The sequence below is a fragment of the Mustela putorius genome, unplaced genomic scaffold (assembly GCF_011764305.1).
Source record: "Mustela putorius furo isolate JIRA1106 unplaced genomic scaffold, ASM1176430v1.1 tig00003853_pilon_pilon_pilon, whole genome shotgun sequence".
Classification (NCBI taxonomy): domain Eukaryota; kingdom Metazoa; phylum Chordata; class Mammalia; order Carnivora; family Mustelidae; genus Mustela; species Mustela putorius.
In genome coordinates, this window is record NW_025422005.1 from 70207125 (window position 1) to 70487076 (window position 279952).

General features: G+C 36.8%; 2 protein-coding genes, 1 long non-coding RNA gene and 2 pseudogenes across 14 annotated transcripts; 4 read left to right on the forward strand and 1 right to left on the reverse strand.

Annotated features, from left to right (window-relative positions):
- Nucleotides 1-49973: 49973 nt before the first annotated feature.
- Nucleotides 49974-56707, reverse strand: LOC101693446 (annotated as a pseudogene).
- Nucleotides 56708-57146: 439 nt separating this feature from the next.
- Nucleotides 57147-188482, forward strand: PRKACB (protein kinase cAMP-activated catalytic subunit beta). Of its 8 annotated transcripts, none has more exons than XM_013056223.2 (12): nucleotides 139611-139814; nucleotides 148100-148123; nucleotides 149435-149458; nucleotides 153568-153629; nucleotides 155774-155902; nucleotides 162482-162580; nucleotides 163591-163673; nucleotides 167042-167168; nucleotides 168099-168194; nucleotides 171439-171561; nucleotides 179969-180133; nucleotides 185256-188482. In XM_013056223.2, the coding sequence occupies exons 1-12, from the start codon at nucleotides 139805-139807 to the stop codon at nucleotides 185379-185381; spliced, it is 1068 nt and encodes a 355-aa protein (XP_012911677.1). In that variant the 5' UTR covers nucleotides 139611-139804; the 3' UTR covers nucleotides 185382-188482. The 8 variants fall into 8 exon arrangements, with proteins under 8 accessions (XP_004752769.1, XP_004752768.1, XP_012911677.1 ...); XM_004752713.3 differs by lacking the exon at nucleotides 139611-139814 and adding an exon at nucleotides 140050-140409; XM_013056224.2 differs by lacking the exon at nucleotides 149435-149458 and having other exon boundaries at nucleotides 139613-139814.
- A 16341-nt stretch (nucleotides 188483-204823) lies between these two features.
- Nucleotides 204824-210103, forward strand: LOC101676697 (annotated as a pseudogene).
- Nucleotides 210104-226218: 16115 nt separating this feature from the next.
- LOC123387353 lies at nucleotides 226219-234507 on the forward strand. Of its 2 annotated transcripts, none has more exons than XR_006601794.1 (3): nucleotides 226219-226290; nucleotides 227622-227812; nucleotides 230943-234507. It is a non-coding gene; the product is annotated as an uncharacterized LOC123387353 (long non-coding RNA). The 2 variants fall into 2 exon arrangements; XR_006601795.1 differs by having other exon boundaries at nucleotides 230947-234507.
- Nucleotides 234508-235164: 657 nt separating this feature from the next.
- SAMD13 (sterile alpha motif domain containing 13) lies at nucleotides 235165-277481 on the forward strand. Of its 4 annotated transcripts, none has more exons than XM_004752702.2 (4): nucleotides 235165-235240; nucleotides 240022-240106; nucleotides 258732-258843; nucleotides 276345-277481. In XM_004752702.2, the coding sequence occupies exons 1-4, from the start codon at nucleotides 235231-235233 to the stop codon at nucleotides 276486-276488; spliced, it is 351 nt and encodes a 116-aa protein (XP_004752759.1). In that variant the 5' UTR covers nucleotides 235165-235230; the 3' UTR covers nucleotides 276489-277481. The 4 variants fall into 4 exon arrangements, with proteins under 4 accessions (XP_004752759.1, XP_004752762.1, XP_004752764.1 ...); XM_004752705.3 differs by lacking the exon at nucleotides 235165-235240 and adding an exon at nucleotides 238148-238627; XM_004752707.3 differs by lacking the exon at nucleotides 235165-235240 and adding an exon at nucleotides 238676-238846.
- The last annotated feature ends 2471 nt before the right edge of the window (nucleotides 277482-279952 follow it).

Sequence of the window (279952 nt, forward strand, 5' to 3'; positions counted from 1 at the left end):
CGACGGTTGGGAGGAACCAAGAACGAGGGGAATCCTCAGCCTCCCAGCAGCGCCGGGAGGGCTTGGGGGCAGAAGCGACCAACAGAGGAGCAGCCGTTCTCCCTGACTGTTGACTGAACACAACGACCCCTTCTCTTTTCCGGGCACCCCCCTCCGGGCCCGCCTTGGTTCCGCTCAGGACTCCTTTAGACCGCGGCCAACAGAGGACCTAGCAACGGGCGCGCCTGGGCGGTGTCCCCTCCTGGGGAGATGCGAAAGGGCGCTGGCCCAGCCCTGCCTTCGTGCCACCTCCTGCTCCAGAGTGGGGTCCTATGGCGCAGGTTTCTGGGGCATATCTTACTCTAGACGTCTGGCCACAAAACAGAGAGGGACATCTGGGTCCTTGAAGGGGCTCCTTGGATCTTTTACTTAAGCATCTTTGTGGACCAAAGAATTAAAAGGTATCTAAGCCCAGCCTGAGAGGTAGAAAATAAAATTAAATGAGCCCCCCTCCCCCATCCAATAGGTGCTTGTTAGATACGGGAAAGTAAGGGGCAGTCTTGAATCACAGAGTTACTGCTCCACAAATGTTGAACCACTACAGTTGGAAAATGTACATTTAGGAAACCCTTTTAACAGTTCTATAAAAGATTCAACAAATTCAAAAATACTTCAGGTTCACTTTCCACCATTTTAAAGATTAGTGTCTTGGGAGTGAGGAGGAAATCATACCCTTATATGAAATGAACTTTTATAGAACTGGAAAGAGAAGTTCCTGCCACGACATCCCTTACACTTTTATGAAAGCACTCACGTGGTCCCTGCCCCTTTCACACCCAGGCTCAAGCAGGTTCATTTCAGACCATGGTGAAGGTGGAGACAAATGGATAGTTTTCCTTATAGAAAGAAAAAAAAGAAGAAGACTTGACAACTACCTTTAAAATATAATTTAAAGGTGCGGGGGTAAAGACCCTCCAAATACCTGTTAAAAGCCCTTCCACTGTTAAAAACCATTTACTCTGAATTAAGGATTTCTTTTTAATTAAAAACCATTTACTTTGAATTAAGGTTTTGTCCTTTTTTGAGTTAACATAGTTTTTTTAACATAAATTGAGCACTGCTATGGACTACACTGAGTGTTTCCAGTTTTAATCCTTCATTTATTCTAAAAACTCCTGTAAAACTGGTGACATCATTGCTATTTTTAAAATAGACTTGGGTCAGAAAGTTTATTGTGCTGGGTTCACGTCTCATAGTTAATGAGTGGCAGAACAAACATGCAATCTGGAGTTTTTAACTAGTGTCTTTCTGCTAGAATGCTCCGGGAAACATACACTAACCCTTACCATATCCAAGATTGGCCCTTGAATGTGAGTTTATTTATCCTCTCTTTATGAAAACTAGGTTTCATGGTGGAGAAAAGGACATTTAAATATCTAAGGTGCATGTCACCCTGAGGTTAGAAGTAGGGATCTGAGAAAGTGGGCTGTATTGCACCCAGAATTAACCTGGAAACATCAGGTTAATTTTTTTTTTAATTAAAAAAAAAAAAAAAAAACCTCATGGTTAGCATCACATGAGGGTTAGGAGGAATTCACTACCTTTTTATTAATCATTTTTACATCATCATTTATACTATATTGTGCATTATACTACCCTTAAACTATTATTCTACATTAAGCTTTGTGCTATTATTCTTCCCAAAAAGGAGCAAGAGTTTTTAAATGGACTTAATGTCATGGGTCCTCATATACTTTACCAGGATTTAAAGAAATAGGCCATTAATAACCCTCACATCATGTTAAGGAAACTTTTTGAGAAATAAGGAATAAAATTTAATGGTTACCCCATATTGTGCCATTGTTACTATGTTAACTGTTATTGTAATTGTTCACACATCAGTACCAGCAAAACAGAAATCCCCAGAGTGCCATGTTGCTGAGGAGCTAGAGTTCTAGATCCCTAGTGAGGCTAGACATCTGTGACTCAGGGCTGGGATGCCCTCAGCCTCAGAAATATGTGATTTTTCTCCCCATATGCAGTTTCACTTTCAAAGGAGACCAAAAAAAGGAACAGAATTGCAGTAGACAAGATGCATTTTGAATTAGTATTCTCTCTCTGACTGATAGGGATATGTGAAGGAAGGAAAAGGTCTCAGGTGGTTTACCTAAGACCAAACTTTGATTTAGAAGCTGGTTACCCATGACATTTCCCGCCATCTGTCTGTATAAGTTGAACTTCTTGGAGGGTATGTTTCTGAATGAAGAAGGAAGGGGACATTTTGTGTTGGTGGCCTTGAGAAACTGTCAAAAGGAATGAAGGGATGTGTGATGCCTGCATTCCCTCCTCTCCCACAGAGTCTTCAAATGCTTTTGAGCCCATTGGGGAAAGAAGTTAGGGTCAGAAACTAAGGAATTATTTTCACAAATGACTTCGTGCAATTTCAGGTATAAGAAGTACTGTTTTGGACCCTAGTGACACAGAGCTAGGGGAGAGGGCCATTCTCTCACCCAGTCTGCCATGACCCCCATGCAGCCTTGCCACCAATAAGGAAGGGCTCTGCCAGGGAAGGTCTATTCTTATAAAGGGCATTGGCAGCCAATACACAGTCAAGATAACTTGACTAGGAGCCCAGAGCATTAGTAGAATTGTTCCAGAGCACCTGGGAAACCCCTATGAGGGTTTCCTGTCACAAATGAGGGAGTTTAGTGGGGGAAGGTGATTGTTAAACTTAGATGATTATTAAACCTTATTTAGGCTACAGTATTAAGGTGAATTTATTTGTATTCACAAAACCAGCATGGCCTGGGGACACTCAAATATTACTTTTTAAATGAAATGAATAAGAGAACTAGAGACAAAGAAAATAGGTAATCCCTTTGATAAAACTACAGTATGAGCCACACCATGGTGAACTTCAAGAGTATTAAATACCTGGGGTGTCTGGATGGCTCAGTCAGTTAAGCATTCGACTTTGATTTCAGCTCAGGTCATGATCTCAGCATCGTGAGTTCAAGCCCTACGTTCAGTACACATATGTACTGATATCAATAAAATGTACCTCTCACTGTGGATTGCTGTTAAAAAAATAAAGAATATTAATACAATACTATTAATACAATACAATACTATGTATTGGCCACATACTAAGGCCAAGGTATGACATTAACATCCCAAGGTACTCTTGTTGAGAATATTTAGTAGCATTATTTCTGTTTGTTTTTAACTATTACTTTTTTAACCATAGTATTTCTTTTTTTAATTGAATTTAATTTTTTTTCAATGTTCCAAGATTCATTGTTTATGCGCCACACCCAGTGCTCCATGCAATCTGTGCCCTCCTTAATACCCACCGCCCAATCACCCAATCCCCGCCCCTCCAAAACCCTCAGGTTGTTTCTCAGAGTCCACAGTCTCTCATGGTTTGTCTCCCTCTCTGATTTCCCCCAACTCACTTCTCTCCCTTTCCCAGTGTCCTCCGTGTTACTCCTTATGCACCACAAGTAAATGAAAACATGATAATTGACTCTCTGCTTGACTTATTTCACTTGGCATAATCTCCTCCAGTCCTGTTCATGTTGATGCAAAAGTTGGAGGCATAATACTCCTTTGTATATATGGACCATATTTTCTTTATCCACTTGTCTGTTGAAGGGCATCTTGGCTCTTTCCACAGTTTGGCTACTGTGGCCATTGCTGCTATGAACATTGGGGTACAGATGGCCCTTCTTTTCACTATAACTGTATCTTTGGGGTAAATACACAGTAGTGAAATTGCAGGGTCATAGGGTAGCTCTATTTTTAATTTCTTGAGGAATCTCCACAGTGTTCTTCAAAGTGGCTGCACCAACTTGCATTCCCACCATCAGTGTAAGAAAGTTCATAATATTTCTGAGGCAAGTACTATTATTATGTGAAGTACTATTCTTATCCTCATTTTATAGGTGAAGAAACTGAGAATTACAACAATTAATTTCTCAAAGGTAACACAGCTAGAAAGTGGCCAAGCTGGGTTTCAAACCCAAACCAACACATTACATTACTTTCCACATACCTTTACTGCCTCCTGCTAGGCAGAAAGCAGGTTGTACATTGCAATTTTTGTTACAATAGAAAATCTATTTTGTATCTGTTCTTTAAAATCTATTTTCAACTCTCCCTTAAAAGGAAATGAGTCAATTCCAAAGAGGATTTAAATGAGAGTCCTCCCAACGGAAACATTGAGTATTCTTTTCCAGGTTTCTGTGCTCAGAAAAAAAAAAAAAAAAAAAAAACCTGAAACAAGAAGTGATCATTGTAGGGTAGAGTTGGCCCGTGATTTCTAAATTCTTGCTACAGATTCTAATTCCAGGAACTCTTGGGTAAGACGTTGGAATCTATATTCTTATTAATCATCATAAGTGATCCTAATGTACAACTATTTGACCAGTTTGACCACACCATACAGCACAGCAGCATGGGGCTCACAAACCTCCAGTCTCCTAGACTTAATCCTCTAACCCCATCACTTGTTGAAAAGGAAATGGAAGGCTAGTATTCACCTTTATTATACAGAAATGTATTTGTTAAATTTTTACTGCCTTTTTCAGTATTCTTTTGATCATTCTGAAAAGTCTTCAGAAATCTTCAAGTTAAAGATTATACTCATTCACAATTACTATTGTATGTGGACACTTGGGACTCAGGGCTCTTTCCAATTATTACATGGTATTTTACTTTAGAGGGAAAAAAGAGACTAATTAGAACAGCATTTAATTTATGTACTAATTTCTGGAGAATTATCCTGTTGATAACAGTAAGTCATTCCATCCAACATTATAGACTTCTTCAATTTTTTCTATTTTATCTTGCATTTCCCAAGAATATTCTTATAACCTTTTCATGTATGTTCTGCACTTCTCTTACCAAATTATTTTTTGACATTTGTCTTCCAAATGAAATATTCTTCCCACTTACTTTTCTATGAGATTTTGCTTAACTAGAGATGGGTTATTTCTGTAATTTATTTTTTGTTAATCCAACACAGCAAATTCTCTCACTGTTTTTTCATGAAAATCTCTTGTGCTCCTAAGAAAACAGGTGTACCATAGCATCTGGAAATTCATCTCTTTTTCTGTTATTTATACCTGTTATGCTATTTACATTTGCTAGAATCATCAATACAAGTGATTATAGTGTTGCCTTATTCCTGATTTTAAGTGAAATATTTAATTTTTACCATTTAAGAGTTGTTGTTGGGCTTTTATTTATTATATAAATAATTTCCTTCTGTTCCCGTTTTGCTCCAAATTTCTCTTGGCGTTGGTTGCTTGACCTTTATCTAATGGCATTTCACCACCTATTGATAATGGTTGTGTTTTTCCCCTTTAATTTTTAATGTAATCAATATGTAGATAGACTTCCTGGAATTGAACTGCCTTTTCACTCCTATGAGGCTGTTTTGCCACAAGTGGATTAGTCTCTTGTTTCATTCCTCTATTATATTCTTTAATATATTATTTAAACATGTGGCTTTTATAGTCAGAGATGAAATTGGCCCATACTTTGTCATTGTTGTTGTTGTATTCCTTTTTAGTTTAGGTATTGAGATATTCTGGGTTCATAAAATGAACTGGAGAATTTCAATCTTTTTCTAAGTCCAACAATAGTTTAAATAATATTGGAATTATCTATTCCTTAATGGTCGGATTAAAAATTCAGCTGTGAATCCATCTGCCTGCTGCCTTTTTCAATAGGAAACCATTAATCACCTTTTCCATCTCTTCTGTAATAATTGGTCTACTTAAATTTTCAGTGTTTCTGGGCCATTTGTGATAATGTATATTTTCCTAAGAAAATATTCTTTTCTTCTAGGTTTTTATTTTTTTAATGTACTCTTCCAGAGTCACCTTTAGTATTTACTTAAAATTCTTTTCATCTCTTTCCTACTTTCACATTGTTAATCTTGCCTAGCTGTCAGGTTCGAGTTCTGAGAAGAGGAGAGCTCAAGAAAAACTAAAGCCTGTTTTATTGGAAACCCAGTAAGACATCGATGGCACAAAACATTAATATCTGGGACCGCCCTGACAGAGAGGGGTGGGAATCTTTTTGTTTAATTTGGGGGTTATTGCTACTTGTTTGTTTTCCTAATTTCATCTGGGCCCATTTTGAGGACACTAACTTATCACAGGGATCAGCAATACCAGCAAATTAGAGAGGAACACCACCAAAGACAGCAAGAGAGTCTGATGTCTTACAAGCTCAAGCAGAGGGGAAGGAAAATGGCAAATGCTTCATGGTAACTGGATGTCCTAAGTTCTGAGGCAACTATATCCAGACCCATTTCCCTCCCTGACATAACTGAGGAACACACTGAGTAGAATTAAAGGTACTTCAGGAGAAGATGAAGAAAGAAAGAACCTAGAAAAGATGGAAAAAGAAAGCAAACAAGAATACTAATTGTTATAGTTACGGTGCCTCTACTTTACCCATAGCTCCTAAAGTTTAAGGAAACAATTTTGTAATCAAAGTTTGATGGAGAAGAAAACTGAGTCACAGGACCATTTCCAGAGTCAAAGGAGAAGTAGAAGACTGGTCTAAGGAGTGCAGTCTAGCTTCTCTAGCTTGTAACCCATAATGTTACCCCTCTTTTACTTAGGAAGGAATGATTCAAAATAAATCACCAACAAGGCATATAAGAAATAAAAACTCTCAAATATTTGCCCTACTGACATTGACTCTATGATTTTATGATTGGATTTGAAGGACTACAAAGTTACCTTACCTTACCAAGCAAAGAGAGTGATCCTCAGTCTTGTGGAAGGTTTCCATACAAGACTGATATGTCTTGAAGAAGAAAAGTGGTCCTTCCTCCGCAGGGCAACACCACTTCTTCATTCCATCAAGGATGTGGCTTAAGGCTGTTTGATGCTCCAATGACAGACACCTTTTTTCTTATAATTGTAATTTGTATGTCTGGTTATTTTAAGGGTGAGACTATAACATTTCTGGTTGATAATTATAATAAGACAATTTGTTAATAACAGAGTTTTAGATCATCAAGTTCATCTCCAAAAAAAATTGTAAATAATTTAACCTAAATCATCTGGAAAAGATATGAGCCTGGTAGATTATTATGGTAAGAGAACTAATAATAATGGATTTTTTATAATGAGACTTATTTTTATTCACTTTTCAATAAGTAAAATACACTATACTAAGTACTTCATTTACTGCATACAATCCTCCCTTAAAGCCCGTGAAGAAACCGTATCACTCCCATCTTATAGGTTTAAAAACTGAAATTTTAAGTGTATTAAGTTCCTCAGTGTTACACAGCTAGAAATTGCCAAAGTGGGACTTAAGTGCAAGTTTTTCTAAATCTAGCTCTCTCTGATTCCTAAGCTCCCATCCTTATTGTTCTGTTCTATTGCTTTACTAAGAGAAGCTGATATATCCCATCCATTTGTGGGCCAAGTATTCCAGACATTTGACATTTTATCACCAGGCCAATTCCTTATTGCCAGGCAGATAATACAAAATTAAACTTGCAAAACTTTTGGCTCACTCTCACATTCCAAGAAGAGTAATTTCCTTAGAAGTACAAGGAATGAAAATCTGACTCACAAGAAATAATTCTATCAAATATATTTCTGTACTGCCTCTGACCTTGCCTTTTGGCTTAAATCACTGCCAAGACTAATAGATCCCATAATGCTTTCAGGATATAGAGAATAATTAATGAAATTCATCTAATGATGCAAATTTAAAAAGTATTTTTGATACTAGAGGTAACATTTATCTTCCCAAGTCTATTATTCTCTTTTTCTTAAAGTAACCTATAATAATCCACATGATCATTTTGCATTTTCAGTGAGTAAAAATAGGTTCCCTAATATTATTGCCTATTCTTCCCTTATAACTCGCTGCCAAAACAAAGTGGATTTGCATTTCACATGCTCATTATCTAAATATTCATAAATAAGACCAAGAACATGGAAGCAAGCAAAAACAGAATACATAACAAAAATGAATAATTTAATTCATCAAACATTGATTTTGTGGTCATTTGTCCATAATTTTAATAAGAACATTTTCTTGCATATAACAAATACCTAGGATAGTTGGAACTCATTCCTTCCATAAAGATAACTTGACAAGATAATTAAGAAGTCCTTGTTCTACCTCCTTTCAGTAGATTACCCTAGTTCTTATCTAATTTGTGCTTAGTTCTTTACCTTACTTGTGGCTTTTATTGATTCTCCAGTATCAATATGTCAGTATATCAAGATTTTCTGCTTAAATTATCCAGAATTAATTTCTATAACTTAAAAATGAAAAACAGCTTCCACTTAGGATGTATGAAATTGTAAAGATTATCACACTGAAACTAAAAACTGAAAAGAAGAAGAGTAGTTAATCAATAAGAACATAACTTTCCTTGAGGTTCAGAATGTTGAGATCACAAAGCAACTGAGTAATCTGAGTTCCAATGAGGCACAAGCTCCTTCAGGGAGAGCTAGAACACATGAACCTTTTGACCTATAGCAGTGTAGGGGAAAACTGGAGATTGCACTCACCCTCAAGTTTTCCCATAGGCCTCTGTAAGGTATTCACAAAAAGACTGGTGGCAGGGAAGGAGATTTGAGACAGCCACATCACTAAGGCAGGTATAAAGAAATAATAAGTGACTTCAGAAATGAGCGCAAGGCCTTGCTTTCTCCCGTTTTATATGAAGCAAAAAGTTTAAATCACTGGGAGGAGAGGCAGAAAACCCTCTTGCTTATGGGTTATAGGCAAAAAGTCAATGCATCTAAGGAGAGAATAGAAATGAAAATCACCTGCTTCTGGAAGAGAGGCCAAAAACCAATCTTGGATCTTGAATCTTACCAAAGTTCTGCTGCCACTGGACCAACCCCAGACATAAGGCAGAGTTTGGTTGCCACGGGCAGGACGTGTAGACATACTGAGAAAGCTCAGCCTCCAAGGCCTAGCTGTATAAGACTTACCAGAAAATGAGTTTGGAACAGGACAACAGAGAATCTCTCCTGCAACAGCATTCTACCATTGGGGGAGGGGCAAGTGTGGGAGTATAGATCAAACCCTGAAAGTGGAGCAGAAGCAGTGAGAGAAATCCTTTAGCACTCTCTCTCCCATCCAAGCCACAAGGAGTAGTAGCTCAACTGTTAGAAGAACTTGCACCTTGTGGTACACTGAAGGAAACAAAAGCAAAAAGAATACCCAAACCTAGTTCTACCTTTCACTATATTGACCCACACTAAAAGTCTGACAGAAGAAGAGGTATTTCTCTATCCAGGAGTAAATATCATTTACTTTAGTCTCTACTGTCCAGCAGTCAATAAAAAAATTACAAGATTTTTAAAAAGCAAAAGAAAACAACCTACTGAGAAGAGATAGGAAAAAAAAAAAAACCAGAAAGACTCAGAATAACACAGATGTTGAACTATCAATCTTTGAAATAATTATGATTACTATATTAAAGAATCAAATGTAAAAGAGAACACAAAAATCAATGAGGAATTTCAGCAGAGAAATAAAGAGCTTCCTAAATGTCTGAAGAAATTATATTATCAAAGAAGCTATGAATACAGACTAAAACGCCACTTAATTCTGTGAGATTTAAAGCAAACTTAGGTTCCCAAACTTGTACCAGAAAAAAATGAGCTGTGAAATGAGCTGTGAAAGCTGGACAGGGCTGTCCAGAAGGATTTGCTTGTGGAATGGACATATGTTATGAGAGAAAGAGAGGAGTCAAGAAGGCCCTATTCATTCTGACTAGTTGGAAATATGGACATATATTAACTGATCTGTAGAAACATATGGGAGAAGAAGGTTTGTTGGAGGCATAGGGCGGGGGTTGGGGGCAGAAATAAGGGTTTCGTTTTAGACACGTTAAGCTTGAGATATTTACCAAAGATTCAAGTGAAGCAGTCAAATAGAAAGTGGGATGTATGAGTTTGGAATTTGGGAAAGATATCTAGGCTTGAGAAGTAAAATTGGGAACTAAAAACATATAGATGGGATTTAAAATCATGAGTCTTAGACTAAAGTATTAAGAGAATGGATATTCATAAGAACAGAAAGGGCCCCCAAACAGCATTCTGATCTTAAAAGGTCAAGAAGAGAAGGAGGACCCAACAAAGGAGGCTGATCCATTATCCCTAGATACACCTTATTGTATGAGGGACTGTGTAATCCTGACAGACTGACAGTTATCACTGAGCCATATTTGACTGGTCACTTTAAAGATCTGGAAATATGCTTTATTTAAATAAAAAGTCATAATATTGTTTCTCCTGTATTAGATTTTTGAGCTATTTAAATTTTTTTTTGCCAAAGTGAAATAATTTAGTATGAAAAGATGTCACTTGCTGTTCCTACAGTATTTTTTTAAAAGGTACAGTGTAGTTAATTTTGAAACAATTTGCATTTAGCCAAATGTCATACCATTTATACAATCTGTCAATGTAGCAAATGAGATAATAAAAGAAGAAATAAAAAAAAATCACAAAATTTATTTTTTTAAAGATTTTGTTTATTTATTTGAGTGAGAGAGAGAGAGCGTGCACAGGTTGGGAGGGGGCAGAGGGAGAGTGAGAGCAGGGAGCTGAGCAGGGGGACCCACGTGGGATTCTATCCCAGGTCTCCAGGACTGCAACCTGAGCTGAAGGCAGATGCTTTACTGATTGAAACACCCAGGCGCCCCATGTTTTGCAAAATTTACACTTAAACATGAGCTATTCCAAATGGTAGTAAAGAAAGTAAATTTGAAGTTAAAATTGAACTATGGCTTTTATGTATTGACGAGAAAACTTTAAAGTTTTTCAGAGTTTTCTGTTTTCATTATGAATTGTGGCTGAATATTTTTCAGACTCAGTTATGAAGTATGACATATTTCTGTGCAATAATCATGTGGTCTAGCTTCTTATTTTGACACTTTGCCATCTGGGGCTTTGCTGAACCCAGAAGGACTATTCCTCCCAGGGAAAGCTAATTCCTAGAGATTACTAGAAAGATGCTAGCATGTCTTTCGTGTAGAAGCTACCAATTCAGAGCCCACGTACCCAACCACTTCCTCAATGAACTCGAAAACTCTGGGCCACTTTTACTAATAACCCCAGGGCCAGGTACCACACAACTAGCCCCTATCTCCCAAAGACCAATGAAATTATTCAAACGAGCACATCATAAACCTGCTTACCCACCTCCCCTGTTCCTTCCCTCAGAAACCACAGTAAGGTTCTTGCTCACATTTTCCTCTCTCCCTTTGCCTCTGGGCTTGTTGTGATATTCCTGTGTGGTCTTGCAAGATGTTCTTGGCCTTCTCCCTCCAAGGATCTGTGGGTATAAACTTTCTTTTTTATTATTTATTATTTTTTATTAACATACAATGTATTATTAGCCCCAGGGGTACAGGTCTGTGAATCGCCAGGTTTACACACTTCACAGCACTCACCATAGCACATACCCTCCCCAATGTCCATAACCCCACCTCCCTCTCCCTACACACCCCCCCAGCCCCCGGCAACCCTCAGTTTGTTTTGTGAGATTAAGAGTCTCTTATGGTTTGTCTCCCTCCCGATCCCATCTTGTTGCATTTATTCTTTTCCTACCCCCAAACCCCTCATGTTACCTCTCTACTTCCTCAAATCAGGGAGAGCATATGATAATTGTCTTTCTCTGATTGACTTATTTTGCCAAGCATAATACCCTCTAGTTCCATCCACATCATCACAAATGGCAAGATTTCATTTCTTTTGATGGCTGAATAGTATTCCATCATATATATATATATATATATATATATATATATATATATATATATATATCACATCTTCTTTATCCATTCATCTGTTGATGGACATCTAGATTCTTTCCATAGCTTGGCTATTATGGACATTGTTGCTATAAACATTTGGGTGCACGTGCCCCTTCAGATCACTACCTTTGTATCTTTAGGGTAAATACCCAGTAGTGCAATTGCTGGGTTGTAGAGTATCTTCATTTTCAACTTTTTGAGGAACCTCCATGCTTTCAGAGTGGCTGCATCAGCTTGCATTCCCACCAACAGTGTAAAAGGGTTCCCCTTTCTCTGCATCCTCGCCAGCATCTGTCATTTCCTGACTTGTTAATTTTAGCCATTGTGACTGGTATGAGGTGGTATCTCATTGTGGTTTTGATTTGTATTTCCCTGATGCCGAGTGATGTGGAAACTTTTTCATATGTCTGTTGGCCATCTGGATGTCTTCTTTGCAGAAATGTCTGTTCATGTCCTCTGCCCATTTCTTGATGGGATTATTTGTTCTTTGGGTATTGAGTTTGATAAGTTCTTTATAGATTTTGGACACTAGTCCTTTATCTGATATGTCGTTTGCAAATATCTTCTCCCATTCTATCAGTCATCTTTTGGTTTTGTTAACTGTTTCCTTCGCTGTGCAAAAGCTTTTGATCTTGATGAAGTCCCAATAGCTCATTTTTGTCCTTACTTCCTTTGCCTTTGGCGATGTTCCTAGGAAGAAGTTGCTGCGGCTGAGGTCGAAGAGGTTGCTGCCGATGTTCTCCTCAAGGATTTTGATGGATTCCTGTCTCACATTGAGGTCCTTCATCCATTTTGAGTCTATTTTCGTATGTCGTGTAAGGAAATAAACTTTCTTCATAACAACATCTTTGTTTGCATCTTACATCGTGTGATTAAGATAAATCCCAGATAACTGATTAAAACAGTCTACATTTCACCCCACAGTAGGAGCTTTACTGTAACAATACCAAAACACAAAAACTAGCTCAGAAAAGGCAAAAATCCTCCCAATCCTAGCTTTTCTTAATGTCTGGCTGGCTTCTTACTTTGAGAAACAAACAATAGGTTAGCTGTCATTTGCTGCAGGAAGTATTAACTAGGAAAATAAAGCTTTCCATCTTCATCATGTAGCATAATTGAAGATCTCAAGGTGAAAGGTTTTCAGTTTTAGAAGCTTTTCTCATGTTTCTCTTTTTCTTCGTTTTTTTTTTTTTTTAAGATTTTTTATTTATTTATTTGACAGAGAGAAAGAGATTACAAGCAAGCAGAGAGGCAGGCAGAGAGAGAGGAGGAAGCAGGCTCCCTGCCCAGCAGAAAGCCCGATGTGGGGCTTGATCCCATGACTCCGGGATCACCACCCAAGCCAAAGGCAGAGACCCTAACCCACCGAGCCACCGAGGCACCCCCTTTGGGTTATTTTTTAAAAATTCATCTTTGAAATGATAATCTTACTCCAATTCTACTATATTTTCCAGTTTTCTTTTCTGCTAATTCTGTGCAGCCACTTTAATTTTTGCCTTTCCTATGTATATCTCAAATTAATGCAAGTTGAGTCTTAATGAATTGCTCTTTGACATCCTTTTATTGAAGTTATTAATGGGGAAATTAATGATATTTTAATATGGGAAAAAGGATGTGGAAAGTTTTTGCCCTTAAGACATCTAAAGTGAGATTGAATGTTTATCTTTTGTGAGAGGAGATGCCCTAAATCCCCAAAAGATTTGACTGCTGTGTCTAAAAAGCACTCCTGTGCATCCTTCCAGGGCCTCTCTCTGTCCTGCATTCACAAGTCACTGAAGCAATGTGGTGCTTGTAGACGTTCCTCTGAGTGTTCTTGCCATGCCACCCCATGCTCTGACTTAAGTTCAAAGAAGTGCCAGAAATCTGAATCATTAAATTGTGCTGGTCTCCAGGGTGGTTTTGGATGAAAGCTTTATAAATATTTATAAAGTGATAGATGTTAATAATATAAGTGTCAATATCACTTAGCAGTTCACAAAGAAATTAGCTGAAAGTACCAAGTGGAGGATGCAATTATTCATATTGGGTTGAATGCAAAATAAAATTCATCACCGCATTAGTTTTTACTTTATTGTTGATTTTTACAGTAAGTTCAAATTTATTGTTATTATTTTAATTTAAAGAGTTCTCTGTCAAGTGTTTGGGGTCTTCTGTGGGGAGGATGCTACCAAAGGAATCCTTAAAACATTGAGAAAATTTAGATTGCAATTACCTAATTCTTTTTCCAATGAAGGGACTGATGTGTGTAAATAATAACTATTGTCAATTTTTAATCATTTAGATGCTGAGTTAGGTGCTAACTTGTCAACCTCCTTATCATTTTAAATGTCAACACACTAATTTTGGAGTAGATCACAGCTCTTCCCAAACTAAGTGTATTCTTCTGTATGTTATTGTCATATCATATTATATCATATCATCTTATATTGTGTCATATTATGCTGTATGAACTGAGGCTGATAGAAAGATAGAAGTTTCAGGCAACAACCCAGTTTGGAGTAATGAAGAGGAGGCTGTCAAGGAAGCTAGAAGGGTCATGTAGAAGGGATGAAAATATAACTGCAGACGCTTATTGTCTGGCATGAGAGCATTCAGGAGAGTATGCTGCTGGTTGACTTGTATGGAATACAACCTTCTTATCTAGCTAAAATTGAGCTCAAAAATAGAGCTTTCTCTTGTTACATGGGGTTGTTCTTGTCATTTTTTTTTGTTTGTGCTGTTTTGCCAACTCTGTTTTTGATCACTATCTGAAATTAAATAGGTCATGACCTACCACAGGTTTATATCTTGCATGCCAAATTCAAGTCCACATCTCACTGGAACAATGATTGGTTCACTGTACTGGGCTCTGGGACATATACTGCAGATCCCTGAGTGGTCTTGCTCCTTGCTCTTTCCTCATTCCTTTCCTGCTTCCCCTCTCCACCCCCCACCTTGGGACAAGGGTGGGATAAGAGCCCAGGAAAGTTTTACGTAGCCCTGTCTCAGATACACTACAGAGTGCTTGCCAATTTGCAAATTAAGCGACAACATGGATGGAACTAGAGCATATCATGCTTAGCGAAATAAGTCAAGCAGAGAAAGACAACTATCATATGATCTCCCTGATATGAGGAAGTGGTGATGCAACATGGGGGCTTAAGTGGGTAGGAGAAGAATCAATGAAACAAGATGGGATTGGGAGGGAGACAAACCATAAGTGACTCTTAATCTCACAAAACAAACTGAGGGTTGCTGGGGGGAGGGGGTTTGGGAGAAGGGGGTGGGATTATGGACATTGGGGAGGGTATGTGCTTTGGTGAGTGCTGTGAAGTATGTAAACCTGGTGATTCACAGACCTGTACCCCTGGGGATAAAAATATATGTTTATAAAAAATAAAAAATTAATAAAAAAAATTTCTAAAAAAAAAAAAATTTCTGGTGCAACTCAGGACTACATTACCAATTATAGGATTCCTGGAGACAGCTGAAAGACATATCAATGCTAGACTAGTTCCAAAGACACAATACTATTCATAAACAACAATTATAATGATAGCTGCTATAATTATTGTGTTAGACACAGCATTATTTCCTCTAATCATGCTAAAAGTCTTATGAGGGAGGTACAATTATCATCCCCAGCTTACAGTTAAGAAAACTGGTTTAAAGAGGTTACCCAAAATGACACAGTACATAGCAGGTTTGGAATTCAAACCTAGGACTACATAACCTCTATACTCTTCTTCTGCACAAAAGAAATGGTAATTTATTCCCTAAAAATCATCCTCAAAATTTACATCTCTTTCTTTGTGCCAAACTGTCTTCTACACAGACTACCCTAAATCCCCTAATTGTAGGTAACCAAAGCCTACTCTACTTCTCATCATGCATTTTATTACTTTTTTTTTGCTATCTGCCTTCTGAGCTCTGTATGGGTAGAACCGAGTCTGTATTACTCCTCACTCTATCTTCCAGGCCAAGCACTTAGTAGCCACTCAATAAGAGATTCTGAATATTTTTAAAGTCTCATAATTTTGGAGTTTTCACTTTAAAATACATTGAAGCATATGATACACACACCCTTTGCAACAAATTCTTTTCTATATGTATTCCTCATGAGATGAATATGCTAAAACAAAGAATTTGACTCCCTATGAATAAAATCCCTCTTATAGTAGCCATATATATAGAATACAGATTATGGCCATCAGAAAATGATCAATTGTGTTATTTAAAAATTAGGACCCAGAACAATTACATGACTAGACCAAAGTCACTTAGTTATGTATAACAGCTGGAACCAGGAGCCTGACTTCTAGTTTAGTGATCTTTTGAAGTCCACATATCATTTAATTCAGCTGGCAGCTTTTCATTTATGGAAATAAAAACTCAGGGGTTTTGTAATTGTAGGGAAAAGCAATCTGATCAGTGGAGTTTCAGGGGGTTTAGTACCATGTGTACATGTATAGAACCTGGGAGATTAAAAATGTACCAGAATAATACTGACAGAATCCTCAGGTGTATTCAATACATTCATTGTCAAAGATAGTGTAGAGAAGACCAGGAACCGGAATGGAGTTTTGGCAGTAAGGCAGCAAAAGAAACTTGGACTTCTTGGGCACCTGGGTGGCTCAGTGGGTTAAAGCCTCTGCCTTCGGCTCAGGTCATGATCTCAGGGTCCTGGGATCGAGCCCCATATCGGGCTCTCTGCTCTGCGGGGAGCCTGCCTCCTCCTCTCTCTCTGCCTGCCTCTCTGCCTACTTGTGGTCTCTCTCTGTCAAATAAATAAATAAATAATCCTTAAAAAAAAAAAAAAACTTGGACTTCTTTGTGAACGTAAAAATGCTTTTCTCTTTTTAGATTTACATTTTTTTCCTCTGCTTCTTTAGCATTGTGATCATCGTCACATTATGTTACATAGCTTTACGCCTTTCATACACATCCAGCATACATAATATGGGAGAAGACTCCCCGCCTTGTCTGGCAAATAAATGAAGTCCTGTTGGTGCTGATACCAAAACAAATACTCCACGATATGATTTCTGAGGGTCAAGAGAGCCATAATACTCATAAAACCTATGCACCTTTAAAAGCATGCTTGAGAATCCCCCTACTTTCACTCACAATATATTCCTCCAAAAGTCAAATAAATTTGATAATTCAAATAATAGGTAGGCATTACCAAAGTAATGAATGCTTAATTACAACAATATTTTTAAACACCATCTTTATTTGTTTTTCTGGGTTTGTTGTTTTTTTTTTTTTTTTTTTTTTTTGGATAAAGAAATATTTTCCGGTACAGACACCATCTTTAAATGAAACATTTTTATCATTTGCATGTCTTTAAAAGATGTGGGAGGTTTTGTTGTTTTGTTTTGTTTTACAGTTGATTGGCATTGTACCATGTATTTTACTTCATGTATTAAGCTTATTTGCTATAAATAATGAAGAGACAAAAAAATATAATGGCTAAAACAAAATAGAAATTAGTGATCTCCCATGTATTTATCAGTCTGGTAGTAGGTAGGCTATAAGTGGCTTTGCTCAAGGTCATTCAGGTCCTTCTATCTTTTTTGTCCTAGTTCAGAAGACTGAAACACTCAATTCCTGTGAGAAAAGGAACAAAGACGTGAGGGACCAGCAACTTCTTTTTAAGAATGTGAGCTGGAGGTTGCACTTGCCGCTTATACGCATATGTCGTTAGCCAGATGGTCATGTGGTCAAACACAGCTGCAAAGTAGATTGGGATGTACAGTCTTTGGCTGAGTCTAAAAGCTCTATTACTAAAAAAGGGAAGAGGAGAATGAATATTGAAGGACAAATATTAATCAGAGATATCACTCATTTTGTGTTTGTAGAGTAAATGGATACAAACATATTTTTCCAGTTAGACTTTTCCTCTTCGATTTTTTAATGTATCTCAAGAAATCTTAATAGTCTTTGACAATGCTTTGGTTGGCCATCTATCCATCATCATATCATCATCATCATCATCACAACAAAATTAATAGCCACACTTACTGCTTAACAGGGGGATGGGCAATAGGCATTAGGGTGGTATGAAGGGTATTTAAGTATTCTGCAATTCTCCATGAAATTATTGGGTTTTAAAGTCATAGTTAATACAGAATTTTAAAATTTTACTCCTACTTCTTATGTAATTTCCTTTCTTATTAAACCACTTAATTCCCAAATTGTTATCATTCCTCCCTTGTGGGTGTGGAGATTGATACTAATTCTGAGTACTTGATCTACTGAACCTGGAGCTGGGTGAAGGCTCAAACTCTAAGACATCTACAAAGGAACAAAAGAGAGAATAAAAGTCATCCAAGATAAACATATGTAAGCCAAACCAGAACAGACACAGTGATGAGATAAAAGAAAGAGTTTTTTAACTTTCTTATATAAGCATTTTTCCCAGAATATCCATTTTAAAGCAAGACTAGACACATTCATTCTCTATTCTCGATGTTGCCTATCCATTCTGGTAATACAATATTAATAAAATGCAGTCTGGATGACATATTTGTCTATCTTAATGCGTCCACAAATCTCTAAAGTACCTTGGAGTGTCTCTGAAAGCTAGCATTAGTAACAGAGCATAACTTCTCATAATAGTCCTATGATGGGAGTATTACTATCAGCTCAATCCTCAGATGAGGAAATGGAGGCTCAACAAGATAAAACAAAAATAAAATAACTTGTAGGAGGTCACAAATTTAGGAAGTAGCAACTAGGACTTAAGCCTGCATTTGTAAATCATTTAACTATACTGGCCCAGCTGTGCCAAGCCCCAAATTTGGCAACCATCGCAGTCCTCCTTCTCATTCAGCCTTCTCATCCAATCAGTCACCAAGTCCTAGTCTTTTAACTCTGATACTTTTCCACTTCTTTCAACTTTTCTATTACTACTGGCCCTGGCCTAGTTTTAGGGCCTTTCACTTCTAGCCAACATTACTCTAATTCTAATAATTACTTAGTCTGCCTTGAATTGTGTCCCATTTCCAATCCATCCTCCATATTATTGCCTGAGTGGTTCTGATCTTGTCTCTTGCATGCTTATAAAGCCTCTTTATTAGCTTCTCAAAAGCCTCCAAAGGAAGTCCAGACACTTAGTTTGATATAAGAACCTTAGAAATCTTGCCTCTTCTTATCTCTTTTATTTTGATCCAATTTCATCACCAGCTTCTCTACCCAGCCTAGCAGTCCATACATAAAACAGGGTCATATGCCTATCATCCAAGCAATTCACGTGATGGAATTATATAGAATAATTCTTTATCTATATAAGTAATTATCAAAAAATATTTTAAAGATTTATTTATTTATTCATTCATTCATTTTAGAAAGGGAGAGAGAGTGTGTGAGGAGGGGGCAGGCAGAGAGAGAGAGAGAGAGAGAGAGAATCCTTAGGTAGACTTCATGCTAAGCACAGAGCCTGAAATGGTGCTCCATCCCATGACTGGGAGCTCGAGATCAATCAAGAGTTGGCTTCTTAATTGACCGGGGCACCCAGGTGCCCCCCAAATTTTATTTTTAAAGGACAAAGTTTAATCAATTATATTAGTTCAACATAGATATTTATATTTCTATAAGTTTCTTTGTAGAAAATGATGAAATATAAGAAGATGCTTTTTTTCCTGCAACTCTGCAAATATCCCTGCTACAAATGTCTGGGAGTTCCATTTTCTCTTTCTGCATTGAAGTAGGGAGTAGTTTTTAGGTTACTCTATTTTTTGGTGGGAGAAGTTACCTTCAAAATAAATGTTATATAAAAAAATGCATTTCTTAAGTCAAGCAGAGAAAGACAACTATCATATGATCTCCCTGATATGAGGAAGTGGTGATGCAACATGGGGGCTTAAGTGAGTAGGAGAAGAATCAATGAAACAAGATGGGATTGGGAGGGAGACAAACCATAAGTGACTCTTAATCTCACAAAACAAACTGAGGGTTGCTGGGGGGAGGGGGTTTGGGAGAAGGGGGTGGGATTATGGACATTGGGGAGGGTATGTGCTTTGGTGAGTGCTGTGAAGTATGTAAACCTGGTGATTCACAGACCTGTACCCCTGGGGATAAAAATATATGTTTATAAAAAAAATTTTTTAAAATAAATAAAAATAAATAAATAAATAAATAAAATTTTTTTAAAAATGCATTTCTTACTCCCTAGAAGATATTTATTTTACTGTGTGGAATTGTGAAATGTCAAATAATGACTATAGGACTTTATATAGTATGTTTAAGTGTAGTCAAAATATTTTCTCTCTTTCAGGGCCATCTTTCCCGTCCTTTTAATGGCAGGTTTAGTCATATATCTTGCTGTGACCAATGAAATGGAGCAGAAATGGCGACACCAACTTTAAGCAGAAGTTGTAAGGGCCTTCTTGTGGTTCTGTAATTCCAGCAATGTCTAGATACAGGCTTCTTTTTCAGTCTGGACTTTATAGAGAGTAGAAGATGTGGTCCAGAGTTTAGTCAGTCTTCAGCTTACACGTAATGAGAGTAAGAAAGAAACCATTGTGTAGCAAGCCTATTTGTAGATCTACCATATCTAGTAAAAGTGGACTACTGCAGTGGGAGCTTCTATATTTTCCTGTTTCATTGCTCCACCATGTGGATTATGTGGATTATTTACACATCCTCATCCATAATCATTTAAGCATCTTCACTTGGCTTCCATATGTACCATAGAGGGCTCTTAGCATGGATCTTCAAAATTCAAAAGGGAACAGGCATTTACTCTCAAAAGACTTAGGCTTGAAAAGGGACCTTATTGTCATTTGGCCCAATTCCCTACAATTCTCAGTATTCTATTTGATATCTTTGACAGACTTCTACTTAAACAATTCTAGGATGAGAAATTCACTCCTTCCCAAAGAAGCTCACATCATTTGAGAGAGTAACGTGTTAGAAAATTCTTCCTCACATTTAGTGGAACTTAGTTTGACCTTAACTTCATATAGCCAGTAGTTCTAATTCCACTCTCTGTGATCATATGCTTCTCTCTCTTTTCTTTGCCCACTCTCCTCTAGGCAAATTATTTCTGGATCATTCCAATGTTTGTCATAGACCACAATTCAATGTTCTCATTACTATAGTGGTTGCTTTCATCTGAAAGCACTATAGTTTGCACTGTTCCTCTTTTTTTTTTTTTTTTTAGATTTATTTATTTTAGAGAGAGCACAAGTGGAAGAGACAGAGGGAGAATCTCAAACAGACTCTGTGCTGAGCATAGAGCCTGATGCAAGGCTCAATCTCAGGACACTGAGATTAGGATTTGAGCCAAAACCAAGAGTCATATGCTTAACTGACTACACTACTCAGGCACCCTTGCATTGTCCCTTTTAATGTTGTGTACTCAGAACTAACTATAGTAATGAGAATAGATTTTGATACTTTATGCAGTGTAGAGAGAACTGAGCATCTCTCTTTTTCTGGATTCTGCATTGTAATGTTTTTGACAATTGCATCATATAATGGGGGAAGAGAGTATTTTAAGTAAAATTGATGTTTAGAAAAAGAAAACAGAAAAAAAACAAATTGTAAATATGAACAAAATCACAATACTGGATATGGCTGAGAATATTTGCATTATATCTCAAAACCATTTCAATGGCTTGCGCTAAACCTCAGGAATTTTTGCCTTTGGTTTCTCTATCCAAATAATCTTCCTCAACATGTTCTCCTTAGAGAAAAGCATTTCTCCCTCAATTAGAACTAAAAAATCATCTTGTTTTTATAACATTCCCCAATTTCCCTACACATTGCTTTCTCCCTTTGTTTTCCTATAGCACTCTTAGATATCTCTATTAAGCCACTTACCACACTGCATCATAGTTATGTTAATATTTCTGTAAGAATTCTCCTAAGAGATATTGTCAAATTTAAATTTTTCTCCCTTGAACTTCATAACTGTGTGTTTATGGTTGTACACAAACATACTTATTATATACCAGATGTTGTGTTAACCATTGTACATATATTATCTAATTTAATGCTTATCCCAACTCTATGAACTAGGTACTATTATTATCCACATATTATATGTGAGTAAGTAGAGGCTAGAAAGGGTTAAATAACTTGTCCAAAGTGGCACATCTAATAAGGGCGAAGAGTTGGTATTCAAATTCATGTCTGTCTGCCTCCAGAGTTTATAGCAAATTCAATAAAAATGTATGGTTTGGGTTATATGTTAATTTTTCAAAACTCTGATGTTATGAATATAACAAAAGTACTGTTTCAAATAAAACATTACAAAATAGATAGCCAAAGACAACATTCCTTAGCAATCACTGCTCTAAAACAAGTGAAAGTCCTGCCCCAGATCCTTCCCATTCTTCAGCAGGGTCCTGGTGTTTGTTGCTCATTTGGCTTTCCTCGGGGCTTCTGTCCATCTCTGCTCCACTACTTGGTTAGATGTCTCTAACATCATCATTGCCTGTTTCAAATCTTGTTGGCTCTGCTTCTTAAAGCTTAAATATTTTTATAAAATATTATATATATTTTAATATTTTTTAAAAATATTAATTCTACTGGGATGACTGGATATCCACAAGCAAAAAAAAAAAAAAAAATCTAGGCAGAACTTATACCTTTCATGAAAGTTAACTCGAAATGGATCATAGACCTAAATGTCTGTGGCTCTCAGTCAGCCTCTTTCCCCAGTAACCCTTGTGTCACCCAGTGGGCTCAAGAATAAAGTAGCCATGATGATAGAGATGAAGGTTATGCATGGGGTCAACAACACTGACTTCCACTCACTAAGGTTTACCTGGCTATGACCACAGCTGAGTATCCAATCTACTGGCATCAGAAACTAACCTGGGGCCCTCAATAAGACACCATTCCCCAGGGTGATCATTCAGCTATCTAGTAGCAGGTTGATTATATTGGACTGATTCTATCATTTTGTTCTTACTGACATAGACACTTAGTCTGGATACAGATTTACCTTCCCTGCATTCAACACTTCCGTACCATCTGTAGACTTATGGAATGCCTTGTCTACCGTTAAGGTATTCCACACAGTGTTGTTTCTGGTTAAGGAACTTCATAGCAAAATAAGTGTGACTATGGACCCATGCTCAAGGAATTCGCCTGTTTTATCATGATCCCCACCATCTGGAAGCAGCAGCTTTGACAGACACTGAAAGGGCCTTTTGAAAACTTGGTTATGACACTAGCTAGGTGGCAATAACTTGCAGGGCTGGATCAGGACTCTCCAAAAGGTGTATATTCTCTGAATTAGTGTCCAGTATATGGTGCTATTTCTTCAAAAGTGAGGATTTATGGATCCTGGAATCAAGGGATAGAAATGGAGAGGAACCTTCATATGACCCCTCGTGCCCCACTAGCCAAAATTTTTGCTTCTTTTCCCCAGAACCTTATGTTTAGAGGTCTTAATTCCAAAGGGAAGAATTCTTCTACCAGGAAACACACAATAATTTTATTAAACTGAAAATCATGATGGCTTTGCAATCACTTTGGACTCCTTCATGCCTACAAATTAACAAATAAAGAAGGGAGTTACTGTGTTGGCTGAGTTATTGATCCTGACTACCAAGGAGAAATTGGACTACTACTCCACAGTGGAGGTAAGGACAAGTATGCCTGAAATACAAGAGATCCCTTAGGATATCTTTTAGTATTACCATGTTCTGTGATTTATGGTCAATAGAAAACTATAATAATCACATCCAGGTAGGACTACTAATGGCTCAGACTCTTTAAGAATGAAGATTTGGGTCACTCCATCAGGTAGAGGACCAAGATCAGCTGAGGTGCTTTCTTTTTTCTTTTTTTTTTAAATTTTTTTATTTTTTATAAACATATATTTTTATCCCCAGGGGTACAGGTCTGTGAATCGCCAGGTTTACACACTTCACAGCACTCACCAAAGCACATACCCTCCCCAGTGTCCATAAACCCACTCCCCTTCTCCCAACCCTCCTCCCCCCCAGCAACCCTCAATTTGTTTTGTGAGATTAAGAGTCACTTATGGTTTGTCTCCCTCCTTTCTAAAGACAAAGGGACTACAGAATGCTAATAGAAGAAGGTAGTTATAAATACCAGCCATGACCATGTGACCAGCTTTAAAAAAATGCGGATTTGTTAAGAGTATTCCTCCTTATTTTGTTATAAATATGTTTGTGTATTTGTATATACATATAATATCCAATGTCTTGATTTCTTCCCTCTCTCATTCTCTTATTATGTGACATATGAAGTATTGACTTATTATGAAGTATTATTAATCTTGCATCATTGTATTTATGTTATGGGATATCAAGGAAAGGAGTAACCATTACTTAAGGACATTATCTTCTTTACTGGGGAAAGGGTTAGTGCATTTCACTTGTATGCAGAATAGCTGTACCATGTTAGGTAAAATTATGACCTTGTGCTGTCTTCATTTGGAAATTAAATATGATTTAAGGAGATGTGTATGCCTGACATGTTGACAAGGGGTGGACTTGTGATGGATAATTTTATGGGTAAACTTCTGTTAATTTCATGTATCAACTTGACTAGACCAAGGGATTGTCAGTTGGTTGTTAAAACGTTATTTCTGGGTAGGCATGTAGGGGTGTTTCTAGATGATATTAACATTTAAATTGGTAGACTGAGGAAAGCAGATTGCCCTCCCCAATGTGGGCAAGGTTTATATAATGTGTTGGTGGCCTCAGCAGAACAAAGGCAAAGTATGAGAGACATTGCTCTCTGTACCTGACTGTATGAACTGGGACCTTGGTATTCTGCTTTCGAACTGGGGTTTACATTATGGCTTTCCTGGTTTTCAGACTTTTGGAACTACAACACCAATTTCCCTGTGTTTCCAGTTTGCAGATGAAGATTGTGGCAATTTTCCACAATTGTGTGAGCCAATTCCCTATAATAAATATCTTAATTAATTAATTAGTCTGACATGCACATGCATGTACTGTTTCCCTGGAAAAACTTAACTATTGAGGTCAATTTTCTTCAGGATGTAAATGGAGTTATTTTCAAACTCAAACATCCATCTGGCTTTTCATCCTTTTCAAGTATTATCTTCTCACTTTTTTTTCCTTCAGTAGTTCTGGATACAAAGGAAATAAAACCTTGAATCTATCAAATTCTAGCAACCTTAATTTTCTGTATTTCATTGCCTCATCTTTACAGTAGTAACAATCACACCACCAGTCTCATAGGTTATTAGAATTAAATTAAAGAAAGCATGCGAACTCTTAGAACAGGTTCTACAGCCTAATAAGTGCTCAGTAAATGTTAGCTATTATCATTGTAGTGGAAGAGAGGACTTTTGGTTCTCTTTTTTTTAATTTTTTATTTTTTATAAACATATATTTTTAACCCTCCAGGACTTTTGGTTCTCTTGATGCCCTTTTATTCTTACTTGCCTTACCTGTTGATGGTGTAGCTTGTCATCTGATGTCTGGGAGTGAGTAGGACTGGATAAGTATCCCAGGCATCACTGGCTCTCATGTGCTTGATGGTTCCTTGAGAATCTTCATCTGGCCTCCCCATTTTTGGTGGTCTATCTGTAGCTTTTGCTTACAGGGTTTCCTGGCCTCCTGCTATAGTGACTCCCTATACTGACTTGTCTGAAAGTTATTTTCTATGCTTTTGAGGAGCTGATGTCATATTCTACATTTTGCTCTACTCAGAATTTATCCGTTATAGTATCTACACTCTAGTCCTAGAGTCTTTGGTTTTGATGTTCCAGACTAGATCTTTTTAGAAATCAAAACAAACAAATTTCCTCTGAAGTCCTAGCCCTTGAGAATCAAAATCTCCTTGGTTTCAGACCGTGATGCCTGTTGAGTGTTTTAAAAATGCTACTTAATATTTCTACAGACTTCTTTGTTGTAGAACTTTATCTACCTTGTCCTGAAGCAATGACTATTAAAGCCAATAGGTGGAGAATTTAGGGGCAAAGAAAATAATTTCAAGGAAAGAAAGAATTCCCAAATAATAGAAATGTGGCAGATATGATGGATTGATCTGACATGGAAGATATATTATGTACCTGCTTTAAACACATAGAAACATTGCATAAAATACAAAACATTTTTTCAACTTATTGGTGAACTCAAATTTAAGAAAAGGAAAATCCAAAGTGCCAGAAATGAGCAGAAATTCAAGTTGCAATGGTAAATAATAGCTTATCAGGACTGAAGATAGTCCTTAAAAGCAGAGACCTAGAATTTTAGTGTTTGTATAGGTAGGCAAATCCATGGCATAGGCACCATGCAGGGTTGACAATAGAGTTGAAACAGCTACATAAAGCTGGGGAAGGGGTTGCCTGGCTGGCTCAATTGATAGAGAATGAGACTCTTGACTTTGGGGTTGTAAGTTCAGTTCCCACACTGGGTATAGAGATTACTTAAAAATAAAATCTTTTGGGGGCGCCTGGGTGGCTCAGTGGGTTGATCCTATGCCTTCGGCTCAGGTCATGATCTCAGGGTCCTGGGATCGAGCCCCGCATTGGGCTCTCTGCTCAGCAGGGGGCCTGCTTCCTCCTCTCTGCCTGTGTCTCTGCCTACTTGTGATCCCTGTCTGTCAAATAAATAAATAATCTTTAAAAAAAAATAAAAATAAAATCTTTTTTAAAAAAAAGAATAAAGCTGGGGAAAACTTTATGATTCCTTCTCCATGGACTTCCCAATGGTTCCAGGAATAATAAAACATACATACATATGAAACAGACATGTAGAACTTAATGAAATACTCAGAAACAAATGCGTGAATATGTGGAATCTTGGTATGTGGCAAGGGTAGAATGAGAAATTATTGGTGAAGAGATGAACTATTCAATAGATGTTGCTAAAAAATTGCTACTCACATGAAAAAATTATATGCTTACCTACCCCAAGTGCAAAAATGTATTCAAAATGGAGTAAATTCACTAAATAAAGACAAAAACCCTAAAACTCTTAAAAGATAATGAGAAAAATACCACAAGGTGTTTCTTATATGTAAGGCTAGGGATTTTAGATTTGTCGTATAGGCTGAGGAAAATATTGGACCCATGCAGAAGATAGATGAACCCTGAAGAATGGCAGTCAAAGGCTGTCAACAACGCAATCAGAGGTTAATGTCAATTGCAGTTGCCTGTTTCATATGAAGTTCTGTTGCTAGTGCAAATCAACATATCCCTGAACCTTGAATGCAAAGTGTTGATACAGCATATATTTTTATTCTCTAAACCAATTAGTAAAATTACCAGAAACAGTTCATTTTCAGCTATGAGGGCCAGCAATATACCTTCATGTTCCTACCTCATTATAGCAATTCTTTATCCCATGCCAACATCAAGTCTTTAGGGACCTTAATGACTTCTGCTTGGAGTAGGACATTACTATGCTATATTTCATGTATGATATCATGATGGTTGACCTGGTATGCAGAAGGGAGAAACTCTTCTAGACATATTTTGGTAAGATGTATGAAAGGTGGTAGTAAATAAATTCACAAAAATTCAGAGGCCTGACAACTAAATGAATCTCTAGGGTTCCAATTTCTAATTTCTAGGGACATGTTAAATCACCTCAACCAAGGTGAAAGACAAGTTGTTGTATCCATCTCCCTTACTACAAAGAAAAAAAACATAACAACTAGTGGGCTTCTTTGGATTTTGGAGGTAACATATACTCATTTGGGTGTGCTATTCTGACTATTTGTTGTGTAATTAGAAAAGTTGTCAATTTTGAGTGGGATGCAGAAGAAATGGAGGTTCTGGAATAGGCCAGGCTGTTATGCAAGCTGCTCTTCCACTTGGGTCATGTAAGCCAGCTACATGTTGGTGCTGAAAGTATACATAGTAAACAGGATGTTGCATGGGACCTTTGACAGGTATCTATAAATGAATTACAGTGCAGACATTACAGATTTTGGAGCAAAGTTATGCCATTCTCAAAATATAACTACATTTCTTCCAAGAAACAGCACCTGAATTCTATTGGACCCTAGTAGAAAGGGAATTCTGAGTTACCGTGGGCCATAAAGTAACACGCAACCAGAGCTGTCTTCATGAACTGTGTGTTGTCTAACCCACCAAATCATAAATGCTGGGTGTATACAATAGCACTCTGTCAAAACAAAAGTTGTGTATATGAGATTGGTCTTGAGAAGGCCCTGAAAATAAAGTAGGTTGTAGGAGCAAATAGCCCAGATAGCCCTGGCTTCTATTCCTATAATTTCTCCTTCTTATGGGATGTTCTCTATGGTCAGTTGATTTGGGGATGGGGGGAGTGTTTAATTTTACATATGGTTCTGCATGATAAGCTGACACTACACAAAAATGGACTGTGAGCTAAGACAACACTATAGCCCACTCTGGAGAGACCTTGAAGGGAAGTCCTGCCAGTGGGCAGAACTTTAACAAGTATATCTGGTTGTTCATTTTTCTGGAATACCAGAGGTGGAAATCTACTATAAGCCTTTGGCAGTGGCTACTGATTTAACTGGATGGTGAGAAAATTGGTAGGAACACAATTGGAAAACTGGTGACAGGATGTGTGGAAAAGAGATATGTGGATAGATATGTGGATAGATGTCTTTGGAAATGAAGATATTTGTGTCCCAAGTAAATGTTCATCAAAGAACAGGCTCAATAGAAAAGGCTTTCAAAAAGCAGGTGGGCATGATGACCAATTTTGTAGGCATCAGTCAAACTCTTTCCCTAGCCACCTCATCTATGTCTAGTACAATCATGACAAACTATCCAAGGCAGCAGGAATAAAGGTTATATATTTGCTTAGCAACACATACTTCTAATTACCAAGGCTGAGCTGGCTAAGTAACCTACCAACCATATTGGGCTATTCCCCAAGGAAGTCAGAGAGCCTACTGACTGATTATATTGCTTATTTAGGTTATGAAAGAGCACTTTGTTCTCACTATAATAGACACTTACTCAAGATGCTTGATTTGTCTTCCTTGCTTACAATGCTTCTGCTACATTGCTCCTACTAAGTTCATAGATGGTGTTACAGTGCACCATCTATGAACTTAGAGAATGCCTTATTCATCATCCTTATATTCCACACCTCATTTCTCACCAAAAAGTTCAATTTATAGCAAAATGAAGTATGACAACAAAACACACGAATTCACTGGTCCCATCATGTACTCTATCACCCTGAAGTACATGCTGGCTTGATAGGATGGTAGAATAGCCTTTTGAAGACTCAGTTAAAAGTAGTAGCTAGATGACAACACCTTACAAGGCTGGCATTATGTATCCTAGGTTGCAGTGTTTGTTCAAACTCAGTATGATGCTCTCCCATTTCCAAGAGTTTACAGGTCTGGGAATAAATTGACCGAAATGGAAACATTCGTTCTCAATATCACCTCTAATCAGGGCCAGAATTAGGATGAAATGAGTGAAAAACTCATATAGGTTACAAAGTTTAAATGAGTGTCAAAAACCTTAGTAATCAAGATTAATAATATTTAATGCAATATTTTAAAAATCAAAATTTATGCAAAAAATATACAACATTTTAAATAACATCTTTGTTTGCCCTGTGACTCTATGTTATTGTGTAAAGGGAACAGTCATTTTCTATAGGCTCAGAGTTCTCAGGCCCATACAGACATGTGAACATCACACCACCACAGATTACAATGGCATGCAAACAGATAAGGCAAATGTGAGCTACCTATATAGTCATGTTTCTTCGTTGTTGTTGTTGAATATTTTTCCTTTATACATAGGTGCTTCCCTTTGTGATACTCTATGAAAAGTTTTGCTTCCTGTGTCCTATATGACTTTGGGAGGCTGATCTAGAGTTTGGGCTCTGCTGGTCTAGAGTTCTTCGTTCCCAAAGGTAGCATATTTCCATCAGGAGACACAGCAGCAGTTCGATTAAATTAGAAGTTAAGATTGCTACCTGCCTGTTTGGGGTTTGTTATTCCTGTGAGTTAATAAGTAAGAAAGAAAGTTAAATGTATTATTGGGATAATTGATTCTATCAAGAGAACACTGCATTGCTACTATACAATGAGGTAAAGAAGAATATGTCTGGAACATAAAAGATCACTGGAAACATCTCATAATACTTCCATGTTCTTTGATATAACTCAAAAGAAAAAACTACCAATACATACTACAACACAGATGACCCTCAGAAACATTATGCTACTTAAAAGAAGCCAAATTCAAAAGTTCACATATTGTTTGATTTCCTTTATATGAAATGTCCATAAAGGGCAAATCTGCAGTCAGAAAGTAGGTTCATTGTTTCCTGGCTGAGGGTAGGAATGGAGAGTGTTTACAAAGAGACATGAGGAATCTTGTTGGGATGATGACAATGCTCTAAAACTGAATTGTGATGATGGCCCAAAAACTCAGTACATTTACTAAAAATCATTGAGTTGTACACAAAAAATAGTATGTAAATTATACGTCAACAAAGCTGTTTAAAATAAGTCAATGGAAAACCACAACAACCCAACATAGGCAGGACTGTTAATGACCCAGACCCTTCAGAAATGAAAGTTTGAGTCACCCACCAGAGAAGGAACCATGACCTACCAAGTTAGTGCTGAGGGCAAACAGGTAACAGAAGGAGGAAATTCTAGGTACCAGCTACAACTAACTGACCAGTTGAACAGATTATTAAAAATAGTTAGCCTAGCATCTCAGAATTTAAGTTATAGGCATCAAAACTGTATATGTTCCATCATTTAGGAAAAAAATATGATCCAAAATGTAACAGGAAATTTTTATCCTTTTTGGAGAAAGAGTGTGCATGATTTTGGATTTTTTAAGAAATATTTGCAACATGTTAGATGGAAGTTTCATTTTATCATCTTTATTTGGCAACTTAGTATAAACTTAGTAGTTTAAAGAATTATATACAAATGTTAAGTTGACAGGAGGTAAACTGTAGTGGCTTTTCACTGTTTTAGCTGAGCCATGGTAGATCTATGTCTCCTGTAATGCCCTCTCTTTGTGTGGTCTCAGGTTAATATTGGCCACAAGAGAAATTTCCTCAAAATCTATATGGTGGAAAATCTTTAAAGCTTCCATCTTTGTGTTCTAAAATTTGATGCAGGGTGCCATCAGTGTAGCAGCTCACACTTGTTAATCTTGTAGTTAACCTTGATGCTGTGGGATACCATCAGGGTATACAGCTTTTCCCACTCTCCTCAGATGTCTTCTAGTGTCCTAGGCCAGGTATATGTGAAACTCCATGGTAAAGAATATCAGCTTCTCCAGCAGGTCACTCACACCATTGAGGTTCAAGTTGTCCTCATGGAATCCAGTTTTTTCTCATGGGTTCCATTCATCATTGCAAGATCTAGTCTGTCCTTGCTCTCCCCCAGTCCTCTTCTGGCTCTCTTGAACTACCACCTGAGTTAACCAGTTGAGTTAACCAGTGGCATTAGGCCCCTCAACCAGGTGCAAAGGCCATACAGTCTGACACAGACTTCTTGACTAGTTTCTTCTACATCTGTATAAAGTCCATCCCATATAATAAATCCCTTATCCTGCATGGCTCGTGAGTTGTGTTTCCTCTCTGAATGAACTCTGATGATACAGAAGCTGTTAACAATGCTGGCAAAAGGTAACCAACATTTTTACTTAGCATTTACTTTGCATCATATGACATGCTAAGGACTTTACATGATTTAACCCATTTTAATGTTCATAGCAATACTATAAGATAGACACTAGTTTCTTTCATTTTGCTGATGAGGTAAATGAGGGTTAGAAAGTTGATGGAATAGAGATATAGAGCATCTAATACTGCACAAGGAGTGGCCTTGAAAGCAGTGCTTATATCTTTGTCTCCAAAGTTCTAGCTCTATACGTATGTCCTACCTTTTACACATTTTTCTCTTGTGTCCTCCTTTTAGTAAACTGGAATTACTTCTGAAACTTCCAAAACTAGACATAGCCCATGACGGTGTGCTTTTAAAGACTTACTTTTATGGAATACTTAATCTAGACTTCCAGGTAATATTAAGTCTCTTCAGGTCATAGGCCTTGTGCTACCCCATTGTCATTGGTCTATAACCCCAGAAATGCAGTTGTAGTAAAATATCATCTTAAGAGGATATCTGAATTAAAAATACATGAATCAGCCTTCATTCTATTTATTTCATAAACTGTTTGGTACAGTCTCTGATTCTGTATTCAGAAAATTATACATAATGCCTTTTTTAAAGGTCCCCTTTCAAAGACAGAATGCTTTCCTTTAACTGAATTAGAATATTCCAGATACATTGGTATAGTTGCACTTTTCCTTGCTTTGATATTTCAAAAGAAAAATCAAGAATTTTAGATTTATTCAAATCCTCTTACTTAAAGCTTAGAAACTATTTTTCTACTTTTCCCCAATTATGTGTGTCACTTCTATTTTCTAGGGATATAAATTAAATATTTTGATATTTTTAGAAGAACAAGATAAATGACATAAGTTACTTATTGGCTTGGTCAATTTATTTTTTTCTGAAACTAGAAAAAAATTAATTTAGAATTAATAAATTAGACCTAGAATCCCAAGCAGATCACAAAACTTCCCCTCAGGATCATCTTCCTTATAAATATTGCATGTTTTTAATTGAAGCGAATTTTTGATGTTTTTAAGCCCAAGGTACATAAAAATTTATTTCCATTCAGAAACTATTTTTCATCATTATATCAAAGACTTTGAGAGTATGCATTTGTTGTAAGTTAGTCAATGTAATACCACAATGAGAGCTTAAAATGCATCTTGTCTTAGTTACCTTTACCTAGTATCTTGGCTAACTAAAGCCAAAAAATCCCAAACACTTTCTTAACCTCGTAATTGTCCTCAGAATCTCCTAACACACACGTATGTACCCTGAGGGTGAAAAATTGATTTTTATTCTTATTTTTAAGTTTCAAAGAAAATGTTGTTTTAAAAGGACACCAGGGCATGGGTCCAGGAAGTAATTATACTGATTGTCCACTATTGTAATACGTGTGCTCCTTCACTGAGACTATGAGGTTTCTTATTTTCATCATAACTGCAATGTTGATCAAAAGAAATAAATGCAATTAAATCAACTACAAATATTTCCTTCTGATTTACTTTACTAAATTAGAGGCCTTAAAGACAGTACACTGTCCAGACAAAACTAACTTGCAAATTTTAGTATGAATCATATTCCTAAAGGAAAAAGCTTATCATCATACTCCTGTTTTACAGGAGTTTTACAGATGCTATAAAATGGTCTCCAAATACTAGTCCAATCCAATTAAAATTTTGAATAAAAGCCTTATAAGCTCTCTACAATTTAAACCCACCCAACTTATTTTCTTTTGTATTCTAGCCCATGTTCTGCACTCCAGTCCCAGATAGGTCTGCTTATGAATGTTCCTTCATGTTGTTCACCCAAGGAAGGTACCCTCTAAAACCCTCTTATCTAATCATACCTCCAGCCATTTCAGAATATCATTCCTGAATCTTTTCTGTGGAACAACAAAGACTCTTTAACATTCTTGTGCAGCTGAAATGAAGCTATGGAGTTTGGAGTTTGTTTTATCATCAGTGAGAGAAGACTAGAGGTAATTACACAAGGGAGTGGTATAATACACTTAATACACTTATAAATGTCTTGTTTTTACTGCAGTGGCCTGGCTTAAGTAGAAGTAGACATTTTTGGGAAAAAAAAGTTATTTAAATTCTTAACTAAAGTGATAAATAAGAATTTGATCTAGCCAATGATTCAGACCATAAGGAAAGACTGCTTAAACAATCTTATTGGAAATGTGAAGCAAACTTGTAGTTAACTATAGTATCAATTTTCTTATGACACCTTATTTCTTATTAGTAATATCTATAAACATTCTGTTATGTATCAAAAGAAAGTTTTAACTGAATCACAATAAAAGTATTAAAAGAGAAATCAGTGGAATACTACTGGCATAAGAATTTATTTTTAGTAGTTTCACTGGACAAATATTATCAGAAGTTAGGTGTAGGTCTCTGATGGATTTATATGGCTCTAAAAAATTTACTGTTTGCCTTTTCTTGTCCCTATTCTGCTTGTTAATGTCATGCTAACTCTGATCCTGGCCCCTTGAGGAAGTACTGGTCAATGCGAAAGGCAGGACTGCAGCCATTAGGGCCAATGGTTGCCTCTTCCTGAGCAATCAGAAAACAGGACCCAAAACTTCTTTTAATTTTCTAAGCAGTATAGCAGATGGTGAATGAAGAAAGTAAAGGAGAACAGAAAATGAGAGAAAAGAAAAGAGAGAGGAGAGGAGAGGCAGGAAGAGGTGAGGTGAAGAGAGGAGAGGAGAGGACGGGGAGGGGAGGGGATGGGGGGAGAGGAGGGGAAGAGAGGGAAGGGCAAGGGAGGAGGGATAGAAGGGCAGGGATGAGGAGAGAGACAGAGGGAGAAGGAATTGACTTGGGTCTGGTGACAGAGTTTGAGAGTGAGATGCTGATTTTGGAGACAGCATGCCCTGAAATGTCACTTTAAATGTCTCTGGACAAGTGTTTCAGAGAACTTATGCCAGGTTCTTAGAGGTGTAATGCTAAGATACTTGTACACAAGGGGCAATTATATCTCTAACTTCTCACCTAAGCTGGAGGTTCATAGATCTGGTTGTCTCTTTGACACTGATACTTGAATGTCTAATGGTCATCTCTAAATCTGAATGGGTTCAAACCCAAACTCTTGATTTCCACTCTCAACCCTCACCAAACCTGCTTCCTCACTTCTCTTACCTTAATTAATGTCAAATTTTATTCTTTGAATTCTTACTAAATTCTTTGTTCTGGCTAAAAAATTATGTATCTTACTTGATCCCATTCCTCCTCCAACATGACACAATCAATACATCAGCAAATCCTATTATTGACTTCTAGTTTTATACTATTATAACCAGAAAAAGTACTTGGTATGGATCACTCTTCTTAGATGAATCATCTATCTATATATACTGTTCCATATGTGCTTGAGAAGAATGTGTATTCTGCTGCTGTTGGATGGAGAGTTGTTCTATAAATGTCTGTTAGGCCCCTTTGTTCTAATGTATGGTTCAACTCCAATATTTCCTTGTTGATTTTCTGTCTAAATGACCTATCTATTGTTAAAAATGGGGTATTGAAATACCCTAACTTTATAATATTGTTGTTTATTTCTCCCTTCAGGTCTGTTAGTATTTGCTTAATATATTTAGGTGTCCTGATGTTGGGTACAGTATTTTTTCAAGTTTTTAATTAACATATAATGTATTATTAGCCCCAGGGGTACAGGTCTGTGAATAGCCAGATTAACATACTTCACAGCACTCACCTTAGCACATACCTTCCCCAATGTCCATAACCCTGCCACTGTCTCCCTCCCCCCTCCCCCCAACAACCCTCAGTTTGTTTTGTGAGATTAAGAGTCTCTTCTGATTTGTCTCCCTCCCGATCCCATCTTGTTCCATTTATTCTTTGGGTACACATATATTTAGGATTTTTTAAAATAAATTAAAATAAAGGTTATATAATAACCTTTATCTCTAGTTATCATTTTTAGCTTAAAGTCTATGTTTTTCTAATAAAAATATAGTTTTCCTGTGGGTTTTTTTTTTCCATTTGCATGTTCTATCTTTTATAGTCCTTTTGTTTTGAGCTTTTGTTTGCCCTTAAAACTGGAATGAGTCTTGTAGGAAGCATAGAGTTGGATCTTGTTTTGTTTTGCTTTTCCATTCAGTCACTGTACACCTTTTCATTGGAGAATTCAACCCATCTACATATGAAATAATTATTGATAGGTAAGAACTTATTGGCCCTTATGTAGTTCCTTTATTGCTTTCTTCTTCTCTTGCTGCTTTCCTTTGTGATTTGATGGTTTTTCCATAGTAGTATGTTCTGATTCTCTTCTCTTTATCTTTTGTGAATCTACTCTAGGTTTTTGTTTTGCAGTTAGCATGAGGCTTACATAAAACATCTTATAGGTATGTCTATTTTACACTAATAACAACTTAACCTTGATTACATACAAAAACTACTCCCTCTTTTCTGTTTCTGATGTCAGAAATTACCTCTTTATATTATGTAATCATGAAAGAATTATTGTATCCATAATTTTTTAATACTTTTGTCCTTTCATCCTGTACTAGTGAAGTTAACATACCATCATATTATAGTGTTTGAGTACCCTGAATTTGACCATATATATGTTCTTACTTTTATCACTGTTTTGTATATTTTCACATGTACTAACTAGCATCCTTTCTTTTCAGCTTGAAAACCTCCTTCCAGCGTTTCTCATAAGATAGGTTTAGTGTTAGTGAATTCCCACAGGTTTTGTCTGCCTGGGAAAATCTTTATCTTGCCTTTATTTCTGAAGGCTAGCTTTGCCAAGTAAAATATTCTTGGTTGACAGTTTTCTTTTCTTTCTTTTTTTTTTTTTTTTCCTTTCAGCACTTTGAATATATTATCCCACTCTCTCCTGGCCTGTAATTTTTCTGCTGAGACATTCACTGGTAGGCTTGTGGGGACTCCTTTGTAAGTTATAAGCCTTTTTCCCTGCAGCTGCTTTTAAGATTCTCTTTTTGTCCTTGATTTTTGATATTTTTTAATAATGTGTCTTGGAGAGAGTTTCTTTAAGTTGATATTGTTAAATGACCTATAAACTTCATGAGCTTGGCTACCCAAATTTCTCTACAGATTTGGGAAGTTCTTAGCCATCATTTGTTTAAATAAACTTTCTTCCCCCTTTTTCTCTTCTCCTTCTGGAACTCCAATGACTTGCAAACTGGCCTTTTCAATGGTACCCTGTAGTTCAAGTAGGCTTTCTTCATTCCTCCTCATTCTTTTTACTTTGTCTTCCTCTGGATAATTTCAAAGTTCTTGTTATCAATTTCACTGATTCTTCTGTTTGATCAAATCTGCTATTGGTGCTCTCTATTGCATTTTTTCCTTCATTCATTGAATTCTTCAGCTCCAGAATTTGTTTTTTTTTAAATAATTTATATCTATTTATTAAACTTCTAGTTTTGTTCAGGTGTTGTTTTCCTGACTTAATTGAAGTATTTTTCTGTGTTTTCTTGTGGCTCATTGAGTTCCCTTTAAAAAGTTAATTTGAATTCTTTATTGGGTAAATTATGGATCTGCACATCTTTGGGTCTATTTACTGGAAGATATTATGATCCTTAAGTCATTCAATCAAGAAATCAAGTTTTCTTGATTTTTTTTTAATGTTCTTTAGAGTTTTGTGTTGCTATTTTCTCATTTGAAGTAGTGTCAACTCCTCCAGTCTTTAATAGATGCCTTTGGGTGAGAAGTACTGTCCTTTAGCCTTGCTAGAGATTCTGAGGTTCTCTCAAACCTGCTAATACATCTGCTCCATGCATCTTGCTCCGTCTTGGGGTAGAATTCTTAAGCTTGTATGCCTTCTTTCAATTCTGCAACACACCAGGCCCAGTGCCCATCACCTCTTGTTTTCCCAAAGGTGGTGACACATCTCAAATTTGTGGTCTCTCACTGGCCTGCAGATTTGGGCCTGCTTTCTCTGTATGTTTACTAGCCATCCTCTAAAGCTTCCTTTTGTACTGTCTTCAGAACCACGCACAGGGTTTTGGCCAGATTAGAGAGGCTGTGTGTGTGAGTCACATAAGATGCTGGGGGTGCCCTGCCCATGGGCCAATTAGGGGTATCCACAGATGGGGTTTTCTCAGCACTGTATGAGTAGGCTTCTTGATAGAGTGAGTAGGCTTCTTGATAGAGTTCATAATACAGTTAATAGGACCCAGTGTCCCTTTAATGCCCTCTGAGTCATGTGTATCTCTTCCCCAGACTTTTCCCACCCTCCAGCATTTAGTTCTCTAAATGGGGTGAGAGAAAAATGACTTTCTTTGGCAGCGTCCACACAGCTGGGAAAGCTGGGTGCTTACCCACTCATCATGGGCCTAGGAAAAGCTCTCCTAGCCCTAAACTGTGCCGCTTTGAGGGAGGAGTTATTTGGGTAAAATCAAACTATTCCTCTTATTCACTCCAATGCACCCAAACTCAAAACTCACATTCCTCTTCTCTAACAGAGTGCTAGAATTTCTCTTCTGGAAACCTAGACTTCAGCAAAGGGTCTCTCATCCAAAGGTGATTTTCTAAGACTGTGTTCTTCAGGGTCTCCAGGTTTGGGGTCAAGAAGGGATGGAACTGGTGCAGCCACTCTGGAAAACAGAATGGAGGTTCCTCAGAAAGTTGAAAATAGAGCTACCCTATGACCCAACAATCACACTACTGGGTATTTACCCTAAGGATACAAACGTAGTGATCTGAAGGGACATGTGCACCTGAATGTATATAGCAGCAATATCCACAATAGCCAAACTATGAAAGAGCCTAGATGTTCATCAACAGATGAATGGATAAAGATGTGGTGTGTATGTATATACAATGAAATACTATACAGCCATCAAAAACCAAAATCTTGCCATTTCGATAATGTGGATGGAACTAGAGGGAATTATGCTAAGCGAAATAAGTCAATCAGAGAAAGACAACTAGCATATGATCTCTCTGATATGAGGAATTTGAGAGGCAGGGTGGGGGGTCATGGGGAGAAGAGAGGTAAAAATGGAAAAAAGATGGGACCAGAGAGGGAGATAAACCATAAGAGACTCTTAATCTCAGGAAACAAACCCTCCAGGGTTGCTGGAGGGAAGGAGGGTGGGATGGATAGGGTGACTGGGTGATGGATGTTGAGGACGGTATGTGCTATGGTGAGTGCTGTGAATTGTTTAAGGCTGGTGATTCACAGACTTGTACCCCTGAAACAAATAATACTTTGTATTTTCATAATAAAAAAAAGAAGGGCTGGAGCTATTTAATGCACCACTTCACTATCCCTAGCCAGAATCAAGATCCATCTGCCTATATTACCTGATTCATGGGTGGATGAGACTCCTCCTGGTGTCCTTGGCCCAGAGCTGTGGTGCTGGATCACACAGCTCCCACATAGTCACTCTTATTCATAGATGGGTGCTGAATATTTGTTTTTGGGGATGGGGGAATAACACATTAAACCCACAGCCAATAGCACTATAACTCATGCCTGAATGAAGCTTATCTAACACACATGTTTTTCTGTAAGGTATATTACAGTTTCCTCGCACATTCTCCTCCCACCCCCACCCCACACTGACAACTAAAGAGAATCCCTCTCACCACCTTCTTAACAGGGGGAGAGCTACCAGGCTCTCAGATTTTACTGACCCCATTGTACCTCCGGCCCCACAGGGTCAAGCAAGACCCAAGCAGAGCCTCAGAAGCTGTCACCATCTCTGCACTTCAAAATAATAAGGACTTCGAATCTTCTACTAATTCCACTCTCCAGTCCAACACACCTTCCACATACAGGAACAGGAGGATAGATATCTGGAAACCTCACTAAGAGAGATAAAGGAGAAAATGATTTTAAGTGGTATCAACATTTTCTAAAGCTCAAATTATGCCACTGCCATAAAATTGACAAATTAAATAACCCAACAATTGGCCATGATGCAGGTCAAAGGAAATTAATGTTGTTCCCTTCATTGTAAGGGAGAGGACAGAAACAACTGTAGTGGTCTTATGTCACTATAATGCTGATGTCATTTCACTTTGGCTTTAAAATATATTTTAACACCTGATAAATAAAGTTAGCTCTCTCTTTACTTTTTGCTTTTAGAATTTTGCTGGCTATTCTCCCATCTTTTTGTGGTGGTGGATTAGGACTGGAATGGGTCAAGGTAAAAAAATAGAGCATTGGATTAAAGGATGGCTATGGCATTTGAAAAGTACAGGAACAATAGTAGTCATAAGAACTGGGGAGCTGTTCTAAGCTCTTGTTAACTCTTTTAGAAGCCTATAGAAGAAAAAGACAAACTCGGGCCATCCAACTACTACATTTGTGACTTAATAATATTGTTTAAAGTGATCCTTACCTTCTCCAAGCTCTATGAAAATTAGACTCAAGATCCGTTTGTTTATAAGAGTATCAGTGCTATGATAAATATGGAATTCCCAAGCTTTCCAGGTCTCCGATGTCAACAAGGCCCTAATAGGAAAAGGATGGGATCCTAAAACTCATTGGCAAGCTGAAACTAATACCACCAGAATACTCCGAATGGCAGAGCAGATGCCCACTGTGTGTTAGAAGAGAGCAGTCCCTCTTAGCTAAAAATCTTGCAAGAACCTCATCTGACACATGTGCCTCAAAGATAATGTGTGTCAGCATCAAGATCTACCTTCTTGAACAGAAAGATGTTGTCTCTCCTTGAGGAGAAAATACAGTTGATTGTGACTATTCATGAACTCCATATTTGTGAATTTGCCTACTCACTAAAATTTATTTGTAGTCCAAAATCAATACTCACAACACTTTCATGGTCATTTGACACCATATGCATAGATGCAAAAAATCCGAGCTGCTTGCTGCACACACACCCAGCTGATCAGACAAGACCGTGTTCTACCTTCTTGTTTCAGGGCTTATACTGTAAACAAGTATTCTTTTTCCAGCCTATTTAGTACTGTGTTCTCCACATTTTTGTGTTTCTTGTTGGTGATTTTTCTGTTTAAAATGTTTCCCGGGGTAGTTCTGAAATGCTGCCTAGTGTTTCCAAGTGCAAGAAAGCTATGATGTCTTATAGAGTAAATATATATGTTAGATTATCTTCATTTAGTTGTGATTTATAGTGCTACTGGTTGTGAGTTCAATGATAATTAATTGACATTATGTGTTTTTAAAAGATTTTATGTATTTGACAGAGAGAGGGAGAGAGAGAGAGAGAGAGAGAGAAAGCAGAAGTAGGCAGAGAGGCAGGCAGAAAGATAGGGAGAACATTCTCCCCACTGAGCCGGGATCCTGATCCAGGGCTCCATCCCAGGACCCTGGGATCATTTCCTGAGCTTAAGGCAGATGCTTAACCAACTGAGCCACCCAGGTGCCACAACAGATATTACATATTCAATAAGGTTTTAAAAACAGAAACATATATAAAGCAAGGCGTGTGTTGGCCAGTGTAGGGAAGTGTTGTGACTCCAAACTAGTAAAAATCTAACCATGTATTTATCCTACAAGTAATGGCTCAGTGACTTTATAGAAAATAACTACCTCAAATAACAAGAGTTAACTGCACCTTATACATGAAAGGAATTTCAAGTTCTACCTAAGAAGTACTTGGCAGGAACTAAAGGAATACCTGTGGGAGTAGACTGGTGGTAGTGAAGGTAAGGAAATATAAGACTGGATAGGGAAAGTTCTAGTGACATAGGGAACATCCTCCCCTGCCTTGTGATTCAACATTCTGGCAAGGGTGCCTGGAGCCAGCCCTAATACGGTTTTAGACAGCATTGGAAACTTGAACATGATGATGCCTACATAAATGAGGTGGAGATAATAGAAATGCTTTGGAACAGTATTAAAGAGAAACTTAGAAAGATCCAGATATTAAAATTTTGAATAGATATTTAAAGTGAGACTGGAGAACCCACCACCTGCCTTCATTTCATGGATGAACCCAGAGGACACATTCTTCACTAAAGCAATGAGGAATCTAAAAATGAGAGAGCTCAATAGCTCAGGGTTGACAGTAGTACATACTGCCATGGAGCAGACTGTCTTACTTATTACTGGAAGATTTCTTTTCATGCAGGTTTGAAGCATGTACAGAATTTGACCACATATCTGCCCATAAAGTAAGTATACACAAATTCAAAGAGTGAGATAATGCAAAGAATTTACTTTAACAACTATGCAACAGCTATTAGAAATTAATAGCAAAATCTAACTAGAAACTCTCTTAAAGTTTTAGGTTTTACATTTATATATAGAAAGAGTTAATTTTTCTTTATTGTGTGACATATGGATTAAAGTTTTTAAAATATGGATATCTAATTGTTGTGGAACCATTTGTTTAAAGACTATCTTTCTGCACTGAAAGTGTAACTTAACCTTATTACACCTTTGTCAAGAATCAATTGAAAATATATGTATTAGTCTATTTCCAGATTCTCTATTCTGTTCCATTGATCTCTTGTCTGTCTTTATGCCAACAGCACATTCTGTTGATTACTGTACCTATGCTTAATTTCATGTTTCAACTTTACTGAGCTAAGGGATGCCTAGCTAGCTGGAGAGACAATTTCTGAGTATTTGTGAGAGTGTTGCTAGAACAGATTAGCATATAATCGGTACGCCAAGTAAAGAATATCCACCCTCACCAATGTGGGTGGGCATTTTCCAATCTGTTAATGGCCCAGATTGAACAAAAAGACAGAAGAAGGTTGAATTCTCTTTTCTTGAGCTGGGACATCTATTTTATCCTGCCCACAGATGACAAGAGCTCCTGTTCTGGGGCTTTGTATTCTGGGACTTATATCAGCTGTGCAGCCTGCTCCCCCAGGCCTTCAGTCTCAAACTGAAGTTATACCATCAGCTCCCTCACTGCACAGGTTGTCACTCAGACTGAATTATACCACCATCTTTCCTTGTTCTCCAGCTTACAGTTAGTTATTGTGGGACTTCTCAGCCTCCAGCACTGTGTGAATCAATTTCTATATTAAATCTCTTATATTTAACTCTACATGTCCTAATAGTTTTGCTTTTCTGGAGAACCCTACTACTCTATAATTTTATAATAAATCTTTAAGTCAGGTAGTGTAAGTTTCCCAACTTGGTTCTTTTACAAAGTTGTTTTAACTATTCTAAGTATTTTGCAGTCCATATGAATTTCATAATCAGCTTGCCAATTTTGTAAAAAAAGACTGCTCTAATTTTGCTTGGGATTGGACTGAATCGACAGATGAGTGTTGGGGGAACTAACGTCTTAAATAGAGTCTTCTGATTCATGAACAAGGTGTTTCTCTCCATTTATTTAGTTTTTCTTTAACCTCCTGCAGCAAAGCTTTATAGGTTTCAGTTTATAGGTCTTGCACATCTTTTGTCAGACTTATTCCTATTTATTCCATATTTGTTGATGATATTTAAACTTGATTTTTAAAATTTCAAATTTCTAATTGCTTATTACTAAAATATAAAAATACAATTGATTTTAAAATAATGACCTGGTATCAGGCAACCTTGCTAAACTCATTTCTTGGTTCTAAAAGGTTTTTAATAAATTCCACCATATTTTCTACATGGACAGTCTTCTGCAAATAAAATATTATTTCTTTCTTTCCAATCTGGAGGGATTTTATTATTTTTCTTGCCTAATTGCACTGGATAGAAGCCTAGTAAAATGCTAAATAGAAGTGGTGAGAGCAGCCATCCACATCATGTTTCTAACAACCTTAGAAAAAAAACATTTGCTCCTTTACCACTGAGAATATTAGCTGTAGGATTTTTGTAGAGGTCATTTTATCCCTTTGAAGAAATTCCCTGTCCTAGTTTGCTGAGAGGTTTGGTGGTGGTTTCTTTTTTGTTGTTATTGTTGCTATTGTTGTTTTTTCCAAGTTAGGAATGGAAGCTGGATTTTGTCAAATGATTTTCTGCATCTACTGAGATGATTGTGGGTTTTTTTTTTTTCCCCTCTGCTAATGTGTATTACATTGATTTTCAAATGTTAAGACAATTTTACATTTTTAGGGTAAGCCCTACTTGGCCATGATACATTATCCCTTCTATATATTGTTGGATTTGGTTTGTTAAAATCTCACTTAGAATTTTTACATATGTGTTCATGATTGATACTGTTCTGTAGTTTTCTTTTCTTGAAGTATCTTTGTGTGGTTTTGGTATCAGAGTGAGTTGAGAAGTTTGCTCTCCTCTTCAATTTTCTGCAGAACTGGCATTCTTTCTTCCTTAAATGTTTAGAGAATTCAGCAGAGCTTGGAATTTGTGACTCAGGTTTAGGCAAATTTTAGATATGACACAAAAGCATGATCAAAAAAGGATTAATAAACTTATTAATAACTTTTATTTGAAAGACACTTAATAGAATGAAAAGACAAACTACAAGCTGAAGGAATATATTTATAAAAACATATCTGATTAAAGACTTGTATTCAAAATATATAAAGAACTCCCAGAAATGCAAAACAAAACAAAACAAAACAAAATAACAACAACAAAAAAAAACCAAAGAGAAAAAAACCCCAGTAACAAATAGGTATAAAATTTGAACAGATGTTTTGCCAAAAAGATTCATGGATGAAAAATAAGCGCAGGAAGAAGTAGTCAGAATCTGCAGTCATTAGGTAAATGTAAATTACAACCACAGCAAGATGATGTACTTTGTTAGAATGTCTGAAATTTAAAAGATTGCTTTACTAAAGTGCTAATGTGGAGGAACTGAAACCTTTGTACAATGCTGTTGGGAATGTAAAATGGTAGAATATCTTAAGGAAATAATTTGGCAGTTTCTTTAAAAGTTAAACATGTAACATGTATGTCCCATATAATCCAGCCATTGTACTCCTATGTATTCGCCCAAGAGAAATCAAAGTATATGTCTATATGAGGACTTGTAATCAAATATTCATATGAGCCTTATTGAATTAGTAAAAAATTGGAAACCTAGAGATTGATCAATAGTTAAAGCACAGCCATAAATAGAATACTACCCAGCAATAAAAATCAACTGTTGATACATGAAATAACACGAATTAACCTAAAAATTATTACACTAAGTGAAAGAAGTCACAACAAAAAATTGTACACATTGCATGAGGACATGACATAAAATGTTATAACGTGCAAATTAATCTATAATGACAGAAAGCAGATAAGTCATTTCCTGGAAATAGATGGGCAAGGAGAGGTATAAAGGAAAGATTATATAGGGGCATGGTGAAACTTTTAAAGATGACGGATATGGATATGATTGTAGTGATGGCCTCATGGGTATGTGTTTATGTGCATTTTATTTTTAAAAACGTTTGTACATTTAAATGTGTGCAGTTTCTTATGTTAAATTTTCTTCAGTAAAGCTTATAAAAATTTCAATACATTAAAAATATCATAAAGAAAATAAAAACACAAACCATGAATGGAGACAAGATAATTTGCCACAGTATGGATTACAAATGATTGGGATTCAGTAAATCCCCTAAAAATCAGTAAGAAAATAGGGGACAACTCAAAAGAAGAGCAGGTTAAAGTAATGAATAGAAATTTCACAGATGAGGATGCATACATGACTCTCAAGTACATGAAATTATATTTAATTTCTTCAGTATGGAAAGTAAAAGTACTTTCCAGATGGGTTAAAATGGAAAAGTTAAAATTAAATGTATGTGAGGATGTGGAGTAATAGGAATTGGATATAAATTGGTATAACCACTTTTGAAAACAGTTTGCTATTTCCAGGAAAATTGAACACACTTAAATTCTACCTCCCCATAATTCCACTCTTGGCTATATGCCTAAATAAACTGTTGAATGTGTATTTATAAACAACAATACTTATTGCAAGATTGTTTAAAAATTATATAAAAAGTCTCAATATCCATTAACAGTATAAAGAGTATATAATTTATGGTATATTCATGCAACAGTATACTCATAAACATGTAAAATGAGTGAACTATAGTGTATCTAACCACGATTATAACTTAAAAACAATGTTGAGTGAAAGAAGCAAGTTACAGAAGAATTCTTACAAATTCTTATAAATTTCAAAAGCAGGGAAGACTGAAGAGTGTATTTTAAGAGCTATATGCTTAGGTAGCAAAATAAAAACAAAAACAAAAGTCCCACACTAAACATACAGGAAAGCAAGAGAATGATCAATTCAGGGTACTGTTTATCTTTGGATAGGGACAATGAATGAGAAGGTCTCATAGGATGTATCTGAGATATGGTAGTATTCTGTTTCTGGGCTTGATATGGGTACATGGATTTTGGTTTATTACTACCATTGAATTTGTACATTTATATTTTGCACAGTCTTTGTTAGGTATGCTCTATTTCACATTTTTTGAATGTTTAATAGAAAGTATAGGAGAGAGATGACAGGGAGGAGACTGGTTAAAAGGCTAATGCAATTATTTACAAAAAAAAGAAATCTAAAGACTTGGAGCTCTATATTATCTGTAAGTCAGGGTAGTTAGCTTGAATAATTATTTGAAATTAAACGAGTTAACCTAAGTGCTTTGAATACTATATCCCCAAAGCAAGACTCAATAATTATTCGTTTTCCACCTCTCTTTCCTTACTGATTCCTATACTGTACGTGTATATACATAGATAGCAAAGAGTGAATATACTAGATAAGTTTTCAGTGCCAATCCTGGAAGTCTAGTGCTATCCTAAGTATTCTTAAGAGTTGCCTGACCAAACTTGTGTTGAGACTGTTGATTTGGTTTTGAATGAAACACAACAAGGTAGTGGTTCTCAAACTTAGGTGTGCCCAAGGATCACACTTAAACATAAGGATTACACACACTAAGGTTCCTATTTTGTTAAGAGGCGATTAATTAGAACTTACACACACAAAAAATTCTGATATAACAGATTTGAATGGGACCCAGAAACCTGCATTTTAAAAACAAGCACTCCCCAATCATATTCACACAGATGGTCTACTCTAGACTTTTGGAAATGCTGGTTTTACTGATTAAAAGTTCTGCAATGAGACTGATCTGGGTTCAAACGAAGTATATCTAGTTCTTTATTTCCTAGGGGTAAAATCTTGGGCCAGTTATTTAACCTCTTTATGACTCAAAATCATCTTGTGAAATGGGACTGTAACAGTTCCCACTTTATAGGACTGTTATGTGAGTTACATGAAGTGGTATATTTAAAAGGTTAAGTGCAGAGTCTGGTATATACATAGTGAACTTTTATTTACAATTACAACTCTTGGTAGTGGTGGTAGTGGTGATTTTGTAGTACATCCAGCTTCTTAACTCTATACAAAAAGTTGATTCAAATCCCTATTACATGCATTTTATTTTATTTCATAGATTTATTTATTTATTTGAGAGAGAGAGATTATGAGAGAGTGCAGGGGGAGTCAAGAAGACTCCCCACCAAGTGTGGGGCCTGGCTTGGTTCAGTCCCATAACTCTGAGGTCATGGCTTGAGCTGAAATCAAGAGGAGGATGCTCAACAAACTGAGCCACCCAGGTGCCCCTACATGCATTTTAGCATGTAGTCCTCCTTCTGATTCTATACACATTTCTGATGCGCTTATGTTTTCACGGACTCCCCTGGTTCTGATTATCTGTTCCTGAGCAATTTTTGTTCCCTGTTCTATATCATCTATGGTTATTTACTTCTTTGTCATAATTTCAAGGCAAAGACAAAAATGGTCCTTTATACTTCATCATTTCCTTTAGAGCAATCACAAATATAAAGCTGTTGCATGTAGCAAAAATGTAGTTGAAGATCTGGGCGCTACCTCAAGTGCTATGTAGGACACAACTTGGAATCACATGTTAGATCTTTTAGCTGCCATTATCTTTACCACTCCATATAAAAAACCCCAGTCCCCAGACTCCGTGCTAACTGTTCCCTTCCCATCTCTCTTCCTTGGATTACTCTGGAATTTTGAATTCCAGACTGAGCAATTCCGCTCTCTCTAGCCACTCCTAACCCTGAAGTTACCATAAAACAACTCTGTACCTTTTATGCAGCAAGATTCATAGCTTCTTAAAAAATAATTATGATTATAAGTAGTATATAACATAAACCAAGACATTTGGAAATTAATATTGAGAAAAAAGTACTTGCCAGATGGAAAAGAAACAAAGAAGTTGAAAAATCACCTTAAATATTTTCTACCAGATTCTGCCATATTCCACATATATTCAAATAACCCCTTCAACCTCCAGATCACAAAAACTAAAAGTTCATATTTAACTTTTCTATTTAATTGGATACTCAATAGTTATTTAACAGAATAGTTTAGAAGAAAATTAAAGTGCCTTTTCCTTCTTTATCCTACTTCTAGGAAATCAGTGTTTCCAAATAATGACTTTAAATATAGAGAATTTCTTTCTTTTTTTCTTTCTTTATTTGACAGAGAGAGAAACAGCAAGAGCAGGAACATGAGCAGGGGGAGTGGGAGAGAGAAGCAGGCTTCCTGCTGAGCAGGGAGCCTGATATGGGGCTGGATCCTAGGACCCTGGGGTCATGACCTGAGCCGAAGACTGACGCTTGACAACTGAGCCACCCAGGCGCCCTATGTAAAGAATTTCTAACACACCTGTGTGAAGTGTAGAGAACTTCTTGAGAGTCTAGAGTTTGGGATTCAGTCCTGGTTTTGCCTCGGACAATTTAGCAATTCACTTAACCTCTCTTTACTTTTTAAAATAGGGTGAGGTATATTAGTTTTTTTACTGCTGCTGACACAAATTACCATTATCTTGGTGGTTTTTAAAATTATCTTTACACTTCAGTACATCAGAAATCAGACCAGGATCTCATTGGGTTAAAACCAAGGTATCAGCACTGTTGTGTTCCTTTCTGAAGACCCTCAGAGAGAATCTGTTTCTTTGACCTTTCTAACTTCTTGAGGCTGCCTACATTGCTTGGCTCATGGCTCCCTTCTTCCATCTTTAATGTCAGCAATGATGTAGAGATCTCACATCACATCACTCTAAACTCTTTTTTGTTTCCCTCTTCCACTTTTAAGGACCCTTGTGACAACACTGGGCCCACAGGATAGTGCAGGAGAATCTCCCTATTTTAAGGTCAGAGAATTAGCAAACAACTCAATCTGCAATCTTAATTTCCTTTTATCAACCAAGGTAACATATTCACAGAATCTGGTAATTAAGACTTGGATATCTTTGGGAGGGGCTTATTCTGCCTACCACATCAGGTAACAGAGTATTACTCATTTATTTAACTGAAAACTTCTATGATTTTATGTAAAATCCATCACATTTTGGGTGGGGGAGTAGTAGTCCTTTATAGTACCACTGAGGAGAAATACTTACGTTTACTAAACCATTAAATAAAACCTCTGTAATGAACATTGTTGTTTTACTGAGGGGTCAACTTCTAGTCCATCCTTTTTTGGTACTGGGAAATTTCTGCTTCCCCACTGATGAATCCCAGGATTGCTAATCATATGCCTTATCCTGGGTAAGAAGCAAAAACTTAACCTAAGATAGGCCAACTGAATTCTCTCGTTGGAAACTGAATTGTGGGAAAAGAACAAGATTGACGACAATACATATTTTGTTGTTCCATTGGCTATTACGGCAAAAGTGTCAATCAGCAACAAATATTTCAAATCTTTGGAGCTGCCTGGCTCCTGAGGATGCCAAGCCCAGTTCTTCAGCTTTCTTTTCCTTCCTACAAGCAGCTATATATTCTCCCAGTATTTTGCTTATATTAGATAACTTCTAGCATGCAATCAAATTGATACTCTCTCATTCTTTGACCTCTATGACTACATTTCCTGTTTCTCTCAGCTTGTCTGACCACTCCAGGCTCCTACCACGTGAGGTTCCTTTTAGAACTCTCCTCTCTTTTCTGTTCCATAATTGTCCATTCTTAGATGCTTTTTAATCTTTACATTTTCTTTTTTTTTTTTTTTTAAGATTTTATTTATTTATCAGAGAGAGAGGGCGAGAGAGCAAGCACAGGCAGACAGAATGGCAGGCAGAGGCAGAGGGAGAAGCAGGCTCCCTGAGGAGCAAGGAGCCCGATGTGGGACTCGATCCCAGGACACTGGGATCATGACCTGAGCCGAAGGCAGCTGCTTAACCAACTGAGCCACCCAGGCGTCCCTATTCTTTACATTTTCAATGAGATTTCAGTCAAAGCTGTGGCTTTGACTCTTATCTTTACACTGAATTCACAACTCCTGTATTGATCTAACTCTACATTTGCCTGCTATTCATCATCCGCATTTAGGTATCACACTACTAACTCAAACTCAGTAGGACCCAAGTCATATACCTCTCATTAATTTAAAAGCTGGTTTATGTTCTTCATTCCTGATTTCTGTTATCCAGTCCCCCAGGATGGAAAATTGATTAGGAGCAGTCTTTCTAATTTTTACTATATTAGATATCTGTTGCTTTTACCTATCCTATATGACAATTTCTTCGAGAAAACTACACTTCTCTCATTCCATGTCAGTCATGGTACTCCGCCTCCGCCCTTCACAGAAATGGTTATGTGATTATACAGAACCAATATGTATAATCATTTATAATGCAATATTTATTATAATTATACTGTTATACTTTTTATTAATTTTAGAGAGAGACAGAGATAACAAGTGAGCAGAGGGAGGGAGTTGAGAGGAAGAGAAAGATTCTCAAGCTGACTCCACACTAAACGTGGAGTCCAATGTGGGACTTGATCTACAACCCTGAGATCATGCCCTGGGCTGAAATTAAGAGTTGGATGCTTAACAGACTGAGCCACCCAGGTGCCCCATTGTTATATTAGTATAATCATATGTAATACAAAACATAATAATTGTAACATTTATAAATATGAGGTTGGGAAAGAGAAGTCATTGTTACTTTAAGTAGCTAAGCTGGAAGGATATAAATCTGTCATGTACAGCGAGCCTGTCTGGCTCATTATTAGGAGAGTTTTATTTTAAAAGTGTCATCCTGGGGCACCTGGGTGGCTCAGTGGGTTGGGGCTCTGCCTTCAGCTCAGGTCATGGTCTCAGGGTCCTGGGATTGAGCCCCACGTCGGGCTCCCTGCTCAGCGGGGAGCCTGCTTCTCCCTCTCTCTGCCTGGTTGTGATCTCTGTCTGTCAAATAAATAAATAAAATCTTTGAAAAAAAAAAGTGTCATCTTAAACTGCAAGGATACCCATTAAACATCACAATTAAACATGACAAAGGAGAAGCCATGTTGTCAAAATATCCATTTAACCCACCCAAACATCTCAAACCCACACTTTGCTGACCTTTGATAACCTCATTTTTTAAAGTTTCTTTTCCTTTTTTTAAACAAGAGAAAGTAGACAGGTACATGTTGGTAAATGTTAATTGCACAAATCCACATAAAGACACAGTGTAATCTCTGAGCACAATATAGGGAAAAGGCTAGAATTCTATGCACTACTACACAGGGGCCTAGTACCTTCCAGCTTTCAGCATAGCTAAGGGAGCAGAAGGTTTTTCTTTTTTCCCCACAGAGCACAGTGGTGTTGATTCCATAAAGTTTTTGTTGAGACAAGGGGAAATAAAAATGAATTTGGAACAGAAGGGGGTAGAGATTCTTCTCCCATTATATTCCCCCTGAATAAGTTGAGAACCATGGTATAAAAGGAGAGAAAAGAAACTTCAGAAAACAGGGTGAATGAGCACCAGAGGGAGGGGAAAAACACTGCAACTTGATCCCAGGGATTGGAGAAAATTAAAAAAGGAAGGTTGGAATCCAACAGTATTCCATTAAGTCATCTTCTCCTGCATCCTCCTCCTTCTATCGCCTCATCATCATCTTCCTCATCTTCATCCTCATCTCCTTCTTCAATATCTTCCAATCATTTTATTTCCTTCCCCCTTTTCATCAACCATATGAAGAACCAAGTAGTACTATAATGAAATAGCCAAATACCATCTTTGATGACCACTCCTATCTCATCTGCACCTGCCTCAGAATGGTCAGTAAATCAGGTGGAGCTCTCTGGTTCCTCATGCTGTCTCTTCCTGCTGGTTTTATTCTGCGTTTGACTTGAATGTTTTGTCAAATCCTTTCCAGATTTCCATTTGATTTCAGTGGACTTTGATGATGGATCACTACTCTATTCAGATGAAATTCTTTGGGGGAGAACTTTATTTTCAAAGTAAGGGTTTTCATCAAAATTAAGATCTATTCTGTAACCTGATTTAATACTCCAAGCAGTGCAGACACTTGTGGATGGCTGACATATGTTATTACCCAAAGATTCAGGATTTTGGCAATAAATTCCAACCTCTTCTGGAAAATGGCTGGCAAAGTTGTTACATTTCTTTTCTACTTTCAAAATCACCTCAGTGGCTTGTTCATTAAGTCTGTTTATTTCATTTTGCATTTCATTGATATGTTCAGTTGCTTCTTGCTGTTTCTTTTTCTCCCTTGGCAAGTGCTGAGAGGTTGACATCGCCTCTGGCTAGGGGGCAGGAGGCAATCTTGGTTTCTTCCTTTGAGGTAGGACTGAAGACTGCCATTTGGGGGCCATGCTGTGAGGAAACTCCATAAAACCAGGAGAGATGCACATCTGGAAGAGGTTCTGATTACTCCAAAGTTAACTTATCTTATTTTAAATAATTATTTACATGTCCATTTTGCCTTACACAAATACTTGATTTTATTAATCTGTATATTCTTATCATGCTTTCCATATACTGTTTAAACATTTAAACATTACTGTTGAAACATAAGTACAAGAAAACATTGTTATTGCAGGGTGAGCACAGGATTACAGTGACTTTATTTTATGACAAAAATTATCCTAGTACTTTCTAATAGATGACTTAATTTAATCCATGTAACTTCATACTTTGGGAAACAAAGACCAAGGGAAGTAAGGATAGTGTGTGAAGGTGAAAGATGGTGACTATAACAGAACATGAATCCAGATTTTTCTGACTACAAAACTCAAACCCTTTCTACTTCATCATACACCACTCTAGTTTGTTACTGCCAGTACTATGAATACAGTTTTATTTCAGTGGGCCAGATTCACCTTAGTCAAAGATGGGCTTAAATTGTAAAAGCTGAGATTTCCTGAAAGCTCTTGCCCCACCAGTTCGTGATTTCATAAAGAAACAAATGTTTTGCAATTTAGGCATTATTTTTTATCTATAGGTATAGTCCCAAAATGCATAACACAAAACTGAAATAGCAGAAATTGAGCCATAGTTTTGTTGAAACACACTAGTATAACCAGAATATGCAAAATAAACATACCTTTTCTGAAATAGTGTATTACATATTAAGAAAGCAAAAAAAGTTGGTTTTGTTCTCCCCTCCAAGTATTTTCTTCTTAAACCACTTTTAGTTTGTATTCTAGTCCTTACACAAGAGATAAGCTACAATTCTACTGTTACTAGCTCATTTTTGTTGACTTTGAGCAGGTTATCAACTATTTTAGTCTCCTCATCTGTAAAAAAAAAAAAAACAAAAAAACGCAGAGAAAAATATCGAAATTTAGATAATAAATTTGTTCTCAAAGGGATTAGAATTCAGCTCAAGAAGAAAACTTCGTACTGTACTACAACGACGTGAACAATTATCACAACATATTTGTAACTTATTAACTATAAAATTACTTCCTCATTTCGGAAGTATTATTCTGCCCTTTGCCTGATATTTAGTGTGGTATCATTTGGTTTAGGACATACAATACTGTACAATAATGAAATATCAGACTATGTGGGTTACTAATATTATTCAAAAAATTATAATCTTATGATGGTTAAGTAAGTTTTTACTTGCACTTATTTGGTATAAAATACAGTGTAAAAACAAATGATCTGGTTATATTCTTCAACAATTACCAACTTTACCTTATCCGTCCTCGTGATTATAAAGGAAAAACAAATATATCTGATATATATTATTTTTGAGGGTGTTTTGCTTTAAAAAGTCTTGGAAATCAAGTTAATAATATACTTAAAAACTAAAAAATAAACTGAAATAACAATTTTCTAGTTTTTCCCCATTTTCTCATTCCCAGGTAAAGAGATATCTCTAAGAAGAAAAGGGCTAAGGCTCCTAAATCTAGGGCCTTATTTTTCTCATCTGTAAATTGGGGATCTGTAAATTTTCTCATCTGTAAATTGTAAAATCTAGATCTTAATGTGGATTGAGATTACATTTGTCTCTTAGAAAAGGACACAAAACCTAGCATTCTTCCACTTACCATTTGACTGATCTTGCCCGTTACTTTACTACTTTGAACTTTTGTTTTACTCATTTGTAAAATGGGGCTAATATGTCTAGTTTATGTAGGTTTGTTTTGAGGATCAGATAAAGAAAATGTGAAAATGTTTTTACATCACTGATTTGTAAAATGGGGCTAATATGTCTAGCTTATGTAGGTGTGTTTTGAGGATCTGATAAAAAATGTGAAAATGTTTTTACCAAGTATAAGAAAATGTAAGACTAATTATTTCCAAAATGAAATATAATTTTCCCTGCTACAAAGTGCTACAGATTCTCAGACAAAATATCATATGGAAAAGGACTCAAAGTCTTTTCTCTGTAATGACCCACTTCTTACTGTGTCTGCTTTCCTATAGAAATAGTTCTATCTTTGTACTTGTCTAGGTTATAGCAAAGTCATTTGTGGCAAAGGACAGCAATTGCCCCATGTTACTGCTAATCATTTCAAGAATAACTGAACAGTTAATGACATTTCTGTCCCTTCTGGAATGTAAAAAAAAAAGATTCTTGAAACATATGTTTCAAATTCTTGAAACTATGTGTTACATAAACAATGGTTTCCTATAGAGAACTCTTCTCTAATAATGAAAAGGCAACTTGTATATAATGATAACTAAATGGCTGTGAATGTTAACTAACTGAAAATTACGAAACTATATTCCTAAAGTATAATCTTCCTTGAATCAGAGAAGCAGTGTAAGCTAATATAACAAATAGTACAAGGAAAAAAGAATAAGAAGATATTTCTAATTGTTGATAATTTTTTAATTAATAACTAATGTACTTTCTTAACCAATGATAAAGTTAAATTGAGAAAGGGACAAATTTTGTAAAGTTGAATATTTCACTTATTGATTTTCCAGAATGTAGTTATAATGTATGTAACTCTGTAATAGTTGTCAACAGTATCCTTTGCAAATTAATGATTTATTCAGCTGCCCTATTAGAGGCCTAGAACTCAAAATCATGTCAAGAAAAGGGACAAATTATGCCTATAACCACTCTTGTATTATTAAAACTGGTCTATAAAAAGGCATACATTTAAAAACTCACCCCAGGGGCGCCTGGGTGGCTCAGTGGTTAAGCTGCTGCCTTCGGCTCAGGGGCTCAGGTCATGATCTCCGGGTCCTGGGATAGAGCCCAGCATTGGGCTCTCTGCTCAGCAGGGAGCCAGCTTCCTCCTCTCTCTCTGCCTGCCTCTCTGCCTACTTGTGATCTCTATCTGTCAAATAAATAAATAAAATATTAAAAAATAAATAAATAAATAAAAATAAAAACTCACCCCAATGAGGACAGTATGAATTGTCCAGGATTCTACAAATATTCCCTCCAGAATAAAATATACCAAAAAGTTGTCTTTAATTTGGTATATATGTGGCTTAATGCTATTTAGTGAATTTTCCATGTATGTAGGGCAAATGTCACATCTATAGCATAAAACATGACTGGAAAGATGTGACATTGTTGCAACATTGTTACATGCTGACACAAAACCTATCTAGTCCAAACCCTTTTTTTTTCTGTTATTTTTATATTATCTGCATTTAATGGAAACACTCAAAACAATACAGTAGTCCCTCCCCACTTATCTGTGGGGGATATATTCCAAGAACCCCAGTCAATGCCTAAAACCACAGATAGTTCCAAATCTCATATATACAATGTTTTTTCTTATGCATGCACACTACCTATGATATAGTTTAATTTATAAACAGGCACAGCAAGAGATTGATGATAAATAATAGAATGGAATAATTTTAACAATTTATTATATTAAGAATATTAGCAATATATTATAATAAAGTTAGTGTATATGGTCTCTCTCTGATCTTACCTCTGTCTATACTCACCTCTGTCGTGATGATGTAAGATGATAAAATGCCTTCATGATGAGAAGAAATAAAGTGAAGGATGTATAGACTATGACTTAGTGTTAGGCTACCACTGACCTCCTGACAGGTCAGAAGGAGAATGACCTGTTTCCTGACGGTGGAGAACTGAAACTGTGGAGAGCAAAACTGGATAAGGGGGAACTACAGTATAATGAAATTCCCCCAAAAGTAAACTTTTAATCTCTTCTCTCTCAAATCAATGGATTTCAAATGAGAAAGCAATTTACCACAACATCCACGGGTTTCTGACCAACATTACAGAGAAAAGGATGGACTTTGGAGTGCAGCCACCTAGGTTTAAATCCTGCTTCCACCAGATGATAGCTGTGTAACCTAGAGTCAATTGCTTAACTTCTCTGTCCCTCAGTTTGCACATTAAATAACGATAGTAAAGCTACATTATCTCACAGGATTTTGAGGAACAATTTGTTAATATTTCTACAGTACTTGGAATACAGTGTATATAATACAAATATTTGCTCAGTTAATTTAACAGAATTGATCATAAGATATAGAGTTTACGGAGGAATTGCTTCAATTAGCACTGGGTTTTTGTCAGTAATGAAAAACATTTTTTAAAAAAAATTCTGAAAAATATCCTCAGCTTACTTTCAAGTCAGCAGGTGTCCATTAAACCCTGTGCATCTGGTGCCTTGGGGACGCAAAACAGGTTTATGTGGTCTCGCCCTCGGGAAGTTAACAGACTTCCCGCACTAGGTTTGGAACAAACGCTCACAGAACAGAGTTCAAAGGAACATGCAAAAGGAAACTACTACACTGCCACATAAATCACCCGACAAATAAAGGTACTTGAAAATTCAAGTGCTCTAAGTATATGAGTAAGTGCTCTATGTATATCGATAAAAAGCAATTATCAATTGGGAATGCATTTCACATCTACACAGAAAGCTGCTAAATACAAAGCCTCGCATCAACAGACATCGAGCAGCGGCCAAGTTTTCCTTATCTCCGCCTGGGATGTCTGATAAAACCTTGAGTGACCCCACAAAAGCGCGGCGAATGAAACCCGCTCTGGAAACATCCAAGGGCCGGCGACGGATGCCCGAGAAGGGGAAGACAACGTGCTCACGGGCTCGGCGGACACCTGCATCTTGAGGCTCCCTGCCACAGTCGCGATTAGGGACGAGGCTGTTGTCGCGGCACGTGCTGACCAGTCTGCCCCCGCCAGAAGCAGGAACCACGCGGCTCCCCTCGCCCTCGCATACGATCTTCCGCAGGTACGTGCGGTTCTCCCCCCGCCTGTCGGGAGAAGGCAACTTTGAATGAGGAGCCGCCGGGATACGGCGCACAAAGAAAGCCACCGAGCGCGCCCACACGGCTTCCCGCGGCCCCGCTCCAGGACATGGGGGACTCCAAGCTGAGAGACGACAGGTTCCTCGAAGCTAACGGTTCTCACGCCACCGCCCCCATCTCAGGGATGAACATCCGAGCTCAATGCCGGGCGAGAACACGCCAGTTCAGCCGGCCGCCGAGGTGCCAGTCAGAGTCACCCCACTCAGCCGCCCCCGATCACGGCCCCTCACCCCGTCGCCCTCGTCCGGACCATACGTCACTTCCGGCGCGCGCCCGCCCGCGGAGAAAGAACCCGGCCCGGGCGGGGGGGAGGGGGGCGGCGAACCAGGGGGGAAAGGGGAGTGTCTGCCCGCGCCGCCGCAGCCGCCGCGGGTGCTCCAGCTGCTGCTGCCTCCCGGGCTGAGGAGTTGGCTGAAGCCCTGCCCTCCGAACCGGCCCAGTCTTCCCGCCCGCTCTCGGGGCGCCAGCGCCGGCAGCACTCATCGCTTCGACCCGTGCAGAAGCGAGACTTGCTTCAGCCGGTGGAGTGGCGGGGACGGCCCCGGCCCCCTTTCCCCTCCCTGACCCCTTCTTTCCATCGCCCCCGTCATGGGGAACGCGGCGACCGCCAAGAAAGGCAGCGAGGTGGAGAGCGGTGAGTCAAGGGCCGGGTCTGGGTACCGTACGGGAGGGCGGGCGCGGGGCATCGACCGCGCGTCCGGGTCGGAGCCCCGAGGCCGCGGGCATGGTCCAGGCCTCGCAGCGGCCGCCGGGAACTGCTCGTGGGGGCCCTAGGGACCAGCTGCCTTCCTCCTCCACAGCCTCCCCCCAGCCCCCGCCCCGCCTCCGGCGTGAGGGCCGAGCGCGTGGGACCGGATGGAGAGATCGAGGGAGAACAGTGTTCCCCGAGATTCCCTTTCTCTTTAGAGCGAGGGGACGCACTCGCTAGAACAATTCCCCAAATATGGTCCGGATAAAGAAGTCCCTTGTACCACTGCAATCCTCGCTTCCTCTACCCTAGACCATCTCTTTGGGAGCCACAGGTAGTGCTGTGGGCAGAGTTGGCTCTTTTCCCTCCATCACTTGGGTTCTGCCCAACCTAATCACAGCTTAGGTACGGGGCTGCTAGTCTGGCTCTCTGCAGGTAAGGTTAATTCTGAATAAGCAGCAGTGGTTTTGAGATCTTACATCTCTTAGGAATGGAAGATGTAACAACTAAACTGCAACTTTATCCATGAAAAAAACCAAGGCAGGTTTGCCTTTGCTTGAAACATTTCAGGAATCTCCTAGAGTGTCTGTAAAACTTAAAGGTCTCTGGGAGATGAAGTGCTTCCACAATAAGATGAATTTCTTCTGACGCTGAAAAGTGCAGGCACCCTGCACTTTACACCAGATAGTAAAAAATCATGCAAGTTGAATTTCTGTATAGTTCAATCAGTCAGGATGGTTGTGAAAAAATATTAATGTGCCTTTGTCAGGTTCATCTCTGATTTTATAATTCAAAATGATAAGACAACAAATGGTACTTGTTATGTCACCAGGACTGAATGACATTTTAGCACTTGAGGGAATGCCAGTGATTTATTCCAGTTTGTATAATTAGTATCTTTTAATGTTTCTATGTTTGTAATGTGTTTTAGGTTGATTTTGTAATTTAGCATGAAGGAATTAGCTTTTTTTTTTTAACAACAAAGCAGAATCAATTCAGAAAGATTTAGTCATTCATTTTGTTTAATGTGAATAATGAGATCAGATTATATGTTTATATTTCACCAGTGAGGTTTTGGTGTTAGTTTTCAGGAGCTCCAGAAAAGTTTGTTGTAATGTCATACAGATTATCAGTGACCATACTTTAGTATGTGATAGGGAAATTTTAAAAAGCCCATGTAGAGGTAGAACTTTGTTATCTTTTCTTTTTTAACTGCACAAATGTAGTAACTGTACAGAAAGAATAGGAATGTGGAAGATGTAAAGAATTATTTGTGTCTGGTAAGTTATTTTCGTTTTAAAGATAAAAACGTGCTAATTGTGTTGCAAAGGAGTGTGCTTGGTAATTGAATCATATCAGTGATTTTCCTTGGCAAGTACTGACATGTACAGTGTTTCCATTTTTAATAATGATAGTAGACTCTTCTCTGATCTATATATTTACATTATTAAGTTACCAAACTTATTCTCCCCAAGACAGTACTGATTTGAAGCTCAGAACTATTGGATAATCTTGGAATATTTACAGAAAACAGGATGGAGACTTTAAATGTTTATCTAAATATATTTAAATTATTCCTATGAATAAAATCTTTCCTGAGCTCTAACTATTAGTGACAGCCTATTTAGTAAGTATGTTAGCCAGCTTTTTATGTAAGTTTATTTATGGAAACTGAAGATCAGTATGGTAGTTTAAATGAATGTTGTGAAGTAATAAAAGAAAATAGCGAGTGATATCTCATAGGGACAGTTATTAGAAATGCCATGTGTTGATCACTCTGTAATTTTATCTGGAGCAATGTTATCATGTGTGTGTTGTTGCTGTTCTATAGTCAATAAAGTTTATTGATATCTCTTAAAACTTAATGAAAGGGCAGCTTTTACCATTGCAAACCTAATTGTTCTGCGTATTTCTTTAAAAAAATTATTCTTGAAAATAAATGCCTTTGAAAATTTGAATGTAGTTATTTAAACTTCAGTTGATACATAACAACATAAACTTCTGGAAATATAAGTAATCTTAGAAATCAGCCTGTATAATCATTCCATTTAATGATTATAAATAGTGATAAATGATTCTAAAGCCAAAGAGTTTGACCTTTGAAGAAGCTGAAGTTAAGATCAGATTACTAGTGATACTAGAGTATCACTAGAATCTGAATCCATTCTGCCTCATGAAATAATCAATTAATACCCATATTTTCAAAATGTCTGTAAAGTGTATTAGTTTCATGTGGAGACTAAGAAAAAGTTCAAGAAATCTACTACCTAGTATAAGTGAAAAAATGTATTCATAAAAGTTATCTGAAGAGCAAAATGTGGTAAGTGCTGATATTATGGAAAGTGAAGTTAGAACTCTGAAAACTACAAGTAGGGAAATGTTTGATTTGAAATGATGATTAATATATGTTTATAAAAAATAAAAAGTTATATTAAAAAAAATGTATAAGGTTGACTAAGATTTGAGGTTTGGTTTGGACCATGCCTGGTATAGGTGACTCTGGAGCTTCGTTATAAACATATTCCAGAAGAATGAAACTTTTACCATTTGGTGCCTCTGTTGTAATCTATTCAATCTCTCTACTCTTAGAATAAAGCATTTTCCAGGGTAGGACTTGGAGATGCCATTCTCATCTCTATACTTTTTGGAGATCACATTAAGTTGGGTATTTTTCTACCATAGTGAACTAGGAAATTGTATTGATATACCTTAAAACTTATTGAAAGAACATTTCTTACCATTACATACCAACTGTTGTGTATTTATAAAAACTTACTCTCAAAAATATGGGTTTAAGTGTAGTTACTTCAACTTTCACTAATATACAGAAGCATAAATTTTAAATATATGAGTATATGATTCTTGGAGAAGTTATAAACTCTGGTCATTCAAAATTGTTTTACTTATCCAGTCTCCCACTTCTTTACCCACAGTCACCAATATAAAAAACAGATGCCACCATTTTAACATGGGAAGGTCTTTTGTGATTTATTTCATTAAAAAAAAAAAATTAGACCCATTAGGTTGCTTGTGGAGCTTCGTATTACACTTGCATGGCAAAGGTGTTGAAGCCAATGGGTAAAGTGCTGGTAGAGATTTGGAAGCTGGTTCTCCTATGACTGTAAGTGGTAGAACAACAATGTAACCTAGTGTTTGCATAATGATCTTTCAATGTTTTCCAAAGTATCTCTCTGTCTTAAGAGCTTGAGGGTGAATAGAAATTAATCAAAGAAAGTCGCCAGTAGTCTAGGTTCAACCAAATGCAAGTTTCATAACAACTTGCATTTTTGGAGGGCTTACTGTGAACCAGGTTCTCTGTGCACTTTGCATACATGATTTCACTTAATCTTGCCAAACCTATGAAGTAGTTTAATTATTTTTCTATTTTATAAATCAGGAAATGGAGACTCAGAGAGCCTAAATGTCTTGCCTAAATTCATACAGCTAAGAAGTCAAGGAAAAACATCTGAGCCTAGGCAGCTTAACCCTGGACCTGAAATCCTAACCCCTGTGCCAACAGCATATATATATCTAATGGGAAAACTGATTCTGAGACACACAGAATAGCTTAGACTTCACTTTATTTCAGTTTATTATCCATTATAAAAATTTTGGTTGTTTTTAATAGTGACTTCATTTATATATATTAAATATCTTAAATGAGAGTTATTTTTTCTTGTACTGTTCTCCAGATTCTATTTCCTCACCTGTAAAATGAGGATGAAGGATTAAACTGTCTTGAAAATCTTTTCAGACTTGATATGGTAATTTCAAATTAAGCCATGTAAATTAATTTATATACTTACACCCTTCATTGCTGTTTATATTTGTGTTTAATTATTTTTCTCATTTGTAAATGTATACTTTCCCTTCCTGATAAATAGCCAATCAAAACATTCCTATTTAAATCTGTATTGCCATTTTAAAAAGTACTTTGATATCTGCATTATGGTTTAGAGTAGTACTATCCAGGCAGACTTTCTGTGTGGTGGCAATGTTTCTGTATTGTTTAATGTAGTAGGCACTAGGTATATGTGGCTATTGAGCAGTTGAAATATGACCAGGGCAGCTGAGAAACTGAATTTTTAATTTAAATGTGGCTACTAATGTTTGGTATATTAGCACAGGTTTAGAACATAGCTGTCTTTATATGTAATAAAGATGCCAACCCATCTTTTAATCATCTTGGTAATTTGGATCCTCACCAGTATGTGTCGATCAACAGAATGCTGGATTTATCTTTTCTCATACTAGGAATTAACTTATTTCTAAAGCATTTCCTCTGAATAAGCCTCTATGAATTTAGTGATGAGTTTACTATAGTAATTAGTGTATAATCTGTAAAGTTAACTACAAAGTTAATTTCTCTATTGGATTCTACTAGAATTATTATTATTATTTTTAGTTTTTAATATTGACTGTCAGTGAGAATATTTTTATTGAAAGTTTTTATAGATTTAAATGTTGATTAGGAAAAATTTAGTGATCTCATATCTTACTCATGTCTTTAAAGCTTTTAATTATCAGATATTTATTCCAATTTATTAAATTGGCAGAAGTACTTAGGAATAGTTTTTGAGTTAAAAACATTTTTTTTGTTAAAAATTTTTGAAAAAGAAAAAAGGTCATAATGAACAGCAACACTATTGAAATAATAAATACGTATTATCTCATCCAGTTATGTGATCTTGTAATTCATTTTGTGCAGATCATCTAATGCATAAAATCATTTCATGGTTCAGGAACCATGTTTTCCATTCTCCTATTCAGTGTCCTTCACTTAGGATATAGACAGATTGTTGCTTTTCATTGCCGGCAGCAGGATAAAGACAAAGTAAGCCATAGCTTAGTGGCAGAAGCAGCACATGAAAAGGTCCTAGATAAGCCAGGATAGTTATTAAAATCCTTCAGATAGTTAGGAGTTGACCATAAATCATTTTGATATTCCATTAAATTAATAAAATTAAACAATTAGTATAATTTGCAAAATTGTCTGTATATCTAGGTAATATTAATGTTATTATACATATGTGCCCAGATTTTTTCAGGGGAATAAATCTAAAGTTTTTAATGAACAAAGTATGTTAAATAGAAAATGGAATTTATGGTCAGTACCAAATTATTTTGAGTTTTTTAATTTAAAAATATTCCTGGGGGAGGAGTCAAGATGGCGGAGAAGTAGCAAGCTGAGACTGCTTCAGCTAGCCGGAGATCAGCTAGATAGCTTATCTAAAGATTGCAAACACCTGAAAATCCATCGGCAGATCGAAGAGAAGAAGAACAGCAATTCTGGAAACAGAAAAACAACCACTTTCTGAAAGGTAGGACCGGCGGAGAAGTGAATCCAAAGCGACGGGAAGATAGACCCCGGGGGGAGGGGCCGGCTCCCGGCAAGCGGCGGAGCAACCGCGCACAAAATCAGGACTTTTAAAAGTCTGTTCCGCTGAGGGACATCGCTCCAGAGGCTAAACCGGGGCGAAGCCCACGCGGGGTCAGCGTGGCCTCAGGTCCCGCAGGGTCACAGAAGGATCGGGGGTGTCTGAGTGTCGCAGAGCTTGCGGGTATTGGAACGGGAAAGCCGGCTATAGAGACAGAGCCGACAGTAAGCTCGCAGCTCCGTGTTACCTTGAACCGGTCGCAGGCTCGGTGAGCTCGGAGCGCGGCCGGAAGTCAGGCAGACGGGAGTAACTGGGCGCTGTTCTCTGAGGGCGCACTGAGGAGTGGGGCCCTGGGCTCTCGGCTCCTCCGGGCCGGAGACCAGGAGGCCGCCATTTGTATTCCCGTCCTCTGGAACTCTAAGGAAAGCGCTCAGGGAACAAAAGCTCCTGAAAGCAAACCCGAGCGGATTACTCACTCACCCCGGCCCCGGGTAAGGGCGGTGTAATTCCGCCTGGGGCAAAGACACTTGAGAATCACTACAACAGGCCCCTCCCCCAGAAGATCAACAAGAAATCCAGCCGAGACCAAGTTCACCTACCAAGGAGTGCGGTTTTTCAATACCAAGGAGAGCAGCAGAATTCCAGAGGAGGAGAAAGCCAAGCACGGAACTCATGGCTTTTTTCCTGTGATTTTTTTTTTTAGTCTTGCAGTTAATTTAATTTTTTCTTTTTTTTTTTTTTTTTTTTTCTCGCCTTCGGGTAAAATTTTTTTTTTTAACTGTTACCTTTTTCTTTTTTAACGATTTTTTACTAGTTTATCTAATATATATATATATATATATATATTTTACATTTTTCTTAGGTGTTTTCTTTTTTTTAAAAATTCTTTTCTTTTTTTTTTTTTTTTTTTTTTTTTTTTTTTCTTTTCTTTTTTGCTTTTTCTTTCTTTCTTCCTTTTTGAACCTCTTTTATCCCCTTTCTCCCCACTCACGATTTTGGATCTCTTCTAATTTGGTTAAAGCATATTTTCCTGGGGTTGTTGCCACCCTTTTAGTATTTTACTTGCCCCTTCATTTACTCTTATCTGGACAAAATGACAAGACGTAAAAATTCAACACAAAAAAAAGAACAAGAGGCAGTACCGAAGGCTAGGGACCTAATCAATACAGACATCGGTAATATGTCAGATCTAGAGTTCAGAATGACAATTCTCAAGGTTCTAGCCGGGCTCGAAAAAGGCATGGAAGATATTAGAGAAACCCTCTCGAGAGATATAAAAGCCCTTTCTGGAGAAATAAAAGAACTAAAATCTAACCAAGGTGAAATCAAAAAAGCTATTAATGAGGTGCAATCAAAAATGGAGGCTCTAACTGCTAGGATAAATGAGGCAGAAGAAAGAATTAGTGATATAGAAGACCAAATGACAGAGAATAAAGAAGCTGAGCAAAAGAGGGACAAACAGCTACTGGACCACGAGGGGAGAATTCGAGAGATAAGTGACACCATAAGAGACGAAACAACATTAGAATAATTGGGATTCCAGAAGAAGAAGAAAGTGAGAGGGGAGCAGAAGGTATACTGGAGAGAATTATTGGGGAGAATTTCCCCAATATGGCAAAGGGAACGAGCATCAAAATACAGGAGGTTCAGAGAATGCCCCTCAAAATCAATAAGAATAGGCCCACACCCCGTCACCTAATAGTAAAATTTACAAGTCTCAATGACAAAGAAAAAATCCTGAAAGCAGCCCGGGGAAAAGAAGTCTGTAACATACAATGGTAAAAATATTAGATTGGCAGCTGACTTATCCACAGAGACCTGGCAGGCCAGAAAGAGCTGGCATGATATTTTCAGAGCACTAAACGAGAAAAACATGCAGCCAAGAATACTATATCCAGCTAGGCTATCATTGAAAATAGAAGGAGAGATTATGAGCTTCCAGGACAAACAACAACTGAAAGAATTTGCAAATACCAAACCAGCTCTACAGGAAATATTGAAAGGGGTCCTCTAAGCAAAGAGAGAGCCTACAAGTGGTAGATCAGAAAGGAACAGAGACCATATACAGTAACAGTCACCTTACAGGCAATACAATGGCACTAAATTCATATCTCTCAATAGTTACCCTGAATGTGAATGGGCTAAATGCCCCTGTCAAAAGACACAGGGTATCAGAATGGATAAAAAAAAACAAAACCCATCTATATGTTGCCTCCAAGAAACACATTTTAAGCCCGAAGACACCTCCAGATTTAAAGTGAGGGGGGGTGGAAAAGAATTTACCATGCTAATGGACATCAGAAGAAAGCAGGAGTGGCAATCCTTATATCAGATCAATTAGATTTTAAGCCAAAGACTATAATAAGAGATGAGGAAGGACACTATATCATACTCAAAGGGTCTGTCCAACAAGAAGATTTAACAATTTTAAATATCTATGCCCCCAATGTGGGAGCAGCCAACTATATAAACCAATTAATAACAAAATCAAAGAAACACATCAACAATAATACAGTGATAGTAGGGGACTTTAACACTCCCCTCACTGAAATGGACAGGTCATCCAAGCAAAAGATCAGCAAGGAAATAAAGGCCTTAAATGACACACTGGACCAGATGGACATCACAGATATATTCAGAATATTTCATCCCAAAGCAACAGAATACACATTCTTCTCTAGTGCACATGGAACATTCTCCAGAATAGATCACATCCTCGGTCCTAAATCAGGACTCAACCGGAATCAAAAGATTGGGATCATTCCCTGCATATTTTCAGACCACAATGCTCTGAAGCTAGAACTCAACCACAAGAGGAAGTTTGGAAAGAACCCAAATACATGGAGACTAAACAGTATCCTTCTAAAGAATGAATGGGTCAACCGGGAAATTAAAGAAGAATTGAAAAAAATCATGGAAACAAATGATAATGAAAATACAACGGTTCAAAATCTGTGGGACACAACAAAGGCAGTCCTGAGAGGAAAATATATAGCGGTACAAGCCTTTCTCAAGAAACAAGAAAGGTCTCAGGTACACAACCTAACCCTACACCTAAAGGAGCTGGAGAAAAGAACAAGAAAGAAACCCTAAGCCCCAGCAGGAGAAGAGAAATCATAAAGATCAGAGCAGAAATCAATGAAATAGAAACCAAAAAAACAATAGAACAAATCAACGAAACTAGGAGCTGGTTCTTTGAAAGAATTAATAAAATTGATAAACCCCTGGCCCGACTTATCAAAAAGAAAAGAGAAAGGACCCAAATAAATAAAATCATGAATGAAAGAGGAGAGATCACAACTAACACCAAAGAAATACAAACTATTATAAGAACATACTATGAGCAACTCTACGGCAATAAATTTGACAATCTGGAAGAAATGGATGCATTCCTAGAAACATATAAACTACCACAACTGAACCAGGAAGAAATAGAAAGCCTGAACAGACCCATAACCAGTAAGGAGATTGAAACAGTCATTAAAAATCTCCAAACAAACAAAAGCCCAGGGCCAGACGGCTTCCCGGGGGAATTCTACCAAACATTTAAAGAAGAACTAATTCCTATTCTCCTGAAACTGTTCCAAAAAATAGAAATGGAAGGAAAACTTCCAAACTCATTTTATGAGGCCAGCATCACCTTGATCCCAAAACCAGACAAGGATCCCACCAAAAAAAGAGAGCTATAGACCGATATCCTTGATGAACACAGATGCGAAAATACTCAACAAAATACTAGCCAATAGGATTCAACAGTACATTAAAAAGATTATTCACCACGACCAAGTGGGATTTATTCCAGGGCTGCAAGGTTGGTTCAACATCCGCAAATCAGTCAATGTGATACAACACATCAATAAAAGAAAGAACAAGAACCATATGATACTCTCAATAGATGCTGAAAAAGCATTTGACAAAGTACAACATCCCTTCCTGATCAAAACTCTTCAAAGTGTAGGGATAGAGGGCACATACCTCAATATCATCAAAGCCATCTATGAAAAACCCACCGCAAATATCATTCTCAATGGAGAAAAACTGAAAGCTTTTCCGCTAAGGTCAGGAACACGGCAGGGATGTCCATTATCACCACTGCTATTCAACATCGTACTAGAGGTCCTAGCCTCAGCAATCAGACAACAAAAGGAAATTAAAGGCATCCAAATCGGCAAAGAAGAAGTCAAATTATCACTCTTCGCAGATGATATGATACTATATGTGGAAAACCCAAAAGACTCCACTCCAAAACTGCTAGAACTTATACAGGAATTCAGTAAAGTGTCAGGATATAAAATCAATGCACAGAAATCAGTTGCATTTCTCTACACCAACAGCAAGACAGAAGAAAGAGATATTAAGGAGTCAATCCCATTTACAATTGCATCCAAAACCATAAGATACCTAGGAATAAACCTAACCAAAGAGACACAGAATCTATACTCAGAAAACTATAAAGTACTCATGAAAGAAATTGAGGAAGACACAAAGAAATGGAAAAATGTTCCATGCTCCTGGTTGGAAGAATAAATATTGTGAAAATGTCTATGCTACCTAAAGCAATCTACACATTTAATGCAATTCCTATCAAAGTACCATCCATCTTTTTCAAAGAAATGGAACAAATAATTCTAAAATTTATATGGAACCAGAAAAGACCTCGAATAGCCAAAGGGATATTGAAAAAGAAAGCCAACGTTGGTGGCATCACAATTCCGGACTTCAAGCTCTATTACAAAGCTGTCATCATCAAGACAACATGGTACTGGCACAAGAACAGACACATAGATCAATGGAACAGAATAGAGAGCCCAGAAATAGACCCTCAAATCTATGGTCAACTAATCTTCGACAAAGCAGGAAAGAATGTCCAATGGAAAAAAGACAGCCTTTTCAATAAATGGTGCTGGGAAAATTGGACAGCCACATGCAGAAAAATGAAATTGGACCATTTCCTTACACCACACACAAAAATAGACTCAAAATGGATGAAGGACCTCAATGTACGAAAGGAATCCATCAAAATCCTTGAGGAGAACACGGGGCAGCAACCTCTTCGACCTCTGCCGCAGCAATATCTTCCTAGGAACAACGCAAAAGGCAAGGGAAGCAAGGGAAAAAATGAACTACTGGGATTTCATCAAGATCAAAAGCTTTTGCACAGCAAAGGAAACAGTTAACAAAATCAAAAGACAACTGACAGAATGGGAGAAGATATTTGCAAACGACATATCAGATAAAGGACTAGTGTCCAGAATCTATAAAGAACTTAGCAAACTCAACACCCAAAGAACAAATAATCCAATCAAGAAATGGGCAGAGGACATGAACAGACATTTCTGCAAAGAAGACATCCAGATGGCCAACAGACACATGAAAAAGTGCTCCATATCACTCGGCATCAGGGAAATACAAATCAAAACCACAATGAGATATCACCTCACACCAGTCAGAATGGCTAAAATCAACAAGTCAGGAAATGACAGATGCTGGCGAGGATGCGGAGAAAGGGGAACCCTCCTACACTGTTGGTGGGAATGCAAGCTGGTGCAGCCACTCTGGAAAACAGCATGGAGGTTCCTCAAAATGTTGAAAATAGAACTGCCCTATGACCCAGCAATTGCACTACTGGGTATTTACCCTAAAGATACAAATGTAGTGATCCAAAGGGACACATGCACCCGAATGTTTATAGCAGCAATGTCCACAATAGCCAAACTATGGAAAGAACCTAGATGTCCATCAACAGATGAATGGATCAAGAAGATGTGGTATATATACACAATGGAATACTATGCAGCCATCAAAAGAAATGAAATCTTGCCATTTGCAACAACATGGATGGAACTAGAGCGTATCATGCTTAGCGAAATAAGTCAAGCAGAGAAAGACAACTATCATATGATCTCCCTGATATGAGGAAGTGGTGATGCAACATGGAGGCTTAAGTGGGTAGAAGAAGAATCAGTGAAACAAGATGGGATTGGGAGGGAGACAAAACATAAGTGACTCTTAATCTCACAAAACAAACTGAGGGTTGCCGGGGGGAGGGGGTTTGGGAGAAGGGGGTGGGATTATGGACATTGGGGAGGGTATGTGCTTTGGTGAGTGCTGTGAAGTGTGTAAACCTGGTGATTCACAGACCTGTACCCCTGGGGATAAAAATATATGTTTATAAAAAATAAAAAATTAAAGATTTAGAAAGAAAAAAAAAAATATTCCTTCAGGAGGATCCTATATGGTTATTTTCTTTGTTGGCTCATTCCTTCCTTCCACATACTGGAGTTCCTAATATGTGATGGACTTCATGCAAATCTCTGAGAGTAAAGATTGAGTATGACACAGTACCTGCTTCAGAGTGCCTGCATTCCAGAAAGGGGAGACATACTTGTCAACAAATTAATGGGGGAGAAAAACTGTTACAGATGCTTTCATAAAAGCTCAGTGAGGAAACTGTAGAAAGTATGGTCATTTCCATTGGCATGGAGAAGATGAGATTCAAAAAGGACTTCAGAGAGGAGGTGAGCTCTGAGTTGAGTATTGAAAATGGTAAATGTTCAACAGTGGGATTACAGGGGGAAGTGTCTTCTGAGTAGAAGGAACACAGTGAGCAAAAATGCAGAGGAGTGAAACAAAAGAATATACAGGAAAAGAAAAGTAAGTTGTCTATTATGACTAACTTGAAGGGTGGAACTAGTGGTAGGGAAGAAGGGAAATTATAATATGAAAGATAAGACTGTAGAAATGGATAGAGGCCATGTAATGGAAAGGTTTTGAATTTTAACCCATAGATATTTGGGAGCTATTATAGACTTTGAAATAAGGGAGAGACATGATCAAATATGGGTTTTAGAGAGCTCACTTTGGTGGTACTGAGAAGATGAGTCACTGTGGGACAAGTGGAGTAGAGGTAGGATGATCAGTAAAAAGACTCTCATGCAAGTAAGGGAATTAGAGGGTCTGAATCAAGGTGGTAGAGATAGGTATGCAGGAAAAAATATAAAATTTCATACCTTTGGAAAATGAAAATGAGCAAACTATACTTGGAGAATGAGGAAAAAGAGGATTTGGGAATAACACCCAAATTATTGTGCCTTAGTGGATGGGTTATGATGCCAGTAATGGAGTCAGGAAATAAAAACAAGTTGAGGAGCAGAATTGGGGAGCATATGGAATTCAGGATGACTGTGGCATTTCTGAGAAAAATGGTATCTGATTGGTTGTTTTGTATGTCTGTTGTCTTTGATTCTCCCAGCCATGGGGGGAAAATGACCTTGGATGGTTAGGATCTGTTCCACATAACATCCTCATTTTGCTCCCTTTTTTAATGCCAGCTGTTTAGAAACTATAGAACTGCAACATCTGACACAATTCCTATGGCTACTAAAAGCTTAGCTTTTTTATTTTGAAAAGAGTCAAAGCTAAGGCACTGACGAAAATGATGCAACTTTTGCAGAACACAGTAATTTAAAATCAGATAAAATATTGCTTTCATAATTAAAGTATGCGTCCTGTAAGCTATTGAGTTTTGTAGAGCCATGTGTAATAGTAGAAAGAAAATGTAAAATACAGAACCAATATATTTTACTAAGTAAATATTAGTTTTCTCCCCCTAGAGTGCTTTCAAGTAGATACTAAAAAGTTGGGATATAATTTAATAATAAGAACTTGAACTTAGAATAAGAAAAAATCTAGATTCTTTTTTTTTTAAAGATTTTATTTATTTATTTGACAGAGAGAGATCACAGTAGACAGAGAGGCAGGCAGAGAGAGGGAAGCAGGCTCCCTGCTGAGCAGAGAGCCTGATGCCGAACTTGATCCCAGGACCCTGAGATCATGACCTGAGCTGAAGGCAGCGGCTTAACCCACTGAGCCACCCAGGTGCCCCGAAAAAATCTAGATTCTGTTTCCTAGTACTTTCTATTATTTCACCTTGAATAAGTGTTTGTTTTAATGTCTCCAAGCTATAGTGTAAATTTGAGAAGGGTGGTTTTGATAATGAGGCTGTGGTCTTTTCCAGTTTTATAATCCAATGATTCCAATGTATTTATTAAGAGAAAGAATGTATATTTAAAAAGTACCAAGTCTTGGGGAAAAATTATAGAAGGTTTTCATAAAATTATGTGACTAGAGAAGTGGCAAATTAGCCCCAGTGTGAGCACGTATAAGGTATTGTCTTTAGGGAGAGTTTTTGTTTTGGGGTTTTTTTTTGTTTTGTTTTTCACCTGTACTTACAGGATAGTAGCCTCTGAATTTTGACCTAGGAAGCAAATTTATGAATCACCATATTAGTCTTTGAAGATATTCTCATGTTCTGTTACAGGTAAAGGGATCATTTAAATGTTGGTGATCAGAGGAATGTATTGGAAATAAAACGTACAGCATCCTACTATTAATGTAAAAACCCTTAACATATGATGTGTAGTTGAATTTTTTTTTATGATTTTTAAAATTTCTCCAAAAATTTTATTTATTAATTTGGGGGAGAGAGAAAGGAGAGAGAAGGAGCAGACAGAGAGGGAGAAGCAGACTCCCTGCTGAGCACAGAGCCCAACTCAGGGCTCAGTCACAGGACCCCGAGATCATGACCTGAAGTCAGACATTTAGCCAAATAAGCCACCCAAGAGCTCCAGTTATGATTTTTTGGATGTAGCAGAACCAGGGAAAGTTAAGATCAGAAAGGCAGCTAATAGAAGATAATGGAAGGTCCAGTGTATGAGAGTAAACTAAAAAAAAAAAAAAAAAAAAAAAAATCAGAACAGAACTTTTCAAACTACAGTGGTTATGGATACATGACTGAAATGTATAAATCAATAGCATTGACAGAAAATCTGTGATTGTTCACCTAAATTTGAAATACTAGGACTCATGGGATTTTCCTCAAAACTTATAAAAGCTAGTTGTAGAGCAAACAAAATACAACAAAACCTTGATAAACTAGGCTTAGAGAATAAATATATTTAACTACTTTTTAATCATTTATGTTTAAAGGTAAAAAGATCTGTGCTCGTAAATTCAGCTAGTATTCTTAGCAACTTAAGAATTGCTAGAAAATTTTAATGCCTTTTTACTCTTTTTATAGGTCTAATAACCCTCTCAGTTTCTTACCAACTTCTGAAAAAGTCACCTTTTTCTTACTATTGAGGTTTATTACTGTAATGCAGATAATAAATTGTTTCCCCTGATATGAAGGTATAGCTTGAATTGCTTAAACGATACGGAGGTATAGCTTAAATTTTTACTTTAATCTTATAATTCATCCAGTTATTTAATTTTAAAAAATTCTTTGAGGATGGGAGATAAAGAGTTGCCTTTATGTAGCTCATAGTCGTTTGGAAGATTTAAATAAGTAAAAGCATAATTATGAGACATTGGTGGGAAGCATAATATAGGATGTTTCCCATAGTAATAATTTGGCTTTTAACTTTTTGGTTGTCATGTAAATTAGACTCAGTAATGTTCTGAATCTATGCGGATGATTTTCTTAATCAAATCTGGGACTCTTAAAAAAGAGAGAAATGCACTAATTGACAATCCGCAATGAAGAATGATACACTAGTACATTTGACATTAAAGCTGCCTTAGAAAATCCAGTGTAGATGCTGTATCTTATCTGACTTGCTATTTACAGGGTAAAAAGTCCCAGGTTTTATGCCCATGATTTAAGGTTGTATTCCCTGCTGCCGACTATTCATATAACATTAACTGTTCAGTGGCTTTTGAAATTTTTGTTTTCTTGTAAAATAACTATTGAACCTAAACCTTAAATCCTTAGCAAATCTGTATGCTCCATTTGGACTTTGTCCCAAGGTCCTGGGATCGAGCCCCACATCAGGCTCTCTGCTCAGCAGGGAGCCTGCTTTGCCCTCCCTCTCTCTGCGTGCCTCTCTGCCTACTTGTGATCTCTGTCAAATAAATAAATAAAATCTTTAAAAAAAAAAGATACTGTCTTGAGATCTCACTTTAGAGTCCTACTTAATAAAATGAGTATTCAGTTTCTATATTACTTATTCTTAAGTAGATGACATGTAGTATCAGCACACCATTGTCGGTGAGCCACAAACTTAAGAGAACGTGTTTGTACAGGTATTACTTAGCTTCTTTTGTAGGAGCTAGTTCTGTTGATAATTTAGCCCCTCTAATCCAAGGAGAAGCTTCCTAGCAGCCATGAAAGGTTAAACTGGGGAAAGATATGAATTCCTCTTTAGGCTATAATCTTAAAGTTACTAAATAAGCCATAGTTCATGGTAGAATGACAAAGACAGAATAGTCATTTATTTGTCATTCATTCAGTAGTCATTGGTCAGTATTTATTGAGTACCTACTGTGTACCAGCATATAGACTATATGCTAGTCCACAGATGCAAATGTGTGAGTAAAAATAAGACTTGGTTCCTATTTTAAGCTGGGAAACAGATACATACAGATATTTATGATAAAAATGTACAGTGATACCTTTTATCATAAGATTGCTACTGGGGTGAAAATACAACACAGGAATTTATATAAGAATAAGTGTAGAATTTCTGAGATCATCTTGGGAGATTGACTGACTGACTGAAATAGAAACTGGCTTTGAGTCCGTTTTGGAGATGTTTACGTTTGTGATTGTAGCACTTATACTAGTATTGATTTGTCAGCTGTTTCTCTGACTATGCATTGTGATCTTTCTCTATACTCTAAGCCCTGCATTTATCCTAGGTGGCTTCACATCCTTACCATTGTGTTTCAGTTCCTTGATCACATTATTTCCTATCCCCTTCTGTTGACTTGATTTATTAACTGCTCAAGAATCATTAATGTACACATACCATTTTCTGATCGTAACACCCTCTCCTTTTTCTTTGCTCTTTAAATATTCTTACTGTTAATCTTCATCAGAATCTTTCATCCATTCATCCATCATGTCTCTCACTTCGTTTTCCTTCTTAACCAGTTTGGATTACATAGTCCCCAAGATCTGTTGCACTTTTATCTTTTTATCACATATTTCTGACAGAACTCTAACTGATAAACTCTACTTTCTCAGTGCTTTCAGCAAAGAGCTAAAAAACCGCTAGAGAAAACCAAAAGGGCAATATAAATTCAGCCACAAATAGACTGTCAGCATGATTTGGCAATTCTACCATATTTCTCTGATCAACACTGTCCCATTCTTTATAATTTCTATTTTATTCTCTTCACCCTTCTCAATCTTCATTATTACTCTCATTTTAAGAGATGATCTTACCTCAAATCTCACAAGGAAAATAAAATATATCAGACAATCCCTTCACCTTTTTTTTTTTTTAAGATTTTATTTATTTATTTGACAGAGAGAGATCACAAGCAGGCAGAGAGGCAGGCAGAGAGAGAAGAGGAAGCAGGCTCCCTGCTGAGCAGAAAGCCTGATTCGGGGCTCGATCCTAGGACTCTGAGACCATGACCCAAGCCGAAGGCAGCGGCTTAACCCACTGAACCACCCAGGCACCCACCTTTACCTTTACCTTCTTTTTATCAAACATGCACACCTGCTAGATTTTAACTTAATTTATTTTGTTATTTTGTTTTATTAGAAGAATTGTCTGTTCCATTTATCTGTTGTTACATCACATATCACTCCTTCATTTAGTGGCTTAAAGCAATGATAACATTTATTTTGCTTTGGAAAGTACAGTTTGGGCAGAGCTCTACAAGGATACCTCATCTCTGCTTTTTTTTTTTTTTAAGATTTTATTTATTTGAGAGAGAGAGAGAGAGATCACAAGTAGGCAGAGAGGCAGGCAGAGAGAGAAAGGGGAGGAAGCAGGCTCCAAAACAAAGTAGTATCATGTTGGTTTATATATTCTGTATACATATACTTCAGTTTAAATTTGTATCTCTTCTTGGTTTAAAAATATTCATACTCTCATAGTTAAATGGGAACATATTTTTATTCTCTGTGAAGATAGAGCTTTTATTAACTGCAAATATAAATTCTTCTAATTGAGAAAGGAATTGAGTTACACGCCTTCCCCTCACTTTTAAATAAATCAACTGAATATCCTATGAGAATTTAGAAGCTAACTACTTTGGTGTTTAGAAATTACTTATTTGGACATTTAACATTATTAACCTGATGTCTGTATCATACTGAAATCCATAAAGTAGTAGAAGTGTTCTCAAAGAAACAATAATAGATGTTATAGAATACTTACTTCAGCTCACACAGTTACTTTCAAAATCTTTCCTAATATGCAAATTGGACATAGTGCTAATTTGTGAGGTTTAGAAATCATATATTCTGTGGTTCTCCTGGGACCAGGAAGATGGTCATAAATGGTATCTATAGTTTTTGAGAGAAATCCTGAACTGTCTATAGATTGGGCACCTTTTTCAACAAGTTGTCTGAATTACTGGTCAGTGAACAGTTAGAAACTGCAAATTAATTTAGTAGAGTATTTTTATATTAGGTTACAAGTAGTTGACTTATTAACTATTATATTAACAATTATAATTAAAAATTAAATATAAGTATATTCATAATTTCAAGATCATCAAGAATAAAAAGATAAAAATTCAGAGGGAAATTTTAGAGTTATCTATCAGAACTTTAAAAATGACATGAAGCAGCTTAAGTCATTTATTTCTCATAACCCTGTGTGGTAGATACTATTATTCTCTTTTTTTCTAGTAAGAAACCAAGGTTATAGAAGTTAAACACACAGCTAGTTAAATGGCAGAGCTGAGGGTGACACAGACTTACATGGTCTAATTCAAGGCCCTTATAAGCACTGTTTTACACTGCTCCTCTATCATGATGATGATGTTTTCTTTTAAAAATTGTGCATTTGAAACTGTCCTAGAATCTAAGGGCCTCTCAAAGCTCTATCTACATATCACCTTTTTAGAAATTACTTAATTTTTCCTACTGCCAGACACTGATAGCACTGCATATATAATAACTCATTTAATCTTCACAACCTTTTGAGTAAGGAACAATGATTGCTCTTATTTTATATAAGAGGAAATTTAGGCCCAGAAAGGTTAGGTAACTTGTCCAAAGTTATTGTTAGTAAGCAGTGAAACTAGAATTTGAACCCAGGAAATCTAACTCTAGAGTCTGTTCCTAACCACCGCACTATATTGGCCACTTCTCTAAAAATTTATAGTTTTTTTCTTCATTCACAGATTACGTTTGTAATCATCTTTCTAGTGACAGAAAACTCATTACTCTGTAAAACAGGAGTCTTACATATTAGTCAGGGATACACCAGAGAAACAGAATCAGTGGGATATGTATTAAGAGATACATTGCAAGCAATTGACTTAACTTATGGTGGGATCTGGCTAGGCAAGTCCAAAGGGCAAGTCTAAAATTCATAGGCATTTAGGAAGGGCAAGCTGGAATTCTTGGCTGGGCTGAAGCTGCAGTCCACAGGCTGAATTTCTTCAGGGAAGCTTTAGTTCTGCTATAAACTTTTCAGCTGATTGAATCAGACCCAGATGATCTAGGATCATCTTTTTTACTTAAAGTAAACTGATTATAGGCTTTAATCACATCTAATAAATGCCTCTGTAGCAACACCTAGATTAGTGTTTGACTGGATAATTATTTAGATACTGTACCCTAGCCAAGTTGACCCAAAAGTGATCACTGGCTTTTTTTTTTTTTTTTTTTTAAACCCTGGGGTGGGTTTGGGGTGGTCAGCTGCTTTCTTTCTTCTTTTTTTTTTTTTTTAATTTTATTTATTTATTTGTCAGAGAGAGAGAGCGAGAGAGAGCGAGCAAGCACAGGCAGACAGAGTGGCAGGCAGAGGCAGAGGGAGAAGCAGGCTCCCTGTGGAGCAAGGAGCCCGATGCGGGACTTGATCCCAGGATGCTGGGATCATGACCTGAGCCGAAGGCAGCCGCTTAACCAACTGAGCCACCCAAGCGTCCCTGCTTTCATTTTTTTAAGCTAGGAATGAAACTTCTGTTTTCTTTTCTATCTTCCATGTATTTATTGATTACTCCTGCCACCTCTTCAAGTCTACCCCACCCCATTATCACACCAAAAGGATTTCAGGTGTTTTGCCATTGAAGACATCTACATAAAACATACTACCTTTAAGACAAAATTTTAAAAATGAACAAGAGCCTCAAAATAAAAGGTAGAGCAATGATTGAACCAGAAAACCTATGCTAAAGCTAGTTACCTTTTTGAGCATAAAATTAGCACTTTTTACATGGCAAAAGAGTCATATAGTTAGAATCTCTTCCTCAAATTCACAAATATCCTAATAAGAATTTAGCATCAAATTCTAACAGGAAATAAATCTATATAAATACATATATACATATATTAATAAATATAAATACATATATAAATAAATATAAATTGGCCTACAAGATAATTATTACTTAATAAAAGAGAATTCTCTGTAGATTTTGAGGTACAAGAATGAGGTTTCAGAGAGATGCATACAGTTATTTTTATTGTTGCTGTTATTATTTTGGTAATTCTTATTTATATCTTGATCTTTTTTTATCCTCTTTTGATAAAATTTAAAATGCTATAAGCTCCTTTATTAAGACATAGAGATTTAAGATGATGCCTCATATACCTTTAACCTGACTAAAAGGTTTATCTTAAATGTGTATCTTATGGTTGCTCTCAACTTAAGAAAGTTGGGATTTATTGAAATAAGGACATTCATTGTCTTATAGCAGCCTAAAGTGAGGCACAAGGTAGAGAAGCTGTCTCAGAAAAAAACATGAATGCAGCTTTTGTCTATTGAAGTTGATTATAATTTGATAATAAGAAACGTATAATATTTTATTATTATTATCAAAGTGTAGTTGACTTACAATATATTAGATTCAGGTATACAACATAATGATTCGATATTTATGCGTATTACAAAATGATCATCATGATAAATCTAGCTACTATGTATCATCATACAGTATACATTGTTGCAGATTATTAGGTAAATTCTTTCTTCTATACATTGTATCCTTTGTCTTATTTATTTTAAAACTGGAAGTTTATACCTTTTAATCTCCTTCCGCCATTTGTCCATCCCAACACTCACTTTCCCTCTGGCAGCCACAGATTTTTTTTATCTATGAGTCTATTTCTGTTTGGGACTTTTTTATTTTGTTGTTAATTTATTTTATTTTTTATTTTTCACATATAAGTAAAATCTTAGGGTATTTGTTTTTATCTGACTTATTTCACTTAACATAATACCTTCCAGGACCATCCAAGTTGTCACAATGGCAAGATTCATTCTTTTTTATGGCTGAATAATATTCCATTATACTTATTAATTCGTTGAGGTATGTTCTCTCTATAACCACTATGTTGAGTTTTTATCATAATGGATGTTGAATTTTATCAAATGCTATTCTGCATCTATTGAGATGATCATGAGTTTTATTCCTTCACTTTGTTTCTAGTTTATCATATTGATTGATTTGTGGATATTGAACCATCCCTTGCATCCTTGGGGTAAATCCCACTTGATAAGGGTGATGATCCATTTAATGTATTGTTGAATTTGGTTTGTTAATATTTGTTGAGGATTTTTACATCAATGTTCATCAGGGATATTGGCCTGTAATTTTCTTTTTTGTGGTGGCCTTTCAGTTTTTTGCAGTAGTTCGAGAAGGATATATATTAAGTCTTCTTTACGTGTTTGGTTGAATTTACCTGTGAAGGCATCTGGTCCTGGACTTTTGTTGATTGTGAGTTTTTTATTACTGATACAAATTCGGAACTACTAATCAGTCTGTTCGGATTTTCTGTTTCTTCTTTGTTCAGTTTTGGAAGATTGTATGTGTCTAGGACTTTATCCATGTCTTCTAGGTTGTCCCATCTGTTGACATTTAATTATTCATAATTGTTTCCTTGGACCCTTTGTGTCTGTGGTACAAGTTGTAACTTCTCTTTCATTTTTGATTTTGTTTGGCTCCTCTTTTTTTCTCTTGAGAGTCTGGCTAAAGGTTTATCAGTTTTATTGATCTTTTCAAAGAACCAGCCATTAGTTTCATTGATCTTTTCTATTGTTTGTTAGTCTCTATTTCATTTATTTCCCCTCTGATCTTTATTATTTCTTTCCTTCTATTAACTTTGAGCTTTGTTTGTTCTTCTTTATCTACTTCTTTTAGGTGTAAGGTTGGATGGTTTATTTGGAATTTTTCTTGTTTCTTAAAGTGGGCCTGTATCACTGTAACTTCCCTCTTAGAACTGCTTTAGTTGTATCCCATAGATTTTGTATTTCATGTTTCCTTTTTCCTTTGTCTCCAGGTATTTTTAAAAATTTTCTCATTGATTTCTTTGTGTACCCACTGGTTATTAAGTAACATGTTGTTTAGCCTGTGTTTGTGGTTTTTTTCCAGGTGATTTTACTACTTTTGTCTTTTAATCTTCATACTGGTTATGCAAGTAGTTGGTCCACTACCTTTACTGTATGTTTACCTTCCCTAGCAAGAATTTTTCTTTCATTATTTTCTTCTTTCTAGTTATGGCCTTTTCTTTTTCATTTAATGAAGATCTTTAACATTTCTTGTAAGGCCACTTTGGTGTTAGTGAACTCATTTATCTTTTGCTTGTTTGGGAATCTCCTATTTCTCCTTCAATTCTCAGCTATAATCTTGCTGGGTAGAGTAATCTTGTTTTAAGTTTTTTCCTTTCAGCATTTTGAATATATTATGCCAGTCCTTCTGGCTTATAAAGTTTCAGCTGAAATATCAACTGATAGCCCTATGTGGGTTCTGTTGTATGTGATTAGTTTTTCTCTTGCTGCTTTTAAAATTCTCTCTTCAACTATTGACACTTTGGTTATGTGTCTTGGTGTGGATCTCTTTTGGTTAATCTTATCTGGAATTCTCATTGCTTCCTGGATTTGGATGTCTATCTCCTTCACCAGGTTAGAGAACTTTTCAGTCAATTTTCTTTCAAGTAGGTTTTCTGTTTCTTTCTCTCTTATCCTCCTGGGGCTCTTGCAAATGTTAGTGTGTGTGATGTTATGTCAGAATTTCCTTAAACTAACCTTATTTTAAAAATTCTTCTTTCTTATTTTTGTTTAGATTGGTGGATTTCCACTGCCCTATATTCCAGATTGCTGATCTGGTCATCTACATCATCTAATCTGCTGTTGATTCCCTCTAGTGTAGTTTTCATTTTGGTTCTATTCTTCAGTTCCAATTGGTTCTTTTTTATATTTTCTGTCTCTTTGTTGAAGTTCTGTGTACCTTCTTTTTCTTGCTTTGGTGAGTATCTTCATGACCATTACTTGAACGCTTTCCTAGTAGATTTGTTATCTCCATTTCATTTCATTCTTTTATGAGGTTTTGTCTTCTTTCTTTCTTTTTTTTTTTTAATATTTTATTTTTTATAAATATATATTTTTATCCCCAGGGGTACAGGTCTGTGAATCACCAGGTTTACAAACTTCACAGCACTCACCAAAGCACATATCCTCCCCAATGTCCATAACCCCACCCCTCTTTACCCAACCCTCCTCCCCCCAGCAACCCTCAGTTTGTTTTGTGAGATTAAGAGTCACTTATGGTTTGTCTGCCTCCCAATCCCATCTTGTTTCATTGATTCTTCTCCTACCCACTTAAGCCCACATGTTGCATCACCACTTCCTCATATCAGGGAGATCATATGATAGTTGTCTTTCTCTGCTTGACTTATTTCGCTAAGCATGATACACTCTAGTTCCATCCATGTTGTCGCAAATGGCAAGATTTCATTTCTTTTGATGGCTGCATAGTATTCCATTGTGTATATATACCACATCTTCTTGATCCATTCATCTGTTGATGGACATCTAGGTTCTTTCCATAGTTTGGCTATTGTGGACATTGCTGCTATAAACATTCGGGTGCACGTGCCCCTTCAGATCACTACGTTTGTATCTTTAAGGTAAATACCCAGTAGTGCAATTGCTGGGTCATAGGGCAGTTCTATTTTCAACATTTTGAGGAGCCTCCATGCTGTTTTCCAGAGTGGCTGGACCAGCTTGCATTCCCACCAACAGTGTAGGAGGGTTCCCCTTTCTCCACATCCTCGCCAGCATCTGTCATTTCGTGACTTGTTGATTTTAGCCATTCTGACTGGTGTGAGGTGATATCTCATTGTGGTTTTGATTTGTATTTCCCTGATGCCGAGTTATATGGAGCACTTTTTCATGTGTCTGTTGGCCGTCTGGATGTCTTCTTTGCAGAAATGTCTGTTCATGTCCTCTGCCCATTTCTTGATTGGATTATTTGTTCTTTGGGTGTTGAGTTTGATAAGTTCTTTATAGATTCTGGACACTAGTCCTTTATCTGATATGTCGTTTGCAAATATCTTCTCCCATTCTGTCAGTTGTCTTTTGATTTTGTTAACTGTTTTCTTTGCTGTGCAAAAGCTTTTGATCTTGATGAAATCCCAATAGCTCATTTTTGCCCTTGCTTCCCTTGCTTTGGTGATGTTCCTAGGAAGATGTTGCTGCGGCTGAGGTCGAAGAGGTTGCTGCCTGTGTTCTCCTCAAGGATTTTGATGGATTCCTTTTGCACATTGAGGTCCTTAATCCATTTTGAGTCTATTTTCGTGTGTGGTGTAAGGAAATGGTCCAATTTCATTTTTCTGCATGTGGCTGTCCAATTTTCCCAACACCATTTATTGAAGAGGCTGTCTTTTTTCCACTGGACATTCTTTCCTGCTTTGTCGAAGATTAGTTGACCATAGAGTTGAGGGTCAATTTCTGGGCTCTCTATTCTGTTCCATTGATCTATGTGTCTGTTTTTGTGCCAGTACCATGCTGTCTTGATGATGACAGCTTTGTAATAGAGCTTGAAGTCCAGAATTGTGATGCCACCAACTTTGGCTTTCTTTTTCAATATCCCTTTGGCTCCTCGAGGTCTTTTCTGGTTCCATATAAATTTTAAAATTATTTGTTCCATTTCTTTGAAAAAGATGGATGGTACTTTGATAGGAATTGCATTAAATGTGTAGATTGCTTTAGGTAGCACAGACATTTTCACAATATTTATTCTTCCAATCCAGGAGCATGGAACATTTTTCCATTTCTTTGTGTCTTCCTCAGTTTCTTTCATGAGTACTTTATAGTTTTCTGAGTATAGATTCTGTGCCTCTTTGGTTAGGTTTATTCCTAGGTATCTTATGGTTTGGGGTGCAATTGTAAATGGGATTGACTCCTTAATTTCTCTTTCTTCTGTCTTGTTGTTGGTGTAGAGAAATGCAACTGATTTCTGTGGATTGATTTTATATCCTGACACTTTACTGAATTCCTGTACAAGTTCCAGCAGTTTTGGAGTCGAGTCTTTTGGGTTTTCCACATATAGTATCATATCATCTGCGAAGAGTGATAATTTGACTTCTTCTTTGCCGATTTGGATGCCTTTAATTTCCTTCTGTTGTCTGATTGCTGAGGCTAGGACTTCTAGTACTATGTTGAATAGCAGTGGTGATAGTGGACATCCCTGCCGTGTTCCTGACCTTAGCGGAAAAGCTTTCAGTTTTTCTCCATTGAGAATGATATTTGCGGTGGGTTTTTCATAGATGGCTTTGATGATATTGAGGTATGTGCCCTCTATCCCTACACTTTGAAGAGTTTTGATCAGGAAGGGATGCTGTACTTTGTCAAATGCTTTTTCAGCATCTATTGAGAGAATCATATGGTTCTTGTTCTTTCTTTTAGTGATGTGTTGTATCACACTGACTGATTTGCGGATGTTGAACCAACCTTGCAGCCCTGGAATAAATCCCACTTGGTCGTGGTGAATAATCGTTTTAATGTACTGTTGAATCCTATTGGCTAGTATTTTGGTGAGAATTTTCGCATCTGTGTTTATCAAGGATATTGGTCTATAGCTCTCTTTTTTGATGGGATCCTTGTCTGGTTTTGGGATCAAGGTGATGCTGGCCTCATAAAATGAGTTTGGAAGTTTTCCTTCCATTTCTATTTTTTGGAACAGTTTCAGGAGAATAGGAATTAGTTCTTCTTTAAATGTTTGGTAGAATTCCCCCGGGAAGCCGTCTGGCCCTGGGCTTTTGTTTGTTTGGAAATTTTTAATGACCGTTTGAATCTCCTTACTGGTTATGGGTCTGTTCAGGCTTTCTATTTCTTCCTGGTTCAGTTGTGGTAGTTTATATGTTTCTAGGAATGCATCCATTTCTTCCAGATTGTCAAATTTGTTGGCGTAGGGTTGCTCATAGTATGTTCTTATAATAGTTTGTATTTCTTTGGTGTTAGTTGTGATCTCTCCTCTTTCATTCATGATTTTATTTATTTGGGTCCTTTCTCTTTTCTTTTTGATAAGTCTGGCCAGGGGCTTATCAATTTTATTAATTCTTTCAAAGAACCAGCTCCTAGTTTCGTTGATTTGCTCTATTGTTTTATGGGTTTCTATTTCATTGATTTCTGCTCTGATCTTTATGATTTCTCTTCTCCTGCTGGGCTTAGGGTTTCTTTCTTGTTCTTTCTCCAGCTCCTTTAGGTGTAGGGTTAGGTTGTGTACCTGAGACCTTTCTTGTTTCTTGAGAAAGGCTTGTACCGCTATATATTTTCCTCTCAGGACTGCCTTTGTTGTGTCCCACACACTTTGAACCGTTGTATTACCGTTGTATTTTCATTATCATTTGTTTCCATGATTTTTTTCAATTCTTCTTTAATTTCCCGGTTGACCCATTCATTCTTTAGAAGGATGCTGTTTAGTCTCCATGTATTTGGGTTCTTTCCAAACTTCCTCTTGTGGTTGAGTTCTAGCTTCAGAGCATTGTGGTCTGAAAATATGCAGGGAATGATCCCAATCTTTTGATTCCGGTTGAGTCCTGATTTAGGACCGAGGATGTGATCTATTCTGGAGAATGTTCCATGTGCACTAGAGAAGAATGTGTATTCTGTTGCTTTGGGATGAAATGTTCTGAATATATCTGTGATGTCCATCTGGTCCAGTGTGTCGTTTAAGGCCTTTATTTCCTTGCTGATCTTTTGCTTGGATGATCTGTCCATTTCAATGAGGGGAGTGTTAAAGTCCCCTACTATTATTGTATTATTGTCGATGTGTTTCTTTGATTTTGTTATTAGTTGGTTTATATAGTTGGGTGCTCCCACGTTGGGGGCATAGATATTTAAAATTGTTAGATCTTCTTGTTGGACAGACCCTTTGAGTATGATATAGTGTCCTTCCTCATCTTTTATTATAGTCTTTGGCCTAAAATCTAATTGATCTTATATAAGGATTGCCACTCCTGCTTTCTTCTGATGTCCATTAGCATGGTAAATTCTTTTCCACCCCCTCACTTTAAATCTGGAGGTGTCTTCGGGCTTAAAATGAGTTTCTTGGAAGCAGCATATAGATGGGTTTTGTTTTTTTATCCATTCTGATACCCTGTGTCTTTTGACAGGGGAATTTAGCCCATTCACATTCAGGGTAACTATTGAGAGATATGAATTTAGTGCCATTGTATTGCCTATAAGGTGACTGTTAATGTATATGGTCTCTGTTCCTTTCTGATCTACCACTTGTGGGCTCTCTCTTTGCTTAGAGGACCCCTTTCAATATTTCCTGTAGAGCTGGTTTGGTGTTTGCAAATTCTTCCAGTTTTTGTTTGTCCTGGAAGCTTTTAATCTCTCATTCTATTTTCAATGATAGCCTAGCTGGATATAGTATTCTGGGCTGCATGTTTTTCTCATTTAGTGCTCTGAAAATATCATGCCAGCTCTTTCTGGCCTGCCAGGTCTCTGTGGATAAGTCAGCTGCCAATCTAATATTTTTACCATTGTATGTTACAGACTTCTTTTCCCGGGCTGCTTTCAGGATTTTCTCTTTGTCACTGAGACTTGTGAATTTTACTATTAGGTGACGGGGTGTGGGCCTATTCTTATTGATTTTGAGGGGTGTTCTCTAAACCTCCTCAATTTTGATGCTCGTTCCCTTTGCCATATTGGGGAAATTCTCCCCAGTAATTCTCTCCAGTATACTTTCTGCTCCCCTCTCTCTTTCTTCTTCTTCTGGAATCCCAATTATTCTAATGTTGTTTCGTCTTATGGTGTCACTTATCTCTTGAATTCTCCCCTCATGGTCCAGTAGCTGTTTGTCCCTCTTTTGCTCAGCTTCTTTATTTTCTGTCATTTGGTCTTCTATACCACTAATTCTTTCTTCTGCCTCATTTATCCTAGCAGTGAGAGCCTCCATTTTTGATTGCTCCTCATTAATAGCTTTTTAAATTTCAATTTGGTTAGATTTTAGTTCTTTTATTTCTCCAGAAAGGGCTTTTATATCTCCCGAGAGGGTTTCTCTCATATCTTCCATGCCTTTTTCGAGCCCAGCTAGAACCTTGAGAATTGTCATTCTGAACTCTAGATCTGACATATTACCAATGTCTGTATTGATTAGGTCCCTAGCCTTCGGTACTGCCCTTGTTCTTTTTTTTGTGGTGAATTTTTCTGCCTTGTCATTTTGTCCAGATAAGAGTATATGAAGGAGCAAGTAAAATACCAGAAGGGTGGCAACAACCCCAGGAAAATATGCTTTAACCAAATCAGAAGAGATCCCAAATCATGAGGGGTGGGGAAGGGGATAAAAAGAGGTTCAAAAAGAAAGAATGGAAAAAAAAGAAAAAAAAAAGAAAAGTATTTAAAAAAGAAAACGAATAAAGAAAAATATAAAAAACAAAAAATATATATATTAGAAAAACTAGTTAAAAAACAGAGAAGGGTAAAAGTTAAAAAAAAATTTAGCAGAAGAAGAGAAAAAAATGAAAAAGAAAAAAATTAAATTAACTGCAAGACTAAAAAAATCACAGGGAGAAAGCCATGAGTTCCCTGCTTTGCTTTCTCCTCCTCTGGAATTCTGCTGCTCTCCTTGGTATTGAAACCGCACTCCTTGGTAGGTGAACTTGGTCTTGGCTGGATTTCTTGTTGATCTTCTGGGGGAGGGGCCTGGTGTAGTGATTCTCAAATGTCTTTGCCCCAGTCAGAATTGCACCGTCCTTACCAGGGGCTGGGCTGAGTAGTCCGCTCGGGTTTGCTTCCAGGGGCTTTTGTTCCCTGAGCACTTTCCGTAGCGTTCTGAGGACAGGAAACAAATGGCGGCCCCCTGGTCTCCAGCCTGGAGGAGCCAAGAGCCCGGGGCCCCACTCCTCAGTGCGCCCTCAGAGAGCAGCGCCCCCTTACTCCCGTCTGCCTGACCTCTGGCCACGCTCCGAGTTCACTGAGCCTGCGACTGGTTCAAGGTAACCCCGAGCTGTGATCTTACTGTCCGCTCTGTCTCTGTAGCCGGCTTTCCCGTTCCAATACCTGCAAGCTCTGCAACACTCAGACACCCCCATCCTTCTGTGACCCTGCGGGACCTGAGGCCACGCTGACCCCGAGTGGGCTTCGCCCAGGTTTAGCCTCTGGAGCAATGTCCCTCAGCGGAACAGACTTTTAAAAGTCCTGATTTTGTGCTCCGTTGCTCCGCCGCTTGCCGGGAGCCGGCCCCTCCCCCAGGGTCTATCTTCCTGTCGCTTTGGATTCACTTCTCCACCAGTCCTACCTTTCTGAAAGTGGTTGTTTTTCTGTTTCCAGAATTGCTGTTCTTCTTCTCTTCAATCTGCCGATGGATTTGCAGGTGGTTGCAATCTTTAGATAAGCTATCTAGCTGATCTCCTGCTAGCTGAAGTAGTCTCAGCCTGCTACTTCTCCGCCATCTTGACTCCTCCCTAGGTTTTGTCTTATTTCTTAATGTGTAATATACCTCTGTCTTCTTTTTTGCCTAAGTCTATTTGTTTCTATATATTAAGTGGATCTGTTATGTCTCCTAATATTCAAGGAGTAGCTTTATACAGAAGATATCTTATGGGGCACAGTAGTGTAAACCTTCCTTGTCTTGGGCACTCAGGTGCCCCAAGAGTGACCTGTGTGGGCTGCGTACACCCTCCTGTTGTGACTGGGTTGTGATTGGTACACTCATGGTACGTGGAATTTTCCCTCAACACAGCTCTCTGCAAGGTTTAGCCATGACTGTTTCAGGTAGCTAATATGTGAGTCTGGCCCCATGCCCATCTGGCTGAGAGGCCTGGCTGTAAGCTGACTAATGCAGGTTAGTTGGTATGTGTGGTTGGACCCTAGCAAGGCTGGCTGCAAGGCCCAGCTGCCATATCTTTAGCTGGTCAGGTGGTTGGGGCAGTCCTTTGGCATGGTTCACTTCAAGATTGGGCTATGATTATTGTAGGTATTTTAGTGTGCTAGACAGGCCCTTCAGGGCAGGGGTACTTGGAAGAGGCTTTGGTGCTGGCCAGGCCACCCAGCAGGAGGTACTGTGGACCAGGTGGGTGATTGAGTGAGGTGATTCTGCAGGGGCATGTGCTAATAGGGTAAGCAGTGCTAGTGCAATAGATGGAGAGTGTCAGAAATGGCACCCACCAGCACTGGGCCAGCGAGGAAGAAGGGAAGTGCCAAGAGGAAAAAAAATGGTGCTTCTCTGGCACATGCCCTAAAATTAGTCAATAACTAATTGATCTCCTTCATGTGTTACCCAGGGCATTTTTAAACTGCTGCCTCTGCTCTGGTACTTGGAATGACTGAGATTGTGCACTTGCCTTTTAAGAGCAAACTCTCGATTTCCTACTATCCCCCAGCTCCCCTGGACATAAGCCAGGAGTTGTGGGGGTTTGTCTTACTGGTGCAGGTCCCTTGGGCTTTGGAGCCTAATGAGGGACTCATACCCCTCATTCCTCAGGGAGGGCTTGTTTGATTGTGATATCTCTTCTGCTAGTGGGTCCTTGCACTGAGGGTATGGGTCCTAAATGAACCGCATCTCCACCCCTCCTAATCCTCTCAATATGGCTTTATCTTTATATCCTTAGTTGTGTATGATTAGTTCTGCTAGTGTTTAGTTCATTCTTAGAGATATTTGTTCTATATGTAGTATAGATTTTGATGTGTCCCTGGGAGGAGGCAGCTCATCCCATCTTGGTCCCACCCCCTAACCCAGAGTTTGTTTGTTTGTTTTTCACTTTTTATTTTATTTTATTTATTTGACAGAGAGAGAGAAAGAGAGAGACAGATCACAAGTAGGAAGAGAGGCAGGCAGAGGGGGAGGGGGAAGCAGGCCTCCTGCTTAGCAGAAAGTCCGATGTGGGGCTCAATCCCAGGACCCTGAGATAATGACCTGAGCTGAAGGCAGAGGCTTAATCCACTGAGCCACCCAGGTGCCCCCTAACCCAGAGTTTTAACAGAAGTTTTATCTCATTGATTAAAAGGGGCAGAGAGAGTTCATAGTGAAAAGAAGCTTCTGAGCTCTCAAAGTCCTGTGAAAAGGATGCGGGCTCAGTAGCTATTCACCTCTAAACAATGGCCATTTCTTATGGAAAATGAAAGATGACTCAGAGGATGCAGCCAAGAACAGAGAGCTAAGAGACATGAAAAACCGCTGCCAAGGCTAATCAGGGAACTGGTGACATGTGCCCACTGGATTTCAGAATTGTTATTGACCAATGACTGTTATGTTTTCTGGTTTTCTCCCTTTTTGAATGGGAGTGTCCACTGAAATTTTCATATTCTTTCCTGACCGTTGTATAGTAGGTGTGTGTTGGGCAGTTAACTTGTATCATTTGTTCATCTCATATTGGAGGAATTGTACTTGAGAAGCTGCAACAAAGTAACTTGGTCTGTGAAGCTTCATCCATATATAAATAACTGTACCTGATTGTAATGTGATGAGACTTTTGGAGCTGGGGCGGGGGGTTGAATATATTTTGAAAATGAAGGAGTATAAATAATATGTGGTCAGAGGGTAGACTGTGACAGTAAAGATGGGTGCAAAATTTTAACCACCCTTTGCATCCAGAGGCTTAGCTGATTTCTTTAGCCCATTGAAACTCTGATTGTTTAACCAGTAAAATATGGTGTATGTGATGCTGGTCAGTTCCAGGCTTATGCCTTTGAGAGGACTGACAGCCTCTTCTGTCAGAGAAGCCCACTGCTGTGTGAGAAGTCTGGCTATTATGAGACCAGCATACTGTTAGAAGTCCAACTAGCCACTTAGAGAAAGAGAGGAAGAAAGATGAGAATGTGAAAGATTGGCCATATGGAGTAGCTCCTAGGTATAAACAATTGAATGAAGGTTTCTTAGACCTTTCAGGGAGCCCAGCCTTCAGCTGAAATCAGATGAGTTAATGACTCAGGCAATAGTGAGAAGCAAGATGCCAGACATATGACCTCAGTTGTGCTATTCCAGTCATTCTCCAGCTGTTTGAGCAACTAGCTCAGACACCTTACCTTGTAGAACTGTACCTTATCCAAATGCTTAAATCACAGAATTATGAGCAACGTATGGTTATTGTTAAAGCTAAGTTTTGGTGTTTATTACATAGGAATATACAACTGAAATATAAATGAAGGAACTGAAATACAGAAAAATTGTATCACTTGCCTAACTTTAAAGAGATAATAGAACCGTTGCCTTCAATCATGTTTTAAACTGCTTGTATGCCTCTTCTTTACAGAAGACACACTGGGGTGCTCACTTCGGCAGCACATATACTTAAATCAGGAGACACACTGGGGCCCCTTTTTGATCATTAAAGAACCTGTCTACACCTACAGGTTTTCCTTATAATGCATTTATTCCTACCACTTTTCATCTAATAGTTGGACAACTATGGTTAGCATATCCCTTGACTTAATTCTACAGTAATGTTATAATCTGAGGGTACAGTTGGGTACTGTCCCTTAGTTTAAAAAAAAAAAATCTCAGAAGGCATCTTTTCTGAGCATTTTGTAACAGAAATTCTGCACACAAAAGCATTTAGTTAGCAAAGTGCAACTGACTGAAAATTTCTTAAAGGAAAGTCAGGATAGTTTATATAATTTACCAAAAGGTAAGCAACTTAATTCTCGTAAGGCATTAAAGTTTTTCTCAGATGTCCTTCAGATTGCATTAGAGGTTTTCTGTTTTGACTATTCACTAGAACAAAATTCTATCCTGGTCATTTTCTTCCTTCTGGATGATTTCATCTGGAACATTCAATTCCTTCCCACCTCCTTATTCACAGAGAAATGTCTCTCTTTCACAAAAAACTCAATCTAACAGTGAAACAGTGACACCTGCTTTTTGTTTTTCTCAGAGTGAATTTATCAAACTATTTTTCTCAGTAAAGGAGTTTTCATAACTATTAAGGTGAAAACTTCCACTCAGCATTACTTATACATAAGAAAAAAAAGAAGACAAATCTTAGCCAGAATCTTCTAGTCACAGATCAACTCTTGTTACCAATTTTGTTCAATATATTTTTTATAAGTATATGGGTGCCTAAGAATAAATGAGATTAAAATGATAATAATGGCATAGTGCTTATTATATGCCAGACACTGTTATAAGTGCTTTAATCTGGTTTATTTTATTTAATCCACTTCACAATCCAGTGAGTCTATACTTTTATTGACCCCATTTGCAGGTGAAGAAACTGAAGTATTTAAGTAATTTGCCCAAGGTCACATAACCAAGATTCAAGTCCAGGCCATTTTTACCTTATAGCCTGCGCTTTTAACCATTATTCTAACCTGCCATCCATATTAAACATACTGACTTGTAGTTTGGTTTTTTTTCCTTTTTATGTCATGAATTTTTCCATGCAGCCCGATATTATTTAGTAAGGAATTTTTTTACATTCAGTATGTTACATTTATTAAAATAATAATATGTATAGACTAATTTTTTAACTCTCTACTTCAATAGTAACTATTCTCCCTACTTGTAATAGATTGATGAGTTTTGCCTGTTTTATAAATGTAATCATACAGTATGTACTCTTTTCTGCCTGGTTTCTTTTGCATGACAGTTTGTAGGATTCATCCCTATGGTTAAACATAGTTGGAAATTGTCCATTCTATTTGCCATACAATACTCCATATTTTGAATATATTGTAGTTTACCCATTCTGTTGAAATGTGGTAAATTTCCATTTTGGGGCTATCATAAATGGTGCTGCAGTAAACATTCCATGTATATTGGTGAACATATGTATACATTTCTATAGAATATGTTGCAGATTGTAGATATTTAGATTTAATAGATGTGGTCAAATAATTTTCCAAAGTGATTGTTCCAACTTGTATTACTACCAGCACTATATGAGAATTCTTATTGTTCTACATTCTTACCAACTTTTGGTTGTTTCTTTCTTTTTGCTCAACCTTTCTGGTGGGTGTTAAAATAACATTTGTATAATTGTATAGTGTTCCACTGTAAGACTATGTACTTTTTTTTTTTTAAGGCACTTCCTGTGGTTGAACATTTAACTTATTTCTATTCTTTCTTTGAAAAAAAAATGATGTGTTGACACTAATGGTCTTGTCTATTTTTTAAGACTTCGGATACATGTTTCTTATGCACCTAATTGTACAAATAATATATGAGTGTTTCACTGAAGCATTACAAGAATGAGTTATTATAACTCTTCCAACTTCAGTTACTCAGTAAAAGATAGCATCTCATATTTTAATTTAATTTCCAGCAAAAGTTGAACATTGTGTTTATTGGCAGTTTTTATATTTTTAATAAATAGTCTGTTCTCATTCTGTGCTCGTATTTCTCTTGAAATATTTATAAATGTCTATATAATACCATTATTAACTCTTTCTGGTATTATATGTTGTAAACTTTCCTTTTTATCCTTCAACTTTATAAAAACTAAGTGGTTTGTAATCAAATATATATATTTTACAGTTTTTATCTTTGGTATACTTTAAAGGGCCTACTCATATTTTCAACTCTTCCATTCTGCTCTCTTCTTTCCTTTTGTATATGTATATGTATGTATGCATGGATGCACAGCATCCATGCATACATATACATGTGTCTGGTAAGCATCATCAGTAATTCTAGTGTTATTCTATGAATTTTTTTCTTTACTCTGTAATAGAGTTTCCCTACTCTATAGTGTTTACCCAAAAGAATTACTTAAAGTACCACCACTCCCCCCCCCCTTTTTTTTTATCTTTGTGACCAACACATATCTCTATTCTGTTCTCCAGGCATATCTAATTTTTACTGGATGTGTTTCCTAGAAAGTCAAATTGAGGAAATTTTCTTTTCCCTAAATCTCCATCTCCTTTGGGGAACTTACCTCATCATGTAAGCCAGAAATCTAGAAGTCTAGATTCCTTCATTTTTTTTATTCCCGGCTTCTCATTGGTGACAGGATCTTATTAATAATTTGTCCTCTCATTTCCAGTTTCACTATGCCTAGCTTATTTCAGGTCTTTATCATCCCTTTCACTGATATATAAAATAGTTGCTCAACCATTCCCCTATATTTATTTTTCTTAGCCATCTCTCAAATCTGATCTAGTTACTTACTGCCTAAGATTATTTTTATTGTGCTTCATTGCATATAGGATAGAACCTATTCTTAGCATGGTATGTAAGGCCTGTCATGATTGGGCATGATTTCCTTTCTGTTGCACCACATGGTGCTTTTAAGACACAATAAGATTTTACTGTGAGTGCACTGACATTGTTTCTGATTTTAACACCCAAAGTTGTGGTATTCAGAAGTGTGTCTCGGATAAAAACAATTCTTTCTGTACTGCTAGGTAGTATTTATTTATATTTTACAAGTCAGCTTTTTTAAAGCAAAACAATATACTAGAAAATATATTGGCTTAATTCAAAACTAAATCAAAATTATTTTGCCTGCTGTTTCCTATTTGGGATTATCTATATTAGCATCTTTCATTAGTACGAGTTATTAAAGATTTACCATACCTGAACTCTTCTTTCATTATTTGATTTTATGGAAATATCTCAAAGGAATTAACCAAAGATATAAATAGTATGTTATAAATACATGATTACTGATTTCTTGATGGTATCTTAAGTATGCTTTTTTTAAAGCTATAGTTTCTGAAATTCACCCTCCTACTCCCCCCGCCCCCCATAAGGCCTTTAACCATACTATTTCCTGGATGGAGATCTTTCTATCTTATCTCCCAGTTCCTGATGAACCCTTTTTCATATCCTTTACATTTCATTTCAGTCATTATGCTTTTCAGAAGGTGTTCTTTGATCTTCCTACACTAGATTAAGGTCTCCTGTTATCTTTTTATGGAATCAGGGAACTGGCTTTTTGTTTTGTTTTGTTTTGTTTTGTTTTGTTTTTTAAATGATACAGTCTTCCCACTGAACTGTAATGTCTGTTTTTGCTCAGATTGAAATCTACCACATAGTACTGTGTGTGGCACATAGTGGGCACTCATGAAATAGTTGATGAATAAATAGTTTCTTGATAGGCAAAAGAGGATAGATCTGAAATATTTTTCAGAGAGATGCTTGTTTTAAATATGGCCATGACAACTTAGATATATCTAAAAATTACTGTAAAAAATATCTATTGACCCTGTAGAATCCTGTGCTAACAATTTTTATTTTACGTTTATTTCTAATATAAGATTGGGAAGTTACCCATCAAGATACTCAGCAGTATGCTTAGTAGTAGAGAATACTAATAGTTATGTGCCTAGAGAGAATTGTAACTGTTTTTCAACTTCAGGCCAGGGTTAACTCATTAGATTAGACACAGTGTCTCAATAAGAAACTAATGTTGCAAGAGAGTCTTATAAACTTGATTTACCGACATAAGATCAAACATTATTTTGCAGAATTGAGAACATAGTGGGATAGCAGTGACTGTTCATTGGTGGCATTGCTACCAGTCTTGGAGATGACCGTTCAATTTCACATCAGATTGCTTTTCAATTCTGTCTTGCCTTCTTTGGTTCATATCTTTATCTAGTCTTCCAGTCTTCTTCTGTACAACTCTGTAATGTACCCATTGAATAAATTCTTTTTCTGCTTGAATTAATGTTTTTTTATTGTTTTGTTTTTTACTACTAACAACCTACTATATGTCCTAAAGGGGAACCTAATTTACATTAGTGAATTAATTGATGTCCATCCAGGAAAGGCAACTTGGGAACTTCTTTGTATGTATGTTTCATAGGGCTTCCTGTAAACCAGTGAAAAGTATTCTTAGGATGTATAGTTAAGCTCTTTGGCATAGGAATCAAGGAGCATAAGACTGTAAATAATAGTTCAGAGAAATATTTTTCTGTAGGACTCTGAAAGACAGTGTTTCATACTCCTTAAGTAAAGAGATTGGCAGGAAATATTTTCAATGAATAAAACTGGTAGGATTAATATCTAGAATGAAAATATTTTATAAGTCAGCAAAAAGATATCATATGAAAAAGGAAAGAAAAATAAAGTATATGAATAGGTAAATTACCAAAGATGAAATTCGGATGATCAGTTGACATATGAAGATATTTTACCTCACAAATGATCAGTCAAATGTGATTTAAAGTGAGAGGTCTTTTTTTCATTTGCCAGATTTAGCAAAGATGAACAAGTCACATGCGTGGCAAGCATATTGAGTATAAATTGGAATAGCCACTCCTGGGATGATTAGGTTGTATTTATTAAAACTGAAAATGGGTATAAATTAGACTCAGGAACTTCCCTTTTTTGGTACCTCCTGAATAGAAACACACATGTACAAAACGAAGTATGTATTTTTTTTTTTTTTTAGATTTTATTTATTTATTTGACAGAGATCACAAGTAGACAGAGAGGCAGGCAGAGAGAGAGAGAGAGAGAGAGAGAGAAGCAGACTCCCTGCTGAGCAGAGAGCCTGATAAGGGACTCGATCCCAGGACCCTGAGATCATGACCTGAGCCGAAGGCAGTGGCTTAACCCACTGAGCCACCCAGGTGCCCCCGAAGTATGTATTTTTAAGAAAAGGAAAAGAGAAGAATTGGCAAGGATGTGAAGAAATTGGAACCCTCATACATCATTGGTGGAAATGTAAAATAGTGCACCCACTTTGGAAACAGTGTGGCAGTTTCTCAAAATGCTAAGCACCAAATTACCACACCCAGAAGTTTTACTCCTAGAAATCTATTCAGGAGAAATAAAAACATATGTTCACACAGTAACTTGTACATGAATGTTCATAGCAGTATTATTCATAATAACCATAAAGTGGAAACAACTAAATTGGCAAAGAGAAGGTGCTATATCTAGACAATGAAATATTATTAAGAAATAAAAAGTAACAAAGTATTGATACATGTGCCAACATGGGTGAACTTCGAAAACATTACGCTAAATGGAAGAAATGAGACCCCAAAGACCACATATTGTATAATTTCATTTCTATAAAAAGACAAAGTCTGTAGAAGCAGAAAGTAGATTAGTGGTTGCCCAAGGCTAGAGGTGGGAATGGAGAATGACTGCAGATGGGCATGAGGTTTTTTCGGGGGGTGATGAGAAATGTTCTAAAGTGAAGTAATGATAATTGCGTAACTATAAATTTACCTTAAAAGTCCTACTGAATTGTACACTTAAAACTGCTTAATTTCATGGTATCATAATTTCAAAATGATTAATGCCTGGTGATTTCATAAAATTATGGCCTGAGATGGTAGGTTAATTCTTGTATGAAGGGTAGCTGGGAAAAATTATGACCAGAGACATAGCATGACTTTTAGGAGAAATAAAATAGAGCACGCACATGCAGAGATAGAAAGAGGGATGGAGGGTGGAGAGAGGGAGAGATACAGATGCTCATTATCACATTCTTTGTAATAATGGAAACAAATAACCTAAAGGCTCATCAATAGAAAAACAGCTAAGTAGAATATGGTGTATTTGAAAAAAGGAACTTGCAACAAGATATTTAGAACATGACACCATTTGGGTATATTAAAAAATAGTAGTATATATATATATATATATATATATATATATATATTTTTTTTTTTTGTGGAACTATGTGTATGTAAAGTATGAAAAAGAGATTTGAAGGCTAAGCACAAATTTAGAATAGTGGTTCCCTCTTGGGAGCCAAGCAGAGAAGTTGATGAAGATAGAAATCAGGAGGGCCTTTAGTACTGTATGCAATTCAAATTTACTCAAAATTAAAAATTACTTAATTTTTTAAAAGTATAAACAGAAAAATGGACTTGAAGCCAAATATTCCAATTTGTCAATTGTAGTATTTCTGGGTGGTGGGATTAAGAATGAGAAAAGAAACCAAAATCTTAAGAACAAATACGTAAGAGCCATCTTTCTCTTTGGTTACCTAATATAAAGGCGTTTTTTAAAAAATAATGTAGAAGTGGGAAAAAAAACCCCAAAACTTGAAAAATGGCAGTGATAACCCTGTGAGCCCAAAGCAGACCTTGCAGAAACAATACCAGAACAGCAGCTTACCATTAAGGTCACTGACTTTTGGAACAGAGCATCAGTGACTACCAACAGGAAAAGCTAGGATTCTGCCTATAATCAGAGGGAACTTAGGGATCATGGTATTTTATTGGCCGGGGCCATAATATAATTAGTGAACTTTCCAAATTTTAATATTTTGAACACTGTATAACCGCGTTCCACACTTACCATCCTCTATTTCTTATTAAAAAATTAATCTTGCTTTTATAAAATCTGATATTTTTCAGACCACTTATATTATTCATTTCTTCAGTTGCGGAAAAGGGGAACTCACTTCTGTCACTACCTGGCAGCTTTTAAAATTCATTTACTTATAGAAAATATTTGCTTTTTTATAAAAAGTGGAATAATCCAAAAAATTATACTTATTTACAGAATATGTATTAAATGCAAGAAGTAGAAGCCCAATTGAAACTGATTAAAATGCAAAGAGAATCAATTTTCTGAATAATTTGAAAGTTCGAGTGATGAGCCAGGCTTTAAGAATTGACCTTAAATGATGTTATTAGATATATTAGATATATCTGTCTCTCTTTCTGTTTTTCTTTTTCTGTTTTACAATATTGATAGTTTGGGTTGTTGTTGTTATTTTTTTTTAATAGTCAGAACCTGCAGCTGGAAGTCACTGAGATACTGACTCTGAGAAAACTTATTTCCATGATCTGTGCTTGCCAGCAGAAACTATACCCTCCCATGTTTACCTTCCAAGTATCATAGAAGTGCATTTAACAGAGAGGACTTTATTTGCATCCAAACTTTAGGAAGTCCAGGAAATATATTTTATAGCTTTCCAGCCTCTTCTACTACTACAGAATAGAAAGGATGTTGTTGAATGAGCCTATTTCCAACATCCAACTCAATTCACTCCCTTGGCTGCTTATCACCTATACGCACCATTTTACTGATGCTTCCAAACAACAATAGCAACCACAATATGCTACATTTAATTTGACGCTGCTATCCTCCATATAAATGAAAGCACACTCAAACATCTAGCCAAAGGGAGAGACTCAAAATACCATCAGCTCCTGTATCAATCTGTGGATGATATTTATCTCAGCCATTAGTTTCTCACAGTGATTTTGTGCTGCCTTTGTTTTAAATTATAAAGTTAATCACCACTATCATCCCTTATATGAAATTCTTGGGGGAAGGGCAGAAGGAAATCAATGTGTTTATATATTATATACACTTACATTCATATGTACACACATTAGAGCAAAGTAGTATTTATGGGTAGCTGCCGCAGTCCTTGTTTTGTCTAGAAGTTGGTATTATATATATAAGCTCCCCAGTGTTTATCCCATGTTCTATCTGCCAGCATATAAATTAGAAGGGGTTCTATTTTAGAATAGTAGTTTAGATCATCATTCTTGAGTTACTGAAAACTTGTTAGTGTTTCCTATAGTGAATGCTGAGGTAACTCATGTGTTTTTCACCATTTAATATGGAAATTATAAGAAGACACCTCACAAGATCTCCTAGGATCCATTCCTGTTTCTCTCTGCTTACATTTTGTAGCAACAACCTTTGTCAGTGATAACCAGATTAATTACCCAAACAAAAATAGTAACTCCTTTTTTTGCGTTATTGTAGTGCAGTGAGGAGACCAGAATACTCAGGTGGCACTCTTAACTTCCAGTTCTAGAGGTTCATTGTTATATCTTCTTGGTAGACGTATCCTTTTTTTTTTTTTTTTTTTAAGAAGGATCCCTTTCATGAGTACCAAGATTTCTAAATCATCCAAGATCACAGGAACTGGAAGCAAACCTTCCTCAAATGGATAATTAAATATGATACTATATTTCGTTAATTCTAGGATACATACTTTTCTCATACATTATTGTCTCTGAAATTAGGATGCTTCCTACACTTAGTGTTATCCTATAGTTACTGTCAGGCAGTACTTGTGACATACTTGTCATTATCTTTGCATATACAACATCAGAACAGATATATTGGAAGAAAATCTGGAGGTAGTAGTAGAGCACTGCAAGAAATATTGCATGAACAATATTCTTGATGTCATATAGGACAATAATTGTGTAAAAACATAATGACTGTGAGTCAAAAAATGACTCTATAGTTAAAATATAAATGTGAAGGAGTTTTAGGAATTCCTTAACCAATTTTTTTATGTTTTTTTTATTTTATGTATATACAAGTGATGTAAGATAGAAAGTTATGACAAAATAGGTCCAAAGTAGTTCTAAAGAAAAACAGAAATTGTGGCTAATAAAGCATTATCTCATCATAGTTTAATTGTTGTACTTTTTTTCTTTTTTCTTTCTTAGTGGTAAATAAAATAATAATGATTCTTACAACTGATTAGTCTTAGATTCAATGAAATAGTGAAGTCTGCCACTTCTACCTCTAGCCTCTGGTTCTCACATCTATGTTTTTTATGGTTGAAGAAACACCACTATGACAGATTTCTTTCACAAAAAAAGATTTCAGGACATTTCAGGTTTTCTTGACAATAATTAATCTTCAGTAATTTTTGAGTTAATGTTAATCAGTTTTTCTTCAACAGCCTTATACTGGCTGTTACAAGTTTTATGTATTTCTGTCAGTGTTCATATTTTGTGTTAAACAACAAGAAATTTTATTAAAATTAAATTAATTAACATATAATGTATTACGGTTTCAGAGGTAGAAATCAGTGCTCATTATATCACGGGTCCTCCTTGATGCCCATCACCCACTTACCCCATCCCCCCAACTTACCCCCCTCCATCAGCCCTCAGTTTGTTTCCTATGATTAAGAGTCTCTTACAGTTTGCTTCCCTCTCTGATTTCATCTTGTTTTATTTTTTCCTCTCTTTCCCTATGATCCTCTGTTTTGTTTCTTAAATCCCACATATGAGTGAGATCATATGATTATTGTCTTTCTCTGGTTGACTTATTTCAGTTAGTATAATACCCTCTAGTTCCATCCATTTTATTGCAAATGGCAAGATTTCAGTTTTTGACAGCTGAGCAGTATTCCATTGTGAATATATATCTCATCTTCTTTATCCATTCATCTGTTGATGGACATCTGGGCTCTTTCCATAGTTTGGCTGTTGTGGACATTGCTGTTATAAACATTGGGATATAGATGACCCTTCGGATCACTCTCTTTGTATCTTTTGGGTAAATACCCAGTAGTGTAATTGCTGGGTCATAGAGTAGCTCTATTTTCAATTTCTTGAGGAACCTCCAATCTGTTTTCCAGAGTGGCTGCATCAGCTTGCATTCCCACCAACAGTGTAAGAGGGTTCCCCTTTCTCCATAGCCTCACCAACTTTGTTGTTTCCTGACTTGTTAATTTTAGCCATTCTGACTGGTGTGAGGTGGTATCTCGTTGCAGTTTTGACTTGTGTTTCCCTGATTCTGAGTGATGTTGAGTGTTTTTCATCTATCTGTTGGCCATTTGGATGTCTTCGGAAAAATGTCTGTTCATGTCTTCTGCCCATTTTGTGATTGGATTATTTGTTCTTTGGGTGTTAAGTTTCATAAGTTCTTTATAGATTTTGGTTACTAGCCTTTTATCTGATAAGACATTAACAGCAAGAAATTTAAAAATCTTTTTCTAACATATTCATATTTCTCTTCATTAATTTAATTATGAGGCAAAGTAGCCTATTCATTTTTTTAAATAACTTACTATTTTTGTGTGACCTAAAAATTTTTTGTTGTGTCACTTTGCTAAATAAGAATAATATTGATTTTGTGGCTCTTTTTCATCTGTTTTGTATTCCATTATGTTTCTATCTAAATATTATCTTGGTACTTTAATACATAAATTTAAAGATGAAAAAGGAGGTGCTCTTCATGTATGTTCAAGTCATAGGTCTATAATTTTTTCTTTTGAAAAATCCGCAAACTTTTTCCGAGTTGCAGCTAAATTGACATATTCCTATATCGGTTCCCCTTAGTTAATTCTCTGAGTTGCCTCCAGCCACTTCCTTAACACCTGACATAATGGGTTAGTATGAAGAGGGAAAGTTGGAATGAAAGAACAGGAGTTTTAACCAATTGTAATGTAAAATATCTCACTTTTGCAAATCTTACAAAAGCATATATTTGGGAACACAATGCTAGACTCTCTCCCAGGGCATTAGAATTTTCTCCTGCACCTGGAGGTTCCTGAAATTTAGGTTTCTTTAGCTTGGCAGGTAATTTGTTGTGGATCTTGGATTTCAGTTCTCTTTATGAGGGAATGCCTCTCTTTTGACTGGCCACTTACTAGACTCCCTTGTCTACACATCTTTCCCTTGGGTCTCTAAGACAAAAACACATTTTTCTGGGCATTGCAAGGGAAACTCCCTCTCTGTGCTATTTTACTCTGCCAGTGGACCTAAGTATCTTCATCTACCATAATATCTACATTTGGTACATTTGGTAAATCTCCTGAAACAGTCTCTAACTTCTGTGGACTCTAGAGAACAGGAGATAGGTCCCATCTCTGAGTGGTTCTCCAGAAGCCCCTTATTTGATCTGAGGTAAAGGTGAAACACCACCTTTGCTACATGGTGTTGCCTACCTCACAACTCAGTACATAACAGTTGTTTCAGGACTCTTCTACTTCTGCTTCTGTTGTAAATTGGTTAATGTTGGTTGATCTGGTATTATGATCTTAGTGTGTCTCTGTACACATGGCTTAGTCCCTGTTTGAGAGTAATTAGCATCTCTTCCTTTTGTGTTCAGTTTGGGGAGGCTGATCACCTGATGGAAAACTAAAGAGAATCATTTTAATACTAATTGGTGTCTTAGGTATCTACTGAATTGCTTTTGGCCCTTAGTTTTCTCCTGGAAATCCTGTACTGAACTGGGCACAAGTTTTTGAGGGCTCATGTATTCTAGGTTCTTTGACTGTTACCAAGAAAGCAAAAATAAACGGATTCATTATGAACATTCAAATGTAATATGAAGAATAATATGGCCATATATTAAGTGGTAGGTTTTTTTTTTTTTTAAGATTTTAAAATTTATTTTAGAGAGACCATGAGTAGGTGGAGAGGCAGAGGGAGCAGAGAAGAGATCCTCAAGCACACTCTCTGCCAAGCAGGGGAGACTGATGCAGGGCTGGACCCCGAGATCATGACCTGAGCCGAAATCCGGAGTCGCTTAACTAACTGAGCCACCCAGGTGCCCCTTACGCCATAGTTTCTAAACCCCACTGGAACCACCCAATATAAGAACAACTGTTTTCTTTAAAGTTATATGAGATTTTACAGAAGATTTGGGCTTTACCATAGCAACTATGATTGAACTTATGAAATTAAATATACTATATAATACATTTACTAGTAATTTTTCATTAAATTATTAGTGAATCCAAATGTGATATTGGAATGTTATAGCCGACTTTGAAGGACTTCATTTTTTCATTGAGTTTTGTAAATAGGGAAGATTTACCAGAGCGGGTAAATGGGGGATCAGTTTCTTATGTCCTTTATATGGGAATTTTATAGTTTGATTTGTATGTTTGAAATGATGCTCTTTTATATCTCTAGTACATAAAATTTTTGTGCTAGGGTCTAAAATTGCCGGTTTTTGTATACTGCTAAAACCTTAGGTGATGAAAATAAAAGATTTCTCTGGATTTGTATGTGAATCCTAAGTGGCCTCATTCTGCCACCTTCTGGCTGACTTCATATCTTCTAGTGGTATGAACTGAGACTCCTCTAACTGTTCCTGCCATGGTTGGCACATATCATTTATTTTGGGCCCTGGGAGATTTCACATGGGGTCAGTTTAAGCTGTAACTAGTTCTAGTACCCTAGGCTCACATTTATTTCTCAGTTCTAAAATGTCTCAGTTTATGGAATGTGATACCACATGATGATGTGAAGTGTTGTTTGTTGCCTTTAACAGTATGTAGTTATAACTACTTTTGGGTTTTCCTCAATATCAGTAGATATTACTTGAAATTAAGACATATCAAGTTTGTTAGATATTTTTCACAGTCACAATAAGAAAATTATTTGGAGAGTGATATAGGAATGGAGTTTACTGAAATCAAGGCTAAGTTCTTGGAAACTAATGTTAGGTTCCTTAATCACTTAACAGAGCTTGAAATAAAAGGAGAAACCAAGTGCATGTTAATGAAATCTTAGTACTTCTTTGGTTTTGTGACTCTTAAGTATACACTTTTCATTTATTCAAGAAAGATGTTGTTAAAGGTTTAAAATTTGAAGATATATTTGAAATAAGTATGATATACTTTTTAGGTAGAAGGAAATAGAATATAGGATATTACAATTTTATGACCTTTTGCAACATGCTTTATCTCTCTGTTCCTCTGGAAAATGAGATAATTATTGATCTCAAAGGTATGTTGTTATGAGAAGTATATGCATTATTTAGTTAATGCGAATGCTTACAACAGTGTCTGACATATAATAAGTAAGTATCATCAATCTTACAACATCCAGAATATATTTCATATTCTTACATATATTTTTATTAACATATAATGTATTATTTGCCCCAGGGGTACAGGTCTGTGAATGATCAGGCTTACACACTTCACAGCACTCACCATAACACATACTCTCTCTAATGCCCACAACCCAATCACCCTCTCCCTAACCCCCACCCCCCAGCAACCCTCAGTTTGTTTTGTGAGATTAAGAGTGTCTTATGATTTGTCTCCTTCCTAATCACATCTTGTTTCATCATATTCTTATATATTTTATAAGTAAATAGACTCCAAAATATCCTGGACAATGTTTTATATTTTCTTACAGTTTTATATCCAATGTGAAATTAGAATAGAGAAATTGAAGATAGTGAAAATGTATAGCCTGCTAAAGTAGTGTAGAAATATATGTGATATACTGGGACGTATCTTTGTGTGACTTATATTTGACTTGAAAAATCTAAAATTGTCTCATAAGAGCTATGGTGTATCTTAAAAAATGACTCAATTCAAAAACATTTATAGAATTTGTACTTTGTAGTCACCATTGTTTTAGATTCTAGAGATAGAAATTTAGGGGAGAAGCTCACGAGAAGAGTTAGAAGTATAAGCTAATTATTGTACACTGTGGTCAGTACAATGATGTGGGTGTTAATGTATTTTAGGAGTTAGAACTGAGGAACTAACACTGAAATAAACTTTGGGTAACAAGTAGGAATTTGCCAGGAGAAACTCATCTTACCTAAATGCAACTTTTATGCTTAATATTTTGACTACTGGTTTATCTGTACATTCCCACATTTTGTATTAGTAATATACTTTCTTTCATATCCAGAATGCTTTGTCATGCATCACCTGAAGAATGAGATTCTCAAGTGTTTGTATTTTAGTAGGGAAGGTCTGGCTTCCATTATGGTAATTCTGAGTAAAGGTAAACTGTATTTTTCTGGGTGTGCATTTGCAATGTTGTTATCTGAACCTGTAGCCCCCTACAATCACTTCCCCATTCTGTGGAGGTAGACCTATCATACTGGCCGTCCTGAGGCCAGAGTTTGCCCTTATCTATATGGATGAAGACTCTCATTTCAGTGAAAGGAATGATTCCATTTATGTAGTGGTAGTGGGAGTTGAAGGGATAAGTTCTATATTCTTCACTCCTGTATCAAGGATTTAGAAAGTCCCTCCATGGAGATTTAGATGTTGGACTGCCTGGCCATTATCTTGGCTAGTGAGTCAGTAGTGAGTCAATGGAAGATTCTCATCAACATAAAGGACTATAAGGGCTAGAGGGAGAGATCCCCTACATCAACTATGATTAGAAGCTTCATATTTTCAATTTCACACATTTAGTATTCTGAAAATAGAATGCCACTTTCCCCATCCCAATCACCTTATTACATTTAACTCTTGTCTCAGTTTTCTCTTGATGCCATGACAAATTACCTTAAATTCAGGGGTTTAAAACAACATCCATTTATTATCTCATAATTTTTTAAGTCATGGTTCTGTTAGGCTCTTATCTGGAGTTCCTGGGGAAGATTCTGCTTCCAGGGTCATTAATATTTTTAGCAGAATTCATTTTCTTTTGGTTACACAACTGAGGTCTCTGTTTCCTTGATGGTGTCATCTGGGGGCTGTTCGTAGCTCCTAGAGGCCTTTCGCTGGTCCTTGAACATGGACTCTAATATCTCAGAGCCAGTGTGTTGAATCCTTTTCATGCTTAGAATCTGATTGTTTCTTGTCCTGGCTCTCTTCTGCTTCCACTAGAGAGTCTCTGCTTTTAAGAGCTAATATGATTAGATCATTCTCACCTGGATAACCCTTAAGAACCTATTTTAAGGTCATTAATTAATAACCTTAATTTTATCTGCAAAGTCTCTTTAGCCATTTATTACAGCATATTTAAGGATCCATTGTTTCACTTTCAAGTATGGGGTTTTTTTTTTTTGTTTTTTTTTTTTTTAGATTTTATTTATTGAGAGAGAGAGAATGAGAGAGAGAGAGTGACCATGAGAAGGGGGAGGGTCAGAGGGAGAAGCAGACTCCCTGCTGAGTAGGGAGCCTGATGCGGGACTCGATCCTGAGACTCCAGGATCATGACCTGAACCGAAGGCAGTCACTTTAACCAACTGAGCCACCCAGGCACCCTCAAGTATGGTTTTGAACCAAAGTGGAAGATTGTGTGTACAAAGGCAGTAGAGTTTAAAAAAAAAAAGGGTAATGTTGTACTCAAGAAATGGTAGTTAAGTTAGCATTGTTATTGTTTGAGATATAAATTGGTAAAATGGAGCTAAACGGAGACCTGCTTGAGTTTGACAAAGGTCCTTGATTACTGTGCTAAGGGTTTAGATTTTTGTAGGCCTTCGAAGTCACTTGAGTTTGTTTTTCTTTGGAATGACATAGGATTGTGTTTTAGTAACATGACAAATATGAGAGAACTAAGACATTGGGAGCTTAGAGAAAAAAGTACCTTTTCTCCAAATCTCTGGTATGTATATCACAGTTTCATAGTCACCACCAAGAGAGAGATTTATTTACCATTTTAAGTAAATTTAAGCCATTCTTTTTTCCCCTGAGTAACCAGAAGTATAAAACACTTGATAAGGTAATTTTAAAATAAAGTTTAGAATGTAATAATGTGTTCTAGACTCCACTGCAACTATTTTTGAAATTTCCAATTTGATGTCTGTTTGACAAAACCTTTGTCATACTTCCAACCTGTTCTTTACCCTTCCCCCATCTTAGTAATTGGCATGACTATTTACCCAGATGCTCAAGGAAAAACATTGGTTATTTTTATAACTTTCTTTTATTCATTCTCCAGGTTCAGTGTGTCACCAGATTTCCCTGTTTCTCTAAAATATGTAAATGAAATTTGTCCATTTGTCTCTCTCACCACAATCTCAGTGTAAGTGACCACCATCTCTTGCCTGGACTTTTTAATAGTCTCAATTGTTTTCCCTGCTTCCATTCTTACTCTGAGCTTAACACAGACCCTCATCTCCCAATCCATTCTCTGCCTAGTAGTTCTGTTATTTCTGTCCATTCTTCTGTCAGGGTCTTTCATTCACTGATTCTTCTTCCTGGGTTACTCTTTTTCCATTAGCCTTTGATTTTCTCCTTTTCTTTATACTTCAGGTCTTGACAACTCAAAGTAAAGCCATGTTCCTTAGACATCTTTGATGACCCAATATAAAATAATCATCTCCCTGCAAGTTACACTCTGTCATATCTTCTCTTATTTCCTTCTTCACATTTCTTAATCTGAGAAGGGGAGTAACTGGGAAGGGTAGAGCACGTCATATTTATTCTTACCTATAGCCTTCATTTATGTAGATTGATCTTTTTGCTTTGCTGTTTTCACTTTTTCTGGTCTATGTAAATCCTGCTTTTCCTCCAAGACTCTTCTCAAGTTTTACATATTCCGTTCCATTTTCCTCAGTACCTAGTATACACTGAACCCTTCTTTCTATTCTTTATGGTTTTTTTGGTGCTTTAACGTCCTTTAGGCCTTTAAAGTCCCTTAAGTAGAAAATACTACTAGGGATGTTAGAGTTCTAAATGGTCAGTCTTTATCTTTATATTTGCTGTGGGGTCTTCCATATAGAACAAGTAGCTGGAGTTCCTTGATATGTGAGTTCTTTGACATGTTTGTTTGGGATAGTATATCAGTAAAGTTACTTTGTTAAAAAAAATTATCTCAAGCCATAAAAGATTAACTATACAGAAAAATTTGCATCCGTTCTACAGCTGTATATTTAGTTATATGTGATATAAATCTTCAATTATTACCTGTAGCAAATACTACTAGCTTTTACTTGACTTTTAAATTTCTTGAGTAGTTACTTTTACATAACTATATTATATTCTCTATAATTCAACACTTGGACATTATGAATACTCAGTATATATTTATGGGTGGTTATATATTCTCTGTTTCTTTGTTGATTAGGAAAAAAGAATTCAGGTCCATCGGCATGTGTTCATAAGTTCTCTGGAATGTAAATTACTTAAGCTAACTAAATGAGTGTGTTATATCAATATCAAAAATATTTTCTAAGAAGTTGTTAAAACTAACTCACTTTTTGCAATATCTGCCATTTTCCCAGGGAATAAAATATTCACTAGTAGAACTTTACTGTTTCAAGACCTAACCATTATCTCCTAGTTGAGTGAATGTAGGGAAACGGAAAAAAATCCACTGTGTATATTACCCAAGATACATTATAAAATGTGTACTTTTGCACATCAGGTGAAGATAAATAAGGGAGGAAAACCAAAGAGTAGCATAAGCTGGCTAAGTTGAAAAATTAGAAAATAGTGATTCATCAAATAAAATCTGAAAAACAGGTGCATCAGAGGTTTAAACATATCATTAAGAAGCAAAACAGGTGCATCAGCAGTTTAAACATATCACTAGGAAGCGTGATAATTTCCCTGTGTCCCTTAAAAATACCTGGAAAACATTGAGTTAGATATTCCAAAGCCTTTATTTGTTGGAAAAATAAAAACTGATGACAAAAATGTTGTATTGTGGAACTCCTCAGGAGGTATACTCAACTGTATCAGTATATTAAAAAATCTGCCCTTCCAGAAAAGAATGAAGGTAACTTACCTGCTAGTATTACTAATAGTTGCATTTAATTAGGTAAACAGTGTGAGTTCAGAACAATTAATCATTCGCCATAACTGTTTATTCATGATTCATTACTGAACTAGTTTACTGTCACTGACTATAATTTAAATGAGAATTTTGTGTTTTTTCTTTTTTTTTATATTTGATAGCTGTACACAGTAAATTTAGTTCTTATTCCCTGTTGAACTCTGACTTTTGAAAAGTTATTTTAATAATACACTGAATTATCTATATTAACTGTTTTCCTGTTTGGGGATTTACAGTTTTGTTTTGATAATACTTCAGTGAAAACACTTTATGCTTTGAAATAAATTTATTATTTCCTATTATACTAAGGATGAATATATGTTCAATGAGAATTTTTTATTTAAAGAAAACTGATTTGCAAAATTTTTCATTATGTTAAAAAAAAAAGAAAAGAATTAAAAAGTAGGATTTTGACCGGGACTCTTCAATTTCTGATCTATTTTTCATTAAGATTATTTCTATAATGTGGGTACCCCATCTGCTAAAAAATACAATTTTAAACAGGGTTTTTGACATACAGTATGGGACCAGAGAACTGACAACTTTCATATTTTTAGATCAATATTGACTTGATGTCAAATAAATGTCTATTTCTCTTTTGATGTGGAATAATAAGGTACTATCTTTGTATCTTAAATCAATTTATCTTATTACTTAATAAGCAAGATTATAAATGTTTTGGGTTGTTATACTTTGAGTATTTTTTACTATGTGATAATTTAGGCATTATGGAGAGTTAAGGATGAAAAATAGATTATGAGTATGAAAATTTATATATTTGAAAATATATTATTTTACCAAGCGTGAAACCATTAATTCCATATTAATGATGGCACCATCTTTGTTATTAGTAATAATTGTGCAGGAAGAGGGAAGGCTAATCATTGTGAAATATGCCCAAAGCATTGTTCAATAATGGTCTACTCTCTGAGGGAAAATATATTAGTAGAGCCTTATCTCAGTTTGGGGAGAGCATCCCTCCTAGTCCAGCCCCCTGTTGGCTTCCTTTCTCAAGAGGGAGAAAAGCTACATCATGGAGAAACACCTGTAAAGGTCACAGCCCAGAGAAACAGTCCAAACAGGAAACTAAGATTTAATTCTAAAATTATGGAATGCTTTTCCTCCCCCATACTTTACCCTCTTATCAAAATAAAGAAAGAAAACATCAATTATGCAAAGTGTGTGTGTGTGTGTGTGTGTGTGTGTGTGTGTGTATAACAGATATATAACAGGAATACAGTATAATAACAGTGAAATATAGCCTAAAGAGGCATGGACTCTGACAGAGAAGTACTGAGGGAAACCCGTAGCCAATAAGGGACTCAAAACAAAGATAATGGAGGAACTTGAAACTTCTGCCACCTATTATGAATATCAAACACAGCTCACCTCCTGGCCAAATTAACAGACCCACATAGTAAATGCTTATTTACCTCTGGTCCTATTTCCCAATGCCAAATAGTGAACTTTCAGCAAAAAGTTAGAGGACATCCCTAAAGACAAGAAAGAACAGTGTGAAAGACAATGCACCAGAAACAGACTCAATTGTTGGAATTATCAGATAGAGAATTTGAAATAACTGATTAAGACATAAGAACTGTAATGGAAATAGTAGACAATATGCAAGAAAACATGAATATTGTAAGCAGAGAGAAACTCTAAGGAAGTATCAAAAGCAAGCGCTAGAGGTTAAAAAAAAGACACTAACAAATAAATCCCTTTGATGAGTCATCAACAGAATGGACACAGCTGAGGAAAGAAATCATTGAGATTGAAGATAAATCAATGGGAAATACCTAAACTGACATGCAAAGAAAAAAAAGAATTGGGGGAAAAACCCCAGAACTGAACATCAATAACTATGAGATAGTTTTTTAAAGTGTAACATGCTTAATTGGAATACCAGAAGGAGAAGGAAAAGAAAAGAACTATTTGTGAAAGGAATAATGGCAGGAAATGGTACAAAATTAATTACAGACACCAAAACACAGACCCAAGAAGCTTGGAAAATACCAAGCAAAATAAATATCAAAATAACTACACCTAGGCACATCATACTCAAATTGCAGAAAACCAAAAACTATGAAAATCTTGAAAGAGGCCTTAGGAGGATGGTAAAAACCTTACCATTAGAGGAATTATGACAGCCTTCTCCTCACCCACCAAATGAGAAGAGTTTTAAGTATTTTAAGAGTTGAAAGAAAAAAGGCCACTAACAGATAATTCTGTATCCACTGAAATTATTCTTAAAAAGTGAAAGAGAAAGTCTAAGGGTATTTATTGTCAGCAGACTTGTCCTATAAGAAAAGACAGAAAGAAGTTCTTCAGGGAGAAGGAAAATTATATAGGTTAGAAATTTGGATATATATAAAGGAAGGAAAAGCACAAGAAAAAAGGAAGATAAAGTATTTTTATTATTCATTGATCTAGAGCATAACTAAGATAATAGTAACAAGGTACTGGGTGATTATGGAATATGGATAAATGAGAGGAAGGACAGCAGTGTCTATAAGGTTTAGGAGAAGGGGTTGGGGAATGCTCAATTATAAGTTACCCACACTACAAGAGCAGTATACTGCTATTTAAGGGTGGACCGAGATTAGTTAAAAATGTATATTTCAGGGCATCTGGCTGGCTCAGTGAGTAGAACATGCAACTCTTGATCTCAGGGTTGTAAGTTCATGCCCCACATTGGGTGTGGAGCTTTCTTTAAAAAATGTATACTGCAAACATTGGAATAACCACTAAAATTTTCCTGAAAAGAATAATTCATATGTTAAGAGAGTAGATTAAATGTAATAATATAAAATGTTCATTAAAATCAGAAGAGACAGAAAAGTAGGGGGAAAACACATGCAATGGGTAGAAAACAGTTATAAATATGTAGATATTAATATACTTATGATAATAGTTACTTTAAATGTGAATGGCTTAAATGCACTAATTAAAAGACAGATTTTGTCAGAGTGGGTAAAAAAATAAGACCCTTATATAAAAAGAAAGACCCAGTTATGTGTTATCTATGAGAAACTCACTTTAAATATAAAAAATTATATTAAAAAAATAAAGGGATGAAGAAAGATATACCATGTTATCACTAACCAAAAGAAAGCTGGAGTAACTATATTTCAGATAAAGTAGATTTCAGAGCAAGGAAAATTATGAAGGATAAAAACAACATTACATAATGATTTGGTGGTCAATTTTGCAAGAATTCTTAACAATCCTAAATATTGCACTTAACAAGATTATCAAAATACCTGAGGCAAAACCTGATAGAATTGGAAAGAGATATAGAAAAAGCCACTATAGCTGGAGACTTTAACACTCCTCTTAAGCAGAAAATCAGTAAGTATATAGATAATTGAACTACACTATCAGTCAACTGATCTAATTAACATTTATAGACTATTCCATTCAACCACATCAGAATATACATTCTTCTTTAGTTTGTGTTGAGCATAACCAAAAGAGATCACATTCTGGGCCATAAACCCCACCTATCATGTTTGAAGTACTCATGCAAAGTATATTCTCAGATCACAGTGGAATTAAACTAGAAACTGGTAACAAATTAAGCTGGAAAAATCCCAATTATAGAAATTAATTGAGGAATGTACTTTTAAATAACACCTGGGTCAAAGAAGAAGTCTCGAGAAATTTTAAAATAATATAAATGAAAATGAAAATACAATTTATCACAATTTGGGGGATTTAGCAAAAGCAGTGCTTAGCAGGCAATTTATAACCTTAAATGCATATACCAGAAAAGATGAAATATCTAAAATCAGTAACAATGAGTTTCTACCTTAGGAAAATAGAAAAAGAAAAATAATTTAAGCCCAATGCAAACTGAAGGAAGAAATAATACAGAGCAAAAATTGAATACAGGAAAACAATGAGAAAAATTGTTTTTAAAAGTTTGGTCTAGGGAAAAATCAATAAAATTGATAAATATCTAGGGAACCTAATTAAAAAAAAAAAAACCATGAAAAGCCCAAATTATCAATATCAGAACTGAAAGCTGGATGATCAGTATAGCCCCTAAGGGCATTAAAAGGTAATAAAAGAATACTATGAAAAATTCTAGGCCCAGAAAGTGATAGCTCTGATGAAATGGGCCAGTTTTTTGAAGGACATAGATTATCAAAACTGACAAAAGGAGAAATAGGTAATTGAATAGGTCTATATCTATTAAAACTGAATCAATAATTTGAAAATTAATAATTAAGAAATAATTTCTGAAAAGCATCAGGATCAGATGGATTCACTAGTGAATTCTACCAGATAAAACTCTATTATAAGATAAAAAACATGGTTGCCTGGGTGGCTCAGTTTGTTAAGCATCTGACTCTTGATTTCAGCTTAGATCGTGATCTCAGGGTTGTGAGATCAAGCCCCACATCAAGCTCCATGCTGGGCATGGAGCCTGCTTAAGATTCTGTCTCTCTCTGTCCTTCCTCCCTGCCACTTGCACTCTCTTTCCCTTAAAAAAGGGGGAAAACATCCAATTAAGAAGTGGGCAAAAGATCTGGACAGACATCTCACTAACAATAATGATGGTAAATAAGCATGTAAGAAGATGCTCATTGTCACTAGGGAATTGCAAATTAAAATAACAGTAGGATACTACTATACATCTTTTAGAATAACTAAAGTAAAGACATACACAAGTTGCCAATTTCTTATAAGAACAGTGGGAACTCCTTTCATTGGTGATGGTGATAAAAAATAGTACAGCCATTTTGGAAGACATTTAGGCAATTTCCTGCAAAGCTAAGCATAGCCTTACCATACATGTCAATAATCACACTGCTAGGAATTTAATTTACTATACTGATTTTAAAACTATGTCCACACAAAAACCTGCACATGAAAATTTACAGCTTCTATTTTTAATTGCCAAAAACTGGAAGCAACCATGGTCCTTCAGTAGGTGAATTGATAAACAGACTGTGGTATATCCATATGATAGGTTATTATTCAGTGATAAAAAGAAATAAGACATAAAGCCACAACAAGACATGCATGAATTTTAAATGCATATTGCTAAGTGATAGAAGCAGTCTGAAAAGTCTGCATGTGACTCCAATTTTGACACCATGGAAAAGGCAAAACTCTAGTAATGGTAAAAAGTTCAGTAGGTGCCAAAGATTGGGGAACCACAGGATATTTACAAAGGTGGTAAAATTTCTGTATGATAATGTAATTGTGGTTACATGACATTATGCATTTGTCCACATCCATAGTGCCTTCATACAAAGTAAATCTGAATGTATGTAATTTTTTCATATATGTAATTTTTAAAAACATCATATAGAAAATTGAGTGATCCCAGAATTAAATTCAGACTGTGACAAAACAATCTAATTGTATTGCAAATTCATGAAACAACCTTACTGAAGATGAGTCAAAAGATGCTGACCTGAGTAAATTTGGAAAAAAGTGAAATCTGTAAGAGTAGAGGCAAAAGTACATATTAGTGTACACTAGTTGATAAAGTTGTTTCCTATGGGGTTAAAGTTATTAACTGTACCAGGTTAACAATTCTGATACTGCCACATGTGTATACTGAAATTGAACAAGTGAGTAAATGAATGGTGGATGGTGGAAGCCAGGTTTCTCACTGTTGGAGTGGGAGTTTTTAAGTAAGTAAGGAGGGAGAGTAAAATGAATCATGCAGGCGCCTGCGTGGCTCAGCTGGTTGAGCGACTGCCTTCGGCTCAGGTCATGACCCTGGACTTGCAGGATCTCGTCCTGCATCGGGCTCCCAGCTCCTTGGGGAGTCTGCTTCTCCCTCTGACCCTCTCCTCTCTTATGCTCTATCTCACTCATTCTTCTCAAATAAAGAAAATCTTAAAAAAAAAAAAAAGAATCATGCAGTAATGGATTAGAGTTGGAGACACTAGGAAGAACTCATTTTTATTTCATTATGGACACAACTGATTACATGTAGAAATACAGATATGGTTGTAAAACATTTGTATACACATATATTTCTTGGCTCATCAGCTGAGAAGGCCTAGAGGCAACAACACTCTAGTAGCAACATACTCACCTAGTTCTCAGATCTTTGTTTCTAATACCATTCTCCAGTAAAAGGAAATAGGGCTCCTTGGAGAAATGGCTGATTCTAGAATTGGGGCAGGAAGTATACAAAATGAGCATGGGCCATGTTGTAGTGTTAGAAAGTAAATGTTCAAACATATATGCAAGTGTGCATGTGCTCATGCAAACATACCATTTTATCTCAATGGGACATAGGAGGCAATTGAAAGAGTTTCCAATGGTCAAATCTTGAATAATATAAGCAAAAAAATTAATAACATAGTATTGGATTATAACTCAAAATATAAAGTAAACATCCATGTGTCCATACTGAATGTAAATAAATGATTGAATGAATAAATCAGGGAGAAGAGACACATTGCCCAGATAGAGGAATTCCACTCTGTCTTCAAGGAATTAGAGTATAATTCCCCTTTCTTTAAGTGTGCGCTGGGCATAGTGACCTCATTCCAACAAGTACAGTATGGATGAGGGTGAAGGGAGTAACTACAGTGGAGGCACTTGAAAAACGCTACCTAAACCAGTAACAAGAATACCATTCACAGTGATAAGTCATGTTGATAGTATATATCCTTGATATGTTATGATACAAATGGCACTTTACTTCTGTTTCCTCAGTAGCCCATAATCCCAGCTAATCATGAAAAATAAACAAAACCCAAAAATACTAACTGAGGAACACTTTACTACATACTTGACCAATACTCCTCAAAATTGTCAAGGTCATCAAAACAAGGAAAATCTGAGAAGAAGTCTAAGGAAACATGAGTCATGACAGCCAAGAGGAGCCAAATGAGACATCAGTACTAAATGCAATGTAGTATCCTAGATGGGGTCCTGGAACAGGAAAAGGACATTAGATTAAAGCTAAGGAAATCTGATTAAACTATGGCCTTTGGTTAACAATAATATATCAAAATTGACTCATTAATTGTACAAATTTGCCATACTAATGTGAGATGTTAATAATAACTGAAACGTGTGTGTTGGGTATATGGCAACCCTATGGTATCTTTGCAGTTTTTCCATAAATCTAAAAACTGTTCTAAAATTAAAGTTTATTTTGCCAAAAAGTTCCATTTTACATAGGTCTTAAAATGTAAATTATGTATTTTGTCAGGAAGTATCAAGTTGCCAAGGATTTGGAATGGAAAGAAGGAAAGCTTATGAAGAGGCATGAGAAAAGTTCATTATCTTGATTTATGGTCTCACAGTTGTATTTATATCTCAAAACGCCAAATTTCACACTTTGGATATTTGCAGTTTATTGTATGTCAGTTATATTCATGAAAACTTTTTTTTTTTAACAAATAGGGAACAAACAGAAAAGAAATAAAGAAAACAATAGACCTTGAGCCAATAATATCAATAATTACAGTAAATATAAATGATTTAAACAAGACTCAGCTAGATGTTGTAACAAGAAGTCAACTTTAAATATGCTGATATAATATTTAAAAGCAAAAGAATGGGGGAAAGATAAGTCCATCTTGATACTCTTGTTCGACATGATCACTGAAAGTCCTAGAAATAGAACAAACTATATCTGTTCAAAGATGACAAGCTTGCCTACATAGAAAATCCTAAGAAATCTACAAAAAGAAAAAGGCTCCTAAAACTAATAAGTGTGCTTAGCAAGGTTGCAATATACAAGGTTAAAATATAAAAATAAGTGATGTTTCTGTATACTAGCAATGAACAACTGCAAACATTTTTAAAGTACTATTTACAGTCACAATCACAATCAATAACTCCAATTTTAAAAAATGGTATGTAGGTATAACTCTTAACAAAATATTTGCAGGATCTTTATTCTCAAGATTATAAAACACTAATGAAAGAAATCAAAGACCCAAGTAAATGAAGAGATAACTCTATGATCATAGATTGAAAGACTCAGTATATTGAGATATCATTTCTCTCAATAAACACAATCTTAATAAAGTCCCAGCAAGGGAGCACCTGGCTGGCTCAGTCATTAAGTATCTGCCTTTGGCTCAGATCATGATCCCACAGTCCTGGGATGGACCTCTGCATCCTGCTGCCTGCTCAGCGAGAAGCCTGCTTCTTCCTCTTCCACTGCCCCTGCTCGTATTTCCTCTCTTGCTGTCTCCCTCCGTCAAATAAATAAATAAAATCTTTTAAAATAAAAATAAATGAAAAATGAAAAAATAAAGTCCCAGCAAGATTATTTTTGTAGACATAGACAATCTTAAAATATATATAGAAAGGTTAAGGAACTCTGATAATCAAAACAATTAAGAAGAAAATAATGTTGGAACATTTACACTATCAGATTTAAGATTTACTAGAAAACTGTAATAACCAACACACTATGGTATAGATGAAAGAACTGACACATACACAAATCTGTGGAACATGATAAAGTCCAGAATAGACCCAGACAAATATTGTTAATTGATTTTTGACAAAGGTGCAAAGGCAATTCAGTTGTTAATGGATATATAAATTGTGGTAAATCATACAATGGAATACTATTCAGCAATTTAAAAAATGAGTGAACTATTGAAACACAACAAGGATGAGCCTCAGGTGTTAACACTGTGCTAAATGAAATAAGCCAGTCTTAAAAGTTTGAATCCATTCATAAAATATGTGAATCCATTTAAGTCATTTTTTTGAAAGGCAAAACCATTACCTTAAAACCTTTATTTGAAGAGCAGGGGTCATGGTCATACTATTTGCCCTCTACATGGACAAATACATAATTTATGTATCACATATGCTTCCATGTTTTTCTTTTCTTTAACCTTGAAATTCTAAAGTACATAGTTATTCTTGGCCTCAGCATGATTGTGAACCTAAAGGTAGACAATGAAGTCACATGGCTCTAAGGTGACCGATCATCTGAATGGAAACATTCTAATAAAAAGATTCTTAGATGCTGAACAGTATTTCCAAGAACGAATTCCACCCTCCTGCTGTTCTTTTATTCTGACTTCCCCATCTTTTTTTTTTTTTTTTAAAGATTTTGTTATTTGAGACAGAGAGAGGGAGAAGGAGATGCAGACTCCCTGCTGAGCCCCCCACTTCCCTATCCCTATTGGAAAAATACTGCATTTGAAAAAATCTTTACTTCCTTTGTTGATCACTGTTGTGCAGTACAAAGGAGCTTTGATCTAGGAGCCAGAAGACTTAAGTGACTTTGTGCAAGTCACTTAGTGTTTCTCAGTTTATTTTCTCATCTTAAAGTAGAGATAATAACACCTGTCCTGCCTACTTCATTTGTAAAGATCTGATAAGCCAGTAGAAATTCCCATTTTGTATGTTGTAAAGTAATTGGTAAGTAAATATAAGGTTTCACCACTATTACTAAATATAGGAAAAGAAAAACCTGTTTTGTGGTATAACAGGAGATTCAACTCTGCAAATTGTTATAATCTCAAAAATTAATGCAGAATGAATAATAAGGACTTCATAATCTCAAAGTTGATTACTCTGGTTTTATTATCATACATTATTTAATTAAATTATTAATAGGGTATAAAATATGCTGTTATACCAAATTTGGAGTACAGGGCTAGACATTTTAGTACAAATTAAAGTTCTGTAAATACCATCAGGATGAATAACAAGCAATATACTTCTTAAGATTAATTTCAATTAATCAAATTATGAAGGAAGGAATTCAGTTTTAGTAAAAGCTGTAGTTATTTCCTTCTAGCAGTAGATGCCAGTAGAGTTCTTCTTTTTAATAAAAATCAAGTTGCCTAAGTACTTACATAGCAACAACTTCCTGGTCACATTACCATATATAGAAACATTGCTCTGCAGACTAAAGATTCTACTTTCTATAAGGACTTTGTAACAAATGGAAACAGTTTTACTGAAAAAACAGTCCAGGTTTCAAATGTAGGGTTTTCACTCATCTAGTAAGGCTTACTTCCTCCCCATCCTTCTTCTATTTACTTTGCTGTTAATAGCCTTAGGTATTGTTTTAAATAAATGAATCTTAGTGTTCTAGTTAGGACTCTGGAATATCTGTTCTAAGCTTGAGCAACCTTGAATATGTCTGGCTAAACATGTTAAAGATGATATGGTGGGGTTGAAGTGTTAGGATTAGTTCGTTCATTTGGAAGAGAATACCATGAGTTGAATATTTTGGGAAGGTTAATGTGTCAGAGATGAGTGATTGAAAGAAATGACTGGAAGCAGGGAAAACAAGTTATTTTAGAAATTCACATTTGCACATTATAAAAATGAAACCCAAAGAATGAACAAAATTTAGTAACTGTAGAAAAAAAGAGTTCAATGACATTGCATAAATAAAATTAAAACGTTTTCAAGTATTTAATGATTTTACTTAGACCTTTAATTTGTTAGAAATGAATGCTTTCATTTTTAGGGGGAGACGAACCGTGAGAGACTGTGGATTCTGAGAAACAAACTGAGGGTTTTGGAGGGGAGGAGGCTAAGGGGTTGGGTGAACCTGGAGGTGGGTATTAAGGATGGCACATATTGTATGGAGCACTGGGTATAGTGCATAAAAAATGAATCTTGGGACACTGAAAACAAAAATAAAATTACAAAAAAAAAGAATGCTTTCTTGAACATATTGAGTATATAATACATGCTCTATATTGATGAATTCAAGTAACATAATTTGAGACATAAATTTATAAATAGCAAGTTTTAACACAGAAGTTTAAATCAGTGGAGAAAGAAGAGAGCAATTTATTTTCTAAGAAATATGTTGGAAAATTCAGTGAAGAGGTGACACTTGGAGTGAGTCTCAAGGATGAAAGAAATTTCTCCTCTAAGACAGCAAGGCAGAGAATTAAGGGATTTCATCCACTTCAGGCCCTGTAGTCCTTCCATGCTCTGTAGAGACTGAACAAACTGCAGACACTTGTTCAGTCCTGTTTTGTGTAAAGCACTGTCAGATGTTTAAAAAAATTATCTATTCTTATACACACATGTTTACACAGAAAGCTACAGATTTTAAAAGCTTAGTATTATAGATACTGTTCCCTATTTGGTTACATTGATACTAATTTTATTACACAAAACAAAATATACAACAGTGGAGCTGTTACTTGGCAAAATTCATAAGTCAATTTGTGTGTGTGTGTGTGTGTGTGTGTGTGTTGTCCTAAACTGATTATATTATTGTTCCAGTTTATTTATTATTGTTGTTCCTATTCTATTTGTCAAGCAGCTGGCAGGAAATTTGGACTAAGATATTTTTAGGTAGATCCTCTCTCTCCCCCAAGGAGAAAAGCATATAGATTTTTCATCCTTTAATTAGTGTCAAAAGGCAAGTACTCGAGTTCATAATTAAGTGTCACAGGTTACTTTTTTCCTGCAATTGGCCAATGGCAAATTTTACTTTCTTTTAATCAAAGGAGTTGTTTCTAAGTCAGACCTAAAGTTAGGGATCAGTGAAGAAGTAGTACTCAGTGTTAAGTTTTAAAAATTAAGATGTTTCAGTAAACTAGAAGGAATTTTTTTTTTCAGTTGAAATGTTTTGCTGTGGCTGATTTTACGTAACTTTAAATCTTATATTTTGTTCATTTTTTCATATTTTAAAATGTACTGCTGATAAACACTTGTCAGCAGATGGTAAGTTTGATAAGCAGTACTCATATACTACATTTTTGTAGTTCCTGTATATATTAGACTTAAGTCAATGAGTTAGCAACATTTGGTTCTTTTTTTAAAGTGCTAGTTCAGATATTTCTTAGTTAAAACATGTTATAAAGTTGTTTTGCAAGGGCTTTTAATATCCAGTTTATATGAGTTTTCAGTGAAAAGTTAACTGCTTATCAGGATTCATAAAATCTGTACATTAGCTGATTTCCTGGAAAAAAAAAAAAAAAAACCACACAACCTTTTTAACATATTATATTTGGAGAGTGGTTTGGCCTTGAATTGTTTGCATAGAGTTGTAATACATGTTTAACTAGTTTTCTTTTTGAAAAGTTTTTTTCAGTCTGTATATAAAGTCTTATCTTTAATGTTCTCACTAAGATTAAACACTCTTAAGCATAAAACCATTTAGACTGATATTGCAAGTCTTTAAAATCCCCATCTCTAGTTGAGATGAAGGGTTTGCTAAGAAAGGCTCAGTAATGTACTGTTTTATATTAACAGGAAACAGAGCAGCAGTAGTGGTTTGAATACCCTGCAAACAGGAAGTTTGACACATGCATAGCTCTTAGCTTCTGTGTAAGAACTTGTTGAGCTTCTTCTGAAAATATTTTCATTTACTTTAAGTAAAGTGCAAATGCACATGAATGGCAGCTTATAAAGAACTACCCTGTAACCAGTATACGGGTACAACTGCTCTTCAGAAATTGGAAGGTTTTGCTAGCCGATTATTTCATAGACATTCTAAAAGTACTGCACATGATCAGAAAACTGCTCTGGAAAATGACAGCCTTCATTTCTCTGAGCATACTGCTTTATGGGACAGATCAAGTAAGTTTTGTTTGTTTTTTTTTTAATGATACATTTTAACTAGAAGCTAAAATACTAATTGGAGTTTTAGAATCAAACATAAAGAACAATGTTTTGTCTTTTTGTGATTCATACAAGGACATTTTGCAGGATGAAGTTGCAAAATCCCACAAAACTTGATTATAAGTTGAACTGAATCGTGTAGTTCATTGTTTTGTTTTATATGTGACCATTAAGTCCCATGTCAGTAGGAAATTTTCTACAGAATTTTATGTCATGTCTAGTGAATGTTAGTTTGTTTTTATTTTTTGTTCTTATATGAAAGTGAAAAGCCTAAATTTTAGAAAGAATAATCAGTTTATTTTTTTTTAAGTTTTTTGGATTTATAATCCTTAAAATTTAAAAGGGCAGAAGACTCTGGAATTTATAATTAAAGTTCTACTGTGTTTACCATTTTTTATTTTTAAGTACCTGTGTGAAAGTTACTTCAGGTTTTTTTATAAGCAGGATTTCTAATATGAAAGCATAGTATAATTACTCTATGTAAAATCTTATATTTATAACATAATAAATATCAAAAGCTTTTATATTTTTATTTTATGTTATTTTAATTGTGGTTAAAGGAGGGAAAACTTGTTTATGCATACATCACATTCTTTCCAGGCATGTTAAAATGTTTGAACTTGGTGCTTTGCTAAAATGTAACCATTTTTGGTGACATGCACTTTAAAAGATAAATTTCAGGTATAAACAATACCAGTACCTCCATTCCACATCTCACCAAAAATACCCTCCCCGAGGTATTTTTGTCATTGTGATTAAAGGAACAATAGAATTACCCTTGGTACCTTTGCCCTTTTTGCTGTGTTTGATGATCAAATAGCACTAGGTTTTGCTTTTTTCTGTTTATATATTCCATTGCAGTTTAAAACTCAGTTTAAAAAAATAAAACAAACCAAGAATGGTTTACAAAATTTAGTCCTTGGTTTTTTACAGTACCTTCATGGTTCTATAGAAGTTTATTTGAATTATTTATTTACTGCATCAGAATTTTTTTTTACCTCCTTTGAGCTGTTTTAAGGAGAAAGTAAAGAACACATATATTGTTAAAATTCTTCTTACTTGAAGGTTTTGATTGTTTATAATTAATCCTTACTGTAAAGCAGGTCGATAGATGAGGAATCTCAAATATCTTCAAGGTAATGAACTGTTAAATATTAGAAATAATTCTACATTATTAAGATTAACCAAACAGCAGAAGTTTGTTATTCATTCCACTTGTCCTGTTCTATTAAATTGCACTCTTCTAGGTCCCTTTGGAAATCTTTTTCATGCATTTGGAAGACCTTTTAATTAAGCGTTCAATTAAGAATGGAGACAGTACTGAATTAGTTTCTGTTTCACTAGTACCTACTCCTCCAAAACAGACATAGTAGGTGTCTGTTTAGTAAATGTATCTCAAATGTGTTTGATGAATGAATGAGATCACAGGCTTGTAATAAAACTTATGTTTGAACCATACTGTCACTATTTCTTAAAAATGTATGGGGCCTGTGATGTTTTCTGAAACACATTTTAAAACTAACTATTGAAGATAACATCATGAGCATGATTTCTTTTAGAAAAAAGAGACTGATGGGGCGCCTGGGTGGCTCAGTGGGTTAAAGCCTCTGCCTTCGGCTCAGGTTGTGATTCTAGGGTCCTGGAATAGAGCCCCACATTGGGCTCTCTGCTCAGCCCACTGCCTACCTCTCTGCCTACTTGTGATCTCTGTCGGTCAAATAAATAAATAAAATCTTTAAAAAAAAAAAAAAGAAAAAAGAAAAAAAGAGACTGATAAAATGCTGTTAACATTTTTCTGAATTGTGATGTCACAAAATAAAATAAATAGTACACTTGTAACACAAGTAAAATTAGGTGCAGGCCTTATAGCCCTGCAAATAATAGGCATGACACAAGAAATATTTAGAATAACTGAATATTCATTAATCAAGTATTTCTTCTACTCTCTTCTCTCTTTCATATCCCAAAAATATCAAAAGACACAATAATTTTATATACATAATGATGGGTATAGTAAACACAAGCTCTAGTTTTCTGTTATGGAGTGTGTTACTGTAGAGGAGAAAACACTGATGCAACAGAAACAGAAATCCTATCATTTCAAAATTCCAGGGTTTATTTTTGTGATGAAAGCACAAATTACCATTTACAGAGTGAGTTATAGAAGGAACTTTTACTATATGAAGTTTTTATGAAAACCACATTCTTCAAAGCTACTTAAAGCATTCTACTTGTATGACTTGTTTGACAAGAAAAAAGAATGTACTATCTCCTGATAATAAACATTCTGAATATGCTTGTTCCAAAAGTGCTATTTTAAGAAATCAACTAAGCACAGAAAATACATGTAATTTTTTTTAAATTGCCTGTTGAGTAAAGATTAATTACCAATTTAAGCATTTATGAAATGTAACAAGTTTTAATCCAAGTTTTTTCTCGAGTGATAGTAAATATAGGAAGAAATACAGTATAAAAGCCACACAGAACTGTGTTTTATCTTCTGTTATTAAACTAAGTAACAGGAATTCCTGTTTGATAACATAAATATTTAACAGCTGATTCCATCTACATATAAGTACAAGAAGTTCAAAAGAAAAACATGGAGGAATTCTGCTTTTTGTTCTGACTCAGAATGAACAGGAGTATTGATGTTCATTGAGTTCTCTTTGTAGCAAATGTATTATGGTTAGCTTTTAAATCTTTCTTTGATCATAAGTGGTATATCAAATTATACAATGCTGAACTTAATTGAAGTTTTCACGATTTAAATCTTGGACTTTATACACTTAATTAATGTCTAATAACATTTTAAGGACTAAATAGGTGAATACCATCAAACACTTTTTTTATTCTCCTTCCCCATGAATTGACAAGCTATTTTTCTGGTAGATAAAAAGCTGTATGAGTGAATCTTAGATTTACGTATCATATTAAACAAATACACAATTTTATATATAGATTTCTTCAGGTAGGATTAGATAACTAAAATGGTTTATCAGGCCACTTTATCTAGTTAGTTTTACCTTTCCAAAGCTCATACGATCTTTAAGACAATTCACTTTCATGTTTTTTTTTTTTCCCTTGAAGATTAATTTATTCATTTTAGAGAGGGGCAGGGAGGAGCAGTGGGAGAGAGAGAAATCTCAAGCAGACTCCATACTGAATGTGGAGCCCAATGTGGGGCTGGATCTCATGACCCTGAGATCATGTCATGAATTGAAATCAATAGTCAGACACGTAACTGACTGAGCCACCCAGATACCACTTTCATGTTTATTTCTTAGGCCACTGAATCTTTGTTACTGCAACTTCCTTTTTTTCCCCATTGTAACTTCTAAGCTAGAACACCATCCACATTATCCTTTTATCTGCTTTTTCTATCAGCAGCTATTCCATAAGTTTCTTGGTAGCAATCCATTTTTAGTCATTTGGCAAATGTTTTTGAGAATTTACTGTATCATGGTCTATAAATGGGCTATGGGAAAAATAAGTTCTAGTTCTTACCTTCAAAAACAAGAGTAGGAAGAGCAAACATACAACCAACATAATATTTAAGGTATAGTGAAATGGTTACTTAAAATTGTAAGTTTACTGTAGGAGCTTAGTGTAAGAAGAAATTAACATTGAGGGGAGATGGGACTACCTTTAAGAATATGAAGAATGAATTGACTTCTGAGACTCAGAAAAGGAGGAAAAGGTTATTTTAATATAAGAAAATAAATAACATACACAAATATGTGAAAACATGAAAATTTAGGGTTTACTTAATAAAAGACATGGTAAGATATTAGAAGGGTAGCCTGTAGATCTGATCTTGGAAATCTATCATATACTCAGAATTTTGAACTACATTCTAATAGACAGTGGGGAGCTAATCTGTTTTTTTTAAGTGGAAGATAGTATATGTGCGGTCTTTGTTAAAAGGGCCTAAAGAATTTTAATTTTAACTAGCATAATAAAGGAAAAGTTAACTGGCTTATTCTGCCAGGAAATAAGCAGGAAATTTGGATACTAAAGATTTTCTATTTCAGCTGGGCAGGTATTTACAACTAAGACTTTTGGTCAGTACATGACCATGGCAAATGAATAGTCAGACACTGGATTCCCTTTACAATAACAGTGCTAATTTAAGATGTTTCTTCTCTCTGGAATTCCTTTTCCTTTCTCCCACCAGTGGTAAGATCTGCTCTTACGTTCAGACTCTGTTCAATTACTATCTCTAACAAAAATCACCAGAGCATTCTTTTCCTATTTTTCATTCCAATAAAATTCATAATCTTCTTTCTTTGTTCTCCTATCATCTTATGCTCACTTCAATTATTGTTTATTTTATAGATTTTAAAAAAGTTTTTATTTTTTAGTAATAGTTTTATTATTAAAGTTATATTACATTATTCCTTAAGTTACATATCTCCCATATTTGACTTTGAACTCCTAGAGGGCATAAATTTGTCAATTTATTTTTGGTATTACCAGCCTATTTCTCAATAAACACTGAGTTGTTTGTTATATTGCCTTTAAATATCACTATGGTCTTACACTAACAAGCATTCTTTAATTTGTTCTATTATGATCTTTGCGATTTATTTCAAAGGCTTATGGTTACTAACCAAAAGCAGTAAGATGCTGGCCTGAACATGGAAAATACCACTTTCCAGAGGCACTAAACTCTTCAGCATTATATGTGCATTTTTATCATGATTCTTATAAGAACTTGAATAATCAGCAGACCTTATACTAAGCTAATGGGAAAATTAAGTAATTTAACATTAGAAAATGTTTCCATGGGCTACTTAGCAATGCCATATTGTATATCAAGTATAATAACATAAAAGTAGCTTCTATTTGCTTGTGTTTTGCAAGAGTAACCATACTACATGGTTAGAGAAAAAGGAAGATTAAGTATATATTCTAGGTATTGTCTTGCTACTCGAAGTGTGTTGCCAATCCAACAGCATTAGCATCACCTGGGAGCCTGTTGCAAAGGAAAACGCTCTGGATGCCTGGGTGACTCAGTCAGTTAAGTGTCTGCCTTTGGCTTATGTCCTGATCCCTGGGTCCTGGATAGAGTCCCACATCGGGCTCCTTGCTTAGCAGGGAATCTGCTTCTCTCTCTGCCTGTTGTTCCCCCTGCTTGTGTTCTCTCTCTCTGACAAATAAATAAATAAAATATTTTTCAAAAAAAGAAAAACCCTCAGGCCCTATCAAACCTGAGTCAGAATCTTCATTTTAACAGAATTATCCAGCTGATTGATACGCACATTAAAGTTAGAGAAGCACTTTTTCCCTAGTAATATTTTAATCCTATTACCAAATAATATATCTTCACTGGAGAAAAATTTGCAAACCTTAGAAAAGAACAACAACAACAAAAAGAAACCACACAATTCCACCAAAAGATAACCACTGCTAAAACCTTTTGTACATATAGTCTTGTAGCTCTAGATATCTTTTGTATATATAGACTGCTTTTTGCATAGATGAACAAATTTCCACCAGCCCCTCAATTTGGATCTTTTAGTGCACAGTATTTTATTACATTTTTGCTTGTCATAAAGAGTTGTTACATAATACATTTTAAGATGGCTGTTTTGTATTCAATTGTATTCAATTTGTATTCAATTGAAGGATGTAACACTATTTAACTGATCACTGGCCATCTAGACTGTTTTTAATTTTTGTTATTATACAAAAAAATGCTGTGATAAACATCCTTTTAGTGAAATCTTTGTATATATTATTTTTATATTTTATAGGACAAATTTGGAGAACTGTTATGACTATTTTAAGACTTTTGTAATAATTACACCCCAGATATACAAGTAATATAATCTTTTGGAGTTGAATTTGTTTTCACTATTCAGAGATGTTTAAATTCCCTGCCTTATTTTCTCCTTTATTATTAGTTTTTATCAGAATTCTCCACTTTTCAAAACTGATCAATTATTAGGAGCAAATGGTCTGAAAGACATATTTTAGTTGACAAATAGAGCATTATCATTATATGTTCCTTGGTAGTCAACAGACAATAATCTACTTGGAGATTCAGACATATTATAAAGTATATCACATACTTCTGATTCTGCAATATAGCTGTGACTCTTATCCCTTTATTCCCATATTCCCTGGGTGGAATATTGTCATATACATTATCATATGAAACATTTATCTATTGTCAGACATTGTTTTAAGGACATTGCATGTATTCATTCATGTAATTCCTTAAAAAGCCTAGTAGGGTTTACAGATGAAGAGAATAAAGCACATTGAGGGACAGTAATTTCTTCAAGATAACATACCTAAATAGGAAGAAGTTTGAACCCAGGCAGTCTGGCTCCAAAGTCCATGCTTTTAGTACCTATTATGTGAAATCTTTCTGTATGTGTGTAAGAAAAATGGGTCTCTGGCTCCTATAGCAAAGATTTTGTGTCTTGGGTTTCCTGTCAGATGAGAGACAGTGTGTGCATTATGAGGACCAAGAAGATGAACAGGCTAGAAAGAGAAGTTTGAAAATAAGATGCCTTCCAAAAAGAGCTAATAAATCAAAACTGGATTGATACATTCTCTGAAGGATTGAATATTACTTGCAAAATCCTAAAATAATGGCTGTTTTTAACTGAGCTTTTAACTAGTTGTATAACTAGTATGGCCACTTATGATACAAATAAGGTTTCATCTTTTAAATATTCAGATTAATCACTTATACTAATCTGTTTATATTAGCACGACTGCTAAGTAGCTCTTTTTTTGGTGTCTCCTTCCACTCCCCTTTCACATACTGCTTAACTTTTGACAGTTTACTCATTACAGAGAGGCTAATCTTCCTTTCAAAGCATGAATAAAGAGGTGAGAATTTTGATTAGTATATAAGCTAGTGGTCTCATTTTCAGCTTCATTTGATTTTGCCACTGCTACATGGTTTCGTGGATTAAAACTTATCCCCAAGAATTTGATGTATCCTTGCTCTTGATGTGATGACACTGACCCTTGTGGAGACCTTATGGTTCATATTAATATTGGACTTTCCAGTGTTATGTTTATCCAAGCGATAAAGCACAGGATTTACTTAAATGCTTCATGAGCCTGACTTCCACTCCAGGTCAAATGTGTGACAACGGTATCTTTCAGCCCTTTCCCCACACTGTACCAAAATCAGCCTTCCTTTCTTGAACATCTTGTGCAGGAATAGCAAACTGGTAGTCTATAACTCAGATGTAGCTCACAGATAAATTTTGTTTGGTCCTCATGGTATTTTTTTAATAATTGAATTTTATACCATTATTTTTTATAAAAATATAAAATGATTTTTAAACAAAAGATTTCATATTAATATTGGACTTTAGTATCCTTGAACCATTATAAAAGTTGATTTCAGAGGCCCCTTATTCCATTTAAGAACAAATGGGCACTGAATGAATATCCTTTTTACTCAGGATTTATACTGTGTGATTTACTCTGTCTGGCCTTATATTGTTTTGCCTATACGTCCTCTGTAGACACTAAATTTGGCACATAGTGCCTCTAATTTAAACCCTAAATCACCAACTCAGATTCTCCTTTCCTTTTTGATAAAGCTTGTTTAGTGTGCCTTCCTACTTATGGACCACAGATACTATCACTAAAATTCATGAAAGAAATTCTGGTAATTCTAAACCTTAGGAAGAATGATGTCTAGTTTTAATCCTTCCCTTTCAGGATCCCCATTTTATTTTTAATATAGATCTACTTACCTCCACCTCTTTAATTAATTTTGTTTACCATTAGGTATTGGGAAGGAATAGCCTTTACTAGCTCCAAAGGGTTTTTGTTAGGTCATTCCCCCCAGCTAATGAATGCCTGCTAGCCTTACACCTACATAATTAAGTTGTCCACTGAAGTGATTCTTCCCAGAGCAAAGAAGATCCTTGCTTCAGTCAACTGTCTCTACTTACATAGAGGAGCACTTGACAACGTTTTATTTTAAAGATTTATTTATTTATTGGAGAGTGAGAGAATGAGAGAGTGCATACATGTGCCCTTGCAAGCATGGGGAGGGGCAGAAGGTGAGAGAAAGAGGGAAAGAATCTTAAGCAGACTCCCCACTGAGCGTGGAGCCAGATATAACAGAAGGCTCAATATCACAACCCTGAGACCATGACATCAGCTGAAATCAAGAGTTGGGGACGTAACTGAACCACCCAGGAACAATGACAACTTTTAAAAAATTAAGTATAATTTATATACCATAAAACTTTGTCATTGGAGTTCAATGTAGAGTTCAGTGTTTATTAATAAATTTGTAGAATTGTGCAGCCATCTCCACAATTCATTTTTAGAATATTTCCATCACTTCAGAAAGTTTTATACCCGTTGGCAGTTAGTCTCCACTTTTCATCTAAACCACAGACAAACTCTGATGTTTTCTGGGCCTACAGATTTTCTTTTCTGGACATTTTCTACCTCTACAGATTTTCTGTCCCTATAGATTTTTGTCATTACAGATTTTTCATTTCTGGATGTTTTATATAAATGGAATTATACAACATGTAATCTGTTGTTTCTGACTTCTTGCACTTAAAGTTTTGATGTTTATCCATGTGAAAGAACATAAAAAATAATTTTATTGCTGAATTATAGCATGCTTTATGGATATAATACATTTTGTTTAACCATTCAGCAACTGATAAACATTAAGGTTATTTCCAGTTTGGGATTATTTGGATAATGTCATGATAAACATTTGGATACAAGACTGAGCAGTTTTTCTGCTTTTAGTTCTCTTAAGCAGATACCTAGGAGTACAATTGCTGGGTCAAGGCTAAGTTTATGTTTATTCTTTTAAGAAACTTCCAAATTGTTTTAAGTGGCTTTACCCTTTTACATTGCCACCAGCAATATATGAGGGTTATAGTTTCTTCACATTCTTGTTAATACTTGATATCATCAGTCTTTTTAATTATAACCATTCTGTTATATGTGAATTGGTATTTCATTGTGATTTCAATTTGTATTTCCCTAATAATTGATGATGTTGAGCATATTTTCATATGTTCTTAGAAGCCATTTGTGTATCTTCTTTGGAGAAACACATTTTCAAATCTTTTGCTCACCTTCAAAACAGGATTTTTGTCTTTTTATTACCAAGTCTTAAAAATTCTAAATATATTCTAAATACAAGTTCTTTACCAAATACATAATTTGCAAATATTTACTCTTGGTCTATGGCTTGTCTTATTTTCTTAAATGGTGTCTTTGAAGAGTAAAAGTTTGTGATTTTAATGAAGTACAGTTTATCATTTTTTCCTTTATACTTTGTACTTTTGTTGCTAAATCAAATCATTGTCTAACCCAAGGCAATGATGATTTTTATTCTCTGCTTTCATCCAGAAATCCATTTTTTTAGTTGTCTTTGTATTTATGATGTGAGGCATGGAGTGAAGTCCTTCCCCCCATCCTTCGTATGGCTATCCAATTTTTACTGTACTTTTTTTAATCCAATTTTTAGCATCAGCTATCAGTTTCTTTTTTTTTATTTAATTTTTTTCAGTGTTCCAAGATTCATTGTTTATGCACCACACCCAGTACTCCATACAATACATGCCCTCCTTAATACCTACCACCATGCTCATCCAACCCTCCACCCCCTCCCCTCCAAACCCCTCAGTTTGTTTGTCAGAGTCCCCAGTCTCTCATGGTTCATCCCCTCCTCTGATTTCCCCCAACTCACTTCTCTTCCTCTTCTCCCAGTGTCCTCCATGTTATTCCTTATGCTCCACAAGTAAGTGAAACCAAATGATAATTGACTCTCTCCGCTTGACTTACTTCACTCAGCATAATTTCCTCCAATCCCATCCATGTTGACACAAAAGTTGGGTATTCATCCTTTCTGACGAAGGCATAATATTCCATTGTATATGTGGACCATATCTTCTTAATTATTTTTATTAACATATAATGTATATTTGTCCCAAGGGTACAGGTCTGTGAATCATCAGGCTTACATACTTCACGGCACTCACCATATCATATACCCTCCTCAATGTCCGTAAACCAACCACCCTCTCCATATCCTCCCTCCGCCCAGCAACCCTCAGCTTGTTTTGGGGGATTAAGAGTATCTTGTGATTTGTCTCCTGATCCCATCTTGTTTCATTTTTTTCCTTCTCTAGCCCCCAAACCCCCCACTCTACCTCTCAAAATCCCCATATGAGGGATATCATATGATAATTGTCTTTCTCTGATTGACTTATTTCGCTCAGCATAATACCCTCTAGTTCCATCCATGTCATCACAAATGGCAAGATTTCATTTCTTTTGATGGATGCATAGTATTCCATTGTATATATATACCACCTATTCTTTATCCATTCATCTGTTGATGGACATCTAGGTTCTTTCCATAGTTTGGCTATTGTGGACATTGCTGCTATAAACATTTGGGTGCACGTGCCCCTTCCAACCACTACATTTGTATCTTTAGGGTAAATACCCAGTAGTGCAATTGCTGGGTTGTAGGGTAGCCTTATTTCCAACTTTTTGAGGAATCTCCATGGTATTTTCCAGAGTGGTTGCAGAAGTTTGCATTCCCATCAACAGTGTAGGGGGGTTCTCCTTTCTCTGTGTCCTCTCCTGCATCTGTCATTCCCTGACTTGTTAATTTTACCATTCAGATCGGTATGAGGTAGTATCTCACCATGGTTTTGATTAGTATTTCCCTGATGATGACTGATATGGAACTTTTTCATGTGTCTGTTGGCCATCTGGATGTCTTTGCAGAAATATCTGTTCATATCCTCTGCCATTTCTTGATTGGATTATTTATTCTTTTAGGATTATTTGTTCCATTTCTTTGGGAAAAAATGGATGGTATTTTGATAGGAATTGCATTAAATGTGTAGATTGCTTTAGGTAGCATAGACATTTTTACAGTATTTATTCTTCCAATCCAGGAACATGGAACATTTTGCCATTTCTTTGTGTCTTCCTCAATTTCTTTCATGAGTACTTTATAGTTTTCTGAGTATAGATTCTTTGCCTCTTTGGTTAGGTTTATTCCTAGGTATCTTATAGTTTTGGGTGCAATTGTAAATGGGATTGACTCCTTCATTTCTCTTTCTTCTGTCTTGTTGTTGGTGTAGAGAAATGCAACTGATTTCTGTGGATTGGTTTTATATCCTGACACTTTACTGAATTCCTGTACAAGTTCTAGCAGTTTTGGAGTGGAGTCTTTTGGGTTTTCCACATATAGTATATCATCTGTGAAGAGTGATAGTTTGACTTCTTCTTTGCCTGTTTGGATGCCTTTAACTTATTTTTGTTTTCTGATTGCTGAGGCTAGGACTTCTAGTACTATGTTGAATAGCAGGGGATATAGTGGAAATCCCTGCCCTGTTCCTGACCTTAGGGGAAAAGCTCTCAGTTTTTCCCCATTGAGAATGATATTCACTGTGGGTTTTTCATAGATGACTTTGAAGATATTGAGGTATGTACCTTCTGTCCCTACACTTTGAAGAGTTTTGATCAAGAAAGGATGCTGTACTTTGTCAAATGCATTTTTAGCATCAATTGAGAGTATCATATGGTTCTTGTTCTTTCTTTTATTAATGTATTGTATCACATTGATTGATTTGCAAATGTTGAACCAACCTTGCAGCCCAGGAATAAATCCCACTTGGCTGTGGTGAATAATCCTTTTAATGTACTGTTGGAGCCTGTTGGCTAGTATTTTGGTGAGAATTTTCGCTTCTGTGTTCATCAAGGATATTGGTCTATAATTCTCCTTTTTGATGGGGTCTTTGTCTGGTTTTGGGATCAAGATAATGCTGGCCTCATAAAATGAGTTTGGAAGTTTTCCTTCCATTTCTATTTCTTTTTCTTTTTCTCTTTCTTTCTTTCTTTTCTTTTCTTTTTTTTTTTTTTTTTTTTGAACAGTTTCAGGAGAATAGGTATTAATTCTTTAAATGTTTGATGTAATTTCCCTGGGAAGCCATCTAGTGCTGGGCTCTTCTTTTTTGGGAGATTTTTGTTGACTGCTTCAATCTCCTTGTGGTTAGGGGTCTGTTCAAGTTTTCTATTTCTTCCTGGTTCAGTTTTGGTAGTTTTTACATCTCTAGGAATGCATCCATTTATTCCAGATTGTCACATTTGCTGGCATATCGTTGCACGTAATATGTTCTTATAATTGTTTGTATTTCTTTGGTCTTGGTTGTGATCTCTTTCATTCATGATTTTATTTATTTGGGTCCTTTCTCTTTGCTTTTTGATAAGTCTGGCCAGGGGTTTATCAATCTTATTAATTCTTTCAAAGAACAGCTCCTAGTTTCATTGATTTGTTCTACTGTTCTTTTGGTTTTTATTTCATTGTTTTCTGTTCGGATCTTTTATTATTTCTCTTCTGCTGGGTTTAGGCTTTGTTTACTGTTCTTTCTCCAGCTCCTTTAGGTGTAGGGTTAGGTTGTGTATTTGAGACCTTTCTTGTTTCTTGAGAAAGGCTTATATCGCTATATACTTCTCTCTCAGGACCACCTTTGCTGTGTCCCACAGATTTTGAACCGTTGTGTTTTCATTTTCATTTGTTTCCATGAGTTTTTTCAATTCTTCTTTAATTTCCTGGTTGACCCATTCATTCTTTAGTAGGATGCTCTTTAGCCTCCATGTATTTCTGTTCTTTCCAACTCTCCTCTTGTGATTGAGTTCTGGCTTGAGAGCATTGTGGTCTGAAAATATGCAGGAAATGATCCCAATCTTTTGGTACTGGTTGAGACCTGATTTGTGACCCAGGATGTGATCTATTCTGGAGAAGGTTCCATGTGCACTAGAGAAGAATGTGTATTCTTATGCTTTGGGATGGAATGTTCTAATATATCTGTGATGTCCCTCTGATCCAGTGTGTCATTTAAGGCCTTTATTTCCTTGTTGATCTTTTGCTTGGATGATCTGTCCATTTCAGTGAGGGAGATATTAGAGTCCCCTAGTATTATTGTATTATTATTGATGTGTTTCTTTGATTTTGTTATTAGTTGGTTTATATAGTTGGCTGTTCCTCTATTAGGGGCATACACATTTAAAATTGTTACATTTTCTTGTTGGACAGACCCTTTAAGTATGATATAGTGTCCTTCCTCATCTCTTATAATAGTCTTTGGCTTAAACTTAAAATCTAATTGATCTGATATAAGGATTGCCACCCCAGCTTTCTTTTGATGTCCATTAGCATGGCAAATTGTTTTTCACCCCCTCACTTTCAACCTGGAGGTGTCTTTGGGTCTAAAATGAGTTTCTTGTAGACTGTATATTGATGAGTTTAGTTTTTTAATCCATTTTGATACCCTGTGTTTTTTGATTGTGGCATTTAGCCAATTTACATTCAGGGTAACTATTGAGAGATATGAATTTAGTGCCATTGTATTGCCTGAAAGGTGACTATTACTGTATATTGTCTTTTCCTTTCTGGTCTACTACTTTAGGCTCTTTCTTTGCATAGAGGACCCCTTTCAATATTTCCTATAGGGCTGGTTTGTTGTTTGAAAATTCTTTTGATTTTTCTTTGTCCTGGAAGCTTTTTATCTCTCCTTCTATTTTCAATGATAACCTAGCTGGATATAGTATTCTTGGCTGCATATTTTTCTCATTTAATGCTCTGAATATATCATGCCAGTGCTTTCTGGCCTGCCAGGTCTCCGTGGATAAGTCTGCTGCCGGTCTAATATTTCTAGCACTGTATGTCACAGACTTCTTGTCCCGAGCTGCCTTCAGGATTTTCTCTTTGTCATTAAGACATGTAAGTTTTACTATTTGATGACAGGGTGTGGATCTATTTTTATTGATTTTGAGGGGTTTCTTTGTGCCTCCTGGATTTTGATGCTTGTTTCCTTTGCCATATTAGGGAAATTCTGTACTATAATTTGCTCCAATATACCTTCTGCCCCCCTTTTCTTCTTCTTCTGGAATCCTAATTTTTCTGATATTGTTTCATCTTATGATATCACTTATCTCTCGAATTCTCCCCTCCTTGGACCATATCTTCTTTATCCATTCATCTGTTGAAGGGCATCTTGGCTCTTTCCACAGTTTGGCAACTGTGGTCATTCCTGCTCTGAACATTGGGAATACAGATGAGATGGCCCTTCTTTTCACTACATCTGTATCTTTGGGGTAAATACCCAGAAGTGCAATTGCAGGGTCATAGAGTAGCTCTATTTTTAATTTCTTAAGGAATCTCCACACAGTTTTCCAAAGTGGCTGCACCAACTTGCATTCCCTCCAACAGTGTAAACAGGTTCCCCTTTCTCCACATCCTCTCCAGCACTTGTTGTTTACTGTCTTGTTAATTTTGGCCATTTTAACTGGTGTAAGGTGGTATCTCATTGTGGTTTTGATTTGCATCTCCCTGATGGCTAAAGTTGATGAACATTTTTTCATGTGTCTGTTAGCGTTTGTATGTCTTCTTTGGAGAAGTGTCTGTTCATGTCTTCTGCCCATTTTTTAATGTGATTATCTGTTTTTTGAGTGTTGAGTTTGAGGAGTTCTTTATAGATCCTTGATATCAGTCCTTTGTCTGTAGTGTCATTTGGGAATATCTTCTCCCATTCCATGGGTTGCCTCTTTGTTTTGTTTACTGTTTCCTTTGATCAGCTATTAGTTTCTTAAAAAAAAAATCTTCTAGAATTTTTCATAGAAATTGTACTGAATCTGTAGATTAATTTGTAAAGAATTGCTCTTTTAACAATATTGAGTGTTATAATCCATGAAGATGAAATATTTCTGCATTTTATAGATGTTCTTTAATTTCTATGCAGTGTTTCCTATTTTTTTAGTGCAAGAGTCTTGTGAAAATTGATTTTTAAATATTTTATTTCTGTTAACACTGTTGTGAATGGAGTGGTTTCTTTTAGGTTGTTTGTTCCTAGTATATTAAAATGTTATTGATTTTTCTATATTAATCTTACATCCTATAATGTTAATAAACTCATTTTTTAGTTCTAGTAGTTTCTTTGTAGATTCCTTAAAATTTTCTACATATAGAATTACATCATCTGCAAATAAAGACAGCTTTCTTTCTTATCAATCTGTATGCCTTCTTACCTCATTGCACTGACTAAAACTTCTAACACAAAATCGCATAGAAGTGGTGAATGCCAACATCTTTGCCTTATTCCCAGTTCATGGAGGAAAAATATTCCATTTTTCACCATTATATATGAGGTAAGCTATAGAGTATCCCCCCACACACACATGCACTTTTTTAGCTTGATGAAGTTCCCTTCTAGTCCTAGTTATCACAGGTGTTGAATTTTATGGAATGCTTCTTCCTTATATATACAGATGATTATGTAGTTTTGTCTTTTATTTTATTAATACAGCATATTTCCTAATTGATTTTCAGTGTTGAACCAACCTTGCATTCCTGCAACAAAGCCTACATGGTCATGGTATATAATCCTTTTTATATACTGTTGGATTAGGTGTGTTAATATTTTGATTGTGATAGTTGCATTGCGGTGCATATTGGTCTGTAATTTTCTTATGATCTTTGCCTAGCTTTGTCAGCTTTGGTATCAAACATTATAGAATAAATTGGGCAGTGTCACATCCTCCTTTATATTCTGAAAAAGTTTATGTAGGATTGGTACTAAATCTTTGGATGTTTCATAGACTCCCCTGAGGAAACTATATGGAAATGAGCTTTTTCTTATGGGAACAATTTTAATTACTAATTCAAATTTTTTTAATATTTAATTATTTATTTATTTGACAGACAGAGATTACAAGTAGGCAGAGTCAGGAGGAGAGAGAGGGGGAAGCAGGCTCCCCGCTGAGCAGAGAACCTGACTTGGGACTCGATCCCAGGACTCTGAGATCATGACCTGAGCCAAAGGCAGCGGCCCAACCCACTGAGCCACCCAGGTGCCCTAATTCAACATTTTAATTTGTTCATAGGTCTTCTCAGATTTTCTCTTTCTTCTTGAGTTAGTTTCACTAACTTGTCTTTCTATGAATTTGTCCAGTTCATCTAAGTTACATAATCAAGATAAAGTTGTTTATAGTATTCTCTTATAATTTTTAAAAATTTCTCTAATGTCAATGATAATGTTCTTTCATTTTTCATTTGGGTAATTATTATCTTCCCTATTTTGTCTTGTTTTATTATGTTTCATGAGTTTTAATGTTTCGTCAGTCTAGCTTGAGGTGTATCAGTAAGACTTTGCTCTTATTCATTTTCTCTGTTGTTTTACTATTTTCTATTTCATTGAATTTTCCTCTAACCTGCTGTTTGGTTTTGGTTCAATTTGATCTTCTTTCTTGAGTTTCTTAAGGTAGAAGAAGCTTAGATTATTGTTTGGGACTTTTCTTCTTTTCTAATATAGGTGTTTAAATCTACAGATTTCCCTATAAGCTTTGCTTTGTCTCCATTTCATAAATGTTGATTTCTCATTGTAGGTGTTTTTAATTCAGTCCAAAATATTTTCTAATCATCCTTTAGATTTCTTTGTGATTTCTAATTTAATTCTGCTGTAATGAAAGAACATATTTTGAATGATTTCTAGTCCTTTCTGATTAATATATTGTTTAGCTTATGCTTAATATGGAAATTTCCATTTGTGCTTGAAAAGACCATGTATTTTGATGATGTTAGGTGCTATGTTTTATAAGTGTCAAATTTTAATGGTATTATTCAAGTTTTCTGTATCTTTGCTGATATCTGTCTAGTTTTGCCATGAATTATTGAGAGGGGAATATTGAAATTTTCAACTATAATTGTTGAATTATCTAGTCCTTCTTTTAATTCTGCTATTTTTGTTTTAGCGTTTTGGGAGCTATTTTGTTTAGTGTATATAGATTTCTAATTGTTAAATCTCTAAGATGTATTGGCCATTTTATCATTATGTCCTTTTTTGTCTGAAGTACTTTTTTTTTTCCTCTTAAAGTCTATTTTGTCTGATACTGATTTAGGTACTCCAGCTGTCTTATGGTTACTTTTTGCATGGTGTTTTTTTTTTCTTTTCCTTTCAATCTATTTATATCTTCAAATCTGGCTTTTGTAGATAGCATACAGTTGGACCTTGCTTTTTTATGATCCAGTCTGATAATTTCTGTCTTTTAATCTGTCTTTATTCCATTCATATTCAACGTAATAATTAATATGGTTGGATTTCCATCTTCCTTTGTGCTATTTGTTTTTGATATGTCTTATAGTTTTTGTGTATTTTTCTCTTTTATGTCTTTAGTGTTAAACAAATATGTATTGGGTACCATTTTAATTTCTCTTTGCTTTTTAACTAAATTTTTAAAAGATATTTTCTTGATGCTTAAGTGTTATAGTGTACATTTTATCTTATCACAATCTCCTTCAGGATAGTACTGACTTAATTCTAGTGAAATATAGCTATTTTAATCCAATATAGCTCCATTTCTTCTCCAGCTCTGTGTTATTTTCACATATAGTACATGTACATTTTTGTAAACCCAGCATAGCAATTTCATACAATTTAAGTCCTTTAAAGAAATTAAGAGAAGACAGAAAAGTATATATTTATAAAGTTTTTTACTTATATTTTTTACCATTTCCTGTATTCTTCATTCTTCCTGTCAATTTGAGTATTGTCTGGTATCATTTCCTTTCAGCCTGAAGGACAGCCTTAAGTATTTCTGTTTGCAACAAACATTCTCAACTGTTAGTTATTTGGAAAGGTCTATTTTGCCTTTGTTTTTGGAGAATAGTGTTTTGGGTAGAAAATTTTTGTGAACAGGTTTGTTTCTTTTTTCTCTTAGCAGTCTGAACATATCATTCCACTGCCTTCTAACTTCCCTGTTTCTGGTAATTCTATTTTTTTCCCTTGTACATGATTAGTCATTTTTCTCTTGCTGCTTTTAAGATATTCTCTTTGACTTTGTCTTTCAAAAACTTGAGTATGATGTGTCTGGGTATAGATCTCTTTGTGTTTATTCTAGTTGATATTGTTTGAACTTCTGTATCTGTGGGGTATTGTTTACCATCCAGTTGGATTTTCAACCAGTATTTCTTCAAATATTTTTTCTTTGCCCTTTGTCTTTCACCTCTCTTTCTAGGATTCCTATATATGTATGCTGCTACCCTTGATATCCCACAGATTTGTGAGATTCTGTTCATTTTTTCCCTATCTTTTGTTCTCTGTATTTTTCAGTTTGGATATTTGTATTGATCTATCTTCACCTTCACTGATGCAGTGTTTGGCCTCAGAACTTCTGTTGGGTCTATGTAGTCAGTTTATAAATTTTGGTTACTGTACTTTTGAAGTCTATAATTTTTTTCTGAAGATTTTATTTTATTTATTTGACAGAGTGAGAAATCACAAGTAGGCAGAGAGCCCGATGTGAGGCTCAATCCCAGGACCCTGAGATCATGACCTGAGCCAACGGCAGAGGCTTAACCCACTGAGCTCCCCAGGTGCCCCTGAAGTCTGTAATATTTATATTATAAATTATTACTCTTTCTGTATTGAAACATTATTATTATATTGCCATTACATTTTCCTTTAATTCTTTAAACATTTCCTTTTATTCATTGATGTATTTATAATAGCTGTTTTAAAGTCTTTTGTCTGCTAAATCCTATATCTTAGCCTATTCAGAGAAATTTTCTATTGACTGCCTTTCTTCTTCATTATGGATTATATAATATTTTTGTTAAAAAAATTGTTTTTTTTAAATGATAATTTTGTGGCAGTTCTAGATTCTGATTATTTTTTCTTCCCTGTTTCTTTTTATTTATTTTTAATAATTTTTTGGCCTTAATGTATGGTCTGTCCCCTATGATGTCTGGTTTCTCTACTAGGGTTTACCCTGTGTCTATGTACTTAGTTGTTGTTCAGTGACTGATCAGAGGTTGTGCTCAAACACTTTGAGCAAGTCTGTGCTGATGGAGCTGTTTGTGTGTTGAAAGGGACATTAGGTGCTCAGGCAGTTTTCATGTCTGTACCAATTTTAACTTTCTGCAGGGCCCTCTTGGGTCTCCCCTATGGGAATAGCTTCCTAGTTAGCCAGGGATATGTGAGGAGCTTATTTAGGTCCTCTTTGACTCTTTCATTTCCATTTTCCATGTTAAATTTCTTGCTAGACCACCAGTCTGCTGCTCACCCCTATGAAAGGCCACAACTAGAGTAGCAAAGCTGGATACTTTCCCTATTCATTTCCTACGGTTTGCTGTTTTTATTGACAACATCATGTGTGGGATGATTTTTTTTTTCTTGTCTCCTCTGTATATCACGTCAGCCCTTTCTGGCAGCAAAGCTGCTAGTTGTCATGGCCAGCCTTACCTGATAGAAATACTGCACTGACTGAGCTGTTGAAGGAACAGGAGCAGCACTAAGCAAGACCACCACAGACTTCCACTGTTCTTATACAAAGTTTAGCAGTTTTTCATGAATACATGCTTCTCGATTTGTTGTTTGTGATTGCTAGATTTCCAGAACCACAAGGTGGTTGTTTTTGACAACTTTGTTCAGCTTCATATTTGTTTCTTAGAGAAAAGATCTGCTGACTTACTCATTCCTCCATCACCAGAAGTCCTATCTCACCTGGCAGCTTTCAAAATGGCAAGTTCACTTGCTGAAGTTCCAAACTTAATAAGCTACTATTCTATATATCCTTTGTACCATTTTGTTACAAAACTTAGGTCTCTAAGAATCAGAATAGTCTGTTCCCCATATTATCCAGTCTGCCCACCTTGCTATACAACTGTCATCATCATCTTCTTTGATGTAAGGAATTTTACATTTCAACAGTAATCTTCAGTAACTTTTTGTATATTATTCTCTTTTGAAAACCACTAAGTGGCATATGAGACTGTTTGTAATGCTGAATTTAATGGAAGTTTATAAATAAATTATTTTATGATTCTGCTTTATAAACGAAGGAACATATAGGGTTGTTTTTGTTTCTTCCGTAATACAGAATGTTTAAATGGTTAACATTTGTGCTGCAGTATAGCTTTCTGGCTCATGAAAAATGAAAGCTATCAGCGATCTGGGCAATAAGATTCATCGCCAATAGTCACTAGCAACAGCACACAGCATTTTAATATCAGTGAGGTCCACAGCTAGCAGTAAGAGCTGGTGTAATTGAAAGACGTTTAGGTGCAATCATTCTGCTGTTTGTTCCTTGCCAGGTTCAACATGGGATTGTGTGAGTATTTGAAGAAAACAGCATTTTTTTTTTATATCTTTGAAAGATGTAAAAAGGGTAGATAAGTGCTTGAATTTAAGAAACATGATGATTTTTAAATCATGTGGCTCTAAAATAAAAAGATATTTTATTTGTCTTGCTTGATTAAAGCTTTAGAAAAGCTACTCCTTGGTTACAAGTGAACCGATAATTCTGGTCTAATGTTGCCGTGGTAACAACTCATGCTGATATAATTGAGAACATCTTATACATCCTGGTTTGAACATTTTCTCCCTGCCATTTTGAGTTGTTCTAGTGGTATATGAAGGAGACTACGATAACCAGCTTGAAAGAAATTAAATCTCGTTATACACATCTTTGGCATTAATCTGTTGTTTACTAGTGATATCTCATGCTGGGCAGTTATGCTTTGGTTCTAGGGGCTTTTCTTTTTTAAACAAAAGAAAGCTATTTTCATTTTCTGTGTGCTGCATGTTCCAGTGTATGTGTTTACACCATCGGTTCGTCTACCTCTAGAGATTAGCATAACTCCCTTTGCTGTTGGATTGTTGTTTTGAGCAATATGTTTTGGAAAGGTTGATTTTCATCATGAGTGGTAAGTATGCTCTCTGAGCCTCTGCAGCTATATGTTTTAAAAATATTTAAATATAAGAGGAAAAAATATTTTCTAAAGGGGAAATTGTAAAGCCAGAGCTATAGTGAATTACATTTTCTGTTGATGCTTTTGCATTTTGGAATTATAGTAATTTGCTTTTAAAATCTATTGAGAACTGTGGACAAGTAAAACCACTGCTAATAGTCAATACCAATAATCAGTCTCTAATTTTCTTTATGGTTTGATTTATTGTATTCATTAAATACTGTTGTTATTGTGTTACAAATGAGTGAGTATTTTAAAGACCCACCATGATAAGAGAGAAATTTCTTTATAGTATATGATCCTGAAGATAATTAAACTTTCCATTTATTGGTTTATCATTCTAATATTAATTTTTGTTAGCTTATTTTTGATATTTTTCAAATATTAATCTTTAAAAAAATACTAATCTTAAATAAGATGCTGCTAGAATTTTGTTGATTTATTGGTTGCTTTTAACTACAGTTCTTGAGAAATAAAGATTTGATGATGAAATAAATATGTGCATTTTGGTTTTGGAGGCTTTGTTAAAATTTTTCAGAGATACTGTTGTAAGGGGAAATAATTTGTTAGAATAAGTACTTTTGTGATCATTAGTTTCCTTTTTTGTTTTTATATTGACTTTTTTTTTGAAACATGTCCAAAAATGTTCTTTGAGAAAGCATCCTACAGTATATACTGCAGTTTATCATAGGATAAAAGCTGTTCACTTTAAGCCAAACCTGCAGCTAAAAATAGATATCCTGTTGTTAGAGTGAGAAATATTTGCTTAGAGCATAATTCATTTGCATCTTTTTGTTTAACTAAAAAAGAGGATGTTTATAAGTTAACCTTTGAATCGGATACATTTTAGGAGAACTGTTATTTTTTTAATAATATGTAACAATCTATAATTTACACTTAAAGGATTTGGAATTGGAATTCAGAACCTATATAATGATGGAATTCAAAATAAATGTGCCTTTTCTTCCATAATTGGAGATCACCTCATTACTGCCAATAATTTTTTTTTTTTAATCCTGCTGCCATATACCATAAGTCTCTACAGCACTGTTAGGTATTTGTTTATAAAATGATACTAGACATTAAAGGACATTTTCACTTGCAAGATATTAAGAATTGTTATTGTTATTTTTCTGCTAATAGATAGATCCTTCTGATCTAGTTTTTGAAATTTGGACTAATATTACAAAATCAGCATGTTAACATTCCTTAGGATTTCTGTGGATATCAAAATTGAATATACCTGGTTATCATACTTAAAATATTAGATTTCTTTGGCTCTAGCCAGTAAGTGTTTTTTTCTTTGAAAGTTTGGTTTAAAACAGAATTTTTAGGTAACCACTGTAGTATTCTAGAGGTTTTACAGTTGGTTGTATTGATTTTAGCTGAAGAAAATTTTTGCTTCTTTTCTGTTGCTTAATTTCTCTTTGAAGAATGTATGGATTATTCAGATAATGTTTGATATACTTGAACATATTGTCTTGTCCTTATAGCCCTTTCTACCACAGGAATCTTACTAATCACAATTAGACATTCTGACTTTTTCAGTATTGTCTAATTTCAACTAATTTTACTCCTATCAGAGTGTTTACAAGCCTTAACCATTTCAAAATGTGGGAAATCACAAATGAAGTGTGATTTTACTTATAAAAATAAACAAATGCTAGTCCTTTTTATCTGAGTTTATAGCTATACATGTGGTATTTATATGCATGTGGTATTTTTCTAGTTAAAAAACTACTCTTTTTCTCCTTCCTGCCTATTAAGTGTTAGGTTTCTCTGAGAATCTATCTTTGGCCCTCTCTTAATGCTATATTTTCTCCAAATGATCTCATCCATGCCCATATCTTCAGTTGTTACCTGAAGATTCAGCTCAAATGTGAATTTCCTCTTTCCATCCCAAATCTACTCCTTTTTCATCGATTTCTATTTTTGTTAATGAGCCCAGTGCCCATGTAGGAATTTAAAACAGAAACCTTATAGTAATTCCTAACTCGTTTTTAACCCCACCCCTTAGGCAGGCACTCAGTCATTAATTTTTATTGATTCTATATCAGAAATGCCTCAGAAATCACTCAATATTCTCTAGTCACACTAACACTGGGAATGCTTAAGATTAGGCATTCTATATATTCTCAGTCCTGTTCTAGTAATTGCTTCACCAGCCTCACAGCTTCCAGTTTTATATCCTTCCAGATCATTCATTTAACATGCTGCCATTTTTTAAATGCCAGTATGCCCATTTTGTGACCCAACATGAAAACTTTCAGTTATTCCTTATTGTCTCTAAGATAAAGGTTAAATTCCTTAAAGTAAAGTATGTAAGATCAATCATCTACCTTTATGGCTTTATTTATCTGCATCTCTCATAAAATTCTGAACTGGCCATACTATACTACATATTATTCCTTGCTACCTTTTCGTATTTATATCTTCTGTCATAAAAATTATGAAAACCAGTTAGCTTTTCAGTGCCTTAATCATAGACTCTACAGAGTTAGGTGATTCCCCTGTACTCCCAAAACAGACTTATAAATTATACCAATTGTTTAAATTATACTGAAATTATATACTGGCATTTCAGTTTTCAGTCTCCAAACTTTGAACTCCTTAAGTGAAGGGTATCATTTCTAGTAGCTATACCAGTGCACCAAATGTGGTAATGAACTCATAAATTCTTAAAGAATAAATGAATGACAAAATTACCTATATTTGAGTACTTTTCTTACAGTTTCAATGAAAAATATCAGACCTGTGTTTTAGTTTTTGATTCATATGCTTATCAGAACAAAACTAGCACCCTTATTTCAGAATTCCAGAAGAGAATTCTTATTGGCCTAGCTGCAGTGAAGGGCAAACTTCTGAAGAAGCAGCTTAACCTGCTGTGAATGACAGGAAAGTTATAGAGCTGAGCACAAGCATTTACTTAAGCTCCCCTTCCAAGGTCTGTATTTTCTAGATTAAAAATGTAAGAACACAAAACTGGAAAATCAGTTTATCAGTTCTCAGTTTTAGAATTAAGAAACTGTACTTGGCCAAAAATATACAGTATCAGATTGAAGATCATACACCAAAGTCTAACAGTTTTACTTTGAGTAGCTTGCCTTTATGGAAAATTAATAAACAATAGTTCTACCCTCACTAACTTGGAGGGATGGATGAAGCTTATAAGAAAGGCTTTGGGGGAGATGAGTAGAAGATCCAACACTGGTGATTACTTTCATTTTAAAACAGTTATGGGACACCCAAGAATTGTTAAGCTATTCCAAGTTTAAAAGGTGGCTTTTTTACTTCCATATATAACAGGGCTCTTCCTTGATGTGGTGGGTATCACCACCAGCAAGAAACCCTGTGGTACTGCCTCCATTCCCATTTCTAAAAGTCCCTGAATTTTTTAAGTGATAATATAAATATGTACCAACTAAAAGATTTGAGAAACTGATTCTAACACAGCAAAATAGGAAGTGAGATGATCCACCTTATTTGAGGGCATTTGTAAAGTTTTGAAAGTCTTCTCATTGTTTATAAATGGATAAAAAAGAAAAGCAACAACATGGAGCCCATGAATGAGATTATGCATCATTAAAGGATAAATCACAGAATTTGAGAGGAAAAGAATGAACTTATATTTAGAATATGTTGGGGAGAGTTTAAAAATAAGAAATTATAAATAGTATCTGTGTTGAATTCTTAAAAATTCCAAGTGAACATGAATCTGTGTTCACTTGAAAGATAAGATTAAAAAAAATTTTTTTTTAAACCAAGAGAGTAGGATGAGAAGAGAGCTGTCTGACAGGCAGGAATAGAAAAGAAATTATGATAAGAGATTGATATAAGAAAATGAACCTGGCATTTGCAGAACATAAAGCTGCATTAGAAGCAATAAAGAACAAAATAATCACTGCAGGAAAGTACATTAATGATATGGAGAACTAGCTTGATAAAACCTACCAGGATCTAGGGGGAATGGACAGGCTAGAAATTATGAGGTAAAAATTATGTTAGAGTAGCAAACGCTACAAATTGAATAAATCGCATTCCTTCAGAACAGATAATGACCAATAAAATAGGAACAATAATAAAAAAATATGATTCAGGGAAACTTCTTAAGTGAAAAAAACCCTGAATCTATAGATTCAATGAGCTCATTGTGTTTTGACAAAGATTAATACAAATACCAATACCTAAATATATCTTGATAGAAGTTTTTAATTTCAAAGATAAAGAATTATACAAAAATCAAGCTATCTCTGCATCTTACAACTTAACATAAAGCTTGTCTTATAAAGAAAAAAAAAATCCAAACATTTTAGATTAGATAATTTTAAAAGCTTTCTGGAGCAAAAATTAATGATGATACAACAACATCTAGAAATGCTAAATAAAATATAACAAGCATCCCTTTAAGTGAATACCTGAACTTACAAGAATATAATAGAAATCCTCAGTGTACAAAAAGTGAACTGGTAAATGGAAACCATAGTTGTAAGGGGGAGCATACTTTGACTACCCTGAGGAGATTTTCTATCTTGGCTAACCAGAGGGCTTTCATTTTAAATGGCCTCACAGAGACAGAAGAACTTATTTGACCCATGCATCTTCCAATTTCCTAGACTCTACATAAAGCCAAGATCCTCAAAGGATTATAACCTCAGTGAAAGCACAGATTAGAAAATAAAGCCTCTCCACTGACACAAGGAGAAAATAAGGAAGTTTGTATTTCTCGGCTTAGATTCCTGGGACATGGGAGGAGTAGGTATGCTTGTATGTGGGATTCCTCTCCTGAGAGTTTGTAATCAACTGCTTCTCTAGTAAATTTCATTTTTTTAATCTGTATTAATTATGTAGTCTAGAATCACCAGTAAAATAAAATACATTATTGTAACAGTCCCAGGCTAGTAACATCTACTGGATGCCAGGCAGAAGCTCATACAAACTGTATCCTCAAGTCGAGCCCTGCAGGTTTCTCACAGGTAAAGCTCAACTGAACTTTAAATTCACAATCCAAAATCCAAATAGATACACACACACTCTACTACAAACAATATTCAGCAGATACAACAGGATTACATGCTTCCAAGAATGTCAGAGAGTAGAATTGTCACAGGCTACCATTTAAAATTAATAATCGCATAAAAAAGAAATACAAGAGAAAAAAACTACGCATCTCTAACAGAATCTCAAAACATAGAAAACAAAGTTGACCCATTTAGAAAGAAAAATTGTAAGTTTGGATGTTTATAGAGAATGCTCACCCAGTAATTGGAGGATATACAGAAATATATAGAACACTTAGAAAACTGATTATACAACTAAACATGTTCAAAATATTTTAAAGAATTGATATATGGGCCATGATCTCTAACCACAAAGCAATTACGTTTAATCAGTAAAAAGGACTTGTTAAACAGATTAACAAACACACAAATATTACATTAAGGGATTTAAAAATTCAGATAACTCACAGGTCAAGAATAAACTCAATATAAAATTGAAATTGAGCTATGTATGAAAATTGTGCAGCTAAAGTGGATTTAGAAACAAAGTTTTAAATGCTTATATCTGGAAAGGAGACATTAATGATGTAAGTATTTAAATAAATAAGTTAAAGAAGGCACAGCATGGTTAATCAAAAAACAAACTAACGAAGACATGAGCAAAACTCAATAAAATAGAAAATTAAAATCCATCAGAACCAAAGGTTAGTTCATAAGAAAGAGTTTTAAAAGAGTTGATGAGAACTATAGCTATTTAAGTTTTAATCATAATTAAAATCTTTATTCAAAACTTAACAAAATTAGGACTGGGCAGTTTTAAGATCAAGTTCTAGGATGAATTCAAAGAACAAAAATTTCAGTCTTGTACAAAATCTTTCAAAGAATTAAAAAAGAGGAGAAACTTTTAAATTTATTTATTGAGTCAAGTATAGCTTTACAAGTAAATTATGGGAAAAGAAAATTAATTAGAAACATTTTCTCTGAAGTTAGGACAGGAAAAGGATGCTCATTGTCTGTTTCTGTAAAGTATTGAAATGTTAGTCATAACCTGCACAATAAGACAATTAAAAAATGGAGGAAACAAAATTGTCATTATTCATAGATGATAGGTGATTCTCTGCATAGAGAATTCAAGAGAATCTACCAATGCTATTTTAGAATTAATGAGAGATACAGTAAGATCAGTATATAAACATCAACCATACATCAGCAAGAAACAAATGGTATTCTTTTAAAAATTCTCCCTTTTACAATAGTAACCCAAGTCCTAAAGAACCTAGGACTATATCTAATAAAAATATAATAAGACTTGTAAGGAAAAAAATTATAAAATTTTACTGAGAGATATTTACCTTATCTTTAACAATAAGATATGATTTCATACCCATTATGTTAGTAACACATTTTATTAAGGATATGGATCATCAAAGATATGGTGGCAAACTAAACTGGCACAACATTTATTGAGGCAGTTCTTACTATCTAGTAAAGTTGAAAATGTGCATACCCCATCATCTAGGGACCCACTCCTAGCTCTATATTGTCTAGTAGCAAGACAGAATATTTTAATTTAGAACTGAGTGGAAAATCTTTAACATATGATTGTGATGACATAATATTTCTCTAAGGAAAGTCTCAGTGAACAATTAAGAAAGTCAAGTACATTTCAAAGAGTACTTCAAAGATTGCTTGGGTTATTTATGGCTGTAAATTTAAAGTTTTTATTACAAAATCCTACAAGAAACATCTCCAATCAAACATGTCTTGGATGGCCTAGAAAATCCACAACATCCCTAAAACAAGTGCACGTTGGGAGAGAAAGCATGTAAATATTAGTTGTGAATGATTACACCATGTGGATTCATGGTGTATCCATTTCTCCATGTAGATACTAGTTAAATAAATTAATGTTTCTATAATTTGATCATTTAAATGTATATGTTTCACAAAAATATTTTATTTGTTAACAGTTTAGTGAAAGCTAGTCAATTATACTGTTCACTTGTAACCAAGACTTGATAATTAACCAATTTAAAAAAATGAGAAAGAATAGTAAAATAGATATTACAATAGGAAATATAATTTTCATTGCCTATTAAATTTCTAAATACCCATTCATGTGTGACTTTATGCATGTCTACATGATATCTTAGTAAACAAAAGGAGGCATGGTTCCAACCACTGAAGTGCACAAATACAATTGTAGTAATTAAAATTGTTTTTTTTATATTCCCTATCACTTTTAAAATTACAGTGAACTTGCTCTGAGTGAACATGCTTGAAAATGGTGAGGCAAATTAAGTATCCCTTCAGTAAAGTGAACACAACTGGTCTTTACATTTAAGGGATAGAATATATTTCATTAAGAAATTTCCAGAATAGGGCTTGGTTGGTTTTATATATATATATATATATATATATATATATATATATATATATATTTTCATATACATATTCTCTGGATATATATCCTGAGAATATGTTGTAATCCTCAGATAAAACACTTCTGAATATGTATGCCAAGTATTTCTGATTCTTTTCCTATGTGTAAATATACTAGTGAACATATACAAATGGGTTACTTCTTGTGGGTGTGTTATTTTATGTGTTATTTAATCTGTTTAACTTATTTGTTCTTTTTGACCAAGCTCGCAAATCATCAGAAGCATCTGGTAGGAAACTATTTTTTACAGAATAATTCTGTTGCTTTGTTGCTATAAACTGGATTTTTATTAGGTATCTTGTGGCAATTAGAATGTTTTATATTTAGTTTACTGAAAATATTTGCAGTACAGTGTATGTGTTTGGGGGTTATTCTTAGAAATAACAATTGAAGAACTCTAAAGAGGTGGGTGTTTGAAATAGGGGTGACAGAAGACAGACTATTACACTCAACTAGATTTACACTTTCCAGAGGTTTTGGAAAGGATTGTACTGTTCTGTTATTTGTTGATAGAACTTGGTATTTTCATAGGTAATTAACCTCAGTTTCCATCCTATTCTTCATTTGCTGATATACACAAAATAACTTTTAAATAGACTAATGCTTTCATTAAGGTAAAGGAGAAAGATAAAAATAATTTAATTGCAGAGAGATCAGGGAGCCCACAAATTACAATCTCTTCAATAAGAAAAAATTTTAAACTATTACTACAAAACACATTAAGAAACATACCATTATTTATAATACCTTTCTCTTTTCCTAATGGGAAATATTAGAAGAATAGCCCTCTTCCTTATTCCCTACATAGACAGCCATCAAAGTTTAGACCCCCAGGCCTCAAACCCTAACCATTAAATGCTCCTTACTCCATCTGGCCCCCTCTTCCTTAGCAAATGATCTTGCTTCCCGTTTCCCAGAAGAAATGAGTCTAGCAGGTGTGAATAACTTAGTTTACTTCCACTCCTTCCTACACATTGAAAAGCATCACTACAGCAAATAGTTACTCTCATGATTGGGCACCTTCACACCTATACACTTCTAGCTCAGTTTCTGGCACCACTAAACAGTACGCAATAAATGTTGTTGAGAGATTGTTAAATGAGCAGCAAGGAGGTAAATACCTGAAAGACACTAATGTCTTTCAAAAGGGAGTTACAAAGTGTTATAATTAATAGTGTTGTTCCTCCAGTGAAGTTCTGAATAAATAATAGAAGTCCAATGATGGCATTGCAATAGTTACAGGATGTGTGTTTCAGTATACACTACTTAACATTATTAGTACTTTTGCTACAAGTTTGTTAGTTGTTTTAAGGAGAATTAGAATGGTATTGATTTTGACACTAAATAAAAATTACTGTTTTTATTGCTTTACCATTTCATTTTAAAAAGCCCTCTTTGAATATGTCAAAAAATTGAGTTTCCATAATAATGTTTTATTTCAGTATATAATATTCTAAGAAAATGTGTGTAGGTGACATCATGCTAATATGTTGATTTTGTGAGTGTTATTTAATCACTGTTTATTTTTTTTGGATACAAGCTTGCTCCTCTTCAGAAATATCTGGTAGGCAACTACTTTTTAATAAAACAAATGTTACCTTTAAACTTTTTATCTGGTTGTTTGCAAGTTGTTATGCTCCTCATAAGTTATATTTTTGTAAAATATATAGAGTTAATAAAACAAATATAACACTGTGAAGTAGTGGGAGTTGTACAGGGTAGCAGAAGACAGATTAATACACACCACTTAAATTAGATAACCCAGGTTAATGGATGGTTTTTTAAAGAAAAAGTACTGTTGTAACTTTGGAACAAAACAGCTAATATTTTAATTGGGTATTTACCTTAGAAAGTTTATAGTCTGATTTGTTCTATTTTCTGATTGTTTCCCTTTATTTTTTCTGACATATATTAACTAAAAGTTTAGTAAAGTTGTGTTTTTACTGTAAAAGATGTGTTAATATGGGAAATGACATTTATCTCATTACAAAGAAACTGAAGAACGTAACATCAGAGTAGTTGTAATCAGTATAGTAATGAATTTCTAAATTCTTACAAACCGTCAACAACAACCTCTTTTTAGCTTTGCATAGTGGCATAGTATAATAACATGCTCTTTTTATAATAAGCAGTAATGTAAGTATATTTAACATAGAATCCAAAAGTACCTAATAAATACGTTTATAGTGAAACATTCTTACTCATTGTAGGATTATCTGCATAACATGGAGTAAAGATATGCCATACTTGACTTTTTAATGAATTTTCCTAATGTTTAAAATGAACTTTGTAATCAATTTTTAAGCTGTGTCCTGTGTATAAATATATTCAAAAATATTTTGAAGGTGAAAAGAATTAAATTTTTTATGTACTTGTGGAAACACAGAAAATTGTCATTTTGTTTCTTCTTTATCTCATGAGTTTGGGTAAACATTCAGTCCCCTTTGTAGGAATCCCTTTGGTATGCTCATGTCTTCTGAATGCAGTGTGAGATCCTTAAATGATACAGATGGAAAAGAAAATAAGTTTACTTGGAAAAAATATATAATTGAAATGTATACTTCTAGGAAGAAATTGATTTAATTTTTGGTAGTCCTTTTCATTTTTTGTAGTACATTATTGACCAGTACAGAACAAAATATATTTGCAGAAAAATTCTTCATTGAGATCTTTTCCTAAAGAAAGTTACTAATCACCATTAGGTACTTAGTTACCCATAATCATGTAGCTAAGAAGTATTAGAGCCAATATTCTAGTTCAGATATCCCAACCTCCCAAACTTGTGGCTGTTTCAGGACATCACAGTGGTTTAAATGGTTAAATATAGATATTGCATACCTGTTAGAATATAACAAGAGCAAAAAAATTTGAGAATTTCAATTATATGCTTTAGAGGGAACTCTGAATTGAATGTGCTGCAGTATTTGAATTTGGCTAACTCTCCTACCGCTTATTTTATTAATTAGCTGCCAATACCTTATGTCAGTGGATATAAAATTTTTAAACTAGAGAAAAACATTTAGAAAGTGAAATTCAACATTGTCTAAAAATAGTAAAACCAAACCAAATACATATGGTTCTAGATTGCTTATTGTTCGTTATTCATAACCAGCATATTGTGAAATATTTTATTTCTGGTGTTTATATTTGTAAGATGTATATTTAGGTTAACTTACATTTTTACAGAGTTAACTGTTCATCTTTGTATCTAAACAGTGCACATATAAACTAGAGATTTTATGTTTGTATATATACTTATATGACAAAAAATGTTGTAGGAATAGAGTTTGCTTCATGGAACTATTTAATGACATTATAATTAATACTTAACCTTACTTTATAAAAGCAAATCTCTTAATTTGTTGAAATAATTCACAAAATTTAGTAGCTTTGATTCCTATCCATTTCTGATAATTTTTATGTAAGACCTTTTTGAGAATTGTTACTTTCTGTAATGTAACTTAGCAGTGAACTTGGAATATTGATGAGTACAGAGAATTTCCTGAATATCCTACTAGTAAATGAAATTAAGTAGTATCTTAAATTTTTCCTCTAGCTCGTACACCAAGCAGGGAGAAGAAAATTTTCTTTCAGTGTACCATCTTTGGCAAATACTGCCAGTCCTTCCTTTGACCAGTTACTTTTTTCTTAACTCCAGATCCACTTAGCAGGAAGTGACAGGAGATGCTGAAATAGGATGTTAGGAATATTTTTTTTTCCTTTCCCTGATTCCTTTCCTTGTCTCCAAATTATCTACACTCGTGCAAGCATCTGGAGAGTTTATACCACAACTTGATGTGCAAGTTCTATAAATAGAAGATAACCAAAAATATTTTTCAAAAGAAATCAGTTGTATATTTTGAGAATCACAAGTTGTTGTTTCTTAAAAGCCACAGTAGCATTCAGCAGGAAATTTTGTTTTTAATTTATTTTAGCTGTCATCTCTAAGTCAGGGCCATTGCAAATATGTCAGCACCATGAGAAGAATAAATAAAGTATACTCTTCTAAAACCACTCATCCCCAGTTGTAACTAATACATTAACTTTTAGGAGTAGGGTAACTTGAACCATCCTAAACTCAAAATGTAAGACTTTTCCACCCCCAAATCCACCCCCAGGAGGAATTAGATCATATTTGCATAATTAGGTGCAGTTATTTGATTCACTGTTTTGGTGGTTGAGATTTTCATACAAAGGAAAGATTCTAATTTTAAAAATTGTTTTTCTCAAATTTTCTAAAATAGCTATTTTGAGAGTATTTTACAGCAAAATACAAGTGACAGTTTATATGAAGTAGTAAAATAATGTCTTCAGAAACGAACACGCTTAGTGTTACTTTAAAAACTAATGTCTGCTCCTGGTGCTTATCATCACCATTTTGACATCTCAAAACATTTGGAATACCAACAGCCTTTTTTGGTTAGCAACAGTGTTTTGGCAAAGGTAATTTACACAGGTAAAAGAGGAAATAATAATGTATATCTTGAAATGCCTCACTTAAATACCACTACATCATTAGATGATCTTATCAAAGAATTTGTGACCCCTCATTTCCACTATTAGTTTGGTCTTTTCTTCATCATCACCATCACTCTTAGTATTTCTAAAATAAGTTCCACTCTAAGTTCATTTTGCCTAACTTTTTACTATTTCAGCATTATTTAAATTCTGTTGTCTTCTTTATTTATAGATTTAGATATCAGAGAAATATCAGGAACTTCCAAACAAAAAGAAATACTGAAATAAATACTTCTTGAATTACCAGGTTTTGCTCTCATACTTGACTCTAGGAACAAGTATACATTTTGTTAATGCTGTCTTATCTCTGGAATCTTTTTCCTATTTCTTTTTAAACTCCTTTTCCTTTTTAAACTCCTGAAGTCATTCTGTAAACAGAAGTCATTATGGAAACTTTGTGGAGAGAAAATGAAAAAGAGGAAACCTTTTAAATGATTTGTTATTTAACAGATCTTAAAACTTCAAACCATAGTTTCATAATGTAGCTGTTACTGATCACAGATAAACATCTGGTTTTGAATGCTTTACTTTAGTGTACATTTTAATTTTGCTTTAAATTTAGAATATGAGATTTTTTAAAGCTGTTTGGGTATTTTGTTTTTGGTGTTTCTTTTTTGTTTTTAAGTCTTTGTGGGTATCCTTTATGTGTAGCCTGTATTTTTTCTTTTCTCTCTACCATCAGTAGAGAAAACACAAATCTAGTAACATAAATCCTTATACCTGAAAACAGCCTTTTATTGAAGTCAGTTATATTTGAAATTCCACAAATCAGCAAGTTCACATTCTCCAGATGTCTTCAGTTCTTATAGTTAACAGCTTTGTTAATACCACTGCTGGCTTATTAATAATGAATATTTTCTCCTAGATTGATTTCTGACTGTTTTACATTACTTTCAGATATGTTTTCAGGAATGGCATTTTTATTATTAGATTTGAAATTATGAAAGTGATCTCCATATAGAATAATATTAGACCTTCTTAGAAATTTAAGAAAATATTTGCTTCTTGTTTAGAGGAAGTAAGTAGTCCTCTAGTTTATCATGGTTATGAATATACATTTCATGGTAACAATTGTTGACATAAGTCTGTGTTTTTAAAATATATTCTTACAAGACAAAATTTGTTTCTGTTTGTTTGTTTTAATTATATTTTCAGTGAAAGAGTTTCTAGCCAAAGCCAAAGAAGACTTTCTTAAAAAATGGGAAAATCCTGCTCCGGTAAGGAATATCTAAAATTTTCTACTATTTAAAAGTCCTGTTATATAAAAATCATGATTCTTGCCCAGGTAATTTACTATTTAAGAAATTGTAAAATAGCATTAAACATTCAAGTTGCATTTTAAAAAATAAGCTTAACATAGGAATTTTACCATAATATTATAACATTATGTTTTGATTTCCTAACTAATAATTTTATCTAGACCTAAATTGGAGAAGAACCTAATTTCCATTACAATATATGATTACATAAATTTTGATACTAATTATAAGTTGCTACAAACTCTCGATATTTTTTAATGTATAGTAATTTTGATTTGTGCCTTTGATACTATTGTGCAGTTTCAAATTCTTAATCACAAATACTTAGTTATTGGCAACATACCAAGTACACAGGGATCCTTTTTCATAAACATTGGATGGGGTAAATTCTACATAATTTAAGTACTTTAAATTGTAAGTGAGACCTAAAAACTGAGTATTAAAAAGAACCATTTATGTTTGTCAAAAAATCTATTTTTAAAGTTAAAAATAATTAATGAACTTTAATACCAAATTCAATTTTGAACATCAATTTTCCTACCACAAACATTTTTATTTCAAGTATCTTTTTCACTAAAAATATTTAATTCTAAATATTTTTTGAAGATGCCATTATATCACCATTTTTTATAAAGATACTAAGATTAAAAGCACGAACTGTACTTTAAAACATAGTTACTCTAGCAGTCGTGAGAAGTTAGACATTATCTAACATCAAACACTGAGGAAGGTGAGGAGGATGGCACATTTGAATGAAAAGCAGTAACTAACAAAAAGAGATGTTATGTTTGTTGTCTATTACCTCAATCTGCTCCCATTATTTACTTGGGAACTATATTAAACATTTCAGTTGGTGTTCTTAAGACCAAAAAATTAAGCATTAATCCATAAAATTAAATAATTCAATCAGAATTCTAAGAGCTTTTTCTATCTTGATATAGAATCTCATAGCAATTTAAAATCATTAGAAATTTGAAATTAAATTTCATGAAACAAGTTTTATAACTTAGAGCTGCTTGCTCTCTCTGTAATGATTCAGCAAGAAGCTATGCTATGTCTCCAATGGCAAGCTTTGATTTGTAATAGAGATTAAATCCAATGACAGTGAACTGTAGTAACTCTCCAGATTTCTTACTTCTGCAAGAATCCCATCGCCTCATATTTTTCTCAAGCTAAATACTATAAAGACTGACACAAATACTTTTTTCCAAGATTTTCATGAAGATCTTTGTAATGAAAACCTATTAAACAAATGGGTCAGCAATTACTACTTGTGGCTATTTAGCACATAATTTCTTCCCACTAATTTTCATTTTGTTGTGGCAGCAACAAATTCAATAGATTGATGCCTCCAATTCTTTGCTTCTATGCTATAGCCAAAGCCAAACAAAGATGTTTGCTTATAATAACAAAGCATCTGTTGAGAGAGAAAAAGAGCCTGATTATTGTTCTGAGACTCTGACTTTCAGTTATCTTTGTGGGAATGAGGAACTCTTCTTCCTTATTATTACTGTTTTAGGTAATACCAGGTTATTATAATATCAGAGAAAGAGCCATTAAGATCTTCATGCTGTTATTTTCCAGTCCTTTAAGCTTTGTATAAAGATAGAAATGAAGTAAGACAGTGCTGTCTTCAGAGGTAACTCTAGTGAAAGGACTCTGACCCTCAGTTTATTTATTCATTAGAATTATTTGTGAGTACAGTGAGACTATGACTTCCATGATTGTCCATGTCAATATACTGCTGGTCAGTATGGGATTATTAAAATATGGAATTTATTTACTAAAAGTTTAATACTAGGAATTCATATTGGAATTCATTATGCCCTTTAATATTTCAGCTTAGGCTCTTATTTTCTCCCATTACTGTTGTGCTTTGTTTTGCAATATAATTCTCTTTTCAAATATTAATTCATTTCTTCTTATTCAAAGGGAAAAATAGAACCAATAGCCTGGAATCTCAGTAGTCTTTTTGTATTATTTTTAAATGGATAATTTTAAATAATCTCTTCTGACTATATATAACTAAATCTATTATAGCTACCATTGTCTTATGAGAATTTCTAATTTTAAAGTTTATTTTATTTTTCATATATATGTAGAATAATGCTGGGCTGGAGGATTTTGAAAGGAAAAAAACCCTTGGAACGGGTTCATTTGGAAGAGTCATGTTGGTAAAACATAAAGCCACTGAACAGTATTATGCCATGAAGATCTTAGATAAGCAGAAGGTGAGTGTATTTGTCTTTATTTACCTGAAGGATAAACTTCAGTTTTATCAGCTAGATTATTAAACAGATCCAATATAATGACTTTCCGTTGATATCTGCTGATAATTTTATTGTTGCATTTAATTTCATTCTTATTTATTGTGACTCTGATACACAGTTAATAAGTATACGGGAATACATTATTATTTCAATAATGTTATTTGAATAAGTTTGTGTATGTTTACTAACAAAATAATGAATTCACCATGTAAAGAACAGGCATCTCTACTACATTCTGCCTTGTGGAAAATGCAGAGATCAGTTGTACTGGATCTTTAGATTGAGGTAACAGAAACTTGGTGATTTTATTTTATGATTTGTTTTGATTGACAGTGGAAGGCCTTTGTTTGACGTGATTGAGTTTGCTGAGTTTAAAATGTCAGTTAAACCGGAGAAAAAGTTGGAATACTAATACTATAAAAATTATCAAATGATTGTTATATACCTGAAACTAATATAATGTCAGATGTCAATTTTATCTCAATAAAAATATTAAATCGTTTTTGAAAAACCAGGGGTTTTTTTTGTAGTTGTTGTTTTTAAGATTTTTATTTATTTATTTGACAGAGAGAGAGATCACAAGTAGGCAAAGAGGCAGGCAGAGAGAGAGGAAGGAAAGCAGGCTCCCGGCTGAGCAGAGAGCTTGATGCAGGGCTCGATCCCAGGACCTCGGGATCATGACCTGAGCCAAAGGCAGAGGCTTAACCCACTGAGCCACCCAGACGCCCTGAAAAACCAGTTTTTAAGTTTTTATCGCATATTGGTATATCTGATGAATCTGGATGTCTGAATTGTTTACACTTTAATTGTTAAACTTCTGTTTTCCTGGTAATCACATACAAGTAAGGGGATGTGAAAGAAAATGGTAAATCTTGAATATTATCTTACAGTTATTATGTTCCCAAGAATGACATTTTGGCTTACTGGAATATAGAAAAAATATAGAAAAAAAACCAGTACTGAGCTGGATGTGGAGTGAACAGTACTGAGCTAGTAGTCAGGGATACAGATAGTGGCTAGACTGATGCTATCCAACAGAAATAGAATGTGAGCCACTTAAGTAATTTTAAATTTTTTAATAGCCACATTTAAAAAGTAAAAAGAAATAGTTGAAATCAATCTTAATAGATTTTATTTAGCTCAGTGTATCTAAAATATTGTCATTGCAACGTGTAATTAACATAAAAATGGAGACATTTTACTTTCTTCATACTAAGTCTTCAATAGCTGATGTATATATCACACTTACAGTACATCTCCATCTAGGTTAGCCACAATTCAAGTGTTAAATAACCACATGTTAGTGTGGCTATCATGTTGGACAGCACAGCATTCGACTGGTCTGAAGTTCAGTACAAAAAGTGCTTTAAAACAAAAACAAATTTAACCTCCAACATGAAAAAAGAGTAATGACTTACATCTCTCTAAAATTAAATACACCCATACACACATTTAGTTGTGTATCTTTGTCTTCTACCCTTTTTCATATAACCTTTTTAACCATGCTTCCTGAAAAAATAGTTTAATCATTCTATCCACCAAGTCACTTCCTCTTAAGTCTTTAACCCATGATAATTTAACTGTCTCCTTATTTATCTCCTTCCTCTTGCTATTCCACTAAAATGGCTCTGCAAGGGTCACCAATCCAGTGTACTAAGCAATAAAACCAGTGGGCTCTTTTTACTCATTTTTTTAAACGATTTTTATTTATTTATTTGACAGAGATCACAGGTAGGCAGAGAGGCAGGCAGAGAGAGAGGAAGGGAAGCAGGCTCCCTGCTGAACAGAGAGCCCGATTCGGGGCTCCGTCCCAGGACCCTGGGATCATGAGCTGAGCCGAAGGCAGAGGCTTTAACCCACTGAGCCATCCAGGCGCCCTCTTTTTCTCATCTTATATGACATTATAGAACCTATGACTGTGCTAACCACTCCCTTGAAACTGTCTTGTCCCTGGACTTCTGACACCCTTTGTTCTTCTAATTATGCTCACCCCTCTGGGCTCTTCTTTTTTAGAGGCATTTTCCTGTTTTTTTTTTTTCCTGTCTACTCTTTAAAGATTGCTAATCTCAATCTCTGGACTATCCCCTTTTCTTGTTTTCATGTTTTATACCCTCTCCCTCTGGACTCTGTCCAAACTTCGATTCATCTTTGAGCCCTGTACCCCTAATTTGTACAATCTGAGCACAGAGCTCTTAGAGACTGACTAGTCCTTGCTCTAATTTTCTAGATGAGGTCATTGGGTCTCAGAGAGAGTAAGTGATTTGTACACTTGTACTGGTAACACATAAAATGCTTCAAAATTCTGATTTGAATGAAATATTCTTTATTAAATCTGTCATTAAAGTGTTATTATCTGGATAGGCCCTAATATTTTGCTATCTTTCTTAAGGAATTAATAGACTGTGCTTTAGTCATAAAATATTAAAGGGATTACATAATATGCCATTTTTACATTTAAAGTATTTAGGGAAGAAGTTCTTAATTCTTTTTTTTTTTTCCCTTAACAAGGCAGTGACTTGTTAAGTAAATTACTAAGAAGTTTACCCCTTAGATAAATCATGAAAAGAGAGTATTTGCCACCCTAAGTCATATCTGCTATGGCAATGTTCTGAATCCATTCATAATTAGGACAAAGACTTTATATTCTGAAATTTTTCAAGTTTATTTATTTGAATTTGATAAAGATAAGTAATAAAATAACACTCCATGATCACCTTCTTTTCTGTTAATGAAGTTACAAGCCTTTCAATTTTGGCTTCTCCTATCTTAGGGTATATGGGTTAAGAGGAAAATATCAGTACAGAAATTAAGGAAATTGCATTTCTTCATTCCATACGATTGTCAAGCATTGCTAGGAACTACATATTTACTGTATCAGTGAATCTTCACAACTTTGCATGACATTAATCTCCTTTTTACGGCAGTGACCTTTCTATTCAAGTAGTTTTTCCAGTATCAAAAAGGCTAGTGAGATAAACCAAGAATTTGGCTAGGTTGGTCTGATTTCTGTGCCTGTGCTTCTCCCATCCAAGTACTAACCAGGCATGACCCTGCTTAGCCTCCGAGATCAGAGATCAGGCGCGTTCACAGTGGTATGGCCGTAGACTGTGCCTATGCTTCTTAATTTTTCCTTTGAAATGTATTTGTAACTCCTAAGATCCTTTCTACCATCACCTAGTTTGGTTGGTCCCTCGTTAATGTTAACTGGGTTTTCACAATAACATCTTAATTTCTACAACCCCAGACTTTGCACCTTCTATTAATTCACCTTCCTCACTGCCAAAAAAGTTTTTCTTACCATATCATGTGATTTTATTTACTCGCTCAAAAAGCTTCCTAATACTAATTCAATACAAGCAGAACTCTGCATCCTACTTCCAAATTCTTCATAACTATCTTCCATACTCTACCATAGTCTTATTTCATACTGTTCCCCTGCATGTCCTCTATTCTCTACTTCTCTGATTGAAACTTGACTCCCCAGGAGTATACGTGCCATGCTGGGTGGGCTGCAGGAGTATGTGATGATATAGAGCCCATCTTCCTTATCAAAAAACTTCTCAAGTGTTTGGCTAAAAGAAAATTAGCCAATAAGTAATCATTTGTAAATGCTTTTAAATATACATATTTAAGCCAACAGAAATATTAAAAAGTAAATATGAATTTTATATGCATGTTGAAAATAAAGCATGGACTAAACCCCCAGGGTTACTTGTTATTTTTTTCTCTGCATTTAAGGGTATTTTCTTAAATACCAAATCTTGAGAAACACTGTCCTAAGCTTTTGTCAGATAAAACTAGCATTCAGACTTACTTTGTGTATTGCTCCCTTTAGGTAATGGTTCTGGATATTAACCCTGACCACACTATCTCCTCTGTCTTTTCCTAATCTGTATTATCTATTCATCTGTAAGGCTCAGATGAACCCTCACCCTTTTTAATAGATTTTAATAACAGTTCATATTTTTTTGAGCTTTTACTTTGTGCTTGGCACTGTGTTAATCACTTCACATGCATTATGCGACACAGTCATCTTTAAAGTATTATTATCAACGTTTTATAGATGAAGAACCTGGAATTAGATTATGTATTGGGCCTAACATAAACATTTTTTTGTCTGAACACTTACAACATTATAATTGGCAACTATTTGCATATTAATATTCAAATATTCATATGCCATACTTCCAAATAGATTTTTTTAAATTAACATATAATGTATTATCTGTTTCAGGGCCACAGGTCTGTCTCACACACTTCACAGCGCTCACCATAGCACGTACCCTCCCCAGTGTCCCTCACCCAGCCATCCTTTCGCCCCCACTCTCCTTCACTGAGAAAACCTCAGTTTGTTTCCTGAGATTAAGGGTCTCTTATGGTTTGTCTCCCTCTCTGGTTTCATCTTGTTTCATTTTTTCCTCTCTTCTGTGATTCTCTGCCTTGTTTCTTTAATTCTGCGTATCAGTGAGATCACATGATAATTGTCTTTCCCTGACTGACTTATTTCGCTTAGCATAATAGCCTCTAGTTCTAAGTAGATTTTATGCAGCATTAAGGCAGACACTTCCTTGTCTTTATCTCAGTTGCATTATTGTGCCTTTTATGTAGTAGTATGCAAACTTAAAAGTAAATTAGATTTTAATTAGTTAACTTTTTAAATTAACTTAAAAATTAACTGGGCATTTGTGCTTTGCCAGTTCATTTATCATATATATATCATGTATCATTTATTTCTAATTGTTATGCCCTACATATGCATAGTTGGCTTAGAGATACAATGCAGAAAGCCTTTCTATTACAGTTTTTATTACTTATTTCATATTACTTATGTACTTATTACATATTACTTATTTCATATTATCAATGCCTAACTAGAAGCCTACTATATCAAAATATATAGAGAGAAGCATATGTTACATCTAGACAATGAAGTATTATTCATCACTCAAAAGAAATGAACTATCAAGCCATTACTAAGTGAAAGAAGCCAGTTTGAAAAGGCTATATAGTCTGTGATTCCAACTATATGACATTCTACAAAAGGCAAAACTAGGAAGACAGTAAAAAGATCAGTGATTGCCTGTGGTTAGTAGGGAGGAACAGATGATTAAGTGAAACATAGAAATTTTAGGACAGTGAAAATACTCGGTATGGTATTATAATGGTGTACACATGTCATTCTACATTTGTCCAAACCCACAGAATATACAACACGGAGAGATGTGTCAGTGTAAGTTCATCACTTGTAACAAATGTATCACTCTGGTCAGGGGGGATGTTGATATTGTGGGAGGCTATGCCTGTGTGGGGAGGGGATTCTCTTGGAAAATCCCTGTATCTTCTGTTCAATTCTGTGAACCTGAAACTGTTAAAAAAAAGAATAATAAAATAAATAATAATTTTTTTAAATCTATTTTTTAAAGTAAATATAAAGCAATAGTAATCTTCCAGCTAATGTTGCATAATTTGTTGTAGTAAGTATGGACTAATTAGTTATGTGACTGTTATTTGAACAGAAGTGGTCCGACCACTTCATATTGCAGTTAAAAAAACCAAAATCCTAAGGGTTGAAATAACATCCCCAAAATCACAAAACTACTTGATTAGAAGGCCTAGATTAGAATACAGATCTTCTGACTCTGAGTCAAGTATTCTTTGCTCAGTATTATTTTTATACTATAATTGTATATGCTAATAACTCGATGGTATATTTACCTTTCTTATTTATGTTCAACTTCTTGAATTCACTGACAATAAGCCTCTAGCAAGAAAGAATGCCGCATTCTAATGATTTGCACATATACTGGACAATTACTTATATCTCCCTAAGGTCACCTCTTCTTAAATTAAAAATAGCATCAATGTGGGATAGAAACATAGTCTTCAAGAAGATAAGTTACTTTCCCCTCCTATGTATTTGATTGAGTAGACAATCCAGAGTAGCCTTGATTAATTCTAAATGACCTATTTGTTATAAGACATAGTTGGGTTTTTGCCGATATTTTGGGTGTCCTCTCTTGTGACTGCACAAATTAAATTTTTAGAATTTAATCTTGTATTTATTCAGGTATTAGGAAATGAACAGATTTCTCATTTTTACCCACTGTTTTTCAGTTATTGGCTTTTCTTCAATCCGTAATTTCCTTGCTGATCTTCTGAAGACCTAAAATCAATACCAACTTATTGTAGTGATTTGTACCAACTACTTTAGTGGACTGACTATATAAGTCATTAGGAGCTAAGTATTTTCACATAGCAGTTTTTTAAGTACTGTATTAGAAGTCTGTTTCTTCTTAGCTTTTACTTCTTGACTGAAAATCATAGTTGACCTTCATAAGACCAAATTTTAAATCTTCTGTTAGGTATTTCATTTGAATCTGAGAAACCTCACTGGTGGTTATTATCGCCCATATTCAACTTAGTTATTTGCTTATCCAAGCTCATTATTACATGAAAAACATTTTAAGTTTTTTCTTTTAAATTATAGTGAGTTTTAAATTCTGTTTAAGTATGTTAAATATATTTGTCTCTCAATCACAGGTTGTTAAGCTGAAGCAAATAGAGCACACCTTGAATGAGAAAAGAATATTACAGGCGGTGAATTTTCCTTTTCTTGTTCGACTGGAGTACGCTTTTAAGGTAGATTTTACAATATTCAAATAAAATATTTTTACCCTCATATATTTTTAAAAATATGAAACTGTGATAAGATTCTAAGCCAAATGTTAAACCTGGAGAATATGAATAAACAAAAAAAGTAATATATTTAGATTTTACATAATTAAATTCTATTGTGCTTATAAACTTAGGTTAACATTTGACAAGGTTTTGGCTCTCCCTAGGGAGATTTTTAAAGGTAATATGTAACTTCTCATGAGATGGTATTATAAATTCAAATATTTCAGTTTATCAGAATCCATAGAAATATCTTATTAAGCAGTTCTTAAACTCATGCAAATGACCACATATGTTCCTTTTAAACCTTTTCTGATACAATTGTACCATCTTATTTTCCTTAGTAATTTGTTCTGGTCTTTCCATATATACAAGGCAGAATAGTCTTTGGCCTTCCATTCAGGTATCTCATAAGGTTGCACAAGATTTATTCTTGAAGTTGGCAGCTTTTCAGCTCTTTAGAATGATTCTTGGCATCTCTGCAATATTCATTCATATGAACCATTTTTAACATTTTTCCTTTTTCTCCTGTATTCTTTAAATCAGATGAACTTCTGTGTATTTAGGATGATGTTAAAAATCATTAATCTCTCTGACCTAATTTAGTACATAAAATGTAAACATTATTACTTTTGCAAATTGTTATTTTAACTGTTATTCCTTTGCATACACTATAGCATTAAGTCATTGCCTCAGTGTCTAATTGTTCAAAAGTTAGTGTTCCCTGCAAGGACAGAAACAGCAAAAATCCCAGACTAATTTGTGGCAGGAATACTAGGAGAAAATAAAAATGAATTCCCCATTGTTGAAAAATGAGAGCATCTTCCATTTATTCTCTCGTTCCCAATGTTAGTAACCTCTCGGGTGGATTTTAAATTTGTCTTTTTCTAATTTGACATGGTATTATCTTAAAAAATTTTCTTGAAATAATCTAGGTTTCATAATTTTGATTTATTGTTTTTATTTGTTCATAGGATAATTCTAATTTATACATGGTTATGGAATATGTCCCTGGGGGTGAAATGTTTTCACATCTAAGAAGAATTGGAAGGTTCAGGTAATTAATATTTTACCCTCCTCAAATCTTTATATTCTTTGTGTTTGTTTAAAACCAATTTTTTAAGTTTTGTCAATGCTACAAATTTATTTATTTTTATTTAGTAGTATGTTAGCTATATGAAGAAATTATGTAGAAACATTAATAAAAGGCCACACCATACTGAGTTTTAAAAAAAATCAAATGAAAATAGTACTGGGTGGCCCAGTCAGTTAAGCGTCTGCTCAGGTCATGATCCCAGGGTCCTGGGATGGAGCCTATGTCTGCTTTTCCCTTTCCCTCTGTCCCACCCCAGCCCACCTCACCCCAACCCCACCCCTCTCTCTCTCTCAAATTTTAAAAACCTTTAAAAAAAATAAAATGAAAGCACCATGATACCATTGTAAATATTCTACCCTTGATAGGTATTATGAAGGTCCATTATTTAAAGAATTTCTAGAACACACAAAATTTAATTTAAACATACCAATATTAATTGAACAAATATTAATACAACTCTGGGAAAGAGGTTTGCATAAAGATGAAGATAAGAAAGGGAGTACCTAGGGACGCCTGGGTGGCTCAGTTGGTTAAGCAGCTGCCTTCGGCTCAGGTCATGATCCCAGCGTCCTGGGATCGAGTCCCACATCGGGCTCCGTACTCAGCAGGGAGCCTGTTTCTCCCTCTGCCTCTGCCTGCCATTCTGTCTGCCTGTGCTCGCTCTCTCCCTCTCTCTGATAAATAAATAAAATCTTTAAAAAAAAAAAAAAAAAAAGAAAGGGAGTACCTAGAAAAGATAATAATAGTATCATAGTGATGAGATTATGAAAGTTTGTTTCAAATAAATTTAATTCTCCTTAAAGTTGTTGCTATATTGAGTTTTAAATATATAGATGTAATTTGGCCATCTGGATGGCTCAGTCAGTTAAATGTCTGCCTTTGGGTCAGGTCATGGTCTCAGGGTCCTGGGATCAAGCCCCACATTGGGCACTCTGCTCAGTGGGGTGTCTGCTTCTTCCTCTCCTTCTGCCTGCTGCTCCCCCTGCTTGTGTTCTCTCTCTCTCAAATAAATAAGGAAATAAAATCTTTAAAACAGAGTTTATGCCTTATCATTACGTTATCACTGAAAAGGCTACACAATTTTAAAAATAGATTCTGTTAACCTTACCTGTGTGTAATAGTTTGTAAGCTACTACTGTTTATTAGAAATCACTAACAGAATGAAGCTGAAACCAGAGCAGGTCCAGCTTCATTTAGCACATTATATCATTATTTCATGATGAAAGTGTGTACAGGAGTTCAAACTGGGCTGATGGTAATCTGATTCAGAAAAAGATGATGATTGATTCAGATTATCACAAGATCATATTCAATTATGGGCCAACATTAGAGTTATTTTAGTTACCTGAGGCCTAAGCCAAAATAAATTTATTGACCTAATATGATAAGACACCTAATATGTTCTGGGCACTATGCTAATGCAAAGCAACTTCTGTTTATTTTTAATGATTCCTTTCACCGATTTTCCTCTCTCCTACTACTCTTGTCCACAAAGACCCAAAATCCTCAGATTGCCCTTTGATAATTCAAAGTTGTACACTGAAGCACTACACCTACACCTGTCTTCAAAAACTATTTTGTCCATTTTTTATAATTACTAACTTCTTTCCTTTGCAACTCCCCACACTCGTATTTCTTTAATACTTGGTACTAGGAGGAAAAACAAGTTGATTGCAATAATTCACACTGAGACACTGTCTTTTCTGATCTTTCACTTGTACTGCATGTATGCTTAAGAGGTTACTAACTCCTATCTTAGAAACTTTGAGGTGACAAGAATACTGAGTTCTTGTTGAGCATGGCTTAACAATATTGTTGAGCATGGCTTAAAGCTGTTTCAGCATTTTCAGAAATATTTCTGAAATATTTCAGAATATTTCAAAATATTTCAGAATATTTTGCTTTCATCCTTTAACAATTTGATTACAGATCTATGTAATGTTCATGTTCCTCCATTCAAATATCAGTGTGTGGAAATAAATATAAAATGCTTAGTGCATCTTATATTCTGATAAATTTATATTTATTTATAAGGTACTAAGTGCATCTTGTATTTACAGATGCATGGAAAATTGGAGGGGACCTTGCAAGTCAAATGTTTCCAAAGTGAGGGATGTTTCAATGACAAGGATGATTCTTCCAGTTTCCCTTTAAAATGTCCCTCCCCCCAATTCCTTGTCATACAATGTATGATACAGATTTTACAGTCTTGAGATGGGGCTGGAACTCTAAAGGTATTATAAAATATTTTCCCCTAAAAGTATTTTTCTTTACATATTCATTTATTCAACAAATATTTCCTAAGCATCTGATATGTATCAGGCTAGAACCTAGGAAATATAGTGACAGGCAAAAGGAGCAGCATATATAATCTTTTTTAGAATTTCTATTTCTGGTGCTGAGAGATCAAATTAATGCCAGCCATCTTGAGGGAAATTCTATTCATAGTTCATGTTATTTATTGAGGACATAAATCTGAAAGTCATTGTAGTTTATCAGGCCAGTTAGCAGAATTCATTGTATACACTAGCAGATGAAATAGAAACTCAAATTAGAAAATCAGTACATCCTTGGAGTAATACTCAGAATGTAACATCAACATTACAGTGATCTATCAGTTGATCTAATTTGTGCATACAAGAACTGTACATGTTTACACATACTAGTTACACCTATGTTTATATATCTGTATAAACATGGATAGTAAAAGATTTGGAAATTCAGACACTAGGATTGTATCTATGGCTTCTGGATAGCATTATGGGTGCTCTTTATTCTTCATCAATGTTTTATGATTATTTTTTATAATGAGATTGTATCATTTTTGTAATAGGAATAGTGTGGGTGAAATGGCATTAGTCTTCAGATTAATTCAGTTAAACAACTTCTGTGTTTATTTCTGTGAAATTCTTTAAGCACTTAAATTTCTAAGAAAGGTAGACAGAGCCTATCAACAGTAACAATGCCCTGATAAACCATGTAATTGACACATTTGCTTTTCAGTCATTCTCAAGGTCAGATATAAGTATAAAGACATCAATATCTTCTAATATGGCCAATAATAATTTAAAATAAGGTGACTATTTTAGAGTTATATTTTTCTTCAATATATGCTGCTTCCTAAATATATTAAAAAGTATTATTACTTGAAGATAATTCAGAGGTTTAGTAGATATTCGGAAACTAACAAGATTCTTTATATATGTTTAAAAGAAAAAATTTCTTTTTGCTTCTAAAATATCTCTACCCTATATTAATTTTTTATATAATCTACTAATTACCATGTGTTAACTCATTTTATAGAAAAATCAATGTTTTTTTCTTTGTAGTGAACCCCATGCACGGTTCTATGCAGCTCAGATAGTGCTAACATTCGAGTACCTCCATTCACTAGACCTCATCTACAGAGATCTAAAACCTGAAAATCTCTTAATTGACCACCAAGGGTATATCCAGGTATGACTTGAACACATTTATATAACGTATTTGAGAATATACTAGGTGAAAGTTGTTTATATTTAACCTCAACTACCAATATTGGATTTTTTTTTTCCTTGAGCGAGACAATTACTTCTTCCTAATAGCTTAAATTGAGCTCATGATTCTGCCACTATTACAGAGACCTAAAATCCCATCAAGAATAGAACGTGTTTATACCTCCCATAGTCTGTAGCTGTGAACAGAACACAGGCTCCTACATACAGAAATATATAGAATAGCTAAATTTGTGAGTTCTCATTTAGTGCCAGGCATTATTCCAAGTGTTTTACATGTATCATCTTTTTTAGTCCTGATAGCCTTATAAAGTTAAGTACTGCTGTTATCCTCATTTCAAGGCTAACAAAATTAAGGCACAGCAGGTCACATGGGCAGTAGTGTCAGAATTTGAAACCAGCCTGTCGCCAGAGTCTTTGTTCCTTTAATACTACACTGCAGCTGCCAAAGGGCCCTGGCTTCCAGTACTGATCTAGTGGAGGTGTTTTCTTTCTGCTGCTTCTATCAATAGAATGAGAGCATCCCTTTTTACACAGTTACCAATAGGTTCTCCTATTGATGCTTTTGCACTTCTAATGACAGAATTCATGGCAGAGCATATCCTGGACTCAAGGAACACTTTCAGCACTGCTTCATTTTTGTTAAAACTATCTACTGTTACCTTTTTTGATGTTTATTTCTTTGTTTGAGTCGGGGAAAAGTTCTCCAGAATGAACCTTCAGTCACTAATAGTGGCCTGCATGGATTAGTTTCAATTACATTGACTTAATTTTTTTTCCATGGTTTTCATTTTAACCCTGATTTTTAACTTTCAACTTAAGTATGATAAATACATTTATTGTGAATTCATGAATGTTCACAAGTTTGTTTGTTTGTTTTTTTCTTTCATAGGTTACAGACTTCGGGTTTGCCAAAAGAGTTAAAGGCAGAACTTGGACATTATGTGGCACTCCAGAATATTTGGCTCCAGAGATCATCCTCAGCAAGGTATATTTATAATCCCATTATGCAAGAAGTAAAAATATAAGGCATGCATCACTGTAGACTTTTAAAAAAGAGTTTACTGATCTAATATTAAACTTCTGTCTCATCTAAATTATGAATTTCTCTAATTACTAAAATAATAATTACTTACAATCTACCACTAATCCAGTAACCTCTCAATTTTAACTCTGGATCTAAGAGAAAGAGTACGGTAGAGCATAGGAAATATAGTCAATAATATTGTGATAACTTTGTATTGTGGCACATGGTAACTAGATTAATCATGGTAATCATTTCATAATACATATAAAATGTTCAATCACTGTGTTGTCCACCTGCAAGTAATACTGTATGTCAGTGCTACTTCAAAAAATATAATGTGAATAAATCTAACCTCTAGATTCATATTTTTTTTCCAATTTTACTGAGACTAAGTGCCATAAATCACTGTATATATTTAAGGCATACAGCATCATGGTTTGATTTACATAGACTGTGGAATAGATTACCACACATCATATCATATAGACGTAGTAAAAAGAAAAGGAAAAGTCCATGTTTTGAAACAAAAAGCATAGCCTTTTCATAATTATTCCCAGTAGCAGGAGTGTGGGAAACTTTTGTATGTGTTATCCCACAAGGCAAATGTAAAAATGATCGGTACTAGTTCTCAATTCTTCTTCTATTTCAACTTTACCCCTTAAATGAAAGAAATCTAAGCAGAGTTCTTTTTATTTTAAACAGGAATACCATAGCCATTGAATAGCCTTTTTAAAGATAGTTTTACTTTTCAAAGCAGTGAAGATGTCGTGAGAGAAATTTGTTTCATTATCTAAAAGGATGGTTTCGGTTCTGTTTTCCTTCCCACTGCCATCCCTATGCTGGGAAAGCTAGAAAGGAGAAATTAACAATGACTGAACACAAAAAATGCCAAGAAAAGAGAAAGGGGCAGCACACATGCCTTAATATTTACAACTAGAGAACGACCCCCTGAATAATTGAAATTTGGCTAACCTATATATGCCTAGATATAAGAATAGAATAAAATGACCTCATTCAACTTTCCTTTCATTATCTTTATAATTTAAATCATCTATAACTTTCAGTCTTTTGAAATCTAAATATCATTGCTATTAACACATTTCTTCTGTGAGAACATTTAACAATATGATGACAGAATAAGCACCAAAACTTTAAAAAATGTGGATATATTATAAAAGTAATGATGTTCATTGCACAAAATTTGGAAAAGGGAGAAAAATAAAAAGAAACAACCCAAAAACCTGTCAACTCACCATCCAGAGATAGCCTTTTTAAAAAATATTTTTTAATATATTTTTCTGTGCATGTTATCATAGTTGAGATATAGTGAATGTATAGTTTGTACTCAACTTTTTTCACTTGAATGATAACAAGCATGCAAACATCATTCTAATGGCTTATTTGCAAATGTATGAAAAAGTATTTTGCCATTCTTCTGTTGCTAAATATTCAGATCATTCCTTTTTCTTTTTTATTTTGCTGTTATAAATAACTGTGATAAACATAAACATTTTGTGCATAAAGCTTTTTCTGCATTTCAAATTATTTTTTCAGGACAGATTCCCAGAAGTAGAGTTACTGGGACGAAGGGTATGAATATTTTTAAGTCTCTCCATAAATATTGCCAGAGTGCTTTCCAAAAACATTGTAACATTTTACACTCCTATTAGCAGTGTGAGAGTGACTGTTCAGTCACACTATCCAGCATTAGATATTCTTATTTTTAAAATCGTTACTAATTTAGTAGGCAATAAATGATATTTTATTATTTTAAGTCTCATGTCTTTGGTTATTAGATTTTTTTTTAATGCTTTATAGACGTTTGGTGGATTTTGTTTGTGTGTGTGTCTGAATTATTAGTTCCTGTCTTTTGCCCATTTTCAATTGTAATTTAGTTTTTCTTACTAATTTAATTCTCTGTATCTAGGGTATTAAAATATCTGGCATAATGTTTATAAACATTAGCACACAATCTGAAAAATAAAAATCGAAGTTTACTAAAGGATCTGGCTCAACATCATATGCTTTCATTATAATAGAAGTATTGTAATAAATGGCATTACTAGTGAGTTGATTAAAGCAAAGTTGGTGCCCATTTCTATTAGCAAAACAAAGTGCTATTTTTATGCTAGTCTCCCTTTAAAAACACATATAGTAAAAAAAAAGAAAACCTCTCTATTATAGTTTATTTTAGCTAATAATTTGAAAATTAAATGGTTTATAAAGCTAATATTTTAACAAAAATTTCAAGTATGGGGAGCGGTGAAGGTAATTTGAGGGCAGACCAAAAGATGTGGCAAAAACTCAGTTCATTTCTCTCCATGATTGAGTCTTTTGTGCCAACTGACATTGATCATAATTGATAACAAACTATATAAACATGCTAATATTTTATTTTTATTTTCTTATAAATACTACTAGTTCTTAATTTTAGCAAGTTTGGTATGAGAGGAAAGAAGCAATTAGAAATAACCTTAGAATTATACATTTGGGCTGCAATGTACTTTTACATATGTTATTTCCTTTTATTTGATAAAGTCCTTACAAAAACCCCATGAATTAGTAATTTTTTTCTGTGTACCTTTTAGAGATGAGAAGCAAGACAGTAGGATAACTAGAACAAACTTGAATATTTACATTTGTTAGGCTCCAAATTAAACTTGTAGCTTTCATTAAGATCCTGTGAAGTGGATAAGAATGCCCATAGTATATTCATCTCTGAACATCAACAGTATAGAGTATTGTGAAGTCAACTCTACTGTTTACTATGAAGTCCAGTATTTACCATTTTGTTTAAAAAACCTTTGCTTTTCTAAGAATGCTCTAGAAAACTTGATATATAAGGTTATGGGCCTAGAATGGACTTGTAAAGGTAATTTAGTAACTCCTTTTCTGTTGTTGAACAACAACTAAATTACCCCAATTAACTAGGGGATATATATTGTCTATAATATTCTTAATGATTTTAGGAAGAAGATTTAATAGTATTTCCTGATCCAATATCTGGAAATTCTCCCTGTTGTTTAATTCAAATGTGATCTGATATATTTTGTTCATTTTTAAATTCTATCCTGAATAGCTAGCTGCTCAGCAACTGCTCTTTAACAAAGTTCATATGCTTGAAGATCATTTTGAAATCATCTATGACTTCATTCTCTTCTGAGTAGATTAAGTAATAATTAATATTTTCTGCTGTTTGTCTTAGGGCTACAATAAGGCAGTGGATTGGTGGGCATTAGGTGTGTTAATCTATGAAATGGCAGCTGGCTATCCCCCATTCTTTGCAGACCAACCAATTCAGATTTATGAAAAGATTGTTTCTGGAAAGGTAAGTAGAATATTTTATTATTCCTCTGTCATTCATTATTTCTATAATGTTGCATAAGGTTTGTAGATCAACACCATTATGTAGCTTATGTAAGATCTCAAGAAAGAATAAGAACCAAAGATGATATGAAGAATATTGAGAGAACTAAAATACTTTAAAATCACTGAATGAGAGAAGCATACAGTAGTTTACCCTTATCTGCAGTTTCAGTGATCTGCAGTCAACTACAGTCCAAAGTAGGTGATCCTCCTTCTAAGCTCTCATCAGAAGGTCAGTCATAGCCTACCACTATGTCACAACACCTACGTTATTCACCTCACTTCATGTCATCAGGTGGAAATTGTATCATATCACGTCATCACTAGAGGGTGAGTAACATACAATAAGATAGTTTGAGAGAGGGACATAGAGAAAGTGACCACACCCACATAACTTTTATTATAGCAGATTGTTATAATGATTCAGTATTTTTAATTTCTTACTGAGCGTAATTCATAAATCAAACATTATCAGAGGCATGTTTATATAGGAAAAAGCAGTATATATAGAGTTCAACCAAGATTAAGAATGCAGAAATTACACTAATAGTTCTGAATAATTTAATTATAGATTATTACAAAGTTCCTGAATCTTTACTACATTGCTTTTATTTATATTTAACTTTATAAAAGGAATAAAACTATCTGACAAGGATGCCATAACTAAATTTCACTTACTTAGAAAAATTGCTTTAAAATGAATGTACCTTTATTTGTATGAATTGGCCTTCATCAGGCAATCATTACATTGTGTAAAAGTTTTTTAACTGCTTATGAATATGTTTTTATTTCACATCAAACTCTAATAGTCAGGATACAATATTAACATTTAAATCTGCATATATTCTAAAATCGTAACTGTTGAAATCTGAGTCACCTTGACAACACCTTAGCAACATAAAATTTTATCTTATCACAGATATTTTTCTTCATTTATTTAGAAATAGAATAGGATGTTTGGTGTACCGTTGTTTTTAACTAAAGGTGCCAGATTGCCAGATTATCTCTTCCCATATTGGATATAAAGTTATTTTCATCCCTTTCCCCTATGCTGCTAGAGTAGAACTCATGAAAGCAGAATATTGCCATTAAGTGATCTCTAGGATCTGTTTTATGTGAATATAAAGTCTTTTGCACCATTCGCAATAAAACTATCTGTTTCAGCACCCAAATCCAAGCTAGAATGTATCTTTATCTACCTTACAAAAGTATTATTATCTCTCTAGCTAGTAAATAAAGCCAAACTGGAGACAAATATTTTAATTTTGTAATTATTCAAGTCATTAAAAATCAAATTATGGTCTTTCAAATCCTGTATTTGTATTTAAAATTGTCAATGGTTTGGATGATGTATCATTTTAAAATATATGTTTCAATGAGAATTATTTTTTCTAAGTTTTTAGAAGTCTGCTATTATTTTATGCTACATTTTATATGTATTATATTTTTCCATTCTGAAACCATGTTACAAAGACTATAGGTGTAGTAACATCAAAATTAAAAGAAAATGTATTTAATGAAGTGATTAATTCACTGGAATACATACATTTGAAAATTAGATTAAGTACTTTCTCTATTACAATATTTTAACTCAGGTTGGTATTTTTAATGCACAGAAAGATGATCAATCAGCTTGTTAGCTTCCTTCCTACACATATTTTGCCTTTAAAAAAGGAAGGGGTGGTATTTTAAATGTCAAATTATTCACGCAATATCAAGGTTCAGGTTTAGAAATGATTGTTGACAGAAAAGTCTTATAATTCTCACATTAAAGTTGCCATATCCTAGCAATATATATGCTGAGTTTCTGTATATAGTCTTCAAATTTCATACTTTGGTGCCATATACTGTATGACAAGAATCAGTTATGGTTTCTACAACAACTCTGTTTGGTGCATTACTCTTAGAAATATAAAACTTAATATTGTGTTCAAAATTGATACTTGTAAATTAGGCAGTCAAGTAATAGCTGTTGTGGAAACCATAACTTTACAGTCCTTGAAATTATATAATTAAAAAAAATTCTGAGCTTCATTACATATAAAGTAAATATTATCCCATTATTAATGAGCACCAGAAATGCACACAGAGACACTCTACAAAATGTAAAGTTATAAACACACATATATAGAGAATGATCAAAGAGGTAGTGCATTTTTTCCTCGAGGGAAATTCACATTCACATGAAGGGTAATTGATTAGCAGTTAACTGACTATTCTTTTTTGTGTCATGGGTCCCTAGAACAATTCCCAGTTTAGGTGATTCACTAGGAAGAGTTTTAGACTTCAGCATATAGTAATACCCAAGAAATTAATACCATCTATTCTAACAAGTATATTCATTATAAGATACCTTATAACAAAAAGGTATAAAGTAAAATCAGCAAAGGGAAAGGCTCATGGGGCAGTCTCCTGAGGAAACTAGGCACAGCTTTCAAGAGTCTTCTCCCAGTGGAGTTAACAAGGGATGAACTTAATTCTTCTAGCAACAAATTGTTGTCTACCAGGGAAGCTCATTAGAGACTCAGTGCCCAGCGATTTTATTGGGATCGTATGTACACCTTCTGCCTAGTGCATACCTACATCCCAAACTCACAGAGCAAAATAGATATTCAGTATAAGCCATACTGTTTGTACAATCTAGGTACAGTGAACGCTCATTATTTAGGGAAAGTTTCCTATCATTTTAAAGAACTGTTACCATGCCACTTCCCAGATATCTGCCTAGGGCTAAACTTGCAAGCACGCATTCCTTAAGGGTAACAGCCCCAACCTGCTACATTATCTCTTTTCTGCACAGATTCTATTTCCTAAATAATAAACACATGTGCAGAAATGCCACTACACTCTTTCTAAGATGCTATTGTTAATGCTTTTGGGAAATTTAAATCCATTTTCTGTTTGTCTATGGTTATAATTAAAGAAACTTCGAAACTCAGTAGTCATTTCCATAAAATTCAAAAGCAGCTTTACCAATGCCGAAAACCCTGGCCATTTCTTAACACTTTGCTGTGGTCATTTAAAATTCTTCTTAATAGTTTTTTTGAGACAGTCCTTACTCTAGTGGTCTTTTGGGCAAATGACGGCAACTTGTTGTACAGTGAAGGGAATGAGGATCTGGTGGGTAATGGTCCTTTGTAACCATCCTAACTCCTGCTCTTTTTGCATAGGTAAAAGAACAGATCAGGAGTCCACATTTGTAGTACTCATATTTAATAAGTATTTTTTAAATGTACTGGTTCTTTTTATGTATAAAGATTCAGGCTGATTAAAGTTGCCTCAGGTCCTATGAAGCAGGGTGGAGGTTGGTACCGTATCTATAGGAAATCTAACATGAAAGTTGTTATTATGCCTTTTGGAAAATTTTTTAATATATATGCTCATTTTTGCTAGATAATTTGTTACTGGGATATAGATTTCTTAGAACTATACCTAATTTAGAAAGTTAATTTGTTTTCTTTTTTAAAATTTAAATTCAATTAGCCAACATGTGGTACATTAGTTTCAGGTACAGAAAGGTAATTTTTAAAAATTTATTCCAGCATACTTATGGACAGGAGTTAACAGATTATTGCTTGCTGGCTGTGTGCAAACTCTTTTGAGTCATTTAAGCCAGTAAATTTTATCCCAATGCATAAAAGGTCATATTACTAGTTTGTCACTTGCAAAGTAACAGCAATAAAAATTTTCCCTTCTTCAGAGATCAACTTTGTAATTCTGTGATTAAACTGAGTGTACACAAATTGATTTTGGTTTTATTTTGTTTCTTAAAGTAAAAAAAAAGTACAAGGCTTTATAAGCAGAACCAATATTCTATCAAGTTTGATAATTCAGAGTGAATTTTGTAGTTGGTTTAACATGATGTGATTTGGTGAAGTTGTTTAAAATATTAGCTATATTTACAATGCTGTTTTTCTAAAATAGGGTCATTTCCTTTTTCTCCTTCACTCTACCAAATTTATATACCATAAGGAAAGAAGAAAATGCTCTTCTATAAATTAAAAGCTACAGCATAAGATGAGAAGGAACTTCTTGACTTTTCCAAGTGACTTTTCTAGCACAGACTGTCCTTGAGTAGTCCAGATATCTAGTTAGAGATATTGCTGTCTTCCAAGTTCCTTCTTTGATTTGAAAATTCAACTTATTAAAATATTATTCTAACACAAAGGTCAAAAAATTAAAAATGTATTGAATTAGTGCCTTGCATCAGTTTCATAAAAATTACCTAATTTCTTTTCAAACTGGGGGATGAAGTACACTTTCATCATTTTATAGATGAGGTAACTGAGACTCAGAAAAGTGAAAGTTTGCCCAAAAGTATAGAGCATGTATGTGACTGAGTTGGAATTGAAACTCAGGTATTCTTTCTACGGAAGCGAGAGACTGGTAGAATTTTTGAGATGATTAAAAATGCTCAGTTTTACTTAGCTTGGTTCTCTTATCCTATATGTAGGTAAATCAAGATTCAGAATTGCCCAAAGATAAAAGGTAGTTTGTGGCAAAGCCAGAAACAGAATCTAATTCAGTGGTTCATTTATTATCTGTACCCTTGGCTTCAGTGACTCTTCACAATCTTAGTTTTATTCCTGCCTTACTCATCTTTCCTTGTCACCCTCCTTGCCTTGGACCTCTTCTCCTCTCTGCACTTTCTCCATTGGCGCCCTCATCCAGCTTCATGACTCTAAATACCAACTGACAATTTCCAAATTCAGTTTTTCAGTCCATTCCTGGTTCTTGGTTGCAGACGCTTGTAGCCAACTTCCTGAGATCTCCATTCAGGTATCTAATAAATATCCTAAGCTAACTCTGTCCATAACTAACAGATTTTTATTTTCCCTAACAAATCTGTTCTTCCCACTGCTCTTCCATCTCAGTTGATGGCAACATGATCCTTTCAGTTACTCAGGCCAAGACACTGTGGAGTCTTCATATCTAATGTACAGGAAAACCATTTGGGGTCTATCTTTATCTACCTTTAGAATATACAGAATTCAACCACTTCTTACCACCTCCACTGATAACTGCTGTCTTCTGAGTCACTCTTTCTTTGAAAATTTCAAATTAGACCGTGTTACTCCTTCCAGAACCTTGCAATGATTCCCCATTTTCTTCAGAGTAGAAATCAAAGACCTTACAGTGCAAGAGTTTGTGGGGGATGAGTGAATGACAACATTTTGATAAATTACTATCATTTCTCTTCCTTACTAGGATGGAAACTCTGTGAAGATAGGACTGTTTGTCTTATTTTGTTTACTACTGTATCCCAAGCACTGTGTGCCTAATACGTAGAAGGTGTTCGATCATTATTTGTCAAATTTGAATTCTTGCATTCATTTAATACTGAGTACATATTGTATGTCAGACCAGTGATAGATACAGCAATTAGTTATGATCTCTGCTTTCATGAAGTGGACACTCATTCTCAGAGATACTGACTCAGTTGGTCTTCTGTATATTCCAAACATCTGTATTTTTTAAATTATCACAGACTACTTTGATACACAGTCTATGTCAAAAGCTTGTTCTGTATGTCTGTACCTCATCATAGAAATATATCTACTCTCAAGAATATATTATTAGGAAACTCGGAAGTAACTTAGTCTCTAAAGGTTGTTAAAGAATCCTAACCAGGAAATATTAATGTATATTGTGCAAACACCTCTTTCATTTTAATGCCAGTTTCCAATAATCTTATCTCTCAGATCTAAAGGTTTAATGGATCTAGACTTTTTCTTTTCCATATCTGGCTCTTTTTCAGGTACTTTCACATTGTTTGCCCAATAATGGACTGGCTGAAGGACATAGAAGTCAATTATTTTCCCCAAGAATGGTACTAAGTTGGTAGTCTCACAGGAGCTTGGGTTCCTTATCTTAAAGGTTTAGACTTATCTGAAGGTTTAGACTAAATTAAACTAAAACTTCCTTTGCTCCAATATTCTAGAATTCTGATTTCAATTTCTACAGCAGTTATAATTCTTAATAAAAATAGAAATAATACACTTCTAAATATAATTTTGAAGGAAAAATTAGTCATTCTTCCCATTATAGATATCTTTGGAGTTTCCAAGTTAATATACCATAAATAAAAGCCTTGCATCTAAAACACAATTGTGTTTAAGTCATTTTTTGGTTTTTGCTAATTTCAGTTTGATGAATCAACATGGCTCTTTGGAAAGTCAAATCAACAAAGAAACTACATTTCTGATCATGTTTCAGATCATAGAAAAAAATACTTTCATAATGATTCCCATTATTTCTCCTTCAGTATACTTAAAAGATCTGACATATTCTCATCATTAACATGCTTACTATGTAAGTGTGGGCTACCTAACAGAATCTCTGGGGGAGAACGGGGTGTGATTAGAGGTGAAGAGGATATGTCTATCATTTGATAAGGTTTCCAGATAACTCTGATTTCTACCGTCACAACTCCCCAACTACAACTCCCCATTTGAGAATATCTCTTCTAAAGTTTACAAATGTATACACACACATTAACTAATCCAACACCAATACTTCATCTGCATTCCAAAATAAAGAACTACTCTATTTAGGTGTGTTTATTCTTTAGGCATTCTGTTGCACATTACCTGAATCTGTAAGAATGGTACATTGTCTAGTATTCTGAACATCATGAAAGGGAAAATAACTGGCACTCTACATTGAGCAGTTCATGCAGACTCTGTTCCATACAAGGATAGCTCCATTTTTAATAAGTTACTTCTTGGCAATCTAAGCAAAGTTGGAATATAACCACTGTGTAAATATATCATGTTATTTTTAGACAGTATGCCTTTTGAATACCACATATTCTCTAGTTTCTACTCCGACTATGATAAATGAGGAAGTGTGCAGCAAATATTTTTAAGATGAAAATTTCATTCTTTTGGAAATGTCCTGACAATAACTATTTTCAGGTTATTGAATCATGAAAACAGTATGGAATAATTAAGAATGTATACTCTAAAGTCAGAATAGCTGGTTTGGAATTACAGCTCTGTTGCCACTTATTAGCTCTATAGTCTTGGCAAATAACTTAATCTGTATAAGTTTCAATTACATCACCTGTAAAATGGAAGTTATAATCATATTTACCTTAATGTTAAATTTTGGGATTTATGAGCCAGTGTGCATTAAGTTTAGCACAGTGCTGAACTTCTAATAAGCCATTATAGCAATAAAACTTTACTTTTAGAACTAAAAACTAAAGATGGTGGCAATTCACTTTTTTTTTTTTTTTTAAGAACACAAACCCTTTTATAATGTATGGTAATATAAGCTTTGCAAAAATGAGGATTTTAGTAGCTAATTTCTATGAGTTGACTCCCAAATCCTGTTCAGTTATTAGCTATTTGATCTTCAATTGGTTGTTGGACACAAATACTAGTTTTCCTCTTGTATGATGATTTTAGTTTACTTACATTAAAATTTTTTGCATCTGTCACTGACAGAAAAAATAAAACTTCTGCACAAAGTAATGAACAGAGTTGCAAATAATGTTTCTGAAGCTTTCGTGCACATATGAATGAATCACTTAGAGATAAAAACCTCAGAATTTCAGACCCAGTGCCCTCATCATTTGAAGTAAGCCCCAGAAATCAACATTTTTATCCCTCCATTCTCCCAGTTGACTCTGATGAGAGTGGGTCCTAGGAACATACTTCGTACATAAACACACTTCCAGTACAAAATAGCATCAGTAGCAGAAGTAGCAGAAGACTAGAGTTAGGAATCTGGTTTTGCCAAAGAGTCTGGCTTTGCCTGCTAATGGTTTAACTTATACTTTCAAAATATGAGAATGTACATCATGTTGAGCTTTTTTAAAGTCAGACTATAAATTGAAGACCATGTAATAAAGAATAAAACTCATGAGCCTAGCAACATGACTAGATTTTTAGTCCCAACTCTGCCACTTTGTAGTGCAATGATTGGGTAAGTTACAATATCTGCGCATCCTAATTTCTCCATCTTTAGAATATAATTAATACCATATTCACCAGCTATGCCATAGTTCATTGCTATATATCCAGCACGAGAGCAGTGTAGTATACAGTAGGTCTCAATTACGGTTAGCTGGATGAACTACATTATTTGAAATGGTGTAATAAATTCGGGGAATAACAACACAAAAGTGGCACAGTACCCTCCCCCCAGAAGTTCATGGTCTGGGGGAAAGAGACATACACAGATAATACAGCATTTGCAGAAAACCATAGCACTTGTAGAAAACCACAGCAAGAATGTAAAGAGCTCAGAAATGGATCTGTTAACCCTTTAAAGCATTTTCTTCAGAGGTCTCTGGTCTGTTTAAAGTTGAGGCCATGCTAACCATTGGAATGTATGTTTGACAACATGGTGTGTTGGTACAGGTCCGATTCCCATCGCACTTCAGTTCAGATCTCAAGGACCTTCTAAGGAACCTGCTGCAGGTGGATTTGACGAAGCGGTTTGGAAACCTGAAGAATGGCGTGAGTGATATAAAAACTCACAAGTGGTTTGCCACCACAGATTGGATTGCTATTTACCAGAGGAAGGTGAGCCGTTTCTTTAATTTAAGAGCTTTGAAAGTTTGGTATTTAAATTATATATAGGTAATAGAGATTGTTCCAACTTAACACAGGACTTTAATTTATTTTTACCTTTGATTTAATACTATGCAGGACGTAAGGGACCTTTCCAACCCACAGCTTAAAAACGAGTTTTCTCCTTGATAAAAGAAAAAGCATATTCTGTCTTGACCATCAACCTGAAATGTTGTCAGTGTCAAATTTCTCCTACGTAGGCCTCTTATTCTTCAAATATCATGGTAATGATATAGCAGACAATGTCCCAAAGGTTTGCATTTCAAAACTGATATGAAACCACATTAGAAAAACAACATAAACAAATAGAGTCTCCCACCGGGATTGGCACAAGCTAGATTCAATAATATTTAATAGCTAGATTCATTAGATATTTTTCAGTGTTTATCAATTCACCTTTATAACAAATTGAGACATTTAACAAAAGCTTTTGCTGTGAATTACTTTTATCTCACCTTTGTTTCTTAAATGCCCGGTTAAATATAATTTGTATTTATAAAGTGTTTACATCTTGACTATATTGCTTTTTTTTCCCATAAAACAAAAACTTCTGTTTCAGAGACTTGCCATATTTAATGATGTTGTGCAGCACAAGTGAATTTCCTTAGGAAAAAAATGTAAATGCTGTCATTGAATATTAATAGCACATTTTTCCAAGTTTATGTCTTTTAGAAAAAATTACAAAAACAAAGCATTAAAAGAATTTAATAATGCAAAAAGACCAAAACAAGGCGAGTACAGTAGTCTCTGCATCTCATAAGATAGGTTCAGAAACTCCCTAGCCATTAAATTATGAAACAGTCCTTAGCATCATTACCTCAGCTGGATGTGCTGTATGGGCAAGAGCAATTCTTTTGGGGAGACTTATTGAATCTATACTTTCGTCCAGTGCTTTTTGATCTGACTTATTTTTGTTCTCTCAGCATTTGTTGAATGAATTGAATTTTTTGGCCCCTTATTTGAAATTCCACCTTTACTAATGCTAATTTATTAAATACTTCAGTCTGTTTGTGAAATTTATTTTTTTAAAGATTTTATTTATTTATTTGACAGAGAGATCACAAGTAGGCAGATCAGCAGGCAGACAGAGAGGGGGAAGCAGGCTACCTATTGAGCAGAGAGCCTGATGTGGGGCTCCATCCCAGGACCCTGAGGTCATGACCTTGAGCCGAAGGCTGAGGCTCAACCACTGAGCCACCCAGCCACCCTGCGAAATTTATTTTTAATGGAGTTCCTTTTGTCTATTCTTGTACTGTATACTATACCATTTTATATAGGCTTATGGTGTTTTTTTAATTTTCAGAATATATATTTAATATGTGGAATTCTTATAAATATTCATGGAAAAGTACATAATTCAGATTTTTTTACAGTCTTACTGTATGAAAAATACACAATACAAAATTTGCTGTCACGGCCATTTGTAGGTGTACAGTTAAATGGTATTAAGTACATTCACACTGTTGTGTCGCCTTCACCACCATATCTCTCCAGAACTCTTCCATCTTGCAAAACTAGAACTCTGTACCCATTTAACAATAACTCCGTGTTTTATTGGTCTTTCCAAATATTTATATTGTATTTGGGGCTCTTAATTGGGATAACAGTATATTAGTTAGAAGAGAATCAAAATCTTGACAATTCCTTATAATGAACATGTTATATTTCTACCTTTATTCAAACATTTTCTGTCATTCAATAAAGTCTTAGAAAGCCCTGCCCCATATAGGTCCAGTTTCTTTCTTAAAGAACCAAAATCTCTACTTCACTATGAGTGGGGCCTTTATGGAACCTAGTTTAAAATAATAATATTAAATTCCTCAAAAAAATAAAGTTATTCCTTAAATTTATACTTTGATTGCTATTGCAAATGCATTTGCTTTGCCATTATAGTAGGCTATAGGGGGAAACATAATTTCTATGTTTGTGTTGTAACTGGCCACCTTACTAAATTCTGTTGTTGATTTCCATAGGTTTTTCAGTGATTTCCTTGCATTTTATGGTTAAATATTTACAGTGGGCGGAGGTATCATTTGCCTTTACTGAAAGAGTGGGACTGTTGAGCTGTATTGTCTTATTCTTGTTTTGAATGGGAATGCCTTTCATGTTTTAGCTTCAAATATGAAGTTAGCTATTTATCTCGGATAACTATTCTTGATCAGATTAAGAAAATATCAAGAAAAGAAAACAAAAAACATATAAAAAAAGAAAATATCCTTGATTCCTAGTTTATTGTGCTTTTTCTTCTTTGACATATTAGCATAATGAGTTATATCAATTAGATATCTTAACATTCCTAAACACCATTTAATCATGAGGTATTATTACTGTAATACCTGCAAAATATTATTTAAAATATGCAAAATCAATTTGCTAAAATTTTATTTAGGATTTTTGTCTATATAGTCATGAGTTTAATTTATCTGCAGTTTTGTTTTTCTGGAGTTGAGATTATGGGATACATTAAATGAATGAATGAATTCATTAAATGAGCTTGGAAATTTTCCATGTCTTTTTATTCTTTGGGACACTTGAGGAAATAGGAACTAACTTCTACTTACTACTTGGAAATTTTAACAAACTAATTTTTCTTTGGCTTTTGGTTTCTAAGTTTTTGCTTCTTCAGTCAATTTCAGAAGTTTATATTTTCTTGTAAAATCATCCATATTCCTCTAATTATCGCTGTTTATACTATCTTTATTGTTATATTTGTGTTAATTAATGCTATATTTAGATGTATTTATTAGATTTGCTTGAGGTTGGCCCGTTTTATTAGTATTTTTTAAATGATGCATTTTTAATATTTTCATATTTATATTAAAAAGAAAATTCCTGCTATTGGCATTTACTAATTTATGCATATTGTGTATTATATTTTTACACTTCTTTTTTTTTTTTAAGTAAAGGCTTTTATTTATTTGAGAGAAGGACAGCACAAGGTGGGGGAGGGGGAGAGGAAGAACCAGGCTTTCTACTGAGCATGAAGCCCAATATGGGGCTGGAACCCAGGACCCCAGGATCATGACCTGAGCCCAAGGCAGATGTTTAACCAACTGAGCCACCCAAGTGCCCCTACAATTATTCTTAAAGCGGGATTACATTGAACTGCTCCTGCCCATTTAGAGTTCATGTGCTTTCCAGAGGGCTTAACTTACCTTAGATAGTGAACAGCTTATCTGCCAAGAAGTAGCACCCTATAGCAAACAGATTGTAGTATTGAATAGATTGATCAACTGCAGATCTTGACTATCAGTTGGACTTGAAGATCCCTGGATAATTTATAAATAGAAATAATTGAGTACCTCATTGTAGCCATTTGTTTTAATATCTCAGTTATAACTGTGCACACCAATACCAAAATTATCAAAAATGATCATTTGAACAGTTTTCATAGATTTTGTTATTCTCTGACCAAGTGCTCATGAGCAATGAAATAGTCCAATAGTCCAAGAGTCCAATAGTCTCTAGCAGAAGCAGGAAACAGAAGAAAGAGGCCTGGACAACTCAAACTATGCAATCACTGTACAGGTAGAGATGATCCCAACAGGTGTGATCCTAAATTGCCACCTGGCTAGATGTGAGGCAGCTGTCTGCATTGCTGATTCCTCTGCGTGCTGCAGAATCACAGTCCCCAGAGCGTGCATGTGAGGCAACCAGCTGGCAAACTAAAAGATGATATTAGACTTCCCAGTCCTATGGTCTTTTTAAATGTCTTGTTTGTGTATGTATCTTATACTAACATACTTATGTGAGTAAATAATTTATAAATAGCTACACATATATTGGTGATTTATGCTCAAAAATGTTTTTATTAAAAGGTATATAAATCCAAAAACTTTGGAGACCACTGGTTTACATATTAGAAAGAACCTGTATCAGAAGCGGGGAATCATGAGTCACCTGGGTGGTTCAGTTGGTTGAACATCCAACTCTTGGTTTCGGCTCAGGTCATGAGATAAGTTTCACATCAGGCTCAGCGCAGAATCAGCTTGAGCTTATCTCCCTCTCCCTCCCTCCCCCTGCTTGCTCATACCCTCTTTCTCTCAAATAAATAAAAATTTTAAAAAGGAAGGAACCGATAAGGAAAAATCTAGAATTCTGTAACCTGAAGTGCCAGCATTTTGATACCATTGGTTAATTATCCTAGACATCTCTTAAGTATTGTACCATTCCTTAAATGAAAATGTTGAGATAATGGCAAACCTACTGTTTGATGCTTTTTCTAATGCGGTTATCATTTAGGGACTTAAAGGCATTTAAAGATGTGACCATATAATAATAGTGGGAATGTATTTTCTTTGGTGTTTAGAAACTCCCAAGCATTCATTTTTCTTCTTTATTATTCCAATGTGTGTCCTCCTCGCCACACACACACCACCACCGCACAATTAACTCAAGTCTTAACACTATCTACCTGTAGATAGCATCAGACCCCATAGGTTGAGGGCTCAGTCCTATAAGAGTGCCCGTATCCCCCACCACTTCAGACATTCATCACAGTCTAACCACCTGTGCTTCTGACTAAGAGGCTATAGATCGGAGGTTCCCACAAACTCCTGGGTTTCAATTACTTTGCTAGAGCAGCTCACAGAACTCAGAAACTTCACTTACTATTACCAGTTTATTATAAAAGAATGTAACACAGAACAGCCAGATGGAAGAGATACATAGGACATGTATGTGGAAAGGGCTCAGAGCTTCCTGCTACCTTCAAGCACAACACTCTCCCCAAATCCCCATTTGTTCATCAACCTGGAAACTCTCCAAACCCCATCCTTGTGAAGTTTTATGGCTTCGTTACATAGGCGTGATTGTTTAAATCATTGGCCACTGGCAACTAAATTAGTCTCCAACCCCTCTTCCCTCCTGGAGGTCAGGGGCTAAGACTGAAAGTTCCAAGTGTCTAATTAGTGCCCATCCTTAGGTTAGCTAGAGGCTTTCCAAAAGTCACCTCATTAACATAACATTTATGAAGTCCTTAAAGAGCTCTCTGTTCAGGATTGGGATGAAAACCAAATATATTTTTCCTATTATAAATCGTAATATCACAGTTACGTTTCCTTCTCAAATGTAGGTTGAAGCACCATTCATACCAAAGTTCAGAGGCTCTGGAGATACCAGCAACTTTGATGACTATGAAGAAGAAGATATCCGCGTCTCTATAACAGAAAAATGTGCAAAAGAATTTTGTGAATTTTAAAGCCGAGCAACAAGATGACATCAGAACTCACACTCAGTCTTTGCACTCTGTTGGGAGATACGGTGGAGCTGAGACCGTCCTTGTTGAAGCAGTTACCTAGTTCTGTCATTCCAGCGACTGAGTGAGGTCTTTATTGCCATCCGTGTGTGCGCTCTGCATCCACCTCTGTAACAAGGCACCGCTAAGCAAAGCATTGTCTGTGCCATAACACACAACTAGACACTTTCCTGCTTCCCTTTGGTTCTCCTGCCCTACGTCTATTTCTTCCTTTTTCATTTTCATCAGTTTTTCTCCAAACAGTACTCCACTTTATTTTGTTGGTGTTTCGGATGGGCAGTGTTATGGCTCTGTGATATTTCCAAGGAAGGATAAGTGTTGCCTTTGGTAGTTCTTGCCATTATTTTTGTTGGTCAGTGGCTTGAGGATATACTTCCAATAACTATTTTTACTTTGAGTAGCTCAGACTCAGTTTTGCCAAAGCTTTTGACAATTTTTGAAGACAGTTTTTTGTCTCATCAACAAGGCAGTTTATACAAAACAAAACAATAACTTTCGTAGAATTCACTGTTCTGGCAAGACACTTGGATAGACTAACATCGAGTAGTTAGCCCCAGCAGTTTGAATTTCTAGAGATCAGAGGCTCTATTTCCCTTCACTACCTTTTGTATCATCTTCCCCTTGAGTAATTAAGTGACCAGCTGTGCAGTGTGACAAATGTGTCTCCTTCACAGGAAAAACTAATGCTATGGATCATCACTTGGTACCAGCATTTCTGTAGGTATTAGAGCTAGCTCTAAGATTTCTAAACCTTCACTTCTCCATAAGCGTTTTAGCCAGTATTTTAACAGAAGGTGACTGAAGAAGAAAGTGACAATTTTTAAGTTTCTCAAATAGTCCTCATTATAAACTTTTTAAAGGAAAAGAATTAAAAACATTAATGCGGACAAATACCTGCTGAGTCAAACAAATGGCTTGATACTTGTAAACAGTATAGAGATGCTCTTATTTATATGATGTTTTTCTTTGTTTCGCTCTGCTTTGTTTTGCAGTAATGTTTTGTTAAGAACAAAAGGAATTGTTGCCAAGTTATTCTGATGTACTCTATTTGTCAGCCTGAGGGAGAGGCACTGTTGAAGCTTCGGCTTTCATCCTGTGCCTCATCAATGAGGAAAAGGGATGAAGTTTTTTAAAACTGCCACAATTGTGTTTTAATTTTGAGGTGTGATATTTTTAAACATGTCAGAATTTCAAGCCTTTTTCTTTCAGTAAACAGAATGTATGATCATGCAGATACAATTTTAGTATTTGAGTTTAATTTTTTTTATATTTCTTTGCCAATAACATTGCTGTCACATGGAAATTTCAGGCACTTTTGCACACTTAGTTCAACATTTGTTGAGAATCCATGGCTTAATTCTGTTTTTTAAATATTTTTGTCTTTGCTTTTAAATTTGGCCATCTGGTTTTATCTCCGTGTGTCAGTGACCTATCTTAAAACAACACACCAAAAGAGTCTAAAATAAACTGTGTTCATTTTTTATGATCAATTACATGCATATAAGTTGTTTTTAATCAAACTGATCTTAATGTATATATAAGCATTCTATTTGCTTCATTATTGGTGCAGGTCACTGACTACTTCTTTTCCTCTGTACCACACCCCTGTATAAAACCTTTGAAGACATTGAAAAAAGCCTGTCTGGAATATTCTCTGCATCAATCTGTACATCTATTGGTTGTCAAGTGTTTTTGCATGGTTATGTCATTTAAAAGCTGATGCTGATTTCAGTTGGTCCACCTATATTTAAAATGTGCAAGGAAAATATGAAATACTTTGCTGTATCAGGTTTTATGTGACAAAAATATATCATCATGTTAATAATAATACATCATTTGTATAAAATATTTTAATTAGTTTTTGGCCCAAGAACATGCTGATCATTGTATTCTATGTGTTTGCTACAAATTCTATGGTAGCTTTATTGTATATTATTGTAAAATTATTTTAATAAATCTTGGGGATGACACTTTGATTATTACGCTTTAGTTTTCAGCAATTAAAAAGATTTAGACTCTGCCTAGGTAGATGCCCCTAGGCGTACATTGGTTTTGAGGGCTATTTTGCCATTCCCATCTTACTCTCCACTTAAAGGACATGAGCAAGCTCTCTGATATGTCAAGAGAGTCTATTTCTAACCAATCAAGTACACTGAATTAGAATATCTTAAAGTTATATAAAACTCACAGTTTCAGCCACAGTTTAGCCAAGAATGAAATAAAAACTTGAATAATCAGTGGAATAAATCAGTATTTAACCTAAAATCACATTATTTGAAACAGAAGAAATGACATTTTTTCTCAGTAAATAATAAGGAGATGGCATTGCAGAGGAAGGACCCCTGACTCAAAAGTCAAGAAATTTGGGTCTCAGGCTTGTCTGTCACACAGTCAGGATGACCTTGGCCTTAGCGCTACAAAATGAGTTCCATTTTGATCAAAATGAGTTCTAAGGTCTTTTCTAATTTTCACATGTCATGACAAGATTCTTTTTATTTGACAGTTTGAAGGGATAATGTGCTTTGAAGTAAGACTTTGTAAGGTGATATTTTAAGGCCTTTCTTCTCTTTCTTCTCCTTATCTCACAGTGTTCTTAAAATTTTTTGAATATCACAAGGACTTCATGTCTCTTTTGATTCCTTCCTCCTTCACTGATGCTAAAAATCCAATTGATATCAAACGGTCAACCTACCAAAAAAGATATTGTGGCTTGTGGGTATTGCTGTCTTTTTTTTGATATGTTCTTGTATTGACTGCCCATTGGCCTGAAAATACTCATCAAAAGCCTAAAAAAAAAAATCATTTTTTTCCCACTGACTGTTTTATCTGCTTGTTGTAAGAATCAAATGAAATAATGTATGTGAAAGCACCTTGTAAACTGTAACCTATCAATGTAAAATGTTAAGGTGTGTTGTTATTTCATTAATTAATTCTTTGTTTAGAATGGAATTTCCTATGCACCACTGTAGCTAGGAAATGCTGAAAACAACTGTGTTTTTTAAGTAATCATAACAGCAAAATTAAAGTATCTTCAAAGGATAAAACAGTTGTTGAGTCTTGTGTTCTATTTGGTGCCCTTACCTCCCGATTTCTTTTCTGCATATACTATAGATGCTTCTAGATTCCAGTTTTTAGGCATTTGGGTTGATCTGTGGTAGTGGGAACAGTAATAGGAGAGAAACATCCACCAATCAAGTCCAACTGAGTGTATATTAAGAAACTAATAAATTCATTCCACAGTTTCTAAAAAGTGGATCTATTTCTTCCTCATGCTCTTACTCCAAATTACTCTTAACAGAATGTTGAAAATATTCATAGTTAAATGATTGATACTACAAGAGACACCTTCTATTGGAAAAATGAACTATGAAGTTTTACTTTTTTTAAAAAAGATTTTATGTATTTTTTTGACAGATAGAGATCACAAGTAGGCAGAGAGGCAGGCAGAGAGAGAGAGAGAGGGGGGAGGAAGCAGGCTCCCTGCTGAGCAGAGAGCCCAATGTGGCTAGATCCCAGGACCCTGGGATCATGACCCAAGCTGAAGGCAGAGGCTTTAACCCACTGAGCCACCCAGGCACCCCAAATTTTTACTTTCTTTTTTTCAGAAGTGTTGTTGAGTTCACATTACTTCTTTTGATTTCAGCCAGGTTGATTAGTGTGTGTTAATGTAGTTGTCCTTGACCTCAAGAAATGATGTTTTAGGTAATTACTTTAACAGCTTACTATTTTTTATTGTTAGGATTGTTACTGCAAATATTTGTAAATATTGATGTACTTTATAACACCATGTTTACTATCTTTATACCAATGTTTGCTTTATTTTATCATTATCAGGGCCTAGTTTTCTCATTTCTATATACAACTAATTACAAAAATCTAGGCCTATCTTCACTCCAAATCATCATTTGAAAGCCATTTAAATTTTCTCTTATGCACAAATATTGGATGCGAAGTTAAATACTTTTCATTTTAGTTTTCTTGAACATTTTCCATATGCCTTACTTAATAGCCTTTGATAAGGGCTCTCTGATAAGGGCTGAATTGTGTTTCTTCAGAACTTATATGTTGAAGTCCTCCCTGTTGTAGCTCAGAATATGACTATATTTGATGGCAGGACCTTTATGTTTTTTAAGATTTTATTTATATTTGGTTGGGAGAGCAGGAGCAGCAGAGGGGAGGGGCAGGCAGAGGGTAGAAGCAGGCTCCCCATTGGGCAGGGACCCTGATGTGGGGCTCTGAACTAAAGGCAGATGCTTAACCAGCTGAGCCACCCAGGCACCCATGAAGGTAGGAGCTTTAATTAGGGTAAAATGAGGTCCTATGGATGGGCCCTAATCTGACAACTGGTGAATCTGTAAGAAGAGATTAGGACATAGAAAATGCAGGCCCAGAAAAACCATGTGGAGACATAAGAGGGAGATGGCCCCCTACCATTCAAGGAGAGAGGATTCAAAAGAAGCCAGCCCTGCTAACATCTTGATCTTGGACTTTTAACCTTTAGAACTGTGAGAAAAAAAAATTTGTGCTGCTTAAGCTGCCCACTCTGTGGTAACAAACTAATACACCCACCAGTACTCCTGTGTATACACTGTATTCCTCTGATGAAGGTCTTGCACTGATCTCACTTCAAATGCTTTGTTAACTGACACAAACTGAAATAACTTACCATAAGCAAAAAACAAGCAAACAAACAAAACAATGTCTGTGTGGTCACAAACCTCAGTGTACCTGCTGTCTTACTTCTAATCTTTTCTGGACTATAAGCAGGAAACAGAAGACAGTAGTTACTGAGCATAGGGGAAAGGATGGGTAGCTGAAACCAATTCTAACTCCTGGTTAGACTTACTCTTGCCATCAAGCTATCTTCTTGAAGCTGTGATAATACAACCTAAAACTGAGCAAATCATTAAATTTGGAGTCTCTGTCATCTCTTAATGGTGAGGTTAATGAAATAGCCAAAAGGAAAGTTGGAAGAGGATAAAGTGTTGGTGAATAAGCTGCAGTTGGTGCAGTGGTAGCAATTGTCACAGTAAATTATTACCTCAATATGTTAATTTTCTATTGCTACTGTAACAAATTGCCATAAACTTAGTGACTTAAAACAACATAAATGCATTATCTTATAGCCCTGGAGGTCTGGTATTAAAAATATGTTTCATTGGGTTAAAATCAACATATCAGCAGGAGTGTATTCTTTCTAGAGACTGAAGCTGCTCACTTTCCTTGACTGGTGACCCCTTTCCTCCATCTTCAAAGCCAGCAATATTGAGCTGGGTCTATATGTTGCATCCCTCTAACTTCCTCTTCCTCCTCCCTCTCACATTTAAAGACCCTCATGACTTTACTGAGCCACCTGGATGTCCAGGTTATTCACCCTATTGTAAAATCAGCTAATGAGCAACCTTAATTCCCCTCTGCCATATAACCTATCACATTCACAAGTTCTGGGAATTTGGGCATGAACATCTCTGGGGCAGAGGGAGAAGAGAGAGAAATTATCCTACCTACCACACTTACTAATGTCATTTTAGGTGGAAAATATGATTAGCTGAAAGGCAGAATCTTTTCACAATTTCACAATTTTCACAATCTCTTCACAATTCCAACAGAGCCTAGACTTAAACAGATTTTCCTGAAGTGTAGTAACTAGCAGGCAGCACATTTTCAAGGACACTGTCATGGAACTGGAGTAGCAAATCCATTCTGAATACCTTCAAAAATACTCAATATCACAACACCGTTCACTGACACATTCAAAACCCAAACCACAATTGGATATCACTACATACCCACAGAAAGACTAAAATCAGTAACACTGGTAATGCTAAGTGTTGGTGAGGATGGAGAGCAACTGGATGGAAGGGTCATGCATTCCCAGTGGGAACGTAAAATGGAACAGCCACTGTGCCAAATAGTATGGCTGTCTGTACAAAGTTGACCATTCACTTGCCATATGATTACCCACCCTATTCTAGGTATTTACTCAAGATAATGAGAACATATGCTTATACAAAGACATAAATGTCCAGCAACTTTGCAACAGTCCCAAAATGAGAACAATTAAAACAAACAGCAGCAGATGAACAGATCAGCAAATGATGCTATGTCCATCCAATGAAATACTACTCACCAGGAAAAAAGAGCACACTACTGACACAAGCAGCAACATTAGTGCATCTAAAAAGCATCTTGATTGTCTACACCTGCAAAAACTCATTGAACTTTGTACTTAAAAATGAGTACATTATACCTTTGCAAAGATGTTTCAAAAAACAATTATGCAAAGGAAATAAATTTTAGAGTACACAGGATTTAAATAGAAGGTTAGTGATTTGGAAGATAGAGTTTAGGAAATCTCAGAATTTATACTCAAATGGTAAAGATAGAAAAATATGAGAGAAAAGTTAAGAAACATGGGAGTTCACCCTTGAGACATAATTGTCTGAAGTTTTAAAGAAAGGAGACATAACTATGGAAAAGTAATGTCTCCAAAGTTCTCAATGACTATTTTTAAACTTAAAATTATACTCCCAAGTAAACGGCTGTTTCATTGCAAGGTGGAGGACATTCTTTCAAGGCACCCTAGCCCTCTAGCAAACAGATAGGTCTGACCAGTAAGAAGTGATGGTAAGACAGAGAAGGGAGCAGAAAGGTATAAGCAGAGTGTTTCCCTCCCTATATCTCTCTCTGTTCTGTACCATCACTGGAGTCTTCTCCATTGTCCCAGCTCCTGGTCACTGTTACAGTTCTCCACTAGATAGCCCTTGCTTCTCAGCTCTGTGAACCCCACTCTTCCTTTTTTCCTCCAGGCCAGGGCAATAAATTGCTCTGCAGTTACTCATCTTTGGGTGACTTCACCATTTTAGCATTTGTCTTTATCTTTGGCTGGTTTTATAAATATGACTGATACTTTTTTTGTTATATTAATTGCAGCTGTTAGACTCCCTATTCTTCCATCACCTGTAGAACCAATTTCTTCTATTAAATCTCTTCTGTTGAAATACCTAGAATGGTTTCTGCTTTCCCAGCTGGACTCTGATGTTCCCGTTATCATCACTCTTATTCTACATTGTGTTGAAGGATCTTAGCCATCATAGTAAAAGAACAAGGCAAAGGTAATCCTAGCCATCACAGTAAGAGAAGAAACAACAGAGGTAAAATTAAGGCCCCCCCAAATAAAATACATTGTAAAAATTTTTTACCTACAGGGACTCAATAAGGCACTTGTAAAGGTATATGTGAAGGAAAATGGTCCTTCAAGGAATAAATAGCTTCTGGAAAGCTTGAACAGAACCACTCCCTCTCCCCCACCCCCACCAGGAAAAACTTCATTAGAAATAAAAATGAGATAGACATAGAAGAGCTTTAAAAATTCTGGTCATGCTAAAATTTAAAAGACACACAAACCCTCCTTTTTTCCTTTTGCCCTCCATCCCCAAACATATAGAAATGATGGAATATATTTTTAAATATCTTTAAAGGCATAGATTCCACTCAAAACAAAATAAACATCTCCACAGACCAGAAACACGAAAATACACAGTGGTAAGTGGAGATGAATCCACAGACTCACCTAACATACAGAGAAGATTTTTTTTTTTTTACAATGAGATAATTACAGCGCAGAGAATAAAAAGGTGAAGAGATTAAAGAAAGTTCAGAAATGGTAATAGATACTGAGAACAAAGATGATCTACTGTTGGCATCCTGAATTTTGAAACAAATGAATGAAACAAAAATATTCAAATATATCACATAGAAATGTTCTGCCAAAATGAAGAAAAACTGAATTTATATATTGAAAGAATACACTGTTTTTCAGGGGGAAATGACACAGAGCTTTCAACATCAAGCCATACTATGATCAGGATATTGAACTCCAATGATTAAAATGTTATGCATAATCACTTCTTGGCCTTTTGGCAAAGATCAAGTGTAAAATGTTATGCATAAGAATGAAGTCACCTTAAGGTGCGGGCAGAAACAGATTGGCCTCAGATGTCTCCACAGTAATACTTGGTGCCAAAAAAACAATTAAATAACGGCTATAAAGTTCTAGGGGAAAGAAAGTAGAAGCAAAGAGTATTATACCTAGCCAAGTTGCTTTTTATTTAAAAGCACGAGACAGGTCCCTGTTAATAAATGAAAGAATTTGAAAACCTATGAGCCCTTCATACCCAACTGGATATATGAATCAAAATAGAGAACTTAGTAATGAAGAAGCCATGAGAAAAAGCCCATGGTGAACACTGACTGAATCTGTCTAAATGTCATACTAATTATAAGCAACTATGGTAATTAGAACTATAAAACCAAATGGAAGTGTTTTAAACCTTGGCAAAATTGAAATAAGATAACCAGCAAAATAGGGAAAGGAAGTGAGACTGGTAATTTCTTACCCTTTATTACAGGAAGTCAACTAATAGAATCTAAAATTAGTATGTGTGGTTAAATGAGATAATGACTCTAACTTCTGAATGATTTTTTTTTTTATAATTGTGTAACTATTTTGTAAGGAAGAACCATTTATCAGCAGTTTTTCAACTTCTTTTTCTTGTGTTAAATTCAATTACATTTATTTTCATTTCAGTTTCTCCTAGTAAATTGGATTTTATAATATAAGTAACATGAAGTTGAAAACCTTCTGTTAAAAAAATATGATGTAATTTTTATAAAACGCATGCTATCTAGTGATGTACCTCTCCCATCTCTCTGGCCTTCTGGCTCTATGTGTGCATAGGGTAAAGCCTGGGATGTAACTCATGGTATAGGGTTTGGGGTTATCTCCTAATTTCTCCTTTGTACTTTGCTGAATTGCTTGCATTCTTTAAAATGGTAAAGCAATTAACCAAAAATCTATATGACCAATAACGGAGCATTGAAATTTTTATCCATTTTTCAAAAAGCAAATATTATGATACTTACTCTTAGCAAGTAAGCCATTTTCACCAGAGTGCTGTCTTCTCAAGAAAGCCCAATGTCTTTCTTTCAAGATTGAAAATGAGACAGCATATCATTGATAATGATTTTGAGAAAACCACCAGATATCACTGAAATAGCCTCATGAGCATTATCACTGCCACAAGGAAGTGTTTTCATCTCGTTCTTCATTTCCCAAACTCACGAGCACCCTTCCCTTTAATAGCCAGACCACTGCCATATGGAAAAAAAGACTCTTGTCTTCACTGCCCATTTCTTCAGAGTACACTGAAAACTCATACTTAATGAGCACAACCACTTGTTCCTAAAATTTTACTATTTTCTTTATATTAAATTGAAGTCAGGAAGCACAGAGTTAAGTGCAGCCTGTTCTCTCTGAATAAATCATGTGGTTACTGGCATCCAGAAAAAGCCTCTTTCATTCAAGTAGCAATGTCCTTCTTTGTTATTTACAGATCTGTGGATAACTTCATTCCTGTCTGTACCATGGCTCAGAAAATAATCGCAAACCAAACACAAGTTTTCTTCCATATGATAAACAAACAAAAATCTGCTGAGCACTTCACATATACTCAACACCTAAAACCAAGCATAGAATCTTCTCATCGGTGGTCTCACCTCCACCGGTCTGGATAGCATGCCAGTGATTTTTTTCCCCTCTTTTTGCTTTCTCTCCCTTCATACTTGTTATTTATGGAACCTGGCTTGCACCTTTCTGAATATAATGTGTTGTTACCAATTCTTGCTAAAAGAGGAAGACTCTGAATCTTGCTTTTGTACTTTGGGAACAGATAGTAGTCCTAGACTCTCTCTCTAACAAATAACAGGCCACACAATGCAAAGCATTTTTAGCAAAAAGAAAGGGGGTGGGACGGAGCAGTGAATTCACATAACCAGAAAGTCTGAGGGTGGACTTCTGTCACAGTAACGTCTAAAAGACCAAACTATATCACCAAAATTTTGCCTCTCTCTCAACCACCTGGCCCTGTCCTCAGAATTAACTTCACCCTCAATAGGTACGCTCCATGGAGCAGAAAATAAAACCACCAGCCCCTTCAGGCTTGCACTTGTGAAAGTGCCCATGGTCTCAGATGAAGGAGATGGAAGTTTCAGAAGTTTCTCCTGCACTGTATAAGTCCCCCAAGGGGACCCATGGTCCAGCCTGGGTCAGAGCCTACATCTGAGCCTGGACGAGGAGACAGCCATGATTAACAGCCTCACCAGAATTCTGTGGACTGGGGAGAGGTAGTTTTCCAAAGAAAGTCGTGCTGGTCAGACAGGAAAAAATTGATGTTCACCAAAGTCTTCTATATTTTCCACCAAAAAACCACAACAATTTTGTATGGAAAAGCATTATTTTGTGTTCTGGAAAAACTTTGTGGGTTTACCAGAGTGATGGGTGTAAAAAATTTCACTGTACCATGCCAGCTCTTAAGAAATGATCCTAATAAACAACATCATGAGCTAGGGGCAAATGACTCATCAATCCTATAAAACCCTTTCAATTTACATGTGGTTCAACCTTAGGAAATCAATTATTCTGTTCCAGGAATTCACAACATTAACATCCATTCCTAACTTTAAAATTTTAAAAATATTTTAGTAAGTTATGAATAGGAAGCTTTAGTAACATGGTAGTAGTAATATCCAAGAAATTTATCATAAATATTTACTTTATAGTGAGATATTAGAAGCATTCATATTTAAGTGAAGAACAGGGCACCATTATTATTCAACATTTTCCTGAGACTGTAGTCAATGCAATAACTTCCAAAAAATAAGCAGAGGTTTAAATATTGTCACTAAGCAGGCAAATGTGTCTACACTTAAAATCTAAGACAATAAATTGAAAAATTACTGGACTTAACAAGAGAACAGAGTAAGAGGGCTAAACATAAAATTAACCTATAAAAATCAATCATTTTTTCTTATGACTTAAATAAACAATAATTGGAACCTGCCTTATTACCGCAGTAGGAAGCGTGTCAGCCTCATAAATAAATAATAACTAGAAATGTAATTTTTAAAACCCCATTCACACTATCAACAAAACTATATCATACCAAAGGCTAAATGTAATGAAAAAGGAGTATGCTTTGCTTGAAGACAACAATGGTTACAGAAGAACACAGAATATAAATGTATCCACAAATAAAATTTTAAAATAAATAAATTGGGGCACCTGGGTGGCTCAGTGGGTTAAAGCCTCTGCCTTCAGCTCAGGTCACAATCCCAGAGTCCTGGGACTGAGCCCCGCATGGGGCTCTCTGCTCAGCAGGTAGCCCACTTCCCCTCCTCTCTCTCTGCCTGCTTCTGCCTACTTGTGATCTCTGTCTGTCAAATAAATAAAATTTTAAAAAATTTTTGCAATATATATTACAAAGGATTAATATCCACCACTGATAAAAGGAATCCTAGCAAAAACAACCTAACTAAAAGTAAGAAAAAAGAATATGAATAAGTGACCAAAAAACACAAATGGAAATTTTTTTTTAGAAAGCCCAGGCATATGAGGAATCAGCATGAAGTGAACACAAGATGGCAAAACAATGTAAAAGATTTGGGAGTGGGGGAATATTTTTCACATGTAAGAATTCAGAAAGAGGGGCGCCTGGGTGGCTCAGTGGGTTAAAGCCTCTGCCTTTGGCTCAGGTCATGATCCCAGGGTCTTGGGATCAAGTCCCACATGGTGCTCTCTGCTCAGCGGGGAGCCTGCTTCCTCCTCTCTCTCTGCCTGCCTCTCTGCCTACTTGTGATCTCTGTCTGTCAAATAAATAAATAAAGTTTAAAAAAAAAAAAGAATTCAGAAAGATTATCTCTTATGCGTTGTTTCACAGCAAGTTGTTTGGATACTGGTGTAAAACACAACAAACATGAGGAAGTGGAATATAAGAAATGGTGAGACCAAACCAAGAGTTCAAGAACAAGAAATGCCAGGTAAAAACAGAGCAGTGGGCCTAGAAAGCAAGTGCTCCACACTAGAACAAGAACTTGGTGAGCTCCCAAAAATGGGCTTTAAGAAAACATAAAAAGGCGGGGCACCTGGATGGCTCAGTCGGTTAAGTATCTGCCCTCAGCTCAGGTCATGATCTCAGGGTCCTGGGACAGAGCTCTGCATCGGGCTCCCTGCTCGGTGGGGAGTCTGCTCCTCCTTCTCCTCCCCACTCATGCTCTCTCTCACTATCTCTCTCCCTCTCAAATAAATAAACAAAATCTTTAAAAATTAAATAAATAGGCTAAAATGGATCTCAGTAACACATAAGATAGAGGTAAAAGGCAGGATTTGGTGAACAGAAAACATACTTCTAACAAAAAACAAGGACTCCACTAAAAACAAAAAACATCTAAACAAGAAAACTAGAGTCCAAAACATGCAGCATATTAAGATATGGTATGTGAGCCATGATGGAGTATAGGAAGTAGAATCCCTTCTTTGTCATTTTTTAAACACCAGGAACATTTGTGGTGAGCAGAATGCAGACCCTTAGAGATGCGCGCGTGCCCTATTCCTTAGAACCTGTGACTATCTTACCCTTCCGCAGCACAAGGAATTTTGCAGATGTGATGAAGATTATGAAATTTGATATGGGGGAACTACCCTGGATTGTCTGGGTAGACCCCATCTAATCACATGAGTGCTTCGTAGCAGAGACATTTCCAGGCAACAATCGCAGAAAACCATGACGATGGAAGAATGATCAGAGAAATCCAACGACTGGCTTTGGATATGGAGGAAGGAGCCAGGAGCCTAGGCAGGTGACCTATAATAGCTGGGAAAGGCAAGGGAATAAATCCATCCATAGAAACCCCAGCAGGACAGCCCTGCTGGCACCTTGATTTTAGTCCACTGAGACCCGTGGAGGCCTTCTGACTCCCAAAACCTTAGATTAGTGTTGCTTTAGTCAGTCAGTAAGCAACGGTGGTGTTCGGGAGGACACTTAGTCTATGGGAATTTGTGAGAGCAGCAGCTGGAGGCTAATATGCTCTGCAAAGTGCAGGAGACATGACACTGACATGTGATCCCACACTGAAAAGGATATCATAGTCTCAGTAGCATAAATCTACTTCTGATACCCAACCTTTTAGACTCAACCGACATATACTATAAGACTTGAAGAACGTTACAGGATAGAAGGCAAACATGAATTACCCAAACGAAAAAAATGAGAAGGTAGAAAGAGCAGTCGATGGAAGCGTCCTTACCCTACAAAACAGGAACCCGGAGACCTCACCGAAAGTTGGTGAAATAAGAAAGAAAGATTTAAGTACGAAATGGGAAGCTACACAAAGGTACCGACAGAAGAACTAAAGATAGTGTTACCTATCAAAAATTAGGATGCAAAGGGAGAAAGTGACACAGGGTGGTATGATATCTAAAATGGAAAAACCAGCAAATAATATAAATGTGGTAGTGCCACAAAATTTTCTTCACACACCACTGAAAGCAGAGAATACGTAACTCCTTTGGGCCTCAACATTCCAGTTCTTCTCCCAATCCCACACCCTCTGGCCAAGGGAAGAAAGAGTTTTTATACTGTTTGACTAAAAGCATACTCCAGACTAATACATCAAACAATTCCTTTAGAAAATATTCAGTCTCTCCTGAGAGTTTCCCTTCCCCCTGATCCCCTGATCATGTGTCTGCAGGAGGGGGTGAGGGGGTAGGGCTGCGGTTCCCTCATGTGTCCTCACTCACTGGGAAAGGGGGTCCTGCTCATGCTGGACCTTGGGTGTGCCCTCCGTTTTCCAATTTGGTTCATTTGTTAAGCTCCGCATGTCCGGCACGACGCTCGGCATGAGTCTAAGTCATCTGCTCTTCCAGGTCAGACACCCCATCTGCTCCAGCCCCACCGAGCCCCCCCATCTCAGGTCACAGTGTGTTCTGTCCACATTAGACATTTGGCTGCCCTCTGCATTGATGGTCAGGCACAGAAGCTCTGAACATATGGGTGTACCACCATCTGTCGTGAAATTGCCACTGGCATGTCACTACTAATGATGAAAATACCAAACACCCTCCTTGATTCAAGGAATCCCTTTAATGGCAAGCCCTCAATTACCTGCAGTCCAACACATGATCTTGAGTGAGTGACAGAGACGCTAGGGCGGCTCTGGCCCCACAAGCACCCAGGGGAGCATGTCACCCATGAGAACACCATCAGCATGTCATGGCAGAGATGGCCAGCCTTGCCAGCATGCTGATTTGCGGCAGACCCCGGGCTCTCATGTGCTCTAGTGTTCCTCCTTCACTTCTTCCACTCACCCAAGAAGCCTCCAAGTCCTGGCAGGTGGGGGCTGGTTCTCATGCGCCTTCAGGTCAACCTGGCAGGCCCTACCCTTCACCTAACGAGTGTTGATTTATTGCCCGAATGTGGGTCTGAGTATACTCTGGACATGTTAGCCAATAAAATTATAAATCGGACATGTTAGCCAATAAAATTATAAATCGGATAGGCTCACAGAAGCTGTCCGTTCTGGCACACAAGCACAAAAATTAGATGTGACAGCTATTCTCCTATATCAGCTGTGTCATCAACGGAACAAGTGTGGGCTTTGAAATAACATCTACTGAATAATATCTTGGCCCCATCGTTCACTGGTTGTTCAGAAATGAGCAAATCGCTTGGCCTTGCCCATGCTCAGTCTCCTCACTTGTAAAATGGAGATTTAAGAGGGCAAATAAAATTGAAACAAGTTTAAAAAGAAAAGCATTCAAAGCATCTAACACATTTCCTCGTTCATAACAGGTATACAGAGTGAATGTTCATTTCTTTTCCCCTCTCTCTTTCCCTCAAAGTGTGTGTGTGTGTGTGTGTGTGTGTGTGTGTGTGTAGATAATATACCCAGAGAAACTGGAGAAGAGTAAACCTCAGGCATCAAAAAAGGTGATGTTTGGGGGCACAAGAGTGGCTCAGCAGGTTGGTTTCAGCTCAGGTCCTGCTACAGAACTCCAAAGTGGGCTCTGCACTCAGAACACAGTCTGCTTGAGATTCTCTTCCTCTCCCCACCCCACCCCATTCCCTCTCTCAAATAAATAAATAAACAAACAAACAAATAAATAAATAAAATCTTGGGGCGGGGGAGTGATGTCCGGTAACTATGTGGGTCCAGGAGCTGGGTTTCTTTTTGCCTCTGGGTCTGCTGCCCTCGTACAGTCAGGCAGATTGGGAGTGACTGTGGGACTGCCCTTGAGCTGATCTTTCCCCCAAGACTTGCAGTCAGTCTACAGGCTTTGCTGGGGGCTTTGCTGGCCAGGCTTCCAGTGAAGACAAGTGCCCCTTTGTGCCTGTTCTTTCCATTTTTAGAAAGATGACTAATTTGCTCTCTGTCTGAGAGAAATGCTTTATAAATTGTGGTCCTTGCCCAGATCTATGACTAAGTTGCAGGAGCCTGCAAGGTTCACAGGGTCTGGGCACTTCCTGGGATGGCGTCACCGTGGAACTAAAAGCAGGCCATGCAGTGGCCTTCCCCTGAATGTCCATACAGGGAAGAGTCCTCACACCTGGAAAGAAATACTTAGGGAACACCAAGGAAAGGGGCAGAGCTAAAATCCACTCAAGCTCACCTCTTTTTCCCTGAAAAAAAAAATTTCTTTTTTTAATGAAACATTATCTAAGGGTTGCTCTTTTGTCTGGGTCACGGGGAAAGTCACGTTATTTTAGAAAGGAAATGAAGTGGCATTTCTTGGCAGCCAATTTTGAATTCTACATTTTAAATCATTCAAAGAGCTTCTGCAGCTGGCGGAAGATAGAAACTTATTTGAAGAGAGGACTGAGAAACTCATCAAAGAATTACAACTCCTTGGGGTAATTTTGATCCTAAATAGGACAGATGCCATCTGTGTGGCGTGGTTCTTTCCTTCATTCATTCGTTCATTCAGAAATATTATTAGGCGTGATTGTTGTGAGGGCCCTCTGCTAAGTACTCATGACACAAAGATAGGAGACATGGACATGAACAAATAATCAAAGCACGTGAGACAGATAAAGAATGTATTAGCAGAGCACAACGATTGCTGGGAAGAAGGGCTGCAGAAAGGCTGAGGGGAAGGAGTTGGGGAACACTGCACAGTTTAAGTAAGCCCTGACCTTCCAGGGTAAGGACGAGGTCTCCAGGTGTATCTATGGGGAAGGGCATCCTAATCAGAGAGACGAGTGAGTGGTAAGCCACAGCCCAGATACAGGGAACTGCAATCAATGTTCTGGAATATGGAAATACGAGATAGCAATGGAAAAGTGGTGACAGATGAGGTTGGAGAGGTAATGCTGGGTCACAACGTGAGAGGCATGGAATGCTAGATTATGGACTTTGGACTTCACCCTGTGGTTTATTGGAATCCACTGAAGAATGCTCAGTAGAAGCATAAAATGATGTGGTCTATGTTGCATTTTAGAGTGTAGACTGGAATCAGGAAGAATGGAGCCTAAGAGATGAGCAAAAACAGCATTATAATAATCCAGTAAAGATGCAATCGTGGCCGCAGGTGCAAAGGAGAGGACAGATTGTAGAACTTGGTGACCACTGGACTAGAAAGTGAGGGGCTCCCAGGTCTCAGGCTCAAGAAGAAGATTTGAGCATGAGTGCATATATGGCTATTGAAAATGTAGTTGGTGAGGTTATTCTCAGCACATCAGAGAAGTGTATATAAACACAGAGGTTTGGGAGTCAGCACACACGGTACAGGTGGTACAGCTGAATCCTTAGGCATAATGAAATCATTTCCGGGGGGATACATGGAGCCGAAGTTATAAATGGACCTCTCAAAGCCAAATACGGCAATAGATGTGTTTGGTTTGGCTCATATAATGCTTTTAAACATTAAAATTTCCTGCCAATAATTAAAAGCTGTGAGATATATCAATGAAACAAAATTGAAAGTTCTGACTTTCTTTGAAAAAGCAGAAGATCTGACAACAACATAGTAACAACTGGCTGATTGATCAGCCAGTATCCCTTTACCCACCTGTCCAGCTTCACTCATTCATTACCACCTGTTTGGTCTCTGAAGACCTGATTTGCAAAGAAAGGGCTATAGAACAAGCACAGTAAGGGGCTCGCAGCAGTTGCCACCCGGACGCTACCCAAAGACATGCACGTCCCAATCCCCAGAACCTCTGAAGAGGTTAGGATACATGGCAAAGGGGGCAGCAGATGGAATCAAGTTGCTCAGACTTGTGTGGACTACCCCAGTGGGCCCAGTCTAATCACGAAGTCTTTAAAATCAGAAGGGGGAGACAGAAGAGGAAGTCGGAGTGACACAGCATGAGAAGGACTCAGCCCCAAATTGCTGGTTGGAAGATGGCTGAGGGCCATGAGCTTCAGGCAAGGAAATAGACTCCCCCCTAGAGCTTCCAGAAGGAAACACAGCCCCCCCGACACCTTGATTTTAGCCCAGTGAGATCTGTGTATATCAGTTCTGATGTACAAAACTGCACAACAATAACTTTGTGTTATTTCAAGCCACCAAGTTTGAGGTTATGACAGCCATAGAAAACTAGCACACAGCTGAAAGAAAATGAGTATCCAGGAAAAGAGACTGGGGAAAAAAAAAAAAAAAAAAAAAAAAAAAAAAAAACAGGAGAGACCAGAGGGAGCATAGTTAGATAATCAAGAGAGGACCCATTTTCAAGACCCATCGAATGACACTTTCATGGCAAGTCCAGTTCTGAGGAAGGGTGCAATATACCAGTGATGTCCAAACCAAGGGGGACACATCAGATCCACTCTGGAACACTGTTAGAGAGATCAGTCCCAGCACCCACCCCAGGCTACCGCCCTCCGACGACGCAGAGACAGGTTTATCCATCACTGAATGAGATGAACCAGCGTTTTACTAGATTAAATGAGTACTAGATTAAATTGTGTTTGTTGACTTAGCTCCTACTCTTAAGGCTCCTTGTAGCCTTTTAACAGAAGAAAGCCCATTTGAAATTTAATGCCACATTTTATTAAAGCTATTTATCTGCATGGATTTTGTCCCTAGGTGGATAATAAACTCCTTGTAGATGGTAGGTGCTTGCCAAATATTTGATGAGTACCTAAATGAAATGGATGTAACCACAGGAGGACTCTGCTGTTTTCTAGAGCTAGCAAGAAGAGCAGAGATTGTTTATCTCCTAAGCCACTATAAATTAAATGATTCGGGTTATTTATGCACTTGCACTTGTATATGGATGAAGTTGTAATTTTCTCTTTAGATGCCTAGAATCCTCCACTACTCATTGGGTCATCAGAACAAGCCAGGATTAATTCCCAGAGGGCTCCTGGAACAGCTGACAAGGTACCTCCTTTCAGTCTCATTCCTGAAATGACCTTAGGTAATAGTACACTATCCTTCATAAAATGAAATCTATCTCTCGCCTAATCCTGGATTGTTGCAGAGAAAATTCCAGTTCAATACCCAAAATCACTGAGCTAAGAGTGTCAGCCTCAGAGCCACGGTGGCCATCCTCCACTTGGTATAACTCTGACAGTCAAAATGTGACATCAGTGTGGGCCCTGGACACACTGGCATATGGAGACCTGATCTACTTTACCACCGGCAATTACCAAGGCCAAGGAGAGTATTGTGCTGCTGTAGTCCCAATGTGGGAAAAGAATTCCAAATTCTGTTAACAGAAGATTAGGATTGAAGCAGAGATTTCAGGCAAAGGGAAGAGCCATGAGCTGAGATCTAGAAAGCAGATTCTAGAAGCTTCTGAGGGACATCGTGCCTTCTGGGAAGAAGGGGTATCTATCAACTGTATGGACTGTAATAAGAGTGGCTGACAGAGAGTGCTACATGCATTCAAGCCAAGCATGTCAGGAATGAGTATGACAGCACAGAAATCATTGGAATGGAAGCCACATTGCAGTGTGTTAAGAATAGGCTTTTGAAAAGCTCAGATGAGATGGGAAAGTAGGTCAGGGTGCTAGAAAGAAATGTCATAATAAAGGAAGATTTTTATTTTGTTGTTATGTGCTTGGTTCTATTTTTAGGGTTAAGAGGACTTAGAAATATATACAATCTGAGGAAGGGAGAGGCTTAAAACATAGGAAAGAAAATGAAAAAGGACCAAAGATGGAGCTGAAGTGAAGAGATGGGACCATCGACACTAGGCACAGGTAAGCTTAGTCAAGAAATATCTCTTGAGAACTTATTATGCGCCAGTCACTCTGCAAAGTGCCGGGAACGAACAATGCAGACACAGATGCCGTCCTTCCCTGCTGACACTTACAGTCTAGAAGAGCGTACTTCCTTTTGGTCCCCTTTAGTTGTGAGGGACAGAAGCCAACCAGCTTAAGGGGAAAAGAGAGTTAACTCATGAAACAAACAACAAAAAAACAAAAACAAAAAAAACCAGGCATGACTGCTTCTAAAGAGTGATTGAAATATTACAGGATTCTCTCTGCCTCCCACTTGGTTTCATTTTTCTCAAGAAGCCTGTACCCCTGTGGTAGCAGAGATGGTGCCCACCATCTCCATCATGACATGGTCTATCACACCTAGAGTCTCGGTAAAATTAATAGACCACATCTCAGGGGCTCTGCCAAGCGCCTGTGGATTGACTCTGAAGAGACAAGGCACCAGAGTGAACGATGTTGACGATGCAGAGATTCGAGGATGGAAAAGTGGATGCCTAGAAAACGGTTTTTCTCAGAAAATTGGAAGCCAGTCCATATGCAGAGAAGGTGGGGCAGAGGTAAGTTAGGGGGTATGTGGAAAAGGGTGAGGGCTTGGAAGAGTAGCTGAGGAAAACAGGAAAAGGGGAAGACCCTTGCCAAAAGGATGATTAAGGGTTAACCGAGTTTGAAAACCATGAACTTGTCATGGCCCTAAGCTGCCCAGCTCTATAATTGTCTCTGCAGGCGCAGCCCTGAATAATGACAGCTGTGGCCCTTTGTGTAGAAAGGCACAGTGAGAAGCCCAATCTTCCTACCATTCTGGGAGAACTTGGCTATCGCGCAGACCCCCAGGAGTCCAGGAGCGGTATTTGTACAAGGGTTCCCAAAGCTCTCAGGAAACAAGGACAGAGGGTGGCCTTGTAGGACACTGACTTTAGGCAATGCAACCCCCCATCTCAGGAAACCATCCACTAAGAACAGGACACTCATTTGATGGCACAGGATGCCCAGACGGTTGATCTCCTAGACCACATCTCCTTGAACAGGAAAAATGTGCATGTTGCACTTCTGGCTGCTACCCGGCAAATGCTTCATGGCCTTGGCCCTGATACATTTTTCCCTCCAAGTTGCTAAGGAATTAACTTTTCTTATGCTACCCCCAAACACCAGGCACTTTAAGTTTGATGTCTCCTTTAGCCCTGTCATCATATTGTTAAAATGGGTATGACTACCCTCGTGTTATAGAAGAGGGTGTTAACACTCAAGATGCTGCTCAACTTGCCCAAAGTGACACAGCTAGCAAGGAGAGGCCCTGGGGTATGGAAAGGCCATTCTTTCGTCTCTTACTTTTGCTCCTATTTTCCATCATTGGGTTTCCTAGAACACGATTTGTTACACTGGGAGCCTCGAATTTCTGGAGATCCTCAAATGTATTCTCAAGGTCTGTGAGAAGGCTTTCTGCCTTTAGAGAGTCTTTCCTTTGCTTGGGTTTCAGAGACATTGGCCTACAGAATGGTGCTCACTTGCAGGGAGCTGCCTCCTCGCCCTGAGCAGGTGTGGACGGGAACTTTGGGAGCAAGTACTGAGCTTGTCATTGTGTGGGTTGCGAAGGGCGTAGGCCCCCCTGGCTTACCATAGCTGTGCCTTTGCCAGGAATGTGTCAGACGGGGTATGGCAGTGGCTTCTAAGGAAGCCAGGAGGAGACATGCAAGCTGCCAAGTGGAAAATACCAAGGACAATAATGATCACAGCAGAAAACAAAACAAAACAAAACTTCATTTGCCTTCAAAAGGCAAAGTCCAGGGGGCTTGGAGCTTTGCTTAGGACACTCGACACTGGAGGCAGCCGAGACCAAACACCATTGCCAGTGTCACCCCTCCCACATTTGTTCCCAGGACCAATGGAAAAAGTGAGATTCAAAGGTTAGGGCTACATAGACCATTACATTTTAAAAGTACATCTACTTTTTCAAAAAAAAAAACAAAAAACTTTTACTCCTTCCTAAAGCTCCTCCAGTAAGGTATTATTAAGCCCATCTTATAGGGGAAGAAATAGAGCTCAGAATGGAAGGTCACAAGAAAGTAGCAGGGGCAGAATCAATTGCTGGACCTTCCAGAGCAGGTTCCTTCCACGGACCCCACTCAAAGTATCTTTCCCAGCAGTACTAGAAGACATCAGCATGGAGGTCAACTGCCATCTCCTTGAGTTATCTAGTTAATATACTTTCAAGAAAAAAAGTATATATACATGTATATACATATATATGTTTCCAGATCAACATGCTATTTTCTCCTCCTGCAAATACCGAGTCAACAGATGTTTCACAATGGAATATTCTGGAAAATGAAATAGAGGTCTTTAATGCTCCACGTCTGGCTGATGGTAAGTTTTCTCTGCCTCCTCACCAGGCGAGGCCCTTCCTTAAATAAAGCCGAATGTGTAATTTGTTCTCATCGCTGTGGCGAGCGCAGGAAAGTCTTCAGAAAAAGAAGGAAACAAAACCAGATTTTGGAAACCACCGCATTTGGTCCTTCCTACCAGGTTTTGCTTTCTGGATGATCCCCAGTGGAGACATCCGTACCCATCAAGGGCCGAGAGCTGGCAGCACGGGGGGCCAGTGCCACTGGCTAATAGGGTTTGTTTGACCTCCACGGTCTCCTGCTGAGGTAATATGAGAAATTAACTGGCCTTGGGGAAGAGAAATACCTAACTCCAGATAGCCCACCCTGTCCCACCTAAAGGGGGGACGGGTGTGTGGAGGAAAAAACCTGAGAAATACTTGTGTAGTTCAAAGGCCAGAGACCTCCCCTTACTAAGAGATGGAGACTTAATCCTAGGGCTGTAAAACTCTCCCTCTCCACACCTGACACCACATTACTAAAGGCCCGTTTACAGCAGTTCATTTTACTTGGTGCATCATGTCCAGTTATCAAGAAAAAATTACAAGACATACTCAAAGCCAAAAAAATTTTTTTTGAAGAGACAGAGCAAATCGCCAAACCAGACATGGCAGGGATGTTAGAATTATCAGACTGGGGCTTTAAAACAACTAGGACTGGTTCTAAGGAATAAGTAGACAGCATGAAAGAATGGAAGGACAATGTAAGCAGAGAGAAGGAAACCCTAAGAAAGAACCAAAAAGAAAAGCTAGAGATTAAACACACACACACACACACACACACACACACACACACACACACTATAAGAGAAATGAAGAACACCTCTGATGGGCTCTTTTTAGTAGACTGGGCACAGTGGAGGAAAGAATCCCTGAGCTTAAGGATGTATATCAGTAGAAATTTCCAAAACTGGAAAGTAAAGAATAAAGGTTGAAAAAAATAGGAAAGACTATCCAAGGACTATGGGACAACCGCAAAAGATGTAACATATGTGTAGTGAGAACTTCAAAAAGAGAAGAAATTGATAAAGGAACAGAAGAAATACTGAAACAACAATGAATCAGAATTTCCCAAGTTTATGTCAGTTACCAAACTATATCCAGGAAACTCAGAAACCCCAAGCAGGATGCATGCAACAAACAAAAATCACCCACATGTAGGTGTATCATTTTCAAATGACAGAAAATCAAAAGTGAAGAAGAAATCTTGAAAAAAGCCAGAAGGGGAGGGGGGACATCTTACCTATAGAGAAACAAAGATAAGAATTATATTCAACTTTTCCTCAGAAATCATCCTAGTTCATCCACATAGACCAAACATTCTAGAATTCTGAGCCCTACAAAATTAGCATTTAAATTTAAATTAGCATTTAAAACCAAAATAAAAAAAAAATTTCCTCAAACAAAAGTGGAAAGAATGTTTCACCAAAGATCTGTCTTACAAGAAGTGTTAAAAGAACTTCTTTAGAGAGGAGAATAATATAGATTAGAAATTCGTATCTACATAAAGAAAGGAAGAGCATCAGAGAAGAAACAGTGAAGATAAAATAAAAACTTCTAATCTTATTCTTAATTGATCTTGCCAAATAACAGTTTGTTCACTACCTGGGAATTAATCTAGACATATACCTTACACCTTCACAAAAATTAAAATGAATCACAGACCTAAATATAAAGCACAAAACTATAAAACTCCTGGAACACCACATTGGAGAGAACCTAGATGACCTTGGACATGGAAATGACTTTTAAATACAAACCAAAGGCACAATCCATGAAAGAAAAAATTGGTAAATATATTTCGTTAAAATTAAAAACTTCTGGGGACACCTGGGTGGCTCAGCTGGTAAGCATCAGACACTTGATTTCTGCTCAGGTCACGATGTCAGGGGTGTGAGATCGAGCATCACATCAAGCCCCATGTTGGGATCCATAATGGGCATAGAACCTGCTTACGATTCTCTCTCTCCCTTTCCCTTTGCCCCTCCTCCACCGACACTCTCTCCCCCACCTCAATAAAACAAAACAAAACAAAACAAAACAAAACAAAAAGAACTTCTGTTCTGTGAATATTCTCAAGAATATTCTCATCTCAAAGATGAGTTAATTCTGGAAGGAACGTTCAACTTATATCAAATAGAGTAAATGTGCTGTTCTTTTTGAGAAAGCATATCAAAAGTTGCTCCACATCATATGTCATCAGGAGAAGGCACATTAAAAGAAGGGTGACTAATATTACTTTTTTTAATCTTTATTTTTTTTTAAAGTAATCTCTATACCCAGCGTGGGGCTCAAAGTCACTACCCCAAGATCAAGAGTCACATGGTCCACTGACTGAGCTGGTCAGGCACCCCAAAACTTCTGCTGTGTAAGGCAATGATAAGAAAATGAGACAACAACACAGAGACTGGGAGCATACCTTGTAACAGACACATCTGACAGGGAGCATACCTTGTAACAGACACATCTGATAAAGCACTATTACCCAAAATATACAAAGATCACTTAAAAACTGACAATATGAAAATGAACAACCTAGTTAAAATGGGCCAACCGCTTAACAGACACCTCATCAAAGAAGACCTAGAGATGACAAGCATATGAGCTCTTTGCCACATCTGCAGTGGGCAGCAATCAGAAGACTGACATTCCAGAAAATGTCGACATTACTTGAAGGGCTGCACAGCTATTGTGAAGAGCCTCAGAAGAGCCCTGCAGAAGGACTTCAAGCACATCAGTATAAAAGTCCGTCTTCTTGGAAAGAAAAAGAAGAGGCTCTGGGTTAACAAACAGTGGGGAAATAGAAAGGAAATGGCTACTGTTCACACTTTCCGTAGTCACATACAGAACATGATCAAGGGTGTTACACTGGGTTTTCGTTGCAAGATGAGGTCTTTGTATGCTCACTTCCCCCATCAATGTCATTAGTCAGGGGAGTAGGTCTTTGACTGAAGTCCAAAATTTCTTGGGTGACAAATACATCTGCAGTGTTTGGATGAGGCCACACATCGCTTGGGTTCAGTGTCTCGTGCCCAGAAAGATGAGTTAATTCTGGAAGGAACGCTCAACTTATATCAAATTCCACTGCTTTGATTCAGCAAGCCACAACAGTTGAAAACAAGGCTATCAGAAAATTTGAGGATGGATCCATGTCTCTGAAAAAGGAATAGCTCCTCAGGCTGATGAAAAACTTCTAAGTTGTTCAGGAACAAAAATAAAATGATAGATGATTCTTGGGACCTAGCTGTGATATTTTAAAGATAGAGTAAATGTGCTGTTCTTTTTGAGAAAGCATATCAAAAGTTGCTCCACATCATATGTCATCAGGAGAAGGCACATTAAAAGCCTGATGAGATACTACACACTACCTATCTAGAATGGCCAAAATCCACAACACTGACAACACTAAATGTTGGTGGGGTGGGGAGCAATGGGACCTCTCAGACATTGGTTGAGAAAATGCAAAACACATAGTCACTTTGAAACACGGTTTGGCAGTTTCTTACAAAACTCAACATACTCTTACTGCATGATCCAGCAAACCATGCTCCTTGACATTAGCCCAAAAGAATTGAAAACTTACGTCCACACAAAAACCTGCACAAGAATATTTATGACAGCTGTTCTCAGAATTGTAAGAGCTTAGAAGCAACCAGGATGTCCTTCAGTAAGGGAACAGATAAATAAACTGAGGTCCATTCAGATAGTGGAGTATTATCCAGTGCTAAGAGAAAACGAGTTATCAATCCATAAAAGGACACAGAGAAAGCTTAAATGCATACTGCTTAAGTGAAAGAAACCAATCTGCAAAGCTACATACTATATGATTCCAACTATATGACATCCTAGAACAGCAAAACTATGGACACGGTCATTTCCAGGGGTTAGTGTAGGGAAAGGGTTGAATAGGTGGATCACAGAGGATTTTTAGGGCAATGAAAACACTCTGTATGATACATGTCATTATACATTCGTTCAAACCCATAGAACACACAATACCAAGAGAGAACCCTAATGGATGATCACCAGAGGGGATGGGGGGGTGGAAGGATAGTGAAGAGGAGTGGGAGATACAAGCTTGCTTCCAGTTGTGGAATGACTAAATCATGGGAATAAAAGGCACAGCATAGGGAATATAGACAATGGTATTGTAATAGGGTCATGTGGTAACAGACAGTAGCCACACTTGCGGTGAGCACAGCATAACATATAGAGAAGTGGAATCACTATGTTGTACACCTGAAAGTAATGTAATATCATGTGTCAAATGTTCAAAAACAAAAAAAGTGGTGAGCCCTAATGTAAACAATAGACTTTGAATGATTTTGACATGTCCATGAAGATCCACCCATGTAATGAATATCCAACTCTGGTGGCAGATGTTGATAATGGGAGAGGCTAAGCATGTGGTGGGGGCAGGATGGTATATAGAAAATCTCTATACCTTCGTCTAAATTTTTCTGTGAACCTCAAACTACACTAAGAAAGTAGAGTCTTGAAAGAAACTCAGGAGCTGGCTGAGGTCTCCCAGATATGGCTCAGCATTGCCACAGGAAGTGATCCTGGGCTGAGCAGGAGAGGTCAGTTACTGTGACCAGTGTTTTTGAAACAGTCACCAGACCAATAAAGAGGGGACACAAGAGGATATGGAAGAAGGAAGAAGAAGGAAGCCCATCAGTTGGAATAGAGTTTCTTAACTGGAAGGACTAACAAGACAAAACAGGAAGAGAAGCTAAGAGTTATTCTGGAGTCAGAGGTGAGGTGCTGGGGCTTGTCAGTCTGGTTCCATCAGGACCTCAGCAGTACCGAGCACCAGCCTGAGTATTCCTGTCCTATGTGACTCCTGGTGTCACTTCTCCCTAGAGACAATAAGATGTGTCCCTGCGAAGGGAGAGACCCAAATACACCAAATTCCACCCTGAAATACAATTTTTGGAATTTTATCTCATTCTCTGAAAACCTGTCAGACAATGTCCATTTCAGTCATTTCATCAAATGATTTCTTCAACTGGCAAAATTTATAATAGTAGGCTCATAAAGACAATTAGAGAAAACTTGGACAAGTTGGGCAAACAGGTCCTACTCAGCCAACATTCGCTAATGTCCTAATGTTAACGTCCAGTCAATGCTGACCTTCTAGCCCTCTAAGATTCATGTGACTGTGGCAGGTAAAAGAGTTTCAAACTGAAGGCTAAATGTGTCCATGGACTACTTCCTTCTGAATTGATTTCCCATGGCCGACTTAGCCATATAATGTGTGATAATAACAAGCTAACATGTCATAAATCTTCATATATCCAGCATTTGACTTTATTACAGTGGGCCTCCTAGAAATGTGGATTACTTCCCTGTCAGGCAGTCTTTACCTGGTTTTGCTGTCCTTAGCCCATTCGTGGGAACGTGTGCGTTTTTATGATGTTGGTACAAACACGTATATTGATAGGCATCTAATCACCATATTAATTGTTAACCCAGACTGGAAAAGTTTCATATATTTTTTTTTTACTTTATAGACATTTCTTTCAATAGAAAAACAAAAGTTAGAAGGAAAAAGTGTGTGTTAAGATTAGTCGAGTAGAACTCCCCAAAATAACTCCCGCTGCTTTATATACCTCACGAACAAATAATGAAGAAAATTGAGATGGAACCTATTTTCCTTCTAACACTGGATGGTTCCTAGGTAATTCAGGGTGGGAACGTATGATGTATCGGGTATCAAGGCAAGGATGAGAGTACTGACTGAAGAGCCATCTTATGCTGGGGGTTCTGCAACTTCTGAGGGTAGAGCAGGGGAGAGGCAGGATGGTGGGAGGGGGTTAGGTTAGGGAAATGGGACACGCAGTTCTCTGATGTCCAGAGCTGTCTGGGCACCTCCATAGCTGAACCTTCTGGGCTCATCCCTCACTTGTCTATTTCTCTAGTTTCAATGAAGCTCTGTTGCTTGGAAACTCACATAAAATGTGAAGTGGGAGTGTTGCAAACCAACCTATCATAACCCTGTTTTTATTACCCTTATGGCATTTCAAGGTGAAAGACTATATTTAGCCTTGTATTTTGCTTTCTCCGGGAAATCCCAGACAACTGCAAAGAAGCTGCGAAGTTTTTCACACTCTTCGGTGGGACCCTGTGCTTTCCCACTCTGATCTTCAGGAAGCCTGAGGTCCAGAGGTCCATCTACTCTAGGACATGAATGGTCTAGGAGCCACTTACAAAGCAGATTCCTTTTATCCCCTCTTAAATTCCACAGAACAACCTTAGATACAGGATTTTTTTTTTAACCCAAGTTTTACATAAAGAAATAACTGCTAACCATTTCTACACCAATTTATCTGCTGTTATGGGAACATTTTCTAAGAAAAAGACATGATCTGTCTGACATCCTTCATCCACCCCCTCCACTTTCTCTTTTCTAACGAAAAATGTGCTGTGGTAAAGCTACCTTTGTATCATTCTTAGGCTTAAATAACCGTCTGGCAACATAGGGCACTAGACTTTCCCATAACAAGAAAACAAGCAACTTGGGTCTTTTTAAGTGAGTGAAAGGACTTTCACACATTTTTTCAGAAATAACAAAAAACTAACAGAGGGTCCCAGGGAAAAGCTAGCAAGCATTGCCATATGCGAAGTCTCTACATATTTAACAGGAAGAGGGTGTTTGATCCTTTGTCCAAACCACTGCATACGTGGATTCCTGATCTTGTTCCTGCTTTATTTACTTGCTGCCTCTCACATGTCAGGTAATAAATCGTCCCCTCACGTCACCCCGACCCTGCTGGAAAACATCTCTAGTTCTATAAGGCACACTATAGACGACTTTCCAATTAAGGGCACAGGATCTGCAGTCAAAAGATCTGGATTTGAGACTTGTGTCTGTCATGTACTTGCTACATAATTGAGCACTGCTGTTTACATCAATACTGTGTCCCCTTCCGTAAAATAGGATACTTGCAGTACCTACTTCAGTTGCCTCATCTAACCAAAGGAAATAATAACATGGCAGATCTCACTGGGTTAGTGTGACGACACAATGAAGTAAATGAATGCAAGGTTCATAGCCGAGTAGGGTATACAGCAGGCATTCAAAAATGGTAGTTCTAAAGATGATATTATAAATATGGCATTTAGAAAATGACTCTCATGTCAACCATGTCTTTCATTGTAGATTTGTTGATTGGTATCTATCCCTCCTGCAAACCAGGACACTCTCTGAGGCCTCCCTCCCATACCCTCTGCCTTCCAAACTATTCCACTTCCTGAAAATGCCCAGAAACCATCATCCTTGGCACTTGTTGACCACCAGTGCCTTCTATCAAGCCTCATCCTCTCTCTGCTATACTCTTGCAATAGCCTCTTAGCCACTTTTTCTCCCAATCTCTTTGCCTTCTGCTTTCCCTTCTTATATCCTTACCACACACACAATGATCATTCTTCTTCTTCTTTTCAAAGACTTTTATTTATTTATCTGTCAGAGAAAGAGAGCAAGCACCACAGGGGGAGCGGCAGGCAGAGGGAGAAGAAGCAGGATCCCCACTGAGCAAGAAGCCTGATGCAGGACTGGATCTTAGAACTCTGGGATCATGACTGGAGCCAAAGAGAGACACTCTACCAACTGAGCCACCCAAGAGTCCCCACAGTGATCATTCTAAAAATCAGTTTGTTCATGTCCCTTCATTAATGAAGACCCTACAATAGCTCCCTATTAATAAAAGGATTATCTCCAAACTCCTTAGCCAAACATATAGTCAGTCCTCCATGCTCTGGCTCTCCCTTCCTATGCCAACTTTGTTCCTGCCAATCTCTCATGACTGCCCCACAGACCAGCAACCACAGAAACTCTTCTAATTCCAAGAATATTGGGGTAACCACACTCCAAGATGGTCCCTAATGATCCCCACCTCCTAGTATTCATGCCCTTGTGAAGTCTTCTCCCACACATTCCCAGAGTTGCTCTGGGGGACCAACAGAATGGCAGAGGGGGTGGTGTGTCACTTGCAAGATGAGGTTATAAGTAACTGGGGCTCCTATCTTCGCCTCAGTCTGCCTTTCATATTACTTGCCCTCAGGGAAACTACGCCATGTAAGTAACTCTATGGAAAGGCCTACCTGGTAAGGAACTGAAAATTTCTGCTGACAGTCACATGAGTGAGCTCGGGTACTGCTCTTCCTGCCCCTTCAGATGATTGCGGTCCCAGCCAATGCCTGAGAACAACTTCATGAGAGACCATAAGGCAAGACCATCCAGTCAGGAATTGCCCAGATTCATGACTTTCAGCAACTGTATGAGATCTCACTTATTACTGTAAGCTGCTAAATTTGGAAGTAATTTGTTAGGTAGCCATGCAAAAGCCCTCTTCGTTTATACCTCCTTTCCCTTGCACATTCCTTTAGACGTGATGCCTGTTGTCCATTCCCATCATGTAAGCCTCAGCGCAAAGTCACTTACTCCATAAAACTGTGCCACTCCTCCTCCACACCGTCTTGTCTGTCATTTGTGTTCACATAACATCTGGCATTTACTTCCACTGTGACACCTGTCATTTTGTCCTGTATGGTAGCCTGAATAATAGTCCCCCAAGATACCCACGTCCTCATCCCCAGAACCTACAAACTTTACCTTCTATAGCAATGGGGACTTTGCAGATGTGATTAAGTTATAACCCTGAAATAGGGAGATTATGGATTATAGATTATGAGGATGGGTGGATATCATCGCAAAGATCCATATATGAGGAACCCAGGAGGATTCAGAGTGAGAGAGATGACCAGGGATGGTGGAAGCAGATCCTGGAGTGACATGTTCTCAAGAGGGAAACAGGGAGACATAACCAGGGAATACAGGCAGTCAGTAACAGTTGAAAAAAGGCCAGATAACAAATCCTCCCCTAGAGCTTCCAGAAGGGACACAGCTTCGTGGCACCTTTATTTTAGTCAAATAAGAACCATTTTAGATTTCTCATTCCCAGAATTGCTAAAAGAACAAACGTGTATTTTAAGTCACTAAACTTGTGATCATTTGTTACAACAACATAGGAAACCCATACATCCTGTGTGTGTTTGTTAACCATACCCCTGACACCATACACATACATGAGGCTCTTAGCTCCCTGAAAATCATGTTTGTTTCCAAAACCTTAAACAATACCTGGAATATGTTAGTGCTCAGTAAAATGTGTTGGTTAGTCAAATACATAAACTAGTTTAAATTCTTCAGGCTATAAATTAAATATTCCATTGTATAATCAAATGTAATGGTTTTCTCCAAGAACTCTTTCCTGGTGAAGTGTCCTTCGTTTCCAGGCAGATCTACAATTCCTGTCTAGAAAAAAATTCTTAAAGGCTTATCCTTAAAGCAAAAAGGAATATCAGAGGTCATCTCTTAGGTGTGATGACAGAGATGAAATATATTCTGGAGTAGATCTTTCTTTCCTTAAGTGTAAGACTTAAAAGAGACACAAAAATGTGGATAGTTCAGTGAAGAAACACAAATGTAAGTAAAGGGTCAGGACTCAAGGGGGTGGCACCTGCATTTCCGATTGATAGCATTGATCTTACTGAGAGTACATACACTCTGCCCCTCACTCACTGTGAAACTCTACTTTTTCTCAGTTCCTTCACCCATATAATTAAGTGATTTATTAAAATTCATTCAGTATTTATTTAACAAATATTTGTTGAGAATCTACCATGTTCCAAGCCTAGTTACAGATGTCAGGAGCATAGTTTTATTTTTTTTTAAGATTTTATTTATTTATTTGACAGAGAGAAATCACAAGTAGGCAGAGAGGCAGAGAAAGAGAGAGGAGAAAGCAGGCTCCCTGCTGAGCAGAGAGCCCGATGCGGGACTTGATCCCAGGACCCCGAGATCATGACCTGAGCCACCCAGGTGCCCCAGGAGGATAGTTTTAAACAATACATCCTACCCTCATGGATTCTAGAGTAAGTTAGATAATAAAAATAAATATGAAAAAATATATAGTATGACAAACACTGTGGAGAACAATAAGTTAGGAAAGGAGCTCAGTGATTACAGAAATAGAGGTGGATGAAGAAAGAAAAACTCATTGAGACCGTGAGGTTTGAATCAAGTCCAGAGGAGGTTAAGGAGCAAATAATTCAGATAATTGGAAGGAAATGAAGGAGTGGAAATAGCAGGTGCAAAGGCCCTGAGGCAGGAGAATGCCTGGTATGTACCTATGTTCAAAGACTAGCAAGGAGGTCAGCATATCTGTATTGGAGTGAACAAGAACAGGAGTGAGCAGGAAACAAGATCCAGAAAGGTTTTAGGGAAGGATCAGATACTATAGACCAATGCTGACCAATACAAATCTAATGCAAGCCAGAAATGTGGAGTCACATATGCAACGTAAAATTTTCTACTAACCACTCTACAAGAATAAAAAGAAACTGGTGAAATTAATTTTAGTACTATATTTTGTTTATCCAATATATTCAAAATATTATAATTTCAATATATAATCAGTATAAAGATGACTGAATATTTTACATTTTTATGTTTTATTTTTCCGGTTTAAAAAAAATGTATATTTTATTTATTTATTGGAGAGAGAGTGAGGGTGAGAGAGAACATGAGAGTATGAGAGGTGAGAGAGTCAGAAGGAGAAGCATACGCCCTGCTGAGCTGGAAGCTTGATGCAGCCCTTGATTCTGGGACTCCAGGATCAAGACCTGAGCTGAAGACAGTTGCTTAACCAACTGAACTACCCAGACACTCCTATTTTTCCAGTTTTATTGAGGTATAATTGACATAAAACATTGTATTAGTTTAAGATGTACAACATAATGATTTGATGTATGTATATATTGGAAAATGCTTCACACAGTACATTTAGTTAACTTCTATCACCTCACACAGTTATAATTTTTCTTATGATGAGAACTTTTAATTTCTACTCTCTTAGCAACTTTCAAATATACAATACAGTATTATTAACTATAGATACCATGCTAGATATTACATTCCCATGACTTACTTATCATATAACTACAGGTTTGTACCTTCTGACTCCTACACCTATTCCCTCAATACCCTACCCACCACCTACCACCAGCTCCTGAATCTTCAAATTCTTTTTTCTCAAAGGAATTCCTCAAAATCTACTGTGTGTTTTACTTCTCAGTTCAGACTGACCCTACCTCGAGTGATCTCTAACCACATGCCACCAGTGGTCACCTGTTTGGACAGCATAGCTATAGAGCTTAAGAAGTCTTTCTAAGGGCATTGGCTTTGACTCCATAGGAAATAGGAACCATGACAGAGTTTTGAGAAAAGAAGTGACATCTAATTTATATTTGAAAGGATCACTTCGGTTGCCATGTTGAGATAGTCTATAAGGGGTGACAGGAGAAGCAGGGAGACCAGATGGGAGGTTGTGGTGGTAATGCAGACAAGAGATAGTGGTGATCCCACCCAAAGGGAACAGCGAAGATGGAAGAAGTGGTTGAACTCAGAACATATTTTGAGATGGAGCCAATGGGGTTTCTTGACTGACTGAAGTATGAAAGAAAAAGGAGAGTTAAGAGTGAGACCAGTAGAAAAACTTGAAAGTTTTCATGGGTTTTAATCACTTGGTTAAACCACTTAACTCTCCTGAGACCATGTGTCTTTCTCTATAACAAGGTGACAGCATTCTAGGAAGAGGAACCCCGAGATCATAGGCTGTAGGGCTAAAGTGTACCAGGTAATGCTCAGGGAAAACCAGTGTGGTTGAAGAGGTGCCAGCAAGGAGGAAAAGCAGCAGGGATGTGGTCAGAAAGGTAACAGCGATGTGGGTTATAAAGGAACCATGTTGCGTCCCTTCAATTTCAGGGAATACGGAGCATAACAAGTAAACTCACCAAAAAACAAAACTTAGGCCACCATGTTATGGTTAAAAACTCAGCATCAGGCTTATCCAGGCCAGAACTATTAATTTTATGGTCTTTTGTTTTTCTTTTCCACAAATTCAGTTCATCTTATATATACAGGTGTAGACAATGGGAACAACAGAGTTCTTTTGATTTGATCCAGAAAGAGAAAGCCGTTCAGAGCCAGAATTCCCATGAAGGTGATGAAGCTTAATTCTGAAGCCTCTTCTAGCATTCTAGACTCAATTTCGTACTGATCCTTTTTTTTTTTTTCTTAAGGAAAAAAAAAACTGGATACACTTCAGGATCAACAAAACCTAGATCTTCTCTTACTTATGAAAAACATTCCATCTGAGACATCTCTTGGGAATAAAACTAACTGACTTGGGTAAAAGCAGAAAGGACCTGCACACCTGGCCAGGACCAGTCATTATGCCCCAGGAAAGGAGTCAGCACCTCCCCAGCTTCTGCCCTTTGGAAAGGTACAGTTAAGAGAATTATGTAGGAGGATTTATGTTTGTCCTTCCTAAGTCTGTTTGATCACAAAATCAGGTGTGTTGCTTTAAAAAAGTATAGATTCCTAGGTCTTACCCCAGATCCACTAATTTGATCTCAGAGGGCAGTGCCCAGGAATCTTTATTGTAAGGAAGCTCCACCTATGGGCACCAGTGCATTAGGGCTTCTGAAACATAATTTTGAGATAATAAGGCATAACTCTGGGAATTCCTGGAAGGAAGAGCAATCTCCATCCCAAAAACTGGGTGGGGGAGTTCCCGAGCTGTTCATTACTTCAAGAGACACTCAATCACAGATTCATAGTTTGGGCAGCTCTTTCTCTACCCTCGAAGGTGCATCCAGTAAGAGGAAGGGCCAACATTGGCCATCTGAGAACAGGCATGGGTAAGAAGAGATGAACTCAAGATGGGGCCCTCAGGAGCCCTTCAAGGATGTGGTCATGTTTCTCTCCCAGGAGGGGCCTTCTGCCCCTCCAGGGACCTGCAGGGGAGAAAAAAAAAAAAAAGAAGAAGAAGAAGTTTGCTTCCCGGATTTCCAGTTTCCATACCTGGCCTGAGACTGGCTGGGCTACAAGGAGAGGCTCAGGAGAGTGAGCCCAGGCACATTTGCTTACATGATAGAGCAGCAGGTAGGAGAGGCCGAAAAATGAGCTCAGAGTTACCCAACAATTAGGCTGGCAGATCTGGGAGGGCGTGAGCCTGAAGGTGTCAGCAGGGGCAACTCTCCCTGCCCCTACTGCATGAAATAAAAAGTTTGTTTTGTTCTAGGAAAGAATGAAGCCAAAACAGAGCATCAGTGCTGAGAAATGGAAAGAGAAGGAATCCTGAAGATGCTGTTGGGTCTCCAGAGACAAACCTTTCTGAGGCCAGCCCTGCCTTTCTTCCCCTCGCTCTGACGTATCAGTAAATTCTCTTTTTTTGCTTGAGATAGTTTGAGTTGGGTTTCTGTAACTTGCAGTCAGAGTGTTCTAACTAATAGAAGTTCTGTAAACATTAAAAGAATAATAGACAAATATAAAAGATGAATAAGTGAAAGTCAATTTACAGAATCATATCTTTGGTAGCATTCTATTTGTGTATGTAAAGTATGTTTTCTGTGTGAATTTTATTTTATTTTATCTTATTTCATTTCGCTTTTTTTTTTTTTTTTTTTTTTTTGTAAATGCCTAGGAATGACTGGAAGAACACTTACTACACCATTAGTAAGAGATAAGACTGGGGAATTCTTACAGTCCTAGACTGGTTACTGATAATGGGCATGCATTACCTTCATAATAAAAATACTAAATGTAAAAAGAAAAGGGAAAAAAGTTAGTCACTGAATGGACCAGATACTTGCCTGCCCCCAAAGCCTTGATTTTCTTGGCAGAGAGAAGAGAGAATTAGAGGCAGAAAATAGAATAGGTTCTACTGTTATCCAATCAATACTATATTGATTGAGCGGGTAAGGCAGGGAGAAATAGACAGACTTAGTTACATACAACTAAGAGAGTTTGCGTCATAGGAAATGAAATGCTCAGAGCTTAACCGGTCGATGAAAATACAAAAAGAGCTGAAAAGTGACCATTACTATTTAAGTCTCACAGTTTGGGGATGGGGAAGGTGGGTGTGGGAGGGGGAAGCATATCTCCTTAGAGGTGCCAATTGGGGACTGGAACCCGCTGACTAGAAGACAGAGGGAGCCTCTGCAGGTGCTTAGAACTTGCAACATTACCACTTCCGGTTACATGGGCGGCCAGGAAGTCCTCATTGAAACAGTCACTTTAAACGGAAGACACTGGGGCGCCTGGGTGGCTCAATGGGTTAAAGCCTCTGCCTTAGGCTCAGGTCATAATCCTGGGGTCCTGGGATGGAGCCCAGCATCAGGGCTCTCTGCTCAGCAGGGAGCCTGCTTCCCTTCCTCTCTCTCTGCCTACCTGTGATCTCTGTCTGTCAAATAAATAAAATCTTTAAAAAATAAAAAAATAAAGGGAAGACATTAGAGGAGAGGAGGTGGAGAGAGCCTTTGCAAAAGGGGATTAAGAGGAGTCAACAAGGGGTGCCTGGGTGGCTCAGTGGGTTAAAGCCTCTGCCTTCAGCTCAGTTCATGATCCCAGCATCCTGGGATTGAGCCCCACATCTGGATCTCTGCCCCGCAAGGAGCCTGCTTCCTCCTCTCTCTCTCTGCCTACCTCTCTGCCTACTTGTGATCTCTATCAAATAAATAAATAAAATATTAAAAAAAAAAAGAGGAGTCAGCAAGTCACCAGAATTAAAAAGGTTAATCCAGAAGCAGAAACTCTCCTGCCAAACGCGGTGGGATGGACCCCAAGAGGGGGGCTTTAATGAATTCTGTTACCTCATTCAAAGGACTCAGAGTAAAGGAGACCCCCCCACCCAGGACCTTATATATAATTAAGGAAGCAACTTAAGAACATATATATATAGATATATATATGGCCTCCAATTCATAGTACATGTACATCAACTTCCAGGGGTTAATAAAAGAAAGTTTTAATCTCTCAGTAATTACAAATTTCACATATTTTTGCAAATCTGGCATGTAGCAAAGGAATCTGAGCTGGGTTGATACTTTAGGGCAAATGTACCAGAAAGAACACGAGATGAGAGGGATTGAGTCAGAGGCAGTATCAGCTTCTATTTTCAGAAAACAGCCACTCTGGACATAAACCAAAAAGGTAGGCAGTGTGTATGCACTTGCCCTGAGACCGAGTCCACATCAGTCTCTGGTCACAGCTGCACACAGAGATAGCAAAGCACTATCTCCCTATCCGGGGAACTAAGATAAAGATTGCATATGACAACATAGTTTTTCCACAAAGAAAATTTGCATCAGCAGTCACCCCGCTTCTGAGTAGAGACTTTCTGGCCTCCCTGCTGAGCAACAGCTTGTAGTCTAAGTTCTTTCTCCACCCAGAAGCCCACTTGCCATACTAATCACCCCTGGACACACTTATCATTCGAGAGCATGCCTATTTTAGCAGCTAGATAGAGGCAGAGGCTGACCCCAAGTGCAAGTATTCTCAGCCTGATTTCAACTTTGGCTTTGTTCTTCTTTCTTTGAAACCTGGATTTATAGCAAGCCAGGCCATCCATCTATCCCCAACCATTTAATCAGGAAAGTGTCAGCACTAATGACAGGTGCTGGAGAGATGGAATCAAATGAGACATTAATGGAACCAGATGTGAGTAAGATGATGCTGCAGTTATGATGGCATGACCATGCTGACTACCCCACTCTCGAAACTTCAGTTTCTTCAACCTTAAAATGCAACTAAATATCGGTAACTTTTGGAGTTGGACTGAGGGATGTCAATTGCCTAGAACTGCTCCCTAAGTCACAGTTGTTATTATTACAGACTATTAGTGGAGGAGACAACGGAATACACCACAGGCTACAAGGTCATGCCACCTACATAATCTAGGATCCTCGCCTCATTTTCTTATCAACGATTAACAATCTTAATTTCATGTGCAACCTTCATGCTCCTTTGCCATGTAACCCAACGCATCCACAGGTTCTGGGGATTAGGACGTGGGCATGGGAAAGTATGAATTGTTCTGTGTACTACGGCTATAAATCTAGGTGCAGAATTGCTGAATAATAGAGTACATGGATTTTCAATTTTGCTTCATAATGTCAAATTATTTTCCAAACTAATCACACCAATTTATACTCATTCCAGCAAAGAGCTGTGCTTGCTCCCCACCTCATTAACACATCCTGCTCAGACTTCTAAAAAATTTCCCATCTGGGGGGTGTAAAATTGTATCTCAGAGTTTGGATTTTTATTTTGCTAATACTGAGATTGAGTATTTTAATATGTTGATTGGTCACATGGGTTTCCTCTTCTATGAATTGCCTGCTTTTCTATTTGTTTTTTTCCTTAAAATTCATAGCGATTTTTTATTCATCTGAATATTAGTATTTTGTCAGTTAAATACTACAAATATTTTCTCCCCATTTATATTATGTTCTGATGAACCAAAGCTTCTACTCTGATTGTGCTCAGATTTCTTCAATATTTTTCTTTACAAATTATATTTTTGTGTCTTTAGAAAATTCTTTCTTATCCTGTTGGCATAAGGAAGGTCTCTTATATTTACTTCCAAAAATTTAAAGTTTTTCCTTTCATACTTATGTTTCTAATCCACCTGAAGTTGATGTTTTTGGCATGATATGAGGCAAAGATCTAATTACATTATGTCTTCTGTCAGCTGGATAACCAATTGTCCAAGACCATTTACATCATAGAAAAAGTTCCTCATATTCCATGTCCATTTGGGAGCTTTCTCTTATATTCTATTAGTCAATTTATTTCTTCTTCTTCAGTATCACAGTTACTTCATGCATTACCTCTGTAACACATCTCTATATTCAATAAGACAAACCTCTAGTACCTTTGTTCCTTTTTGACAGCACCTTAGATTTCTTGATTCTTTATGGTTACATATATTTTAGACCCAGCTCAGTTTCTTCAAAACACCCTGTTGAGATTTTTATTACAACTTCACTGTGAGTATGCATTATTTGTGGTAGAGTTGAACTCTTCACAATAACGAATACCCCTATTCAGGAACACGATATATTTCTACTTACTTCAACATTCTCTAATGTCTTGCAATAAAGTTATATGATGTTTTCATAAAAGTCTTGCAACATATTTGGTGAGAGTTATTCCCAGGTATATTGTAGTTTTGCTGTACTTGAAAATGATATATTTTTCAAAGTACATTTTCTTACTCTTTTTGTTAGTAATTGATATTAATCTCATATCTATCAAATTATATTATTAATTTTAATTTTCAATTCTATTTTAATTCTAATTATTAATTTATTAATTTTTATAATTTTCCATAGTTCTTTATTTTTCTATGTGGCTAATTACATCATCTATGAAGTAATGGTAATTTTAAAAAAACTTGTTATTCCTTTTCTTTTCTTTTTTTTTTTTTTAGGATTTTATTTATCTGACACAGAGAGAGAGATCACAAGCAGGCAGAGAGGCAGACAGTGGTGAGGGCGTGGGGAGCAGGCTCCCTGCTGAGCAGAGAGCCCGATGTGTGGCTCCATCCCAGGACCCTGAGATCATGACCTGAGTGGAAGGCAGAGGCTTAACCCACTGAGCCACCCAGGTGCCCCCTTTTCTTTTCTAACTGTGTGGCTAGGACTTCCAGTATGTGTTGGCTAGACATAGCATTTGCAGACATTCTTCCCATCTTACTGATTTCTAAGGGAATGCTTCTAACCTTTCACCAGTGAGTGAAATTGTTGTGAGTCTTTGGCAAATATTTTTTATCAGCTCAAGTGATGTAATGTCTATTCCTAGTTGACTAAGAGTTTCTGTTTGCTTGTCCGTTTGCTTGTTTGTCTTAACGTGAATATTAAATTTTATACAACGATTTGTCTGCAACTATTGAGATGAGCATGTGTTTATTCTTCATTAACCTATAATTTGGTGAATTACATTAATTGATTTTTCAAAGGTTAAACTATTCTCTGTTCTAAGTATAAACTCAATTTCTGTATTGTCTAATCATATCTTTCATGCTTTTTGGAATATTTTATCTATCAATTATTGAGAAAGATACATTTAAATGATTTCCTATAGTGAAGAATTTGACAATTTCTCTTTGTAATTATGTCACATTTCCTTTTATGCTATTGAAGCTATGTTATTAGGTATGTAAAAATTGAGTCATTTTATCTTCCCAGTGAATTAAGTTTGTTATAATTCCTGAGGGATCTCCTTTGTCTATCAAGTTTTTTGCCCTAACATCTATGTTATATGATTAGATATACTCCAACTCTTTTTAAAAATATTTGTCTAAAATATCTCTTTAATTCTAACTCCTATTTATTTATATTTTAGGCATGTCTCTGATAACCAGCTCAGACATAGATTTTTTTTTTTTGAAGATTTTATTTATTTGTCAGAGAGAGAGGGCACGAACACAAGCAGGCAGAGTGGCAGGCAGAGGTGGAGAGAGAAGCAGGCTCGCTGCTGAGCAAGGAGTCCCATGCGGGACTTGATTCCAGGACCCTGGAATCATGACCTGAGCTGAACGCAGCAGCTTAACCAACTGAGCCACCCAGGCATCCCTAGATTTTGATTTTTTAATTCAATCTCACAACCTGCTTTCAACTGGAAGTTTAGTCCACTTACTTTTATTGATACATTTTAATTTGTCTCTATCATCCATTTTTAAACTTTCTATTTGTTCTGACTTTTCTGTTCTTTTTTCTTCTTGCCTTATTTTAATTTATTCAATTTTTTAATTCCAAAAATTTCCTTCCTCTAGTTTTGTAATTATAAGCTTTATTTTTGTTCATTAAGTAGTTCCTTTGAAATCAGAATATGCATGCTTAACCTAATAGACTCTATACTTATTATCTTTATAACCTTCCCAAATATCTCAGGATGTGAGAATGTTTTAACTCCTATCATCACTCTACCTTAAAATCTATTATTTTTTAATTCCACAAGTTGTACTTTTATTATTTATTATTTGTATTTTTTGTATTCAGATTTATCCAACCATTGTGCCTTTTCCTTTACTCAACATCAGTTTTTGTTACTCAAACTTTCCTTCTGGATAATTTTCCTTCTTTTTAGAAAAAAAATTTTTAAGTTTTTTTTTTGTTTGTTTGTTTATCTGTTTGTTTTAAGTTTTAAGTGATCTCTGCACCCAACGTGGGGCTCAAATTTACAACCCCAATATCAGGAGTGTCATGTTCCACTGACTGAACCAGCCAGGCATGCCTCATTTTCCACCTTCTTGAAGACACTCTTAGAAGTTCTTTAATTAAGAGTTTTTTGATGTTAAATTTTCTCAGTGTGTGTTTTTCCAAACTACCTCTATTTTATCTCCATTTTGAAAAATAGTTTTGGTAGAGAAAGTTAGTATTTACTAAATATCCATGTAACTCTCTTTATTTCTCACTCTCTTTTGCAGATGGTGTGGGACTTTGTGACTCATTCTGGTCAAAGGACTGTAATTAGAAAAAATGTTTCCCTTCAAGAAAAAGGTAGTTAGAATCTGTGTTCCTCCATGTTCCTCTTTCCCTCCTGAAATGATCTCATTGCTCATGTAACCCTGGGTGATGTAGCTAGAAAGAGCAGAGCCGCTGTCAGCCTGAGTCCCTTGGTGACTGTCTAGAGCAGGGCACACTCTGACCTATCCTTGATGCATAATGCAAGAGATAAACTTTCGTTAAGCCACAGAGGTTTCAGCCTTAATTTGTTACTACAGCATAATCTAACTTATTCTGATGAGCAGTTTTAATGGGTAAGTAATTATTTCAGTTACTATCCGTCAGCACATTTAAAATACTTTCCCACAATCTTTTGTCTTCCATTTTTGCTATTCAGAATTCACCTGTCTCATTGTAATTGCTTTATTGGTAAACTGTATTTTCGGCTTTGGATAAATTTTAATATCTTCTGTCTTTGGCATTCTGAAGTTTTGCAAAAATGTGTTTAGGTGATTATGTGTCTGTGTCTGTGTCTGTTTAAATTTATCTCATTGAGGGTCCTCTGGGTTTTAGAATCTGAGGTTACTATCTTTCATCAGTTCTGAAATGCCTCATTAATTAGGTCCTCAAATATTGTTTTTTTCTTTCCTGTATTATCTGCTCTTGAAATTCTGATTAGAGGCATACTGAGCTCTCTCATGCTATCTTCCATGACTGAACCTCTCTGTCGTATTTCCTAGCAGTTTTCTCTGTGCTGCATTTTGTGTAAGGTTTCCCAATCCGTGCTTCCCATTCCCTAATTCTCTGTCAGCTATGGTTTCCTCCACTCTCAATTCTTTCACTGGGTTTTTAATTTCAATCTTTTCATCTTTCCTTTCTAGAAGTTCTATTTTGTTATTTTTCAAATGCGATGGATATTTTTATATTCTCTCTTTCCTCACATTTTTATTTCCTTTAAAATTTTATTTTACCATGTTAAACATTCATTTTACTTTTAAATTTATCCATATATCTAATAAATCATTTGATTTATATATTTTATCACTTATGTTAAATTCTTCAGAGTAAGAGAAGTGCTCCATCTATTTTTATTACTTCAAATTGCTTATACCTTAGAATATAGAAAACTTAACACTGGATTCTTCCCTGTTCCTAGATGTCTAATTCTGTGTCCAGCTGTCACTATGGGCACAAATCTCAATATACAACATTCATTACTGTAGCGACACCAATCATCCTACCTCTGCTGATAAGTGTGTCTTTCTCATGTCACTAAGTCCGCCTCCAACTGGCCTTATCTCTACTGCAAACTTCATAATTTTAATTCAGGAGTTTATGATTATTTCTAAATCTCAAGATCTACCCCCTTCTTTCCATATCTCTAGACTGCTGCTGTGTTTTGGAGAATGTCCAAAAATATGACCTTTGGATAAGGGGATGAGACTGTACAAATTTTTGCTTCTTAGTACCATCTGCCTGGGAATAAAAATCTCTGGGCGGGAAGAAATAAGAAAGGAAGGAAGACAATTTTGAGGAAGTCTGCATATACATCCTTCCCACTATGGAGAACATGAGGGTAAGTATTCTGTATCCCAGTGATGAGTTTTCAATAATTAGGGGTAGTTTCAACAACAATTTGATCTACTACCTACTCATTGTTATAAATCCTGGCTTATGAATTATACTAAAATTATCCTGCATTTTCTAACTGATGTATGGCTTGTGATCTTCTGTCAGTCCAATTCTTACCCAGGAGCAGGTATTACATGTTTTGTAAACTTTCTAGACTAAATCATCTTAGCAACGTTTATTTATTTCATGTGATAAAACAAATCCCACACTGTTTAAAAAAAACAAACAAACAACAACAACAACCCTGAATTTGTTTTCAAGTGTATGTTTGACTCTTGACCAGCATTCTAGGTGTGAATTTTAGGTATAACAATGTTCACAGGGAATGTTTACCTTAACAATATTTACAGGTTTTTCATTTAAAGCATATGGATTCATCTTCAATATCAGCACACAAGACCTCTTTAGTCCCTTAACAAACGTTCTACTACCCAACACCAAATGTCAATATCCAATATTAAAGTAGCCAATATCAAATCTTGGTTGGGAGAACTAATTTTTATAAAACACTGTTGAATGAAATGCAGTCTATCTGTATCAGTGTCTTAAGACTGCCATAATAAAGTTCCACAAATTGGGTGCCTTAAAACAACAGAAATGTATTCTTTCATAGTCTGGAAGCCAGAGTCTGAATCAAAGTTTTGGCAGAACCAGCCTCCCTCTGACACATCTACGGAAGGGTCCTTCCTTGCTTCTTCCAGCTTCTGGCAGCCCCAGGTGTCCCTTAGCTTGAGGCCACATAACTTGTCTTTCCCTTCATCTTCCCTCTAAGTCTGTCCTCACACGGCACCTTTCTCTCTGTCTCATTTCTTCTTACAAGAATACCTCCCACTCCAGTACAACTTCATCTAAATAATTATATCTGCAATGTCTCTATTTCCATATAAGGTTGCATTCTAAGGTACTGGGGATTAGGACTTCAACATATTTTTTTTGGAGGACACATTTCAACCCAAAGACATTAGTTACTCCTCCAAAGAGATGATTTTATCTTCTAAATAGGCTTGGATCCCACAATATATGAACCACAGGAATGTGCCTTTTCTGGACTACGTGGAGATGCCAGATTTTCACCTTTAATTAAACAATGCTGTAAGAAATAGCTTAATGAATGGCACTATTGTATTTACTAATCAAATTCATTAAGAATCCTGCTCCCTTTGATTTCTTTTCAGAACCAAACATGACAAAAATTTCCCCCTTGTATAACTCATAGGTTTTCATTTAGAGTCAATGAAAACCATATATCAAATATGTGGGTTTTTTTCTTTTCTTTTTTTAAAAATTATGTATTTTTTTCTTGCTTTGGTTGCTAGGAAGCTTAAAAACTCAGCCATAATTTAATTTAATAACTTCGTAGGATGCTGCAGCTACTTATCTTCATTTTTGTTTCTCCTCTGGTATTGATACTTTATTTTCATTTGGATATTGAGTAGTTTTTTAAAATTGCTTCTTATATTATTATGAATCACTTGAATACTTTGTTTTAAAATGTTAGTAATAGGTAAGTGGGAAAAAAAAAAAAAAACAAAGAAGTAAAACTCTCTCCCTCCTTCTCCGCCTCCCCTACTTTCTTTCTCCATGTCTCTCTTTATTCACACCAGATTTTCCTCCTGTCCCAGCTTATCCATCACTGAATGACTGACTAAAGACTATGAGCCATCAACACTCAGTACTCTGGTTTACATTTTAGATGGATGATTCAAACCGTACACAGGTCAATAAAGCAAGGCAAGATGCTCACTTTATTTATTCTTGATGAAATCAACTAATAAATCTCCTCGACTTCCTTCAAGAAAGGTCAGGGGAAAAAAATAGCATAGGATCCATGCAACAGTAAAAATAAAAGAAATCTGGAAAAGTAGAGGAAATAAGTAGAAAAAATTAAATCCCTGAAAATCACACTGAGAGCATCAAGGAATAGAATTTAAACAGAAGAAAATTGGACATGGAGGGCAAGCTATTGAAAAAAAATCACATAGAATTTAGTGGAAAATGACACAGAATGAAAGTGACGAGGGGGAAGATGAAAGAGGCAGAAAACAAACAAGAGAAAACTGACAGGAATGACTGCTATCTTTGAAGCTGTGAATGAATACGTGGAACCAAAAAAATTTACATAATAGAAGAATTTTCTGAAATAAAAATCTTACCACATTCCAAGAAAATTTAATAAAAGCTTTTTTTTCCCCCCCTGGGAACTTCAAGGACTGTAAAAAACAAAACAAACAAACAAAAAAAACTATGGTCATCCAGGCCAAAGGAAAATGTCATCCTCAAAAACGAAATCAGACAATATTAGATGCTAGGAGAAAATGGAACAGTGGCTAATGAATATTAAAGAAAAAAAATTCTATGCCTGGTCTAACCTTTCATATGTAATGGTAAGAAAAAGAAATTCTCAAATACATAAGAACTCAAGAAGCATAACATTTATGAACTTCTGAAGAATCTGTCAGCAAAAAAAAAATCAGGACAATGAACAGATGAGTAACAATAATGAATTCATGAATGAGAAAGTCATGAGGTAGAAAAGGTTTGGTGATGAGCTTTGAATCTCTTTGTGCATGAAATTATATTTAAGTAACTAGGATTCTATGCCATAAAGTGAAATGTAATTGCTATAACACTTAAAAGAAAAATTATATAAGATAAAGAATAATACTTTGATGATAATAGAGAGAGAGACAAGAATCATGTTTGCTCTCCAAACTAACAGAGAGGGGGAGGGTGGGGAGGAGAAAATAGTTTAAGTAGATTAATTTCATCATCTTTCACCATCATTTCATTTCTAAGGTAAACTAAGAAGTATAAATGTAAACATATAATTTAATACTCTTTACAACTTCTAAATTGCTAGAGCATGGTAGGTGGCCTTCTCAAGTGGTTCCCAGTGATCCCCAACTCCTGGTAGCATGCCTTTACGTGTAGGCTAGACGTAATGACTTGTCTCTAACAAAGAGAATGTGGCAAAGTGATGGATTTCAGTTCCGAAGTTGCGCTTTTAAAGACTGTGAGTTCCATCTTGCTGACACCCTTTCTCTGCTTCTTCTCTCACACTTGTTTTGATTAAGCCAGGCCTCCATGTTGTGAGTGGCCCTAAGCTGAGGCCCACATGACAGGAAACGGAGGCTCTCTGGCTGCCCAAGAGGAACTAAATCCTGTCAACAACCATGTGGGAAAGCTTGAAAGCAGATCCTCCCCAACGGGAGCCTTCAGCTGGGTACGGTGCCCAGCACAACACCTGAAGCGGAGGACTCAGCTGAGCCGTGCCAGGATTCCTGACCCACAGAACGTACAAGGTTAACGTGTGTGCTGTTTTAAGCTGCCAGGGTGGGGGGTAGTTTGTTCCACTGCAAAAAATAACTGCTACACAGAGGAAGATAAAAACAAAAAGCAAAACGAGAATGAAGAAAACAGATCTTAAAGCAAAAGAGAAAACAAAGGAACAAGCATTCCAAATGTATACAGACACAACAGATAAAGTTAAACATATCTCATTAAAATAATTTCAAGTAGGATAGAATAAGCCATTTTAAAAAAAATGATTAAATGAGACAGAGACACTTTATGACAGCAAAGAATATACAACTGCTTCATAAGCAATGAAGTTAGTATTGCTAGTATGAATCTTCATATATCAAATAATATAAAATACACAAAGGAAAACTTCAAGAAATAAAAAAATAAGTAAAAGAAATGTTAGGAGACTTTTCCCACAGTGTCCTTCCCACAAGGCTCCAAATGTCCCCTCATCTGTCTCCATGTTCCAGACTACCCCAACCCCTGAACTCTTCCACTGAGTCCTCTGGAATTTGTGATTCCTCTCCCACATCAGTTTTCATTGCTATTAATCTGGTTCAAGCCACTATTATTGCTTGCCTGGGTTACCGCAATTGCTCTTTGCCCATGCAGCTTTCTCCATTGCTCTCTATGATCCCTTCTAGATATAGCAGCCAGGATAATCCTTCCAAAATATGCCTGACCACGTCATATAAATAGCTGCCCATTTCATTCAGTGTGTAAGCCCAAGTCCTCGTTATACTCTCCAAGCCTTATATCACCAACCCAGTGGTCACCCTCAGTCCTCCTCTTTCTCACTCTGGCTTTCTCCAGTCCAGCCACACTGACATCCTGGCTGTTCCTTGAAAACTCCAGCCACACGCTCGCCTTGTGGCCTATGCCTAACTGTTCTCTCTCCCTGGAATGTTCTTTTCTCAGAAGTCCACACAGTCATTCCTTTATCAACTCCAAATTGTTTCTTGAATGTCATCTTCTCAATAAAATTTATCCTGATCATTATATTTAACCTTTCAACCAACACTCTCCTGTCTTCCCAATCTCCTTTATCCTACTTTATTTTTTCAAAACACTTTCTAATCTACCATTGAATTTACTTACTTAATTTATGTTTATTATTTATTGTCTGCCTCTTCCCACACTCACATTAGAGTATAAGCTCCACAAGAGCAGTAAAATTCTGATTCAATTATTTATGTAGCTCAAGTATCTAGAAAGGTGCCTAGTACATAAGGCACTCAAAAGATCACTCAAAAGATATTTGTCGACTGACCAATTCTCAGCCTTGTCAAACGTATGCCTCTTTTCATAATAAAAACAGGGCAATCTGCTCCTTAACACTGTGAAAGGAAAGTCATAAACTACCTACACATATAATTTTTTAAAAAATTCAAAGTGATGCCTTAACTGTAATATAAAGGAAAAAGTAAATGTGTGATTCATTATGGAACTGCTCAGGCATCCCTAAACTAAAAGACGCAATGAAGCAATCAGATGCCTGCATTCATCTGTGGAATCCCTGTGAAATGGACAGCCATTAAATGAACTGTATTGGTGATTCAAATTCCAAACACTGTATTGCCATTCAACGTACTACATTCCAGGAAAAGTCAATACATCTTATAACTATGTGAAAAACACTTTATGTTTATATATAAAAAGACTCTAGACTCCAGTAAATGTAAATAGCTTTTTCATCTACATGAATGGACAGTAGAATAATCAAGTCACACCAAATGCAGGAAATTCTTTGCTGTGCAGTACTAGCCTGGGCTCTGCAAGATACCTGGCATCTTTGGCTCCACCAACTACATTCCAGTAGTCCTCCCTCCCCAGTCCCTGGGACAAGCAAAATCACTCTGGTAAATTTCCAAAACAACTCCCGGAGGTAGATCCATCCCAGCAGACTGGTTCCGTAAATCCAGTAGCCTGCTTTTCTATTGTCATTGGCTACCTCTCTATAGCATTTGACCTGTTAATAAACTCCTCTTCACTTCTCCTTCCTTCCTTGGCTTCCAAGTCATGGCACTCCTGCAGCTTTCCCAATTTCACTTCTGCAGTTCCTGCCAGGTGTCATTGACTCTTCTCCTCCCCTTACCCATCTCCAATGCCCTTCCTTATTTATTTGAGAGAAAGAGAGAGAACAGGGGGAGGGACAGAGAGAAAAGGAGAGAGACTCTCAAGCAGACTCCCCGCTGAGCGTAGTCCCAAGCAGGGCTCATCTCACATGACTTGAGCAGAAATCAAAAGGAGGATGCCTAAACAACTGAGTCACCCAGATGCCCCTGCCCTTCCTTTTCCCACTCCACGAGGTCTTCAACTCACTCTCCTAAGGAATTAATTCTCAAAGTTTCGTTTCTACACAGAATACCCAAGTCCATACTTCCAATTGACATTCTGTCATTCATACACAGAAAGCCTCAATTATACATGTCCAAAATTAAACTAGTCATCTTCCTCTAAAATTTGTTATTCCATCCATTGTACCTATCATCCATTTAGTCAATCTAGAAGTGACACTTATCTTTGGACCCTAGTCCTCAAGCCCACATTCAGTTGATTGCCCTGCTCCCTGTTCATTTTGCCTTGGAAGTGTCTCATATCTGCTCCCTTTCTATTACTGTAGTTTAAGCTCGTATTACCTGTGACTTAGAATACTGTCACAGCCTCTCAACTGGAACTTCAACTCCCATTTATCTTTTGATATTTCCACAAAAGGAGGTAATGATAGTATTTATTAGTATTTATAAATAACACGTTATTTATATTTAGTATAGTGGCGATCCAGTGCTCATTATATGCCAGCCACTATACTAAATGCTTCCCATCTCTTTTAATCTGTATGACCACATAATAAAGTAGGAGTTATTATTATTGAAATTTTAGAGATGAGGAAAAGAGGTATGGGGAAGTCAAATAACTTACTTACGTTCATAAAGCTAGCTCCAAAGTGACACCAGGATCCCAGCTCTGTCTGGCTTTTAAAATCCCCGTTGTTCTTTGCTTTTTGTTTGTTTGTTTGTTTCCCCTGATACAACATTTTCATATTGCCTCTAGTCTCATCACAACCTTCTAGTCAGTCTTTACACCCCGCCCCCATCCACCCCCATCCATCCCCCTCCCACACCATTTCTTTCCTCTTCCTCCCTCCATTATCCATCTACCACTTTTCCTTATTGATTCTAGCCTGATCACAATCTTCCATTCAGTCTCTATGCTTCCCGGTCCATTCTTCCCACCCATAGGTTCCTTGATTTTACTTATTTCCTTACTAAGGATTCACCCACCAGCTATTTCAAGAGAGTCCTTCAGGGCAGGCTCTTCTTTTACTGCGCCCACCACATCTGCCCAAAGCCCTCCTTCTCTCCCAGCTGCTGAAAGCAGGGTTAGAAAAGGAAATGAATAAAGCGGATACAAAAAACTTCCTGCATCTTAAGTTCTTCCCTGTCTAACTCAGTGTTGTTCTATCGTTTCAACAAAAGGAACCAAATGAAAGGTGCTCTGTGAACTGTGGAGTGCTCTGCAAACGTAAAGTGAGATATAGTCACCCTACCTTCGCATGCCCCGGGGTTCAGCTGAGTTACTCTGTGAAAGAAAGCAAAGGTGTTCCAAGTGGAGCACGCCAAGTTTGTGCTCGGAGTGAAGGAAGAGTAAGGCCCCAAATAATATGAATTTGGCTCGGGAAATGTCTACTTGTCATTACCGCCCAAACCCAGCTTAAGAAGTTCAACAGGTCGTGAGCCAGTAAGACCGGGCAATAATGGTATTGGCCTGAACACCCCCAATTTAAAACTCTCTCTAGGAATGTTCCTTTCCCCCAGCTCCCTGGAGGTTTTAAGCTGTTGCAAAGGTCGTCCCTGACTTTCAAACGGCCCCCGCCCTGCGCCCTCCCTCCCCGACCTCTCGGCTTCCTGGTGGCCCCAGCCCTCGGACCCCCGCCCCGCCCGCCGGCGGAGGACTACAAGTCCCGGCGTGCCGCGCGCGCGCCCGGCCGGCTGCACCCGGGTTGGGCGCGTGGCGGCCGCCGAGCTCTGCGCGGGGGAAAGCCTCCCGGCGCCGGCCATGCGGGGAGGTAAGTGATACGCTCGTGCTGCGAGGGCACTGGGAACGCGGCCACCCTCTACCCTCTCCAGGATTAAAGGAAACGAAGAAAACCACAATAAAAACCGCCCTGCCCTCCCTCGTCACTGCTGTGTGTCCGGTGCTCCCGCAGCTTGTTGCACCCACGAGCGTGGAATGTGTCACCCTGGAGTGGAACTGGGGGCAGAAGCGTGCCGGGCTCCGCCGAGAGCTGCGGCTCGCCGGGGCTGCGGGGCCGAGCTCGCAGGATGGGACTGGGTGGTGGCACCGGCGCGGCTGGGCGCCCAGCGAGCGCCACACCCCCACACTCCCTTTCCACAGACGGGCTCCCCGGGGAGCCCCCAAACTCAAAGACGAACGGTTTCTTCTTGGAAGTCTTAGTCAGAAACTTTCCCCTCTGGTCGCCGGTGCCACCAGCGAGTCGTTTGTCTATCGGACGGCGCCGCTCCTCCAAGAGGCTTCCAGGCGTCCCCTCTCCTGCCTTCAGTCTTGCCCCACCGCTCGCTCTCCAGGCCGCTCCTCCCGCTCCCCTGAGACGCCCTTAGGGACGCGGTGAGCACGGCCCTGCCCTCCGGCGACTTCTCGAGGTTTCTTCGGCAGCCACGTGGACCCAGGTCTGCACTCTGCGATGTGGGCTGGACACTCCTGCGGGCCGGTTCCCCGACGGGAGGCAGGGCGAGTGGGTCCCTTGGGACCCCGCCGGTTCCCGGGGTGGGGGCTGGGATGGGGGGAGTGAGTCCTGAACAATAAAAGAAGCTCTATCAGAGGCACCAGCTTCCTGCCCTTGCTGACTCATCTCCCCTCCTCAGCCCATTCTCAACTGTGCCCGAAAGTTCTGCTTCAGAATCCCAACACGAGGATCTCCCAAGTTATTCTAGCGCATCCCGTAATATCAGAATAATGGATCAGACGATCTTGTTTGTCTCTCTCACCCTACACTTAACACACTACACACCCGCGCCCATAAAAACGCACCGTGCACTCTACACACTACACACGCCACAAACACATACCATACGTATTACACACAGCATACACATCACATAAACATACATACATACACACACTTTGTTTATCCTACAGGCTGTATACACATACCATATACAATATACATACGCATCATTTTTATTAGTGGAGAAGAGAGTTAAATCAGTTTGTTGGAGAGAGTAAGGAGGAAGTGGGTGAGTACCAGTATATATACTTCTACCCACAAATGTCGATTTATTCCCAAGTTAGAAACTAGCTGATGAGTGAAACCTGCCCTTGTTAGAATTTAAAATGCTTTCTTGACTCTTTTTTTCCCCCATAAAATGGGATTGATTTCCTACATCATCTTCTGAAATCTTTACCGTTATCTAACAGGCAAACTTGATCACAGCAGAGGAGAGAGAAGGAGATGTCCTTTATGTGTAGGAAGAAAATCTTGGAGAAACTTCACAGAAACCTTCCTCCTGTAGGGGTGTTTAAGGAAAAGTTACATGTAACTAGATTTTCTTTGCCTCTCCTTTCAAGATTCAGAGCTGACCTGATTTTGTTCTGAGCCATTGGCTTGACAGTGCTGTTGAGACACGTTTCCCATCCATCCTTCCCCCCAGGACTCACACCCCAGCCCATCTGAATTTAGTTGGAGCACATTTCAGGAATTTCAGATCAACTCCCAAAGCATTATGAAATCTGTTGATGAAAGGGCTCTCTATCTCCAGAAGAGTTCATCATTTTGATCAGTGGTGATAAGACTCCCCTGTTTGACCAGACTCAAAAAAAATGGTCCTCAAAAATAAATGAACACTTAGAATTTGTCCCTAAATTATTGTTATTATTATTGTTGTTTTTAGAATTTGTCCCTAAATTATCATTTGCTTTTTCAGAGGAGGAATGGTGAAGATGGGCAGAGAGAGCATTTGAAATCTTTCTCAGTCATGATCTTTCATGAAGTTGAACTTTTCTAATATCCTTCGTGGAATAGATGAGGGGGAAAGAAATTTGACTTTGAAATTCAGGTTGCAAATTTAGATTATAATTTCTAATCTTCTCCTAGGGCCCTTAAAAAATTATTAAAGAAAAGGGAGACCTATTACTTTCTCCTCAGTTCTTCCTGAGTTCTACGCAGTCATATAGCAACAGATGATTTTTTTTTTTTTTCTACAATCCCTCTTGGGAACCTGTATTCTTTCTGCCCTATCTTAAGTAGTTTAGTTGACATCTTGACTTAAAAGTGTCCAAATATTGAATGTTGTTTCTTTTGATGAAAGCTATGCATGCTTTCTGTGTATCTATGACATATTTGTGGAATGGGAATGTTTCCACTCAGCCGTGGTTTCAGCCAAGCAAGGGAACTGTGAGATTGGCCAGAGTAAATTAAAAGATCATGCCTAGTCTCCCTGTGCCACCTTCCCATTTCCTGAATGGGGGGAGATACTATAAATTTGGAGATTGGCATAGTATCTTCTTTTTCATATGTAACTAATATAGGACGTGGTGCTCATGGATAGTGTTAGTTAGATTTGTTGAATTACGCTTTGTATGCAACTGGAATAAACAGTTAAGATTAAACCTCCCAGAACTAATTGTTTTTGTAGAATGAGATTTGTTTCATTTTTCATTTTGGCTGACTTCATATGGTGGGTTGAATGCCAAAATAAAAGAATGTAGGTGTTCTCAAAAGATCTGGTCATCCACTTTGCATCCTCTGAAATATGTTACTTCCTGCATAATGAAGAAAAGGATTTTCTGCTGGGCAGTGCTTTCCTTATTCTTAAAGAGATTGCTTAAAAGCCAGCCCTGGGAACTTTGTCCATGAGTCTCTGTTAGGAAGAAAGTGTAACACAGGTCTGTAGCTCCTGAGTATTTACTGATTATAGCCAGTAGTGCTAGGTTCTTTCTCTTATTTTCTCTTGTTTTTTTTTTTTTTTTTTCTCCCATGGGGGAGAAAAATAGTTTTCAAAACATGACATTCCTGCTCAGAACAACAGCAAGGATCTATCATGCAGCAACCATGAAGGGGGTTGGGGGAGAGAGTAAATAAGAGGCTATCGATACTGCAGGTTTTTCTTTACAAGACAGGTGCAGGGAGAGTTCTGCAGTTCTTGGACTCCTGATTCATTCACTTCCACTAATTGTGCTGAAGGTAGTTAGCAAAAGTGAACAGGCACACTGTAGCTTTAAAAAGTCAGCCATGAACCAGAAGGCAGTTGGTGCAGCTTGTGTGTGATTCCTAACGTCATGTTGGCTGAGAGCCAGCCTGGTTTTATTTCACTGTGTCAAATTGTACCTCCTTATTGAATTCCTTTGCCAGCCTACTTTGTGAAAGAAAACATTGGGGTTTCTTTGGCTGCTCTTGATAAGCCTATAAAAAATGACATGTTTTAGTTGCTTCTAGGTAGGTTTTCTTTTTACTCTTCCACAAAAAGAAAATAATAATAATAATAATAAGACAATGTAGTATGGTGTTACAGAGTATCATTGTTAGTGTTTTGTTTTGTTTTGTTTTGTTTCTGAGATGCTTAGAAAATGGTGAATGTGTAACAGTTTCCAACTGAAGTGAAATCATTTCTTTTGGCATGGAGCAGCAGCACTATCTTCTGTCTACTCTGTAACGGTGTGTGAATGTATGTTAATATCTATATATATATTAAATGTTGGATTTCTCTGTGAATGATCTAAGTGGTTTAGCAACTGAAAGTTTGTGTGTGTGTGCGCGTGCACATGTGTGTGTATGTGTGTGTATCAGAAGTGAAGATTATCCCACACTTAACAGTATTATTTGTTAATCATCTACTTCTCGAACAGTGATAAAATCTTGTGAATATACTAAATGATGCACTTGTCATGTCAGAGTAATCCCTAGAGAAGGAGTGCCGAAGTATAAAGTAATTTGAGAGGAAATGTATTTAATTTATGGCTTCAGCTGTAGAACAAGCACGTTTCAGAACTAGTTTTTTAAAGCAGTTTTGTTCATAGCTTTTTCATCTTGCTAATTGCATATTAATTGTGGAGGGTTTTTTATTTTTTCACAGTCCTCATCCTACTAAACAAAAAGACAAAGTGATGGATGCTACTATATCTCCTTGGACATTTTGGTGATTTTTACATAAATCTAATGAGCTGCCTCCCCTCTCTTACACACACACACACACTCCCCAGCACCAACCTTCTGTGCTAAGGGATATCTGACATTTTTGTGAGCTTCCAGCTTTACCACAGCGTGGCCATCTCACAGACAGGTTTTGAGGCTTTCGTTGAGCATATGTGAGGTAGGGGAATACTTGCTGACAAAAGCTTTAAGTGCTCTTTTGCATTGCAATGAAAAAATAGAAGGTTTGTGAGTGAACAAACAAACAAAAAAATACAATTAAAAAAAAAGAAAAAGAAAAGAAATCCTAGCCCGTGGTCTGAAGGGGCAGGAAAAGGGTGATTGTTTATCTTGACTTTGACTCATTTATGAGTTGCAATGTCTTAAGTGAGAGCTTGGCACCCAGGGGAAGCTGTGCCAGTTCACACAGCACTTGTTTTGAAGGAGGATTCAATTTCATTTGTAAATGCTTATTGTCAAGGCAGGGAGTGCCAGTACAGATGAAAGCACCCCAATCCGTCTCCTCCAGTTCTTTAGGTTTAATCACATCTCTCCTATCGCTGAGGGAACTGGTGGTTTAAACAAACATACATGAACTGGTGTGAAGCTGTAAAAGGGACCACTATGTTTCCGATTCAGAATATATATTCTTCTCTCACTTTCTAAGAATTAAACACAAGCTTTTCTCCCTTATTGATTAGTTGCTGAAGTAAAGGAACCCTGCAGCCTTCCCATGCTATCTGTTGACATGGAAAACAAGGAAAATGGCTCTGTCGGTGTAAAAAAGTAAGTGAAACTGGCTTGTGAGTTCTGCTTCTGCAAACAACAGAGGGACTTGGTTTCTATTTTTATACTTCTTGCTTATCTACTACAATGTACTGTTTGGGGGTGATTTTGCGTGGTCTGCACTGGCCACCAGACTCCCTCCCCCTCTCCCCACAACCCCAGTTGCCTTTTTCTTTATTCCATTTCTAAGACAGAGATGTCTCAGGCATCAAACTGTACATAAAGGGTTAGGGTGTCAGGCTTTGGAACAGGGACCATGGAGGATCTCAGCCCTGCATTCTGTATATTGAAACAAAAACACTGAGCAAACAGACTCTGCCTTCCAAGTCCATTGGCTACAAGGGTGGGGGCAGAATAGAGAATTTGAGTCTTTTTAAATAAAATCACGTCTATCAAAACTGAGACCTGTAGTAAAGGAAAGAAAAAAGCTTTAGTTAGAATACAAAGTTAAACAACTGTGTCCTACTAATTTTATGAACTGATCCTTGAATGTGAAACATTTCAGTACATAACATAGTGTATTTTCATGTCTGTTCTCACATTTGAAACTTTGTGGTGAATTATATGCTTGATTCTTTTAGAAGGGAAAATTTAGTTGCATTATGTAGCATATTCTGAAACATGCTACATATTTCAGGGTAACTTGTAGGATATCTGTGAGTATATAAAAAATATGTATATCCCTATTTAGATGTTATTTTGAAGCTACAACCACTTGGACTACCAGGAGAAAGTAAGTTCCAAGAGAGTGTTATTGTTCCATTTTTTCCACGCCATTTAGTTTAAAATTGCCTTCAACTTGAGCTTTGGAGAAAACTAATTAAATAAATAATGCATAGAAGTTAGGATATCTAAATGAGGGAATAGTGTGCTACGTGATTGTGTGTAGAGGGTATATTTTGCTTCACAGCAAAGTTACATTAAAATAAACTTAATAAAATCTGCTTTTAAAGATTCTTGGGTAGTGTATATATCAGTGCCATGATGGTATGTTTATCCCATTCTTGAAGTTTAGGGTTGGTAAATACCAGAGAAACAAACGAAAGAGATGCGCCTTTTTTTTCCCTTTATGAGTTAGATCAGTGCTCTCCAGTAAGTCTAGTACTTTGAACAGTGATGGAAATGTTCTTCACTTGCGCTGTGCAAAATGGTAGCCACTGGTCACACGTGGCTGTTTAAAAATTTGCAATGTGACTAATGTAACTGATAATTGAACTTTTAAGCAATTTTAAAAGTTAACAGCTTTATTGATATGTAATTGACATGTAATAAACTGCATGTATTTAAAGTATAAAATATGTAAGTTTTGATACTTTTATATGCCTGTGGAACCATTATCTCAATCAAGATAACCACCCAAATTTCCTTGTAACCCTTTATAATCTCTCCCTCCTATTCTTCCCTGCCACCATATCCCCAGGCAACCACTGATATACTATCTGTCACTGTAGATTAGTTTACTTTTTCTAGGGTTTTATATAAATGCTATTATTCAGAATGTACCTTTTTGAGGGGGGGGGGTGTGGTTTCTTTTACCCAGCATAGTTAATTTGGGATTCACCCATGTAATAGTGTCTATCAGTAGTTCATTACTTTTTATTACTAAGTAACATTTCATTGTGTAGATATACACCAATTTGTTCACTGTTTATCCATCCATTTGCTGATAGACATTTGGGTTGTTTCCATTTTTTAGGTATTACAAATAAAGCTGCTTTGACTCTGTGTACAGGTCTGTGTGGGGACATATGCTTTCATTTCTTTTGGATATATAGGAATGGAATGACTGGGCTATCCGGCAGGTATATATTTAACTTTTTAAGAAACTTAGAAATTGTTTTCTCAACTGGTTGTTATTTTAAATACCCACCAGCATTGTATAAAAATTCCATTTGTTCCATATCCTCATGTACTCAGTATGATCAGTCTTTTTCATATTTGATATTATAGTTTGCATTTTCATTTCCCTAATGACTAAAGATGTTGAGCATCTCATGTGCTTATTTGCCATCCATACATCTTTCTTAAGTAAAATATGGTCCAAATCTTTTGCTCATCTTTTTTATTGGGCTAGTTATTTATGTCTATTTTGTAGATAATTTTTGTATATTCTGGATACAAGTCCTTTATATACATGATTTGATAATATTTTCCAGTAGTATGTGACTTGTCTTTTCATTCTCTCTAAGGTGTCTTTCAAAGTTAGGAATTTTTAATTCCAATGAACTCAAGTTTATCAATTTTTTATTTTATGAATAATGTTTATCTTTTATTTTATTTTAAAGATTTTATTTATTTATTTGACAGAGAGAGAAAGAGAGAGAGACAGCAACAGAGAGAATGCAAGCAGCGGGAATGGGAGATGGAGAAGCAGGCTTCCTGCTGAGCAGGGAGCCTGATGCGGGCTCAATCCCAGGACACTGGGATCATGACCTGAGCCAAAGGCAGATGCTTAACAAGGGAGCAACCCAGACACCCCATCTTTTTATTTTTTTAAGATTTATTTATGTATGTATGTATTTAAGACTATGCACAGATATGTGAGAGCAGGGGTGGGGAGGGGCAGAGAGAGAGGGAGAGAGAATCTTAAGCAGGCTCCATGCCCATGATGGCCCAACAAGGGACTTTATCTCATGACCCTGAGATCATGACCTGAGCCAAAATCGAGTCACATGCTTAACTGACTGAGCCACCCAGGCGCCCCATGAATAGTCCTTTTAGTGTCATGTCTAAGAATATTTGCCTAACCTAAAGTTGCAAAGGCTTACATTTTCTTAGATTTGGGACTGTGAGTTTTGAGTAAATTTTTGTGTATGTTATAAGATAAAGATTAAATTAGTTTCTGTTTGTGGTGGTGGTGGTAGGGTTTTTTGTCTAAGAATATCCAATTATTCCCACACTGTTTGTTGAAATGTTCCTGCAACTTTGTTGAAAAATAATTGACTATATATGTGTGGATCTGTTTCTGGAATTTTTATCCCATTCATAATTTTGTATATATTTATGCCAATATAACATAATTGATAACTATAGCTGTATAGCAAATCTTGAAATCAAGTAGTGTTATCTATTTAACCTTGTTCTCTTTCAGACTTGTTTTGTCTCTCCTAGGTTCTTTGCATTTCCAAATGATTTTTAGAATCAATTTGTCAATTTCTACCAAAACAAAAACAAAAACAAAAAAAAAACACCTGCTGGTGCTTTGATGGCATTGCACTGAATTATATAGATAACTTTCGGAGAATTGATCTAACAGTTTTGGGTCTTCCAACTCATTAACACAGTATTTTTCTCCATTTACTTAGGTCTTATGTAATTTCTCTCAGCGATGTTTTGTAGTTTCCCATCTGTATGTCATGCACATCTTTTGTCAGATATATCCCTACATAATTTTATAATTTCATGCTATTATAAATGGTATTGCTTCTTAATTTTAATATCCAATTGTTAGTTGATAGTATATAGAAATACTATTGATTTTTGCATATTGACCTTATACTCCACAATCTTGATAAACTCATTTATTAGTCTAGTAACTTTTTGGTAGATTCCATTAGATATTTAACATAGATAATTATGGGGGCACCTGGGTGGCTCAGTTGGTTAAGCATCTGCCTTCAGCTCTGGTCATTATCTGAGGATCCTGGGATGGAGCCCCGCATCAAACTTCCTGCTCAGTGGAGAACCTACTTCTTCCTCTTCCTCTGGTGATCCCCCTGTTTGTGCTCTCTCCCATTCTCTCTCTGTCAAATAAATAAATAAATCTTTTTTAAAATATTATATCTTGTAAGTAAAAAGAATCTAACATTTTCCTTCCCTATGTGAATGTATTTTATTTTTTTACCGGTTTTATTGCACAGAATAGGATCTCCACTAACAAGTTGCATAGAAGTGGTGAGATTAGACAAACTAGTTTTGTTTCCTGAGGGAAAACATTTAGTCTTTTTCCTATCTTTCATTTTCTATATGTGTCTCTTTTTTGTCTGCCTTTAAGATGTTTTTCTTTATCATTGATTTTAAAGCAATTTGATTATGAGATGTGGTATAGTTTTCTTCATCTTTATTGTGCTTGGAATTTTGTTTCGTTTTGTTTTTTGGCTCTATTGGCTGTTTTCATCAAGTTTAGAAGTTTTCCAGGCATTATTTTTTGGTTTCCCTCATTCCTCCTTTGGTGATTCCAATTATAGTGTATTTGATCACTTGATATGGTGCCACAATTCACCAATGCCATAGGTTTTTTTTTTTTTTCATTCGTTTTTCTTTGTGTTTCGTTTCGGATAGTTTCTATTGTTTTGCCTTCAAGGTCTCTAATCTTTCCTTCTGAAATGTATAATCTATTGTTAATCCCACTCACTGTGTTTTCCATTTCAGACAATGTAGGTTTCATCTCTAGAAGTTCAAATTGGGTCTTATTTTTATATGTTGATATCTCTGTTTAACATTTTTAGTCTTTCCTCTTGCTTCTGAACATATGAAGTATAGTCATTGTAACTGTTTCAGTGTCCCTGTCTACTAATTCTGTCATTTCTGAGTCCATTTCAGTTGACTGATTTCTCAGTGAATGGGTTATATTTCTCTACTGCTTTCCATACCTGATAACTTTTGATTTGAGTGTCAGATATTGTGAATTTTTATTTTTTTGGGTGCTGGTTATTTTTATAGGAATTATAAATATCCCTGATCTCTGTCCTGGGTGCAGATAGGTTACTGGGAAACAATTTTTGATCCTATTATGTCTTATAAGTTTTGTTAGCAGGACCACAGCTTCATTTAGTTTAAGGGTATTTTTCCCCACTTACTGAGGCAAGACCCATCTTTGTACTCTAGCCAGTGCTCATGAATTATGAGATTTTCCTCTCTGGTAGATGGAGACATGCACTTTTCCCATCCCTGCATGATCCCTGAGGATTGTTCTCTCTAATTATTTGGGGTGGTTCTTTCCCCAGACTCGGTTAGTTTCCTCACATGTATGTGATAATCATTGCTCTGCTGAGTACTTAAGAAAGCCTCTGTGCATCTCCAAAGTTTTCCTGCTGAGAACTTTCTCCGTCTTTAGGACTCTCCTCTGTGAACTCTTTCTTCAGGGAGTAGTGAATAGAGCTTACCTTGCTTGTTTTCCATCCCTTGGGAATCACTGTCCTCTATTACCTATGTCTAGTGTTTTGAATGTCATTCTTTTATATATTTTCTTCTACTTTTTTCATTACTTAGGCAGAAGGATAAATCTGGGCCTTTTTACTCCATCTTGACTAGAAACAGAAGTACCAGTTAATTATTACAACCACAAATGGTTAGTGGTTAACCTAATGGACAGTGTAGAGTTAGATTATAATAGAATCCCAAAAGGCACAAGATTAGACCCTTACAGCTGTTTCTGAGATCTGCCAAAACTGGGGCTTGTTTTGCTTTCATTTTCTTTCCAGACATGGAAAATATAGTTGCTTTACTTGGTAAAGTACTGTTACAAAGGGTCATTTCCAAAGAAGTCTGGGATAATAACCCTTATTCACTGGCCACATACTTCTGATCAGAGCTTTAGTTTTGCAAGGATACTGTTTATGAAGTCCCTTCATATGTTTAGTACTTTTGTACTTGTCAATCCTCACAACAACATTTTAAGACATATGTTTTTATTCTCATCTTACAGATGAGAAAACTAAAGCTCCAAGAGGATGAAACCATATTATTAAAGTGGTATTTTACATGTTTTATACTAAAATTTCTAAATCCATTTTGTATTTTATCCCTTATATCTCAATTTGGAAATAAAATTTTCATTGGAAATATTTGATCTGTATTAGATTTCATAAGATTTACAGTTGAAAAAATAGACTTACATAATTCCAAGCATAGTTAAAAGTTCCAATAAATGAATCAAGTGCCAAAAAATTATTTTTGTATTATATGCATATACATTGACACAACTGGATCTTCTTTTTTGGAAGATTTTATTTGACTTTGAAACAAATGCATATCGATTTCAAAATGTCTTTCCAAGTTAAATAAATTTACTAAAACTTATACCAACTAAATATAATTAATATTGAATTCAAAGTGGTGTTATATAAATTTATAAACAACTAAGTTTATCAATGTCAGTATATCAGTTTTCAAATTTTTCTTAAAATTGTTTTATGTTAGAAAAATGTAAAATTATTATTGCATACTATCATTGGATTGTATACTCTGAAAAATTTCAATTTCAAATTTTATGCCTGTCTGGCTGGGTCACAAATCAGCTTCTTTTTTTTTTTTCCCCTCCTCGGGGAGGTATAAACTTAGTTCATTCACATGTAGTGTGATATCAATGAGAAAATATAATATACTATGCCATTTTTTTTATCTTCATTGAAAATTTGTCAAGTACTCATTTGCTTTAATAAAATCTTGAATTAGAGCAATAGTAGATCTTTGTAAACTTCTAGAACTTATCCAACAAGCATTGGCAAAGAACACACATCATTATATTCCTTGTATTTTTCCCCCCATAATTCCATTATATGACATTGCAATGGCATTTCCAAATATATAATGATTATTTAACAATGATATACATGACATTTCAAGAGTCTGCTTTAGAAAACTGAACATGAATATCATACAGTAGAATAAAGCATTAAGGGGAACATTAGTCAGTTGTTTTAGAATTACATTAAACCCAGATTTTTTTTAGTTAATGTGGCTAAAGTACCATTATTAGAATAGAATTTAATTTTTCACATCTAGCTGAAATTCTTCTTTGGCAGATATAAAAGATTTAAAAATATTTATGTCTGAGTTCAATTTTTCAGGCCATAAATTGACAATATTTCTCCATAAATTTGGAAGTTTTTCAAGACAAAGCATACTTCCAGTATTAATTGGGCAATGTGTTTTATGTAGCACTATTCATAGAAAGCTAAAGAAAAGTAATTGTGTTTTTCAAATTTTGAACCAGTTGATATTGTTAAAAAATTTTGTCTTCAGGCAATTTTGGGGTGGCTTGACTGAAAAATATTTCACTTTTTGTGAAGTACCTTTTTAGTCTTTTCTCATAATATACTAAGAAAACTGAAATAACCAGATGTCTATGGAAAAATTTTTTTCTTTTTTGTGCAAGAATCCAAGCCATTTATAGCTATACAAATTTATAAGCTCGGATTCTGTTTGAAATCACTTCAAAACGTTTTGTTGGACATTTAATTTTTAATTCATGTGGCTAATAGCATTAATTCTTTTTTAGATCATTGAGAAGAAAGTTACCAAATTTACTATATATCTACTGAAAATGTCTTAATACTGTCCATTTTATTATCTTTATCTTTTTTTTTTATTTTGCATAACAAACAGCTTTTTTTCCTTTTGCTCTGCTCCAGCAAATTGCAATTGCTATTCATTGTGAAATTTCCAGTATACTTTCAGCCAGCCTCTTTTTTCTTTTTTTTTTCCTCCAACCTCCCTTTTTCTTTACTGTTCTGGTTCTAGTGCTAGTTTCTGCATCTCCTTTCAATTTTTCATCAATAATATGCTACCTTTTTAAACTTTAAAAATTTATCCATACTTATCTCAACTAAAATTTATTAAAATTAAAATAGTTAAGAATGTCAACTTAATTACCACTTGTGACATACAAAGAGATTCTCATAACTTGAGCTGTCTGCATCAGACACATTACAGTGTTACATGAGTATGTAAGAAAACATCATTTGAACTGAATCAGTTGATACCAACTAGACTGGCTATATGTTTATGTATAATACTGGAGAGGACACAGGCATCTGATAGGAGAACTTTCAACAAATTAGCCTAGGTGATGCAGCAGTTAAAGTGAAATGCTGTCACACCAACAATGGAGCTGTGTTTTTTTTTTTTTTAAGATTTTATTTATTTATTTGACAGAGAGAAATTACAAGTACACTGAGAGGCAGGCAGAGAGAGAGAGAAGGAAGCAGGCTCCCTGCTGAGCAGAGAGCCCGATGCGGGACTCGATCCCAGGACCCTGAGATCATGACCTGAGCCAAAGGCAGCGGCTTAACCCACTGAGCCACCCAGGCGCCCCTGGAGCTGTGTTTAACAGAAATGTATTTTATATCTGTTAAAGTTTTTACATTTAAATTTAAACTAATAGGGATGCCTGAGTGGCTCAGTTGGTTAAGCCACTGCCTTCGGCTCAGGTCACGATCCCAGCGTCCTGGGATAGAGCTCCACATCCATCGGGCTCCTTGCTCAGTGGGGAGCCTGCTTCTCTCTCTGCCTCTGCCTGCTGCTCTGCCTACTTGCTTTCTCTCTCTCTCTCTCTCTCTGACAAATAAATAAATAAAATCTTAAAAAAATACAAAAACAAATTTAACCTAATAAAAAGTAAATACAGTTAATAATTCAGTTCCTCAGTCAAATAGTAAATGCCCAATAGCTACATGGGACTAATGGCTACCATATTGCATAGGTCATTGCCAAGTGAAGCTCTTGCACACCTGCACCAGGAGAAAGATTACATGAATATGAAACTGAGGATGATGATTACCTCAGGTCAGGGGAGTGAGGGAAAATGGATGTATTTATTGTCCAGATCCTAACTTTTATTTTGCCTGGCGGGTTCATGGGTGTTTATTAAGTTTTGAAATAACTAACTAAATAACTAAGAGGGAGCCATTTTAATAGTCTGAACTATATCCTTCTACAGTTTGTATACAAGTACTTTCTGTATCCATATGTGTACACATAGTCATGTAATACAAGAATATACACAAACAATCACACATATATTCAAAGGACACATAAAATAAGCTGTTATTGAACAAATGGGATTATAGTATTCTCTTTTTGTGGATTGTAGATGCACAGATGTTGGATTAATCATAGACCTTGATACATGACACTCTTATCATTGTTCTACATTTGGACATGATGTTAGATCAATGTTAGAATTTTTACTAAATTCTAAAAAAAAAATTATAGGTATTTTGCATGTATGTGCCTATCTGTACAAATCATAAATATTCAATGTCAAATATATATTAATATATAATTTAATTTGGTACTTATATATGTGTGTATATATATATATATATTTTTTGCCATTCACTTAGTCTTGCTCCCTTTTTCAACAGTGGGCCTTTTTTCCCCTTCTTTCATTGTCTTCTAGAATAGAGGAGGAACCAATGCTCCCACACAATAGATGCTTATAATAAGTTAGCAGCTTTTCAACAGGAAGCAGTTTATTTCTCTTTCACCACCATGCCCCTCACCCCTCAGTGGGGAAGCTCTACTGCAATAGAAAACTCACAGTAGCAAGGTTTAGGAAGGGCTTTCTTTTAAGATTTTATTTATTTATTTGACACAGAGAGAGGAGAGTCCTATTGAGGGGAGGGGAAGAGAGAGAAGGAGAACCACACTCCCCACTCAGTGGGGGGCCTGGTGTGGGGCTCCATCCCAGGACCCTGGGATCATGACCTGAGCCGAAGGCAGAGGCTTAACCCAATGAGCCATCCAGGCACCCAAGGACTTTCAAAAGAAGCTACTTATTAATGTCATGTCTTTTCTTGCATCTGTATCTCACCATATCCTCTGCCTTTGCAGTTAGTGTATGGTTTCATTTTGAAGAAGGGATTTTTTTTTTTTATTTTGGAACTAAAATTCCTTTTATAATTAGGAATGTGATACTTTTCTTCTTAATGGGTACTATAAAGTTTTAACGTGATCTAGTAGTATAATACTAACTTTTGAGAGTCTGTTACCTGTAGTAACTATTAAGCATTAATTTTTTGCCCATGTGAATTAGAGGGTTAGCAGGTGAATGGTAGATGTAAAATATTAGGGTAGAGTTAGAAATTATTATTAGCATTGCTAGAATTTGAAAACTCTGAACTTATTGTAGAATTATCAAAGAGACTTTTCTTATAACAGTAATAACAATGGCTATTCTTACTTTACCTCATTAAAAAAAAAAAAATCTAACAATGCATATGGGTACAACAATCCACCAGTCAGGTCTCCATCTCTAAGGGAAGCAGTCACATCTATGGTTAAATAAAGAACTTCATGGGATATAGGATACCTGGTTATTTGCTTGGAACACTTGCCTGGCTACACAGCAGAAATTTAGTACACAGCAAAGGAAAAAGAGGAAACTTGTAGAAATAATTAATGTGTCTGATCACTGGGTTTCAGCTTTTGCTCATTTACTCCTAATCCTGTCCTTTTGTGGTGCTGCATAAATAACTAACGGTCCTTAGATATATGTTCTTTGAAAGCAATGAGGAATTGTATCCTGCTGCTAGGTAGTTCCTGGGTACTCTCTCCCCATTAAGCCCCTCTCATCTGTTCTGTCCGCCTTTCCCAGACCCACAGCCACACTGCTTGACTCTCTACCTGAATGCAATGAATGATGGTTCCCACCATGCTGTTCTTTCCGGGGAACAGCAATCTGGAACAGGTATCTCATCATGATGGTGAGATACCTCTATACTAAATGCAAGGGAAATAGAACTCCCAAAACATTTTAAGGGGCTAAATACCAAATGCCTCTTAATGGTTTGTTAGGGAAGGAAGAAAGGAAGGAAGGCAGGCAGGAGGGAGGAAGGGAGGGAAGAAGAAAAGAATAGCAGGAGAGGGGAGGTAGCCTGAGTCCTGAGCCCATAATTCAAACTTGACAAATAACCTTTCTTACCAGGATCCAATGTTATAACTCTTCTGCAGATATGTTTGGTGGGATAAGTCAGGGTGCTATATGGTTTCTTGAATACAGATGTTATATAGGAGTTAATGGTGATTCTTGTAACTGGTACAGTTTTATTTTTCTTAGTGAGGCTAGAATTCATTCCTTAATATTATATAGTGATCTGTTCACTCTGATACATACTGTATGGCTCAGGCAGCCATAACAAAATACCATAGATTGAGTAGTTTAAAGAACAGAAATTTATTACTCACAATTTTGGAAATGGGGAAGTCCAAGATCAAGGTACCAGCAGATTCAGCTCCCGATAAGAGCTGTCTTTCTAGCTTGTACATGGTCACATTCTCCTTAGATCTTTATGATGGTGAGATACCTCTATACCTCTTCCTGGGGTGTGTGTATGCTGGCTCTTACAAGGCCACCAATCCTATTGGATTAGGATCCCACACTTATGACCTCATTTAACCTTAATTGTCCTATCTCCTAAAAGCCCTAAGTCTAAATGCTATCACATCAAGGGGTAGCGCTTCACCATACGAATTGATGGGGAGGAGGACATAATTCACTTTTGCCATATAGCCTTATGATAAATATTTCATTATTCCCTTAAATGATAACGTGAGTTAAGAATTGAATCTGTTTATTGTTTTGATTTGTACCGTTATGTCCATTGCAAATGACAATCCACCAGTCAGGTCTCCATCTCTAAGGGAAGCAGTCATATCTATGGTTAAATAAAGAACTTCATGGGATATAGGATACCTGGTTATTTGCTTGGAACACTTGCCTGGCTACACAGCAAAGGAAAAAGGGGAGACTTGTAGAAATAATTATGTGTCTGATCATTGGGTACATTTCGAAAGAGTAAAATGCATAAAACCATAGAGTCAGCCAGGCATATCATTTAAAGCATGAAAACAACAGGAGTTTCATCAAATCAAAATTCACAAATGTGCATTATATATGTTTTATACATGATCAGCCCTGAGGGGTTGCTGTTTTCTACATAGTGTCTGGTATGCTACAGTCATCCCTACAGAAGGAAAACCGAGTTTGTCTAAACAATAATGCCATACCTAAGTCCTTTGGCAGAGTGAGCTCTGTGCTGTGGCTCAGAACAGGGGGGGAAAGCTCTTCAGGTGGTCTTTGCATGGTGGTCCTTGTACTAACTGGGGTATGAAACACATGCTGAAACACATGTCTGTGCTTAGCCTGAATTTTGGTGTGACTTATATCTGATGATGAATAAAAAATTAATTCATTGCATGCTCCTGAGAGGAGTGTCCTTATTCAGGGGTCTTTTTTTTGTCCTACAAAGTTGAGAACAGGTAAGGAAGTGGGGGCAGTTATAGAAATCCCTTGTTTTCAGAAAGATAGGGTGGAGTGCTGGGGAGGCTTTCCCAGCAGAGATATGTCAAAGACAGAGTGCCGTGTGCTTCCAGAAGGGAGCCATCAGCCTGAAGTAATTTCTGTTACAGAGGAAAGAAGTGCAGGAAGATGTCCTGTCTGTCCCTGGGACTGCTCCTGTTGTTTCTTCTGATTCAGGGCTCCAAGGTCTCTCTACATCCCTAACACAGCCTGACTCCCCTTGCCATGGTGACTCTTACTTCTCTTCCTTTCTCTATCTCTCAATTCCTCCTGCTCCTTAACCACCCTCTGGAATAAGGCAGGTGACATATATAACCATAACCTTTTTCATCATTTAGCTGACTCGAGATTTTCCCCTTCGTGAGACAATGGGTTCCCAAGGCTCATCAAGTGCCTGGCAGCTTCAAATTAATTAATGATTGGAATAAAAGATTGGGCATATTAGGAACAGGACTTTTAACCAGTACCTTTAAAAATGACTAAGGATCTAATCTTTGGAAGCTGAACCACAGAGCTTTGAAGCGTAACCAAGCTGTGGATATGGGAAAATCCAGGATGTTGCCCAGTTGGATTTCAGTACAAGTTTAGAATGGGAAATAAGCCTGGGAAGTTATGTTTGAATCAAATTTCTGAATGCCAAGCTAAAGAATTTGAAATATACAGAAGGCTTGAAGAATTATTTGCTTTTTCAGTGTTTCCATTGCTTGAGTATGCTGCAGCTAAATGCAGACAACTTTTATTTATCAAAGTATTAAAAAATGAAAAATGTCCTGTCAAGAACCTTTGAATCATCCTTTCTCTTTTTTAGTCCTGCCTTTTAGCCAGATCCCTGCTAGATTGGTTGAAGGGAAAAGAAGAAAGAAGTAGAGATAAAACTAAAGCCTATTTAGTGTCTTCATTGTTAGATATGTCACAGGCCAAAAAATTTAAAAAAAAAACCCAGTATTAATTTATTATAGTCAGAATTATATTGCTTTTAGCCATAGGCTATTCTAAGATCTGGGCAAAGAGTAGTTTAATTTAATGTTGAAAATAAGTTATAAAGATCAAGGCAGTACAGAATTAAAATGCATTTCTGAGTGGTAACATTGAGAGTTACCTTTATAAAAGGAGTAACGTGATAAATATATCACTGTAATATATTAGCTAATGCCTAAAATAACTTTTGCTCTGAACTTTAAAGCAGAAATGCAATCAATGAGTATAATGGAGTTTTGAAGTCTCATGTGAATTGTATTTATCCAGTTTCCTTTTGGTCTCATCAACCTTCAGCATCTAGAATATCGCAAGTGCTAAAAACTATACACATGCTAGATTCTAAGAAAGAGTTTCAACTATGTTCCACCTGCCTTCACTAATGTGTAAAGGGGAAATGGAGACCTCAGCTACCAGCGCTTAAAATTATAATATGTCAACATGAAAAACACTCACAGTAAGGTCTCCATCCGCATGTACCTGCCAAATTTGTTATTTATCGCATTTCTGTCCCAATAATTGTGTCTCTAGATCTCTTTTAAAGTGAGGTGATTGTTTAATTAAGGGATAATTGTTTCCCAGTGTGAATTATCCATGCATGATATAATTTTTACCAATATATGATGCACTTAACCCATATGCACAGCGACTAAATGGTGATTGGGTTAAATGGAAACATTGGTTTGATTAGGTGATGGGATCATAGATAAATTTTGCCCTACGTTTCTTGCTAATTTTTTGTAATAAGTTAAAATACATACATATTTTTTAAAGATCTCATGCCTGGAAAAATATTCATGAATTTATCATCTTTATCCATTATATTTTAAGAAACATTTTTTTGCTATGATGATAGTGAAATAATAAATATCAAACAATAATGGAATTTATATCTGCCATCTCATTTCATCAGTGCAAAATTAACAGCCGCAACGGGAACCACCATCTGGAAGGTGTTTTAGACCGCACCATTTAAATTCCTTCTGGAATTTGACATGTACAAGTTATAAGAAAAGATCTGGAGAGAACAGTCCATTTAAAAGGAAACAGAGTGTCTCGGTTTGCTCACAAATAGCAGTCCTTTAGGAGACGTATGGCTTTCTCAGTGGGGAAGGGTGACACTTAAATCCATCCTGTGAAATGCACTCATAATTTCATATAGCCTCAGCACTCCATGTGCCCCCCCAACTCCCACTTTTAGGTTGCCCTTGATCATCGCCAGTTTTCTCCTTAAAACTGTTCACCAAAACCACTAGATGCCCAGCGAAATTATTCATCATACTTTAAAATAAACAACCTTGAAGTGACAACATGTGCCCACATGTACCTACCTCTGCAAGCCATCCCCTCTAAGGCTTAACTTAGGATGTGTTTGGAGCAGTAGATGCCTTTCTGAATTGCCCTTGAAGATCCCAAGTTGTCCTAATTAGCAGAACCTTTTGGGCCCTCCAGCAGGTGTGTCCTCAGTAGCACTTTTTCAGCCCTCAGCTCTAGTATCACTTAGAGTTAGCTGTTCACATGTCTGCTTCCCTACCCAGATCGCTAGCTCTCTGAGGGCAGGGACTATGCATTCCTATCCTTGTAACCCGGCATCCAGCCCTGGACTGAGAAGTCAGTAGGCTTAAATATTTGTTGTATTGAGGAGTTGATTGGAAAAGCATAGATTTGGAAGCAAGCATGTATGGAATCCAATCCCGGCTTTATCTACTATGTGGTTTGGGGTGAGTTTCTTAACCTTTCTGAGCCCTCGTTCCCTAAAAACAGGTTACAGTAGCCAATTGACAAGGAGTTAGGAGGTTGATCATAGGAAATGTATGAAGAGCATATTGTAGATTCTATATACTCTGGTTCTTAGTCCACAGGTGCAACGGAGCTTCGCTGTGCATCAGCAATGCACCTGAGACCTGAACTAGGTGCACAAGAGCTGAAGAGAGGAAGGCTGTCAGGCCTAAACTTAGGGTGGGTCAGTCACTAAATGGTTTCATGCCCCTCGTTTCCTCTGCTTGGGTCTCCTTACCCTAAATATGAGAAAGTGCCTAGTTTTTCATCGCTCCTCTTCTTCATGCCATACTATGAGCAGTACCGTAGTCTTTGTTCTCTACCGCATTGCTCATACTCAAGAATATTTCACAATTATGGAAGTGATGATGTCATATCCCAGCAGAATAAGAATCAGGAAAGCCTCTCATCCTAAAAGTACAATGTAGCATGCTTTGTTATTATAATTAGATAACTATTCTTTATGAGAAAAAGCTGTTAATTGGAGTCAGCCACAGGGAGAGTGGATTCAGATGTTTTCTGGGGCACTTAAAAGTATATCCGATGGGACTCCGCTCACTGCCAGAAGTGAGCTGATTAGGAAACTTAAAAGATGTGTTAAGGGATGCCTGGGTGGCTCAGTGGGTTAAAGCCTCTGTCTTCGGCTCAGGTCATGATCCCAGAGTCCTGGGATCGAGTCCCACATTGGGCTCTCTGCTCACCAGGGAGCCTGCTTCCCTTCTCTCTCTGTCTGCCTACTTGTGATCTCTGTCAAATAAATAAATAAAAATCTTTAAAAAAAAAAGATTTTTAGAACAATGAACTTCTTTCTAAACATTCTTTAAACCTACCTTAAGCAAGAGAGGAAAAGAAAATGGTACCTTAAAAGAACTGCCCAGTGTCAGCTGTTGATGGCCTGTGTTAATAGGATGATGGAAAAGTCCCAGCATGTGGGTAATTTTTCAAAAATCCATTTAGCTTAAAAAAAAAAAATTTAGGTTTGACTTTAAAATACATAGTAATGTGTGGCAGTGTTAGGGTGAAAGTAGTTTTTCCCCTGTGTATATTACCTGTTAAATGTTAGGTAGGGGTTTGTGTGTGTGTGTGTGTAGTAAGCACGCATATATATGAATGCATATGTACATGTGGACATGCATGTTTACAGATTGACAATCTCTAAGCTCAAAAGGGAAAACACTATTAACTAGTAAACTTTGCTTTTCAGTTAAAACATTGTGTTGATAAGTCATTGTTGAAGTGTGCCATTGATTGAAGGCTCTCTTGAGTTAAGATAGAGATTTGGTTTTGAAGGGGCGGGAGGTGGGAGGTCAGGGTACCAGGTGGTGGGTATTATAGAGGGCATGGAGCACTGGGTGTGGTGCAAAAATAATGAATACTGTTATGCTGAAAATAAAAAATAAATTTAAAAAAAAAGAGGTTTGGTTTTTTTTTTTTTTAAGATTTTATTTATTTATTTGACAGATAGACATCACGAGTAGGCAGAGAGGCAGGCAGAGAAAGAGAGGAGGGAGCAGGCTCCCCGCGGAGCAGAGAGCCCGATGTGGGGCTCAATCCAGGACCCTGGGATCATTACCTAAGCTGAAGGCAGAGGCTTAACCCACTGAGCCACCCAGGCGCCCCAGGGGTTTGGTTTTTTAATCAAATATTTTAAGTTCCTACTATGAGCAAAACATTATGCTGGGATGAGGCAGAGGCACAGCTTGTCCCTTGACTTTTATTTGAGGGTTTTCAGGAATCCTCAAAGTCTGGGCAATTTCACTTCCTTCAAAAGTAACATGAATCCTTTCCACTTTCACTAGCATGTTGAACCTCCTACCTATGCTTAGTTCTAGGCCCAATTTTCTTCTCACCCTCTCCCAAGACTTCAGTTGCTATCTAAAAAATTCAATCTCCATAATGGATACCTCCAGCCCACTCATCTGTTTTGAGCACCAGACTCAGTCCCACATTAAATCTCTGCTTGGATGTAGATGGTACCCAAAATTCAGTGTATTCAACTAAACCTGGCAATGCCATCTAAGTGAAGTTACCACCATCCATCCAGTTCCATGACACTTCCATCTCCTTCATTCTCTATGTCTAGTCCACCACTAAGTCATGCTGATTTTCTTGGATAAAAATCTTTTAAATATGCACACTTCCTCTCCTTGTCCATAGCCACCACTCTAGTCTGGATCACCATGATCTCTTGCGTGGATGACTGCAGCCGACCACCTCTCACTGGCACCCCTCCTTCCCCTTTGGCTCATCTCTAATTCTCTTTTTCAAAATGCAAATCTGATCAGGTCACCCCTTTTACATAAGGCCAGTTAGCAAGTTTTATTGCTCATAGACAAAAATCCAGAATCCTCAGTGTGGCCTCCAACACCTGCATGGCTCCCTTGACTGTATGTATATATTCCTGCTAAAGATTCTGGAATAAACTTCACCTGATTTCATTCTGTTAACTTCTGCCTTCTTTCTAGACCTTGCCCCGAATGAAACTCGCATGGGAATGCATCTGCTAGCTCCTTAAACTGCCATAGTTAAAACTCCTTAAACTGTCCTTTATAGCACTTACCACAATGTGCAGCTGTGCATTTAGTTGTATGATTACTGATTATCATCTCTCCCCACAGGACTGTAGGTCCACAAGAGAGCAGACCATGTCTGTTCGCTCTTTAGTGTATTCCTAGCAGGAGAGTTGATAGGAGCTTTGTTCTGAAGGATTTCCCAAGCCAAGTTAAGCTATTTGGAATTCATCTTTAAAGCAGTAGAAGGGTTTGGTGGATTTTAAGCAGGGGAGCAATGTGATTAGATGTACACTGTGGAAGAATCACTTTGGATGAGGTATAGATAAATCCAGACAAATACTCCTGAAAGAGAAATGAGGCAAAGTCACAGTAATGGTGGATCCTTGCCATTCTTTCTCTATTCTACTTTTCCTATCCTTCCTTTCTAAATCCAGTGAGATAAATTACTCATAGAACCTCTCAGATGCTTGGTCATCATATAGTCATGTGACTACTGGTTGAGTTCCTAAGTATATGCTTGACACTAGGAATAATAAGATGATTCAGGCCCAGTTGTGTATTCCCAGCCCACATCTCCCACTCTGATGGAAGAGACTGCTCAATAAGAAGAGAGTATGATCCAGCGTGGAAAATGCTGTAATGGGAGTTCAAATGGAGTTCTCGAATGCAGAGAAGATTATAACTAAAACAGTTCCCTGGTGGGGCCAGAAAATACCCCACAGAGGAGGTGGCATGGGAACTAGGATGAACTAGGTAGGAATGGTGGATTGTATCAAGTAGACACAAATGAGGGAGCATTGTCAGTGTCTGGAATAGCACATGCAAAGGCCCAGAACTGTGAAAGGGCACAGCATACTGGAGAGTGGCTTTAGCTCTGTGATTTCACAGCTGTAGAGAGGATATGAGGCGATAGGAATGGGGAAGGTGGTAGGGGATGGAAAAAGACAGGTGCATGGGGGCCGTATTGTACAGGGCCTGGTGTTCTTAATTCAGGAGTATGAGTATCATCCTGTGAGTTGCCGGAAATCATGGAACCATTCTTAATATCTCTGGATTAAAAACCAATTCATGAGGAAGCACTTCATATGAAGGGTCTAATGGTTTATGAGGAAAACAATGACTGAGCCAATAAGAGTGACAATGTCCTGAGCCCAAGAAACACAAGAATGATTATGGTCCTGAGAGGAAAAGTGGAATCTGGGCCTCTGAGGGAAGAGAGGGCCACGAATCTAGCAAGCTGGCCAGGGCCTGCCCCTAGGAGACTGGGTAGTAAGCTGGGCCACACACTCTTGCCTGCTCCACTACTCCAAGTTTCTGGGTTTGTGTTTTGCAGTTCCATGGAGAATGGGAGGCCGCCAGATCCCGCAGACTGGGCTGTGATGGATGTCGTCAACTATTTCCGAACAGCAGGATTTGAGGAGCAAGCTAGTGCTTTTCAGGAGCAGGTAAGTCGGTCCAGAGAAACCCACAATGAACATAGTTACCTCTTCCTCGTGGCAGGCAGAGGGAGCGAGGAGGAAGAGGACCAGAGAGCAGTGAGGGATCTCTGAGGCTCTGCATGTCCTCTGTGTAAACACCCATCATGGTGGACCATTGAGGAGGGTGGGAAAGGGGAGAAGGAAAGTGATGAGCGATTGATTCCTTCCTGAGAGAGGGGAGCCCGATCCCTGGGACTCACTCTCTGCTGCAGGAAGGAGGGCTAACATTCATTTGCATCTGCATCTGCTGAAAGATGGGACGGCTCTACCTTCACCACAGACACACGAAAGCAGAACGTGAGAGGAAAGGGAAATGAAGGGCCGATCTGACTAGAGACAAAGAGCACTGTCCGTTACTGGTCCCGGCACCAACCGAGCTAGGAACCCCCCTCCAGTTTGTGTTCCAGGTACTTAACAAGGTAGAGTGGAAAGAGTACAGGTTTAGAGTCAAATCCTATTTCTTCTAACTCTGTGTGACTCTGGGCAAGTTCCTATCTCTCTCTGAGAAAACTGGCCCAACTTGATAGGTGGTAGTGTGAGGATTAAGGGACTTTGTCTGCACAGTGCCTAGGGTAGGTCCTGCTACAGTGTTGATGTCCCCTGGACCCTCGGATCCAGGGTTCATATTGGAAGGAGGGAGTAGGGGGTCCCTCTCCATTATCTGGGTGATTCCTGATTCCCATTTTTTAGGCTGGGCCAGCTCTCTAAACATAGTGCCCAAAGGGGCTTTGACCATGAGGAAGCAAATTGAGGGGACATGTTGTGGTCCACACCAGACCAGCTCTGTAGGGAAACAGATCCTATCTCCCTATCAGTGAAGCCTGTAGTTTTCTAAGCATTACATTTACTTCTCCAGTTTTGTAATATAATTGATAGAATTATAAATTGAAGAATGTGTCTGGCTGCTTCTTCCGTATCCATTTAGCTCTCTCTTATTCTCTTAAGCTGGGTTTGGCTAGTGAAACTTTATATATATATATATATATGTATCTCAATCTCTAAATCTCCTTCAATATTTTCTTCAAACCTGATCTCTCTCTCTCTCTCTCTCATTCTCTCTCTCTCTATATATATATATACACACACACATATATAGTTGTTGCTGTTGGTAATTTGGAAAATTTGCTGAAATAGCAGCTTAAATCACTTCACACTCACCAGAATAGCTAAAATTAGAAAGATTTATAAATTTAAACGTTAAAGAGAAGGTAGAACAAACACATTTTCCTTTATTGTTGGTGGGGATGTAAAATACTCATACATCTACCCCATGATCCAGCAGTTTAAATCCTGAGTATTTACCCAAGGGAAATGAAAACATATGTCCACAGAAGATTTATCCAAAATTATTCTTAGTGGCTTTATTCATAATAGTCCAAAACTGGAAGCCTAAGTGTTCATCACTGGGAGAATGTGGTAGAGTCACACAATGGAATACCACCCGTAATCCAAAGGAACAAACTAGTAATATGTAAAGCAGTCTGGATGAGTCTCAAAGTATCATACTGAGTAAGAGAACCCTAACAGAGGAGTTCATATTCAACAGTTCCTTCCTATCTTAGTCCATTCGGGCTGCTATAATGAAAAACTATAAACTGGGTGGCTTTAAGCAATAAACATTTATTTCTTACAGTTCCAGAAGCTGGGGATTCCAAGACTAAAGAAACTATAGACTAGGTGTCTGGTGAGGGCCTGCATCCTAGACAACTGTCTTTTTGCTGTGTCCTCATATGGAGGAAGGGATGAGCGAGCTCTCTGGGGCTCCTTTTGGAAGGGCGCTAATCCGTATAATCACCTCCCAAGGGCCCTACCTTCTAACACCATAATCAATGATCTCTAATACCCCCTGGAGTATTAGAGATTACATTTCAACATATGAATTTTGGGGAGACATAAACATTCAGACCATAGCAATTTCACCTAGATGAAAGTTGAGAACAGGAAAACACATCATTGGTAGCAAGAATTAAACAGCGGTTGCCTCTGGATAGGTGGGAGTGGAGAATGGCTGGAAAGCGGCATGAAGGAACATTCTGGGTCCCAGTGAGGATCTGGGCTACAGGCATCTGCTTCAGTAGAGGCACTGCAGATGCACAGACATGTACAGATGTTACAGATCTATGGGCTACATAGCCTTTACATTTTACCTCAAAAGAAAAGGAACTATAAAAAACACTAAGCAATTAGTCATAGGCAAACTAAAGTGTTTAGGAGAATACACTGATTTATACAACTTACATTGAAATGCATCAAAATATGGGTTGACAGTTGGATAGAAGAATGAGTAGAGGGATAAACATATGATAAAGCAAGTATAGAAAATGTTAACTGTAGAGTCTAGGTGGTGGTCATATTGGTGTTCACTGTATGTTCTTACAACTTCGTGTTTGAATTTTTTTAAATAATATTTTATCTATTCACTTAACAGAGAGAGACAGAGATCACAGGTAGGCAGAGAGGCAGGCAGGGGGTGGGGAAGCACGGTCTCTGCTGAGCAGAGAGCCCAATGCAGGGCTCGATCCCAGGACCCTGAGATCGTGACCCGAGCCGAAGGCAGAGGCTTAACCCACTGAGCCACCCAGATGCCCCTGAAAATTTTTATAATAAAATCATGGGGGTGGAAAGCTCAGGTTGAAAGATAAAGGCCTATCAGCTGGAACATATTTTATTGTAGTTTTTAGTGGAGTTATATCCATTTGTGTTATTATAGTTGAATAGCTCTCTTCTGAAATTAAATTTAAATAATATTGTAAAAGGTTAACAACAACAAAAAAAGGACTTAGCTAAAAGGTCTCTTGGTCCAATTCCCAGCTGTCCAAAAGCATTTTTAAGATTGGGCTTTTATTCAGACTCCTCTGAGGCAGTTGTCCCAGATTGGGTGGGGGGTGTCCTTTGGGCCTTCCAGATTCTGTGCAGGACCTCAGAATGCAGCTGGCCAGCTCTGAGCTTGGCTCAGAAATGGACCCTTTCTCCCAGGAATGACATCATTCTGGCATCAGCAATACTGGGAAGCAAAAGAGAACAAACTCTCCCAAAGGTCTTCATTCAGAAGTCTTTCAAGTGGGGAAAGGGCATCATCTTGCTACTGTGCTCAGCCCAACTTAGGAGCCTGAGAAATGAATTCCCAGGGCACTAGAGTTTTGCAAGCATGGTCTAGAAGCTCAAGCTCCTTCATTCTCATGGAAGGGCAATTGGGTAGAGGAAAGAGTCTCCCTTGAATTATTCCCTGGAAGTGATCTAGATCTTCCTCCTGCAGTGTAATTCTCATCTTCTTTCCTTTTCTCTATAAAGGAGGTAGAGGGAGGGCAAGGAGGGAACCACTAGTCAGGCCCAGCCTGATGAGACAAGTAGCTGCTGTGCTTTCCATGAGGACTGAGAATCAGGATCCTTTACCAGGTTCCCCTGCCTCTTCCATCATCATGCCTCAGAAAGCTTTATGTTTCACCTTCAAGGATCTTCCTGTTAGTGAACCTCAAGCTCACCCTAGATGAGAAGACCACCACCCCCAGCCCAAACACGTGACCCATCCAGGCACATCTTCTAGGTCATGACAACTGAGAAGCTATAAGAAAGACCACCTGCTGAAATCTCCTCAAGAAAAACTTTGCCCTACCATTGGAAAGAAACAGGACCCAGCTGGAAAGTACCCTTACACCACCTTGGAAAGGGGCAGGTCCAGAAAATATAGTACAGTTGCCAGTGATATGGGGAGCTTAGTTTCATGGCTGACTGTGGTACGCTGAATGTTTTTGCCCCCTCCCCCAGTTTCCCAAATTCATTTGTGGAAACCCTAATTCCAAACATGATGATATTATGTGGTGGGCTTTTGGAGATAGTCAGATTTAGGTGAGGTCATGAGTGCGGAGCCCTCATGATGGGAGTAGTTCCCTGAGGAGAAGAGTCCAGAGAGCTGTCTCTGTCTTTTCTCTGCCATGTGAGGATGCAGCAAGATGATAGCCACCCATCAGCCAGGAAGAGGGCCTCACCAAGAACCTGACCATGCCAGCACTGTGAGCTTAGACTTTCAGCCTCCAGAACTGTGATGAGAATGTAGAGCTGACTTAAATAGTGATGTTGATGCTGGACATGTCCACCCTCGGCTGGGCTGAGTTTCAGGAGAATATCTGACTTTACGGTGTGGTCTCACAGTATGATACGGGATGTTCTGTTGCTGTAGCAACCAAACACAGATGTGGCTTTCTAGTAGCATACCTCCCTGGAAGATATCAGGCCACTGAGCGAGGTTAATCCAAAGGGTAAAAATGGCACCCCATGTTTCTGTGGTATGAAGCATCTGGTGAAGCTGGTGGTCTTTGCATGACCTCCTTTCTTTGAGCAGGGACACTGCCACATGACAATGATTTCCATTAAGTTTCCTTCTGGTGCAATGACCTCTATCAAGTTTTCTTCCGGAAAACCTCTTTTGAGCCTGCATTGCAAGCTACCACTATAAGCCAAAAGAACTGTCAAAAGGGAAGTTCTAAGCCCCTGCCCAGCCCCCCATGACCCAATATCATCAGTATGTGTGTTTCAAGTTGTTTTACTGTTCTGGCCAGTCCCCTTTAAAACCAGTGAGATCCCTCTTCCTTCACTCATTGACCTCATTAACATAGTGCTCCGGAGGGTTCACTGGCCAGTAAGAGCAGGAGGCAGTGGGAGTCCTTCCTAGAGGAGGCAATAATGACAACTCTGTCAGTACTCTCTTTCCCATAGACACCGTGGGGTGGTGGCTATTTTCCCAGGTGTCCCCTGGCAGGCAGATCTCTCATGCTGTGGTGACTCCTAATTTCTTTTCTCCTGATTGACATTGGTCACTAGAGGATCCTGAAGAATTTCCCTTTTCAGGACTCAGATTTCTATAACATGAACATTGATTTAAGTAGGCAGAATATTGGTCAAGCTGTTGCATTAATAGCCAAGTGTTAACTTAGGACTGGCCTTCATGAAGTATGCTTTCAATGCACAGCACAGAGCCCAAAACTACTTGAGATGTTATATATACACAGTTGGATTTTGGTGACTAGATGATAAAAAATTGGCATTTGCTTGTGGATATGGGTTGCCTGGTTTTCAAGAGCCAAAGGTAGTTCAGGAATTTGGCTCTCCTAAGAGCATTAGTTTTTTAGAGAACCTTTTGACTAACTTCTTTACAAAACGTCTCTACCTTCCTCACAGAACATTTAAGACGAGGTTTACGGTGTCAGCCTCTGAAGGCTAAGTGAGCACCATTCTCAGGTGGAAAACCGTTTCTATGGACAGTGCTGTTAGTTGCCAGTTAAGGAATGCTGGCAGCTCCGTATGGCACCATCACCACTCAAATTGGACCATAATGCAGGTCCCAGACAGCTCTGCCCCTCGTAATGTAGTCACTTCACTTCCATGTCTTCATCTGTCTGACTTGCATACTCAGATTATATATGAAGAAGATGGAAGACAGTGATCTGCCATTCAGTCAGTGTCATATAATTCATATTGTTTGAATCCCTCAAACTTAGAAGTGAGCAACATCAGTGATTCTATTTCTTTCTTTCTTAAAGATTTTATTCACTTATTTGACAGAGAGAGATCACAAGTAAGCAGAGAAGCAGGCAGAGAGAGTGGGGGAAACAGGCTCCCCGCTGAGCAGAGAGCCCGACGTGGGGCTCAATCCCAGGACCCTGACTGAGATCATGACCTGAGCTGAAAGCAGAGGCTTAACCCACTGAGCCACCCAGGTGCCCCAGTGATTCTGTTTCTAGAACAATATGTATCACTGATAGTTTTTTTCTCAGATAAATTTTTTCTCATGACAATATAGTATGCAATTCGTGGTGACAAATTAATTTTACTCTACTATCTCCTCACTTTCTCCAAACCACTTGGATAAGAGCAGTATTCTACTCTGAAATGGTTGTTTAAGCCATTCATTTGAAATGCAAAGATTGGCATTTTTTTCAGATGACTATTTGCTAACTTTCTGAAGCCACTGACTTAACAAATGTGAGTAAAAATTCTCACTGCTACAAATTGCCAAACAACACTACTTCCAAAAGAAGTAGGAAAGTGGGGAGGCCAATCAGAGCAACTCTGAGCCTAGTAGCCTAAGTCATGGCCAGATGGATTTCAACTGTAGTGATTTTCTGGATATTTCTTTCTTTCTTTTTTTTTTTTTTTAAGATTTTGTTTATTTACCTATAAATAAATAAAGAAGAAGCAAGAGAGAGAGAGAGAGTGAACACGAGCTGGGAGAGGGGCAACAGAAAAGGGGAGAAGCAGACTCCCTGCTGAACAGGGAGCCCCATGTGGGGCTTTTAGCCCCAGGACCCCAAGATCATGACCTGAGCCAAAGGCAGACGCTTAACCGACTGAGCCACCCAGGTGCCCCTGTGGTGGATATTTCTCCTTAGACCAAGGACAAATCGAGTTTTGGGAGGCCTAAAGCTTTTACAATTTTAAGAGCCCTCCTTGGGGAAAGAAGTTTGAAAATATGAATACAAAATTACTGAGGCAGAAGTTAAGCTTCATTAGCTTCATGGTAAACCCAGCTCTGAGTGAGACCAGTTAAAACCTCACAAATTGGAAGTAACTGTTATTACTTTATCAGCACTTTATAATACCAACTACTGAAAATATTTAAGGTGCCTTGACACCTGATATTTCTTAACAGTTGAAGGCTTCTGAAATGCTTAAAATATTTTATAACATAATCAATAGGGGAAGTGGCAACTCAAACTCTGCAGATGTGTCCTTCCAGTCTATAAATATTTATGAAGTACTCAAAAAACAAACGGATGGTGCTAACAATAAGAAACCAGCCAAGAGTATTGAAAGCAAAACTGATAAGGAAAGGACCTTTTGAGTTTTTGATTGAAATAGAATAGATTTCTCTGAACCAAAAATTTCCAATGGTTGTTTAAGTCATTTACTTGAAATGAGACCAGTTGTAAGACATTGTTACCTAACCAGGTACAAACGTAGTGCTTCTTTGGCTTTTTCACTCATTTAAGTGTTCCAATAGTTGTAGCTTTTTTCACTCATTCAAGTGTTCCAATAGTTGTTGTAGCTTTTTCTAACTCTTATTAAAATGAAACAAGATGGGATTGGGAGGGAGACAAACCATAAGTGACTCTTAATCTCACAAAACAAACTGAGGGTTGCTGGGGGGAGGGGGGTTGGGAGAAGAGGGGTGGAGTTATGGACATTGGGATGGTATGTGCTTTGGTGAGTGCTGTGAAGTGTGTAAACCTGGCGATTCACAGATCTGTACCCTTGGGGATAAAAATATATGTTTATAAAAAATAAAAAATTTTAAAAAATGAATATAAAACTCTTGAAGTAAATAATGTCCATTATTGCGAGTATTTTTTTATTTTAACAAACCACCTGAAACCATTGTAGGTATAGGGACCATTTGAAGGAAACACAGAATTCCTGGCAGGGGAAGATCAAATAGAAAGGCATGAGGACATGAGAAAAACATGATTTATCATGAGAATTCCAAGTACCTTAGAGTAAGAGGTATGGATCAGGGAATGTCAAGGAATAAGACTGAAAGATAAACAGAGGTCCAGAATACAGGTAGTCTGGTTTGCCTGGCAAAAGAGAGACTTCACCTGAGAGGCACTGGGAAACCATGGAAGGATATTAAGTGGGAAGTGAGTGCCAGGATGAGATTTGTGGTTCTGAAAGATCAAAGATCAGTCTGTTGGCAGTGTGGAGAATGGATCGGAGGACAAGAAGATGGAAGGTGGGAATGCTGCTGCAGTAATTCTACTGGGCCAAGGAAGACATGGGTTAGAAAATCTGGGGAAGACGGGCAAAAAATTTAGTGGATCACTGGCAATGGAGGTTGAAGATTTGTCCCATTTCTGTTCTCTGCTATAACCCAAGACTGAGTTCACTGCCCACAGGTGGGAACGTGAGGGGGCTTGGATGCTGCCAGGCTTCCAGGTGGGTGGTTGTAAAGTAGTGCCATTAACTTGGATGTTTGTGGGAGATAAGTTGTAAAAGGGATATAATGAGCACAGTTTGGGGCACATTAAATTTGAAGGCCTGTGGTACATCCAGGTGTGTGTATCTAGCAGACAGTTTGGGGGAAGAGTGAGACCTGGAGGCAGAGATCTGAGGTCATTAGTAGTCATGGGAGAGATGAGAATGAGAGGCATTTAAAAGCGGAAGAGGAAAAGGTCCATGTCAGCACCCTGGGGGAATAACAAAGTTTTAATTGTTTGGAGAAGAAAAGTAACTAGCAAAAGCAACTGAGAAAGAACAGTGGGTGGGGGGGTGGGTAGGGAAAGAACCAGAAATGAGAACTTGTACGGAAACCAGTGAAGGAGTAAGTTTCAGAAAAATGCAATGATCAACAAGTTCAGATACCTGAAAAAGGTGAAGCCCTGGTGGTGGGGTCTGTGAATGATGGTGGAGTTTCAGTGGAGGTGGGGAAGGGGGAGGGTGGGTGACTGGGAAGTAGAGGACGCTTTCCTCCTTCGAGCAGTGAGTGGGAGGCCAGCCAAGTGAAGGGAGAACCAGGAGCTGGAGTGTCATGTAGGCATGAGGGTTCTTGTTTTTGTTTGTTGGTTTGGTTGTTTGTTTTTTAACATATATTATTTGTTTCAGGGGTGCAGGTCTGTGATTCATCAGTCTTACACAATTGGCATAAGGGTTCTTTTTAAGAGAGGAGACACTCAAACTTATTTATATGCAGGAAAGTAGCCAAAAGAATTAGGTTAAAATTGAATGAGATTGAGGACAGTTAAATAAAGCAGACTCCCTTAGGATAAGGAAAAGGATGAGATCAAAGAGTATGGAAGGGCAAGGACATGGAGAATTTGGAACCCTCATGCATTGCTGGTTGGGAATATAAAATGGTACAGCCACTGTAGGAAAGTTTAGTGGGTCTTCAAAAAGTTAAGCATAGAATTACCATATGGCTCAACAATTCTCCACAAAGAATTGAAAAGAGGGACTCAAATAGATACTACAATCGTACACAATTTGTGTACAATAGTACACAAATGTTCATTACAGCATTATTCACAATTACCAAAAGGTAGAAACAACCCAAGTGTCTATGAACAGGTGAATGGATAAACAAAATATGGTATATCCATACAACAGAATATTACTCAGCCATAAAAAGGAGTCAAGTTCTGACCCATGCTATGTGGATAAACCTTGAAAACACTACACTAAGTGAAGTAAACCACTTAAATATTGTATGATTCCATTCACAGGAAATACCTAAAATAGGCAACTTCATAGAGACAAAAATATTAGAACTTCTAAGGGCTGGGGGAGAGGGGAATTACTGTTTAATAGAGTTTGTTTGGGGTAATGGAAGAGTTTAAAAAAATAGATGGTAACAATGATTTCACAATGTTGTGACTACAATTAATGCCACTACCTTATACACTTAAAAATGGTTAACTAAGGGCACCTCAGTGGGTTAAAGCCTCTGCCTTCGGCTGACGTCATGATTCCAGGGTCCTGGGATCGAGCCCCACATAGGGCTCTCTGCTCAGCAGGTAGCCTGCTTCACTTCCTCTCTGCCTGCTTGTGATCTCTGCCTGTGAAGTAAATAAATAAGATCTTTAAAAAAAAAAAATGGTTAACTAAAATGGCCTGCTTCATGCTATACATATTTTACCATAATAAAATGTTATGTTGGCCATGATATACATGATTCCGTTCATTCAGTTTGGTCAATAAAATATTCAACGCTTTCATTTTTTTGTTTTTAAAAAAATGAAGGGATTAATTCTGAGCAAGACAGGGATGTCTTTCTCTATCCTTCCTGTTTTTCCTCTATCCTTCCTGTGCTCTGGGGGCATAGGTGAGGATGTGTACAGATCTAGCTAAGATTGCCGTTGTCCCCAGGGACATTAAGGGAGTTCCCAACAGATTCTTATTTCCTTTGCTAAACAAGAAGCAAGCTCCTGTGCTTGGGGTGGACAGGATGGGGAGAGGTTTAATAAGGAACTGGAGGAGAGCAGTGAGTTTAAGAGTGGCTATCAAAGGGAATGGGAGAGGGAGCTGACCAAGGATACATAGAAGAACTGCAGAGTAATTTTCCTGCCCCAGCTGAGACTGGCACATGGCTTCTGTGTAGGATTTCATCTTCAAATCTTGTTTATTTTCCCCAGCTGCATCAGGCATAGGAGTCAGAGAAGTTGGATTGCTATTCTTCTCCTTGATGAGGTGTTTGTGGCATGGGCACCATGGTTGACTAATGGCCAAAGAGGGCAATTTGAGAGGGTATATAAAAGAATGGTTCAGGGATGCCTGGGTGGCTCAGTTGGTTGAGCAGCTGCCTTTAGCTCAGGTCATGATCCTGGACTTCTAGGATCCAGTCCCGTATCGGGCTCCCAGCTCCTTGGGGAGTCTGCTTCTCCCTCTGATCTTCTCCTCTCTCATGTTCTCTCTCACTCATTCTCTCTCAAATAAATAAATAAAATCTTAAAAAAAAAAAAAAAAAGAATGGTTCAGGGGCACCTGGGTGGCTCAGTTGGTTAAGGATCTGCCTTTGGCTCAAGTCATGATTCCAGGGTCCTGGGATCAAGCCCCACATCAGGCCCCTGCTCAGTGGAAAACCTGCTTCTCCCTCTCCCACTCCTCTTCCTTGTGGTCTCTCTTTCACTGTCTCTCTCTGTCAAATAAATAAAATCTTAAAAAAAAAAAAAAAAGAATAGTTCACATGGCCAACCAAGGGGTACAGACTTGATACAAATGAAGAGTCTGAAGGAGACTCATGACCCAATTCCATCTAGGAATTGAAATGTGAAAATCGGTGTAATGAGAGTGAAGAGTGAGAGATAGGATAGGATTTTGGACTTCAAGTTGCAGAGGTAGGACTTTGCTGGTTGATGACATTATTGAAGTTTCTGGAAGTGAAGGTGAAGTTGTGGACATGGTGTATTAGAGTGGACTAACTGTTGTCACAAGTAGATAAAATGATGTATAATGGCTTAATTATAGTAGAAGCTTGTTTCTTATTCATGTAAATAGTCCGTGGTGGTTGTGGGAGTGTTCTCCTTCTCTACAATTCAAGAACCCAGGGTGATGGAGGCTCTGTCATCTGCAGTCAGATCAAGATCATCCAGACGTTGACATTCAGTTGGCATAAAGATAAAGAGGAAGGAGGAGCACATGCAAGTAGTTTTATGGGCCGGGTGTTCACAGAAAGAGGTACACATAATCTCTTCATATGTCATTGGCCAGGACATGGTCACACGGCCACACCAAATTGCAAGGAAATCTGAGAGATGTGTAGTTATGTGTCCTGGAAAAAAGAGCAACCAGCCACCCTTCCTACACTTGAGCCTCAAAGTTATTTTTTAAAGCATCTGCTGTTGTGATGTTGCTACTTAGTTTTATTCTTAAGTCCGGAGATAAGTTTCAAAAAGGCTAACTTTATAAAGATAGCTGAAGTGAAAAAGCCTTATCTGACCATACATGGGAAGCCTTCACTTCTAATTCTGTTCCTTGTATCTATTCTGGTGGTTTTTGTTTTTTTTTTTTTTTCCATCTAGGCAGACATCTCTGTAACCCAGTTTCCTCATTTGATGAAGTGAGTTTCATTCTTTTTCTTCATCAGAAATGTGTACAAGGTTTTTTTGGTAATAGAGCCCCTTTATCACACACTTTGTGCCAGTAGCAAATATTAAATAACAGGGAGATACGCATTAAGTCACTGAAGGCATTAGCCCTCACAATGAGCCAAAATGGATTTTGTGTCGAATTGAAGGGCAAGACCCATTTTGCTTCTGACCGTTACCTTAACAAATGAGGTAAAGACTTCTTTTTGAGCCACATAGATGTATTTTTTTTCTATAAACAAGCTGCTCAGTGTTGGTTTTTTAAACTAGGTGAAATCTTCCTCATATGTATATTATCCACCTCATATTTTCTGCCAATAGGGATGCAAGGCAGGCAGAGCATCAGCTGAGAGTCATTGGCTGATAATGTTGAGCTCATAGTCACTCTCCTCACATTGAGCTGTGGGGGCGGGGGAGGGGAGAAGAGTAAAGGACACCAAAGAGGAATTTCCTCCCCAGAAGAGAGTTTGTTCCAACAACTATGTGAGGAGATTCAAAGGGTCTTGGTATAGACTGGAGTGGCTCACCATCCTACTTTCCAAAATTATATGGAAGTTGTTCTGAAAACAAACTATGTCTTGGTAAGGAAAGGTCCTTTAAGGAAACATGATGAATTACTATAGAGTACTAGGTGTGCCTCAAAACGCATCCCCCGCTGATATTAAGAAGGCTTACCACCAGTTAGCTCTTCAGGTACATCCAGACAAGAACCCAGAAAACAGGGAGGCAGCTGAGGAGAAATTCAAACGAGTAGTAGAAGCCTATGACGTCTTGTCTGATACCAAGAAACGCAACAACTATGACAAGTCCAAAGAGAACCACATCAAAATGGAAAATACAGGTGACTGCAGAGACAAAAACTGCTTGAAAGAGAAACCACGGTTTGAGAGGCCACACTGTGGCTTTCAAAATGTCTTTGAAGATGGAGACTTCTTCTCAGGAGATTGTTTTTCCACTGGTCATGTGGGTAAGGCCAGGAGATTTCACTCCTCCTTCTTTGATGTCATCCCCATATTGGACACAGGATTTTCCACATTTGTATCCCTGGGCTCCAGACCAAGTCCCCCTTCCTCTGGGACATTTGTACCCTTTGTAAGCAGTGGAATGGGAAACTTCAGGCTGGTCACCACTTGTAGCCAGATAGTGAATGGCAAGAGAGTTGTTACAAAGAAAGTTCTAGAAAATGTGAGAGGGAAGACTGAAGTGGAAAAGGACAGCCCATTTCATCAAATTCCTCCACATCATGGGTAAGGAGTCTGTGCTTTGTTCTTTCATAGGGAGACTTTTCTGTAAGGATGGTGAGTCTGATGCTTATCAAAGACAGAATCGGCATCTAAGAGTGTGTTGAACTAGAATGGACAGAAGGCAGCTTAGTCCAAACCTCTTATTTCACAGAGGAAAGAAATAATTGGCCAGATGATACACAAGAAACTAAGAAGCAGCAGAGTTTGGCTTTCATCCCATCTTCTGTTTCTAATTGAGCCTTCTTTTCCTCTGAACTATATTTGAGACAGCAGAGACCACCCCACAAGTATGGCCTTCTGGGTTAGTTGCAGGGCCCTCCTATCAGAAAGCCCACTGACTTCTCTTTGACTTTTTCACTGTCCCTCCTTGCTATTAACCAGTTTCCTCTTTCTTGACAGCCACTGTTCTTCTCTTCCCAATCTCTTCCTACCTCATCATTCCAATTGGCCATATCACAATCTCCATTGAAAGAGCTATCAAGGTGTATTAGCATTTGTAGAGAGAAAGAGTGAAAAGTAAAAGGATTAAGATTTTTTTTTTTAATAGAGACTTTTAAAAAAATAGCTAGCCTTTATGGAGTACTTGGTAGATATCAGGCATTCTACTTCACCTGTGTTATCTCAACAATTCTTTCAGCAGTGAAATACAGTAGCAACTTTTCCTCCATCATATATGTAAGGAAATGAGGCTGAGAGAGATTAATAACTTGCCCAGGCCCCACCTAATAAGCAATAAAATAATGTCTTTCTCTAAAACATATGTTTCTCTACTGAGCTATAATATCTAAGGATCCCACTCAGTTATTTTTACATCATGGGTCTTGCTTTCATTGGAAATTTACACGTACCATTTCTAAACCTTACTTCCATACATGAGTACTTGCTGGAACTTATTAAGTAGGCAAAGATTTTTTGCATAAATATTCTTGTCCAACAGGTACTTGGGTTACTCTTACATGAAGATAAAAACTGAAACTGACAAATGATTATCCCTAACACAGGGAGGTAAACAGGATCCCAAGATGTGAACTATCTTTTTGTTTTGACTTTAATCATAACATACATGCTAAATCATGGGATTTTTAAATATTTATTTAACTGGATCTGGTCACCCTCCAACCCCTTCATTTATGCTAATAAACAGACTGGGGTACAGAGGAGTGGTTACTTGTGGAAAATGACTGACGGAGTCTGCATCAGAAACTCTTGTCTTCCATTTCCCAGTCTCATGCTCCTTCTAGTACACCATGCTGACTGGCAAAATTTGGATTTTATTTGCATCTCAATCTTTTATAGAAGTTATGTAACAAATGATTCGCTTCCTTAATCAAGGAACTTTTCTGTGTTTGCAGTTTTTATGAGACAAATTTTTGATGTAGTCTTGAGCTTTTTTAATCTCACCGAATTTTCTGAACTTGAACAGGAATACGCCTACATCCCTCTGGCAAAGGGTAGCATTCAGGCAGGGAGCACACTTCCAGAAAGGAAGCAGTAGATGGATTTGGAATTGGAACACATCCTGTTCTTGCTGTTTACTAGTCATTGAGAACCTCCTGTCTGTCAGGCACTGTACTAGGTGCCTTACGTGAATGAATCATTTCTAATCTGTAGAATCCTTCAGGGATTTGTTTTCATTTTGCAAGTAAGGAAACTGAGGCTCAGGAAATTCAGGTCCTTTGTCTAGGCTCACACAATAAGCAGTGGAGAGACAAGGTTCAGACTGCAGTTTGTTTGACCTGGAAGCTCACATTTCCATCATGTTGTGTTCTACTGCCATTCATCTGAGCTGCTGTAGTCATGACCAAAGAGGAATGTTTTGTTGTATGTATGAGTTATATTCATTTCCAGTTTTTAAAATGAGGATTTCCAGATGGAGCTTTCTTTTACCAGCCCTAGTGTGAGGTGAACTGCAGTATGGCTACTGAACAAAGGGAAAATCAAATTGGAGCATGAAACTTGATTTTCCATTTTGTCTTAAATAAAATCCAAATTTCAGCATTTTTCACAGACAACTTGGCTTTTGACAGAAATGCTGAGTTGTAGAAGGACTTTTTTGCCAGCAAAGATTAAAAAAAAAAAATTTGGTTAGTCAAGGAAGTTTTCTTGTTGTGTAGAAATGAAAGCAGTGTCATCTCTTCCTGATGTCCATTTAAAATCTGTAGGAAGTTAAGTAGGAGCAAACAACAACAAAGGCAAGAAGGAGAGCAGGAAGGGCTTTGCTGTTTTTTAAAGCGTTACAAGTGAGTACTTCATCATCTCAGGCAATCTAAGATATATGGGAGCTTTGAAGAAACCTATGATTCAGATTCCTGTGACCTCATAGTGCCTTCAGAACTGCTAGAGTGGTTTCCGCATGTCATAAGCTCCTCAGCCAATTCTCATCCTTACAGCTTTTACTGATGGGCAGTCTTTGGGCTTACTAGCTGCGTAAGAAGAAAACATTTTAGATTTGGAAAGTCATATCCTTTGTCCTTAAATAAATTTCCAGTCTGCCCTGTCAACTAACTGCTTTTTTATGCACCATGTTTTTGAATAGTTGTCTCTCACAAATTAATGTGAGACTTTTTTTTTCTAGTTGTCAGCAAAATAAAGGTTTCCAGAGTTCAATAACACCAAAAGGCAGAAGTAATTCCTTGCCCTTCTGCTCTGGTTCATGATAGGTGGTTGACAAATGACATGAGGACCATGGGCCTGTTGAGGAACAATAAGTGATTATATAACTCATAGCTCAGGAAGCATTTGTGAAAGTAGTATCTCATGGAATCCTATCAGAAACCCCAAAATCCCCACATTACCAACTGAGGAGACAGAGGAGTAAGGGATTTACCCAAAGTCACAAAGTGGGTATTTCTTTCTCTCTTTCTCTCTTTTTCTTTCCTTCCTTCCTTCCTTCCTTCCTTCCAAGATTTTCATTTATTTATTTAAGAGAAAGAGAAAGAGAGAGGGCACGAGCAAGGGGAGCAGCAGACAGAGGGAGAAGCAGGCTCCTGGCTGAGCAGGGAGCCTGACATGGAACTCAATCCCAGAACCCTGGAATCATGACCCAAGTCAAAGGCAGACGCTCAACTGACTGAGTCACCCAGGCATCCCAAAGTGGGTGTTTCTTCAGCCCATGAGCCCAGTGGTGTTTCTCCACACACAGAAACATACAAAGCACATTTTCTTCATAGCCTGGTAAAACACAAGAGAATTTGGAAGAATGGCTTTCTTGGGGTCAGTGTAGGAAAGAGTCAGTTTTGTGTAGTTGGAATTACACGCCTGTCCCCTTATCTGTCCATCAGTGGGGGAGATGGTTACAGACATATGTCTGTACAGACAAGTCAATGCTTACCAGACATGCGCAGCTGGTCCATCTCTTGAGCCCAAGCCCCCTAAGAGCCAGCTCACTTGTCCCACAGTAAAAAATAATAAAAATAAGGTGGTATTCAGCAAGCTTCTCAGTGATCCCTTTCCAGAAGTTCCAAACTACTTTCTGTATTTGGGATCCATATCCCTTTCATGAAAAGCCTGTTTATATTTTACCCCCAAAGCTTTGTGGTCTCCAGGGAACTCTGGTTGGGTACCTGAAGGGAGTGGGAAGTGGACTCTGAGAGAGCAGGGGCAGAGCCCTGCCCGTCACTACCTTCACTACCTGAATCTTGAGGATCCACTAAAAGGAAGTATGGTAGGTTGATTTTCAGGTTGAGACAGGATGGTTCTTTTATTTTTATTTATTTATTTTTTTTTTTAGATTTTATTTATTTATTTGACAGAGACAGAGATCACAAGTAGACAGAGAGGCAGGCAGAGAGAGGAAGGAAAGCAGGCTCCTGCTGAGCAGAGAGCCCGATGTGGGGCTCGATCCCAGGACCCTGTGATCATGACCTGAGCTGAAGGTGGAGGCTTTAACCCGCTGAGCCACCCCGGTGCCCCAAGGTTCTTCTTTTAAAGGACAGGAAAGAAAAAAAAAGAAAGAAAGAGGACAGAAAGGAAGTTCACAGAGAGTGAATCATTTTTCCACTGCCCATTGTTGTAATTGACAAGATTCTGGAATACCTAGTCATCTATGACCCCATTGGTTCACCTATACTACACATATTTACTTCCAAGTGTCAAGAGAAACACCAAGGCGTTACAGAAAGAACATCAGCTTTGGTTTTAGGCAGGTGATTTACACTCCTCTGTTTTCCTTGCCTAACTTCGTGATCTTAGGCACATTAACTTCTTGCCTTGGTCCTTGGTTTGCCTGTAAAATCTGATAATACCTGCCTGCCCTAATCTATAGAGTTGTTTTAGGAGTTAAGTACACAGAAATTTTGCACAAACTTCAGTACATTTTACAAATGGAAAGGGTCATTATTTCTTTCAGAAACAATATCTCTGACTCTTACAAATATATGTGCCAAGCCTGCCATCATTTTTTTAAGATTTGACTTTAGGGATGTGATCTTGAAAACAAGATCAGCTATGGATTATATTTAATTCAAAAATAAAAGTGAAAAATGGAACATAAAAATAGAGGAGTCCATATTTTCCATTTGACCCAAGTGAAAAAGTAATGTTTTTAGCTTGAGGACAATCAATATGTCTTTTTCCTTTGAACTTTTTTTGTTCTTCATTATCCTTGAGCTTTTGGACTCAGTGTTGGTTTTACCGTCTTCTTCCATTATAGGAGATTGATGGAAAATCCCTGCTATTGATGACAAGAAACGATGTGTTGACGGGACTTCAGTTAAAACTGGGGCCTGCTCTGAAAATCTACGAGTATCATGTAAAACCTCTGCAGACAAAACATCTAAAGAACAACTCTTCATAGTACAAATTGGGGTCTTAAACCTCAAAAAATACATAAGATATAATTTAGTTTCATGTGATGAAACTTTGTAAACAGAATACATACATGTGTATATGTAAAGAATTTCAGTCAAATGAAAAGTTATCCTATGGGATAGACTAGGCAATCCATCCGCTGACCTGAACTCAGCCAGGAGGAGCAAGGATGACTTGTGGACAGCATGGTTTTCCTGGTGGAGCTTGTCAAACAGAGTTATCTTTGACATGGTTGGACACCCCTCCCCACCAAAGGGGTTATCTTCAGATTGCTTTCCCAAAATCCTTGAAAAAGTGTTGAATGGAATGATCTTCTGGTTACAGATGTAGAGAGATGAAAGACCAGAAAACTTAGGGAAGGGAGAAAAGAGAGAGAGATGCTGTCTCCCTTGAATCCCTCTGCTCCTTAGAGTTTGTGTTATTTGGATGGAATTGCCGACACCCTCTTTTATAGAGGGTCCTTCACTTGACCTTATTAAGGTTTCACTGGGATGTACTGCGATGTTTGAGAGGAACGTGCATCATGGCCCCTGCAGGAGCAGAGCCTCTGAAAAGAGAAACTCTGTTTTGTCTTGGGGATCGCCATCCATATTCAGCTTTTTTCACAGGGGATAATGATATTTTCTGCATAGATTTACTTTCAAATTGGCTCTCTGTTTCTGAAGAAGAAAGCATTTTTTCACTTTATGGTTTGTATTTATACTGATTTGTTTCTGAAGGAATTTGCCGAGAGTTATAGATCAAAAAGCCTTGTTACTAGGACAGAATATTTTTATATATATTCCTTCATGATGGTGTAATATTTTTTTAATTGCTCTGATGCTTTGTTTGATTCTTGGTTTGAGTACTTGTCTTTAAGAACTTGAAAAAAGTGAGCTTGCTACATCTCTGTTCAAAGAGACATTTGTTCAAATCTCTGTGTGTCAATACCTTGTTGAATTGGTGCTTTGTGGTTGCAATAAAGCATTGCTTCAGTTTATTGCCAGTGTCTGATCTTTTCTGCTTGGTCGCCTCTTCAATTGGGATTAAGGATTAAGGTTATTCTTCAACACCATGGAAAGAAAGTCAAGCCTACAAAAACAAAACAAAACAACAACAACAACTTTAGATATATAAAACATTTTGATCTATTTATGGACTTCTTTATAAACTGCATTGTCCAAATAGGCCTTGTTCCTTCTCTTGCCCCATCCAAAAATCAATTTTAGGTATCATTTTAGCCAAAGAAGAATAATAATAATTCTTCTCCTTCTTTTTCTTTCTCCTCCTCCTCCCATTCTTCTTCTCCTCCCCTTCTCCCTCCCCACCACCCTTCTCCTCCTTGTTTTTCACGGTACGCTAGTGAAGGGTCATGAATTTCTGGAAATTTTGGTGAAAGCTACGCACTTTCCTCCAGGCAAAAGCTCATATTCCCACATATAAAACTTTGCAGCGTTGATGGACTCCCCCAGGTTCTTCTGTCTTCCCCTTCCTCAAGTTAAGAGCCACTATTTTAGAGAGTTATAATTCACTCTCCTGTGAAGATAATTTCTCTAAAGAACAGAAAATCTGAAGATGAGATTGAAAAAAAAAAAAAACAGGAAATGGTGTAATGAGTGGAGTTGAAAAATGCATTCCAAATTAATTCAATTATGGAGTGTATGGAGTCTGAAATTTAAGTAATGCTTTGTTTTGCATGATAAGTGGGAGAAGTGGTTACAAAAGAGACATTTTCCATTCCCACGTTCTCACAGTCTACAGATCATGCAAAACTAGAAGGCAGGGGCACCTGGGTGGCTCAGTGGGTTAAGCCTCTGCCTTCAGATCAGGTCATGATCTCAGGATCCTGGGCTCGAGCCCTGCATCGGGCTCTCTGCTGGGCAGAGAGCCTGCTTCCTCTCTCTCTCTACCGGCCTCTCTGCCTACTTGTGATCTCTGTCTGTCAAATAAACAAACAAAATCTTTACAAAAAAAAAAAAAAAAAAAACCTAAAAGGCAGAATATATTTATGTACCGTGGGGAACAGTACTGATAAAAAGTGAAAAGTGTAATTGCTGGTGATGCAGGCCAATGAAGAATTGAATTCACCCCTCTGAAAGACTTGCCCACAGGTGAAATAGTGATGATGTGCGACCCTTCTCTGCCTCTATGGGATAGCATGAGTATCTCCACATTACTTCTGCTCAGGCACCTGATACTTTATATATGAGTCTGGAAAAATATGACTATAACCTAAAACTGCCTCCCTGCCCTCACCCCCACCCTGCCAAGTAAGGTAAACAAGACAGAAGGGAGTCTTCATGTACCACATCCAGGGAGACCAGAGATGGCATGGCCCTCCATGATGTTAAGGATTCCTCCTACCCTTTTGCTCCATCGTGCATACTACTTATTTTCAGAATCCTTTCATGGCCCAAGATGGCTGCTTTAGCTCTCCCCATCACCACTTGACTTCTAATCTTTCCAGCAGGAAAAAGAAAAGAGGAAAGGAACATACCTCCTCCCTCTAAAGACACTTCCAAGAAATTGCACATACTTCCCCTTATATCTTGTCCAGAATTCAATCACATTGCCACACTGCAGCTGCAAAAGAGGCTTGAAATATTCTTTTCCTTAGAGCCCATGGGTCCAACTAACAAAAGTCCCATTATTCTACAAATAAGGGAGAAGAGATATTAGAGGACAATGTCCTGTCACCACCGTCAGCTGGCCATTGAATACTTGGAGCAAATGTTGCTGAAAGTATGTTTTTAGTTGTATTTTTCTCTAGATTTGAACTTGGGCTTATACTCCCTTCAGTCCCTGGATGCTTTTATCCCATCACCTCTCACAACTACCAAAAGTCTTGTTCCCTAACCCCAACCTGACTCAACTAAGCTTTAGGCCCAGGCTACTCCATACAAGCTTGTCAGGTATGGGGAAAAGGAAAGGAAAAGAAAATATCTTAATTGAAAAGCAAACTGAAAAGAATCAAATCATTTCTTGTTAGCCCTTTGTTGACAGCTTTCAGGCAAAATTAGCAAACTAAAGATAGTGTGCCTTTCATGCCTCCAGAATAATGCCTTGACAATAACTGAGGGTGCTTCCTGCCCCTCCCCACCCCCACTTCAGGGGAAAGGAAGTGTTATCAAAACAAGAGGCTGGAAGTACTTGAAATTCAGCAGGTAGGCAGCCTTTGTCTCCAAACAGCCCTAAAATCAGAAATGTCTGAGTCCTTTCTGATCACACCAGGTTTCTGTTCCTGTGATCCGGGCCTGCAGCTAGTAGCAAATACCCACAGACATGGGGAAGCACCTTGTAAGCATAAGTGGGAATGAGCACACCTTGGTGCCAATATATTTCATGTGAGAATTGTTTAATATTCAATTTGATTATTCTCAACTGGAGGAGCAGACAGGATATCAAAATCGTGAGGGATTTAAAAAAACAATTGCCCCTCCACCTCTCTTCCCCACCCCATGTTTTAGCCTG

Coding starts and splice junctions, on each gene's coding strand:
- PRKACB (XM_004752711.3), top strand. CDS start 119,447: ATGGCAGCTTATAAAGAACTACCCTGTAACCAGTATACGGGTACAACT. Junction 162,581..163,590: donor GACTGGAGTACGCTTTTAAG/GTAGATTTTACA, acceptor ATTTGTTCATAG/GATAATTCTAATTTATACAT. Junction 163,674..167,041: donor AGAAGAATTGGAAGGTTCAG/GTAATTAATATT, acceptor TTTTCTTTGTAG/TGAACCCCATGCACGGTTCT.
- SAMD13 (XM_004752701.3), top strand. CDS start 271,056: ATGATGAATTACTATAGAGTACTAGGTGTGCCTCAAAACGCATCCCCC. Junction 271,697..276,344: donor CAAATTCCTCCACATCATGG/GTAAGGAGTCTG, acceptor CTTCCATTATAG/GAGATTGATGGAAAATCCCT.